Source organism: Hypanus sabinus, chromosome 21 (assembly GCF_030144855.1).
Source record: "Hypanus sabinus isolate sHypSab1 chromosome 21, sHypSab1.hap1, whole genome shotgun sequence".
In the NCBI taxonomy this organism is placed as follows: Eukaryota; Metazoa; Chordata; class Chondrichthyes; order Myliobatiformes; family Dasyatidae; genus Hypanus; species Hypanus sabinus.
The window spans coordinates 61,271,168-61,546,318 of record NC_082726.1 but is presented as its reverse complement, the minus strand read 5'-3'; the positions used below and the strand labels follow the sequence as shown (position 1 = coordinate 61,546,318).

Genomic DNA, 275,151 nt, shown 5'->3' with positions numbered 1-275,151 from the left:
TTGTTCCCTTCATCTATCATTCTACATTTTAAGTCATTTGTTTCCACATTAAAAGCAGTCCATCACAGGAAAAGTCCTCCCAACCATCATCAGGGATCCTCACCACCCAGGCCATGCTCTCATCGTGCTGCTGCCATCAGGTAGAAGGTACAAGAGCCACAGGACTTGCACCAGTAGGTTCAAGAACAGTTACTACTCCTTAACCATCAGGCTCTTGAATAAAAATGGATAACTACACTCACTTGCCCATCCCTTGAGATGTTCCCACAAACAATGATCTCACTTTTAAATACTTTTTATCTCATTAACTCATGTTCTCATTATTTATCGCCATTCATTTATATTTGCATTTGCAGTTTATTGTCATCTGCACTCTGGCTGATCTTTCATTGATCCTGTTACAGTTACTATTCTATAGATTTATTGAGTATGCCCACAAAGACGACAAATCTTCTTCGAAATTTACTTCGACTTTGAACTTAGGAGCAAATAAAAGTATATGTTGGACACCAGGACCATTATATAGATTTAACAACATTTATTTATATTATGTTGTTTGAAGAGATGAGGGAAGTGATTTTACTTTAGACACTGGACATGACAAACTGATCCCTAGTCTATTCCAAGTTACACAAGGGAGGAAGCTTTTGGTGATTACAATACCTCCTCCCTGTTTTAACATTACTTTGTTAAACAACATGCACAATCGTTCCTGTAAAACTTCAGAGTACTTGGTCCATAGCACCAGTTCTAAACACCAAGGCAGCATTAGGAACAATATTTGGTAATGGACCACAATAAATAATCTTAAACACACACACACGCACACACACACATACACACATACATACACACACAGACAATGATTTACATTCCAACTCATAAATAGATCATCAGAAAATATACAGTAATATAATTCCAAATACAACTTTCATCAATTTCCAACATGAAATACAGTAGGACATTTCTTGAATTCTCCATAAAATACTTATAATTATTTTTCATTATATTTTGCAAAATAAGTATCTTTCATTGAATAATTATAATACTTTTAATAGGAGCAGATATCTTGATCTCTGAACAAAAATAATTCCATCTGATTGCTATTTGGATATACTATGCACCATTGATGTTCTACAATAATTATTTATGGAACTACACACAACAAATGTCAGGGTACCATAAGGAAGTTCAGACTATCAGTGCTGTTTTTGGAGGTACACTACAATTACTTGTACAAGAATGCTTTGTGTAAAATTTAAACCAGGATGTCTGAAACACTTACGACAAAGGCTGCAGTTTCCGATAACATCACATATTTTAGCACACCAATTTTACAATTTAATAAATAGAGAGACCATTTTACAATCAGCATGATGGAGACTTACTGTTTGGGATATAAAGCCTTCAGAAATAATGTACTGTAAATACAATATCACAAAAACAGGTTCATCAGTAAACAAAATGCAACCTGTCTATGAATAGCATCCATAACACAGAGATCATGGATGAGATGGCACAATATCAACACCAACTATTGAGAAAATATATTTGGCAGACCAGTCTATCAAGGGCTGATGTGCAGAACTTATATTTCTATTTTTCCACATCAATAGCACAGCAGAGTAGACCGAAAGATATATTTGACTTCATTATAATGTCTTCTGATATCATGTGCAACTAGTAATGGGTTAATATGCCACCAGATTACTTACAAGCTTCAAATTGATACCAATTTAATTAATTCTATTCTTTGGCATAGAGAAATGATCGTGTGAACATTTCACAGTACAACCCCATTTGCAAGCTTTTACTGGTGCGATTTTCTTCCATTCTGAACAATATTCCCCAGAAAACTTTGCTTGGCACTGGTGTTACACTTAACACACAGGTCCTTCATCTCTTTAAAGCTTCTCTCCACGGATTTTGCAAACATGCTGGAAGAGGTTTCCTTGCAATTATTGAAGCTGGAGATGCAGAAGATAATATGATCAAAACGTGGATTGTAAGCAACACCATAACCATCTGGAACTACAGGCCCGTAAAATAGAAAGCCATCCATTGTAGTTGGTACCTGCAGAGAAATGAAAATTGAGGTTTTATAGAGTCATGGAAATAAGCAAAAATCAAAGTTGAAAGTAAATTTATTATCACAGTACATATACACTTTATTAGATATACCTTTATACTTGTTCATCAATGCAAATATCCAATCAGTCAATCATGCAGACATGGTCTAGAGGTTCAGCTGATGTTCAGACCAAGAGGTTCAGAATAGGGAAGAAATGTGATCCAAGTGATTTTGACTGTAAAATGATTGTTGGTGCCAGGCAGGGTGATTTGAGTATTTCAGAATTTGCTGATCTTCTGGGATTTTCACACACAATAATCTCCAGTTTACAGAGAATGGTGTGAAAAGAAATCTGATGAGCAGCAGTTCTAAAGGCAAAAATGCCTTGTTTTGCAAAAAATAATGAAAAGTAACTGGAAGTATTTTATGTAGAATTCAAGAAATATACTATTGTATTTCTTGTTAGAAACAGATGAGAGAGGTCAGAGGAGAAAGGCCATACTGATTCAAGGTGACAGGAAAGTGATTGATTTTTGATTATCTGGTCAGTGAGTCAATGGGAGCAATTCGAGAATGAGAACACAGGCAAAAGCATGTAGGAATCATGAAATGCTCCATTGTTTGTTCATCAACTCCTTTTACAGCTTCAATACCTGGACCCTTGGCTTTACCCCATCAGAGACACCCCACCCTAACAAGCTGTTTTTGACTCCATCCCAGTTCATAATGAAGGGTCTTCAACCTGTAATGTTGATCCTGTTTCTCTAGCCACAACTGCTTCCTGGCCTGCTGTGTATCATCAGCAGTTTCTGCTTGCAGAGCGCTACACCACAGGGCAGAACTTTAGATTTTGCAAATTAAATTAGTACTAATAATAAGGTACAGCAAAAGACTTTGTCCTGCATATAGTCTGGAAAATGACATGTTTTTCATTGTACCTCATTATATGTGAAAATAACAAACCATTTTCCAATTTGACTAAATACAGAAATACTCAACAAGTCAGGCCACATCTGTGACTAGAAATTGGGTGGTTAGATTTTCAATATAACATATAGAACATTAAAGTTACTGCACACTACAGGACCTTCAACCCATGATGTTGTGCTGACCTTTTAAACTACTCTAAAATCAATGTAACACTTCGCTCCCACATACTACTCCATTTTCTACCATCCATGTGTTTATCTAAGAGAATCTTAAACGTCCTTAATATACCTGCCTGCACTCTTCACATACTTACCATTCTGTGTAAAAAACAACTACCTCTGATATCCCTCTATAGTTTCCTCCAATCACCTTAAAATTATACCCTCTCATATTAACCATTTCTGTCCCATGAAAATGTTGATGGCTGTCCAGTAATCATCCTGTACATTTCTATCAGGTCTTCTCTCATCCTTCTTCATTTCAAAGGGAAAAGCCCTAGATTACTCAACCTTTTCTCAGAAGACATGCTCTCTATTCCAGGCAGCATCCTGGTAAATCTCCTCTGCACCCTCTCTAAAGCTTCCACATTCTTCCAATAATGAGCCAATCAGAACTGAATACTCTCAACATGTCCATTTTTTAAAAGTTAACCACATAGAGACTTCTAGTCTGAAAAGGTAGTCTGCACACTTTTACATTCTTTGTTTCTGATACATAATACCGTGAGCACCATGGTAGCCTAGTGATTAGCCTGATGCTATTACAGCTTGAGGCATTGTTGCTCACAGTTCAATCCCAGCATCCTCTGTAAGGAACCTCTGCATGCCCTCCCTGTGGAATGTGGGAGTTTTCTCTGCGTGCTCTGGTTTCCCTCCAACAGGGGAAAGACGTACCAGATAGGTTAGTTGGTCATTTGTAAATTGTCCCATGGCTAGGTCAGGGTTCTTGGTTCTTGGTCCTCAGTCCTCCAAAATATTCCACATGGAATTTAAACTGGAGGTGGTGGAGGGTGGACTTAAGAAGGAGATTTTTGAAGAAGAAGAGCAGTCTTAAATTTAGTTGGGTTTGATTGTGTGACTATGGTAGGATGAAGATTATTCCATGCTTTAATTGTGCAGGGGAAGAATGAATTGCTGTACACATCTGACTTGGTAGTTAATATTTCAAACTGAAATGAGTGCCCTTGTCTGCTCCTAATAGGTTTGGGTTTGGTGTAGGATTGGTAATCTATGTCAAGCTGACCATTTAACATTTTGTAAAAACAGGTCAGATGTCTATCTTGGAGAGATTTCCACTTTAATGAATTCAAAAGTTGGGTAACACTCGCTTCTCTCTCATAGGTATTTGTTGACCCTCAGTTAAATTGGGGTTGCTGAGGGTTGCTGTGTGGTGCAGGTCAAAGAGCTGGAAAAGCGAGTACTGCGCTGTATCGCAAAATAAAAATAAAAACAAAATACAGAAGAACTTTTGACAATAACATGTAAACACTGACCTGGCTGGTGGAGAGGATAAAATTGTTACTCGTCAGGTACGTTTTATCGGTGAATATTTTAGGTACATCCATTTGTAGTTCTTTTGCCATCTCCTGTAGTCCAAGTAAATGATTGTCAATTCCCATCCCTGTAATAGTCTGAAACGCAGACCAAAATAGGAAATCGATTATCTGATATGAATTTTTTCAGATCTAAAATCAAGTGTTGAGAAAATGGGTCCAAAATGCTCAACAATAACAGGGCACAATATTGGCTGCTGTGTAGAGTCCACCAGGTTAAGTAATTCAAATTGTGTTGTTCTTTATCCAGGGCAGACAAATTTAATGCCAAGTGCACAAGAATAGTGAAGAACAGAGACAATGGAAAACTTGGTTTCAGCACAGTAACAATCTTGTAGATATGGACAACACATAGAACATCAGTTATACATAAATTTATACAAGAGAGTGAAGAAATAAATGATGGTGTGGAGCATGGCATTATTATATGCTATGATGTGGGCGATTATAGTCAAGGCAAATTTTTCTACATAAATGGTTTACCATTGCCTCTGGACAGTGTCTTTACCAGATGGATGAACCCAGCCATTATCAATACTCTTCAGAGATTGTCTGCTTGGCATCAGTGGTCACATAACCAGGGCTTGTGATATGGACTGGCTGCTCATATGACCGTCCACCAGCTGCTTCCATGGCTTCATGTGACCCTGATTGGAGGCAGAGGAGGTGGAACGAAGCAGGTGCTACACCTTTCCCAAGGGTGACCTGCAGGCTAGCGGAGGGAAGGAGCTCCTTACTCCTCCTTTGGTAGACAATAGACAATAGACAATTGGTGCAGAAGTAGACCATTCGGCCCCTCGAGTCTGCACCACCATTCTGAGATCATGGCTGATCATTCACTATCAATACCCAGTCCCTGCCTTGTCCCCATATCCCTCGATTCCCCTATCCATCAGATATCTATCTAGCTCCTTCTTGAAAGCATCCAGAGAATTGGCCTCCACCGTCTTCCGAGGCAGTGCATTCCACACCTCCACAACTCTCTGGGAGAAGAAGCTCTTCCTCAACTCTGTTTTAAATAACTGACCTCTTATTCTCAATCCATGCCCTCTGGTACTGGACTCTCCCAACATCTGGAACATATTTCCTGCCTCAATCCTATCAAATCCTTTAATTATCTTAAACGTTTCAATCAATCCCCTCTCAATCTCCTCAATTCCAGCGTGTACAAGCCCAATCTCTCCAATCTCTCTGCGTAAGTCAGCCCTGCCATCCCAGGAATCAACCTAGTGAATCTACGTTGCACTTCCTCAATTGCCAGAATGTCCTTCCTTAAACCTGGAGACCAAAACTGTACACAATATTCCAGGTGTGGTCTCACCAGGGCCCTGTACAAATGCAAAAGGACATCCTTGCTCTTGTACTCAATTCCCCTTGTAACAAAGGCCAACATTCCATTTGCCCTCTTCACTGCCTGATGCACTTGCTCATTCACCTTCATTGACTGGTGAACTAGGACTCCTAGGTCTCTTTGCATTTCTCCCTTACCTAACTCTACACCGTTCAGACAATACTCTGCCCTCTTGTTCCTGCTTCCAAAGTGGATAACTTCACATTTATTCACATTGAATGACATCTGCCAAGTATCTGCCCACTCACCCAGCCTATCCAAGTCTCCCTGTATTCTCTTAACGTCCTCTTCGCATGTCACACTGCCACCCAGTTTAGTATCGTCAGCAAACTTGCTGATATAGTTTTCAATGCCCTCATCTAAATCGTTGACATAAATCGTAAAGAGCTGTGGTCCCAATACAGACCCTGTGGTACCCCACTAGTCACCTCCAGCCAGTCCGAGAAACACCCATTCACTGCTACCCTTTGCTTTCTATCTGCCAACCAGTTTTCTATCCATGTTGAAACCCTGCCCCCAATGCCATGAGCTCTGATTTTACTCACCAATCTCCTATATGGCACCTTATCGAATGCCTTCTGAAAATCTAGGTACACAACATCCACTGGCTTACCCTCGTCTAACATCCTTGTTACACCCTCAAAAAACTCCAACAGATTAGTCAAGCATGATTTGCCCTTGGTAAATCCATGCTGGCTCGGCCTAATCCTATTTCTGCCATCAAGATGTGCCACTATTTCGTCCTTAATAATGGACTCAAGCATCTTCCTCACGACTGACGTTAGGCTAACAGGGCGATAGTTCTCCATTTTCTCCTTCCCTCCCTTCTTGAAAAGTGGGATAACATTAGCCACTCTCCAATCTTCAGGAACTGATCCTGAATCTAAGGAACATTGGAAAATGATTACCAATGCATCCGCAATTTCCTGAGCCACCTCTTTTAGAACCCTCGGATGCAGACCATCTGGACCCGGGGATTTATTAGCCTTCAGTCCTACCAGTCTACTCATCACAGTTTCTTTCCTAATGTCAATCTGTCTCAATTCCTCTGATATCTTATGACCCTGGCCCATCCATACATCTGGGAGATTGCTTGTGTCCTCCCTGGTGAAGACAGATCTAAAGTACGCGTTAAATTCTGCTGTCATTTCCCTGTTTCCCATAACAATTTCTCCCAATTCATTCTTTAAGGGGCCAACATTGTTCTTAACTATCTTCTTTCTCTTCACATAGCTAAAAAAGCTTTTGCTATCCCCTTTTATATTCCTGGCTAGACTGAGCTCATACCTGATTTTTTCTCTCCGTATTGCTTTTTTAGTTAAGATCTGCTGTTCCTTAAAACTTACCCAATCATCTGTAGAGACATATCTCCACCCCACCGCCCTAAACAAGGCATTAGCTCAAAAATAAATGTACAATCAGAGACAAGTCCTTGGCTGTACAAGAGGTGATATGTACTGTTCTGTTGCTGACGGAGGATTAGGATATTTGTCAGGTTTGTGAAGGCAATCAGGCAGTCTAATAACTCCAGAGCTCCATAATTCAAGTGGTTAACTCAGCAATGTGAAATGTCTAGCATACAATAAAAATGAATTTTTTCTCTGTAAGTTTGGAGAAGGGAGAAAAATGAGCATATTCCAACTTCTGGAACCTATGAATGGGGAATGTGTAATCCCTTTGCATACGGACGTAATGGGCAACTTACACTTGTGGCCACTTTACTAGGTACAGGTGTGGAACCCGGTGTGGTCTTCTGCCACTGTGGCTCATCCACTTCAAAGTTCAACATGTTGTGCATTCAGAGATGCCCTCCTGCACACCACTGTTGTAGTAGTTGGTTATTTGAGTTACTGTCACCTTCCTGTCAGTTTGAACCTGTCTGACCTCTCTCATTGACAAGGTGAAATTGTTTTTTCACTTTTTCACACCAGTCTCTGTAAACTCTAGAGACTGTTGTGCATGAAAATCCCTGGAGATCATTCTGATGTTTGGCTGAACCACAACTAAGCCTCTTGAACATGTCTGCATGTTTTTATGTATTGAATTTATGCCATATAATTGGCTGATCAGATATTTGCATTAACAACATGTGTATACAGATGCATCTAATAGGGTGGCCATTGAGTGTGTGTTTCTATCTCATCGATAGCTGAACTTCTTCTTTCCCTATCATTATCCCACTATCTGCCTTATAACATCACCAAACTGTACACTGGAACATCATCTGGGATGTTTTCAAAACACAGGGCCAACACAAGCAGATTTGTAAGACAGTCAATACCATGCATCAATCTTACAATAAGAAATGAATCTGCAGAGTTTTTTGACAAGAAAATAAATCAAAGTACAGGATTCCTCATGCTATTAATCTTCAGATGGAATGAATAAACAATTCAAAACAACAATCAGTATTTGTACATTTGGAGTATTGTGTGCAGTTTTGGTCACCTAATTACAGGAAGGATATTAATAAGGTTGAAAGAGTGCAGAGAAGGTTTACAAGGGTATTGCCAGGACTTGAGAAACTGAGTTGCACAGAAATGTTGAATAGGTTATGACCTTATTCCCTGGAGCATAGAAGAATGAGTGGAGACTTGATAGAGGTGTATAAAATTATGATGGGTATAGATAGAGTGAATGCAAGCAGGCTTTTTATACTGAGGCAAGGGGAGAAAAGAACCAGAGGACATGGGTTAAGGGTGAAGGGGGAATAGTTTAAAGGGAACATGGGGGGGGGGGGCTTCTTCATACAGAGCATGGTGGGAGTGTGGAATGAGCTGCCAGATGAAGTGGTGAATGCGGGCTTACTTTAAACGTTTAAGAAAAACTTGGACAGGTACATGGATGAGAGGTGTATGGAGGGATATGGGCCAGGTGCAGGTCAGTGGGACTAGGCAGAAAAATGGTCCGGCACAGCCAAGAAGGGCCAAAAGGCCTGTTTCTGTGCTGTAATGTTCTATGGTTCTTTGTCCAGTATTTATTCCAGTATATATTTTCAGTACACTTTCAAGCTCTTCTTTCAAGTATTCATTCTTTTTCTCTCCCCTCAGATACTACCCAAGTCTTTCCATCATTTTCTGTTTTAAATTTATTTCAGATTTCCGGCATTCATAGTACTTGCTTTTTGTTTTTGGTCTGGTATTTATTTAAAACAAATATAGCTGCGGATGCTGGAACCTGCAACCAACACCAAGATGCTGGAAGAATGCACACAAAATGCTAGAGGACCTCAGCAGGTCAGGCAGCATCTACGGAGGAGAATAAGCAATCAGCATTTTGGGCCAAGACCCTTCATCAGGACTTCTTTATTCAGAACCAAGCAAGTTTAATGTCATATCCACAACAGGTACAATGAAAAACTTACTTTCAGCACCAACACAAGCACAGAGGTATAAACAACACACTGAATATTAATCATACGTAAATTATAAGTAAGTTATGGAACCTATGACAATTAAAGAGGTGGAACTACTGGCGCTTTTAAGAAATTTAAAAGTGGATAAATCTCCGGATCCTGATAGGATATTCCCCAGGACCTTGAGGGAAGTTTGTGTAGAGATAGCAGGAGCTCTGACGGAGATCTTTAAGATGTCATTAGAAACGGGGATTGTGCCAGAGGATTGGCGTATTGCTCATGTGGTTCCATTGTTTAAAAAGGGTTCTAGAAGTAAGCCTAGCAATTATAGACCTGTCAGTTTGACATCAGTGGTGGGTAAATTAATGGAAAGTATTCTTAGAGATATTATTAATAATTATCTGGATAGACAGGATCTGATTAGGAGTAGCCAGCATGGATTTGTGCGTGGAAGGTCATGTTTGACAAACCTTATTGAATTTTTTGAAGAAGTTATGAGGAATGTTGACGAGGGTAAGGCAGTGGATGTAGTCTATATGGACTTCAGCAAAGCCTTTGACAAAGTTCCACATGGAAGGTTAGTTAAGAAGGTTCAGTTGTTAGGTATTAATGCTGGAGTAATAAAATGGATTCAACAGTGGCTAGATGGGAGATGCCAGAGAGTAGTGGTGGATAATTGTTTATCGGGATGGAGGCCGGTGACTAGCGGGGTGCCTCAGGGATCTGTTTTGGGCCCAATGTTGTTTGTAATATACATAAATGATCTGGATGATGGGGTGGTAAATTGGATTAGTAAGTATGCCGATGATACTAAGGTAGGAGGTGTTGTGGATAATGAGGTGGGTTTTCAAAGCTTGCAGGGAGATTTATGCCGGTTAGAAGAATGGGCTGAATGTTGGCAGGCAGATGGAGTTTAATGCTGAGAAGTGTGAGGTTCTACATTTTGGCAGGAATAATCCATATAGAATATACAGGGTAAATGGTAGGGCATTGAGGAATGCAGAGGAACAGAGAGATCTAGGAATAACAGTGCATAGTTCCTTGAAGGTGGAGTCTCATGTAGATAGGGTGGTGAAGAAGGCTTTTGGAACGCTGGCCTTTATAAATCAGAGCATTGAGTACAGAAGTTGGGATGTAATGTTAAAATTGTACAAGGCATTGGTAAGGCCAAATTTAGAATATTGTGTGCAGTTCTGGTCACCGAATTATAGGAAAGATATCAATAAATTAGAGAGAGTGCAGAGACGATTTACTAGGATGTTACCTGGGTTTCACCACTTAAGTTACAGAGAAAGGTTGAACAAGTTAGGTCTCTATTCATTGGAGCGTGGAAGGTTGAGGGGGGATTTGATCGAGGTATTTAAAATTTTGAGAGGGATAGATAGAGTTGACGTGAATAGGCTGTTTCCATTGAGGGTAGGGGAGATTCAAACGAGAGGACATGATTTGAAAGTTAGGGGGCAGAAGTTTAAGGGAAACACGAGGGGGTATTTCTTTACTCAGAGAGTGATAGCTGTGTGGAATGAGCTTCCTGTAGAAGTAGTAGAGGCCAGTTCAGTTGTATCATTTAAGGTAAAATTGGATAGGTATATGGACAGGAAAGGAGTGGAGGGTTATGGGCTGAGTGCGGGTAGGTGGGACTGGGCGTGATTAAGAGTTCGGCACGGACTAGGAGGGCCAAGATGGCCTATTTCTGTGCTGTGATTGTTATATGGTTATACGGTTATACAAAGCAGTGAAGAAAAACAATAAATGCAGAGACAAGTGAACTCAGCCCGTGTAGTGGCATTTGTGGGAATGTTAATTGGTTTTCTTTCCATAGATGCTATTTGACTGGCTGAGTTCATCCAGTATTTCTGTTTTTTTTTTAAAAATTTGTTTTTTTAATTTATTCACTATTTAGCCAGATGGTGTTGAATATTGTAGTCTCATTTATGTAAAATTTTCCAGGTGCTTCACAAGAGACAGAAGCTAAAAGAGGCACATAGAGGACAGAAACACTGAAAGAGTGATCCACAGCTTTTCCACAGATGAGGGATGAAAAAAAAAGTTCAAGGTTCCAAGTAAATTTACTATCGAAGCATGTATATGTCACCATATACTACACTGTGATTCATTTTCAAGCCTTAAAAACAGGGAGTAGAAAGTTATAATTCAGATGATTTTAAAAATCTTAAATAATAAGGAAAAATAATCATAAACACAAGAGACTCTGGAGATGTTGGAAATCCTGATGAATGGTCTTTGTCTAAATTGACTCTCCATTGGTGCTGCCTGACCTGTTAAACCCCTCCAGCATGTTGTGTGTGTATAACTCAGGCAAATAATCATCTGTATTGTTTCTTAGAAGAGCTGTTTATGTTTTTAAGGGCAATTATGTTCTGCTTTTTTTATGTAGGGATGGAATTTGTTGCAACATTTTCTAGAAATGTTATACTTCACAAACAAGTTTAAACTGTTTGATAAAGTTGTCGCAATGATGATTTGACTAACAGTAGATGGGAGTACTCTGGAAAAGTTAAAAACATAGTAGTAGTTAAGCTCCTCCATTCCCTGTTCCTCTCACATCAAGTATAATGCATGTACTGAGACTTCATCAGAAACAAGAGAAAATCTGCAGATGCTGGAAATCCCAGCAACACACACAAAGTGGTGGAGGAACTCAGCAGGCCAGGCAGCATCTATTGCAAAAAAGTAAACAGTCAACATTTCAGGCTGAGGTCCTTCCACAGGGCTCATGAATGGTCCTGATGAAGATTCTTGGCCCAAAATGTCAACTATTTACTCTTTTCCATAGATGTTGCCTGGCCTGCTGAGTTCCTCCAGCATTTTGTGTGTGTCACTGAGTCTTCATATGGTGCCTTATGAAGGTACACTGTACAGAAATGACTTGGCTTTCAAGATTTTAGTGAAGGGATGTCCCTTGAGAACAGAGATGAAGAGGAATTTCTTTAGCCAGATGGTAGAGTACCTGTGGAAATCATTGTGAAGGATTGCTGTGGAGGCTAAGTCATTGGGTGTATTTAAATGGGAGGTTGACAGGTACTTCATTAGTAAGAGTATGAGCCATTTATCTGTTTTCTGTCTGTCTGCTTATTTTATGTTGTGTGATTTGTCATATGGGTTGGGGTGTGAGAGAAGCAAATGAGTATAGTTACATATTCGCACTTTGACTTTGTCTAGTTGAGAGGGAATGAGTGGGAGAGATATTTTTGTTGACTGCTTATTTTGCTTATTTTGTTAATTTGAATGCTAATTATTCTTATTTTGCTACATTGCTAATTTCAGTTTTGTTTGTTTTGTATCACTATAAAATCATTTGTCTTTACTAGTTTTATAATAAAGGATCAAATGTACTTTTTTAACTTTAAAAAAGGGAGTAGAAAGTTATAATTCAAGGTAATTTTAAAAATCTTAAATAATAAGGAAAAATAATCATAAACACAAGAGATTCTGGAGATGTTGGAAATCCTGATGAATGGTCTTTGTCTGAAATGACTCTCCATTGGTGCTGCCTGAACTGTTGAGTTCCTCCAGCATTTTAGGCAAATTATCATCTGTGTTGTTATTTTGGAAGCATGTCATATAGTGTCAACTCCCGTATTCTGTCTCTCAGTGGTTTTGGTTTGTTTTCAAGTAACTGCTAACAGGAAGGGTGTCAAGGGTTACAGGGAAAAGGCAGGGGAACGGGTTTGAGAAGGAAAATAAATCAGCTGTGATCGAATGGCAGAGCCAACTCGATGAGCTGAATGGTCTAATTCTGCTTCTATGTTTTACAGAATGAGAAGAGATATACCTGAACTCAGGAGATAGTAAGTAATGGTCAAAGATTATAAAGTCACAGAAATATACATTGTGTAAACAGGCCCTTCAGTCCATTACAAACAATAACCAACCATTTGCATAAGATCATAAGTGATGTCCCTCTATTCATCTACTGTGCCTTCTAGTTCTAGGCTCCCCCCATTATAGGAAGCATCCTCTCCACATCCACTCTATCTAGTTCTATATCATGTGAGTTCTATTTTAATCTCATTTTTAAAAATTCTTCCAACATTTGCAAGAGATTCTACCAGACACGTACACACCACCAGCAATTCACAGTGACCAATTAACCTATCAACCTGCTCGCCTTTGGGACCTGGGAGTGTAGCTGGAGACAAGATACCAATTATCACACCAGGTTTAGGGATGACACTGGCCGGAAAGAGATGTTGGAAATGACAGAACAGACGGCACAATGGAGGAAGGTCACAAGATAAATATTTGGTCTGTTTCAATGTGAGTAAGTCAGGTTATGCTGAGGTAGCCCTGTGAACCATGCCAATATAAATTATTCTGCTGTGAGCCATACAGAAAACAGATGTTTTGAGACTGTCATTCTGTGAACAAAACACATTTGATGAATTGTGAAGCACAGGCAACTGCTCACAATTAAGGAGCTCTCCGGCTGATAAGAAAATATATGCTCTTGCTTTCCCCATCAACATTGATAGGGTCCAGATCTACATTAAAGATGGAACTGAAGAAAGGAAATAGATGTGTCTTTGTTCAGTCCTTGAATAAATGACAGCTTGAATGATAGACTTCATAATTGTGAACTGGGATGAGAAAAAAGAAAAGCTGAATCAGATTCAGGTTTATTATCACTAACATATGGCTTGAAATTTGTTGTTTTGTGACAGGTACAGTGCAAGACATAAAAAAAATTACCGTAAGCTACAATAAAAATTAAATAAATAGTGTGGTAATGTTCATGAGTTTATGGACCATTCAGAAATCGGATGGTGGAGGGTAAGAAGCTGTTCCTAAAGCATTGAGTGTCCACAAACATTTTAGGACCAGTTTCATCCCCTCTGATACTCCTGTCCCTCCTCTCTGATGGTACTAATGAGAAGAAGGCATGTCTGGGATGGTGTGCCTTAATATTATATAAAAATATGATAAGTTACAATGAGAATTATATTTTAAAGTTTAAATATGTAGTGCTAAAGACAGCAAAGTAGCAGAGGAGTGTTCATGGTTCGTGGACTGATGATAAAGCTGACAGCAAGTCGGGGGAAGCTGTTTCTAAAACACTGAGTGTGGGTCTTCAGGCTCTTGTATCTCCTCTCTGGTGGTAGTAACAAGAAGCGGGCATGTACAGGATGGTGAAGTTCCCTAATGGTTAATGCCATCTTCTTGAAGATGTCCTCAATGGTGGGGCGGCTTGGGCCTCTCCACCATCCTTCAGAAAATTTCTGAAGAAAATTGGAAGTAAAATCAAATAAGAGAAGGGCTATCTGAGAAACTAACAGTGAACAAATAATTTCAAGATGAAGTCTTAGTTCAGGAATGAACAGTTCTGCTGGAATGAGTGTGGCCAGTTGTATCTCACACAGATGGTATTTAAGTTCAGGTGTGAGTCTTGTGATTTAATATAAAAAGTGGTAAGTTGGAACAGTAAAAGTTAGTGGTGTGCATGTATAAGAAAGTTGAATGGTAATAAAGGTTAAGTTGTACTAAACCTTGTTTTTGTTTGACATGTCTCTTGATACCCTTACTTACTGCCTGTTACACCACTGTCATTTAGTGCAGCAATTAAAATCTCCTGTCTCTATCTGTATAGAAGGTTTCTTCATTCTGTTTCTGTAACAACTGGTTTTTGATCAGTCAGCATTGTTAGCCCTGAGCTGAACCTCAGAACCTGGAAGATCAGTGGACTCTACCCTTTGACCTGTTTGGCATGGGTGACCCTGCCAAGAATCAAAGCACAAGGCCCTGGTTCCAGCCAACATGGCTCTCCAGATTCCACCAATCACGTTACATATTCACGGCAATTTACACTGAGGTATACAAGTCTCCAAACCCTATGACAAGGTTGTGATCCTCTGGGAGGGTCACTCGTAGGGTGAACAGGAGAAAACCGGACCACCTGGAGGAATGCCACATGGTCACGGGGAGAATATGAAAACTCCACCTAGATTGAACCTGGGTCTTTGATGCTGTGAGGCAGTGCCGGGACATGGTATGTTCAGTTTTGAGGCATGGTGAAGTTTAGGTCCGTGACGCTGTCTTTGTGGAGTTTACACGTACCCTGTAACCATGTGAATTTCTTCTAGCTGCTCTTCCCATATCCCCAAGACTTGTGGTTGGTAGATTAATTGGCCAGAGTAAATTGCCGTGAGTATGTAGTGTGATCAGTGGGATCTGCAGAGTAGCAGGTAATTGATGGAAATGTCGGGTTGATAAAATTGAATCAATATAAATGTGTGTTGAAAGGAGCATGTCAAAGTCATAGAAAATTACAGCACAGAAACAGGCCTTTTGGCCCATCTTGTCCATGCAGAACCATTTAAAGTGCCCAGTCCCATCGACCTGCACCTGAACTATAGCCTTCCATTGTCCTGCTGAATGATTATGACTGTATACTTTTGAACAAAAGGAGAATCAAGACTTAAGGGGCTCGTGTTCATGTGGAGCTGAGTACAAAGCTGAAATCCATCATGATCCCATTGATTGATGTTGCAAGGTTGAGGGATCAGAAGTGGAGAGAGTGAGCAATTTCAAATTCCTGGGTCTCAATATCTCTGAGAGGCTGACCAAGACCCAACATATTGATACAGCTACAAAGAAGGCAAGACAGCAGCTATATTTCATTAGGAGTTTGAGGAGATTTGGTGTCTCACCAAAAACACTCAAAAATTTCTATAGATGTTCCAAAGAGAATATTCTGACTGGCGGCATCACTGTCTAGTATGGGGGCAGGGATAGGCTACTGCACAGGATCAAAGTAAGCTACAGAATTGTACAATTAGTCAGTTCCATCACAAGCTCTAGTCTCTGTAGTATCAAGGAGCAGTGCCTCAGAGAGGCAGCATCCAACATTAAGGTTCTCCACCACTCAGGACATGTCCTTTTCTCATTCTTCTTCTTCTTCTTCTCTTGATTCGATGTTGACTGTGCTGAGAGTTTAGTCTCTGCAGGCACGTTCATGGGCCACAAGACCAGCATTGGATCGGCACTGTCTCCCACATCAGTTGCATTTGTGATTTGACTGGTCTAACACTGTGTGGTGAACTACATATACCTGTCTGGACACGCCCCCTGCTGACTGCTCCTGTGGCTCCTCCCACAGACCCCTGTATAAAGGCAATCAAGGTCTGAGCCCAGCCTCTCAGTCTCCAGGATGTAGTATGGTGGTCACTCACTGCTTGTTCCTTCTTCCAGTCAATAAAAGCCGATATCTCGCCTTACGTCTCAGAGTGAGTTATTGATGGTGCATCACACTGAATATCTGCATTCATGACCTGCTTCATATTTCTTCTGCCTTTTCTCCTTGATAGCTGGGATTGACTTCTTGACAATGCAGTGCCAACTTCTTCTGTCCAAAGCATCTTTCATGACGTTCATGTCAGTGTTCTTCATATGGAGCTTGAGCACATCTTTGTAGCGCAGCTTCTGACCACCATGCTTCCTCTTTCCTTCATGTAGCTCACCACAGAAAACAGCTTTGGATAAACGATCATCGCTCATTCTTGTGACATGACCAGTCCCACGCAGCTGAGAATCTGTGATGAGTGATTCTGCACTGACTGTCCCAGCACATTTGAGCACCTCCACACCTGGTACCCTCTCTTGCTGCTTGATGAGTAATATTTGGCGTAAATGCCTGAGTTGTGTCTTGGTCAATTTCTTGATGTGCTTCCGATACAATGTCATTGCTCCGTTGAATAAAGCAGAGATGGTAAAACAGCTGTGTTATACACTTAGACCTTTTCTCATTGCTACCATCAGGAAGGAGGCACAGAAGCCTGAACAGGTTCTTCATCTCTGTCATCTGATTTCTGAATGGACAGTGAACCCATGAACACTACTATTTTATTTCCTATTTTTTGCTCTATATATAATATATATCTATATATTTAGAGTAATTCACGGTTTTCTTTTTCCCTATTATCATTGTACATCTGTCACAAAGTTAACAAATGTCACGACATGTGCTGGTAATATTAAATCTGATTCTGTTTCTGAAAAGGAGGAACGTTTCCCTGGCCTTCATGTTAAGTTCAGTCCACCCTATACTTTTCTTTAATTTAGAGATACAGCACAGTAAGAGGCCCTTCTGGCACTGCCCAATTATACCCACGTGACTGATTAACCTACTAATCTATATGTCTTTGGAACCTTCCAGCAAACTGTTCAGATATCCCATGAGGATGCAAAGGGTCTGACAACTTCTTCCCCCCTCCAAATTAATTACAATAAAAAGACTCTGATTCAAACGCAGTTTCACTGGCTTTAATAACTGCTTCAGTTCAATTGCTGTTAATAGAACATGGGACATAGAAATCTACAGCACATTACAGGCCCTTCAGCCCACAATGTTGTGCTGACCATGTAACCTACTCTAGAAACTGCCTAGAATTTCCCTAGTGCACAGCCCTCTAGTTTTCTAAGCTCCATGTACCTATCTAAGAAGCTCTTAGAAGATCCTACTGTATCCGCTTCCACCAGCACTGCCGGCGGTGCATTCCATGCACCCACCACTCTGTGAAAAACTTACCCCTGACACCCCCTCGGTACCTATTTCCAAGCACCTTAAAACTACGCCCTCTCACGTTAGCCATTTCAGCTCCGGGAAAAAGCCTCTGACTATCCACACGATCAATGCCTCTCATCATCTTATACACCTCTATCAGGTCACCTTTCATCCTCCGTTGCTCCAAAGAGAAAAGGCCAAGTACACTCAACCTATTCTCATAAGGTACACCCTCAATCCAGGCAACATCCTTGTAAATCTCCTCTGCACTCTCTCTATAGTATCCACATCCTTCCTGTAGTGAGCTGACCAGAACTGAACCCAATACTCCAAGTGGGGTCTGACCAAGGTCTTAAATTATCTATATAATGTTACATTATTATTGAAAGTTGAATGGATCCAGACTTGGTGCTTGAGCACAGAGACAGTAAGGAAAGCAGTGCTGAGGGAAATGGGATGATTGATGAGGTACTGACAGCACTTGGATGAAAGTGGGAGTGAGAGCACCACATTAGTAATTAATACCATTACAGCATAAGACATAGAAGCAAAATTAGGCCATTCAGACCATCGAGTCTGCTCTGCCGTTCCGTCATGGCTGATTTATTAACAAGAGAGAATCTGCTGATGCTGGAAGTCCAAGCAACACATACAAAATGCTGGAGGAACTCAGCAGGCCAGGCAGCATCTATGGAAAAAATTATATTCAACGGTTTGGGCCGAGAGCCTTCACCAGGACCGATTTATTATGGCTGATTTATTATCCCTTTCCCTAGTCTTAGTCCACATCCTCACTTCCCCCACTATATGAAACATCCTCTCCATGTCCATTCTATCTAGGCCTTTCAATAATCGATAGGTTTCAATGAGATTCCCCTTGTTCTTCTAAACTCCAGTGAGTACAGGCCCAGAGCAATCACTAGCTCCTCATACATTAAGCCTGTTATTAGGAAGGCAAATGAAATGGATTGGAATACATACAATGGAGAAGCTGAGAGAATGAGGAGAACCTAGAACCAGCGATCATTCTCTCAGGGTAAGTGGTCTACTGGTTATTTATTTATTTTTTGAGATACAGCATGGAATAGGCCCTTCTGGCCTTTCCCTTTGAGTCATACTGCCCACAATTTAACCCTAGCCTAGTCATGGAACAATTTACAATGATCAATTAAAATGACATCTTTGAACTGTATGAGGAAACCAGTGCACCTGAAGGAAATCCACACGGGGAATGTACAAACTCCTTACAGACAGCGGCAGGAATTTAACTCAGGTTGCTGGTATTGCAAAGAGTTGTGCTAACCACTACACTACCAGACCAGTGCTTAAAGAAGAACGTAGAACATCACAGCGCAGTATAGGTCCTTTGACCCATGACGTGCCTATCTAAGAGTCTCTTATATGCCTCTATCACCATGAGTGGCAGTGTGTTGCACGCACCCATCACTTACTTTGTAGAAAAATAAATTATCCTCTTATACTTTCTTCCAATCACCTTAAAGTTATGCACCCTCATATTAGCCAAAATTGGGTGAAACTTCTTCCCTTAAAACAGGGGTTCACAATCTGAGTCCAAAGACCCCTTGCCTAATGGTATTGGTTCATGGCATAAAAAAGGTTGGGGACCCCTGCCTTAAAGTTATCGATATTGTTTATTGATGTCACAAGTACCAAGATCCAGTGCAAAAACTTGTCTTGCATTCAGTTCACACAGATCAAATCATATAACCATTACAGCACAGAAACAGCCCATCTTGGCCCTTCTAGTCCATGCTGAACACTTACTCTCACCTAGTCCCACTGACCTGCACTCAGCCCATAACCCTCCAATCCTTTCCCCTTTCCTGTCCATATACCTATCCAATTTTGCTTTAAATGACAATACCGAACCTGCCTTTACCACTTCTACTGGAATCATCGCACAGTTCACTGAGCTAGAATAAGGTAAAACTGTAACATTGCAGAATAAAGTGTAAAAGCTACTGAAAAAGTGCAGTGCAGGTACAAGATAAAGTGCAAGATCATAATGAGATAGATAGTGAGGTCAAGAGTTCACCTTATTGTGAATCATTGGAATTCTCTATATCAGACAGCTGTGGGGACTGAATCATTATAGATATCGAAGTCCAAAACTGACGGATTTCTGGTCCTCCAGACTAGTCAAAGGAAGCGTGAAAGAGTCAGAAGGCCATCATCAGATCAGCCACGATTTCACTGGAAGAGCAGTAGGCTCAAGGTGTCTCTGGCTATCTCTGCTCCTATTTCTTATGAATATGTAAAATCTAGGGCCCCTTTGTTGGTATCAGAAGATATTGGAAATCGGAAATAAAGTTAGGTAATATTGAAGCCATCTAATAGGTTCAATTAGGAAGTGAAAGGAGAAAGACTACGGACAAACGCCAGCAAAAGGTTGAAAGTTAAGTATTAAAGCTAATTCAAAGGCAACACGAGTGAATCTGCAGATGCTAGAAATAAATAAAAACACAAAATGCTGGCAGAACTCAGCAGGCCAGTTAGCATCAATGGGAGGAGGTAGTGACGACGTTTCGGGCCGAAACCCTTCATCAGGAGTGAAATAACATGGGATGGTTGAGGAGGCTGCATTTCTTTCAGTCATTTAGTACACTCCCCATACTGAGGGACACAACCATTGTGAGGAGAGTAAGCTTTCCAACTGAACTATTTCCATTGTGCTAATGTCCTTTGTTGGTGATGCAAGTGATGGAGAAATCTTTCCAAAGGGCCTTTTGTGATGATAGAACATTTAATTTGAAGAACATATGTAGCTCTTCCAACATTTCCTTCCTTTGGAATCAAGTCAAACTTATCATTCTGTTTTGTTTCCAGTGGATGACAACCTATAACCATGACTGTCAAAGATTTGAATTATTACTGGTAACTGGATCTCACATTTTCTGACCCTAAATTATACACGCCTTAAAACAGATTCATCATTGAATATAAAACTGCTGAGCCTTAATAAACTGAAACTTTGGCACAGCAGCGAGTCCTACTCTGGTGATATTATTTTAAAATATGTATTTCTTTTTCCTTGCTGTCAGATCATAAATAACATCATTGCTTTCCTGGTGTAGGATGATATGAAAATTCAAAACTGGAAGATAATTTATTGAACAGCTCATGAAAGTACTTTGCTCCACTTACTGCTTCAGTGTTAATGTGGCTAATTAATTAATTAGACCATTAAAGATTTAATCAATAAAACTTTTTAATTTGCTAATGCAGCATTTAAAATTGAAATTATTTCCACTTACTCGAACAGTATAATTGATCTGTGCATTGATTGCGGCCCAGAGAAGCTCCATCTTCCTTGAGTCCTGAATTGAAAGGAAGGTAAGTACCATACATCAGATAGTTTTACATAGAAGTGTACAAGGCAACACCTCATCTCCTACCCCCCATGCCACCTGCTTAGACATGCAATATTTCTCCCTTACGATAGCACGCAGTCTCACTCCTGCTTGTAGTTCATTAATTCACATTGTGTTGCTCATTCAGCTTTGCAGTGGTGTGTAAATATTAAGCTATTCTCTCAATGCTCACATTGTTCACATGCCTGTTATGTATTTAATATTTCAGTAATATTTGAGTAATAGTGTAAAAATATTGTTTGATTAAACACTCTGTCTGTGTTTACATGATTCATTATGAGTTATATTTAAGAGATACGTGAACAGCATACATTATCACACAAGCACGTCATCTGTGAGTGCCTCACTAAAGTCAAGAAACTAGGCAGACATGTTTTCCTGGGCTCCTATGTTCCTCTTTCAATTAATTTCTGGAGTTACAAAACATAATAGTGCCCAATTGAAACAAATACAGGAATTCATTTTTAAAACTAATTAAATCATTCGACATGGAGTAAGGCCAACGTTAGGAGTATCACACACAAAACACTGGAGGAACTCAACAGGCCAGGCAGCATCTATGGAGAGGAATAAGCAGTCAATGTTTTGGGCCAAGACCTTCATTGTGCATTTAATATTTCAATAATATATAAGTATTCTTGTTTGTTTAACTAATTAATTATGGGTTATATGTAAAAATACGTGAACTATACACATCATCACGCTACCACGTGATACGTGCACGCCTCACTGAATGCAAACCTGGACCGGACCTGTATTCCCAGACTCCTGTGTCTCATTGAATTAATTTAATGTTTTGAAGTTACAAAACATAACAACCTTTCATCAAGACATATCAAGATTTGGAGTATTGTATGCCGTTCTAGTTGCCTCGTTGTAGGAAAGATGTGCAGAGGGTGCAGAAGAGGTTCACCAGGATGCCACCTGGATTGGAGTACATTAGCTTTTACGAGGGGTGATTGATATGTTTCTGGCCTAAGGTAGAAGGAGTCAATTCTAGAAAACCTAGCGCACTTATTTTTCAACATAGTCCCCTCCTACATTTACACACTTAGTCCAGCAGTCGTGGAGCATACAGATCTTGGACCTCCAGAAAGTGTCCACAGCAGGGGTGATTGAAAGTTCGTGGCCTAAGGTAGAAGGAGATGAGTTATACAGCTCTCATTACATGCACATGCAGGGCAACTCTGAGTGATTATGCAGAAAGTTTGAAGTTAATAGCTCATCAGTTAATAATTCATCAAGGGTGATTGATAAGTTTGTGGCCTAAGGAAGAAGATGTTATTAACTTCAAATTTTCTCCATAATTGATCAAAGAGTTGACCTGCACGTGCATGTAATGAGAGCTGTGTAATTCATCTCCTTCTACCTTAGGCCACAAACTTATCAATCACCCATCTGTGGACGCTTTCTGGAGGTCCAAGATCTGTATGCTCCACGACAGCTGGACTAGGTGTGTAAATGTAGGAGGGGACTATGTTGAAAAATAAATGTGCTGGGGTTTCTAAAATTGACTCCTTCTACCTTAGGCCTCAAAGTTATCAATCACCCCTCGTAAGACAGGTTGGACTGTTTTCATGGGTTGGTGTGTATAAGTCATGAGAGACACAGAGTAGAGAAGAGACCTTTTCCTTGGGCAGCAATATCAAATACACAGGGCTTCGACTTAAGGGGACAAGCTAAACAAAGATGTGCAAAGTAAAAATTTTTTTACAGCAAATATCAGGTGCCTAGAACATGCTGTGAAGGGAGGTGGTAACTGCAGATACAATAGCAACATTCAGATAGGCACATGGAAGGTGGGGAATTCATTGCCACATACATCTATGGAGGGTAAATCACTGGGTGTATTTAAAGTGAAGGTTGATAGGTTCTTGATTAGTAAGCATTACTTGGAGAAGGCAGGAGAATGATTGTCTGAGAAGGATTTTAATACATCAGCCATGACGGAATGGCGGTGCAGACTCAGGGGGCTGAATGGCCTAATTCTGCTGCCATGTTTTATGGTGCAGAGTGAAATAAACCTTGCGTAGGCAGATGGGATAAGTTCAATTTGGCAACTTGATTGGTGAAGATATTGTGGGACAAGAACTCTATTCCTGTGCTGCTCTGTTCTATGTTCTAATTACTTACATCCCTAAATGTATTTTATTTAGAGATACAAGGCGAAACAAGCCTTTTTGGTTCTTCGAACCACATCACTCAGCAACCCCTTGATTTACCCCTAGCCTCGTCACAAGACAATTTACAGAGACCAATTAATTGTTGCTAACTGTCCCTAGCTTACTTTAATGAAGAGAATAGTTAAGAATCAATTAGTTCGGGTCTGGTTTCATACAAAAATGTGGAGGTTTTCCTTTCCTGAAGGTTGTTAAACAACAAGATGGATTCCTAGATATCTGGCTATTTCTTTTTACAAACTTGTCCATATTTAAGTTTCCCAGCCACTGCGCTGGGATTTGAGCTTGTGCCCTCAGACTATCAATCCATACCACTCCAGTAATGCAACCACTACATTTTACGGGCACCCCTGTGTATGGATTGACTCTTAACATGCCAGTGACTGGAAGAAGGATTAAATCAACGTACTTATAATATCAAATGCAAAGTAATTTGCATTTTAAAATATCAATGGATATGAAAGAAAAAATATCTAACAGAAGGAAATAGTGAAAAATCATGCAGTAAACAAAAACTTTTGAGCTCATCATTACAATGGGCGGCATTAGTATTTCATTGCTGACAACTGTGAGATGTTACACTTTGTTTTTGTGCTACATTGTCCTATGACTCTAAATGTGAGCCAAATGCATGCTTCCTAAATTTCCTCCCTTCTTAACAGAGGTACTTGAACTGCCAAAGCACAAATAGCAGTGAGTGAAAACAGGAAAAGAGACATGCACCAGTCTACACTGGAGGAACAGTGGTGGGGAGGGTCAGCAGCTGTAAATTCCTGGCCATTAACTTATTAGGTAACCCGTCCTACGTCCAGCATATAGATGGATCACAAGGAAGGCACACCAGCATCTTAAAAGTTTAATAAGGTTTAGTGTGTCATCAAACACCAACCGACTTATGCAGATATCCTATTGAAAGTAATCTGACTGGTTGGATCATGGTCTGCTATGGAAATTTGAATGCAAGAAGCTACCCACTATTGGTAGTATCTCAGAATCAGGTTTAATATCACTGCATATGTCATGAAATTTGTTGTTATGCAGCAGCAATATATAGCAATACATAATACAAACTGTAACTTGCAGTATATAAATATTTAAAATGTTAAGATAATTAAATGGTGGAAAAAATTGGTGAGGTAGTGTTCATGGGTTTAATGTCCACTCAGATATCAGATGGCTGAGGGGAAGAAGCTGTTTCTCAACTATGGAGTGTGTCTTCAGGCTCCTGACCTCCTCACTGATGCTAGCAATGAGAAAAGTAATAAAGTCCTTGGTGATGGGGGTCCTTAATGATGGACTCCAACTTTTAAGGCATTACTCCTCAAAGATGTCCTGGAGGCTGGTACCCTTGATGGAACTGTCTGAATTTACAACTTTTTGTAGCTTATTTCAATCTTGTGCCGTGCCCCCCCACCACCACCACCACCACACCAGCCAGTTAGAATGTTCTCTACAGTACATCTATAGACAGTTGCAAGTGTCTTTGGTGACATACCAAATCTCCACAAACTCCAAATGAAATAGAGCCACAGTTGTGCTTTCTTTGTAACTGCATTGATATGTTGAATCCAGGATAAATCCTTAGAGATGTTGGCACCCAGAAACTTGAAATTGCTCACCCTTTCCATGAGATGTTGCCTCAAGGAGACAATATCTATTATCAAAGGTCTCCACCATCCAGGCCATACCATTTTCTCACAGTTGCCATCAGACAGGAGGTACAGAAGCCCACAGCACCAGGTTCAAGAATTGCTACTTCCCTTCAACCATTCATTCTTGAACAAACCAGCACAACCCTAATCACTGCTGCAACACAACAACCACTTTGCACTACAATGGGCATTTTTGTTCTAATTGTCTTGCTCCTTGTATAATTTTGTAAAGCTTTTGTTTTATTCATGTCTTTCTTCTGAATGTTGTGTATCAGATGCTGTGTGTCTGTGATGGTACTGCAAGTAAGCTTTTCATTGAACCTGCACATATGACAACAAACTCGGCTTAGGCTTTGAGTGGAATTTAAGACACAGTAAGTCAGCACACATCTGTTCCCTCTGCTGCCAGAGCAGGGTTGTGGGTGAGGCAGCAAGTAGACAAAGAAAAGTTAAAATAAAGTAAAAATAATTTTATTTTTATCTAAGTACAGCTATGTCACCATATACTACCCTGCATTTCATTTTCTCTCGCGATAGACTGGCATTCTATCCGGGGCTGGGGGGGGGGGGGGGGGGTGCGGGGGAGTCTCGTACTCGCAGTCGCTTCACGCCACGGAAACTGGCATAAGCACCAGCCTGATGAGCCTATAAGGCTCGGGACAGACGTTAAGTTTTAACTAAAATTCATTTTCTTGAGGGCATTCACAGCAGATACAAAGAAATATGACAGAATCATTGAAAAACTACACACAAAGACAGATAAACAAAAAATGTGCAAAAGAGGACAAAATATGCAAGTACAAAAAAAAAGTGAGTGAAATTATCCACGCTGGTTCAGAAGCCCCATAATTGTAGGTAATAACTGTTCCTGAGCTTGGTGCTGTGGGAGCTAAGGATCCTGTACATCCTGTACCTCCTTTCCCAATAGCAGTGGTGAGAAGGAAGCATATAAAAAAATGTGACATACTATAAAATGAGAAAGTCTGAAAATGAGAGAAAAAGACCTACTGTGATTGACGCTCTTCCATCTATCATTGCTTTTGCAAACTCCAGCGCCTCTTTCGATGCTGATCGGATATTATCAACTCTTCCATCCTGGAAGCAACGCACAGAAGCACTTTCATATGTGTGGACTAGTCTTCCATGACATCTGAAATAGTAAATAGTGTTTTAGCAAAATATTTTCTTCTAATCAAAAAAAATGCCTATAATAAAGAAACCTAGCAAGCTTGAAACTGTTGTGACGAATAAGCAGTGTAATTTGAAAATCGTAATCTGCTTAGTTATTTTGATGGATAGATCATGTCATTCGGATGCCTAACTCCTGTCTCCCCAAACAGATCCTTTACTCCCAGTTGAAGGAGGGTCAGTGAGCCTCTGGAGGGCAAAGGAAACCCTTCAAACACAGCATCAAAATCAGCCTGAAGAAATTCACCATTGCATCTAAAAACTGGGAATATGTTGCACCATATAGACATACCTGAAGGAAATCTGTGCAAGAGTGAACTGCACTACATGGGAACGATATCCGCTGTGCTGCAGAGAACAAGTGGAAGCTGCGATAGGAGAGGCTGAACAACCAAAAGACCCAACCACCAGCTACATCCACCACATAATCTTGCCCACACTGCTCCAGAATATATGGACCCTGGATCGGCCTCTAGAGCCACCTGAGGACCAAGACACCTGAAGACAACCCCTTAGGAGAACATCAAACTGACAAAAGTGATTGCACTCTCTAAATGAGACTTTATCAAGTGCTTTCAGAGAACCTCGTGGAATTTCTTGAAAATGAGTTAATTAGATGGTGAATTGGGTTGGCATTGAAAAGCTGTAAGAGATGATAAATGAAATATATTATCTGTTGAGAGAGTAATAACCAATAAAGTTCTGGGCAGCATTTGTTAAAGGTCTGTTGTTTTTCATACTAACCAGAAATGACACTGAAGGAAGTGCTTGTAACATCATAGCATTTGCCAAGTTGTTTAGCTTAACGACTGCACTAGAAAGCATGAGAATCAGCTTAGTGTAAGACCGTAAGCTGTGCTGAAGAGTCTGAATGTTGATAAAAATAGGAAATGTTTTGACAAGTCTTTGGTGTGCTCTCAAAGCTTCCCATTTTTAAAGTGCGCTGAGAAAATTATGGAGTAGCCAGATTTGACTGCATTAAGGATTTTGCCAGGAACTGGTTGCTTCATTCATTTTTAATATGGAGCCTGGGTACTTCCAAAATTGGACACGTTAAAAAATCTGCAGGTCCTGGGGTCCACACTGAAGATGGAAAGCCGAAAGACGTTGAAGCCCTGGACCCATGAGTCTGGGAGTCCACTGGGGAAGTCAGAGGCCCATTGTGTGTGAATCCATGAGGTCACTGGAGGCTCGGAGGCTGTCCTGCGGTTGGAGGACTCTGTATGTGTGAGAGTGGATAGGTGGGTGAGTGGGAGGGAGGAAAGGGGCTTGCTGTGTTCTGTTTTGTTACATTCTCTTGGAGTTGTTGCTTATGTTGTTCTGCTGAATATTGTAGGCATGCTATGTCGGTGCCAGAATGTGCGTGGCAACAATCCTTAAGTTGTGTTGGTTGTTAACACAAACACATTTCACTCTATATTTTGATGTACATGTGATAAATGAATGAATCCAAATCTGAAAGCCAGTACGATCTGATTGGACAGTGTTTCACTGGAAGGTGTACGGATCCATGGGAGAGTGAAACAGCTATGAGGTTGAAGGAAATAATTCACAGACCTGCTCATTTGGTGAATCAGAGTTTGAACAAAACCACACATGTCCCATTTCCAATCTACTTGCATACTGATCATTCACTGAAGGTGTTCAGCCAAGGTAAAGGTGATGTGACAATGCTACTATGCTTATCAAAAATATCTGCTGATAAGCTAAAGCAATTTGTCCCTACAGTTTCACTTTGGTAGTAATTATCAGATCTGGGCACAGAATACCTATGTAAACACAAGAGGTTCTGCAGATGGTGGAAATCCAGAGTTAAACTTGACCCGAAATGTCAACAGTTTATTCCTCTTCTTGGATGCTGCCTGACCTGCTGAGTCCCTTCAGCATTTTGTGTGTGTTTTACACAATACCTATCTTGCTGGCTGTGAACACTAATTCTGTATCCTCAGCAGGAGCCAGTCTTGGTGAAAGATCACTGGCCTGCAGCCACGCCGGCTGTGAAACCTTTCATAGCATTGACAACCGGCAAAATCCCGGTGCTATAAAATCCTTGAAAGCATTGACAGTGGGCAAAGTCCTGCTCTGTAAAACCTCTGAAAGAATTGACAGCTGGCAAAGCCCCAACCCCATGAGAAGGCAAACCTTAGAGTAACTTAATAACTTCTAAACGTCTCTGTCCTTTGTCAGAGCCTTTAAAAATCCTGCAATTAAATGGCCAATTAACTTGAATGCTCAATGGACCCTGTTAGTTGATATATGAGCAGTGACTTAGTACTTCCATCTGAGACAAAAATAAGGAGATCAGGGAAGAAAAGAAAGAGTAAAAAATGATTTTTTTTTCAGTTTTGCTTGCTTATTTTATATAAGTGATAGGTAGGGTATTAAGATATTTTTAAATACCATATATAAGGAATCAAATTGTAGTGGTATGATATGAACCTGTGAGCTGCCCAAAAACTATTTGCAAAATTTAGTTTCTGTTTGCACATTGGCTTCTGTGTCAGTCTTTATTTATACATAATTTCTATAGTATTTCTTCTTCTTCTTCTAAATGCCTGCAAGGGAATGAATCTCAAGGTAATATGTGGTGATATATTTGTACTTTGATAACAAATTTACTTTTGGATTGATTGACAAAATTGGTTGGAAGAATTTTGCTGAGTCCTAAACCCATGGAATTTATGGAAAGAAATAAAAGTTTGGTGTTTTGGGCCAAGACCCTTCATCAGGGTGTTTTATCAGGATTGATTTTAGAGTTCCCTTACTTGTTTTTAAAGCTCTTAATGGTCTGTGACCAGAGTACATCACTGAATCATTTTCGTTTTATAATCCTGCTTGAACTCTCAGGTCTTCTTCTACTGGTCTCTAAACAATCTCCCTCAAAAGATAAATTGGCAGCTCAGCTTTCTTGAACAAGGCTCCTAAACTGTGGAATTCAGTACCTAAAACTATAACAGATGCTGACACAGTGACACTTTTAAATGCTAGCACAAAACCTATTTATTTAATCTTCCTTTTAACTAACATCTTCTTGTCTTTTATTTTTATGTGCACTTTTATTTGTTTTAATTTATTTTCATGTTTGCACTTTATCCCATTGTAAAGCACTTTAAACTAGATCATCCGTATGAAAAGTGCTCTACAAATAAGTTATCATCATTAGAACTTACTTTTTCTCAGCTTAAACTTGTAAAACCTGAGGTACGGGCATAGCCAAGCACACGCATTTCTCAATTGCTAGGAACTTTCGGACTATTCTAGTGGTGCTTAGCGTTAGGTTTTTCTGAAGATTTACAGAGATATTACTGTAAAGCTCTAATTGTTTAAGGCTATTATGTAGTCCCTTTGGGATGATACCATTTGTAGATACCTCTATTGGGACAGTGTGTACCTTGTTTATGTTCCAAAGTCTTTCAATTTCTTCTTTTAATTCAGTAAATTTCTGCTGTTTTTCACTTATTGATTTCTGTAAGTTATGTGTGCTTGGACTGACTGTATCTATTAAATAAGTTGGTCTTGCTTGTTTATCCTGTATTATTATATCCAGACAGTGATTGTGGATTGTCCTATCTGTAATTGATCAGTCATAATATAATTTGTGGTATTCTGACTCTAAAACTGGACCAGGCTTGTATTTATAGCAAAGTGTGATTTCTTTTATGAGTTTGTATTTTAAAGCAAGATTTAGATGAATGACATTTGTCATTTGATTGTGCCTGTGTAAGTAATCAGATTGTGTTAAACTGCTACAGGATCCTGTAATGTGTTGGATTGTTTCTGGTTTTTCTCAGCATTTTCTACATTCCTCATTTTGAATTTGTTGGTCTTTATTCTGTACTTTTGATGATTTTTAAATTTTAACCACCTGATCCTGTATTGCTACAAGGAACCCTTCTGTTTCTGGGAAGAGGTCTCCCACTCTGAAGCTTCCTTGTCAACATCTATTCTGCTCAGATCGTGGGGATGTCATCCATGGAGGGTCATGCTCTTCCATTGGTTAAGTTTTTCTTCAAAGTGATAATGTCTTCATTTTTCTGGGTTGTGCTCTCATTTAAGTTTAGTGGTGTGTACTTCTTATCAGAATTGCATAAGCTGGCGTGGAGTGCTGAATCCTCTTTTTGTTGATGAAATGTATCCTTAAAAGTTTTATTTGACTGTTGTGTAGATTTTTAATGTCTGTTATTCCTCTTCCCTCTTCTGTCCTAGGTAGTGTTAATCCGAGTGCATTCAAATCTACATATTTTTTTTTTGAAATTTGTCAGTTTAGTTCTTATTTTTCTCTGTTAATATTCGAGATCAGTTTCAGATCAAGATATGATGCTATTATTATTATTATTATTATTATTATTATTATTATTATTCTATAGATGCTGCCTGACCTGCTGAGTTCCTCCCCCTATTTATTGGTGTTGCTCTGGAATTCCAGCATCTTGTGTTCTTGGTATTTACGCTCTTCTGACATTCCTAAAGATAGTTCAATGCACCGTGGAGCCCAGTAAACCCATTTCCAACTCCAGAAACTTGCCTGTAAAAAGACAGCTGCAAACCAACTTGGATGAAGGCATCAGGGCTCATCTTCTGTTTCTTGATAAAATCTTTCCCAAGATCCCTCAATCGGTAGATGTTCAGGTCAGTGTTCTCTACCAACCTGAAAAAATGTAACGTTACCAGAATCAGAATCAGGGTTAATATCGCCGACATGTGTTGAGAAATTCATTAACTTTGCAGCGGCAGTACAATGCAATTCATAATAGAGAGAAAAAGAAAATCGTGAATTACAGTAAGTATATGTATCATATTAAATAGTTAAATTAAATAAGTTGTGCAAAAGAATAGAATATTAAAAAAGTAGTGAGGTAGTATTTGTGGGTTCAATGTCCAATCAGAAATCAGATGGCAGAGGGGAAGAAGCTGTCCCTGAATTATTGATTGTGTGCCTTCTATCTTCTGTAGCTACTTCATGATGGTAGCAATGAGAAGAGGGCATGTCCTGGGTGGTGCGGGTCCTTAATGATGGAGACTGCCCTTCTAAGGCATCACTTCTGGATACTACAGTGGGTAGTGCACATGATGGAGCTGACTGATTTTACAATCTCTGCAGCTTACTTCAATCCAATGTATGAATTGTCAATTCCGTGAGTTGTACAAGACTTTGGTGAGGCCACATTTGGAATACTGTGTTTTGTTTTGGTCACCCTGCTGTAGGAAAAATACCACAGAGCTGAAATGAGAGCTGAGGAGACTAACCAGAACATTGCTGGTACCTGAAAGACTGAGTTACAGAGAGAGGCTGGTGAATAGGGGAATGAGGGATGGTGTTATAGAAATGTATAAAATCCTGAGGGTCAATGGATACAGTCTTTTCCCCCGTGAGAAAATCGAGAACTAGAGGGTGGAGGCTTAGAGTTAGAGGGAAGAGACTTAGTAGGAACTTGAGAGGCAACCTTTACGTCCAGAGGGTGGTCAGTATATGGAATGTGCTGTCTGAGGAAGTGGTTGAGACAGAAACGTTAGCAATATTTAAAGGACACTCGGACAGGGACATGAATAGGAAAGGTTTAGCAAGATATGGGACAAACATGAGTAAATGGAAATGGCTTAAATGGGAATCATGGTTAGCGTGGACCAGCTGGGCTGAAGGGCTGCTTTCCATGCTGTATGGTTCTATGTCTCTATGATTAACTTGTATAAACATTTCAATTTAATGTCAAAGTTAATAATTGTAGGAATCATCTCCAGAATGGCAGCAAAGTGAACAAACCAACTTAAATTGCAGCAGTAATTATTCTTCTGACTCAGTTCTTGTTAAATATAATTTATAGTCTGCTGTTTACCTTTGAAGTCTCTCAGTTGCTGAGGTTAAGTATCTATGAATTTCGGGGCCACACTTCCATTTCAGTCTTCGAGGAGAAGGCAACTCACAGTGAGAGTCTACACGTACCAGCTTCCTTGAGGTCTCTTTACTGTAAAGGGGTTAGCACATAATTTCTAAAGTACTCAGAAGTAGTGATCTAAAACACAGTTCTGAATGAATGAAAAACTTGGAGACACAGTTTGAACCTTATGATAAAATTAGATTTATTTGTCAAATGTACATCAAGACATCAAAACATACAATGAGTTGTATCACTAAGATAGAAACAGTGGAATTTCAGTTCATTTAAGTAAAGAATTGTATTGAGGGGCTTGATGAGGTAGATACCAATCTGTTTTCTCTTTCCAGGGAGCCTAGAACTAAGAAGCATAGTTTCATAGTTTCAGGATAAAGATTTCCCAGCCTTGGATGGGCTTTTATATCTCAGACAATTTTGAACCTTTGGGGAGCTCTCTACTCCAGAGTACTGAGCAAGAAGGCTGCGAGTGATTGGCTGATTTTCGGAGCAAAGGCAGTTTTTACTACTCGGGGTAAAAGAGAGGCAAGACTGCGCAGGCGCGTGACATCAGCCAGTAGAGCACAAAAGGTTTAAAAAGAAGACCGCCATATCCAGCGGGTAGCGTTCGGAGTCGGCAGTGGAGTGAAAGGCAGCAGAGTGTTAGGGCTTTGGCTCAACGGGCTTAGGCAGTAACAGGACAAGGCAAGGTAGGTTTACTCGTGTTATTTGTGGAAAGGAGGAAGTATGTGTGTGAAGCCAGTTTTCTGTGCTCGGTGTCAGATGTGGGAGGTCCTGGAGTCTCCCAGCCTCCCGGATGGCCATATCTGCACCAGGTGTGTCAAGCTGCAGTTCCTAAGGGACTGAGTTAGGGAACTGGAGATGCAGCTCCATGACCTTCGCCTGGTCAGGGAGAGCGAGGAGGTGATAGAAGGGAGTTATAGGCAGGTGGTCACACCAGGGCCACGGGAGACAGACAAGTGGGTCACAGTCAGGAGGGGGAAAGGGAAGAGTCAGGTACTAGAGAGTACCCCTGTGGCTGTACCCCTTGACAATTGTACTACTGGGGGAAGCCCACCTGTGGAAAGCAACAGTGGCCACGCCTCTGGCACAGGGTCTGGCCCTGTGGTTCAGAAAGGTAGGGAAAGGAAGAGGAAGGCTGTAGTGATAGGGGACTCTTTAGATAGGGGGTCAGACAGGTGATTCTGTGGATGTAGGAAAGAAACTCAGATGGTAGTTTGCCTCCCAGGTGTTCGCACTGTTGATCAGAGATAGTGTCGGAGCTGCAGAAAAGGTGGACGCCATGGAGGGATTGTCTACGGAGTCTCTGTGGGTGGAGGTTAGGAACGGGAAGGGATCAATAACTTTACTGGGTGTTTTCATAGGCCGCCTAATAGTAACAGGGATATCAAGGAGCAGATAGTGAAACAGATCCTGGAAAGGTGTACTAATAACAGAGTTGTCATGATGGGAGATTTTAATTTCCCAAATATTGATTGGTATCTCCCTAGAGCAAGGGGTTTAGATGGGGTGGAGTTTGTTAGGTGTGTTCAGGAAGGTTTCTTGACACAATATGTAGATAAGCCTACAAGAGAAGAGGCTGTATTTGATTTGGTATTGGGAAATTAACCTGGTCAGATGTCAAATCTCTCAGTGGGAGAGCATTTTGGAGATAGTGATCATAATTCTATCTCCTTTACAATAACACTGGAGAGAGAAAGGAATAGATAAGTTAAAAAAGTTTAATTGGAGTAAGGGGAATTATGAGGCTATCAGGCAGGAAACTGGAAACTTAAATTGGAAACAGATGTTCTCAGGGAAAAGTACGGAAGAAATGTGGCAAATATTCCGGGGATATTTGTGTGGAGTTCTGCATAGGTACATTCCAATAAGACAGGGACAGGAACCCTGGTGTACAAAGGCTGTAATAAATCTAGTCAAGAAGAAAAGAAAAGCTTACAAAAGGTTCAGAAAGTTAGGTAATGTTAGAGATCTAGAATATTACAAGGCTAATAGGAAGGAGCTTAAGAAGGAAATTAGAACAGCCAGAAGGGGCCATGAGAAGGCCTTGGCGGGTAAGATTAACAAAAACCCTAAGGCATTCTACAAGTACGTGAAGAGCAAGAGGATAAGACGTGAAATAATAGAACCTATCAAGTGTGACAGCGGTAAAGTATGTATGGAACCTGAGGAAATAGCAGAGGTAATTAATTAATACTTTACTTCAGTATTCATTACAGAAAAGGATCTTAGTGATTGTCCTGATGACTTGTAGCAGACTGAAAAGCTTGAGCCTGTAGATATTAAGAAAGAGGATGTACTGGAGCTTTTGGAAAGCATCAAGTTGGATAAGTCGCCAGGACCGGATGAAATGTACCCCAGGCTACTGTGGGAGGCAAGGGAGGAGATTGCTGAGCCTCTGGCAATGATCTTTGCATCATCAATGGGGACAGGAGAGGTTGCAGAGGATTGGAAGTTTGCAAATGTTGTTCCTTTATTCAAGAAAGGGAGTAGAGATAGCCGAGGAAATTATAGACCAGTGACTCTTACCTCAGTGGTTGGGAAGTTGATGGAGAAGATTCTGAGAGGCAGGATTTATTTACATTTGGAGAGGTATAATATGATTAGTAGTAGTCAGCATGGCTTTGTCAAGGGCAGGTCGTGCCTTACGAGCCTGATTGAATTTTTTGAGGATGTGACTAAACACATTGATGAAGGCAAAGCAGTAGATGTAGTGTATGTGGATTTCAGCAAGGCATTTGATAAGGTACCCCATGCAAGGCTTATTGAGGAAATAAGGAGGCATGGGATCCAAGGGGACATTGCTTTGTGGATCCAGAACTGACGCTCACAGAAGGCAAAGAGTGGTTGCAGATGGGTCATATTCGGCATGGAGGTCGGTCACCAGTGGAGTGCCTCAGGGCCTCCTGTTCTGGGACCCTTACTCTTCATGATTTTTATACATGACCTGGATGAGGAAGTGGAGGGATGGGTTAGTAAGTTTGCTGATGACACAAAGGTTGGGGGTGTTGTGGATAGTGTGGAAGGCTGTCGAGTTTACAGCGGGACATTGATAGGATGCAAAACAGGGCTGAGAAGTGGCAGATGGAGTTCAATCCAGATAAGTGTGAAATGGTTCATTTTGGTGGGTCAAATATGATGGCAGAATATAGTATTAATGGTAAGACTCTTGGCAGTGTGGAGGATCAGAGAAATCTTAGGGTCCGAGTCCACAGGACGCTCAAAGCTGCTGCGCAGGTTGACTCTGTAGTTAAGAAGGCATACGGTGTATTGGCTTTCAATAATCGTGGAATTGAACTTAGGTGCCAAGAGGTAATGTTGCAGCTATATAGGGCCCTGGTCAGACCCCACTTGGAGTACTGTGCTCAGTTCTGGTCACATCACTTCAGGAAGGATGTGGAAGCTATAGAAAGGGTGTAGAGGAGACTTACAAGGATGTTGCCTGGATTGGGGAGCATGCCTTATGAGAATAGGTTGAGTGAACTCGGCCTTTTCTCTTTGGAGCGAAGAGGATGAGAGGTGACCTGATAGAGATGTATAAGATGATGAGAGGCATTGATGTGTGGATTGTCAGAGGCTTTTTCCCACGGCTGAAATGGTTGCCACAAGAGGACATAGGTTTAAGGTGCTGGGGAGTAGGTACAGATGGGATATCAGGGGTAAGTTTTTACTCAGAAAGTGGTGAGTGTGTGGAATGGGCTGCCGGCAATGGTGGTGGAGGTGGATACGACAGGGTCTTTTAAGAAACTTTTGGATAGGTACATGGAGCTTAGCAAAATTGAGTGCTATAGGTAAGCCTAGTAACTTCTAAGGTCAGGACATGTTCGGCACAACTTTGTGGGCCGAAGGGCCTGTATTGTGCTGTAGGTTTTTTTCTTTTTTCTTTTTCAATATTTTATTGATTTCTTACATGAAAGAATACAGAGTACAGTAGGATATATAATATATATCGATTACAATATATTGGAATCACAAATATAGTCTCATTACCCAATATCCATATAAATTAAATTTAAACGTAATACTGAAAAAAGATAATCGTATTATATAAAAAGATCTAAACTTACTACTTGAAAAAAACAGCTGTTTGGTTAAAAAAAAGAGAAAATATCCTTATCATATAGTAAAACAGATTATTAGCCCACATCTGTGCTTAATAGCAAATCAAAGTTTTTGAAAATAATTCAAAATGGTCCCCACAATATTAAAAAATCTTGTCAACGTTCAGAAATTGAACAGCAAATCTTCTCTAAATTTAAACATGACATAACATCATGTAACCAATGAGTATGAGTAGGCGGAGTGGCAACCTTCCACTTAAGCAACAATGCCCTCCTGGCTATCAGAGAAATAAGACAAAATGTGGAAATCGTGTGTCTCCAAAATAGTATCTTTTCCTCCACCAATACCAAATAAGGCAGTCAAAGGAATAGGTTTAAAATTTACTTTAAAAAGCACCAAAAAAGTTTGGAATACTTCCTTCCAATATTTTTCAAGACTCAGACAAGTCCAAAACATATGAATTAATGAAGCTTCTCCATTGTTACATCAATCACAATAGGGAGATATATCAGAATAAAAATGAGATAGCTTATCTTTAGTCATGTGGGCCCTATGAACCACTTTAAATTGTAGAAGGGAGTGACGGCACATAACAATGAGGTATTAACCAATTTAAAAATTTCTTTCCAAGTATCCTCAAAAATTGGGAACTGTAAATCTTGATCCCAGAGATTTTTAATTTTATCTAATGGAATATTTCTCATTCCCAACAACATACCATAAATAGTACATATAGATCCATTATGGAAGGGTTTCAAATTAAAAATTGTATCAAGTAAATTCTTATCTGGACTTTTGGGAAATGTATGTACTTGAGAATGCAAAAAGTCTCTGTGCTGTAAAATAAGAATAAATAATAATAAAAATTTGACTTACAAAAAAAAACAAAAGTCTCTAATTTGTAAATATCAAAAAAAGTGGGTTTTGGGTAGGCTATACTTAGCTGACAGTTGTTTAAATGAAGAGAGACTATCTCCAACAAACAAACAAATCCTGAAAACATTTAATACCCAATCTATTCCACCCTTTAAAAACTACATCAGTCATAGAAGGTTTAAAAAATGTTAGAAACATTGGGACGAAAGTGAAAAACTCAATAAACCAAAATATTTTCTAAACTGTACCGAAATCCTCAAAGTGAGTTTAATAACAAAATTATCAGTTAAATTACTGAAATATAAAGGAATTGAGGATTCGAGAAGAGAAATGATAGAAAATTTATAAACAGAATTAGCTTCTAAAGAAACCCAAACCAGACAGTCCTCTCGATTAAAGGTTTTCTATGTTTCTATGTTTACAGTACTTGCCAAATTATTCAATTCATGAATGAGTAAGAAAGGCAGAATTTAAGAGCACAAGGGGAAAAGGCAGGAAAGTGAACATGCCATGATACGATTTGTTGTGATCCTATTGAACAGCCTTTGGAAGAAGATTTGCTTCCTTGACCTCGAGTCTGGATGGATCAGGTCAAGTAAGACCTCCAAAAGCACAGTTGACTAGTAACTGTCCTCTAAGTTGGGCTAGCGAGGCACCAGATTTAGGGATAATCAAGAATGAAAGGAAAGAAAGGAAGATTAGCTCTGTGTGTCACATGTACATGGAAATGTGTCGTTTGCATCAAATCAAACCTGTAAGGATTGTCAAACAACACACACAAAATGCTGGTGGAACACAGCAGGCCAGGCAGCATCTATAGGGAGAAGCATTGTCTGTGTTGGGCAGCCTGCAAGTGTCACCACGCTTCTGGCACCAACACAGTATGCTCACAACTCACTAACTCTAACCCATATGTCTGTGGGAAGTGGGAGAAAACTGGGGCATCAGGAGGAAACATGGTTATAGGAGAGGATGTACTTCTGAATTCGATTGTTGTATAATGAGACTTAGTATGAATAGCAAGGAAACAACTACGTACATGTAGCAGAGGAGATGTTCAGCACATTGTATGACAGCGATTCCTTCTGCAGGAGAGTGCTCATAAACCATACCACACAATCCATCTTTTCCAACAATTAACTGCAGGAATAAAGGCAAATTTTGTAATTTTGTTAGTCTGGAATTTTTTTCCAAAGGTTAGATAGTCAAATGCTTATTGAAATGTCTTCTTACAAGGGTATTATGCAGCTTGTCCAGATAACACATTAAACAATAATTTGCTTTGGCTTTCATGGAAACCACTGCTTTTTTAATAATACTTTTTATAAGATTTGTACTTTTTAACAGACTCCTGCATTTTTCACACTTACTGGCAAAAAACGAGCTAACGAACAGTTCATCATCTTGCTCACTTTTCTTTGACTAAGTATTAGCATATTACCCACATGATGTAACGGTTTTAAATACGTAACCTATTAATGAATTCAATCCTATTTAAGGAATTTTCCTTACTGTATTATAACATTAATAGATTTTTCAGAGATGCCATCTTGGCCTCTTCTTTATTCCTTTGTCTTACACCCCTTAGCACCGTTTTTCAGCTCTTTATTTAGCTTGCTTTCTGTTTGTATGTTGTTTGTACTCTAAAATAAACTGGAATCTTGGCATTTAGACTGTTCATCATTCCTGACACCCGGATAAACTCTAAGGATCAGAAAATAAACAGAGATCTAACAGCATATAAGAAAACACGGAGGCAGCACCTTTCCCTCGTCTCTCCTTCCCCCACACCATTCTGTAATCCCATCTCTCTCAGGTCCCACCACCAGCTCTTGCTTCCTTGGAGACTCCATCTTCCTCTCACTCCACCATACTTGCAAATCCCAAACCTTCCTTCTCCTCAGACACAACGAACCCCTTCACACCTCTGATCCCTGCTCTCACCCATGCCAAGTCTTCCCCATCCTCTCCAACTTTTCCATCTCTGAGGCAGAACATTCTGGCCTCAGGAAAGGCCTCACCTTTGTCCCCCTGCAGCCACATCTCAGTGAGTTTTGCGCCCGCCATGACGCTGAGCTCTTCTTCCATCACCTCCATCTCCGAGCCTATTTCTGTGGCAAGGACTGTCCACCCCACACTGATGACCCTGTCTCCCATCTCCAAATCTCCTCCTTTCCTGGACACACCACCCTGGTCTTCTGCCTGCTCTGAACCTTTTCATTGCCAACTGCCGATGGGACATCAATATTCTTGAATTCAACACTCCTCTCTCCAATTCCAACCTCACTCCTTCTGAACATTCTGCTCTCCACTCCCTTCGTACTAATCCTAACCTTGCCATCAAACCCACAGATAAGCGGGGGTCCTTTAGTAGTCTGGCATACTGGTCTCTACCTTGCTAAGGTCCAATGACAACCTTCAGACACCTTCTCTTACTTACCCCTCGAACAGGACTCCACTAAGGAGCACTTGGCCATTGTCTCCCACACCATCACCTATCTTATTAACTCTGGAGATCTCCCATCCACTGCCACCAACCTCATAGTTCTCACACCCTGCACCTCCCGTTTCTACCTCCTAAGCAAGATCCACAAAACTGCTTGTCCAGGTAGATCCATTGTTTCAGCTTGATCCTGCCCCAATGAACTCATATCTGAATACCTTGACTCTGTTTTATTCCCCCCTTGTTCGGTCCCTCCCTACCTACATCCGTGACACTTCACAAGCTCTGGATCTTATCAATGATTACAAGTTCCCTGGCCCCCATCATCTAATTTTTACTATCAATGTCCAGTCCTCATTTACTGCCATCCCTCACCAGGAAGGCCTCAAAGCTCTCTGTTTCTTTCTGGACCCCAGACCCAACCAGTTCCCCTCCACCACCACTCTTCTGCTGTCTAGCTGAACTTGTCCTCACTCAAATTATTCTCAAAGGAGAATAATTTCTCCTTTGGCTCCTCCCACTTACTTCAAGCAAAAGTTGTACCCATGGGCATTCGCATGGGTCCCAGTTACGCCTGCCTGTTAGTCAGCTACATGGAAGAGTCTATGTTCCAAGCCTACACTGGTGACCATCCTGCACTTTTCCTATGCTACATCGATGACTTCATTGGTGCTGTTTCCTGCACCCTTGCTGAACTCATCTACCTCATCCACTTTGCCTCTAACTTCCATCTTGCTCTCAAATTTACCTGCTCCTCTTCCGACAACTCCCTCCCCTTTCTCGATCTTTCCGTCTCTATCTCTGGAGGCAGCTTATCTACTGATGTCTATTATAAACCCACAGACTCTCACAGCTACCTGGACCATACCTCCTCCTAACCTGTTACTTGTAAAATGCCTTCCCTTCTCTCAAATCCTCTGTCTCCACCATGATTGCTCTCAGGATGAGGCTTTGCATACCAGAATGAAGGAGGTGTCCTCCTTCTTCAAAGAAAAGGGCTTCCCTTCTTCCACCATCAATGCTGCCCTCAACCACATCTCTTCCGTTTCACGCAAATCTGCTCTCACCCCATCCTTCCGCTACCCTGCCAAGGATAGGGTTTCTCTTGTCCTCACCAGCCTCTGCGTTCTGCATGTAATTCTCAGCAACTTCTGCCATCTCCAACGGGATCCTGCCACAAAGCACATCTTTCCCCCCTCCCCACTTCCTGCTTTCTGCAGGGATCGCTCCTTACATGACTCCCTTGTCCATTTGCCCCTCCCCACTGATCTCCCTCCTGGCACTTCTCCTTATAAGGGGGACAAGTGGGACCTTCCCCTGCACTTCCTCCTTCACTACCATTCAGGGCCCCAAACAGACCTTTCAGGTGAAGTGACACTTCACCTGTGTGTGTGTTGGGGTCCTATACTGTGTCTGGTGCTCTTGGTGTGGCCTCCTGTATATTGGTGAGACCTGATGTAGATTGGGAGACCACTTCGCTGAGTACCTACACTCCATCCACCAGAAAAAGTAGGATCTTCCAGTGGCCACCCATTTTAATCCCACTTCGCATTCCCATTCTGATTCTGTCCATGGCCTCCTCCACTGTCGTGATGAAGCCACACTTAAGTTGGAGGAACAAAGCCTTACATTCTGTCTGGGCAGCCTCCAACCTGATGACATGAATATCAATTAATCTTGAACTTCCTGCATTGCACCCACCCCCACGCTTGCCTTCACCATTCCCCAATCCCACTTCCATCTCTCACCTTATCTCCTTGCCTGCCCATCACCTCCCTCTGGTGCTCCTCCCCTTTTTCTTTCTTCCATGGCCTGTCCTCTCCTACCAGCCCTGTACCTCTTTCGCCAATTAATTTCCCGGCTCTTTACATCACCACTCCCCCTCCCGGTTTCACCTATCACCTTGTGTTTCTCCTTCCCCTCTCCCCCAATCTTTTAATTCTACTCCTCTCATCTTTTTTTCTCCAGTCCTGCTGAAGGGTCTCCGTCTGAAATATAAACTGTACTCTTTCCCATAGATGCTGCCTGGTCTGCTGAGTTCCTCCAGCATTTTGTGTGTGTTAGCAGGGTGTATCTCATTGTTCTGTCATGTTGGAATGGTCAGTTCACGAGATGAAAGGAAACATGACAAAGCTTACACTGATGGCTGAACACTTTCTTAATCAATGATGAGATTAAGCAATATCAGGTCAGTTCTGAATTTAGTTAATATGTTAAGTTAGTTAATATGCTAAGGCCTACAAAGAATAGACATGGTGAAGATATTTCCTATATTGGTGAAGATATATTCCTAAGACCAGAGGGCACAGCTCCAGAATAGGATATCCCTTTAAAACAGAGGTGAGGAGGAATTTCTTCAACAAGAGGGTGGTGAATCTATGGAATTCCATGAAACACTCAGTGGTGGAGGACAAGGCATTGGATATAGTTAAAGCAAAGGTTGGTAAGTTCATGATTAGTAAGGGCATCAAAGATAACGGGAAGAAGGTAGGATAATTGGGGTTAAGGGGGAGAATAAATCAGCCATGATGGAATTGCAGGGCAGACTTGATGGGCTAAATTGCCTAATTCTGCTCTTGTGTCTTATGGTCTTATTGTCTAACAGAGTTCTTGTCATTAACAAATACAAATACTCCATCATTACTCAATATACACCAAATTTTGACTTGCATGTTAACCAGTCCTATAAGGCAGAAATATGCCAAACTGACTAAAAATTAGGAACTCACATTATGTCATAAGTTAACAGACAAATAATATGGCAGATGCTGGAATCTGAAGTGAAAATAGAAATTCTGGAAGAATTCAGCCAGTCAGTCAGCATCTGTGGAAAGAGAAACCAGTTTAGGTTCAAGAACTCTTTCCCAGTTCAGAGCAAGGGCCTTTGAACCAAAAAATTAACTGGTTTCTCTTTCCATAGATGCTGCTTGACTGGTTGAGTTCTTCCAGAATGTCGTGTATTTCTCATAAGGTGACAATCTGACCCTATTCATGTGACACTGCAGTAACTAGACTTCAACATACAGTCAAACTTTATTTCTGTAGCATGCTCTGGACTTCATGGTACCAGACTAGTAGGTTATTTTGTTAATGCTCAAATGCATTTCTAATCCACTTTTCAAAAAAAAAATATATGTTACTCAATAATACTTCGAAGAGCTTGGTAATTTTCAAAGGAAGTGGGGGACAACAGAATCAGGCAACGCGGAGGCGTTTTGGAACCCCTTTTGTTGAACATCTTCGCTCTGTCTGCCACAAAAGGCAGGAACTCCCAATGGCCACCCATTTCATTTTGACATCCTATTCCCATACCAACATGTCTGTCCATGGCCTCCTTTACTGCCTCGATGAGGCCCAACTCAACTTGGAGGAACAACAACTTATTCCAACTGGTAGCCTCCAACCTGAAGTCATAAATATAATTTCTCTAATTTCTAGTAGTCACTATCCCCACACAGCTTTTCTCTTCCTCTGCATATTTTTTCCATCACCCTCTCTGGTTATCCTCTCATCCCTTCTCTTCTCCTCCCTCCAATCTTATGACCTACCCATCACCTCCCTCTGGTTCTCCTGCTCCTTCTCTTTATTCCATAGTCCACAGTCTTTTCTCAAATTCCTTCTCTTCAGTCCTTTATCTCTTGCAGATTCTTACTTCATGTAGACATGATCAAGAGGTTCAGCTGTTGTTCAGACCAAACATCAGAATGTGACCAATATATGATCCAAGTGACTTTGACCATCGTTGGTGCCAGACAGGGTGGTTTGAGTATCTCAGGAATTACTACTCTCCTGGGATTTTTACACACAACAGTTTCTGGAGTTGCAGACAATGGTGTGAAAAGCAAATTAAAATGAGCAGTAGTTCTGTGAGCAAAAACACCTTGTTATTGAGAGAGGTCAGAGGAGAATGGCTAAACTGGTTCAAGGTGACAATAACTTAAGTCTTCACAAACATTACAGCTGTGGTGTGAGGAAGAGCATCTCTGGATGTATACATCGAACCTCGAAGTGGATGGGCTACAGAAGCAGAAGATTATGCCAGTTTCCATTTCTGTACCTAATAAAGTGGCAATTGAGTGTGTTTAAATATTACAGGAACATGATTTATATAGAGAAGCACTCTCTGAGTGAAGTTCAATACATAAGGTAACTTATTGTCACACATACTCTATAATGCCCATTACCTGCATAGTTTTGTCATACCACCGATTTGCACCGTTCTTGTGCCAGCCTTCGCCATGCATTATCTGCAGAGCCATACTGAGATCAGTCGGCTCAATGCCACTTGGTTCATCTAAACATAGTAGAAATATGCAATGCTCAATGGCATCCAGAGAGTCTCGGTTAGCTGAATCTGCAGGAGGAAGGGTAAAACAAATTAACCCAGGCAGCAGATTTCTAAATGTTCATTGAAATTAATAGGGGTATTAAATCAAGAACTTCCTGCCATTTCAATAGTTTGTTCCCTCCCAGGTAGTTAATCTGATCAACCATTCTAGTTAGCCCACCCCCTTCTATCTATTACCTCCATCACTGCATTGGACAGTAAACACTTAAAACCACTATAATAATGCTGTTTATGTTGTAAATACATGCCTGTGTTTATGTATGTTTTATTCACATCCGTACTTTAACTTCTAACTTTATTTTTTATATAATTCTTGACTTTTTAAAATTGTTGAATGTTGTTGTTTTTGTAGTATGTCATACCGACACACCACAGCAAATTCCTAATACATGTAAGTGTATATGGCAAATAAAGTTGATCCTTGATCCCTGGAATTAATGCTACATTTTACACAATGCACTGGGACATGTCCACAGATCTGCCAAATCATCAGTTGCGTATTCTGATTTCTGTCATACTGTGCATCAGATAAAAACTAGCAACTATAAATTATCAGGTGATATGCAGTTCAGATAATGGTAGAGAAATCTGACGAACCTTCTGAAATGTACAGGAAATGCAATCAATGGCCTGTACACCTGTTCATTAATGCAAATATTTAATCAGCCGGTCATGTGGCAGCAACTCAATGCATAAAAGCATGCACGGTTGTTGTTCAGACCAAACTTTTGAATGGGGAAGAAATATATCTACTGTAAGTGGCTTTGACCGTGTAATGATTGTTGGTGCCAGACGGGGTGGTTTGAGTATCTCACAAACTGCTGATCTCCTGGGATTTTTACGCACCACAGTCTCTAGAGTTTACAGAGAAACAAAATTTTTTAAAAAACATCCAGTGAGTGGAAGTTCTCTAGGTGAAAATGTTTTGTTAGTGAGAGAGGTCAGAAGAGAATGGCCAGACTGGTTCAAGTTGTCAGGAAGGTGACAGGAACTCAAATAACCACACATTGCAACAGTGATGTACAGAAAAATTTCTTTGAGTGCACAACACGTCGAACCTTGAATTGGATGGGCTACTCCGGGTTCCATTCCTGTACCTAATAAAGTGGACACTGTGTGTACATTCTATACAACCTCTATTGAAGGAAGACACTCATTGCAAATTTCTGCATAAAACCAGTTCATTTGACTGTAAGTGGTGGTGTTCCACCGCATTACAGATGTGGCTGATCCTCTCTCACTTTACAACAATTATAGTTTAGGTTAATGAGTAGAAGCCAAAGATTAAGAATTTTGACGAATATGTTTAATGCTGACAGTGTGCATTGTGATTCTGCTCCAGTTTCCGCAGACTGTTCTGTTCTGTTCTGTAGGAATTGGACCAAATGTGTGGAGCCACCTACCAGAGGAAGTGGTGAATGTAGCTTCAATTTCAACACTTAAGAGATGTTTGGGTAAGTACATGGATAGGAGGGGTATGGAGAGCTATGGTCCACCTGTAGGTCGATCGGAATATATAGAATATTAGTTCAGCACAGACCTGATGACTGAAGGGCCTTTTTCTGCGCTGCAGTGCTTTATGACTCTAAATTAATTTATTTTGCAATAATACAAAAGAACATATTCTAATGTCTATGACAAATGTGTTCTGCAAAGAAAAAGAGTTCATCGTATCTGCTTAGTGATCAAGGTCATAACCAAATGCTAAACCAGGAAGTGCTTCTTAAAATTACTCTAATAAAGACATTGATACACAAGATCTGTTACAGTATCAATATAATGCAGTAAGTCAGATGAATCAATTGGAGTGGCATGTAAAATTAGCTTGAATTTTATAATGAAAAAATACATTGTAAGGGAAAAAATGTAGTTCTGACCGACAAGAAATTGGAGGGGGAAGGGTGTAAATGATCATGGATGTAAAGTAACCCAGGTTAGAGATGAGAGAGGACAAGTCAGTGAGGATTGATTAGGGAGGGGGCATTTGTGGAATTTGACCAGGACATGCAACCCTCTCCCACCAGGCGTGGATGACGGGATTTCTCCGGGTGTATTTGGATTGTTTCTTCTGGAGTGTCAGAGGCCAAGGGAAGACCTGATGGAAGTTGTAAGATTTTGAGGGGTGTAGACAGTCAGAATCTTGAAAAAGCCTGAGAAGAGTTTATTAGTCAGAATCTTATTCCCAGGGTAGAGATGTCAAATACTAGTGGGCACAGTTTTAAAGTGGGGCGGGGGGAGGGGTTGTTTCAAGGGCATGTGAGGGGGGGGGGCAAGCTTTTCGCCCACATAGAGAGTGGTGAGAAAGCACTGCCAGTGCTGGTGGTGGAAGCATAACAGACATTTAGGAGGTCTTCAGGTAGGCATCTGGATATGTGGGAAATGGAAGGATATGAGTCATATGTTATCAGAAGCAGGCTCAATGGGCCAAATGGCCTACTTCTGCTCCTATATCTTATGGTCTTAAGAATTAGCTTGATTTACACTACTGGGCTTGTACACATAAAGAATATATAGCCCACTGGAATCCACTCTTAAAGGTAGCACATGCAAAATGCTCAAGGACCTCAACAGATCAGGAAGCATGTATGGAGGGGAATAAAGAATTGATAATTTGGGCCATGATGAAGGGTCTTGGCCAGAAATGTCAAATCTTTATTCCTTTCAATAGATGCTGCCTGACTTGCTGAGTTCCTCCATTTTTTGTGTGTGTTACTCTGAATTTCTGCCATCTGCAGAATCTGTATTGTCTTTTAAAGATAACTTCCATTGGCTGGAAATTACAATACTATAGCAATTCTCTGCTATTCATGGGCATGAGTTAGAGTAAGGATCGAAATGGCAACACAAAGAAAGATTTGGTTTATAATTTAGAGTCGTAATATACATCATGTTTTCTCAGAATGAGCAGGCTTGCAGTTATTGATCTGTTTCCAGGTTAGGAGGTGCCTAAAAATGTGGAAAATATACAATAGGTCATTTTGGAAGTCAATACCTCTGTAGACATATCCCTTCTCTATAGAAATGCATGGAGGCGAGAAATTTGTCAATAGAGGTGACCTGTTGAGTACAAATGACCTCCAAAGAGAATGGTTAACAACACCATTCCTCATTCTGAGCTCTGTCATGGGAAGAGGTTACCAAATAGGCACAGGAAAAGATTCAAAAAGATGCTGTCAGCACCTCCTTGAAGAAATCAGTATCCTCTCCAGGACCTCTGAAACATGACTATTGAAAGTGAAGAGGGGGCAGGCAGGTTGTTATTGATTCCGGAGCACACAGAAGCCCACAATGAACAGTAGCAGAAACAAACCCAGTTACCTCCAACTACCAGGCCCATCAGCATCATTTTGATTTGTTGGTGGAAAAACCCGCAGTTTCTGCATTAGCCTCATTAGCAACCTCAACATCTACATTTTAGAGTAGATAAAAATGATTCTTGATCATGAAGAACTGCCTAAGAAAAGATTAATTTGTGGACTAGATCAAAGGAATTTGTTAAGAGGTCATTTGGATATGAAGTGCTCCGGTGGTCCATGGATCACCAAAGGCCTAGGTATCTCTAAGGGTCTAGGAATCTCTGAGTGTCTAGGGGTCTCCAAGGTTTTAAGGATTTCAAACATACATGATTGCCATATTGGGAACGTAAAGTTAGAATTAGTTAATCATGTATTATCTTGCTTCAAATTGGTTAAGAGATGATAAATAACATTTGTACACTGTCACTTTGTTGAACCACATCTCCATAAAGCATATACAAATACATCAAGTCCTAAGTTAGACAATAGTGAAGTCAGAAGGGGACAAGTCAGGTGGCAGCTAATTTACAAAGCAGGGAGCAATATTTACTTTCACATTTTGTCTTACAGCCATACTATGCTTTGTACACTGAGGGAGCTTGTTTGGCTCACACCCATAAGATGGGGGTCTTTGTCTCCACCAGAAGAGAAATTAATTGAATTCACATCTGTTTGACCCAAGAATGGATTTGTGTATGTGGTTCTCTTGGTCCTTATCAGTAGAGCTACCTCTTAAAATTTACAATCTCCATGAGTACATTCAGTGGCCACTATTAGGTACAGGAGTGAAACTCAGTGTGGTTTTCTGCTGCTGTAACCCATTCACCTCAAGGTTTGACATGTTGTGCATTCAGAGATGCTCTTCCGCACACAACCGTTGTAATGTGTGGTTATTTGAGTTAACGTTGCCATTCTCCTCTGACTTCTCTCATTAACAAAGTGTTTTTGCCCATGGACCTGCTGCTCACTAGATATTCTTCTGATTTTTGTACTATTCTCTGTTATCTCTAGAGTGAAAATCCCAGGAGATCAGCAGTTTCTGAGGTACTGAAACCACTACATTTGACACTAACGATCACTTCATGATCAAATTCACTTCAATCACATTTCTTCACCATTCTGATGTTTAGTAAGAACAACACTGAACTTCTTGACTAGGCCTGTGTGCACTGGGTTGCTGCCACATGATTGGCCGATTAGAAATTTGCATTAATGATCAGGTGTACAGGTGTACTGTACCTAATAAAGTGGTCACTGACTGGATCAGTCCCTGTATAAGAGTGAATCTTTTGACTCACTCTAAGCCAAGGAAGCTATGACAATATTGGGAAAATTAACATGCATTCCTGAAGTAGAATAATCATAGTTGTGTAAATATTGGAGTGCTTTCTAGTATTAGTCTTCCAGATGTAAATAAGACATCAGATAAGAACTTGTAAATTAGAACTTGAGGTCATGGGTTAAGGGTGAAAGGTGAAGTGTTTAAGGGGAACAGGAGGGAAACCTCTTCCCTCAGAGGGCAGTGAGAGTGTGGAACAAGCTGCCAGTACAAGTGATGGCTGAGGTTTCATTGCAACAGTTAAGGGAAATTTGGGTATGTATATGGATGGGAAGGTATGGAGGGGTAGGATCCAAGTGTGGACAATGGGACTAGAGAGAATAATAGTTCAGCAGTGACTAGATGGACCAAAGGGCCTGTTTCTGTGATATGGTGTTCTATGACTCTAAATTAATTAATTTTGCAATAATTCAAGGGAATGCAATCTCATTTCTATGACAGGTATGTACTTATCTTCACTGTAAGGAGAATTAATTGAACATATCTACTTAGTAATGAAGGTCATAACCAAATGTTAGGAAGAGCTTCATAAAAATATGCTAATGAAGACATTGATATATGGTGTTATCTATGTTACAATATCAATATAATGTAATACATCGATTAATCTATTGCAGTGGTGTGTAAAATTAGCTTGAATTTTATAATGTTAAAATACATTGTAAGGAGAAAATGCTAAGTTCCTTCAGCATTTTGTGTGTGTTGCTCTGAATTTCCACCATCGGCAGATTCTCTAATGTCTCTTAAAACTAACTTCTGCTCATTTGGCAATTCTGTGCCATTCATGGGTATGAGTTAGAGTAAGGATACAAATGGCAACACAGAAAAAGATTTAGTTTATACATTCAGAGTCAGTTATATATATCATGTCTTCTCAGAGCAAGCAGGCTCACTGTTATTGGTCTGTTTCCAGGTTGAAAGGTTCATAAAAATGTTAAAACTATATTATAGGTCACTTTGGAAGTCAGTAACCATTGTAGGTGCAGCCCTAAGACAAGAACATCTACAGAAATGTATGGCAGTGATAAATATGTCAACCAATATGCTCATTAGAGGTGTCCTGTTGAGTCCAAATGAACTCCAAAGAGAATGGTTAATGATGCCACAGTCTTTATTCTGAGCTCTGTCATGGGAGATTACTAGATAGACATAGAAAAAGATTCAAATATGCGGTCAAAGCCTCTTTGAAGAAATCTATATTCTCTTGGGAACATCTGAACCAAGACTATTCATAGTAGAATAGGGACATTCAGGATGCTATTGAAAGCCTCAAGATCATGATTTGGGAGTACATAGAAGCCTAGAGTGAACAGTGAGCAAACCCCATCCCTTCTAACCACTTACCCATTAGTTACCTGTGGCAAAGTCTATGGTTCCCATATTAGCCACCTCAGAAACTACATACTAGAGCGGATACATATACATACAAGTTTACTACATAAACTACATACTACATACAAATCATCTTTGATCCTGAAGAACTGCTTAAGAAGAGATGAATTGGTGGACTAGGTCAAAGGAATTTGTTGTGAGGTCAGTGGATACGAAGTGTTCCAGGGATCTTGGGATTTCCAGGGGTCTAGTGGCTTCCAAGGGTCTAGAGATGATGGGTCGTGCATTCAGAGATTCTCTTCTGCACACCACTGTTATAATGAATGATTATTTAAGTTACTGTTGTCTCTGACCTCTCTCATTAGCAAGCCATTTTTACACACTCACTGGATGTTTTGGGGTTATTTTTTGCATCATTCTATGTAAACTCTAGAGCAAGGGTTCCAAACCTAGGGTCCGTGGACCCCTTGGTTAATGGTAAGGCCCCATAGCATAAAAAAAGTTGGGAACCCTGCTTTGGAGATCATTTTGTATGAAAATCCCAGGAGACCAGCAGTTTTTGAGACACTCAAGTCAACCCATCTGGTACTGATAATCATTCCATAGTCAAAGTCACTGAGGTCACACTTCTTCCCCATTCTGATGTTTATTCTGAACAAGAACTGAACCTCTTTATATGCCTGTATGCTTTTATGCATTGAATTACCACAATATGATTGGCTAATTAGATATTTGCATTAACAAGCAGTGTGTAGGTATACCTAATAAAGCAGTCACTGAATATATCTTTTATTGGGCAAGTAGTCATTTTATTGAGTTCTATACAAATTTTCCATTGTGTAAATTCTCAACAAAACAACCAAAGACAATTGGGTTTCGAAGGATGGTGCAAGTAGAATGAACTCAATAAATGTATTTCTGAGACCTCATTTGAATTATAGAAGAAGGCATCCTGGGAAACAAATGCAAAGTTAACCAAATGTTTTGCATTAATGAAAAACAGAAATATGTATTTGCCTAGCTGGTACGAGGAAATCTGCTGATGCTGGAAATTCAAGCAACGCACACAAAATGCTGGTGGAAAACAGCGGGCCAGGCAGCATCTATAGGGAGAAGTACAGTTGACATTTCAGGCTGAGACCCTTCGTCAGGACTAACAGAAAGAAGAGACAGTAAGAGATTTGAAAGTGGGGGGGGGGGGAGGAGATACGAAATGACAGGAGAAGACAGAAGGGCGAGGGATGAAGCTAAGAGCTGGAAAGTTGATTGGCAAAAGGGATACAGAACTGGAGAAGGGAGGGGATGATGGAGGCTTTAGTGAAATCAATGTTCATGCCATCAGGTTGGAAACATTAACTCAGGTTGGAGGAACAACACCTTGTATTCCGTCTGAGTAGCCTCCAGCCTGATGGCATGAACATTGATTTCTCTAACTTCCATCAATGCCCCTCCTCCCCTTCTTACCCCATCCCTTATTTATTTATTTGTTTATTATTCTTCCCTTCTTTTTCTCTTTTTTCTCACTCTGTCCCTCTCACAATCACTCCTTGCCTGCCCTCCATCTTCCTCTGGTGTTCCCCTCCCCCTTTCTTTCTCCTTAGGCCTCCTGTCTCATGACCCTCTCCCTTCTCCAGCTCTGTATCCCTTTTGCCAATCACCTTTCCAGCTCTTAGCTTCACCCCTCCCTCTCCTGTCTTCTATCATTTTGGATCTCCCCCTCCCCCTCCCACTTTCAAATCTCTTACTATCTCTTATTTCAGTTAGTCCCAATAAAGGTTCTCGGCCCAAAACATCGACTGTACTTCTTCCTATAAATGCTGCCTGGCCTGCTGTGTTCCACCAACATTTTGTGTGTGTTGCCTAGCTGGTGTTGTGTTGCAGAATGATTCTTCATGCATGCTTGTAACTAACCTCTCAAAATCACTTTCCTTGCCTCTGCCCATTTGGGCCTGTCATCTGATGTCAGCAGTCCAATGGGAGCTGCCCTTTCTTCCTCATTCTCTGCCATTTTCACGATCTTTCTCAACTGGGTGAACAAGTCGGTTTCATTCAAACGCCTGAAGTTTATGACAACCTCCAAAACAAAGAACTGGGGCAAAACAAAAAAAAAAATGGCAGTCAGGTTTAATGCAATTCTGTATGGAGTCAGTACAAAATCAAGTTCAAATTTATTGTCTTTCAACCATATACATATGAGGGGTGATTGACAAGTTCATGGCCTAAGATAGAAGGAGACAATTTTAGAAAACCTAGCACATTTATTTTTCAACATAGTCCCCTCCTACACTTACACACTTAGTCCAGCAGTTGTGGAGCATACAGATCTTGGACCTCCAGAAAATGTTCACAGCAGGGGTGATTGTTAAGTTCGTTGCCAAAAGTGGAAGGATATGAGTTATACAGCTTTCGTTATATGCACATGCAGTTCAGCTCTTTGAGTGATTATGCAGAAAGTTTGAAGTTAATAACTCATCTCCTTCTACCTTAGGTCACAAACTTATCAATCAGCCCTGATGAGTTATTAACTTACCTGGTTTCGACAAGCCACAATGACATGTTCCATTTCAAGCATTCCATTGCTTTTCTGGTCTACCAATGTGTCTTTCTGTTGGCCTGGGAGACGGTAAGATGAGAAAAGCCGGTAGTATTGTTCCATGCACAAAGCATGTCCTGCTAAATGACCACGGGCAAAATCAATGGGTAAGGCACGGCTGGAAAACAAGATGAGAAAATGAATGCTTAATAATCAAGGTACTCTTCAACTCATCTTCTTTTAAGTTATATTTTGTCTGATTTGGAAGTTGATATAGGCAGACCCTGTGTGATTCAGTAAAACATCAGAATCAGGTTTCATATCACCGTTACGTATCTGTGTGTTTGTATATTTAGTAGTTAAATTAAATAAGCAGTGCAAAAGAGAATTTAAAAAGTACTGAGGAATCTTTCATGGGTTCAATGTCCATTCGGAAATCGGATGGCAGAGGGGAAGAGCTATTCCTGAATCATTAAGTGTGTATCTTCCTTCCTGTACCTCCTCCCTAATGGTAGCACTGAGAACAGGCATGACCTGGGTGATGGGGGACCTTGATGCTGTCTCCGAAGATGTGCTGGATACTACAGAGGCTCCCATGATGGAACTGACTAAGTTTACAAATCACTACAACTTATTTCAATTCTGTGCAGTAGAACCGCCCCCCCCCCACCCTACCACCGTCATACCTGTATTTAAGCTTGTACAAACTCCATAAAAACTATACCTAACTCATTCCTTCAAGTACTGATGCAGGGTTTTGATCGGAAACATCAAAAATGTCTTTACTCCCACAGATGCTGGTTGACCTGCTGAGTTCCTCCAGCAGATTGTTGGTCCAGATTCCAGCATTTGCATTCTCCTGCATCTCTGCTATTACAATAAGTGTTTGTTTACAACTTTTTCTTAAAAAGTTAAAAAAAAAAACATTAACTAATGTTTGGGCATTAGGTCTAAACAACACTTGAGGTCTACAGAGCAGTCATCCTTCCTGCACTGTCAAGGTAGATAGACAGCATAGATATAGTAGATGAACAGCATCTTTCTCACAGGATTGAAACGATGGTATGCATTTAAGATGTGATGGACATGTAAGCCATGGGGTGGTGGTAGAGGTAGATACATTAGGGACTTTTAAAAGATGTTTCGATTGGGATATGAATGTGAGGAAAATGGAAGAATATGAACGTTGTGTAGGCAGATGAGATTAGTTCAGTTGGTCATTTGATTACTAATCTAAATGATACAGCACAACATTGTGGGCTGAAGGGCCTGTTCCTGTGCTGTACTGTTCTATATTCCATTATTGTATGGAGCTGAATCATGGACCACATACAGTAGGCACATGGAAGCCGTGGAACAATAACACCAACAATCCTTACAAAGGATTTGGAAGGCTAGCTGTAAGGACAGACACATACTGGAAGAGGCCAACATGAGCATCACCTCCATCATGATAAACCAAAACCAACTCTGATGGAGAGGTCATGTTGTCCAGTTCCAAACAGATCCTTTACTCCCTGTTGAAGGAAGGTCAGTGAGCCCCTAGAGGGCAAAGGAAAGGCTTCACAGATAACAGCAAAATCAACCTGAAGAAATTCAACATTACATCTAAAAACTGGCAAGGCATTGCACTCAGTAGATACACAGGGATGGACTCTGTTCAAGAGGGAGCTGTGCTACACGAGAACAACCTCTTGCTGTGCCACGGAGAACAAGTGGCTGCTGCAATAGGAGAACCAAAACAACCAAAAAACCCAATCACTAACCACAACCACCAATTACTCTTGCTGGCACTGCACCAGAACTGGTGGATCCCAGATTAGCCTCTACAGCCGCCTGAGGACTCGACAAAAGACAACTGTCCAGGAGAACATCCCACTCAACTCAAGCGATTGCACTACTAACCCTACTCACCAATGTCCTTATCAAATAATAATGAAAGACTAAACTTCTGATGTTTTGAAATTCAGAATCAACAAAAAATAAATTAAAACATTCACAACATTTAGAAACATTAACTCCTTTTAAATCTTGCAGTGTCATTGAATTAATACATTTTTTTCTCCACAGACACTGGGTTATTTCCTGCACTTTTGAATATAACTTCAATTACTCATCTTCCTCAATTTCAACTACATTATTTTAGTCCCTACTTTTCTTGCTAACCCTTGCACCTCTGTTGGCTTCAAGTCCTCAACTTCCAATGAGAAGAAACAAAATTCAGGGCATTCACTCTCATTTTAATGTTGTCTCTCTCCACCATCACCTCTCCCCACCACCCCCCATATCCCAGCTGTATACCCCTCCTGCAATGCCCAACATTTAACCATGATGTCTGACATCTAATATACTGGTTATTTTTGTTCATTTAGGAATTGACTGGCACTACACTAACAGCTTTGATTTTGATTTCCCAATAGAAGAAAGATAATAATGCCCCACACATTTCAGAAATTATTGTCAGATCAAAATTGGAAATTACTGAGTACCTGGAATGAGCTGCCAGACAAAGTGGGTGAGGCAGGTAAAATTGCAACTTATAAAAGGTAAGTAGATAGATACACACAACTCTGAACTGATTCCACAACCTATGGATTCACTTTCAAGGACTCTACAATTCATGCTTTCAGTATTATTTAAGTATTTATTATTATCATTATCATTATTATTATTTTATTTGCACAGTTTGTCTTCCTTTGCACATTGGTTACTTGTCAGTCTCTCTGTGTAATTTTTCATTGATCCTGCCCTGTTTCTTTGTTCTACTGTGAATGCCTTCAAGAAAATGAATCTCAGGGTAGCATATGGTGGCATATACACCTTTTGATAATACAGTTACATTGAACTTTGTACATTGATCACAGAAGGGAAGGGAGGAGCTTGGAGAGTCATGGGCCAAATGTGGGCAACTGGGATTAGCAAGGAGGATGCTATGGTTGGCATGGATGAGTTGGGCCGAAGGACCTGTTTCCATAGACTCTATAACTCTGGGAGTCTATATTGAGATAATACATTTTAGACAGTGAACATACTTCACAAAATAACCTTGGGTTTGTTAGTGAGACAATAACGCAAGAAAGATGGTAGTGTAGCAGTTGGCGCGACATTATTGCAACTCGAGGCTTTCAAGAGTTCGGAGTTCAATTCTGCCACCATCTATGAGGAGTCAATACATCCTCCCCATGGAATGTGTGGATCCTATCTCGGTTCCTTCCACAGTCCAAAGCATACTGGGTAGGTTAATTGGTCATTGTAAATTGTCCTGTGATTAGGTTAGGGTTAATCGGGGTTGTTGAATGCTGGAGTGGTCTGGTTCAAAGGGCAAGATTGGCCTACTCAGTGCCTTATCTCTAAATAAAAATAAATTAAATTACTTTAAAATATACTATTTCAAGTCTAGCTCACTGTTAATTACTTACGCATCCAACACAACTTTGTAATCCAGTATTCCACAAATGAGACGTGCAGCAAACCTGTGTAGGGAAATAAACTGTTAATACAGGCACCATTGGAATGCAAAAACTCCAAAAACAATGTGTATAATTATAACATAAGAACGTTCTCCCTGTGACCATGTGGGTTTCCTCCCACAGCCCAAAGACATACCAGTGGGTACGTTAATTGGTTATTGTAAAAATGTCCCATGATTAGGCTAGAATTTCATTGGGAGATTGCTGGGCAGCACAGCTGAAAGGGTCAGAAGGACCTACTTTACGCTGTGTCTCAATAAAAAAGTTAAAATATAACAAAAAATGGCAGCAATACTTTGCAGTTTCATCACTGAAAAATGCTTATGTTTGGTTTGTATAAGCTTATCCATTTAGACATAGCTCATCAAAGCATCCCAATGAAAAGATGGATTAAATGGGCCCTGGGCCCCTCTTGAGTAATGTTATGTAACAGTAACAAACACATTGCAGGCAACTACAGTACACTTGGCTCAATGCGCAAAGACTTTGAGGATAGACATTCAGAAGTAACTCTGCCCTCTAACAACAATATCCTTGGGAACAAGTGAGCGCAACAATGCAATAATAACAAGATCTACATGATCAGGGAGACGGTGCTTGAAATGATGGCAAGAATTCTGGCACCATCTGTAAGGACTTTGTATGTTCTGTCTATGAACTGCATGGGTTTTCTCCAAGTCCTCCAGTTTCTTCCCACAGACTAGTCAGTTGGTTAACTGGTCATTGTAACTTGTCCTGTGATTAGGCTAGCATGAAATAAGTGGGTTGCTAGCGGTGCAGCTCATTGGGGTGGAAGAGCCAGTTCTGCACTGTATCTCTAAATGAATGACTAAATACAGTACTGTGCAAAAGTCTTAGGCACACATATATATATATATATATAGGTAAGGTGCTTATGACTTTTGCACAATACTATATTTGAAAACGTCAAGCTGGAAGTAAGTTTGTATATCTGGCAGGAAATAAGGATATTGAGAATGGTGAGAGTGGGGTGCTGCAGGAGGGATGTGGAGCATTTGGCAGAGAAAGAGTGTCGGGGCAGGAGGGTGATGCAGGTGCAGACCCAGCCCTGACACACCAGGCAAGGTCATATGATTCCAAACAACCGGTTTATTGATCATTACTGAATGTCTCTCTGGTGCTTTCCACTCTCTCTCTTCTCCCTTCCCCTTTTCCCAACCATGATTTACCTCTCCCTGCCGCATTCCCAATCTCAGTCACCAATAGAGATCTATACCAGAATCAGGTTTATCTTCACTCACATGTCATGAAATTATTTGCGGTGGCAGTTCAGTGCAATAGATAAAATTACTACAGTACTGTGCAAATGTCTTTGACACCCTAGCTATATATATATGCCTAAGACTTTTGCACAATAATCACAGCATAATACTTCTGGGCTGTTTTTTTTAATTTTAGACTGATTTCCTAAAAGCAAAGTTATACTTAAAGCAAAGACATATTTTATTTATTTATGAGCTGCACTGCCTAGCTCAGGACAATTTACAATGACCAATTAACCTACTAACCGGTACATCTGGACTGTGGAAGGAAACTGGAAAACCCGGAGGAAACACACACAGTCACTGGAAGGATATAGAAACTTCTGGCAGACCACGGTGGAATTGAAATCCGAACTCTGATGCATTACGCCAACCGCTACACCACCATGTAATTGACATGCATTTTACGACAGAACATATTCTTGTTGTGCTGCATGAAGGTTTGTACCTGAGCTGATCAGCCTCATCCTGAAAGTTCTGACGAGGGAAGACCATTCCAGGGCTGGAGTTCACTGGAAGTGCAATTGGATTGCATAGATACATATTATCCAACCACCAATCATAAATCTTGGGAAGGGAAGAGAAGGAAAAGCAGCTTATTGTAACTACTAACAAACTTTCTACAGAATAATTTATTGTCTAACTTATTCAGTGGTTTCAATTTCAATCTTGTAGAAAATTGAATGTTTCATCAATATAGATCATGCAAAGGATTTAGCAAACACCACCAAAGGAAAATTAGTATCTACTTTATTCTATCATTAAGTTTGTACATTGAGATTCTGCAGACACCGGAAATCCAGAGTAACACACACAAAATGCTGAAGGAACTAATCAGGTCAGGCAGCATATATGGAGAGGAATAAAGAGTCATCATTTCAGTCCAAGACTCTTCATCTGGATTCCCCATCAAATCAAATCATGTTTAATTATCATTCAAATCATGTGTAGATACAGCTGAACAAGACAGCATTCCTGAGTCAGAAACAGGTTTAATATCACTGGCATATGTCAAGAAATTTGTTCTTTTGTGGCAGCAGTACATTGCAATATATAATAATAAAACTTTAAATTGCAATAAGAAATATGCATCAAAAAATAAATGAAATAAGTAGTGCAAAAAGGGGAAGAAAAATACTGTAGTAGTGTACAGGGGTTCAATGTCCATTCAGAAATTTGATGGTAGAGGGTAAAAAGCTGTCCTTGAGTGTGTGTCTTCAGGCTCCTGTACCACTCCTCATTGATGGTAGCAATGAGAAGGGGGGATGCCCTGGGTGATGGGGGTCCTTAATGATGAATTCTGCTTTTTTGTGTCCTCACTTTTTGAAAGTGTCCTGGATGCTGGGTAGGCTAGTGCCCATGATGAAGCTAACTGAGTTTACAACTTAATGCAGCTTTTTCTGATCCTGTGCATTGGCCCCTCCATACCGAACGGTGATTCAGCCAGTTAGAATGTTCCCCACAGTACATCTGTAGAGATTTGCGAGTGTCTTTGGTGACATAGTAAGTCTCCTCAAACTCCTAATGAAATACAGCCACTGTCGTACCTTGCTTGTAATCGCATTATGTGTTCGGCCCAGGATAAATCCTCGGAGATGCTGGCACACAGGAAATTGAAACTGCTCACTCTTTCTACTTCTGATCCCTCATGGAGGATCTTGGCCTGAAACATCAGCTCCTCAGTCCTCTCAATAAATGTTTCCTGACCTGCTGAGTTCATCCAGCAAGTTACATGTGTTAGTCAAAATTATATAAACCCTTCTTTGCCTCGCTGTAAAATTAGTCTCTTGATGCCTACTGATTGAAATAACTAACTGCCTTATTATAAATACCATGGCATGCATGGTCATTTTTTTCAGAAACAAATTTGTATTGAACAGGGAATGCAAGATGCACCCTTCCAGAATCCATTGAGATATAAGATACTAGATTCTCTTCCTGTAAATAGTGGTGGAAGATTAAAAAAGAAAGAAGTCATAGTAGAAACATAAGGAATGCAGCAAGAATAACACACCTAATGTCCTTGCTCCAATATGAGTAACATCATGATTGGTCTTTTACCACAGCACCACTTCCTTGCATTCACAACATATCCCTCGATTATCTTCATTTCCAAAAATCTATCATTCTACCTCTTGTATATATTCACATTCCAAGCTTCTGCAGTACTATTGGGTGGAGCATTACAAAGATTCATTGCTTGTTAACACATTTCTAAATTGGCAAGCCATATTTCAAGAGTCCAACATCCTGTTCCTGACACCAAGCCAAGGAACAATTCAAGAACGCGAGATTCTGCAGATGCTGGAAATCCAGGTTAACACTCAGAAACTGCTAAAGGAACTCTGCAGGTCAGGCAGCATCTGTGACGAGGAATAAACAGTCAATGTTTTGGGCTGAAATGCCAATTATTATATTCCCCTCCATAGATGATGCCTGACTTGCTGAGTTCATCTAGCATTTTGCAAGTGAAAAATCATCTGGTTCACTGTGATAATAACCTCCATAAGAATTTTGTATGTTTCAATGAGATCACCTCTCAGTCTTCTGAACACAAGACAGTATAGGCCAAGTCTACTTGATTTCCCCTCATGTCCATTTCCAACAATCAGCTGGAGAGACAAAACAAGATGGTTTAAATGAAGGAATGGAATGATGATGAAGGCATTGGTTAGCTTCTGGAGGACCAGTGCAGTGGATACAGGACCTTCCCCTTCACTGGGATTCACAGCAATTCAGAGACCTCAATATCAAGATATTGCAACCTATATATGAATGATTTGGATGAAAATGTATGAGACGATGAATATGTTTGCATATTTATAAAATTGAAGGAGTTTCAGAGAAGGAGGAAGTTTTTCAAAGGATTTAGCAGAATGTAGACCAGCTGGAAATATGGGCAGTAAATTAGCAAATGGAACTAGATCTGAACTAATGTGCGATGTTGCACTTTAGGAGGTCAAATCCAAGAGGAAAGCATATAGCAATGGCAGGTAAAGTATGTCAGGAACATTGATGTACAGAAGGATGGTAGGGTGAATTTCCACAGCTCCCTGAAAGTAACCACATGAATATCAGGGTGGTAAAGAAGATGCATTTTTCTCACTCCCTTGGACACTCCCTTAGATAGAACAATCTTGTGCACAGTTTTCCTAGTACAGTCCAAACTAGATCCCATGCAGGCACATTGCAAAAATTAATTTTCTTGGTAACATTTTCCTGCAGACTGTGGCTGGATGGCCTTCTGCGTAGTATAGCAAGACACCTTGAGTTCAATGCATGCTTTTAATTGCTAATGAAGTGTTGCCATTACCCAGTTAACTTTGTTTTCTTTTCGCTTCATCAAATGTTCCTGCAAAAGCTCTCCGACCCCACCGCGGGCCCCAAACCTTTCTACGATGGCTTTGGTGGTTCTGTATTGGTCCTCTGTCACCATGTGTTTCACACAGTCTAGGTAGGTGTCCAATGTGTCCTGAAGAGGAGGGAGGGGATATTTGGGCAACACCTACAAGATACAGAAAAGTGAAATTGATTTTAACAACCATCATTGATTACGAAGCAGTTGAACAGTCAAAAAAGAAAGATCAGTCTGTAGGGGTCTCATTGGCTGATAGATAATTCATTGCAAAACAGTGTATATACAGTCAGTAGCCACCTTATTAGGTAAAAGACTGGAACCCAGTGTGGTCTTCAGCTGCTGTAGCCCATCTGCTTCAAGACTCAATGTGTTGTGCATTCAGAGTTACTCAGCTGCACAATAATGTTGTAACGCATGGTTATTTGAGTTCCTGTTGCCTTCCTGTCAGCTTGAACTGGTCCGGCCATTCTCCTCTGACCTTTCTTCTTAACAAGGCGTTTTCGCCCGCAGAACTCCCACTTGCTGGATGCTTTTTATTTCTCACATAACTTCCTGTAAATTCTAGAGACTGTTGTGGTGAAACCCCAGGAGATCAACAGTTACTCAAACCAACAATTATTCCATTGGCAAAATCACTTAGATCATATTTCTTCCCCATTCTGATGTTTATTCTGAACAACTGAAACTCTTGACATGTCTTCACGTTGTTATGCATTGAGTTGTTGACACATAATTGGCTAATTAGTTATGTGCATTAATAAGCAGGTATGCTGGTTTTTGCAAACTTACATTGCAAACTGCATTTTGCATTTTGATAAATATTTCACCAGCATTTATAATTTGTGTGATTATGATAGAGCATTATCTGAGCATCATTTGAGACTATTTCGAGTTGGTGAAAGGTATTGTGTAGGTCTAAAAATCTGTTCCTATAGTTTTGAACAAAACCACGTTTTATTTGAACCTAAGCCCCATAAGTAAATGCCTAGATGATATTTTGCTTTATTCTAGCTCAGTATCATTTATTAGGATTACGGCAAAGCAAGCATACTGCTCTCTCCACATCAGTGACACTTTCTTAGCTATGGGAGAATTGTTAGTGAGCTAGTTAAACCGGCATAGTGCAAAATTGACTCACAATGTCCCAGTGGATAAATTAGTCACATTGTATAATTCTAAAAGGGAATGCGCACTCAGTATCACAGATCACACAAGTTTCACTTTCTATAGTGGAGTTATCGATACAATAGAGAAACACGCCATTGAGAATACCGCGTCTGTGCAAACCCGTGATCATAGGTCACAGGAGCAGGTTTAAGCTTTTCGGCGTAGCAAGTCTACACCACCATTCAACCATTAACCCTCTCAATCCTATTCTCCTGTCTTGGCCTTTTAACCCGTGACATCCTTACTAATCAAACATTACTTATTATTAAATAATCACCTTTACTTATCAACCTCCGCTTTAAATATACTGAATGACTTGGCCTCCACGGCTGTTTGCAATGAGTTCTACAGATTCACCACCCTTTGGCTAAAAATAATTTCTCCTGATTTTTTATCTAAGCTGACGTCCGTCTATCGGACCTGAGGCTGTGCCTTCTGGTCCTAGACTCCCCCACTGTAGGCAACGTCCTCTCCGCGTCCACTCTATCACATCCTCACTACTTTTTCTCATTCCTCTCAACTTCCGCAGATACTCCCCATTTACAGTGGCCAGTTGGCGGTATGGGAGGGAATTGGAACACTTCGAGGAAATCCACGTGGTCACAAGATGAACGTGAAAACTTCCGCGCATAGTGCCCCGCGGGAAGACGGAACTCGGTTCTCTGCCTGTCAGGCAGTGACTTTATCAGCTGCGCCACTGCAAGTAGCGTTTATTAAATTATCAGAGTATTGATGTGAAGTGTGTGTGTGTTGGGGGGTGGGGTCGGCGGGCAGTTCCTACAACAACCGTATACTACACAAAAACAATTAGATTACCGCAACGCACACAAAATGTTGGTGGAATGCCCCAGGCCAGGCAGCATCCATAGGAAGTACAGTCGACGTTTCGGGCCGAGACACTTCAGCAGGACTAAAGAAGGGTCCTGGCGGAGGGTCTCGGCCTGAAACGTCGACAGTGCTTCTTCCTGGAGATGCTGCCTGGCCTGGGGCATTCCCCCAGCATTTTGTGTGTGTTGCTTGAATTTCCAGCATCTGCAGATTTCCTCGTGTTTAGATTGCCGCATCTCATCGATCCTGTCCCATGTTGATAAAGCTAAACTAATACTTGGCAGGACGTGATCAGACACCATGTCCAGTTTAATTTATGCACGTCATTCGGGATGCATTTGATTATCAAGTTTCAGAGTTCCACTATAAAACTTCCGCACACGAAAGCAGAATAAGAATGCATGTCAGCATTCGAACAATCACTGTGTAAGAAAGTGAATAAAAGTCATACATAGCTGTTCCTGCGAGCTCTCGGTCGCACCGAACCCTGATTGGGTTTACGCGGGGCTATCATGGTTTGTGACGATCGCATGTAATCTGGACGAACGGCGGACACACAGGGCACAGGTGCACGAATAAACCCCCTGGATGAAAGAGATAATGTAAGTAGGTACGCTTTGCTCTGTATCAATAAATAAATGTTCCGCAGTTCTTTATTACCTTTCGCTTTATATTCTATAATATTTACCCAAAGTCCCATTATGATTTTTACACAGTTCTCCACTTATCTAAGAAATCATAGTTCAAAGTAAATTTATTATCAAAATACATTTTCTTGCAGACATCCACAGTAAAATAAATACAGAAGAATCGTAGGAAACCCTTAAGTAAAAGAGGTAGGGTCCCTGAAAATGCGTCTATGGGCTGTGTAAATATAATGTACTGTCTGTAATTAACCTAACCTTAACACTAAAATGAAAATGTCACTTTCCTCCCAGCCTCAAGCTCTTACCTGTAACTTGACATATACGAAAACAGAAAGCATTTTAAATACCAGTGGAGGGAAGTAAAGGGAACGGAGGAGAGATGTACTTGGGGAGATATACCGGAGAATTTGGATCAACTACCTAGTCCCCCTAATCGGAACACAGTTCAAGCGCTGGTTAATGGAACCTGTCCACTTATAACCCAAAATTCTTCAACTTACAAACGGACCAACCCAGTTCACGGGTACTGTTCGTTTCTGAAGTTTTAAATGAGAAGAGATAATAAATCGATAGTTACACTTACCGATCTTCAGGAATCTATACAGAACGAATGGAACTGCCGCTTTAGTAGAGACACCATTTCCAGTCCCATGTTGGAGACTGGAAACCGGAAACTGGCCGCTGGTCAACTCGCTCGGTGCGCCGGCACTGGCGGCTCACCACTTCTACCACTGCGTTGAGGATGGGAGCGACAGAACCGATGGCGAGCTCGATTATACTCTCCCTCGAAACGGCAACGCCCTCCCCTTTTCCCTATTCGTCCAACATCACACCCGACACTCAGACGTCGCACAGTATTCACTCACTTCGAGTAGAGAGGCCAGGAGAGTGGTTTCGGGTTGGGCGCTGAGGGATCGGGTGGGAGGTCGGTGTGCCGAGGTGAGGGTTGATAGGCCACTTTTGAATGGCAGACCTTCGCTCTTTGGAAGGTTATGCCTGCGACTTTCAGCAAGCTGCTGTGGACAGAACTTAACGTTGGTTGAAGTAGTTTTCTGATGAAAGACCAGCTGAGTTTCTCTGCTATCATATACTACCGGATAGCTCCAACATCCCCTGTGTCTAATATACTGCTTACGCGTGATAATTTAAACAAATTTGTCTGATTGGTCTATGGTCAAAATTAGTTCAAGTTAACCACACATCCCCGGGGTGTTGCCGAATGATTATTTACATTCTATAAAATTTTGCCTTCAATGAGCATTACCTAGCCGATTCAAGTTCCAATGAAAGGCTGTATCATTTTCATAAACTTAAGATATTCTGCAGATGTTTGAAATCCAGAGTAACTCTCAAATTGCTGGAGGAACTCAGCAGGTTGGGCAACATCTAATCCATGTAGAGGGATAAACAGTTAACATAGCGGACCGAAACCCTTCATCAGGACTGACGAAAGTGGACTGTTTATTCCTTTTCATAGCTGTTGCCTGGCCTGCTGAGTTCCTTCCGCATTTTGTATCATTTTCATCCCAGTGAAAGCTGCTTTTGGCTTAACAGTGACCAAATCCACTCGTACACGGAGGCGACTCAACACCCAATCGCTTAACTGTACCGAACTGAGCATTTTCCGATTAATTACAACTACTACGCAAAAATACTTGAAACGCTTTCATTTATTGCAATATTTTATATTAATTTTATTTATAACTACGTTTTCATTTTAACGCTGTCGATTAATTTTAAATACAATCTCGACATCCTATTTGTGGTGAATTCCGGATATGATTTGACTTTCGGACTTTTAACGAGTTGCCTTAGTACCATTTCGTAATAGTAGTGCCACGTAGTGCCACGTCGGATAGCCAGTCACTCGGTGCACGGTTACCGGACAGCGCCTATCCCGGTTTGAGTGGAATAGTTGCCCGTGTGACTGTAGGTTCTGGGTAAGAGCGGCTTGAGTCGGCGCTTGTAACCCGGCGCTTCAGCGATGTGTTGCATAGGAAAACTGAACCTTTTTATGTTTAACGTTTTAATAGTCACCAAGTGACGCTCTTCACAGACTGAAGTCGTAAACAGTCTCGCAGAAAAGAGTTATTTTTCCTTGTCCAATATAATTGTGCGGCGCGGAGGGAACGGCGAATAAAACTCCGAAGTGAATCGAAAATTGGGACGGGTTAAGAAAAAGTTTATTTTGTTCATTCATCAGTACGCTGTTTTTAACTATTCTGATTTTCACTCCATGAACCAAAATTGTTTCCCCAATGGGAACTGAGTCTTCCGATGTTTACTGAGCGCAGAGCGCCGTAAATCAGTTGACTGTTGGAGACAAACCCTGACTCTCTCAATTTAGTCTTTCAAATATTATTTTAAACTTCCCGTTGAAAGCCACCATCCACCGTCCTATTGGACAATGCATTCCAAAATCCCACTCCGCTGTCGCGTGAAGTACAATAAAAGCTCTGTTTCCCCGCCCTGCTTTTGTGGTTTTATTTTGCCCATTCTCCGCTGTTGTTTGCGGGGAGTTCGGGAGAATGGAATCGGAAGCGAGAACGGTTTTCAAATAGCGTTTTCCATTGTATTAGCGAGAAGCTAATAAGGGTTCTTACAAACTAACTCCAAGCAAAATATTCCAGGAACTAAACAAATAATGGTTTATACAAGATGAGCAAATCTGATATTAGAACCAGATTTGTTTTCTGGGGGGATGAAACCCCCCAAAAAAAGGGCAGGAAGTTGTGGAATTCGAAGGAAGGAATATAATTGTGTGTATCTGCTAAAATTAACATTGTGTGTGGAAGCAAAAATATTCCAGATGTTCTGGGATCTACCCGATATAAATGTTATACCCACATTATTTCCGAGTATGTACCTATTGATTTATCAGACGTTTTATTTGTCGATCAGATCTCAAAACTGTGTAGAGAGAGAGAGGGAAAGAATCCGACTCTGCGTCTCTAATCCGCTGTTTTGAACGTAAGGACTGGCGGAACCAATTTATTAAAACTCAGTCATCATCTCTTAATCCAGTTTTTAATCTGACACCAGGTATTTTATAGCAGCACATATAAGTTGAAGTAGCCCGTGACAGAGGTTCATTCGCAGAGAAAAATACAACGTAGTTACTTTTTTTTTCGATTGAGCTCAGAGGGGGCATTAAAAGGAGCAGACACTATGTACACTATCTATATTCCCATTAGATCCCTGAAAAAAATCAGATTTTTAGCTCTTTTAATACAGGTGTATTACCTAAAACTCACACAAATTCAATTCGAGGAAGTTTTGCACTTGACATTACTTAAATAAGCTCGTGTTAGATATGGATTATTAACTTTGAATTTTGATTGAGTACAAGTCGACACAATTCCGCCTTTGACAAAATCTCCATTCTGATTAAACCCATGGAATTAGCGTTTACATAAATTATACTTAAATATTGTACGCAAATATAACCTAAATTTAAAAAAATCCGGATTATATTAGACATCTAGTACATCACAGGGTTAAGTTGCATCACATTCAGTTATGTCCTGCGACGATTGAAGTGTGTGGAAATCAGTCTAACTATGGTCACTACTGAATGAATCATCTTCACGCGGAATTATTCACTGGAGTCCTCTTGGTCGGAGTTATCCAGGACCGAGGGCGTGGAGAGATTGCTTGCCGAGCTAACGTGAGTTTTCTTAGTCGCTTTGCGTTCTTCCATTATGATGGTGTCATACAAACCTTTTGGTCCCTCCTCCAAAAGGACATTTCTCTCGGACAGAGAGGGTTTCATTTGACACACGTTTCTGAGGAACAGCAGCGTAGGGGCGTAGAGGATATTGACCAACCCCATGCCAAGGCTGAGTTGCACAAACCCCAAAGTGTGAACGATCTGTCCGGCCACAATGGGGCCCAAGGCATAGGCAACGGAATAGGAGATATCAGCGATGGCATAGACGCTACCGTACACGGACACATAACGAATATCAACAAGGAAGGCAAGGGTGGGCAGGAGGGCAGTGTCCACCAGGGCAATCCCAAAGCAGAGGGCGCACAACGGGAAGATGAGTTCTTCAAAATTTCTGCAGGCTGGGATCGTGCACGAACTAGCACCTATAATAACCAGACCTAACGCTCCGTAGAACCATTGGTAATTGGGGTATTTAGCGGCTAACTTTACAGTGATGTACACGCCTAGGACGTGGGGGAAGAATGCCGGCAGCCACGTGAGTCCCATTTGCAATTCACCAGCGTTCATTGTCTTTTTCATCCACTTTGATATTGTCGGCTCTAAGAAAGCCAGGGGAATGTTACAGGTGGTGAGAGCCCCGGCCACAACAGCAATGTAGGGGTCGATCATCAGTTTATAGATGGGGGTGCCCTGCGGCATATTCTGACGTGTTCTACTAGAGAAGGGCCTAATGACCATTAGCAACAAAATACCGTCCAGCAGAGAGACAACAGAAAGCACTAAGAAGGGAACGCACTTGCCCGCGAACTTGTATAATATACCACCAAAGGGGGGCGCCACTAAGCTACCGAAGGAGATGAAAGCCAAGGCGATGCCCAGGGCTCGGCTCCTCTCCGACTCCTCGGGGTACTTGTCGGCGATCATGGCGATTCCCGAGGTGTCCGCGAAGGCGGACCCCAACCCCTGCATACTCCTGGCTATGAATAACATGGCATAGCTCTCGCCGAAGGCAAACGTGAGGGTGGATAAGAACATAATAGCGAGCCCGATCAGCAGCGGAATGTCATAGCCTACGCGGTCGGTGAAGGGACCTGTCAATGGGTTAGAGATCAGCTGGAGGATGGCTTTGGAGGCGAACAGCACTCCAATCTGGACGTCTTCGTTTGCGTTGGGGCTTCTCTCCGAGACAGCTTTCCGCGTCGAGTTGAACAAAGACCCATTGGTCCCATTGGTGGGTACTGTGACGTACACCACTTTGTAAGTTCTTAATGTTTCAATATAGTTTGGTACAATGGGTACAATCACCATATAGAGCATGTTGTCCAGTAGCATTGCTATACACACGATGATAAGCAGCAATTTGCGCTGCCGCAGCGGTTCATGCATAGCACCGCTTATCTGTTTGCTTCTCTCTCCAACCACCTCCGAAAATGTCACCACGGCTGACTTAATCAGTCCGATGGCCATATTTACAGCCATTCGTGACCACCGGCAACTTTCGCCCAATCCTCGCACCGCAGCCACTTACTGCGGCAGTCTCCTCTTACTCCTGGCTCTCGCGGACAGCCACTCTCACGATTAACTGGTCATCGAGCCTCGGCATCGTCCCGGCTTCACCGGCGCCTCGATTCTGGGTTCCACGGGCATAGTCTTCGGCCCGCCACCGAGCATCGAACTCCCGGCACCAAAGGAGACAGTAAATGGGTTTCACTCTTAAAAGACGCCGAAGTCTTCAATCTTGCTTTGCTTCGCACAGTCCACGAATGAAATGATTCTTGCGATTAGCCAATGATCACATTGCCAGATTGTGGGAGGGAGAGTCCCGGCTGCCCGGCGCTTTCCTCACCTGTACCATTCAGGACTCCTCCCTCTTCTAGACTTGGTGAAGCCCACTTACACCGATTCACAGACATGCTCCGCTCCTCGCTTTTTTTTCTCTCTGACGCTTCTGGCAAGACTTCGCTCGGCCCCACCGAGTTACATCTGAACACGCCCCTGTTGTTAATTCACCCACGTGACCGGACCCCTCCAATTGCAGACCCTCTCTCGTCTCGTCCCGGGATGCGGACAGTACGGTACTCGGCACTCGGCAAGTCTTCAGAACCGCTCCCTCTGCCCCCTCTTCTCCGTAGTTTGATGTTTATTGCAGAGACGGACTAAATTTGTTAGCCGCAGACTAGAATATGGGATAGAGCAGATTTATTTGCCGTTGGAATTAGGAAACATTTCTGCGAAGTGTTTAACTTCCCTCGAGTGTATACTTGCAAATTTATTATCACTATTACTGTTCGATATTACAGGGCGGGGAATATCCACTTTTTGGGGGGAAAAGCCGCTTGTACTGTTAACTGCATATTGTTTTGTCTACAACGGATTAGAAATTGCAGCATAGATCTTTCAGTACGGTTAGACTCAATCTAAGCAGTCTGCTTTCATATTTCGTGATTCTGCGGGAGACCAGCCGCATTGTCTGACTCTCCCGCAGTCTCGTTGAGATGGGCGACAATTCCTGCTGTATCCCAGTTCCCTGGGAATCAGTTGGACAGGTCGATTGCTTTGACCTGGATAGACTCCCGTTAGATCAGCGCTTACTACCTTCTCATACTGCTGCACCAGGATTCTCCCTTGCGCTTAAATACCGGGTCGAAATATTTCACACGGTCGCGATGGAGTCACGAACAACTGGATTGGAGGATTGTAATTATGGGAGAGGGTGGAGAGGCTGGGCTTGTTTCCCGTGAGCGAAGGATGCTGAGCACAAACCTGACTGACACCATAAGACAAAAGAGCAGAGCAGGGTAATTCGGTCCATTGAGGCTGCTCCGCCATTCCCTAATGGCTGATTAATAACCTCCCTCGCCCTCCATTCTTCTGCCTTCTCCACGTAACCTTTGACACCCTTACTAACCATAAATCGACCAACCTCCGCTTTAAATGCAATGACTTGGCCTCCACAGCTGTCCATGGCAATGAATTCCACAGATTCACCACGGTCTGGTTAAAGGAATTCCTCCTCGTCTCTGTTCTATGGGGACTCCTGTTCTGAGGTTGTTCCCAGAGGCTATAAAACGATAGTCATGGGTAAATAGTCACAATATTCTTATGACAGTGATATCAAAAACAAGAGGACATAGGTTTGAGGTGAAATGAATGCATTTTAAATGGGATTTGAGGTGTAAGGTTTTTTATATCATATACCGGGAGGGGTTGAGTTTGAAACGTGCTGCCGGAGGAGGTGGTGGAATTTGATACTATTTGGTGGTTTAAGAGGCATTCAGACATAAACTCGCAATACACAAGCTTCTGGAGGAACTAAAGTCGAGCAGCGTCTGTGGAGGGAAAGGAACTGTCGATATTTCAGGGTGGAAAATTACATTAGGACTATCACTCACCGCTCCCCACCTCCTACACACACAGATGCCGTTCAATCCAGCATCTAGATTCCAATATCTTGTGTCTCCGCTTATATAGATAAATCCTAACAGTTTACAGACCTAATGTGGGTAAATGGGATTAGTGTACATTGGTACGTGGATCGTCAGAGATATAGTGGGCCGAACGTCCCGTTTCTTTGCCGTACAACGCTGCAGATCTGGAATTGTGTGCTGCAGAGTTTATAGTTCTTATTCCCTTGTGCCCCAGAAGCAGGTCCTTCAGCCCACTGAGCCCATGCTTTCTCACTAATTCCATGCCCTTGTTACTTTTGCTTATGGGCTATTCTCCTCGCATTTCCATCAGTTACCTCTAGATTCTACCACACGCCTAATCACTAGGGACAATTCACAATGGCCGATTATCCTACCGATCTGTGGGAGGAAACGGGAGCACCCGGGGGACCGCTCAAAGTCCCTCAGAGAGATCGGGAATTCTATAGCGGTCTTGGGCGACGAGTAGGGATAGTTCTACTGGCTGCTCACGAACCTGCCTTGGATTCCTGTCCTAATTGTTTTTATCTTAATATTCTTATTCAGACTGTGTACCATGCTCTATGTTGGACAAAAACAAAGATATTGCAACGTTGGCCTTCAATTGCATGTATCGTCAGTCAGCTCGGTTATTAATACTCTGGAATAGGATTTGCTTGGAAAATTCAGGCGCTCGCTTCAAATATCGAGCCAGTGTTTTCAAATAATATGGGTTCCAGTTGAAGACTAACACCCAGCTGAACACATTCACAGAAAACCAGGAAAAGGGCAGCAACACTCAGTGGCCACTGAGAGCATGTTCATGGTGTTCTGCTGCTGAAGTCCATCAACTTCAAGGTTCGACCTGTGGTGCATTCAAAGGTGTTCTTCTGCACACTAGTGTCGTAAAGCGTGATCATCTGAGTTAGTGTCACCTTCCTGTCGCCGTGAACCAGTCTGGCCATTCTCCTCTGACCTCTCTCATTAACAAAGTGTTTTCGACCACTGTTTATTTTCTGTTTGTTTGTTTTGGGGTTTTTTTTGCCCCATTCTCTGTTAACTCTAGAGACTGTTGTCCCAGCAGATCAGTAGCTTCTGAGATACTCAAGCCACCCCGTCTGGCACTAACAATCATTCCACAGTCAAAGTCACTTAGATCACATTGCTTCCCCATTCTGATGATTGATCTGAACAGCAACTGTATCTCCAGACCATGTCTGCATGCTTTAATGCATTGAGTTGCTGCCACATGATTGGCTGATTAGATGTTTGCATTAACGAACATGTGGTCAGGTGTACCAAGTAAAGTGGCCACTCAGTGTATTATAACAGTTTTATCTGGACTGTGTACCCTGTTCAATGTTGGACAAGAACAAAGATCTGACCTTCAGTAGCATATATTTTCTATCAGCTCTAGCATTAAAACTCTGGAATTGTACATGCTTTGAAAAATCAGATGCTGGCTTCAAGTATGTAGCCTCTGTTTTCAGTCTGTGTGGGTTCCAATTGTTGAAGATCAGCGCTGAAGACATTTACAGAAGACTGGGAAAACCGAAACTGCCTTGACCTTCAAGCGGTTTGCATACTTTTGGCCAGTAGATTACATCGCATGATGTTGAGGTCGCCGGTTACATTTTGGTCCCGTGGGGAGAAGGCAGGCAGCTGTTAGAAACGGAATAAAAGAAGACTCCTGTGGACTCAAGTGATTGACATTCCATGAAGATAACATTGATCGGGGACAAGGCGTGTTACATCAGGCAAGGAACACTGAGTGAAAAACTGTCAAAGGATGCAGAAACCTACCACATCGACTTGATTCATTCTCATCTCCTAATATTTGCAGCCCACTGCATTGAATGCATTGATAATTGTCAACTTGGACATCTACAGATGGTTTAAATTACCTATTAACATTATTGTGTTAATATTATTTTACATGGTGCATGTGATGCATGTACTGTGTTTTGCACCATGGTCCCAGATGAACATTGTTTCAATTAGCTGTGTACATGTTGAATGACAATAAACTTGAACTTGAACCTGAACTAGTTGCACCATCTTTTTTATTAAGGGAAGTAACATTTGGATCTGTTAGGCTTGTAAGGAGACATTCCCAAGACCCCTGCAGAGTATCTTACTAAGGGAGCACTGCAGTTCTGTCTTTCCAGCATGAGATAGGATTTTCTATTCTGTCAGACCAAGACACAAGATTGCCTATCACCAGGTGAGTTCTTCCCAGTGCCTTGGTTAGAACATAGAACAGTACAGATCAGGAACAGGTCATTCAGTCCACAATGCTGTGCTGAACCAGCTAATAAGTAAATCAAAAACACCCAAACACTAATCCCTCCTACCTACACCAGGTTCACTATCTTCTCTATGTCTATGTGAGTGTTTGCCTCTACCACCATACCAGGAGCTACTCCTCACATTCCCTTTGAACCTACCCCCTCTCACCTTCAATGCATGCCCTCTGGTATTAGAGATTTCAGCCTTGGGAACTAGATACTCTCTGTCCACTCTATCTATGTCTCTCACGATTTTATAAACCTCTAGCATATCTCCCCTCAGTCTCCAGCACTCCAGAGAAAGCAGCCAAAGCTTATCCAGTCTCTCCTGATAGCACAAGCCCTCTAATCCAGGCAACACCTCTTCTACACCCACTCCAAAACCTCAGGAGCCCTCCTAAAATGGGGCAACTGGAACTGTTTGCAGTATTTAAGGTGGGCCTAACCAGATTTCAATAAAGTTGCAACATAACCTCCTGACTTTTGAACTCAGTGCTTTGACTAATAAGAGCAAGCATTCCATAAGCCTTCTTAACCACCCTATCACCCTGTGTAGCCACTTCCGAAGCTTTAATGGTTATATTCCAGCTAGCATTCCCACAACATATTGTTGAGTTATTAATTACCTGTTGTTTATGAGAACTTCTGTGTGAGAGATACCTTCAGGAATTTTAAACCTTACATCAATGGCTCCATTTAAAGCAGCACCATTGGTGACCATCAAGAAGAAATGGATTGAGAGTGTAGGTACTCATTTCATTTAAAAGTTAATCAATCTTACTACTGGTAGAATATTTGATCCAGGGTAGATATTTATATCTATTGATCACCCATCCAATTTATTTTAAGTATGAATCTCTACAATATTTTGCTTTAACTTGTACAGTGTGCATATGAATGCAGGTAAATTGTAGATGTACTGAAAGAGCAGTGGCCACATCCATACGTTGTGGAGAGCAATTTGTAGGCTGCAGAATAATAACATCAAAGTGACTTCTGAATGCCTGACTCAATACAAATGATGTTCTTCTAAGTTTCCTATCAATTTTAATCAACTGTATGGCCAGCTTACTTTTCAAAGTGAACGCTATTGACGTATTCAGCTTCCCTGAAGTAAAGTGACTGAAGCTTTTAAATTTCTCTGTGGCCAGCATATTATTCCTCCCACTCAGTAAGGTCAAGTACATGAGCATAATTAATATAAATGTTCTTCCCAGACATTACATTCATTCACTTCATTTGCAAAGTGGAAAATTTAAAGGACTTGGCATTGGGGAAAGCAAAGATGACTCATGATCATTGGTTGAAATGCATTTCTATTCTTCAAGCCATTGAAAAAAATGATTAAAATATGACTGAGATGCATTACATAATTACATTTTTATATCTATATGTCCTTCTGCAGTGAAAAAAAAAGCAGACCAAAGTATGGGGCACCACTTGGCAAAAGATTTGATTATGCTGTGGCATTTCATGCTTGTCATTGGATTGCAGCGTTTGAGTTTCAAAAGTCAACAACTATTACTTTTCTAATATATAATAAGTGAGCATGTACAATACAAAAGGATTGCAATGGAACTAAAACTGATATTAAACAAAAAATTAATGTCACTGTTAAAATGGATTTTTATTTGATATTTGGTCAATTAGTTCAAAGCCCCTTGAAAATTTGCCATAACCTCATTTAATATTATCATTGAATACATATTCCAGGCATTGCTTACTTTTTGATCAGCACTTTCATTAGACAACAGAAATGATCTTGAACTATTTACTCAAAGCAATATTAATATTTTTGTACTATTGGAATATTAATATAATCTTGTACTATATACCTAATGCAACTTTAACAGGGCAGCATGCTAGCCTAGCAGTTAGCATGCTTTATGGTGCTAACAACATGGATTCAATTTCCACCACTGTCTGTAAAGAGTTTGTACGTTCTCCTGATGACTGCATGGAGTTCCTCCACATTTCATAAAGGTGCAGGTTAGTAGCTTAATTGGTCACATGGGTGTAATTGGGTGGCATGGGCTTGTTGAGCCAGAAGGGTCTGTTATTGTGCTGTAACTCTAACCCATAAAACAAATACAATAATAACTGGGATAACTCCCATAACCTATGCAACATATAATCGAATATCAGTCGAGTGGGTTCTCCCTCAGTTGTAACTAACTGATCCTGTCGCATCGTATTTAATGGCCACTTTATTAGATACACCTTCACATTAATGTAATTATCTAATCAGCCAATCATGTGACAGCAGCTCACTGCAAAAAAGCATGCAGGCATGGTCAAGAAGTTCAGTTGTGTTCAGACTAAATATCAGAAAAGGGAAGACATGTGATCTGTGACTTTGACTGTGGAATGATTGCTGATGCCAGATGGGGTGATTACGATATCTTTGAAACTGCTGATCTCCTGGGATTTTCACGCACAACAGTCCCTAGAGTTTACAGAGAGTGGTGTGCAAAACAAAAGAAAAAACCATCCAGTGAGTGGCAGTTCTGTGGGCAAAAATGCCTTGTTAATGAGAGAGGTCAGAGAGTAGCCAGACTAGTTCATGCTGACAGGAAAGCAACAGCAACTCAAATAACCATGTGGTACAACAGTGGTGTGCTGAAGTGCATCTTTGAATGCGCAACACATCGAACCACGAAGTGGACGGGCTACAGCAGCAGAGGGTCACAAACAAACATTTAGTGGCCAATTTATTAGGTACCTCATATACCTAATAAAGTGGCCAGTGAATGTATATTTCCTAGAAAAGATGATGCAAGAGAATTAAGAGTAAAGATGTTTGACTGGATTAAATAGATAAAAAACATAAATCTAAAAGGTTACTAGAAGACAGGAGATGTACAAATACTGCAGCTCTGTTTAAAATCATCGAGAAAAATAAATGGCTGGGTGCACATCAGTCAGTCTAATTGTCACATCAGGAAAGGAAACTTTAAAGACAATAACATGGATAAAAATTAATTGGTATTTAAACATATTGTCTTATAACTAAAACCGAGCATTGATTTGTTAAAAGACAAATTGTATTTGACCAACTTGATTACATCATTTAAGGACTACTGGAAAGGGTTGTAAGGGTACTGTGAGTGATGTGCTCTTGCAGACTTAAAAAATAACCATTTAACACAGTACCACATAATGGACTTGTTCACAAAACTGAATTTTATGGGATTAAAAGGATAGTGGTATATGGACATAATCCTGACCAGGACAAAAAGCAGACAGTCGGGTCAATGGTTGTTTTCAGATTATAGAAAAGTATACATTTGTGAATGGATTTTAAAAAAAATCTGTGGGTATGGGAAATCCGGAAACTAAATTAGAAAATATTGGAGCTACACAGATATCATCTATGGAAAGAGAAGCAGGGTTAAAGATCTTGGCAAAGATCTTGAAAGGATTCACTGGTGTTAACCCTAATGTAAGTTTTTGGACCACTGGTTATTTGGAAATATGGTAATATCCTGAAGGATATCCCCAAGCTGTGAGAGCCCTGAACTCCCTGCCACCACCCAGGTCCCATCATCTATGAAGCTCCAGTAACATTATACTATTTACTTTTTGACTTTAGTCATAAATGCACCTTATTATTTGAGGTAATATTACCTGATGTGTTGTATGTGAGTTATACTGTATGTCCTATGTTATGAACCTTGGCCCGGAGGAACATAGTTTGATTTGGTAGTATAAAAGTATACAATTAAATTATAATAAACTTCAACTTGAGTTGATAATGACTATGGGTAAAGGACAATGTTTCAAAATAGGCAGATGAAATAAAAATCAACATTGTATTAAATTAGGGGCCACCAAACGGGGGTCCATGGACCCCTCAGTTAATGGTAAGGGTCTTAAGCATAGCAAAGGTTAGGGACCCCTGTATTAAACAATGTGGCAGATAATAATAGAAATTAAAAAACATGGGAAGAGACTATCATAATGTAACTTTTACCAAGAAGTGTAAAATTAGACATTTAAATGCCATGGAGTCCCGGGGTTTAAGAAAATAAGGTAAGATGAGGCAACACTTCACCTACGAATCTGCTGGGATTGTCTATTGTGTCTGACGGTCCCAGTACAGCCTCCTCTACATCTTTGAGGTGATTATGATATAAAAATGTATCTCCTTTATTAAAATGTTCAAAGTTATTAGGTTGTTGTCTTGCTCAATAAATGTGTCATTTCATGAAGTCATCTGTAACAAAATTGGATTTTATGCTTTAGTGCAGTATAGTGCTCTTTTAAACCCTTAACATAACATTTTACAGGTAATTTCAGTTCCAGCTAGCCATATACAGGCAGTAAAACTACTGTTCTTCAGCTGGTGTGTTATGCACTAAACAAACAGGTCTTCCCATTTCATAGTCTATCAGTACTCACAAGGATTATCCAAGTAAAGTGAGATATGCTATCACCTGTAAACCTAATCCTACATTTGTCAAAATGTTTGCCTTATAAAGCAAGCCTCATTTTGGTACTATATATATTATGAGAAGCGCAGTCTTCACCAATTAATATTTCTTGAAGTTTTTGGTATAGGTTTGGACACTTTAGTTCTTGAAGTTGCAGTTTTCTGTTACTCCAAGATCTAGTAGAATAAAAGGCAGAATGAAATTATATTCCTAGCTGTAACTGGTCACAGCATTAATATCACTGCATTCTTCTGTCATTGAGTTGTAAAGAGAAGTCATCTGTCCTCATCATTTGAAACACTGAACCATGAGCTGCTTGTAATTACTTAATCCACCACTGCTGCCTTTAAACAAGCATCTTACCAAACAATATGCATTGATCCATTATGCTTTCTGCCTGTGAACAAGATTATAAGGTATTTAGCTTGTGGCTGCTGACTGATTATACTTTAGATATGTTTCAATTAGTAGAATTGATACACTCTGTTCTCCGCAATGATCTTTATAAAACAGTGTTTCACATAAAATGCTATGTGGGCAGCATTAATCAATGCTAAAATAAAAATTAATGAATTGAAAGTGTAGTCATTACACTTTTATCTGCATTAGCAGTGAATCAGTCTTATGTTGTCTTCACCATGCCCAAGATTCTGTACAAAAGATTCTGCCCTTAACACAAGCAAACTACTGCTTATGAAACAGAAAGTGCATCGCAGTTCAGCCTGTGTGAACAAAGAAACGGAGTTAGTTTCATCAGAATTTCCAGTATTTTCACTTTATTTCTAAATTTCCAGGCTCTACAGAATGTTTCACTTTTCATGACATCTCTCTTGGCAATCACATGATTAAAACATTTTATTCAGGGATTTTAAAACTGTGGAAATTCAATTCATTACAAAGTAAACCAGCTATTGAAAGAATGTGCAATGCTGGGGTAGATACAATACAGCACTACATTGTGGATATAACGAGGGACAAGCCAGTTTACCTTGAGTGATAATGGCTTTCAACGGAGCAGAAGGATCGCTGGATCACATCTCCTTAAAGGCTGGGAGGAAACTAGACAAACTTTTAAGAGGCAAGCCTAATTTTTGATTTTGTAGGGAAAAAAAGCACAGAATGCAAAAACTCAGAAGCAATGCCAAAAATATACAGCTATTTGGTCAATTCAGTCTGGAGATTTTTTAAAAAATATTGTTGACATCTAAGTACTGAAAGCAATAAATCAGTGAAGAAATATTGTATAACCCCTTTGTATGTTACCAGGGATAAAGGGTAAGACAGAAAACTGACAAACGGGAGTTTTCATATTCCCTCAAGTCAACCCTTAGAGAGTTGAGATGAAATTTATGCTGTAAAATAACAACCTAGATTCTAACTTGCTGGTACCAGGATTTTAAAAAAAATGTTTTACAGTACTGTGCAAAAGTCTCAGGCACCCTAGATATTTTATATGGTTTCAGATGATATGACCTCTACAGGTCCTGATTTCAACATGATAGAGGTTGTCGGGAGATAGAAACAGGTGAGATAGCCAACGTCTCCAGAAGAAATGTGGCAAGTTCTCCAAAATGCTTGAAACAACCTACCAGCCTTACGGTGAGCCTAAGAGAAAGTTTTAAAAGCAAAGGATGGTCACACCAAATATTGATTTTAGTTTTTTTTTACTGTTGATTACTCTTTGGTATTTAGAAACTTTTCATCTCATTATTTTTGAAAGCATCTTCATTTTATAGATGTCCTCTGCTGACTTCATTTGTTGATATGGAGCCAAATATCATAAGCACCATATTCCACAAGCAGTCCACGGTCTTGTCCCGGATGATTCACATTTATCTCTTGTTCCTGAGTGACTAAGGGCTCCTATAAAAGTCTGTGAAAGCATGCCACAGATTCCATACCCTTCAAAAAGATTAATTAGGAAGTCTGGCCAAACCCAAGCAGTGTGACCTGTCCCATTTACCATCACAAAGACCATTCATTTCCATCCCCAGCACAATCTGCCTAAATCCCAGCTTGTCCAGTTGCATGGTCTCAACCTGAAACATTGACTATCCATACCTCTCTTGATTTGCTGAGTTCCGCTAGCAATTTGCTCTTTTTTGTGTGCTCATCCAACCTTCTCATGCCTGTACCAAGTCCAGCACATCTGACATTCCTGTTCTCACTGACCTGCATCAACTCTCATTTCATTAAAAAAAATCAACCTTCTCTTTATACTCATGATGCAAGGTCTTGACCTGAAAAGCCAGCAGTTACTTCTGCTCCCCCACAGATGCTGTTTGATCCACTAGGTTTCTACAGTTGTTCCAGATTCCAGCATCTGCAGTCTCTTCCATCTTCACAATCCTTCTTTGACCTGCCTGTCTCTCCAAACTCTTGCAGCATCCCACCTACCCATCCCTGAAACCTTGTCGCTGTATCTCTGGGCAGTGGAACATCTCATATCCTTGGTAAGAGTGGCTCCAGCCTACTTACTGTGCCTTCTGCACTCAGCCATCTTCTACCTGAAGCAAAACACAGGCTGTGGAGGACCTCAGCCAGTTAGGCAGCATCTATGGTGGGAAACAGACTCTCAACATTTGAGGTCCTTCAGTGTCGCTCCAAATTACAGTATCTGCACTGGCTTATGCCTTTCTGGAGTTCTCTTAAAGCTCACATCCTTGAACAAGATTTTGGTCAAGCCCCATCCTCTAATTTTCATTCTGAAGAGATTCAGAGTGCCTACCTTCACCAAAGCCCTATTTAAATGTAATATAAATTCAAGTACATTTTGTTGTAATAATCTAGAATTTTAGGGTTCGTTGCTGGTGTTTAAACACATGCTATAGGTTAACTAAAATACAGTACAAACATAAATTTCTTACCGTTTTGCAAAGAATTATAAAGATCGAAATCCCTAATACAAAAAAACCTCCCTGACAACAACTTTCCTCATTGGTGAATAGTACCCACAATACTCTTGCCAAGATTCTTCTAAAAAAAACTCTAAAACCAGCAATCCACTTTGCGAATCTTGATACCCCCAAAAATGAATGTTTCCTGCATAATGGTGAATCTGGGAATGCAGGAATGTTTGAATTATTGTTGCAGGATCAAGCTTGTCTTAACGGTGTTAAAAAAATACCCAGAACGATTGAAAAAGGTCGTGTTATACTGTACGGTATAACTCTGCATTAAACATATTAACACGTGTACATGTCCGAAGATAATGAATTCGCGCACACTTATTTTGCAATACTGCTTATATATTTCCCTTTGTAGCTTTGCCATTATTTTTGCCAGCTCTTCCAGAAATATTTCGTCTGCTTCACTATTTTGGTAACGAACAGCCTAACCGCATACATGCAGTAGAACGAGAGGTGAGAAGAACTTCGATCGAGATATTGCTCCTTGATCAGTAGGAAGTTAGACAGAATTGTTGAAACGGCATTGAGAAAAATATATTAATTTATTGAAGTGACAATTGCCAAATACGCTTGACCAATGGACGAAAAGAAAGAGGTTTCAAAAACTATGGGGTTATCACAATCTACATTGATAGCCATGGAAAAGCGTACTCTGCCTTTAACGCGATATTGAGAATCACAATAGCCGTTTGCTACATATCACATCAATACCGTGGCTACACTTTAAAGGTATTTATTGGTGTGAGTTACTAGTGTTTTAATTAAGATTCCACAGAATAATCCATAATCACAAAACCAGCAAATGTAAATATTTTAAGTACAAAATGAACTCTGCACGCACGCCGAGCCCCCTAATAGCTAACACATGCTTTCCCCTGCACTCACTGACTCTCGCACCGAGCTCATTAATTGGACCGCAGATCGCTAGTGAAGGTGCACGGTTTCTGTCACAAATCAATTCGTGTCCATTTAAGAAAGGCGATCTCAGCCGAATGAAATGCAGAGCAAAATTAAAATGATTAACCCGGATCGATCAGAGTGATGTAATTTGTCATTTAGTTTTTTTTCGCTGTATTACACCTATCGATCTTATCTCAGTTGGGCTCTTCGGAGAACAGAAACACGTTTCATTGTCATTCAGGTATCCTGTTGCTTTTCTCATTTCAATGTCGCCCCCTTGCTAAGCGCTTGACGTTATTTTGTTTGCGGAAGGCAATGCTCCGCAGACCCTTTAAATCGTCAACAGTTAACGAGATCTTAAAACGAAGCAACAGCAAATGTTTTGGGTTGATCCATTTAAAACCCCTCGGTTAGCGATGCTTAAAAAATGAGGGCCGGGCATTTGTACTTGCCTTTTCGTTGAAGAGGAACGCCATCTACTACTTCCCCCGCGAACAATAAACATATTTCAACAGAACAAAACATCAATGGGATGTATTTTCCATTAAGGTTTTGTTAGTTTCGCCTACTCTACTAACAATGAACATCATGTAAATCAGGAGCCAGCACGAATGCTTAAAAAGACAACTTAGAGTCGTCAAACACAAGAAATATGTAATATTTAAAGTTAGTTCAGTTTCAAAGCAAGATTATTTTAAACGTATACACTTAGAGGTCACTTTATTAGATACCACCGCTGAGTGCATGTTTGTCGCCTTCTGCTGCCGCGGCCCATTTATTTCAATGTTCAACGTGCTGAACGTTCAGAGATGTTCTATATATCATGGTTGCAGCGCGTGGTTATTCGAGTTGCGATCAGCTTCCTGCCAGCTTGAACCAGTCTGACCATTGTCCTCTGATTTCTCACCTCCCATTAACAAAGTGTTTTCGTCCAAAGAACAGCCGCTCATTGGATTTTTTTTGTTGTTTTTCGCACCATTTTCTAAACTCTAGAGACTGTTGTGAATGAAAATCCCAGGAGACCAGTAGTTTCTGAGCTACTCAAACCACCCCGTCTGGCACCAACCATCATCCCAATATTAAAGTCACTTAGATAATTTCTTCCCCATTCTGATGTTTGGTCTGAACAACTGACACTCTTGACCCTGTCTGCATGCTTTTAAGCATTGGTCTGCTGCCATCATATTGACTGATTGGATATTTGTATTAACGAGTAGGTGTACAGGTGTACCTAGCAAATTGGCCATTGAGTGTACATTTAACAGGTAAAATGTGAACTGAATAACTTCAGCAAGTAGCTTAGAATTTTATTCTATAAAGTCAAGGGGCTGACTGGGAAACGGTTACAGAGACTGGTCTTTGCTGGAATTCATGTATCCATCCACTTCCTCCGACCACAGTTATCTCATCCTGCTTACAGCTCGGCTTCTTCTGTTCTTTATCTGCTTACAGGGAGTCTCTTTAATGTATAATGCACGTTAAACGTATTATATTATATATGCAATATTATAAGTTGTATTTGGCAACTAGGTTCGCCGCGGGACGTGCTATACAAATGTTTTAACATTTTGCCTAGAAGTTGCGGACTGTAGTAACTGCCTTTGTTAATGCAAACAGGTTTCTTGATATTACATACAGATTTTTTGCTTGAAAGTCCTTTGATGAATTAAAACTGTTTCCTTATTTTTTCAATAATGATACAATTATGGGCTGCTTATCATTAGTTTCCAATGTGAACTTATTCCTCTGATCGAGGAAGAAAGGCGTTTGAAGCTTTTTTGGAACATTTTAATTTCCTGGGTCTCTTCAGCACCATGGAGAACGCTTGGTTCGTCAGCTGCTTGACAGCTCCACGATGCTTGGGCGCCACTATGCGTTGAACTGGGGTAATTGCAACCTTATTGACCGGCATCAATAAGCGCTCCCTCTACCGTTTTATATTTGCAATTGTTTTTGCTTTTGAAATACTAATTCAGGGGTCAGCAACCTTTACCACTGAAAGAGCCACTTGGAGCCGTTTCCCACAGAAAAGAAAACACTGGGAGCCGCAAAACCCGTTTGACATTTAAAATGAAATAACACTGCATACAACGTTTTGTTTTGCCTTTATGCTATGTATAAACAAACTATAATGTGTTGCATTTATGAAATTGATGAACTCCTGCAGAGAAAACGAAATTACATTTCTGCATGCAACAAAAACATTTTGAACTCCGAAAAAAAGACGTTGGGTTGAAGGTTACTTTTAAGTAAAATACTCAATATCTATTTGAGTCCTTCTTGTATTTATGAAAAACGCCAAACTTAAATTTGCCGCCAGCAGCAAACCAAAAATAACGTCAGCCAGCTGTCAACATGAAAAATAAAAGGACTATTTCACTGAACAATGAAAACATATGAATATACGTAAAATAATAGGCAATTAAAATATTTATCATACTTGGTCAGGTTGACTCACACCTGACAATGCAGTCGTATTCAGTAGGGATGGATCGATGCTTAGGGGAGTGACCGGGAAGGATAATGTGTTTTTTTCCTCTCTGAACTCACAGAAGCGTTTCCCAAACGATGTTTGCATTGCGATGATTGCAGAATGTAAATACTCCGAATTTATCATGTCGTGACCTTGTTTGAACTCTGTCAAATTGGGGAAGTGAGACAATGTGCCTTTCTGTAAATCTCTGGCAAGCAACGTCAGCTTGCGCTCGAATGCCAAAACATCCTCCAACATGTGCAGGGCTGTACGTCCTTACCCCGTTGAAGAGCTGTGTTCAGCGTGTTCAGGTGCGCTGTCATGTCTACCATGAAGTGTAGCTTTTCCAGCCACTCTGGCTGTTCCAGCTCAGGAAAGGTGAGCCCTTTGCTGCCCAGGAAAGTTTTCACTTCTTCCAGACACGCGACAAAGCGTTTCAGCACCTCCCCTCTGGACAGCCAGCGATAAAAACACATTGTAGCGGTGTGCTACAAGCAGTCAGTAAACTGCAGTCAAAGATAGCTTTATTCGAACTAAACAGCCTTGCTTTTAAGCCTCCCTCAACCCGCCCCCCCATGGGCGCGGATGCTGCAAAAGACACGTACTCACAAACCCCCGTAGGCTATCTCCCTTAGCCTGAACGCTGGCTAATTGTGAGCCGGTTCGGATGTGTCAGGAAATGGGTCGCCACAACGTCTTATTTAGATTGTACAAGATCACCATAATCTTCAAATTTAGATTTACATTTCAAAAACTAACAAACTAACATAAAATACATTTTAATTAAATACTGACCATGTAGCGGTGTGCTACACGCAGCGCTAAAATTACGACACGGAGTCGGTAACTGCAGTCGAAGGAAAAAACTTTATTCGAAATCTTCAGCCTCACTTTTAAGCCTCCCTCAACCTGCCCCCCCCATGGCGCAGAGGCTCCAAAGCTCTGTGCTCGCAAACCCCCGTAGGCTATCTAATTGTGAGTCGGTTCGGATGTGCCAGGAAAAGGGTCGCCACAACCAATTATTTCCCAAAGCAACAGGGAGCCGCAGCACAGACGTAAAAGAGCCACATGTGGCTCCGGAGCCGCGGGTTGCGACCCCCGTACTAGTTAATTTAAATACGAAACATTTCCTTTCAGAGTTGATTTTTTTCATTTTGTAAAGTTACACCATCAATCAATTTTAACTGCCCCGTTGTATTACAGCATTCAAAGAATTTAAGATATTTGATAATGAAAGAACGGCTTTTACACAAGATCGCAGAGTCCGAAAAGGATAACGAGTTTAAATTTAAAAGCGGAAGTTTAGAAAATCTACAGCTGGTGGTTACGTTGAGCCTGTGAACAGGATTGACCCGGACCGCAGCATTCAGAGGAAGAAGACTTTGTGCAGCAACTTCCCAAAAGTTTTGCTGATACAGGAGGAAACTCAAGATCCAGTTTATTGTCTGTCATATTGTCAGGGTCCGGTTCGAAGGCTCCGGACTCCGGATCCTGCAGTTGCCCCTCCCGTCACCCGTGAACCGTGAACCCCTCCTGGCTCAAGGAGGCACACCTGTGACTCATTGAGCTGCAGGTGTTTATAAGGGGCCTTGGTACTGGGACCAGGTGGATGGTCGTTTTCGTTCTGTTTCCCTGTCGGCTCTGAACGCTCCTCTGCATTCTGTTATCCTGCCCGGGCTCAGATCCACTCCTCATCATGCTTCTCTGCCCCATACTAGTACTACCAGGTTGGTCCTCTCCCCCACCTTTCTTCCCATGTGCTGGTCCCACTTCTCCGCTTGTTTGTTTTGTTCGCGCGGTCGTGCTGTCTGCCGGCCTTTCCCGAGTTTCCTGTTATCATGGCTGTTGTGTTGGTCACCCTAGGCCTATGTCCATTCCTACCCCTTGCCTCCGTCGGGCAGGCCCGGCCGGTCTGCTGCTGCCCGGCAGGGGTTCTGCCCCGTCCTCCTCTTCTGCCCGAACTCTGGGATTGTGCCCCGTACCTGCCTAGGGGTTCACGTCCTTCCCAGGCCTCCGGTGTTTCCACCTGGGAGGCAGCCCTACCCGGGATATATGCGGCCCGCCCAGGGAGGGCTCTCCGCCAGCTTATCTAGCCACCTAGACCTGTCTGCCTGCCTGCCAGAAGCCCGGGGGCCCGCTCTGCTCTGCCTGCCTGACACTCTATCTACCTGAACCCAGCTCTACCCTTAAATGCCATGGTATCCCCATCCTGTCCTCCCCCAGTACTGCAGTGTCTGGATCCTGCATTTGGGTCCATCCAGCCCCCCCCCCCCCAGCTCCGCTCCTGACACATACACAGGTACATGTATGTACAAGTGCAATTATAAATTTACTTTCAGCAGCATCGCAGACACATAGCACCATATCAATGGATGCATTTTAAGGAAATATATTTAATTCTCGGTGCAACAAATGAAGAATATGATAAACAAAAGATTCTGCAGATACTGGTAATCCTGAATAACACACACAAAATGCCTAAGGAATTCAGCAAGTCAGGCATCATCTATGGAAATGAATAAGGAGTTAATATTTCAGGCTGTTCAGCGGAAAGGATGTTGGGTTTTCCTTACTGTATATATTATGAATAAAGTATATCTTTGGAGTAAGCATGAGGAAATCTGCAGATGCTGGAAATTCAAACAACACACTCAAAATGCTGGTGGAACACAGCAGGTCAGGCAGCATCTATAGGGAGAAGCGCTGTCGACGTTTCAGGCCGAGACCCTTCGTCAGCTACGTTGCCGTGTCACTGAAACACGAGTGGCGGCACGCTGGCCTAGCTGTTAGCATTACGCACAACAGCATGAGCGATAGTGCCCGGGTTTCAAATCCCACTGTTGCCTGTAAGGAATTTGCACATTCGCCCTGTAACTGCATGGATTTCCTGCAAGTGTCCTGGTTTCCTCCCACATTTCAAAAATAAAAATTCACAAGGTTGAGGTTAGTAATTGTGGGCACGCTATGTTGGTGCAGAAGCATGGTGGCACTTGCAGGCTACCACCAGAACATCCTCGAACTGTGCTGGCTGTTGATGCAAACCAACACATTTCACTGCATGTTCGATGTATTTGTGAGAAGTAAAGCTAATCTTTAAAAGAAATGTATCACCAGAAAACACCACATCTTGAGCAACAATACCCTTGCACTGAGTATAAAATTGGTGCTGTATTGAAACTGCAGCCAAGTGAAACCATGCAGGTTTAAGACTCCAGCCAGGCACACAACCCTGAGATTTTTTCCATTGTTATATTGCAGTAAACTAACAAGAATAGAGGATTGAGCTTGTCAAGAAAACTGTGAGAATGTGGTTGGGGTATAAAGAGTGTGCCCTATGTATGCTTAGAGTCATAGAGCACTACAGCACAGAAACAGGACATTGGGCCCATCCAGTCCATGCTGAACTAATGCCATTGGGACTCCCTAGTCCCATTGCCCTACACCCGAACCGTAGCCCTCCATACCCGTCCCATTCATGTACCTATCCAAACTTCTCTTAAATGTTGTAACTAGTCCATGCTGAACTATTCCACATCCTCTCTGAATAAAACAAGTTTCCCCTCGTGTTCCCCTATCCCCCTTAACCCATGACCTCTAGTTGTAGTCTCACCCAGCCTCAGTGGAAAAAGCCTGCATGCATTTACCCTATCTATACCCATTGTTAAATATAAATGATTTTGAACAACTTTGACAGTAACAAGCCCACTTCTTCATCAGTTAAGTCATTTCCTATTTTGCTGCAGCAATAACCACAAGCTGTTCTAACAGTTGCTTTTATAGCACTTAAGGCAGGAAATGAACACATGCTTTACTAAGAAATGTTCTGCTGCAAATGAGTCAATCTTTTTCTTACATCAAGGTGCTAATTAACAATTTAAATAAAGCCCATATTTACTTGGGGAGACTTGAACAAAATGCTTTCGAGTCTTGAGGATCACAAAATTAGAATCAATCTATTCAACCTTACTGCACCTGAGCAGTTGTTCCTACAAAGACAAGAAAATTACCTCATCTCACCAAGTCCTAATGAACCACTTATAATCATACAAAACATAATTGTTATTAAACTTCAGATCTTTGGCTAGGAAATATTTGCAGATAAAAACTTGATTATCACTTTTTGAAACGAAGGGACAGTTTTACCCGCTTGCCACTTTTCCATCACTCTTGTCCAGTAGCCCTCCAATCGGCAAAGGACTGGGAGGGTGACATGGTGGCGTAGCGCTTAGCACAAGGCTTTACAGCACCTACGATCGTGGTTCAACTTCTGCCACTGTCTGCTGGGAGTTTGGAAGTCCTCCCCGTGACTGCATAGGTTTCCCCCAGGCTGGTGGAGTTGTAAATTGTGTGGATGGCTGTTGTAGATTATAATGGGACATTGACAGGATGCAAAAATGGGCTGACAAGAGGCAGATGGAAATCATCCCAAAAAAATGTGATTCACTTTGAAAGGCCAAATTTGAAGGCAGAATGCAGGGCTAATGGCAGCACTTTTAACAGTGTGGAGGAACAGAGGGATCATGGGGTCCTCGCCCTTAAATCCCTCAATGATGCCACTCAAGTTGATAGGGTTGTCAAGAAGGTGTATGGTACGTTGGCTTACATTAGTCAGGGCACTGAGTTCAAGAGCCGAGAGCTCTACGAAGCCCTGGTGAGTTCTGGTTGCCTCATTACAGGAAGGATGTGGAAAGAGGAGACTTACCAGGATGTTGCCAGGATTAGAGAGCATGTCTTATCAGGATAGGTTGAGTGAGCTAGGGCTTTTCTCTTTAGAGCAAAGGAGGATGAGATGTATAATATGACAAGAGCTCTAGGTCGAGTGGGTGGAAATGGCTAATACTAGAGGGCATCATTTTAAGATGATTGGAGGAAAGTACAGGGGCTGTCAGAGGCAAGATTTTTTTTAAACATAGAGAGTGGTGAGCACATGGAACACACTACTGAGGGAGGTTGCACAGGCAAATTCATTAGGGACATTTAGCAGATTCTTAGACTGGCACATGGATGACAAAAAAAAACGGAGGGCCATGTCGGAGGGAAGGGTTAAATTGATCTTGGAGTTGGTTAAAAGGGCCGAAGGGCCTGTACTGAGCTGGAATGTTCTATGTTCTCTGAAAGAGATGATTCATCTACCAGTGGATTCACGTAATGCAAATTTCATCAGAAGAACAAGATGGTTCCTCAATTTCTGATCATCTTTCTAAGGTTAAAAAAAAGCTCTCCAGTTTTAAAATATGGTGTCAGACTAAAGCTATTGGAAAGGCACCAATCTCAGTTTAGATGCATTAACCAACTCCAATAGATCTATTTCTCTTACTTCAGCTTGATTTGACCCCCGGCCTTCCGTGCGATGTGCATTAGCTCCTTTCCGTATTTCTCTTCTGCTATTGCCCTGTGCAAAGTAGACAACAAGTATTTCACACTCACACATCAAACAATAATATTGGCTTATTATAGTCACATGTACCAAGATACAGTGAAGACGGCAAGGCAGTCTGTGGACTCACTTTCAAGGATACAACACATATTCCCAATATTATTTATTTATTGTACTGTATTTGCACAATTTGCCTTTTACATATTAGTTGTTTATATGTAGTTTTTCATTGATTCTACTGAATTTCTTTCTTCTATTGTAAGAAAATGAATCTCAGGGTGGTATGTGGTGACATATCTGTACTCTGATAATAAATTTACTTTAGACTTTTGAACTTCAATACAGCCCAAATCAGTACACAGTGCTTTGAAAAAGAGTTTAATTTTGTAATAGTAGAGCAGCTTGCAACAAGTCGCCAGACTCTGACGCCTTCTTGCATTGAGCTTCTATTCTTCTAGTACTCAGTACTCATTGACAATCTGTTATTTGTTCAAGTTTTAATTGTCATTCTTCCATACAGTACACAAAACATTATTCCTCCGGGGTCAATGTGCATGGCACAATACATGTACAGTCACACACAGCACATGTGGTTACAATACCACATGCAGTCACACTTGTCCAAGTCCCTGAGCAGCATGGCCTGAAGATTGATGGTGCGTGGGATGTTGTTCTTTATGTTGCAGAGAAGGGGCAAAAAACCACACAGATCAATGTAGACAGTTCCAAACAGGGCATGTCAGTCAGTGACCAAGGATAGTGGATGAGTTAGTTCTGGATAGTCTTTAAATAAGTTTAAGTATGTGGACAGCCAGCGACAAGGGGGCAAACAGGACAGGAGGAGTCACACCTGGAGTGAGCTCTGACAGAGATGAGGCTGGGGGGAGGGTGAAGCTGGGAGGAGGATAGTGGGCAAAGTCAGCGGTACACAACAGGAGGAACCGAACCTGGTCACCAAAGTTCAGCCCGAAGTTAAACTGTCAGTGGCAAGTTGACCAGGAAAAGGGAATTTAGTCCATAGGTGAGGAACAGATCCCAATATTTAAGGGAGAAAACTACAACTCATTCAGATTGGGACAGACAAGGAGAATGGAGGAGTCATAAGATATGATGGAGTGAAGTTAGTATTTGGAGGAGGAACTAGCTGAGGAAATTTTGTTCTTCCCATCACACCCCTCCCATCACAGTACAGGGGAGCAGGGGGTGGGAGGTGTTGAATTTTTTTCCCTAAAGGCATGGGAGGGGGAAAACCACTATCATGTATTTGGGCAGCACCGTTGTCTGCAAGGAGTTTGTACGGTTTCCCTGTGATCACATACGTTTCCTCCAGGTGCTCCAGTTTCCTCCCAGACTCTAAAGAAGTTCATCAGTAGGTTAATTGGTCACATGGGTGTAATTAAGCAGCATGGGCTGGTTAGGTCTCAACAGTATTTTACCATGCTGTATCTCTCAATAAAGATGAAAGTAACGTAATTTTTTTTGTAATTTTTTTATTGCAGTTTTTATTGTAAAGACAGAGAACTGTGAAGCTCCAGAAAAGCCAGTCCATATGGAGAGTCTCAACTTGAAACACTGACGCTGCCTGACTCCCAGCTGCTGCTGCTTAAGGCTGTCACCCTCACCGGGGGGGAGGGGCAAAGGCCGCAAACAGCAGCTCGCCAGAGTGCTCTGTCCTGGGCACGTGTAGCCCATCTATACACCTTCAAGGCAAAGATCCTTCCTCTCCCAGGGATGGGGTCTCTGGAGCTTCTGCTGGTGTTCCTGAAGCTTTGCTCTCTTTGGACTGTGGGAGGAAATTGGAGCAGCTGGAGGAAACCCAAGCGGTCACAGGGAGAACGTACAAGCTCCTTACTGACAGTCGTGGGAATTGAACCCGCGTCCTTGGCACTGTAATGGCAGTACACTATTATTCTGCCGCCCTATGGGGAACTCAGTGGCAGCTTCCATTTGCTCAAAGCCGCAGTTATTTGGGGGTGGCTTTCGCGTGATTAAAGTATTTGCCTCAGTGGAAACTCAGTTGAATCTCACCTCAGTTTCAGAAGTTCCTCCATGTCCTTGCACATTCTTCGGCCTTCCCGTAACCGCTCCAGTATAACCTCATGCCCGACATAACTGGTAAACTCTGGGCACTGTGAAATAAATGTAAGGCAAAGGACTTACAACGTTTCCTCTCCAGGCGCCCTTCAGCATCATCCCAAATCTGTACTCACACAGTTTTGCAATCTAGACGCTCATCTGGCTGGTTTTTCAGCCCATTTCCCCCCATTTCAGTGGTCTCAGCTCTGCCTTTCCTCCCAGACTGGTCAAAGTTACTAAATCGGGACAGTGTGCAATACCAACTAGCACAGAAGTACCCAACTTCAAATTAAGTATTGCTACACAGATACAAAATTGAAGGCACAGTTTAAAATTAACCATTTGTTGGATCACAGGGCATAGCAGCTTGGTATGACAATAGCTCTGCCCATGACCTCAAGAAACTGCAGAGAGTTGTGGACACGGTTCAGCACATCATGGAAACCAGCCACCCCCCCTTGGAGTCTGCCTACACTTCCCGCTGCCTCCGGCATTATCAAAGGCCCTAACCACCCCAGACTCTTCCCTCTTCCATTAGGCAGGAGATACAAAACCCTGAAAGCACATCCCAGCAGGCTCAAGAGCATCTTCTGCCCTGCTGTTGACAGACTATTAAATGGTTCCCTAACATGATGAGGACTCTTGACCCCACAATCTAGCTGCTACACTTTGTTCTGTGTTCTGTTTTTGATTTACCTTAACGTGCATTCCTTAATGCACCGTCGTAATAAATTGATTTGTAAGATCAGTATGCAGGACAACTTTTCATCATATCTCAGTACATGGAACGTAGCACAAATATGCAACATTACAAGCTTTACATAGAATACTACGCAAAAGTCTTTGATATATACATATATCTAGGGTGCCTAAGATTGGGTATTATTCTATGGTATCCATTCTAGATTGGGTATTGAGCAATGAGGAAGGGTTAGTTAGCAATCTTGTCGTGCGAGGCCCCTTGGATAAGAGTGACCATAATATGGTGGAATTCTTCATTAAGATGGAGAGTGACATAGTTAATTCAGAAACAAAGGTTCTGAACTTAAAGAAGAGTAACTTTGAAGGTATGAGACGTGAATTAGCTAAGATAGACTGGCAAATGATACTTCAAGGGTTGACGGTGGATATGCAATGGCAAGCATTTAAAGATTGCATGGATGAACTACAACAATTGTTCATCCCAGTTTGGCAAAAGAATAAACCAGGGAAGGTAGTGCACCCGTGGCTGACAAGGGAAATTAGGGATAGTATCAAGTCCAAAGAAGAAACATATAAATTAGCAAAAAAAAGCTGCACACCTGAGGTCTGGGAGAAATTCAAAGTCCAGCAGAGGAGGACAAAAGGCTTAATTAGGAAAGGGAAAAAAGATTATGAGAGAAAGCTGGCAGGGAACATAAAAACTGACTGTAAAAGCTTTTATAGATATGTGAAAAGAAAAAATTGGTCAAGACAAATGTAGGTCCCTTACAGTCAGAAACAGGTGAATTGATCATAGGGAACAAAAACATGGCAGAGCAATTGAATAACTACTTTGGTTCTGTCTTCACTAAGGAGGACATAAATAATCTTCCGGAAATAGTTAAGGGACCGAGGGTCTAGTGCAGGGGTCAGCAACCTTTACCACTGAAAGAGCCACTTGGACCCGTTTCCCACAGAAAAGAAAACACTGGGAGCCGCAAAACCCGTTTGACATTTAAAATGAAATAACACTGCATACAACGTTTTGTTTTGCCTTTATGCTATGTATAAATAAACTATAATGTGTTGCATTTATGAAATTGATGAACTCCTGCAGAGAAAACGAAATTACATTTCTGCATGCAACAAAAACATTTTGAACTCCGAAAAAAAGACGTTGGGTTGAAGGTTACTTTTAAGTAAAATACTCAACGTCTATTTGAGTCCTTCTTGTATTTATGAAAAACGCCAAACTTAAATTTGCCGCCAGCAGCAAACCAAAAATAACGTCAGCCAGCTGTCAACCTGAAAAATAAAAGGACTATTTCACTGAACAATGAAAACATATGAATATACGTAAAATAATACGCAATTAAAATATTTATCATACTTCTTCAGGTTGACTCACACCTGACAATGCAGTCGTATTCAGTAGGGATGGATCGATGCTTAGGGGAGTGACCAGGAAGGATAATGTGTTTTTTTCCTCTCTGAACTCACAGAAGCGTTTCCCAAACGATGTTTGCATTGCGATGATTGCAGAATGTAAATACTCCGAATTTATCATGTCGTGACATTGTTTGAACTCTCTCAAATTGGGGAAGTGAGACAACGTGCCTTTCTGTAAATCTCTGGCAAGCAACGTCAACTTGCGCTCGAATGCAAAACATCCTCCAACATGTGCAGGGCTGTACGTCCTTACCCCGTTGAAGAGCTGTGTTCAGCGTGTTCAGGTGCGCTGTCATGTCTACCATGAAGTGTAGCTTTTCCAGCCACTCTGGCTGTTCCAGCTCAGGAAAGTTGAGCCCTTTGCTGCCCAGGAAAGTTTTCACTTCTTCCAGATGCGCGACAAAGCGTTTCAGCACCTCCCCTCTGGACAGCCAGCGATAAAAACACGTTGTAGCGGTTGCTACACGCAGTCAGTAAACTGCAGTCAAAGATAGCTTTATTCGAACTAAACAGCCTTGCTTTTAAGCCTCCCTCAACCCGCCCCCCATGGGCGCGGATGCTGCAAAAGACACGTACTCACAAACCCCCGTAGGCTATCTCCCTTAGCCTGAACGCTGGCTAATTGTGAGCCGGTTCGGATGTGTCAGGAAATGGGTCACCACAACGTCTTATTTAGATTGTACAAGATCACCATAATCTTCAAATTTAGATTTACATTTCAAAAACTAACAAACTAATATAAAATACATATTAATTAAATACTGACCATGTAGCGGTGTGCTACACGCAGCGCTAAAATTACGACACGGAGTCGGTAACTGCAGTCGAAGGAAAAAAACTTTATTCGAAATCTTCAGCCTCACTTTTAAGCCTCCCTCAACCTGCCCCCCCCCCCATGGCGCAGAGGCTCCAAAGCTCTGTGCTCGCAAACCCCCGTAGGCTATCTTATTGTGAGTCGGTTCGGATGTGCCAGGAAAAGGGTCGCCACAACCAATTATTTCCCAAAGCAACAGGGAGCCGCAGCACAGACGTAAAAGAGCCACATGTGGCTCCGGAGCCGCGGGTTGCCGACCCCCGGTCTAGTGAAATGGAGGAACTGAGGGAAATACATGTTATTAGGGAAGTGGTGTTAGGTAAATTGAAGGGATTAAAGGCAGATAAATCCCCAGGGCAGAACTCTAATGCCCCAAGCTGTGATAGTGTCATGCTAATCACTACAATACCTGGAAAATTAATATTTCTGGTGTCCTAAAATCTTGTGGATGTTGTAGATGGTGTGCCTTAAAATATTGACTCTGTTTTTCTCTTCACATTTGCTGACTGTTCTGTTGAACATTTACAGCGTTTTCTGGTCTCTGATGTTTTCTCTGCTTTATGATAATGTTATTTTAAGTACTTTATTTTGCTTTTAAAACAATCATTTCCTGCACTTCACTGAACAGTTTAGAATTTCTTTCTTGATCCTCCTCTCTAAGCTCTTGGTCCTTTTTGTCTGACTCCCCCAGAACATGCGCAGAAGCAAATTCTCCATTGACCGATACAGTGGGATTTTCCGGGTTAAGCCAAGCACATCTTTAGATTTTGAGAAGTCTCGGGCTCACTTTGTCACTGTTATCGCAAAGGTAAGCTGACGACCTTACAGCAACTGGGAGAAAGTAAAATTCTGAAGTCCACAAGGTAATGCAAATTTGATCTTACTTGTACACTTATACTTTTTATATTTTATTGAGATACAACGTGGAACAGGCCCTTCCAGTCCTTTCAGTCGCAACCCCCAATTTAACCCTAGCCTAATCACAGGACAATTTACCAATAGACTCACTTTCAAGGAACTCTTCACCTCAATTCTCAATATTTATTGCTTATTTACTTATTATCATTCTTTCTTTCTTTTTTATTTGCACAGTTTGGTGTCTTTTGCATATTGGTTTAATGCCCAAGTTGGTGTTGGCTTTCATTGGTTCCGTTATGATTATCACTCTGTAGATTTATTGAATATGCCCACGAGAAGATGTATCTCAGGGTGACAGGTCTGTACTTTGATAATAAATTCACTCTGAACCTTTGTATTACAGGATGGTGGAGGGATACACAAAGGAAAGCATCAGATCCGCTCATCAACTGCCACTGTAACAATTAATGTTGTGGATGTTCAGGACACCCCTCCTGTGTTTGCTGGTGTTCCCTATTATGGATACGTGTATGAAGACACAGAACCCGTAAGCCATTTGTTGTCCCAGTTACTCACAGCATGTAGATTGTCCATCTCTAACTCAGTTTGTGAAAGTGAGCCACTGTGGTTTTTCTGGTGAAGGTAATCCCAAAGTTGGGATGAAAAAGTATTTCCCATCTGACCTGGTGGTGGTGGCCCTATGCGCTTGCTGCCTTAGTCCTTCTTGATGGTCAAGACTGAAAGGTCCTTTTGGCGCAGACTGATGGAAGGACAAGAATGCACTCCGTAGATGGCTCTCACTGCAAATATATTGGTCTGTTACATGGGGGCGACCCAAGTACCCAAGTACAGGACACTGGCATGTCAACTCAGTTGGGGAGGCTGGCGTAGACCTGAATGTAGAGCAGGAAACCAGAGGGATCTTGACAGGGAGATGGGATTCACAGGGACTCTCCAGAAACTAGAGCAGAACTTAGAACTGCCGGTTTTAATCGGAACAGGGAATGAAGTATCACACGAGAATTGACCAACGAACTGGCAACCTGTGATAGAGTCACCATGGTATTTATTTCCCAGTCTCTGATGAAAGCCAGATGTTCGATAATTGGGTAACGAGCAGCAATTGACTGAAATTGGGGCATAATCAGGGAGAAAGAAGTGTTAAAGGGGAACGGCCAACAGGAACCATGGCATGGTCAGTGATAGGAGTGAATTTTCAGTGTGTTGGAGGGAACCAATCAAGTAGGTTGCTCTTTCCTAGATTAAGTTGAATTTCTCGTGTATTGTGGTAACTGCACTCATACAAGCACGTGGGAACCTTTCTATCACACTCCTGATTTTTGATGGTTGAAAAGCTTTACTAATATATTTAATTACTAATATAATAGTAATTAAGTTCTAAATAATATCACTGGCCATATTTTTTCCAACAGTTTTATCATGTTTCTCTTTTTTTCATTTAGTCTTTTTCTATCTTGCATTCTTGCCTACTCCTATTAGATCTCCACCTACATAACTTCTTGGTTGGTAGGGTACAGATATATCTCCACCAAAGGAGGTGTAAGGTGCCCCTTCCACCCACTAACCTACAGGTCACCCTTGGGCAAGATGTAGTATCAGCTTAGCCTTCCCCGCAAACCCATCCACCCCGATCAGGGTCACCCGAAGCCATGGGAGCAGGTGGTGGATGGTCGTATGAGCAGCTGGTGCATATCAATAAGTCCTAATTATGTCACCAGTAACATCAGGTAGAAATCTCTGAAGAACGTTGATAATGGATGGGATCACCCATCTTCTTGCCCAGAAGAAGGCAATGGCAAACCGTTTCTATAGAAACTTTTGCCAAGAACAATCATGGTCATGTAAAGACCGTGATTGCCCATTGTCATACGACATGGAACACAACAAATGAACGAACATAATCTCAGTACTTCAGATAATGTAAGTCTTCTGGTTGGCTGAAGAGAGATTTTACACTCTTTTTCTCAGCCAATTAAAGGAGAATTCTTATGATGAGGGTGTGTTTTTTTACTGATTGAAAACAGCATCATGACAACCCAAAACATATCGTACTGCTACAGGAAGTCCATGGAGACTAAATTATCTAGTAGCTTATACGCTCAGTAGCCATTAAATTAGGTACTTGCTGTACCTAAGAAGTGCCCATTGTGTATATGTTTGTAGTCTTCTGTTACTGTAGCCCATCCACTTCAAAGTTCATTATGCTATGCATTCAGAGATGCTCTTCTGCACACCACTGTTGTAACGCATAGCTATTTGAGTTACTGTCGCCTTCTTGACAGCTTGAATCAGTCTGACTGTTCTCCTCTGACCTTTCTCATTAACAAGGCATTTTTGCCCACAGAATTGCTGCTCACTGCATGTTTTTTGCATCGTTCTCTATAAACTGTAGAGCAGGGGGTTCCCAACCTGGGGTCACAGACATCTCAGTTAATGGTGGGGGTCCATGGCATAAAAAAGGTTAGGAATCCTTGGTCTAGAGACTGTTGTGAGTGAAAATCCCAGATCAGCAGTTTCTGAGATACTCAAACCACTCCATTTGGTGCCAACAATTATTCCACGGTCAAAGTCACTTAGATCACATTTCTCCCCCATTCTGATGTTTGGCCTGAACAACAACTAAATCTCTTGACCATGTCTGCACGCATATATGTATTGAGTTGTTGACACATGATTGGCTGATTAGATATTTGCAATAATACGCAAACAAGAGAAGATCTGCAGATGCTTGTGTGTGTTGCTTAGTTATTTGCATTTATGAGCAGGTGTACAGGGGTACCTAATAAAGTGCTCACTGAGTGTAAGTTTTTTTCTGGTGTTTTTGGTTACAGGTGTAACTAGAAACTGGAAGTATGTCAGCCCAGCCCATAACTGTTGTGGTCTTGTGTGTACACCTCTTTAACCCTCTTTCCAGAGGAAGAGGGCTGTGGTAAATCTTGAACTACACCACATAACTTCCTGAGATTGCCGCAAGTGCTACAGAGTGTCTCTGGGCAGAAGCAAGGTTGTAATGCTAAGGCTTTATAAGAGATTCGTCAGACAATGTCTGCAGTACTGTGGGAGTTTTTTTGATGCCAAGTCTAAGAAAGAATGTGTTGGCCTTGGAAGGTGTTAAGCGGAGGTTTATGAGAATGATCCTGGGAATGAAAGGGTTAACATATGGGAGCATTTGCTAGTTCTAGCCCTGTACTGGCTGGAGTTCAGAAGAATGAGGGGGTTCTCATTGAAACCTACCAAATATTGAAAGCCCTAGATTGAACGGGCTTGGAGAGGCTGTTTCCAATAATGTGAGAATCTAGGACCAGATGGCACAGCCTCAGGATAGAAGAACACCTCTTTAAAACAGAGCTGAAGAGGAATTTCTTTAACCAAATGGTGATGAAGCTGTGGAATTTGTTGCTGTAGATGCATGTGGAGGCTACGTCATTGGGTATATTTAAAGCAGAAGGTTTTGATTTGTGAGAGCACCAAAGGTCACAGGGAGAAGGCTGGAGAATGGAGATGAGAGGGGAAATAAACCAGCCATGATTGAATGGTGCCAGACACAATGGGCTGAATGGCCTAGTTCTGCTTCTAAATCTTATGGTCTTATATACAAAGTTTGTACATGAAAACAAATATCTCAAAGCTCCAAATAAAAGTATCATTTGATCAAATTTGATTTCTGCTGGAAACCAGTAATTCTAAAAGCCAAAGTAGTAATAGATCTAATATACTAATCAAAGATCTAATCTAATAAAAACAAAAGGGGTTAATGGTAACTTACTGGTGCATTAAGGTAGTTTAACAAACATCTGGTAAAAGCAAAATATATTCATTAGAAGTAAGGGTGCTGAGGAAGAGGATTTCTTGGAATGTATGCGGGATGGTTTTCTGAACCAACATGTCGAGGAGCCAACTAGAGAGCAAGCCATTCTAGATTGGGTATTGAGCAATGAGGAAGGGTTAGTTATCAATCTTGTCGTGTGAGGCCCCTTGGGTAAGAGTGACCGTAATATGGTGGAATTCTTCATTAAGATGGAGAGTGACATAGTTAATTCAGAAACAAAAGTTCTGAACTTAAAGAAGGGTAACTTTGAAGGTATGAAACGTGAATTAGCTAAGATAGACTGGCAAATGATACTTAAAGGGTTGACGGTGGATATGCAATGGCAAGCATTTAAAGATCGCATGAATGAACTACAACAATTGTTCATCCCAGTTTGGCAAAAGAATAAACCAGGGAAGGTAGTGCACCCGTGGCTGACAAGGGAAATTAGGGATAGTATCAAGTTCAAAGAAGAATCGTATAAATTAGCAAAAAAAAGCGGCACACCTGAGGACTGGGAGAAATTCAGAGACCAGCAGAGGAGGACAAAAGGCTTAATTAGGAAAGGGGAAAAAAGATTATGAGAGAAAACTGGCAGGGAACATAAAAACTGACTGTAAAAGCTTTTATAGATACATGAAAAGAAAAAGATTGGTCAAGACAAATGTAGGTTCCTTACAGTCAGAAACAGGTGAATTGATCATAGGGAACAAAGATATGGCAGACCAATTGAATAACTACTTTGGTTCTGTCTTCACTAAAGAGGACATAAATAATCTTCTGGAAATAGTAAGGGACCAAGGGTCTAGTGAGATGGAGGAACTGAGGGAAATACATGTTAGTAGGGAAGTGGTGTTAGGTAAATTGAAGGGATTAAAGGCAGATAAATCCCCACGGCCAGATGGTCTGCATCCCAGAGTGCTTAAGGAAGTAGCCCAAGAAATAGTGGATGCATTAGTGATAATTTTTCAAAACTCCTTAGATTCTGGATTAGTTCCTGAGGATTGGAGGGTGGCTAATGTAACCCCACTTTTCAAAAAAGGAGGGAGAGAAAAACTGGGGAATTATAGACCGGTGAGTCTGACATCGGTGGTGGGGAAAATGCTAGAGTCGGTTATCAAAGATGTGATAACAGCACATTTGGAAAGAGGTGAAATCATCGGACAAAGTCAGCATGGATTTGTGAAAGGAAAATCATGTCTGACGAATCTTATAGAATTTTTTGAAGATGTAACTAGTAGAGTGGATGGGGAGAGCCAGTGGATGTGGTATATTTAGATGTTCAAAAGGCTTTTGACAAGGTCCCACACAGGAGATTAGTGTGCAAACTTAAAGCACACGGTATTGGGGGTATGGTATTGATGTGGGTAGAGAATTGGATGGCAGACAGGAAGCAAAGAGTGGGAGTAAAGGGGACCTTTTCAGAATGGCAGGCAGTGACTAGTGGGGTACCACAAGGCTCAGTGCTGGGACCCCAGTTGTTTACAATATATATTAATGATTTAGAGGAGGGAATTAAATGCAGCATCTCCAAGTTTGCGGATGACACGAAGCTGGGCGGCGGTGTTAGCTGTGAGAAGGATGCTAAGGGGATTCAGGGTGACTTGGATAGGTTAGGTGAGTGGGCAAGTTCATGGCAGATGCAATTTAATGTGGATAAATGTGAGGTTATCCACTTTGGTTGCAAGAACAGGAAAACAGATTATTATCTGAAAGGTGGCCGATTAAGAAAAGGGGAGGTGCAACAAGACCTGGGTGTCATTGTACATCAGTCATTGAAGGTGGGCATGCAGGTACAGCAGGTGGTGAAAAAGGCAAATGGTATGTTGGCATTCACAGCAAAAGGATTTGAGTACAGGAGCAGGGAGGTTCTACTGCAGTTGTACAAGGCCTTGGTGAGACCGCACCTAGAGTATTGTGTGCAGTTTTGGTCCCCTAATCTGAGGAAAGATATTCTTGCCATAGAGGGAGTACAGAGAAGGTTCACCAGATTGATTCCTGGGATGGCAGGACTTTCATATGAAGAAAGACTGGATTGACTAGGATTATACTCACTGGAATTTAGAAGATTGAGGGGGGATCTTATTGAAACGTATAAAATTCTAAAGGGATTGGACAGGCTAGATGCAGGAAGATTGTTTCCGATGTTGAGGAAGTCCAGAATGAGGTGTCACAGTTTAAGGATAAAGAGGGTGCCTTTTAGGACTGAGATGAGGAAAAACTTCTTCACACAGAGAATGGTGAATCTGTGGAATTCTCTGCCACAGGAAACAGTTGAGGCCAGTTCATTGGCTATATTTAAGAGGAAGTTAGATATGGCCCTTGTGGCTAAAGGGATCAGGGGGTATGGAGAGAAAGCAGGTACAGGGTTCTGAGTTGGATGATCAGCCATGATCATACTGAATGACGGTGCAGGCTCGAAGGGCCGAATGGCTTTCTCCTGAACCTATTTTCTATGGTTCTATGTTTCTAATACTTTTGAAAAGTGCTGTATTTGTCAACCTGGAGCGCAGAGCTAATTAGTAAATTTGGCGGGAGCAAAGGATGTTGGGACATCCTTTGGGTGTGCGACAGGTGGCAGAGAAGGAGTCCCAGGGGCATGAGACACCAGACATGGGCATTTGATTCCAAACAATTGGTTAATTGGTCATTACAGAATGTCTCTCTGATGCTTCCCGCTCTCTCCCTTCCCCTTTTCCCAACCATGATTCCCCTTCTCCCTGCCCCCTCCCCACTCTCAGTCCACACTAGAGACTTGTATCAGAATCAGGCTTCTCATCACCCATACTTGTCATGATTTTTTTTTTGCTTTGCACCTAATTGTTTGCCAACACTGAACTTTTTCTGTAATGGTAGCACTCCAGTATGCATTCTGTTATTGCTATCCCTTGTACTACCTCAATGTGCTGATCTGATTAAATATTCTGTAAGGACATAAGGACAGCATATATAAAGAAAGTTTTTCACTGTACCTTAATACATGTGACCATATCAAACTAATATGCATTAAGATCCCCAAAGCTCAAATGCCTTCTATGCTCGCTTTAACCACCAGAACAGGGGGGGAACCATCACGCACCCCAATGTCTCCCGATGATCCTTTGGTCTCAGCATCTGAGGATGACTTGCAGGCTGCCTTCAAGAGAGTGAATCCAAGGAAAGCATTTAGTCTGGACGGAGTATCTGGCTGAGGACTGAAGACCTGTGCTGACCAACTGGCTGGTGTGTTCACGGATATCTTCAACCTCTCACTCCAGCAGTGTGGTACCCACCTGCTTCGAGCAGGCTTCAATCACGTCAGTGCCCAAGAAGAGAGTGATAACCTGCCTCATTGACTATCGCCCAGCGGCACTTACTTCCACAGTGATGAAGTGTATTGAGAGGCTGGTGTTGATGCATATTGGCTCCTGTCTGAGTGGCGATTTGGTTCCACTCCAATTTGCCAACCAAAGCCACACGTCCACAGCAAATGCCATCTCATTGGCTCTACACACAACCCTGGAACATCTGGACAGCAAAGGTGCATACATCAGGAAACTAAAACTAATCTGTAAACTCCAAGACCAGGGTCTCAATAACCTCTTGTGCAATTGAATCTTAGATTTCCTTACTTGCAGACACCAGTCAGTTCAAATTGGCAAAAAAATCTCTTCACAATCTCCATCAGCACAGGAGCACCACAGGAAGTGTGTTTAGCCTCCTGCTCTACTTGCTTTACACCCATGACTGTGTGGCCAAGTAAAGCTCCAACACCATATACAAGTTTGCTGATGACGCTACTGTTGTGGGCTGTATCAGAGAATGAAACAGCATATAGGAAGCTGAGTGGTGTGGTAACAACAACCTCTCACTCAATGTCAGCAAGACCAAGGAAATGATTGTAGACTTCAGGAGAGGGAAACCATAGGGCCATGAGCCAGACCTCACCAGAGGATCAGAAGTAGAGAGGATCAGTGACTTTAAATTCCAGGGTGTTGCTATCTCACAGGACTTGTCCTGGATCCATCACATAAAGATAATTGCAAATGTAATGCCTTGGTTAAGATTTCTACTGCTATGCTGCGAGGTATTTTTATTTTAGCTGTTTTCTGCAAAAGCAGTGTACCCTGTTAGTAAGAGTGTTTTGGTTTTGGCTAAAGATAAGGAGCCATGTTGTACAACTTCAGAATATTGTGTCAGCCAATCAAGATTGTATTGTGTTGTAACTCTCTGCTCTGTGGGATACTATGGAAGATTCAAGAGAGCTGGGCAGGATCAGCTTTCTGAAGGATAGTAGTCTGGTTTGGGGTCTTTTGGCGGAAGGTGCAGAGAGAAGAGCACCAGGGAAGGCCCTTAGAGGATCTCACCCAAAGGGGAGACCCTAATGCAAGGAGTGCTTTGTGACATGAAGGGTTCCAAGAAGGCAAGCTCTCCCGGTGGTTGGTGACGGGAATTCAGCACCGTGAGTAAAGCGATAGACCCAGCTACTGCGGAGACGAGTGTAGTTGATGTGCACATTTAGACCGGTTTAACTGTAACGGGCCCTTTTATCTTTCTTTCCTTTTCCTTTGCTGTTTAGTAAAGTGGAAAAATCGGTAAATATACTTCCTTTATAATTTTATGCTGGTGTACGAGCTATCATTTCTGGAGACCGATAATTATGTATGGGCAGAGCTTACACAGCATTCACCGCAATCAATTGGAACATCCCAACTTTCCTGACTGGTTGAACCCCAGATCACACCGAGCCTAGACGTGTATTGCTTATGAAAGGTGGCCTTCTCACCGCTGAGTCTCGTGGCTGTTAGCAGAGTCAGCTGATGAGCCAAGATTGCATATGAGCCCGGTGAGAGGGTTGCTTTTGCAGGGACTCGCCTGGGATTCGGGTGCTCTGTGAATGCTGTATAAGGATTGATTAAACGGTTTATTTGTTTGTTTAAGCCAGTGTTTGTGGAAAGTGAGGTACACTGTAATTAAGGTACTTTATTATGGATGCCGTGGGGATTAAGGTTTGCTGCAATTCAAAGATGATACCCACAGCAATGCTTGTGTTGTGAGCAGGGTGGATGTTTGAATTTCCAACAAACTGCTACTTAGAGTGCTGAATTCTGGAAAAGTATTGGGAAAAGTTACAATGATTGAACGATCTTTTGACAAATCAACAGGTAAGGAAGTCCTGTTAGTCCAGACTACCAGTGATGTGGCTGAAGTTATACTGTCTGATAAGATAGGGGCGCCTGGAGAGGTGGGGCCATGGGCAGTCCATATTTTTAGAGAAAGGGGGGAATGTCGCTGAGGTTGAAGAGTTTGAAGACAGGTTGTATGTAGCTGAGAGTGAAGATTTTAAAGATAAGTTGTTCTTGTTTCTGCAGAGTGAAAGAAAGGTCTGATGTGAAAGGTCTAATGAGCCCTTCAGCTGTTGATTTAAGTTTTGAGCTGGTCTCGGCTATGATTGAATACTGGGTGAACACATAGTTTTGGGGTACTGCAAGTCTGTGTCTTTGCTGTTGCTTTGCTGCACACTTGAGTGCTCGGTGGTGGGTGCCGATGCTTTTTTTTGCTGCTGGGGGAGGGGGGCATCATTGCTTGCTGCCACTATGTGGGGGGGGAAGCTGGGGGGGCTTTGGGGTTCTAACATTCAACTGTCATTCATTCTTTGGGAGCGCTCCTCTGCTTTCATGGATGGTTGCAAAGAGAAAGCATTTCAGGATGTATATTGTACACACTTCTCTGACATTAAATGTACCTTTGAAACATAGTCAACTATATCCGACACAGTCTCTCAGGATGGAGTGGCTAAGGATCTGTCCAAGATATGGGTGGTAACCACATGGCCAAAGCCCAAGAATATGAGAGCTGTATGCTCATTCCGTGGATTCTGTGTGGACTGGAGATTTGTGAAGGACTACTCCAGCGAAGGGCACCCCTTGAATCAACTTCGGTGTGGATACCCTCCCTTGGGGAAGAAAGGGAGGAAACAAAAGAAGGCAGCAAGGTTTATCTTAGCCTTTCGGAGCCTTTTGGGGAAAGATGGGATGCAAAGTGTGAAGAGGCATTTCAGCTGCTGAAAGAGTTGCTGACTAAAGCAGTTGTGCTGGCCTTTGCAAACCCCCAGTTGCCTTATGTACTGGATTCAGATAATAGCCATGAGGAATTAGATGGTGTTCTATATCAGGACCAAGGTAAAGGTACCTGTTGCTTTTGTAAGATGGAATCAGTCACCATCCAAACAAAACTACCCTGCAAACAAATTGGAGTTTTTGACATTGAAATGGGCTGGGGTGGATAAGTTCAGTGACTACATGCTGCCAAGTTCAAGGTGAGAATTGAAGACAATCCACTACCTTATAGCTGGACCTCAGCAAAGTTGGATGCCACAGGTCATCGCTCATTGGCGGCGCTGTGTGCTTTTGATTTCAGCCTTAAATATTGGCAAGTGAGCCGGATGCTGATGCGGCTGCATTGTCACGATGTTCACTTGAGGTGCCAGAACTGGACAGAGAGGGCATTCCTGCCACTGGTGCTAAAGCAATGTGCCAGTTTTCCACAGAGGGGAAATCAGAGCCAAGCTACGGCTTGATAGAGCTCTGAATCATTTAGGAGCTTCTAGCCGTGCCATTCCACAAGCCTATTGCAACTTGATCACTCTGGATATTAAACAGTTGCCCACCTTGAGCTCTGTGGAATTGGCAGCAGCTCAGAAAGAAGACCCTTCTGTAATCAAAGGGTAGATATCCCCAAGTTGAGAAGACAAAACACCCTACCATACCCATACCGATGAGGGAATGGGACAAACTGGAATTTTACACAGGGTCACATCTCCTCCAAACAGACCTCAGCATTCCCAGTTAGTTTTTCCTGAGAAGTACTGAGGATTCTACTAAAGTCACTTCATGATGATTTAGGTCATTTGGGGTTTGACAAGATCTACTGATTGGTCCGAGATCGGTTCTATTGGCCCCGAGTGAAGCCTGAGGTCGAAGAGTACTGTAAGTTGTGCATCAGATGTATTCGGGGAAGACGCCGCCTACAAGAGTTGCTCCATTATTTCATTTACAAAGTACGACACCACTTGATTGAGTGTTTATGGATTTCCTCTCCATGGAGCCCAATTCCAATAACATTGCAAATATCTTGGTCATCACAGATCACTACACCAGATATGCTCAAGCCTTCCCCACAAGGATCAGAAGCATCCACAGTTGCTAAAGTGTTATTCTGTTCATTATGGCCTCCTGAGAACGATACACAGTAATCAGGGAAGGAATTTTGAGAATCAGCTCATACGTGAATTACTGAGCATGCTTGGAGCTGAGAAGTCATATCATGCCATATCACCCTCAGGGTGATCCTCTGCCTGAAGGTTTAACTGGACATTGCTAGACATGCTTGGAACCTTGGATACCAATAAAAAGAACAAATCGAGCCAGCATATTGGGCATTTGGTACACTGCTACAACTGTACACAGAATGACCCTACTGGATACTCGCCAAACTATTTGATGTTCGGATGTGAAGCGAGATTACTTGTAGATCTGTTTTGGAAATGGCAGTGAAGACTTGCCACAGAAGATGTATCTCACGTAACATGAGGAAAAAACTGCAAAAAGCTTAAGAGCTAGCAGCAGCTTCTGCTACCAAGAAAAACTAAGGAAACAAGAGGAGATGTGATCAAAAGATTAGGTTCTCTCATCTGATGCCTGGGGACAGAGTGTTAATAAGAAATCTAGGACTACCAAGAAAGCATAAGTTGACTGACTGCTGGGTGTCTATGCCTTATGAAGCAGAGAGCCAGATGTCAAATTTGCCAGTTTTCTGGGTGGAGTCAGAGGATAGAAATGGTCCTGTCAAAACTCTCCATTGGAGTCACCTTTTCAAGTCAAGTCAAGTCAAGTGCCCTAGGGCAGGGAGTACATGTTGGCTTAGAGCCTGACACGGAACCTATACCTGGTAGAACTCTGCACAGAAGGAGGAGAGCAGAAAGGCAATAAGCTGACAACAGTTTGATTTCAGTGGAAAGACTCGAAGAGAAACCAACCCCTGAATATTGTACAGACTCAGAGGCTGAGGAAGTGGGGAAGGCGAAAAAGCGAAACAACCCCAGCTTCATGAGTCAAGGTAGCAGTACAATTCACATCAAGCCAGTTAAATCCACTTTGAATAATTTTAACATCAATAAACCTGTCTCAGTGCATAAAACTGAAGTCTCCACAAATAACAATGACCCTAGCAAGAATTGTCCATTGCATAACAAACCCCACCCCCTCAAAAAATGCAAAATGTTTAGGAAAAAACCCCTTGAAGAGAGAATGGCCCTTCTCAAGAAAAAAAATGTTTTAAATGCTGTTCCTCTACCTCTCATCTTACTAGAGAGTGTACAATCCCCGTGAAGTGCTCGGAATGTAATAACACTGATTACGATGGGGCCATGCATCCCGGCCCGTTACCGCAAACCAACAAAGCTCCTTCACCCTCATGACAGGACTGCAGGGAGGGAGAAGCTCACTCCAGGACAACAGTTGTCAGCTCGAGCTGTACAGAAGTTCGCGGTCAAGCTCAGTCAAGCCGTTCTTGTTCAAAGATCTGCCTCACTAAGGTGTACCCTAGGGGAGCCGAAGACAAGGCCATCAAAGCCTATGTAATTCTGGATGACCAGAGCAATCGCTCACTAGTCAGACCAGAGTTCTTTGACTTGTTCAACATTGAGAATAATTATTACCTTATTACCTTAGAACTTGCTCAGGCAGCGTGGAAACTTATGGAAGGAAGGCAGAAGGCTTCCAACTCGAGTCCCTGGATGATGAAGTTGTCACCTGTCTCCCTCCACTCTTGGAGTGCAATGAAATTTTGAATAACCACACCGAGATCCTGACGCCAAGCGCTGTGCGACACCAGCCGCATCTCCACCATATCGCCAAACACATCCCAGAACTGGATCCGAAAGCAGAAATACTCCTGCTACTAGAAAGAGACGTTCTCCAGGTGCACAAGGTCAGGCAGCAGGTCAATGGACCACACAACGCCCCCTTTGCCCAACACCTGGATCTGGGCTGGGTAGTGATAGGAGAGGTGTGCCTTGGCAATGTACACAAACCGACAGTAAACACACTCAAGACCAATGTGCTAGAGAGTGGCCGCCATTCGATTTTTCAACCCTGCACAAGTTTCATGTGTATCAAGGAAGCACGACAAGGCTTTAACAAATGTAAAGTAACCGACAAGATGCTGGGACAGTCAGTCTTCGCTCAAACTGAGCGTGATAATAAACTTGCTCCATCAGCACAAGACACCATCTTCTTAAAAATAATGGACACCAAGGTCTTCAGAGACGAAGCAAATAATTGGGTTGCCCCACCACCTTTAAGAGAACCATGCCAGCGCTTGCCAAACAACAAAGAGCAGGCAGTCAAGCAGTTCACGTCCTTGCTAAAAACCCTGAAAAGGAAACCTGAGATGCAGCAGCAATATGTAGCATTTATGGAGAAGATCTTCGCTAATGGACATGCTGAAGTAGTACCGCAACTGAGAGAAGGCGAGGAGTGCTGGTACCTCCCAATGTTTGGGGTTTACCACCCACAAAAGCCCAATCAGATCAGGGTGGTCTTCGACTCCAGTGTTCAGTGCGCTGGTATCTCCCTTAATGACGTGCTCCTCACAGGCCCCGACCTCAACAATACCCTTCTCGGGGTCCTGCTGCGCTTCTGGAAGGAGAAGGTCACAATCTTAGCGGACATCCAGCAGATGTTCCATTGCTTCTTAGTACAGGAGGACCATTGCAATTTCCTCCATTTCTTATGGTACAAGGACAATGACATCAACAAGGAAGTCATTGAGTACCGGATGAAAGTCCATATTTTCGGCAATAGTCCATCACCTGCCGTGGCCATCTATGGGCTGCGAAGAGCCATTAGAGAGGGCACACAGGAGCATGGCGATGACACCATTAAGTTTGTAGAAAGGCATTTCTATGTCGACGATGGCTTGATATCGCTACAGAAAGAAGACAAAGCAATCGATCTGCTCCGACATACACAAGCCTCACTCGCTGAGTCAAACCTCTGCTTGCATAAGTTCACATCAAACCGTCAGGCAGTAATGGAGGCCTTTCCACACGATGACTGTGCTCCGGCAATCAAAGACCTAGATCTAGATGGAGAAACCATACCCACACAAAGGAGTTTGGGCCTCCTTTGGGAGATTACAACTGACACATTCACGTTCTCTGTGCCAACCGTGATCAAGCTATTCACCCGCCGTGGAGTTCTCTCCAATGTCAACAATGTTTTCGATCCCTTGGGTCTACTGGCGCCGGTTACGATCCAGGGAAGAGCCCTTCTCAGGGAACTTGCCTCTGAGCTCTCCGACTGGGATACTCCCCTACCAGAAGACAAGCTAAGCAGATGGGAGGCTTGGAGAGATTCACCAAGATCTAAAACAGCTTCATATCCCACATAGGTACACTGCAACCTCACTCACCGAGGCTGCGCACAGAGAATTGTGCGTGTTTTCGGATGTGTCTACCAAGGCCATCGGTGCTGTGGCTTACTTGAAAGTAGTCGGAAAGGATGGTCAAGTTGAAGTAGGATTTGTAACTGGTAAGGCAAGCTAGCTCCTCAGTCCGAGCCAACAATTCCAAGGCTTGAACTGTGCGCAGCTGTCCTGGCTGTGGAAATGGCGGATCTTATCCAGGACGAGCTAGACCTAGAGCTGGACGATATCAAGTTCTACACAGATAGCAAAGTAGTGCTTGGATATATTTATAATGAATCAAAACACTTCTACGTGTACGTTCATAATAGAGTTCAATGTATCCGCCTGTCATCAAAGCCCGAACAATGGCATTATGTACGTACCGAGGATAATCCTGCAGACCATGCATCGAGATCCTTACCTGCATCCTGCCTGGCTCAGACATCCTGGTTCACCGGGCCCCCCTTTCTGTATCAGCCACCAACAGGAAAAACTCAAATGTATGAGACATTTGAGCTGATCGAACCCGAAAGAGACTCGGAAATTCGGCCGCAAATACAAACAGGAGTCACCTACCTCGAAGAATCAATACTTACTAACGAACGCTTTCAGTGGTTCTCCACTTTGAATTCTTTAGTGAGAGGACTTGCGTTCCTCATTCATATGGCCAGAATCACTGCCACATTCCCTAGTAGAGATGGACACGTCAGGAAGGTTGAGTTGAAAACTTCTGACCAAGGTGATGTGAAAACTTACCAAAGGCCAGTTGCAGAAGTCGTTCTACTTCTACCTAAGGACTGATTTAGAGACTGAAGTTTTGTATTCTGTTCATAGCGACTTTACGAAGGTCAGGCAGGGAGTATGTTGCTATAAGGCATTCACTTACTTTATTATATTTTCGCTTTAGTAATTCGTTTGTAATCGTTTTCTAGTTAAAGTTAAGGTTGTTGAAAGTAAATTCGTTGTCTGTGATATATCGCGGCATGCAATGACGTCACACCCGGTTTCGCCGCATCTTGTGGGAAAATACCAGTTTGGAGAAACGGGAAGGAGGGGGCTTGTGTGTGCAGGATCAGCACGAGAAAAGATTTCTTTCTACACACTAGGAACATCAGAGAAGCAACGCCGTAAGTTCATAAGATAATAGATATGTTGAAGTATTCTGTTAAAAGTAATGATGGTTGATTAAGTTTATGTTCTTTATTATTTATAGAGTTGTGGATAGTTTGTGTTGAAGTGTATTTAAAGCCAGTCGATGGCGTAGGTAGATTCTGATTATATGTTGCACTTTAATATAATATAGTTGTTGTAGTCTTACTTTTGCAAGTATTTATGATGTGAATGTGACGCCAAGAAGGAAACAAATACTGTATATATTTTGTATTGTTTTATCAACAGTTTTCACCATACGTTAATGTGGAAGAGTGAATAGTAAACAGTTAATCTTACTGGGATCGCGCCTCATTGACTGGTTTATACTTCGTGTTTAGTTCAGAGTTTTTACACCTGTGCAAGAGCACTACAGACACAAGAACAGAGACTTTATCAAGTTCTAGAGATTTCTGCAGGTCTTTTGCTGTTACCTTTCTGTCCCATTTCACCTCCTTCAGCATTGCAAGTTGTGTTCTTGGTGTGATCTTTGCAGGATGCCCACTCCTAGGGAGAGTAGCAACAGTACTGAGTCTCCTCCATTTGGAGACAATTTCTCTTACTGCCGACTGAGGAACACTCAGGTCTTTAGAAATGCTCTTGTAGCCTTTCCAGCTTCATGCATCTCTACAGTTCTTCTTCCAAGGTCCTCTGAAAGTTGTTTTGATTGAGGCATGGTGCACAGAAGCAGATCTTTCTTGAGAAGAGCAGACTCTGTCAGTAACCTGACTTCGTGTGTCATTTTTATATAGGACAGGGCACCGCTACAACCCATATATCAAATCTCATATCATTGATTGGAACACCTGACTCCAAGTATCTTTTGCAAAAGCCATTACCCCAACCAATACATGTAATATTAGATTTTTTTCAATAAATAAATGAACAAGTATAATGTTTTTTGTGTTATTCATATAGTTTTAGGACTTGCGCGAAGATCTAATCACATTTTAGGTCATATTTATGCAGAAATAGAAAAAAATTGGCAGGGCTCACAAACTTCCAAGCCCCTCAGTACACGTCACCACATAAAACCCTGAGATCCTTTCTCTGTGGGTATACTCAGCAAATCTAGAGAACAGTAACTGTAAACAATGGCCAAGAAACTGCAAATGCCGATAAATAGCAATAAATAACAAGCACGAGAAAACAAGATAAAAGAGTCCATAAATGAATGTAGTCTTCCCTTTTGTGTTCAAGAGCCTGATAGCAAAGGGGTAATAACTGTTCTTGAACCTGGTGGTGCAAGTTCTGAGGAAAACCAAGCACCCAGTTACACCATGCAACAGAACGCCTGAAACAATCTTCAGGTAAGTATCACAGACAGAATGAGAGCCTCTTCAATCTGTAGGTGGGCTCTCACTTAATAATTGCAGCCAAAAATAGCTCAATTTAAAAAAAATCACTCAGCATCTCTGACAGTCTTGACTACATGTTAGAGTATGCTGCTAGAAGATATGTTTTCTGTGTTTTGAGAACACAGATGTGTTCTGTGTTTTGGTGTCTCTGGAGGGGGACGGAATTGACACACAGTGTGCAGCATCTCTATACAGTTCTCTTCTTCCTTCCCCCTCCCCTTTCCTCGCACCACTCTCTCCTGGATTTACAGTTCTGCATCACAAGCAAAATCTCTTACACTTTGCCCAACGCTCATTCTCCACTTGAACACTCTGGAGGAGTTTACGACACAGTGCATCAGTCTGCCCTCCTCCAGAGGCACCACACAGAATAAAAACCTTCCAGCAGTACATACTAGCATGAAGTCAGGGATGGAGAGACAGGTCAAAAAACGGATAAAAGAAAGAGCAGCCAATTGAAAAGGCCTAGAGTGGTTGAGGTGACTGGTACTCAAATGGGTTGGACGGGGTGAACTTAACGTTAGGAGAAAAAAGAACTGTAACATCATAAATTGTTTATTTTCTCTGCAGATGCAGTCAATGTTCCCTCTAAGTTTTTCTTTACAGCTGTCTGGACCAACTATTGCTCTGAGCAGGAAATTTTCACATGGCCTGAAAACTTTGTGTCACTTTAAATATTAAGAAACTTCCAGCTGTGCAGCAACAAAGGCAACGTGCATGGGAGCATTTCGGTGGCTGTCTGGCCCACACCTGCACAGCTTAGAGGGAAGAGTTGATATACTGTAGTACAGTCTGTTGCCAAAAGGACTAACCAAAACAGTGAACTAGAACCCTGCAAAACCCCAATCCGACATAGACTAGAGCAATACGGGTCTTTCTTCTTTACTCAATTTCCACTTTTGTCAGTAGCTGCTAAAAAAGTGGAAACTGAGTGCAATAAGTAAAGAAGAAAGAACCATATTAATCCAGTTTATGTTGGATTGGAAAGACAGAGTACATGGCGTTCAACTGCGATGAAGGTACTCTCAAGATCGTAAGGAATGATACCATTAAGAAAGTCTTAGACTTCAAGAACCTCAGATCAAGAATGATGAGTTCGGAGAAGGACATAAAGATACGGAAGGCGCTGGTGTGGAGGGCTATGAACGACATGAAGGAAATCTGGAGGTCGAACCTGACCGGAGGGCTCAAAAAGAGAATCTTCATAGCAGTCATAGAGTCCATTCTCACACACGGATGCAAGACGTGGACACTCAACAAGACCATGCGAAAGTTGCTATACACAAATGCTCCGGATGGCTCTTGAGGTGAGTTGGCAACAGCACATGATGAACGTTGAGCTCCATGACGACCTACCGATTCTCACCACTAAAATCAAGGTGAGAAGACTGCAACTAGCGGGGCACTGTCAACACCACCCAGAGCTCCCTGCCAGCCTAGTCATCACATGGGAGCCCAAGCACGGGAGGACAAACCCTGGGTGCCCTCCCAAGACTATGGTCAACACGTTCCTCGAAGACAGTGGCATGGCTAATGTAGATGAACTGAACACACTGAAGAGGGAGAGGGAGGAGTGGAGAGTCCATCATCGTGCCCGATGATGGCCCCCAAGGCCTGAGTCGATGTAGTAGTACCTTCACAACCTATTTGTGTTTGTGGGTCTGCAGAATAAGATATTTGAACGTTAGAAATGAACAGCGCAAAATTATCCTAAGTTTTGAAAAGAAAACAGGTATGGGTTTGTGAGTGCTCCCTCCATTCCACTCCTGCCCATTGTTGGTTTCCCAAGTGAATATGAGGGAGAACACCCTTCATGTCAACTCTGCCATAGATGGTTACAAGCCCAGCTGTGAATAAAAGGAAGGTTGAGCATAGGGCTAGCAACACCATCCCATAAAAATCCAGAGCTACAGTAATGCCAGTAGAAGCTTCAAAGACCTCACCCATGGAAGAGGAAAGGTCTTTGAAGATAAGCTACACCTGGAGACAATTTGAAAAATTAGCCCAGGACAGAGGACTCTGGCGAGCTGCTGTAGGTAGCCTGTGCCCCAGCAGGGTGATGGGCTTAGGTAAACAGACTCTTCACAGCCAGCTACAGATCCAAAAATATTCCAACCATGACTAGTCCTGAACCTCATCATTCTGGTCCGTGCCATCTCCCACACAGGTAGCCCCAATGTGAGGCCCTGGCTACAATCTGCTGGATACATCGCGTTGTTCACATGTTCGACAGCATGCTCCTGAAACTGGCCTTGTATTCCGACCTCTATCATGGAGAGTGAGACTGTGTAAATGATTCAAGGATGCACATAAAGCCTCTGTGTAGTGGTGCACCGTACTGCTGTCTCCTGGGGATCTCTGGCCACAAACACTCATAGTTGGGTGAGAACATTCAAAATAGTACTGAGACCTTCCAGGTCATCCCACTTCCAGATATTACCATTGGGCAGGAAGTACAGAACCACATCACCAGGTTCAGGAACAGTTACACTACAACCAGACCCTGATATCTTCACTCACCTCTACTCTGAACTGATTCTACAGCCTAAAGGCTCACTCTCAAGGATTCTTTACAACTCATGTTCTCAGTATTTCCGTTTTTTGCGCATTTTGTTTTATTTTGCACACTGGTTGACTTTGTTTATGTACAGTTTTTCATAAACTATATTGTATTTATTTTCCTGTAAATGCTGCAAGAAAATGAATCTTATGTACTATGTAACAATAATAACATATTGTATTTGTACTTTGATAATAGATTTTTAAGAGAAGTTTCTAGAAAATACAGAATCAGCAATATACGATTATTAGAAAATTCACTGAACAATTGCATATATATAGATTAATATATAAAAATTATAACAAGCATCGGAACATTAAACTACAAGGAAAAGACTAGAAATTTAACAATTCTACACTCTAGTCCAAGAGCATCAAACAAGTTAATCTCTCACATGAGGTTCTGAGAGGGGCTTATGAGGATCAGTTTCTTTGGGCTGGAGAATCAGAAAGGGTCTTTGGTCTCTAATTAAGTGATTGGGCACTTAGGACTAGATAAAGAGAATTCGTTTTGCTCAGGGCAAATTGTGTACTCCAGGTTCATATCAATAATTTTTTTGGACACAATATGATCAAGGGAGAGGAGGAAAATTCAACTTGAAATTGAAGAAAGCACAATAAAAATACATAAGCAAACAAAATTCTAAAGGAACTCAACAAGTCAGGAAGCATCCAAGGAGTGAAGTGGGCAGTTGAGGTCTGAGTGAGGGGTCTTGACCTGAAATGTCGACTGTATATAACCCCCCCACCCTCTGTCTCTTCCAATTCCTCCACAGATGCTCTCTGACCCACTGAGTTATTCCAGCATCTCGCATGTTGCTCTGAATTCCAGCATCTGCAGTCTCTTGTGTCTTGAACAGAAAACATAATCTTCCTGAATAGCAAGCAGGCTAGAGGGATCATTAGGTCTGATCCCATCCCTATTTCATGCAAATATTTAACAGCTTTACGGGCTAGGCGGTGAAAATAAATATACCTACCTGCAGATTCAGCAATTCAGGAGGAACACACACAAAATGCTGGAGGAGGTCAGCAGGTCAGGCAGCATTTATGGAGGGGAATAAACAGTTGACGTCGTGGGTCAGCAGGTGTTGTGTGATGGTAGGGCTCAATTGCCATCACTGCCTGTAAGTAGTTGATCACAGAACAAAAGTGCAAGTGAATTATTCTGAGAAACACATGTACATGTGGGAAGTGCCTTGGTCATTGTGCTTACCCAATGAGCTTCCTGCAGCTCCCAGCAGTTAGCTGCACAGCTAAAACTGCAAGCAATAAGACCCCACTTCTTTCCTCAACTCACAAGGTGTGGGACACATTTCAATAAGACATCAATCAGAATCAGATTTAATATCACTTACATATTTCATGATTTTTTTGCGGCAGCAGTGCAATATAAAATACTATAAATTACAATAAGAACTATGTATAAAAATACATTAAACAAGTAGTGCTAAAAGAGAGCAAAAATACAGTAGTGACACACGAAGTCCTACTGCCATGATGAGGTCAAACTCAGGTTGGAGGAGCAACACCTCATATACAGTCTGGGTAGTCTCCAGCCCCTTGGTATGAACATCGAATTCTCCAACTTCCGGTAATTCCCTCCCTCTCCCTTCCCCAATCCTACTTTCACTCTGTTTCCTCTTCTAGCTGCCTATCACCTCTCATGATTCTGCCTTCTTCTACTACCCACAGTGCTTTCCCCTTAGATTCCTTCTTCACCTCTCCTGCCTATTCCCTCCCTGCTTCCCCTCCCCCACCCCTTGATCTTTCCTCTGATTGGTTTTCCACCCTCCCCCCACCTTCTTTATAGGGTCCCTGCCCCCTTCTTCTTCAGTCCTGACGAAGGGTCTCGGCCCAAAACGTTGACTGCTCATTTCAACAGATGCTGCCCGATCTGCTGAGTTCCTCCAGCGTGTTGTGTGTGTTGGTTTAACCACAGCATCTGCAGTGTACTTTGTGTTTAAAGTCCTGGAGGAACTCAGCAGGCCAGGCAGCAGCCATAGACAAGAGTAAAAACTGACCCTTCATCAGCAAAAATAGTGAGGTAGTGTTCATGGGTGTGTTCATTGTCCATTCACAAATATGATGGCAGAGGGGAAGATGCTGTTCCTCATACACTGAGTGTATGTCTTCAGGCTCCTGTACCTCCCCTCTGATGACAGTAATAAGAAGAGAGCACATCCTTGGTGATAGAGGTCCTTAACAATGGATGAATCCTTTTTGAGGCATCGCCTTTTGAAAATGTCCTTGATGCTGGGAAGGCTAGTGTTCATCACAAAACATTGGGGGAGCTCAGCAGGCCTGGCAGCATCTATGGAAAAGAATACAATTGACATTTTGGTAAGAGTTTTGTCCTGAAACAGCGACTGGACTCTTTTCCATAGATGCTGCCTGGCCTGCTGAGTTCCTCCAGCCTTTTGTGTGTGTTGCTCAGATTTCCAGCATCTGCAGACTTTCTCTCGTTTGAGGCTAGTGCCCATGATGGAGCTGGCTCCTGTATCCTGTACAGTGGCCTCTCCATGTCAGACGGTGATGTAACCAGTTAAAATGTTCTCTAGGGTTTGTCTATAGAAATTGCGAGAATATTTGGTGACAAACCAAATCACCTCCAACTCCTTGGTACAGGAGTACCTTCAGCTTCATCATTTGTCTGTTTGCTGAAGTGTGCTATCTGACCACAATGACATGAAATGCTCTGTGAGACCAGGAAGCAGATTCGTGAGAAACTTCAGCTACAGAAGTATCCTAGATGAATGGACAGATATAGTCGTCCACCTGTGGAGCACAATTTGGTCCAGCCAGTAGCAATGACTTGGAGATTCAGCAGAAGAAAAGCACTACCCTCCACGCAGAGCTTGCAACTGCCAGTTTTTTTGGCTGAGCTCAAGTGAAATGTCTGTGGTGAGCAAGAGTGAGTTTGTCAGCCTGTGAAAGTGGCCTCCAGTGAGCTCTGTGGCAGCTTGAAAAACTGAAGTTTCAGTGTGAGTGACCTTTTGTGTATGACCAGCTTGGATTTTGACAGAGGATTAGAGTCATTGAACACTACAGCACAGAAGAAGGCCTTTTGGTCTATCTAATCTATGCTGAGCTACTATTCTGCATAGTCCCATCGAACTGCACCCGGATCATAGCCCTCCATACCCCACCCATCCATGTACTTGTGATGGTCAAATTACAATGGTCTCAGCTCAGCAGCTTTAAAGTCAGAAAGTCGTCTGGGTTGCACGTAGATTCATCTGCTGCCTAGTCAAATGTGCTCTGCTGCAACCAGGAAACGGCTACTGCTTTCCACTCCAGATTGAGGCTCACTTTCAATCACGTAATTTTCAATGCCAATCAATTTCCACGCAAGCGGCACTAAACTGTGAAATAAGCTTTCAAAGTTTTGCAGTTCAAAGTAAACTTATGTTCAAAGTAAATTTATTATCAAAGTACATATTCATACTAGATACACAGAAATACAACACAATTAGGAAACATTATACACATACAAAGAAAGACAAGCAACCAATGTGCAAAAGCCAAACTGTGCAAATACAAAAAAAAATTGAGGACATGAGTCTGTAGGTGTGGAATCACGGACAATGCTCCCATCAAATTTGGAATTCCTATTCTTTCCAGTTGCCTGGCAATACCTGACACCGTTCTACATGTGCTGCAAGGACTCGGTAGAATAAATGGCATCCTCTCATCTCATCTCTTCACAAGCACTTTGTACATGATATACAATTTGATCCAAAAGATTGAAAAGTGAACCTGTGAAAGACGAGCTAAATCCTACAGCTATCAGGCTCCTGAACTGGTGTAGATAACTTCACTGACCACAATTCTGAACTGACTCCACAAACTACTGACATACTTTTAATTAATTCACCAACTCACAGGTCATGAGTATTACTTACTTTTTATTTGCACAATGTGTCTGTCAGTTTTTGTAAGACATAGGAACAGAATTAGGCCATTTGGCTCATTGACTCTGCTTTGCCATTTCATCACGAATGATTGATCCATTTTCCCTCTCAGCCCTAATCTGCTGCCTTCTCCTGTATCCCTTCATGCTCTGACCAATCAAAAATCTGTCAACCTCTGTTTTAAATATACTCAGTAACTTGACCTCCATGGCCACATTTGGCAATGAATTGCACAGATTCACCATTCTCTGACTAAAGAAGTTCAGTGAGTACAGGCTCAGAGCCATCAAATGCTCCTCATAAGACAAGCCTTTTAATCCCAGAATCATTTTTGTGAAACTCCTTTGAACCCTCTCCAATGTCAGCAGATCCTTTCTAAGATAAGGGGCCCAAAACTGCTCACAATACTCGAAGTGAAGCCTCACTAGTGTTCAACTCGCTGGAGTTGAGAAGAATGAAGAGATATCTCAGTGAAACTTATTGCATAATGAAAAGCCTAGACAGAGTGGATGTGAAGAGGAGGTTACCTATAGTGAGGGAGTTGCAACCAGAGGGCACTGCCTCTGAATAGAAGGTTGTCCTTTTAGAACAGAGATGAGGAGGAGTTTCTTTATCCGGAGGGTGGAGAATCTGTGGACTTTGTTGTCTCAGACAGCTGTGGAGCCAAGTCATTGGGTATATTTGAATTGGAGGTTGATAGGTTCTTAATTAGTAAGGGCACTGAAGGTTCTTGGAAGAAGCAGCAGAATGGAGTTGAGCAGGGTAATAAATAGGCCATGAGCTAATAGTGGAGCAGACTCAATGGGCCAAATGGCCCAAATCAGCTTCTGGTCACAGGGGATCAAATCTCTTTTGACAGTGCCATCTGATATTTTGTTGATGATCCAGAGCAACAAAAAATGTATGTACAGATGGATTTCAAACACACAGAACATAGAAAATCTACAGTACAATACAGGCCCTTCAGCCCACAATGCTGTACCAAACATGTACTTATTTTAGAAATTACCTAGGGTTACCCATAGCCCTCTATTTTTCAAAGCTCTATGTACCTATCCAGGAGTCTCTTAAAAGACCCTATCGTTTCTGCCTATACCACCATTGCCGGCAACCCATTCCACACACTCACCACTCTCTGCGTAAAATCTTACCCCTGACATTTCCTCTGTACCTGCTTCCAAGCACCTTAAAACTGTGCTCTCTCATGTTAGCCATTTCAGACCTGGGAAAAAGTCTCTGACTATCCACACGATCAATGCCTCTCATCATCTTAAACACCTCTATCAGGTCACCTCTCATCTTCTGTCGCTCCAAGGAGAGAAGGCCGAATTCACTCAACCTATTCTCATAAGGCATGCTCCCCGATCCAGACAACATCCTTGTAAATCTCCTCTGCACCCTTTCTATGACTTTCACATCCTTCCTGTACTGAGGTGACCAGAACTGAGCGCAGTACTCCAAGTGGGATCTGACCAGAGTCCTATAGAGCTGTGACATTACTTCTCGGCTCTTAAAATCAATCCCACGGTTGATGAAAGCCAATGCACCAAATGCCTTCTTAACCACAAGAGTCAACCTCCGCAGCAGCTTTGAGTGTCCTATGGACTCGGACCCCCTCAGTTCCTCCACACTGCCAAGAGTCTTACCATCAATACTATATTCTGCCATCATATTTGACCTACCAAAATGAACCACCTCACACTTATCAGGGTTGAACTCCATCTGCCACTTCTCAGCCTAGTTTTGCATCTTATCAATGTTCCACTGTAACCTCTGACAGCCCTCTACACTTTCCTCAACACCCCCAACCTTTGTCATCAGCAAATTTACTAACCCATCCCTCCACTTCCTCATCTAGGCCATTAATAAAAATCACAAAGAGTAGGGGTCCCAGACCAAATCCCTGAGGCACTCCACTGGTGACTGACCTCCATGCAGAATATGACCTGTCTACAACCTTTTTGCCTTTGTAGGCAAGCTAAGTCTGGATCCATAAAGCAAGGTTCCCTTGGATTCCATGCCTCCTTACTTTCTCAATAAACCTTGCATGGGATACCTTATCAAATGCTTTGTTGAAATCCATATACACTACATCTACTGCTCTACCTTCATCAATGTGTTTAGTCTCATCCTCAAAAAATTCAATCAGGTTCATAAGGCACGACCTGCCTTTGACAAAGCCATGCTGACTATTCCTAATCATATTCTGCCTCTCCAAATGTTCATAAATCCTGCCTCTCAGGATAGTCAGGATATTTTCCATCAACTTACCAACCACTGAAGTAAGATTCACTGATCTATAATTTCCTGGGCTATCTCTTCTCCCTTTCTTGAATAAGAGAACAACATCTGCAATCCTCCAATCCTTCAGAATGTCTCCCGTCCCCATCAATGATGCACAGATCATTGCCAGAGGCTCAGCAATCTCCTCCCTCACCTCCCACAGAAGCCTGAGGTACATCTTGTCCAGTCCCCGTGACTTATCCAACTTTATCCTTTCCAAAAGCTTCAGCACATCCTCTTTCTTAATGTCTATATGCTCAAGCTTTTCAGTCTACTGTAAGTCATCCCTATAATTGCCAAGGTCCTTTTCTGTAGTGAATACTGAAGCAAAATATTCATTAAGTACCTCTGCTATGTCCTCCGGTTCCATACACACTTTTCCACTGTCACACTTGATTGGTCCTATTCTCTAACGTCTTATCCTCTTGCTCTTCACATACTTGTAGAATGCCTTAGGGTTTTCCTTAATCTTACTCCCCAAGGCCTTCTCATGGCCCTTTCTGGCTCTCCTAATTTCATTCTTAAGCTCCTTCCTGTTAGCCTATAATATTCTAGATCCCTATCATTACCTAGTTTTCTGAACCTTTTTGTAACCTTTCGTCTCAACCAGATTTTCAACAGCCTTTGTACACCACGGTTCCTGTACCTACCATCCTTTCCCTGTCTCATTGGAACGTACCTATGCAAAACACCACGCAAATATCCCCTGAACATTTGCCACATTTCTGCCATACATTTCCCGAGAACATTTGTTCCCAATTTTTTGCTTCCAAGTTCTTGCCTGATAGCTTCATATTTCCCCTTACTCCAATTAAACACTTTCCTAACTTGTCTGTTCCTATCCCTCTCCAACGCTATGGTAAAGGAGATAGAATTCTGGTCACTATCTCCAAAATAGATAGTGTGACGACCAACTCAATGTTTTCTGATCACTTTTCTAAAGAACACCTGGACATCAAGATTTCTGAAGATGTATCCTAGACCCAACATATTGATGCGATCATGCAGAAGACAAGTCAGTGGCTGTATTTCGTTAGAGTCTGAGGAGATCTGGTATGTCACCAAAGACTCTAGCAAATATCTACTGATGTACAGTTCTGACTGGTGGCATCACTGTTTGGAATAGATACTTCAATGCACAGGATGAAAAAAGCTGCAGAGGGTTGAAGACTAAGCTAGTTCCATCATGGACATTAGCCACTTCAACAACTGGGACGTCTCCAAGGGGCAATGACTCATGTCAGTGGAAATACCCTCACTATTCAGGACATGCCTTTTTATCATTAGCATCAGGAAGGAGGTACAGGAGCCTGAAGACACACGCTTAATGTTTTGGAAAAAGCTTCTTCCCCTCTGCGATCACATTTCTGAATGAATCGATACACGCCTCACTATTTTGCTCTTCTTGCACTACTTATTTAATACATATTTCTTCTTGTAACCTTCATGTCTTGCCTATACTGCTGCCGCAAACACCAAGTTTCACTACATCAGTGATAATAAACCCGATTCTGTCTCATCCTTTGAGTTCAATAACTTCATGGCGTCACCACAGGAGCATGGATTTATTCGGAAAGGACAAGTTTGAAGTTGCAATGGGACACGGTGACACTTTCGACGTAACTTTTCTCTATTAATATCGTTACCAAGCATGATCCAACATCGCAGTATCAGTCGGTAAATACAACAATATCCCCCGAATCTGACTGGTTAAAGTCAGTCACATCTGAGCAGGGTGGGGCTCTTAAAATCTTTTGTCGATTCACAACTACTAATCCTCTTAAATTGCATGCGCCGCTTTAAGAAAGCCACGTTCAAGAGAATAAACTTTATTCGTAATAAAGAAAAGTATTTACAAGGATAATCCGTGCAACGCTTTCCACTCTGTGTACATAGTCAGACGCTTTCCGTACTGTTCCATTGCATTCCGACACATCAATAGCACCGCTGCCACTCATGTCTCGTCCCCTCCGTGGTATACTTGAGGGGTTTCCTCCCCCAACCCAGCCCCTCGCTCTCCAGTAGCAGCCGAACTCTACACTCTCTCCCGATGTTCAACTCAATGTTTTCTGATCACCATTCTTCCCTCTTCTCTCTCTCTGAGACAACCTACCGTCTGCCATCAATCAACCGGCTGACGTTGTATCAAGCAATTGCAATTCCGCCCTTCAGTCCGATTGCGATGCAGGAAAGCATATTACTCAGCGAATTACTGCGCCCACGACCCTCAGTTAACGTCCCCTAGTTGTTTCCAGTACTTCAGTCCAAGGGGTCCGTTTCAGTCTGACTTTGGTTACCAGTAAGGACAAATGTAATTGGTTGAAAGTCGCTATGAAGTGTGGAACTAAAAAATTGGTTGGATTTTTGGGAAACGGTAATTACTTCATTAAATGGGTCAAGTGTAGACTTATAATGGGACATAGAGTCGATAATGTGTAACCACTTGAAATTAGTTACCTTCCTGAACTAATTGGCTGCTCGTTCAAAAGCGAAAAAATGTCTACATTGGCAAACACGAGGCGATCTGCAGATGCTGGAAATTCAAACAACAACACACACAAAATGCTGGTGGAACACAGCAGGCCAGGCAGCATCTATAGGGAGAAGTGCTGTCGACGTTTCAGGCCGAGACCCTTCGTCAGGACTAACCGAAAGGAAAGATAGTATTAGCACTTCTCTGTGCTGTCCAGTTTCATCCATGTGACCAATTAACCTACCATCACATACATCTTTGGAATATGGGAGGAAACCAGATCACTCGGAGCAAACACATGCTGTCACGGGGAGAACATACAAGCTCCTTACAGACAGAGGTGGGAATTGAACCCTCCGTTACTGGTGCTGTAATAGCATTATGCTAACCACTACAGTACAGTGCCTTGTTGAGACATAGGTCTCATTCAAACTCGCCTTCAAGATTTTAAGGTTTGGTTTAAACTAATTTCTGTGTCATTGCAAAATGCCGTTGTCAGCTCAGAGCACCTAGTAGAAGCAAGCATCTTCTACCAGGTATGAGGTGTTTGAGGAGAATGACAGCATTTTAATTAAATTCTGGGTTTGTAGCCTAGATATTCCAAATCCCACCAAGGCAACTGGGCAATTTAATTAAGTAAATCTGGAAATAAAATGCCAGCAGCCAATATAAAATAATGAGTTGATATAAAAATGTGGTCTTATTTTCTTCTAAGTCCATCATTCTTACCTGGCCTGGTTTATGTAACTCCTGCAGAGCCTAGCTGTTTTGAATGGCTTAAAAGGCAGTTAATTCATGTGGGGGGAAAAAATCATCACCACTGATTATGGCCTGGATATTTTGCTTTGGCAAGAGAAGGTATCCCAGTTTCAGCTCTGGGCAGTGTGGCAGTGTTGCCTTTCTAGAGCTTGCATATCCCACCCTGTGACCATCGAGGTTTTCCCCAGCTGCTCTGATTTCCTCCCACATCTCAAAAAAACCTGGTTGTTTGTTGGGTAACCTGGCCACTATAACTGAACCCCTGGTATAATGCAGGTGGGAAAAATCACAAAAGTTAGTGGTTCAGAAACGGTTAACAGGGTAATCAACGGGGAAATCGGCTTGCTCTGAGAGCCTGCATAGACCCGATAACTCAAACAACTTCCTTCTATATTATGAGGCAATATAAACTCTGACTGCAACATACTCTTGACCTTATTTGACTACAAACTGTGTTTGCTTAACCTGGGTGTGAAGTTGCTTTAACGATTGATAAAATTGCTGATTTTGGTCTTCTGTTTTGAACCAGTTACAATCTAACTGCTTTCAAAGGCAATTAGAAAACATGTCTATTTATTTCAATTCCTTACTCTACTGTCAAAATGAATCCAAACTCAGGTTGGAAGAACAACACCTTATATACCAGCTGGGTAGTCTCCAACCTGATGGCATGAACATTGACTTCTCCAACTTCCATTAATGCCCCTCCTCCCCTTCTTACCCCATCCCTGACATATTTAGTTGTTTGCCTGTTCTCCATCTCCCTCTGGTGCTTCCCTGCCCCCCCCACTTTCTCCTGAGGCCTCCCGTCCCATGATCCTTTCCCTTCTCCAGCTCTGTATCACTTTCACCGATCACCTTTCCAGCTCTTAGCTTCATCCCACCCCCTCCGGTCTTCTCCTGTCATTTTACATTTCCCCCTCCCCCCACTACTTTCAAATCTCTTACAATCTTTCCTTTCAGTTAGTCCTGACGAATGGTCTCGGCCCGAAACATCGACAGTGCTTCTCCTTATAGATGCTAACTGGCCTGCTGTGTTCCACCAGCATTTTGTGTGTGTTCTTTGGAGTAAGTATAGTTTGTGAGTGCTGGGAAAGAATAGGAGTGTTACAAAATTTTTGTTTCAACAGAGTGACCTTGATTAAAGAAAGATGAATGTTATTTGGGTAAAAATAAGAATGGAAGGTTAAAAGTGAGAACAAATCAAGAGAATCTGTCTACAATTATGTTGGTGAGAAAGCAAAGCAAAACAGCAGCAGCTGCAGCACTGAAGAACCCTGGTGAAAATGAACAGTAGTAAAAAATAGCAGATGCTAGAAATCTGAAACAAAACACAAACAACAAATGCTGGGAAAACTCAGTGGGTCCAGCAACATCTGTGGAAACAGTGAACATTTCAGGTCTGCAAACCTTAGTTAGATGTAAAACAAGTTGGTGTTTCAAGATTTATGGAGTGGGAACAGAATTGTATCATTTTAGCAGCCAAACTTAACTGGCTTCCAGTAACCTAAAGGAAAAAAATAATAGATTTTCTGAATGTAACTTTCTTGTTATGCTGTGAAAATGTCCTTAGACCTGTAGCTCTGGATAGTTGCCATCTCAGAAGAGGTTAATCTTATGAATGACATCATTTATAGTACTTGGAAATTGGAATTACTATAATGGTAAAAAAAACTAATGCAATTTCTAATCTTTAATAATACAGAACCCTGTGTTAAATATAATAATATGCAGGGCCCTGATCTACTATTCTGACCTACATGGGTAAATGGCTCATGTGTAAATTGTAAGATAGTTTCCAATATATTTTAAACACCTTGTTTAATTTATAGTTTGTAACTCACTCTATGCTTCCAATTTTTATGTATAATTTATCATAAAATGTAATTTTCTGGGTTAAAGTACATAGTATTAGAAGCAGGAGATTAATAATACATTGCAATAACTGGCAAATGTGTAAAGTATCCCTGGTGTAGAAGTGATACAATGCCACATTTTTTAAAAAAGTGGATTGTTGTGGTCTGCAATGCACTGTTAGAAAAGGTGGAGAAACATCTTCAAAAGTAACTCACCAATCAGAATTGGATGTGTCCAGAGAGGGAGAAAGACGAACATCTTTGTGAAAGGATGGGAGTGGGATTAATTGAAAAGCCTTGTGTGAATCACCACATAATGGGCTGAGTGGCCTCTGTTGTACCATTCCATGATCCTAAGCCTCTGCACATTTTCCATCTGTTCTGATGAAGAGTCACAGGCTGAAACATTGATGGTTTCTCTTTCCTGTCATGAGAGAGTATTCTGATTCTGTTCTCCCCATGGTTGCATTCTAAGGAACAGCAGTTTATCCTGTGGGGGAGATTACTTTAAACTTTACTTTTATTGTCACCAAACAATTGGTACTAGAGTGTACGATCATCACAGCGATATTTGATTCTATGCTTCACGCTCCCTGAAGTACAAATCGAAGTAAATATAATAAAAATTTAAATTATAAATCATAATTAGAAAATAGAAAAGGGAAAGTAAGGTAGTGCAAGTCAGGTCCGGATATTTGGAAGGTACGGCCCAGATCCAGGTCAGGATCCGTTCAGTTGGAGAGAAACTGTTCCCAAATTTGACCGTACGAATCTTCAAGCTCCTGAACCTTCTCCTGGCGGTAAGAGGGACAAAAAGTGTGTTGGCTGGGTGGGTCGTGTCCTTGGTTATCCTGGCAGCACTACTTTGACAGAGTGTGGTGTAAAGTGAGTCCAAGGATGGAAGATTGGTTTGTGTGATGTGCTGGGCTGTGTTCACGATCTTCTGCAGCTTCTTCCAGTCTTGGACAGGACAACTTCCATACCAGTTTGTGATGCACCCTACAAGTATGCTTTCTACGATGCACCTATAAAAATTAGTGAGGGTTTTACAAAAGAGGCCAAATTCCTTCAGCTTTCTCAGGAAGTAAAAGCACTGGTGAGCCTTCTTGGCACTGGACTCTGCTTGGTTAGACCAAGTCAGGTCATTTGTGATATTGACCCCGAGGAACTTAAAGCTTTTGACCTGTTCCAGCTTCTTTCATCACTCAATGACAGTCTTATAGAATATGAAAGGATGGCTTTACTTTGACAACTCAGTGCAAGATTAATTCCAGGGTAATTTCCAGCAGAGGGATTTTAATCACTTTTATATTGAACAATTGGATAAAACACAATTCCAAAATTTTCAAAGCATAATCTTTTTTGGGTACATTAGTCATTAGTATGTCAAGGTGGCTGTAATTATTAAGTTTCTTTGGTGTGTGTGTGTGTGTGTGTGTGTGTGTGTGTGTGTGTGTGTGTGTGTGTGTGTGTGTGTGTGTGTGTGTGTGTGTGTGTGTGTGTGTGTGTGTGTGTGTGAGTGGGAGTTGTGTGTGTACATGTATGTATACACCCATGCTCAGGAGAGTTTAAACTGTCAGTATATGTGTGCAGGGTTGTTTAAATGTGGGTAGGTATTCTTAATTTTCTGGAGTGGTACTTGCAGGAACGAGAAAGAAGAGAAGAGTAGCTTTGTCTGATGTGCAATAAAACATTGAATCATACAGGAAAATGTGTTGCTTGCATCAAATCAAAGAGGTTTGTGCCCGTAAGCGTCGCCAAGCTTCTGGCGTCACAACTTACTGACTCTAACTTGTATGTCTTTGGAACTTGGACCACCTGAAATACATCCACGTGGTCACAGGGAGAATGTACTAACTTCTTAAGGCAGCAGCAGGAATCGAACCCCAACTTGTGATTGCTGGTGCTGTAATGCAATTGTGCTAACCACTACACTACTGTGTTGCTCCACTCTAGTAACACTGAGGTATATTATCTCATCCCAGTGAATATCTCAATCGCTGGCCCTCTGCTGAACTCTACTTGCGTCCAGTCATAATTTACTAAACATTGGACTGTCTCAACACCAGAAATAAGAGTCAGAGAGTCATAGATCTCAACAGCACAGAAACAGGCCTGTTGGCCCATCTATTCCATGCTGAACCATTAATCTGCCCAGTCTCACTGACCATAGCCCTTTATACTCCTTTCATCCATGTTCCTATCCAAATTTCTCTTAAATGTTGTAAATGACCCCACATCCATCAGTGGCACTGGCAACTCATTCCACACTTAATCCACCCTCTGAGTGAAGAAGTCCCCCACTCATGTTCCCCTTAAGCATTTCAACTTTCACCCTTAACCCATGACCTCTAATTCTGGTCTCCTTCAACTGCAGTGGAAAAGCCTGCTTGTTTTTATGTTATCTATATCCTTCAGTCTTCTATGCTCTAGAGATAAAGTCCAAAACTATTCAACCTTTCTATAACCCAAGTCCTCAAGTCCCAGCAACATCCTTGTAGGTTTTTTCTGCACTCTTTTAATCTTATTTACAGCTTTCCTACAGGTAGGTGATCAAAACTGGATGCAATACACCATATTAGGTCTCACCAACATTTTATACAGCTTCAACATAGCACCCCAACTCCTGTACTCAATATGTTGATTCATGAAGGACAATGTACCAAAAGCTTTCTTTATGATCCTGTGATGCCACTTTCAAAGAATTATGGATCTCTATTCTCAGATCCTTTGTGTTACTGTACTCTTCATTGCCCTACTACTCACTGTGTAAGACCTACCCTGGTTGGTCCTGAGGAGTCCATTTTTGAGTCCATTTTTTCAGCTGGTCCAGATCCCTCTGCAAGCTTTGATAGTCCTCCTTGCTGTCCACTACACCCCCAATTTTGGTGTTAGCTGCAAATTTGCTGATCCAGTTAACCACATTATCATCCAGACCACTGATAAAGACAATAAACAACAATGGACACAGCCACTGATCCCTGAGGCACACCACCAGTCACAGGCCTCTAAGTCAGAGAGCCAACCATCTGCTACCATTCTCTGGCTTCTCCCATGAAGCTGATGTCCAGTCCAATTTAACTCCTCGTCTTGAATGCCAAGAAACTGAACCTTCTTGATCAACCTCCTATGCAAGACCTTGTCAAAATCCTTGCTAAGGTCAATGTAGAGAACATCCACGGCCTTGCCTTCACCAACCTTCCTGGTAACTTCCTCAAAAAACTCTATAAGATTAATTGGACATTACCTACCTGGCACAAAGCCACTTTGACTATCCCTAATTAGTCCCTTTCTATGCAAATATATATATATTTATATTCAGTCCCTCAGAATATCTTCTAATAACTTTCCTACTAAGGTTCAACAGCTTATATTTTCCTGACATCCTTAAAGCCTTTCTTAAATAACAGAACAACATTAGCTCTCTTCCAATCCTACAGCACTTCTCATGTGGCTGAAGATGTTTTAAATACCTCTGCAGGTCCCTGGCAATTTCTGTACTCGCCTCCAACAGGATCTAAGGGAAAACCTTCTCAAGTCCTGCAGATCTATCGACCATAATTAGCCTCAAGATAGCAAACACCTCCTCCTCTGCAATCTGTGGAGTCCATGGCCTCGCTGCTGATTTGCCTCACTTCTACAGAATCTGTGTCCACCTCCTGCGTAAGTACAGATGCAAATAAAAATCCATTAAGATCTCCTCTATCTCTTTCTAATTCACGCATCAATTGCCACTCTGATCTCCAAGAGGGTCAGTTTTGTTGCTTGCTCTTAATACAATTTATCTCGAGAAGCACTTAGGATTCTTCTTCACATTGTCTGTTAGAGCAGCCTTATGTCTTCTTTTAGCCCTCATGATCTCCTTCTTAAGTGCACGCTTGCATTTCTTATACTCCTCAAGTACCTCATTTGTTCCTACCTACTTTACCCACTGTAACTCTTACTTTTTCTTAATCAGTGCCCAATATATCTCGAAAACCAGGGTTTCCTGAACTTGGTATCCTTGCTCTTTATTTTGGCAGGAACATACAAACTCTTTATTCTCAAAATTTCACTTTTGAAGGCCTCCCACTTACCAAGTATACCTTTGCTGGGAAACAACCTGTTCCAATCCTCATTTGCCGGATCATTTCTGATACCATCAAAATTAGCCTTTCGCAATTTAGAAGCTCAACTCAACGGCCTGACCTATCCTTGAAACTAATGGCATTATGATCTCTAGATGTAAAGTGTTCCCCTTCACAAACTTCTGTCACTTGCCCTGTCTCATTCCTTAATAGGAGATCTAGTATCACACTCTTAATAGTTGGGACATCTATGTACTGTCTAAGGAAATTTTCCCGAATACATTTGACAAAATCTTACCCATCCAGCCTTTTTACTGTATGGGAGTCCCAGTTAATATGTGGGAAATTAAAATTACCTACTATCATAACCTTATGTTTCCTGCAACAGTCTAGAATTTCTCTACAAAATTGCTCTTCTAAAACCCATGGATTGTTGAGTAGTCTACAATATTATCCTATTAATATGATCATACCTTTCTTATTCCTCAGTTCCACCTATAAAGTCTCACTAGACAGGCTCTCCAGGCTGTACTGACTGAGCATTGCCATGACATTTTCCCTGACTAGCAATGCCAAACCTCCTCCTTTAACTCCTCCTGCTCTATCATGCCTAAAACACTGGAACCCCAGTTCAATGAGTTGTTAGTCCTACTCCTCCTGCAACCAAGTCTCACTAGTGCTACAGTGTCATAATTCCTTGTGCAGATCCATGCTCTGAGCTCACCTACCTTTCCCTTGCATTGAAATATACATAGGTCAGAACCTTAGTCCCACCATGTTCAACCTTTAGATTTGGGACTTTCTATGCTGGCTTAACAACATCTTTCTCCACAACCACTCCACTATCTGTTCTGGAGTTCTGTTTCCCATCCCCGTGCAACTCTAGTTTAAACCCTACACAGATTACAGCACTAGCAACCCTTGCTACTAAGACATTAGTCCCACTCCAGTTCAGGTGCAAACCATTTCTTCTGTACAGGTCCCACATTCCCTGGAAGAGGGCCCAATGATCCAAAAACTTGAAGCCCTCCCTCCTGCATCATTTCCTTAGCCATGAGTTGAACTGGATGATCTTCCTTCTTCTGTCCTCACTGGCACATGGCACAGGTAGCAATCCTGAAATCATAACTTTGAAGGTCTTGTCCTTTAACTTAGCACCTAACTCCCTGAACTCAATTTGCGGGACCTTGGCACTATCACAACCTTCGATCGTTGGTAAAATATTCTGAGGGCTCTTGAGTTTTTTTGCTGCATTTTTTGCTGTATTCTCTGTGTTTTAATAATTATAAACATAATGTATTGTTGCACTTCAGGTTTGTTATGTGTTATTGTCAGTTTACATTTAAGTTGCAATTGTCATTGGATGCTTCCAATTAATTCTCCTTGAGACTTTGCAGGAGTCCAATTAAATATCCTGGACATTTGTCTCCTATCAGAATGGCTACTTGTAATATTGTCAAAAGTCTGGGGTTTTAATTAGCTGTGCAGGGATTCACTTGTGCCCTGGAGTGTATTTAAAGGGTCAGTGATCCTGACCCTTGCCTTGTGAAATGCTGGCTGAGTCACTCATTAGATAACACTGAGTTATCTAAGACCTTGTAGGTTCTACTGTTTTGTTTTGTCTCTTTTGTTATTAAAATTCCTAGTTTTGTTGAATCCTCTGAGTCTGAATGTGATTGTGTGCTCCGGTCTGCAGTGTGACAGTCACCCCTTCCACCCATGTCATTGGTATTGACATGGACCACAACTTCTGGGTGCTCAGCCTCCCATTAAGAATGGTGTGGACTTGATCTGAGATGTCACTGACCCTGGCACTCGAGAACCAACGTACCATCTGTGAATCTCATTCTCATCCAAGAATCTCCTTTCTGTTCCCCGAACCAATGAATCCCCTATCACTAAAGCTCATCTCTTATCTCCACTTCCCTCTGAGTCACAAAGCCAGAGACCTGGCCACCGTGGCTTTCCTCAGCTAGGTCATTCCCACCCACCATCCTGTTTTTGAGGGGAACAGTCACAGGGGTACTCTGCACTGGCTGCCTCTCCCCTTCCCTCTTCTTGACAGTCACCCAGTTACCTGTGTCTTGTAGCTTGGATGTAACTATCTCCCTGTATGTCCTGTTGATCAACCCCACAGCCTCCTGAATGATCTAGTGTTCATCCAGTTCCAGCTCCAACTCCTCAATACAGTCAGTTAGAAACTGCTGTTGGGTGCGTCTTTGCTGGTATAGTCATCAGGACACTGGAGGACTCCCTGCTTTCCCAAACCTTACAAATGGAGAATTCCACTATCCTACCTGGCACCCCCACTGCCTTAAATCTGCAATAAGAAAGGAAGAATAAATAACAAAAAAAATTCTAACTATGGTCTAAGCCTCTCCTTGCCAAAGCCTCAACTCCCCAATCTAATACTGGCCCACTCACACAATAGCCACTCTGCTTAAACCCAATTTTCTTTTTATTGCATCTTGCCAGGTGCCTAATTATGCACGATGCAATGTCTCCTTAGGAACTGTGGCATGCAGAATGGGCTAACTGCCCCCACTCACTTCTTTTAAACTCTCTCTCGCTAAAGCCAATCCATTGTCTCCTTTGGGACTGTGTTGTGCAAAATGTCTTCCACAGCGTCTGCAATCTGAGGCTGAGTTCAGGAGGTCAGAAGTCACAAAGCATCACTAAGGGCTGTGAAGGGTGGGGATGGAAAAGGACAGGGAAGGACATTATTTTGGGAGAAAAGGTGTGGAGCAGGCGTATGTGTTGGAATAGCAGGGAAAAGCCTCTGTTGAAGAGGAGAGAGGGAAGTTTAGAGGGAGAATAAGAAATTAGGGCCATGGCACATAAAAACATCTTTGATACAACAGGTTATAACAGGTTAGCCTCACTGATGTACAGGGGGACCTTGGGGTCAAAACCAACAACTCACTGAAAGTAGATAGATAAAGAAGACACGTGGCATACTTGCCTTCATTGTGTTGTGGCTTTGAGTGTGAGAGCAATGAAGCCATATGGCAGTTTCACAAAAATTTTGTTCAACCACACTTGGAGGATTGAGTGGAGTTCTGGTCACCTCATCACAGGAAGGATAGAAAGATATTGGAGAGGGTGCAAGCGAGATTTACCAGGGTGGTGCTCGGATTGGAGAATACGAGCTATAAAGGGAGATTAGACAAACTTGGCTTGTTTTCTCCGAAGCAGCTAAAGTTGAGGGGAGATCTGATCAAAGTTTATAAAATTATGAGTCACAGATAGTGCTTTATTGCTTTATTTGTCGCCAATTACTAGAGAGTACAATCATCACGGTGATATTTGATTCTGCGCTTCATGCTCCCTGGAGTACAAATCAATAGTAAATATAATAAAAATTTAAAATTATAAATCATAAATAGAAAATAGAAAAGGGAAAGTAAGGTAGTGCAAAAAAAAAACCAAGAGACAGGTCCTGATATTTGGAAGGTACGGCCCAGATCTGGGTCAGGATCTGTTCAGCAGTCTTATCACAGTTGGAAAGAAGCTGTTCCCAAATCTGGCCATACGAATCTTCAAGCTCCTGAACCTTCGCCTGGAGGGAAGAGGGACAAAAAGTGTGTTGGCTAGGTGGATCGTGTCTTTGATTATCCTGGCAGCACTGCTCCGACAGCGTGCGGTGTAAAGTGAGTCCAGGGATGGAAGATTGGTTTGTGTGATGTGCTGGGCTGTGTTCACGATCTTCTGAAGCTTCTTCCGGTTTTGGACCGGACAACTTCCATACCAGGTTGTGATGCATCCTTGAAGAATGCTTTCTACAGTGCATCTATAAAAATTAGTGAGGGTTTTACGAAAGAGGCCAAATTCCTTCAGCTTTCTCAGGAAGTTAAGGCACTGGTGGTCCTTCTTGGCAGTGGACTCTGCTTGGTTAGACCAAGTCAGGTCATTTGTGATATTGACCCCGAGGAACTTAAAGCTTTTGACCTCTTCCACCTGCGCACCACTGATGTAGGTGGGGTCATGCGGTCTGCTACTCCTTCTGAAGTCAACAACCAATTCCTTCATCTTGCTGACGTTGAGGGATAGGTTATTGTCTTCGCACCATGCCACCAAGTTCTTAATTTCCTCTCTGTACTTAAACTCATCATTACCTGAGATATGGCCGACAGTGCTGACAGTCAGAATCTTCTTTCCTACGTAGAAAAATGACAAATGCTGAAGAGTATGCATTTACAATAAGAGGGGTAAAGTTTAAATGATGTGTATGGGACACTTCTTTTACATAGAGGGTGGTGAGTGCCTAGAACACACAGGCAGAGTTGGTGGTAGAGGCGGATATGATGATGGCATCTAAGAGGCCATTAGATAGACACATAAGTATGAAGGGAATGGAGCAATTTGGATCATGTGCAGGCAGAAGTGATCTAATTTGATTCAGTATTGTGCTTGCCACAGATATTATTTGCTGAAGGGCCAGTTACTACCATCAGAAGGGAGATACAAGAGCCTAGAGAGACAGGCTTCTTCTCCACCATAAAATTTCTATATAGTCCATGAATCCATGAATGCTACCACACTGTTTTGGTCCCACTGTGCACTACATACTGTATTTACAATATTTAATTTACCTTTCTTATTGTAGCTTGTGTAATTTTTAAAGTATTACACTGTACTATTGCTGAACATCAACAAATTTCATGATAATATTATTTTCTTTTAGAACGAAGAAGAGGAGGAATCTGTTTAGGTGGGGGGGGGGTGAATGTGTGGAATTTCTTGCCACAATTGGCTGTGGAGGCCAGGTCATTGGGTATATTTAAGTCAGAGGTTGAAAGATTCTTGATTAGTCAGGGCATGAAGAGTTACAGGGAGAAAGCCGGAGATTGGGCTGAGAGGAAAATGGATCAGCCATGATGAAATGGTGGAGCAGACTCATTGGGGAAAATGGCCTAATTCTGCTCCTAGATCTTATGATCTTAATAAACCTGATTCTAGCTTCTGTATTCATTTAATAGCGGGGTGACAATCTGTCTCCTGAAGTTGCCTTTCATTTATAGAGTTCAACATTGACACAAGGCTTCCAAATATATTGGTATAGGTAAAAAGAGGAGTGAATTGGAATGGATGGCTTCTTGGAGGCAGAATACTTTTTACAAGACGTCTATTAAAATCCTCCTTCCATGAGCTGTGATTCCCACATTGACCATACTGAGCAAGTACGTGCTATAGCGGTGATTATTGTTGAAGGATATGAATTGAACTATGTAGTTCCTGATTGATGTGTAACTAGATTCTGCTGCCAGCTGCTAGAGCAGTGATCCTATTACAGTATTGTCTCTTAATTGGCACATCAGGGACTTTGTGAATATTGTGCTCAATGAATTATCTGAAAAAAAAAGATAATAAAGCATCTGTGAAAAAGGCAGTGATGGAAATTTCATGAATTTGAGTTAAGTTCAAGTCAAGAAGAAAAACAAAGAGAGTAGAGTTGAAGAAGAAATTATGGAAGAAAAGTAAAGAGAGTTTATTGTTTTAACAAATGAATAAGCTGACTAATGTATTTTGGAATTGCTGTATTAGCCCCTGAGAAGTGATTGAGTGAATAGTCAAGGAGGTATGCAAAATGTAAAACTATTCTTAATCAATAAAACTATACATTCATTCCCTATCCATGATTGAAGAAACTTAACTCTTACTTTAGATTTCCTTATATAGTTCCTCAAATTCTCATTCTTCAGTTCATGTAGGAACAGGGATGCAACTACATTGACTAACATCCATTCTTTCACAATTTTAATTTCCACAACACACCTTTTATTGTTTATTACAATTGGAATATGTTACATAGGACTTGAGTTTTCCAAGACAAACAGAATATCTGTCAGTGTAAAGAAATAGGGTGTTAATCATATAATCATTGTAGCTGATGGAACTACACAGTGAGTGGTTTGTTATACTGTACTTGTTTTATACAGATAGTTCTCCAGGTCCGGTGTTGTTCCTTTGCCCTGATATCCAAGGTTCATTCATTCGTTATCTGCCATGTCATATGACGTGAGTGATCATGATTGTTCTTGGCAAATTTTTCTACAGACAAGCTTTGCCATTGCCTTCTTCTGGACAGTGTCTTTACCAGACGGGTGACCCCAGCCATGATCAATACTCTTCAGAGATTGTCTCCCTGCCATCAATGGTTGCATAACCAAGATATACACCAGCTCCTCATATGACCATCCACCACCTGGTCCATTGGCTTCACGTGACCCTGATCGTGGGGGGATGGTTGTTGGGGGTGGTGGGAGTGGGCTAAGCAGGTACTACACCTTGCCCAAGGGTGCTCTACAGGGTAGTGGATGGAAGGGTTGCCTTACACCTCCTTTGGTAGAGATGTATCTCCACCCCACTACCCATATTCATGGTGCCAAGGCTGAAAGATTGCTGTGGGTTACCTCTACATTTGGTCATTAACTTTTCCCCATCACCTCTCCAAAATATGTTATCTTTAATCCTAAACCTTCAAAGGAAACAAATGCTTTTATAATTCTCTATCATAACTTCTAAATCATGTACATTGATAAATGAACACAGAACCCAAAAAGTATTCATAAATTGGTGAATTGATCATGGCATAACCTGCTTAGAAACAGTCAGTGTGGCTTTGTGCAGGCCAAATTTGATCAAGCTCTTTTTAGGAAGTGACAAAGGAGCTCGATAAGGGTAAGACCATGGAAATTATCTATATGGATCTCAGTTTGGTATTTTCCTTCATGGTACTGTGGCGACCCATTTCCTGGCACATCCGAACCGGCTCACAATTAGATAGCCTACGGGGGTTTGCGAGCACAGAGCTTTGGAGCCTCTGCGCCACGGAGGGCAGGTTGAGGGAGGCTTAAAAGTGAGGCTGAGAATTTCGAATAAAGTTTTTCCTTTGACTGCAGTTACCGACTCCGTGTCATAATTTTAGCGCTGCATGTAGCACACCGCTACAATTGGTGACCCCGACGGTCCAACCGATTTTTGGACCAGAAATGACCGACGCTGCCTCTATTTATGCGGTTTTGTTGAAACTGCCGGGTTTCTGGACACAGCGCCCGGACCTATGGTTCCAGCAAGCGGAAGCCCAATTCCACGTTCGCCAGATCACCTCAGAAGTCACCCGCTACTACTACGTGGTGAGCTCCCTCGACCAGGACACAGCGGCCCAGGTCGCAGTGTTCGTACAGTCGCCCCCGGCAGACGGCAAGTACACGGAATTCAAAGCCCTGCTCCTCAGGACTTTCGGACTCTCACGGTGCGAGCGGGCTGCCCGTTTACTGCACCTGAATGGCTTGGGTGACAGATCTCCTTCGGCTTTAATGAATGAGATGTTGTCTCTGGCCGACGGACACACAACCTGCCTCATGTTTGAGCAGGCATTCCTGGAGCAGCTGCCCGAGGACATATGCCTGCTGCTGTCCGACGCAGATTTCAGTGACCCCCGGAAGGTGGCAGCCCAGGTGGACTTGCTGTGGTACGCCAAAAAGGCGAGCAGGGCGTCCATCGCACAGATCTCCCAGCCACGCTCCCAGCAGCAAACCAGTCCAGGCCCGGCCGCAGAGCCCGCCAACCCCCGGCCCAATGAACTCTGGTGCTTCTACCACCAGCGGTGGGGCGCAGAAGCCCGCCGTTGTCGCCCGCCCTGCAAGTTCCCAGGAAACACCAGGGCCAGCCGCCGCTGATGGCTACGGCGGCTGGCCATCGGGATAGCCTCCTGTATGTGTGGGACAGAAGGTCAGGACGCTGGTTTTTGGTCGACACTGGTGCCGAGATCAGCGTTTTACCTCTGACGAGTTACGACACCCGCAGCAGGGCACCGGGGCCCCCCCTGAGGGCCGTGAATGGCAGCACAGTAAGGACCTATGGCACCTGTCAGGTGTAGCTACAGTTCGGCTCCAGCCAGTTCACGTGGGACTTCACACTGGCCGCCGTAGCACAACCGCTTCTGGGTGCGGATTTTTTGCGGGCTCACAGCCTACTGGTCGACCTGCCCAGGAAGAGACTGGTACACGCCGAGACCTTTCAGATGTTCTCCCTGGGTGCAGCCCAGTTGCCAGCCCCTCACCTCAGCTCCATCACGCTGTCCGACAACAACTTCACCAGGGTCCTGGCGGATTTCCCATCGGTTCTGGCACCGCAGTTCACAGCGGCCATGCCCAGACACGGAGTACAGCACCACATCCTGACCCAGGGACCACCCCTCCACGCCCGCGCTCGGCGGCTTCCCCCGGACAAGCTCCGACTGGCGAAGGAGGAGTTCCAGAGGATGGAGGAATTGGGGATCATCCGGCGGTCCGACAGCCCATGGGCCTCCCCCCCTACACATGGTGCCCAAAGCGACGGGGGGCTGGAGACCGTGCGGCGACTACCGCAGGCTGAACGAGGCTACCACACCGGACTGCTACCCTGTGCCGCACATTCAGGACTTTGCAGCAAACCTGCACGGCGCACGGGTCTTCTCCAAGGTAGACCTCGTCCGAGGGTACCATCAAATCCCGATGCATCCTAACGACGTCCCCAAAATGGCTCTCATCACCCCGTTTGGCCTTTTCGAGTTCCTCCGCATGCCGTTCATCCTGAAGAATGCCGCACAGACGTCCCAGCGGTTAATAGACGCGGTGGGACGGGACCTGGACTTCGCGTTCATCTATTTGGACGACATCCTCATAGCCAGCAGCAGTCGTCAGGAGCATCTGTCCCACCTCCATCAACTCTGCACCCGACTGAGTGAGTACGGTCTTACAATCAACCTTGCCAAATGCCAGTTCGGACTCGATACCATTGACTTCCTGGGCCACAGGATTACTAAAGACAGGGCAACCCCTCTGCCCGCTAAGGTAGATGCGGTCCGCCACTTTCCCCGACCCACCACGATCAAAGGCCTTCAGGAATTCATAGGTATGGTCAATTTCTACCGCCGCTTCCTCCCTTCAGCTGCCCGGATCATGCGCCCCCTGTTCGCCCTGATGTCGGGTCCGAGCAAGGACATTACCTGGGACAAGGAGTCCGCCGCCGCTTTCGTTCAAACGAAGGAAGCTTTGGCGAACGCCACAATGCTAGTACATCCCAGAATGGACGCCCCTACCGCCCTCACAGTGGACACATCTAACACGGCAGTCGGTGGGGTGCTGGAGCAACTCATCGCAGGTCGCTGGCAACCCCTGGCGTTTTTCAGCAAACACCTGCGGCCACCCGAGCTCAAGTACAGTGCTTTCGACCGGGAACTGTTGGCGCTCTACCTGGCAATCCGGCATTTCAGGTACTTCCTAGAAGGTCGGCCCTTCACCGCGTTCACGGACCACAAACCGCTTACCTTTGCGTTTACGAAAGCGTCCGACCCCTGGTCGTCCCGCCAGCAACGCCACCTGTCCTACATCTCTGAATACACGACGGATGTCCGGCACATCACGGGTAAGGACAATGTCGTGGCCGATGCGCTCTCTCGCCCTACCGTTCATGCCCTTTCCCAAGGGGTAGACTTTGAGGCACTGGCAGAGGCACAGCAGGCAGATGAGGAGATTCCGAGTTACAGAACCGCAGTCTCCGGTTTGCAGCTCCAGGACCTCCCCGTAGGCCCGGGTGAGAGGACCCTACTCTGTGACGTCGCCACCGGCCAGCCCCTCAAGTCGTCCTGACAGCCTGGCGGCGCCGTGTTTTCAACTCCATTCATAACTTGGCGTATCCCTCCATCCGGACGACTGTCCGGATGGTTTCCAGCAGGTTCGTTTGGCACAGACTCCGCAAACAGCTCAGTGAATGGGCCAAAACATGCATGCACTGCCAGACGGCCAAGGTGCAGCGGCACACCAAAGCCCCACCGCAGCAGTTCCATCCCGCCCACTGGCGTTTCGACCACATTCATGTGGATATCGTGGGCCCCCTGCCAGTGTCGCGCGGAGCACGGCACCTCCTGACTATCGTGGACCGGTTCACAAGATGGCCAGAGGCGGTCCCGCTCACCGACACCACCTCCGAATCTTGCGCCCGAGCCCTGATCACCACCTGGATAACTCGCTTTGGTGTACCGGCCCACATTACCTCCGACAGAGGCGCCCAGTTCACCTCCAGCCTGTGGTCAGCTATGGCCAGCCTTTTGGGGACTCAGCTGCACCACACAACTGCCTACCACCCACAGTCGAACGGGCTAGTGGAGCGTTTCCACCGTCACCTGAAGTCGGCCCTCATGGCCCGCCTGCGAGGAGCCAACTGGGTGGACGAGCTTCCCTGGGTCCTACTCGGCATCCGCACAGCACGCAAGGACGACCTGCATGCCTCGTCGGCCGAGTTGGTATACGGTGCGCCCCTGGTCGTCCCCGGGGAGTTCCTACCAGCCCCACGGGGGCAAGAGGAAGATCCCGCAGCAGTCCTGGGCAGACTATGCGAGAAGCTCGGTACCCTGGCCCCCATACCCACTTCTCAGCATGGGCGGAACCCGACCTGCAAAACTGTAAGTTTGTGTTTGTATGAAGGGGCGGGCATCGGCCACCGCTGCAGCGGCCATACGAGGGGCCATTTATGGTGCTCCGGAACAACGGGTCCACGTTCGTGCTGGACGTTGGGGGGAAAGAGGAGGTTTTCACGGTGGACCGACTCAAACCGGCCCATGTGGACCTGGCGCAACCGGCCGAGTTTCCGGCACCTCGGCGCAGAGGCCGACCTCCCAAGCAGGTTCCGGCCCAGACTGTGGACATTGGGGGGTGTATCGCCGGTTCAGGGGGGGGGGGGTTATGTGGCGACCCATTTCCTGGCACATCCGAACCGGCTCACAATTTGATAGCCTACGGGGGTTTGCGAGCACAGAGCTTTGGAGCCTCTGCACCACGGGGGGCAGGTTGAGGGAGGCTTAAAAGTGAGGCTGAGGATTTCGAATAAAGTTTTTCCTTCGACTGCAGTTACCGACTCCGTGTCGTAATTTTAGCGCTGCATGTAGCACACCGCTACAGTACGTTGATTGAGAAGATAAATGCACTTTGGATCCAGGGTGAATTGCAAGCTTGTATTCAGAACTGAGTTGCCCATAGAAAATATAGAGTCAGGGTGAAAGGCTGTTATTCTAGCTCCAGTTCCATGATCAGTGGTTTTTCTCTAGGATTGATGATGGTGTTTGTGAAATGCATCATTCATTTGGATGAAATGGTAGATGGGCAGATTATTAAGTTTGGAGATGACAACAAGTTTGGTAGAGTTGTGGATAAACAGTACAGCAAGAGATAGATCAGCTGACACGGGCAGAGAAGCGGTGGATTTGGACAAGTGTGATCCATTGCAGTTTGGAGGGCAAACAAAAGAAGGAAGTAAGTGATGCACCATCAATAACTCTCGGAGACGGGAGGTGAACGAAGGGCTTTTATTAGCAGCAAAACGGAGCACGGCATCTTGCAGACTGGGGGGGGGGGAGCATTGCCTCCAATCGCGTTTATACAGGGGCCTGTGGGAGGAGCCACAGGAGCAGTCAGCAGAGGGGCATGTCCAGACAGGTATACATAGTTTACCACAGTATGCAGTTAATGACAAACCCCTTGATTGCATTGAAGAGCAAAGGGATCTTCGGGTCCAGGTCCATGGTTTACTGAAAGCGGCTACAAAAGGTGGTAAAGAAGCATATGGCATGCTTGCCTTCATTAGTAGAGATACTGAGTGTAAGAATAAGGCAGTCACACTGCAGCTATATAAAAGTTTGGTCAAATCACACCTGGAGCACTGTGCGCAGTTTTGATCGCTTCTTTGTAGGAAGGATGTAGTGTCTATGGAGAAGGTAGAGAAGAGGGTTGCCAGGGTGCTGTTTGGATGAAAGGGTATGAGTTGTAAGGAGAGGTTGGACAAAGTTGAAATATTCTCTCTGGAGGTTGTGGGGAAATCTGACAGAGATGTTTAAATCTACGAGAGGCTATGGATAATGTAGACAGTCAGGATCTTTGTTCCAGTGTCAGAAAGTCAAACACCAGCGGGCAGATTTTTAAGGTTAGCAGGGGGGATGTTTAAAGGCAAGGTGAGGGATAAGCTTTTAACACGGAGAGTGCTAGGCGCCTGGAATGGACTACCGGGTTAATGGTGGAAGCAGACAGTTTGGTGAAGTTTAAGATGCTTTTAGACAGGCCCATGAATATGAAAAGAATGGAGAGATATGGATTACACACAGTAGGAGGACATTTAGTATAAGTGAGCAAGTTTGGCACATCATGCTCTCTTCTCACTGCTACCATCAGGAAGGAGGTACAGAAGCCTGAAGGCACATACTTAATGATTCAGGAACAGCTTCTTCCCATCTGCCATCCAATTTCTGAATGGACATTCAACCATGAACACTACCTCAATACCTTTATTATTTCTATATGTCTGCACTACATATTTAATTTAACTATTATATATAAATGCTTACTGTAATCAGTTTTTTCTTTCTATTTCTATGCATTGCATTGAACTGCTGCCGCAAAGTGAACAAATTTCACAATGTACGCTGGTGATATTAAACCTGATTCTGAATAACCTATCCAATGCTGTACTGTTCCACCTAAGAATTTTTTTTTCAGTTTAACATGTCAAAGTCAAATGACAAATATTTATAGCTGCATTTTGAATTGCTCTGGTGTTTACACAAGTATCTGAATAATCTTTTGTAAATTCCGTCAGGATGCCAGACCACTTATCAAGGGATTTTAGTGAGCTTATGAATATCTACAATTCATGCTAATGCTAAAACCTCTTCTGCTCAGATGCTCAACATGGAAACATTGAAATAAAACATTGAAGCCTGAAGGCACACACTCCGTGATTCTGGAACAGCTTCTTCCCCTCGGCCATTCAATTTCTGAATGGGCATTGAACACCACCTCACTACTTTTGTTATTTCTATTTTTGCGTTACTTATTTAATTTAATTATATATATACTTACTGTAATTCACTGTTGCTTTTTTATTATTATGTTCTTCATTGTACTGCTGCCACAAAGACAACAAATTTCACAACATACGCTGGTGATTCTGAAAGTACTCCTCCTCAAGAACTACTTGTTTGGTTTGTGTTGGATTACAAAAGTTAGTAGGCTGCAGTTAATTAACACCAGCAACACGAGGAAAACAATATTTCCTTTGCTGAATGTTGCTTCAGCCTTTCTGATGTGTTTATAACACTATGATATTTTAACACAGTTTCTAAATTAATCTTAAGACGTTTTGCCCTCTATTTGCATGGGTCATCAAACCCCATTTTCATCTTTGAGTACATGTAGTAATTCTTTATTAGTGTGATACTGTGTGGTGACATTTAATTGAGATGTGTTGTTGAAAGCCATAAGCAAAACTGGGTTGATGCTGTAAGTGAGAAGTACTGTAATATTGCATTTACTGCTCGTGGTGAGTGAGTGAGTGAGTGAGTGAATGAGTGCGACCTCCGTCAGTCTGGGTTGAGCATGGACGTTGCACCTAAGCTGTCTAGATGCATAAACCAGGGCAGTACAATATGGAGAACAAGCTGTTGCCCATGCAGCAAACTCCCTCTCTGAATCCAAAGGAACGGCAGAGACTGATACAGTTTGTCACCAGCGGAGAGGTGTGAGTTGCCAATCAGCATTGAACATGACATAGGACTACCACAAGCACTCCATCTCTAGATTTTTACCTCAGGGTTTACTCTTGTAGCCTTCCCCATAAGTGGGTATAGTCACAAGGCAGTGGAGGTTTGAGATCAGAGCTTGCCTTCTTCTAGATGAGCTGCCAGTGACAGCTGACCAGCCCCATCTGCCCGAAGCAACTGGTTTTAAAGTGCCAGTAACCTGGTTCTGAGTAAAAACACTTCCACCAGTTTTAGTAGCTGAGCATAAAGGGCAGGGTCCTGCCAAAGGGTCTTGGCTCAAATCGTTGACTGGACTCTTCTCCTAGATGCTGCCTGGCCTGCTGAGTTCCTCCAGCATTTTGTGTGTGTTGCTCAGATTTCCAGCATCTGCAGATTTTCTCTTGTTCACGAAGAGCAGGAGCTGGACTTGGTTGTCAGAAACTATTTAAGATACACACCTTTGGAAGCATTTAACAGGTAGTGGGAGCTTGTCCCCAACCCTCTCCAGCTATAACAACCATAAGTTCTGCTCTACAATGAGGAAAGCAATCATGGTTTAGGTAGTCATTTTATAGAATATAGAGACGTGAGAGACTAGGGGGTAACACATAAAGTGATGGAGTTCAGGCAGAAACAATGGAGGAAAATGGATATTTGATGTTTTAAGTCAAGATCCTTCATCTGGACTAAAAGAAAGAGGGGAGGTAGCTGACAGAAAATGTGGTGGAAAGGCGAGGAGGAAGTGTTGCTCCAAACCTCCCACCAGTTCCCTTCTTCACCTCCTTTAATTTTTTCATACACTGGCTTGCTCTCCAATCAGATTCCACCAATGTCACCTCCAACTTGCAGCTTCTGACATCATTAACATTTCATCCCTCCTCCCTTCTACCAACCACCCTCACCTGGATCCACCAATCATTTGCCACTTCTTGGACCTGAAGCAATGACTGTCCATTTCCCACCATAGATGCTGCCGGACCTTCTGAGTTCCACCAGCAAGTTGTGTGTTGTTTTACAGAATAAATCTCCTCAGTCTGAAGGATAACCATGAGCCTGTAAATTCTATTGCACTTCTGTTTTCCCTGTAAATTTCTTATATGCTAACAAAGATGTACTTAGTTTATAAGTTTAATTGAACCTTTGAACTTTGCTTCCAGACTTAATGAGGATTTCAGGCAAAGCGAAGAACTAATCAAGTAAATCCTCACAAAATCAGTGTGTAATTGCTGACGTGCCGTTTATTGCCAATGCTAAGGAATATCGTAGAGGTACAATGATAACATAACTTAAGACCATGAGAGATAGGAGAAAAATCAGGCAATTCAGCCCATCTAGTCAGCTCCATCATGGCTAGTTTATTTCCTCAACACCATTCTCCTGTCTTCCCCTCTGTAACCTTTGACACCATACTGATTGTGACCACCAGACCAGAAGACCACAAGAGCAGAATCAGGCCATTTGGTTCATTGAGTCTGCTAAATTATTTCATCATGGCTGATCCATTTTCCTCTCAACCCCATTTTCCTGCCTTCTCCCCATAACCTTTCACACCCTGACTAATCAAGAACCTATCAATCTCTTCTTTAAATGCACCCAGTGACCTGACCCTTACAGTCCCTGTGGAAACAAATTCCACAGATTCACCACCCTCTAGCTAAATAAATTCCTCCTCATCTCTGTTCTGAAGGGACAGCTTCCTACAATGAGGCTGAGTCCTCTGATCCTGGACTCCCCCATTATAGGAGACAACCTCTCCACATCCACTCTGGGCCTTTCAATATTTGGTAGGTTTCAGTGAGATCCCACATTATTCTAAACTCCTGTGAGTACAGGCCCAGAGCCATCAGACATTTCTCATACGTTAACTCTTGCATTCCCAGGATAATTCTCGTGAACCTCCTCTGGACTCTCTCCAATGCCGGTGCATTTCTTAGATAAAAAGCCCAAAACTGCTCACAATACTCCAAATACACTCTGATCAATGCCTTATATAACATGTATAATTTCACTCAATAAAGTTTGCAAAACACCCTCAATCCCAATCTGTTTATGGTTCTTTCGAACAGATGTTATCAGTGATGAAATGTGTAAGTAGAAAACCTGCATAAGCTTCCTCATAGTGCAGGAAACATCAATTTGATTATTTTTCAAGGTAATACATATTGGTTTCCTCAAGTGATGTTCACATTAATTTATAAATCTGATTTAAAGTATTATTTGGAGTATTGTGTGCAATTTTGATCACCTACTTACAGGAAGGATATTAATAAGGTTGAAAGAGTGCAGAGCAGGTTTACAAGGATGTTGCCGGGACTTGAGAAACTGAGTTACAGAGGAAGGTTGAATAGGTTAGGACTTTATTCCCTGGAGCGTAGGAGAATGAGGGGTGATTTGATAGAGATGTATAAAATTATGATGGGTATAGATAGAGTGAATGCAAGCAGGCGTTTTCCACTGAGGCCAGGGGAGAAAAAAAAACAGAGGTCATGGGTTAAGGGTGAAGGAGGAAAAGTTTAAAGGGAACATTAGTGTGGAGCTTCTTCACGCAGAGAGTGGTGGGAGTGTGGAATGAGCTGCCAGATGAAGTGGTGAATGCAGGCTCACTTTTGACATTTAAGAAAAACTTGGACAGGTACATGGATGAGAGGTGTATGGAGGGATATAGTCCTGGTGCAGGTCAGTGGGACTAGGCAGAAAAATGGTTCGGCACAGCCAAGAAGGGCCAAAAGGCCTGTTTCTGTGCTGTAATGTTCTATGGTTTCTATGTTACATTTATTTATATTGCAGCAAACTATTTCTTAATGTGACAATGTTGTCATACATTAGTGTTGCTTTATAGTCTCAGAGATTTGGACGAAAGGGGTATTACCCTCTGAAAATGTTTTACATTGTAGATTTTGTTCTCATGCCAGGGCTGATGCTTTGGTGGCTCAACTTTTTTATTTAGAAATACAACCCCGTAGCAGGGCCAGCGAGCTCGCGCCACCCAATTACACCCCCGTGACCAATTAACCTAGCCTCTGGAGTGAGGGAGGAAACCCACATGGTCACAGGCAGAACGTAAAGGCAGCAGTGCGATTGAACCCAGATCGCTCAAACTGTAATATTGTTACAATAACCACTAAGCTACTGTGCCACCATTTCAACCTTCAGTTCCTCAGGCCACACTGCTGAGAATTTCGAACATATTACAGAACAGGTCCTACAGCCCACACAAAGACTGTGCTAACCATGATGCCAATCTAACTAATTCCTTCTGCCTGTGTGAGATCTATGTCCTTTATTCCCTACCTACTCATGTCTAAATGCCACTTTAACATTGCTATTGTATCTGCTCCACCTCTTCCCAGCACAACATATTCCAGGCACTTACCAACCTCCATGTACGTAAAAAAAACACTTGTCTCCTTTCTTAGATCAAATATTTCTTCCTCAATTTGACAGATCTGTTGTGAAGACTGATTTCTAAATTGGGAGAAAATTGAGAGGAGGAGGACCCTTAACTCGGCAGTGGAGTTATCGGGGCACCGTCATGACGGTGTTTCCGTAGCAAGCTATTCCTCTTTATACAAGGCTGAGTTGCTGACTCACCTGACTTGGATCCAAACTCGGGAACCTTCGCTCCAGAGTCTGGTGCTGATTTTATTGCACCACCAAGTGGGACATTTATGAAGGAGATGGGGAGGAATTTCCTTCGCCAGAGAGAGGTACTCATTGCCATAGGCAGCTGTGGGGCTCAGGTCATTATTTAAGATGGAGGTTGATAGATTCTTGATTAGTCAGAGCATGAAGGGATACGAGGAGAAGGTAGGAGAAAGGGAAGAGAGGGAGATGGATCAGCCATGATGAAATGGCAGAGCAGACTCGATAGGCCAAAAGGCCAAATTCTGCTCCTGTGTCTTACAGTCCCAATGCTAAGGAATTATTTAAATTAGCCATGAAAATATAATGAAAACACCTGACTCTAAGAAAGGATTGAAATAACATCTGTGGCATGCTGGAATCCCTGCATTCTGTTTAATCTGAAACTGTACCGCTGTTTGCTACGCTGGACGTCAAAGTCAACCAATTAGTCTGACATAAAAGGTACAACTATTCAAACTAGAATTAATGGTTGTGTAACAATGACTTAGAATATTTGTAGTGTATTCTGACATACAAAAGATTATAATTTTAAAAATAGCATGGAAAAAAATTGAATCCCATTTCTTCACATAGAGAATTGAATCTATTTAGGGCACTGCAGACAAACTCCAGCAAAAACCACATACTATACACAGTATTTCTAATTGTGCACTGCTCCACCTGACATTAAAAAAACAGTAGATATTTAACCAAACAAATGAAACACAATATGCCAAAAGTCTTAAACGCAAAGAGAACAAAAATCATTTATTTGAAATACTTGTAATCCTTTAGGTTTAGAGAATGTTGGAGCCAAAAGGTACACATGCATATTCATGTTGTTTAGCATGAAGTGGATGGGCTACAGCAGCACAGACCACGAGTGTACACTCAGTGGCCACTTTATTAGGTACTGAAGGTACTAAGTGGCCCCTCAATAACGTGTCATTGATTCTGATACATTACAGAATAAAAATGCTGAGAAACTAATGTAATATGCAGGTTGGCTCGATCGTTTTGTTTTGCATTTTGTTCATTTCCTATTGATTATCTTGTAACTAGTTTTATTTACTTAGATTTACCATCTATTTCCATTGGTTCCATTTTCTGTCCTGTTAGGAAGGACCAGATTCCTCCTCGGTAACTCGGATTCCCCAATGCATACACAAGAGCATTGGCTATGGGGGAAGTCTTTGCAAGAATGGCAGGAAGCTGAAACACAGAAGTACATCAGGACATTGTTATATTTACATCAGACTTGCAAATTTATGAGATTCTTAAGGAAAATTAGATTAGCTTAATTTGTCACATGTACTTTGAAACATACAATGAATTACATTGTATGCACCAATGACCAATAGAGTACGAAGAAACGCTGGGACGTGCTTCCAGTCCCAACATGGCATCCTCACAACATACAAATCCTAATCCTACTTGTTTGGAATGTGGGAAGAAACTAGAGCAGCCAGAGGAAGTACGAGCTGTCACAGGAAGAAAGTACAAACCCTTTGCACACAGCAGCAGGAATGAATCCCTGATCTTCTGATTGCTGGCACTGCATGTGCTTCGTGACCATGTAGTCGTACCCAATTAACCCATGTACTGTATCGCAAAACTGCGACTGGACCAAACTAAATCTAGGAAATGGCAGATTCCTTTACAATTTTACTACTTTGTTTTGAAGACCAACGCATATTTCAGCTTTTGTAATATCTACAATATCTCAAAGGTAAGGTCCAAAGGATTTCCAAACTTTATCAGTTGGGGGTGGACTTTGTTAACAAGGCAGGGATTTATTGCCTATCCCTAATTGTCCTTGAGAGTTACTTCCTTGATTCACTGCAATATTTCAAGTAAATGTATCCTCATGGTGATTTTGGGAGGGTTATTCAAGAATTCAGTCCCAAACTCGGGTTTCCACTGTACACTCAGTGGCCGCTTTATTAGGTACACCTATACACCTGCTCATTAATGCAACTATTTGATCAACCAATTATGTGGCAGTAATTCAATGCATAAAAGCTTGCAGACATGTTGGGATTGTGGGACTGAGTTTAAGAGCCGAGAGATAATGTTGCAGCTATATAGGACCCTGGTCACACCCCACTTGGAGTACTGTGCTCAGTTCTGGTCACCTCACTAGAGGAAGGACGTGGAAACCATAGAAAGGATGCAGAGGAGTTTACAAGGACATTGCCTGGATTGGGGAGCATGCCTTATGAGAATAGGTTGAGTGAACTTGGCCTTTTCTCCTTGGAGTGACGGAAGATGAGAGGTGACCTGATAGAGATGTACAAGATAATGAGAACCATTGATAGTATGGATAGTCAGAGGCTTTTCCCCAGGGCTGAGAGGACATATTTTAAGGTGCTTGGAAGTAGGTACAGAGGAGATGTCAGGGGTAAGTTTTTTATGCAAGAGTGGTAAGTGCGTGGAATGGGCTGCTAGCGACGGTGGTGGAGGCAGAAACGATAGGGTCTTTTAGGAGACTCCTGGATGGCTACATGGAGCTTAGAAAAATAGAGGGCTATGGGTAAAACCTAATGGGTAAAGCCTAAAAGAAAGGAAAATGCAGCTGCTAGGTTCCTGTCTGCCTGCAGTCCTTGTTCTTCTTGATTTGTTCCTGGAACATACAATTAAATAAGTCTTGATAGTAACTACAATGTATTTTGTAGGTGGTACACACTGTAATGGTAAAAGATTGTGTGGAAGTTTTGTGTCAGGGACAGTCAGGCTACCAATTGTGCCATCCAGCTGGTCTACTTGTAAGTATTCCATTTGACATCCTTGGTAGATATTGGAAAAGGGAATTGTTTGTTGAATCTTTTGTGACAGGATACCCAGCTTCTGATAGCAGCAGAATTTCTGTGGATGGTTTGATTGTGGGACACGGGATGTTGTTGGTGGGATCTCAGTGATGGGACTGCCATCAAGGGTGGACAGTTGGACCGAGTCGGTGAATTGCTTGGCTCTTGAATGGGGGCAATTGTTAGTAGCAATTGATCATCTAGGTCTTTATGCAGACATTTCTGAGGTGGAATTGTTCAACCATCAGCAAAAAATACTGATTTCTGACACGAGTGAAGAAAGATCAATTGGAGAGGCTTGGCCTTGCTCATGGATCTGATGAACTCATGCTACTATGACCTGGACTGAGACAGCTAACCCACTTTACTGGAGTCATAGGGTCATAGAACACTACAGCACAGAAACAGGCCTGTCTTCCCATCCAGTCCATGTCAAACCATTAATCTACCCAGTCCCATTGACCTGCACCCGGATCATAGCCCATAACCTGTCCATTCATGTAGTTGTACAAAGCTCTCTTAAACGTTGAAATTGAACCCAGCTCCACATCAACAGCAGGCAGCTGATTCTACACACTCACCACCCTCTGACTGAAGAAGATCCCCCTCAAATTTCCCTTAAATATCCTACATTTTACCCTGAACCAATGACCTTCAGTTTGAGTCTTATGCACCCTCAGAGGGAAAAAGTCTGATTGAATTTTTTTGTATCTCTTTCCTGGACATTTGCCTTTTCAACACACCTATAAACAGACTTACCATTCTAATTTTAGGAGATAGGATGGTAACATCTTCAAAGACAGCGTATGTGCAAAGGAGGCTGTAAGGGCCCCAGCATATTAGAATGATTTTAAAAGGTAGTCCTGTATTGAACTGTTCAGAAACAAAATAATTGTTAGAATGGTTCAGCTCACTAAACAATTATATCACACAAAGCAAAGAGACAGATTTTTAATAGCCAGATGAAAAAATCTTTCTGGAAATTATGCATACTTCCTCTAGCTTCATTATTTATTTTACTCCACGTAATTCACAGCCAACTCATTATCATTGGTTAATCTGAGTACCTTTTTTCAGTATAAGACCATAAAATGTAGGAGTAGAATCTGGCCATTCTGCCCATTCTGCCCAGCTCTGCTATTTCATCATGGCTGACCCCTGATGCCATTCAACCACACACACCTGCCCTCTCACCATATCCCTTGATGCCCTGACCTCTCAGGAATCTATCAACTTTCACTTTAAATATACCCACGGACTGGGCCTCCAGCACATTCTTTGGCAGAGCATTCCACAGATTCACCAACTTTTTGGTTAAAAACAAAATTCCTACTTACTTCTGTTCAAAAAATTCACCCTCTAGATCTGGATCCCCAGAATCATCCTCGTGAACCTCTTCTGGACTCTCTCCAATGACAATATATCCTTTCTGAAACGGGGCCCAAAACTGTTGACAGTACTCTATAAGTATGGCCTGACTAGTGTCTTATAACGCCTCGGCATTATCTCCTTGTTTTTATATTATATTCCCCTTGAATCTTTGCCACCTTTCTCTCTGAGCTTTCCTGTCGTAATTTGACAGGATAGATTCCTTCCCAGACTTGAGGTCAATTAATTGAGATTCCCAAACTTCTTCTAAATATTCAGCTCTTATGTTGGCGATTTGGTATGAGATACCTGCATGTTACAAATTCAAAAAAGCTGGTGGAGCTGTTATTTCAGAAACAGAATACAAGTGCAGATACAATTATGTTGTCTTAGAGCAGGGCTTCCCAAACTTTTTTTTGCACCATGGATCAATACCATCAAGCAAGGGGTCTGTGGACCCCCGGTTGGGAACCTCTGTCTTAAAGTGTATGCCTCAATAAGAATTTTTACCCCCTTGAGATTTCAGACTGGGTCTGGCTTGACCTTTGCAAGTGGAGAGACCTGCAACTGAACTCAGTGTCACAGCATGATGCAGACTGATGGAAGCCAGGTTCACAACTCTACTTTTTTAATTTAGAGAAACAGTGTGGAACAAGCCCTTTGGGCCAATGAGCTGCACCTGTCCAACAGCCCACCTATTTAACCCTACAATAATCACAGGACAATCTAAAATGTCCAAATAGTCTCCTAACCAGTACGTCTTTGGAGTGTGGGAAGAAACTGGAGCACCCAGAGGAAACCCACACATTCACGGGAAGGACGTACAAATTTCTTACAGATGCTGTCAGAGTTCAACTCCAAACTCTGATGGCCTGAGCTGTAGATGTGTTGCGCATTTATACACAGTAACAATCGGCTCAGTAGCCCACAGGGTATCTATTTATTTATGTAGAGAATATTTGTCTAATTTGTTTCCTCCCACAGTCCGATGGCATACCGGTTGGTCGTTGTAAGTTGTCCCGTGATTAGGTTAGGATTAAACTGATGGATTGCTGGGTGTTATGGTTCAAAGGGCCCGAAGTGCCTATTCCATGCTGTATCTCAATAAAACTAAACATAAAATCTAATTAATTAATTCAAATCATCAATCAATGGTCATTTACACATATTAGATTGGGATAATATGTTGATGGTTTTAGGCATTTAAGATCACGAGGTTTTTCATTAATAATAATACGTTAGGCTTTTTTTAAGTATTCCTCTCTGGTGCAAGGAAGGATGTTGTGTCAATGTACAGCTGACCAAACATGGAACAATCATCAGACTAGAGATTTGATAGTTAAAGACGTTAAATTTACTTTAATAGAGTGAGAGTTTACTTGGAGTATGGTCTGAAATTTTGTTTTCAATTGAAAGTTAGTAAGTGTCCTTGCCTAAAAAGCTCTTAGAGGGAAAACCCTTCACTACTTTTAAAAGCTACTTGAATGAGCATTTGAAGAGCTGTAGCCTGTAGGTCTGTGGACGTGAGTCTCTATGTGAATGAACCAAGAAGAAACTAGGCTAATTATAAAATAAGGGCCTGCATATGCAAATTGTCATCTTTTGCTGATGACATTATTAGCCACTTCAAAGGATGAGACCTGAGGGAAATACATGGCCTAACTTTCAATTCTCAGAATCATGTGAAATGCCCTGATGGAGCAGCTGGGAAGAGGAATACGATAGTTTCTAAATCCTCAAGAATCCATGCTTCACCAATCAGAAGATCCCCAGGGCAGTGATGTTTTGAGACCTAATGTTTCTGACATTTGTGGATCTTAATGGAGTGTAAGTGCTTCACCTTGAGTCTTCTCTACAAAGCTTGACATTCTCCTCTCATTTGTATCTGGCATTATTAGAAACTCCAGCTACTTTATTTCTGGGTCATATTAAAACCAGATTATTTCCTTTTGACTTTCTGAGACCCTTTGGGCTTCTTTCTCTAGTTAAGAGGGTTTTCACTCTCAATGGCTCCACGTTTAAGTAAGTTTCACCTATTACATACAGCAAGGGTGATGGAATAGATGTGGATATAGCAAGTTTGAGAATAAGAATGTAGGACAGACCTGTCAGCTTCAGATCTCTTAATTATAATCTGAGATAAGAATGGTGAAAAGGTGCCAGATAGCTCAGGTTCTGCTCCTTTGTGGAGTCCTTCAGCCAGAGAGATCAGGAACAGGCAATCACCCTGTCACTCAGAAGGTGGCTGAGTAATGTCTGCAGTGCAGTTAGACATAGAAATAGGAAATAAAATGCATGTCTTATGAGGTTGGGTTGAGCCAGCCAGATCTTTTCTCTTTGGAACAAAGAATGAGAGGTTACTTGATAGAGATTTATAACATGATAAGATGCACAGACAGAGTGGACAGCCAGGGACATTTCCCCAGAGAAAAAATGGGTAATACAACATGGCATAAGTTTAAGGCAATTGGGGGATATCACAGGTAGTTTTTCAACACAGAGTGTGGTGGATACATGGAATACAATGCCAGGGTGGAGGGGAGCTGGTAGAGGCAGGTATATTAGGAACAACTAGGAGACTCATAGAAAGGCACATGGATGGAAAAAAAAGTGGAGGGCTGTGTGGGAGGGAAGTATTAGATTGATCTTGAAGTAGGTTAAAATGTTGGCACAACATTGTGAGACAAAGGGCCTGCACTGTGCTATTCTGTTCTATGTTAAAACTTGCCTTTCTCAATAGTACATCGTCATCACCTCTCTTAGCTCTTTTGAAGACACCCCTACATATTGTGTTGGCCATTACATAAAATGGTCAACACATATATGTCAACCATTTTATGCAGTCATGTTTTCAGCTATCTTTGAATTTAAAATAATTCTCCACTGTAAAATTCTCAGCTTCCAATTATTATTATAATTAATACTCTGTTAACTTTCTGGAAATATTTTACAACCTCCATAATTCATTGCATTAAGTGATGCACAACTTTAATGAGTTTTAGTGCAAACAGCTGGGAGACATACTTCATTGCCTGGTTCATCTTTAATGAAGGATGAGAGGGTTCTGTGTTCATTTCTTGGCTTATGGAGTTTGAGGTTCATAAAGGATAACCTCAAATTTAAATACAAGCTACTTAAATGTAGGTCAGTTTAGAGCTTTGCATTCTGAGATCTCATTATGGATGCTTAGATAGTGGCCAAGCAAGTTAAGTTTGATTCTTTGGCATTTATTTATTGAGATGTCAAACCCACTTTCTCTTACACTTCCTGTTGGTCTAATGTTCTTGATGTTCCAGAATTCATAGAAGTTCAAGAGATATTTCAACCAAAATTAATGTTGCTGCATTCTTTTTTGTACCCGGTGACCTAGGGTCTCGTTTATCTTATTTATACCAATCTCATAATTTAAAGGTCATGAATATACTGCCACAAATCTTTTAGTTCCTTTTATTTGATCAGCACCTAATCAGTTATGCAGCAGTTCATTTCCAAAATGCCCGACTTTACCCTTCTCCATAGTGAACAACATTTGTTCAGTCTGTGAACCCTTGTACATCCTCTTACAATTTTCTGTAGTCATTCTCATTTCTTAACTGCCCCTAATATATCTCCTTCAACCACCACCCCATGCACCCTCCACTCTATGTGTAAGCAATCTACCTCTGACATCCTTCCTATATTTTCCTCCAATTACATTAAAATTATGCTCCCTCATATTAGCCATATCCACCCTTGGAAAAGTCTCTGGGTATCCACTCAGTCAATGTCTCATATCACCTTGTACACCTCTATCATGTCATCTCTCATCCCACTTCATTCCAAAGAGAAAATACATTGCTCTCTCAGCCTACCCTCATAAGACATGTTGTCTAATCCAGGCAGCATCCTGGTAAATCTCTTCTGCACCCTCTCTAAAGCTTTCACATCCTTCCTATAATGAGGCAACCAGTACTGAGCACAAGGTCCTTTTTTCTTCACTTCCATTAGCCATTTTTCGTTGCTGCTCAGTTGTATATTCACTATGATGTTCCAGGCACTTGTTAGTTAAATTTAAAAGCCTGTCACAACTAACCTTGAAGGGATGCAAAAAAAAAGGCAAATCTCTGCAAAACAATTCTCTGTTTTCAAGAGTTTTATGAATTAACCACAAACGCAAACTATGTGCTATCCAGCGGCGGTGTTAGCTGTGAGGAGGATGCTAAGAGGATGCAGGGTGACTGGACAGGTTAGGTGAGTGGGCAAATTCATGGCAGATGCAATTTAATGTGGATAAATGTGAGGTTATCCACTTTGGTTGCAAGAACAGGAAAACAGATTATTATCTGAACAGTGGCCAATTAGGAAAAGGGGAGGTGCAACGAGACCTGGATGTCATTGTACACCAGTCATTGAAGGTGGGCATGCACGTACAGCAGGCAGTGAAAAAGGTAAATGATACGTTGGTATTCATAGCAAAAGGGTTTGAGTACAGGAGCAGGGAGGTTCTACTGTAGTTGTACAAGGCCATGGTGAGACTGCACCTAGAGGAAAAACTTCTTCACACAGACAGTGGTGAACCTGTGGAATTCTCTGCCACAGGAAACAGTTGAGGCCAGTTCATTGGCTATATTTAGGAGAAAGTTAGATATGGCCCTTGTGGCTAAAGGGATCAGGGGGTATGGAAAGAAAGCAGGTACAGGGTTCTGAGTTGGATGATCAGCCATGATCATACTGAATGGCGGTGCAGACTTGAAGGGCCGAATGGCCTACTCCTGCATCTGTTTTCTATGTTTCTATGTTTCTGGGCTCTGTAATAGTTTAAAACTGGTCCAGTTGTTTTGGAATTTGAACCCAGATTTGATGCAAATTAATAGGATGAAACCTTGCTCTCTTTTTCTTTTACATAAATGAGTGAAATGCTCAAACTACCTCTAGGTAAATGATCAGTAAGATGTAATACTGAGAAACAAAGGGATATTAATGTGAAAAGATGATTAATATTGTAATAAGCTACTGTATATAGAGAATGCTACTCATCATATGATAAAGCAGTTTCCAACCTTGGCATTGGAAAGATTAGATAAAGATTAGCTTTAATTGCCATGTGTACACTGAAACATCATGACATACAGTAAAACATGTTGCTTTTGCATCAATGACCTTTACAGTTCGAGGATGTGCTGGGGACAGCTACAAGTGTCGCCACACTTCTAGAACCAACATAGCATGCCCAGGACTTATCAGCCTTAACCTATACATCTTTAATGGTAGTGTAGTGGTTAGCACAGTACAGTACAGTACAGGTGACCTGGGTTCAATTCCTGCCACTCCCTGTTAAGGAGTTTGTATGTTCTCCCCATAACCGCGTGAGTTTCCTCCAGGTGCTCCAGCTTCCTCCCACTGTCCAAAGACGTTCAAGTTGGTAGGTTAATTTATCATTGTAAATTGTCCCGTGATTAGACTAGGAAAAAATTAGGGTGGCACAGCTCAAAGAGCAGGAAAGGCCTGTTCCACACTGTATCTCAGTAAGTGAAAATAAAAAAAAACAAAATGTGGTGACATCCAAAGAAAAGAAACATGGTCATGGGGAGAATGTACAAACTCTTTACAAACTGTGGTGGGAATTGAACCCTGATCTTACAGCCGGCACTATATGACACCAACTGCTAGACTACCATGTCAGGTGCTAAACATTGAATACTTTTCTTCCTCAGGGTTAACTGACTCCTCTTATTCACAAAGGAATCATTTAGAAATTGTTAGTAATTCACATTTTACTCACCGGAGGTTTAAAATATGAGTCAGAAATGTAATTTCCATCTTAAAAAAATGATGTGTTTCAAACCCAAAAGTTCATGATTATCCACTGAGATTACACAGAAGAAAACTATCATAAAATAAAAATGTGTACTATGATGGTGAAAAACTTGAAAGGTTATTGGTTATAATCTTACTAACATTATGTGTTGTTTGTTCTTTACCTTGGTTTGTCCAGTTTTCCTGAACTTATTCGCACAAGATTGGTAAGAAGTCAACAAGATGAAAAGTGGAAGGCCAAATTCAAAAAGTGCCAATGGAATGAAGAATGAGATAAAATTTCTGGAAAGAATAAAGGATGGAGTTATACATCAGTTTCTAAGATACTTAACAAAGTGTAATGAACTTCAGTATCCTGCACATTGTATCCTTCTGATACTGGTTTGATTTCACATAACTCAAGATCATTTTGTCAAGATATTCTCAATAATACCTTCCCATTTTTGGTTTTCCAAAGGAACAGGTACTTTATTCCAACAACAAAACTGGCTATGCTAAGGATGATTTATAAACAAAAGAGATTCTACAAATGCTGGAAATGCTGAACAATACAGAGAAAGTGCAAGACAGGCAAGCATCAAGTCAGGCAGCATCTATGGAGGGGAATAAACAGTCGACATTTCTGGCCAAAACCTTTCATCCAAATTTATGTAATTCTTTTGCAGGACATTTGGAAATGGATAACAAATACTGGCTTTGCCAGCCAGAACAGCTTCCAGGGAATGAACAGTGCTAAAGAAAGTCATGCACCAACCTGTCGCCTTTCGAGTAGTCCAAAGTGCAGCAGGTTCTCAATGGCTCGTAGTCATATTCACCCCAGCCCAGCAATGGCATAAGTGACCAGAATCCAGCGAAAGCCCAGTTAAACCATATAACAAATATGGTGTTGCTCCATTGTAATCTCGATCCTGAAGTATAAAGCATCAATGCTCCAGCTTGGTGAATAGAAATTTAAGTCCAACTGCTACATGCCAAATGGAATTTTAATATTATAAACTTACATCATAGCTTCCTTTTTCTTCTTGCTGCCTCAGTAAAACAGCCAGCATAATCAGAGACCCCGCCAGCCCTGGATATTCTCTCTCCGCCCCTCTCCATTCAGGCAGAAGATTTAAAAGCCTGAACGGACATACCATACCAAAAGGCTCAAGGACAGCTTCTGTACTACTGTTATCAGACTCTTGTACATTACCCTGGACTCTTGACATCACAGTCTATCTCCTTATGATGTTGCATTTTATTGTTTACCTACAATACACTGTCTCTGTAGCTGTTATTGTTTTACCTGGTTCTGTCTCTGTGTAACGATTTGATCAGTACGATCAGTATGCATGACGGGCTTTTCACCCAATCTGATTGTAATGTGAAGGGCTTGTTTATTTATTGATCAAAAGATGTTCCTGCCATGCCCATCATCGATTGTCCTGATCAAATGATGCAGCAGCTCTTTCTGATTGGTTGCCTTGTATGCCACGGCACCAGTATCCAGTCTCCTGCTTTCCATTATCTCCGGGCACTCAGCTGCACACTGTGTTCATTACCATTTGCTGAAAATCCACCGGGAAAGTATGCTGCAGATACAGGAGGGCCCATGCACACAGCTAAGTATATGTTTGTTGAATGTTTAGATTTCTAGTTGTGTAACTTGGAGAGACTTAATGAGGTACCTGCGGAGTTTGAAGTGTTACTGAAAGTTAAGTGTTGTATTGTAGTGTGTGTAACCTAGGGCTCCCTAAATGTTTGATTGAATGTTTCATTGTTTGTCTCTAAATAAATAGCTAATGTGCTTATTTGGAATCAGTGTCTTCTATCTCACTTAGCAAATCCGTGAACCTGCTTCCTTTTAACACTATTGCACATGACAATAATTTCAAACCAAACCAATGATTCAGGCCATGAGTCAGGCAGCATCATACTGTAATTCTGGGGCATCAGTATGAAGTGTTAAGACCTCAAGTGTTAATTAACTATATTAACTTATCAGCCAAATGCTGTCAAACATAAAAAGATATTAAGAAAGAGGATGTGCTAGAGCTTTTGGAAAGCATCAAGTTGGATAAGTTGCCGGGACCGGATGAAATGTACCCCAGACTACTGTGGGAGGCAAGGGAGGAGATTGCTGAGCCTCTGGCGATGATCCTTGCTGGGGAAGGGAGAGGTTCCAGAGGATTGGAGGGTTGCGGATGTTGTTTCCTTATTCAAGAAAGGGAATAGAGATAGCCCAGGAAACTATAGACCAGTGAGTCTTACTTCAATCGTTAGTAAGCTGATGGAAAAGATCCTGAGAGGCAGGATTTATGAACATTTGGAGAGGCATAATATTATTAGCTATAGTCAGCATGGCTTTGTCAAAGGCAGGTCTTGCCTTACGAGCCTGATTGAATTTTTTGAGGATGTGACTAAACACATTGACGCAGGAAGAGCAGTAGATGTAGTGTATATGGATTTCAACAAGGCATTTGATAAGGTACCCCATGCAAGGCTTACTGAGAAAGTAAGGAGGCATGGGATCCAAGGGGACATTGCTTTGTGGATCCAGAACTGGCTTGCCCACAGAAGGAAAAGAGTGGTTGTAGACGGGTCATATTCTGCATGGAGGCCAGTGACCAGTGGTGTGCCTCAGGGATCTGTTCTGAGACCCCTATTCTTTGTGATTTTTATAAATGACCTAAATGAGGAAGTGGAAGGATGGTGTTGTGGATAGTGTGGAGGGCTGTCAGAGGTTACAGCGAGACATTGATAAGATGCAAAACTGGGCTGAGAAGTGGCAGATGGAGTTCAACCCAGATAAGTGTGAAGTGAGAGGCAACATGAGTGAATCTGCAGATGCTGGAAATAAATAAAAACACAAAATGCTGGCAGAACTCAGCAGGCCAGACAGCATCTATGGGAGGAGGTAGTGATCCTGATGAAGGGTTTCGGCCCGAAACGCTGTCACTACCTCCTCCCATAGATGCTGTCTGGCCTGCTGAGTTTTGCCAGCATTTTGTGTTTTTAATAGTGTCTTTAAGTGGTTCATTTTGGTAGGTCAAATATGATAATGGAATATAGTATTAATGATAAGACTCTTGGCAGTGTGGAGGATCAGAGGGACCTTGGGATCTGAATCCATAGGACGCTCAAAGCAGCTGCACAGGTTGACTCTGTGGTTAAGAAGTCGTACGGTTTATTGGCCTTCATCAATCATGGAATTGAATTTAGGAGCTGAGAGGTAATGCTGCAGCTATATAGGACCCTGGTCAGACCCCACTTGGAGTACTGTGCTCAGTTCTGGTCGCCACACTACAGGAAGGATGTGGAAACCATAGAAAGGGTGCAGAGGATATTTATGAGTATGTTGCCTGGATTGGGGAGCATGCCTTATGAAAACAGGTTGAGTGAACTCGGCCTTTTCTCCTTGGAGGATGAGAGGTGACCTGATAGAGGTGTATAAGATGATGAGAGGCATTGATCGTGTGGATAGTCAGAGGCTTTTTCCCAGGGCTGCCACAAGAGGGCACAGGTTTAAGGTGCTTAGGAGTAGGTACAGAGGAGAGGTCAGGGATAAGTTTTTTATGCAGAGAGTGGTGAGGGCGTGGAATGGGCTTCCGGCAACAGTGGTGGAGGCAGATACGATAGGTACATGAAGCTTAGAAAAATAGAGGGCTATGGGTAACCCTAGTAATTTCTAAGGTAGAGACATGTCCGGCACAACTTTGTGGGCCAAAGGGCCTGTATTGTTCTGTAGGTTTTCTATGTTTCTGGAACTATCAATGCTGGAAATCCAAAATAAAAGCAAAAATGCTGGAAATTACACCACTCTTTGCAAAGAGTTATCATGTTAAGTTGGAGAGTCTTCATCAGAATTTGGACTAAGAAAAATAGGGATGACTATAGGATGTAGAGGACATGCAGAAAGCATGATGGAACAAAGGGAATATCAGCAATAGGGTGAGGACAAGTAAAAAAAATGTCTCTTTCTATGGAGAGGCTCCCGAGGAGGTTCACGAGAATTATCCCAGGTATGAGAAAGGGTTTATCAATGAGGACTGTTTGATGGCCCTGAGCCTTTCCTTGCTGGAGTTTGGAAGAATGAGAGGGATCTCACTGAAGTCTATCAAATCTTGAAGTATCTATTGAATTGGCCTAGATAGAGTGGGCACAAAGGAGATGCTTCCTCTAGTGGGGAAACAAGGACCAGAGGGCAGATCCTTAGAATACAAGGACACCCCTTTCTTTAGAACAGAGATGAGAAGACATTTCTTCAGCCAGAGGGTGGAACTCATTGTCACAGACAGCTGTGGAGGCCAAGTCATTGGGTATATTTAAAGCAAAGGTTGATAGGTTCTTAATTATTCAGGGTGTCAAAGTTTACAGGGAGAAGGCAGCAGACTGGGGTTGAGAGGGATAATAAATCAGCCATGATAGAATGGTAGCAGACTCAATGGACTGATTCTGCACCTGTGACTTATGGTCTTCGTCTGTACAATCACTCTTTAGCTGCCCTACTTGTGCTAACTCTATTCCCTCTGTTCTACCCATCCTTCTCGGCAATGTAAAAGCACCTTTTTTAAATTTCTTTCCCAGCTCTGAAGAACAACTTCTAACCCAATATGTTAACTCTATTTCTCTTTCCACAGACCTGTTGACTATTTCCAGCCCAAGTGTTTTTTCACCTTTGCTACATATTAGCCCTGGATGGGTAAGCTGGGGTCAGTTAAGGTGAATTTAAGCAAGATTCCCATTCTTAATAGTTCTCTCGCGAGGTCCTTTAAAATAGAACAAATGTGAATTGTTTCAAGGTTGGCCCTGTCATAGCTTGCTAATGCTTTGCTGCCACATTTCACATGGGAATAGAGGCCCCTTGACTGACTGCACTATTAAGAGTGAGCATCCCTGTGGCAGGAATGAAAAATGATGCTAATGTACAACAGAAATCAGCCTTAGCAATCAGCTGAGGAAAGGAATGGGATTATTTCTGCAAGCTTTACAGAACTGAAGAGCTTTCAGACTGTTGGGAATCACATACCTTATATAATTAAATCAATAAAGTGATGAAAACAAAGCTTCCATCTATGTGGCAAAAATAAATTCAGAGATTATTAGAACAAAGGCAAACTCTACAAAGTGTTATAGTCAGTCTTTCACTAATCTTTAATGTGCTCACAAAGAGTACATTCAAATGAGCCTGTCTGTGAAGTCCATTTTAAGGTCTCGCTGACCACAGCGTCAATAGAATCAATGGATTTAGACTTCTTTCAGCTTTTTGTTTTACAACGTATTCACATCTCTGATATTCAGATAAATAAAGTTGTTTTCCTTCCCTGAGATTTCAATAAGGCTCAGCACATTGTTACTCGAGTCATCATGTGCTTCACTCACCCCAACACTGAACTCATTCCACAAACAAGTGACTCACTTTCAAGGACTGTTTATCTCATGTTCTCGATATTTATTGCTCATTTATTTATTACAATTACTTTTTTTTTATTCACTTTTTGCATTTGCACATTTTGTTGCTTTTTGCACATTGGTTGTTTGTCCGTCATTGTTATGTGTGTTTTTGTTGATTCTATTGTGTTTCGCTTTACTTACTGTGAATGTCCACAAGAAAATGAATCTCAGGATTATATATGGTGACGTATTTACACTTTTATAATAAATATACTTAGAGCTTTGAACATAATATATAAAATTATAAGGGGTATAGGTAGGGTATAAGCAAGCAGGCTTTTTCCATTGAGGTTCTGTGAGATTCAACTAGTGTTCATAGGTTAAGGATGAAAGATGAAACATTTAAGGGAAACATGAAGGGAGACATCTTTACTTAAAGGGTGGTGAGAGTGTGGAAAAGCCAGTGGAAGTGGTGTATGTGGGTTCAATTTCAACATTTAAGAGAAGTGTAGCTATGTACTTGTAAGGGAGGAGTATGGAGGGCTATGGTCTGGGTGCAGGTCAATGGAACTAGGTAGATCAATGGTTTGGCACAGACTAGATGGGCCAAACAGCCTGTTTCTGTGCTGTCCTGCTCTATGATTCTGTGATGCAATCTGCAAACTTCTTCATCATGGTCCGTCTTGTTTTGACTGAAAATGGTCAGAATTACTTACTGCTGTAGCTTAGATGATATCTGTCCCAGGCAATGGCTGCACAGCCATTAATGCTGGCCAAGGCTGTTAGAAAACCTTGGAAGCCATGGGTCTGGCATCCCTCAGATCCATAAGGCCAGTACCTGTGAGAGAGGCAAGCAGGAAATGTGATGTGGTGGGAAAGTGGGATTGTTAAAGCCCATTTTTGGACAGTGCAGGTACACTTAAAGATCCAAAAAAGTACATTTTTATTCAAATTCACATTCAGAACCATTTTATTTTATCATGTGTACATGCTGTGGGATGTATCATTTGCATTAATAACCACCACTACATAAAGATGTACTGGGAACAGGCTCCAAGTGTTGCCGCTTCAAGATTCAAGATTCAAGTTCACCTTTCACATGTACATCAAAACAATGAAATGTGTTGGTTATGTTAACAATCAACGCATCCAAGGATGTGCTGGGGGCAGCCCTCAAGTGTTGCTACACATTCTGGTGCCAACATTGCATGCCCACCAGGCTCAGCACAACAACACACAACACAACAAACAACAAAACAACAACAGCAGAACAAGCAACCTTCCTCCCTCACACCCAGCCACCTGCCTAGCCACTCACACACACTGTCCTCCAAACCAAGGCCAGGTATTTCCAGCCTCCAGCGGACTTGCAGATTCACTAACATTGGGCTTCAACTTCCTAATTGGATTTGCTCTGGTCATCTGAATTTGAGTACATCCAATCGACTTTCAGTATGGACCCCAGGTCTTCCTGGTGACATATGATTTGTTAGTACAATATGGATAGAGGCTTCATGTTTACAGGTGTCATTCAGGACATATAGTTTGCAAGACTAATGAAATGCCACAGCCACCGTTCTCTCTTTCAAAGAGCATAAAAGTTATAAGTTAAAAGTTACAAAAGGAATAAATCCACTCAACATCAACATTAAATTATCTGGTCATCCAGCCAAAGAGGCAGGCAGTCAATAAGTTTCAAGGCTATGAAAAGGCAGATTGTGGGGTCAATGGATTTCAATAGCTACATTTAATGTCAGAGCAATGAATGCAGTTGTCCATCTTATTATGAGAACCAACTGTTCAATTGTGTTATAACAGAGGGATAAATTTTGTATTTGAGCCTGGTGGTCATGCTTCCAGGCTTTTCTATCTTCTGCCTGATGGAAAAGGGGAGAAAAAAATGTCTTGTGTGGATGGGGGGGTGGGGGGGGATCTTTGATTATTCTGGTTGTTTTACCAAAATGGTGAGGAGTGTAGAGTCCATGGTTTCTATGATGTGCTGAGCTGTGTCCGCAACTCCCTGAAGTTCTAATGGAGAAAATCCTCTGATTAATATGCAACCTATAGGATCTGATAAATTCCCTAACCTTACCTACATGTGAAAGATCATTGAACTCTTTGGGAACTAAATCATCATCTGTGGAGCTGAACTCTTCTCCATCTGTATAAGATGATAAGAAGAATAGATGGAGTGGACAGACTGGGCTGCACCTGTTTCTCGGGACATCAATGGCTAACATGTTAAGGAAATTTGAGGAAAGTATGGTGCAGATGTCAGAAGTAGATCTTTTACACAGAGTGGTAAGTGTGTGGCACGTACTGCCAGGTGTGATAGTAGAGGTAGCTAAGTTGAGGACATACAAGAGATTCTTAGATGGGCACACAGATGAAAGAGAAATGGAGAGCTAGTGTATGTGGGAAGGAAGGGTCATATTGATCTTGGAGTAGTGAACCACTAATAAACCCAGCAAGAAGTTCAATGGGAATTAATTTATGCAGAGCTTCATTAAAGTATAGAAAACAGCACCAAAGGAATAATTGCAGTCAATGGTCTAGAGCAGGGGTTCCCAGCCTGGGGTCCACAGACCCTTCGGTCATTGGTAGGGGTCCATGGCATAGAAAAGGCTGGGATCCCCTGGTCTAGAGACACATCAGGGTAAAATGGATAAGCAAAAGAGGAAGATGGAATACAAGGTTATGCTGGGAAGAAATAGTACAGGAGGATGTCAGTTGGGAACATAGTTAAAGTTCAAAGTTCAAAGTAAACGTATAATTAATGTACGTAAACTCAGCAACTGTATTTGATACACCTGCTTGTTAATGCAAATATCTAAGTATGTGGCAGCAACCCAAAGCATAATGGTATGCAGACATAGTCAAGAGGTTCAGACCAAACATCAGAATCGGAATGAAACGTGATCTAAGTGACTTTGACCATGGAATAATTGTTGGTGCCAGGTGGGGTGGTTTGAGTATTTCAGAAACTGCAGATCTACTGGGATTTTCATGAACAGCAGTCGCTGGAGCTTACAGAAAACGGAGCATGAAACCAAAGAAATATCCAGTGAGCGGCAGTTCTGTGGGCAAAGGTGCTTTGCTAATGAGGGAGGTCAGAGGAAAACGGCCAGACTGGCTCAATCTGGCAAGAAGACGACAGTAACTCAAATAACTACACATTATAATAGTGGTGTGCAGAAGAGCATCTCTAAATGCACATGTCAAATTTTGAAGTGGATAGGCTTCAACAGCCCGAAGACCGCAAACATACAGAAATACACTCAGTGGCAACTTTATTAGATACAGGAGGTACCTAATAAAATGGTCACTGAGTGTATATGCCACCATATATTATCTTGAGATCCCTTTGATAGCATAAACACTGGTGTGCATTACCTTGCCCAAGTGGCTTGCTTCTGTGCTACATATTCTCCATATTTATGTTCAATCCAAACTGTGTTTACCTCAAAAAGCTTGAAAATGCAGCGATTAATGCATTCACACAGATGCCTGAGTCAGATACAGCCAAACTGGCGACCAGGAGATTACTTGATGTCTGGATTTCCTTTATCTTATAAAAGGACAAAAGTGTTATGCCGTTCAGGACTAGTCCGATGAGTGCTGCAGAGCAGAGAAAAACACAATGTGAGTGTGGTTGAACTAATGCAATGTAAAGCATTCCTGTCACAGTGAGGTTTGGTTATAAAACTCCAATCAAAATACCTTATCTAGCTTTGATGAGAAACAGAAACTGCTTCAACCCATTGAAGGACAGATGCAACCAACTGAGATCTTGGGAAATGGGTATCAGAATACCGCAGTGTGCATGTCAAACCTACCCTCAGTAGCCTTTATTAGGTACACCTGTACCCCTGGCCACTAATGCACATTTCTAATCGGCCAAACATGTGGCAGCAACTCAACGCATTGAAGCATGCAGACATGGTCAAGAGGTTCATTTGTCGTTCAGACCAAACATCAGAATGGGGAAGCAATGTGATCTAAGTGACTTTCACTGTGGAATGATCGTTGGTGCCAGTTGGAAGTGGTGTGAATATGTCAAGAACTGCCGGTCTCCTCTGATTTTCATGCACAGCGGTCTCTAGAGTTCACAGAGAATAGTGTGAGAAATATAATATCAAGCGAGTGGCAGTTCTGGGGCCAAAAATGCCTTGTTAACAAAAGAGATCAGAGGAGAATGGCCAGACAGGTTCAAGCTGACAGGAAGGTGCAAGGAATTCAAATAACCACATGTTACAACAGTTTTAATAGGCACAAGAGGTAACTAATAAAATAGCCTCTGAGGTTATTTTAATATGGAAACAGAAGATTTTGAGTTGCTTTCAAACTAGTTCTTCCTCTTACACACACAGACACAACAGCAATCACGCTTTTATTTTATTTAGGTACTATTGAGGTACAGCACAAAACAGCCCCTTCCAGCCCTTCAATCTGCACCACCCAGCAATCTACCATTTTAACCCTAACCTAATCACAGGACAATTTGCAATGACTAATTAACCTACTAAACAGTAAGTCTTTGGACTGTGCGAGGAAGTCAGAATGCCCGGAGGAAGCCCACATGCACATGGGAAGGAACAGACGCACTTGCTTACAGAGGATGCTGGAATTGAACTCTGAACTCTGACACTCTGAATTTTAAATAGCGGTACACTTACTGCTGCAACCCTGCTGTTACACACTGGAATATTGAAAACGTTTGCAATACCTGAAAGCTATGAAAGGCAAATATTTAGCTTGCTGCATAACCAGTCCACAAATCCACCTAAAGTCAAGCAGAAATGTTATCTTGCTTATACTGAAATACGTCTGCACATATTGGTATCAGACATTGTGATTATGACGACATGAATATTCCATAAAACAGAAAAAGAAAGTGGAAAATAAATATGATAGATCTGACATAAGATTGATATTATTGATTGTATCATTAGTTATGATTATTTCATACAAATATGACTGCACCTAATCAAAGTACATTTATTTAACCTACTACTGGAAAATCAAATATAAAATCTTCTTGCTCTCTTGAACGCCCAGCTCTGGTTCCCTGCCTGCTCTGGATCGTTACATCTCTAGTTGCCAATGAGACATCAACCAGTTTGACTTCGCTCTTTTCTCTTCCTCGAACCTTAACCCCTTTGAACGTACAGTATTGCCCTCCACTCTCTCCACACCAATCTCAACCTTACTATCAAACCAGCAGACAAAAGGGGTGCTGATGTAGCGTGGTGGACTGACCCCTACCTTGCTGAGGCCAGCCAGCAACACTCAGACACCTCCTCTTACTTACCCCTTGAAAGGGACGCCACTCAGAAAATTATCTCTGACACCATTACTAACCTCATCAACTCTGGAGAACTCCCATCCACTGCCACCAAACTCATAGTTCCTTTATCCAGAAGTGCTCATTTCTACCTCCTGCCCAGGATCCAGGATCCACAGACCTGACTATCCAGTAGGCCCATTGCCTCTGCCTGCTCCTGCCCACTGAACTTGTGTCGGCATATCTGGACTCCATTCTATCTCCTTTGGTTCAGAGCCTTCCCACCTACACTCGCAACACTTCACATGCTTTTTATCTCCTCAACAACTTTCAATTCCCCGCCCCTGACTGCTTCATTTTCACCAAGGATGACCTGTCCCTATACACTTCTATCTCCCATTAAGAAGGCCTTAAAGCTCTCTGCTTCTTTATCAACAAAAGACCCAACCAGTTCCTGTTGGTCAGCCATTTTAATTCCTTTCTCCATTACTGTTCCAACATGACGGTCCTTAACCTCCTTTTTTGCCACAATGAAGCCACTCTCAGGATGGAGGAGTAACACCTGATATTCCTTCTAGGTAACCTCCAACCTGATGCCATGAATATTGGCTTCTCCTTCTGGTAACTTTTTTCCCTCCCCCTTCACCACTCTGGCCTCTTATCTCTTCTCCTCAACTGCCTATCACCTCTCTTTTGGTGGCTCTTCTTCATCCCTTTCTTGCAGGGTCCACTCTCCCTCTATATCAGATTCCTTCTTCTCCAGCTCATTACCTTTCCCACCCACCTGCCTTCACCCATCAACTTCTAGCTAGCCCTCCCCCCCTACCCCATCTTCTTATTCTGATGTCATCCTTCTTCCTTTCCAGTCCTGAAGAAGGGTCTTGGCCCGAAACGTCGACTGTTGATTCATTTCCATAGATCCTCCCTGACCAGCTGAGTTCCTCCATCATTTTGTGTGTGTTGCTCTGGCTTTTCATCATGTCTTGTGTTTAAAATTACCTTCCAGTAACAGAGCAGTTCCCAGTGCAAAGACTTCCAACTCAGTGAATCCCTCAGTCAATGGATGGGAAGTTACCATCTTTACACTCTGCAACACTGCTTATCAAGAAGAGAGAACTGCTTCTTAAATACAGTTTGCTGAGCTTGAAAATGTGCCAATGGTTTATGTAAACTCTGAGGGGGGGGGGTGGGGCAAGGGTACTTTATAATCCTGAGAAAAATGTCTCATGACTGCTTTGTACTTTAGGCTATTAAGTCATGTTTTTTCAAGTCTGAAATGTGTTTTTGTTACAACAAGGTCTTTGTGAAGAAGTGTAAATCAAATCCACTGTGGGAAGGGTTGGAGACTGCTTGAGTTCAGATGCTTCCCAACCACTTTTGTACAAATTCAATCTCCATGAGTAACCCTTGATGGCATGGTACAGTTATATGTCATATATGGTAACTACGTTACCTAGTTCTTAGCAGCCATCAAACACACTTAAGTAAATAATATACACAGGAGCATGTGCAGCAAGTTAAATCTCACTGCTTTTAAGGGTAAACCTTTGAAAGATGCATATTTAATGCATGCTTTCAAATACACATACCATTTGTCAGAAGTGCCTTGTGTACAGACACTCCTGTGCCTAGCATCGCTTTATACAGTCAGTCTATGTATATAAGCTAACTTCTTGTATTTATATTTATTGATTTTTAAAATTATTGTGTTTTAAGTGTGCTGCATCAGATCTAAGGTAGCAATTATTTTGCATTTGTGTGCTGGAAATGACATTAAATAATCTTGAGTCTTGTATACCTCACAGTTCTTGACAGACCAGTCAAAAACTGTGTGGTATACTGCCATGCGTACCGCTGAATTAATTGGTTTCATTCCTAAACTATCAGTGTTGGTGATTGGTGAAGAAACAACTTGTGAAAGAAGTGTTTGACTCCACTCCATGTTTGTTGTGCTTGGTACACCTTCAGTAACATTGGTGTTTTTCTCTATGCATTGTCTAAGCCCTGCTAACTTGCACATGCCATTTTGGACATGCATCTATTAATCATGTGCCCAATGCAGAATGGGCTGTAGGTCACATCTCTGTAATACTAACACAGCTTCTCTTCCTCTAGTCACACTGACTGATCTGACGAGCATTTCCTGCAATTCTGACCCATATTTGACACATTTCCATGTGCCTTTGCTTGTTTACTCTCTCTTCAACACTCTACTGTGGCATGATAGCACAGTGCTTTACAGTACGAGTGACCCAGGTTCAACACCCACTGCTGCCTGTATGGAGTTTATACATTCTCCTTGTGACCGTCTGGCTTTCCTCTGGTTTTCGCCCACAGTCCACAGATGTACCAATTGGTGGGTTAATTGGTCATTATAAGTTGTCCCACGATTAAACTATGATTAAATCGGAGCATTGCTGGGCAATGCAACTCGAAGGGCTGGAAGGGTCTATACCTCACTGTATCTCAATACATAAATAAATAATAACAAACTAGATACAATTTAAATGTAACTTGGTTTAGCTCTTTCCTAGTTCAGAAGAATGGTTTTCAGCTTGAAACCTTTAACCCCCTTTCTTTTTTCACAGATATTTCCTGACCAGCTGAGTGCTTCCTTTTTAAAATTAAATTAATTTTATTTAATTATTTTATTATAATTGTTATTAAAAATAATACAATTATTATATTATACAATTTCTTATGATCACAAGACCCTGTTGGATATTAATAATACAAAGCACGATACTGTAAGTCCGGTTCATTATCAAGACGTCAGCAGAGGAGCTCCATAGCCTTGGGTTAATGCAAGGACCAGGCCTCCCAGGCCCTCATACTGAAGAGTCACCTCTTACAGCCACCCATGGGAGGAGGTGACAAAAGCTGTGTGAGGGAGTGCTCTGAAACTGGTGTTAGATTAAAAAGCTAAGCCCCGCAGGCTGGATCTCCTGTCAATACTGCTCTACAATACATATATTTTTGTGTGACTGTGTGTTTACCACAATCATGTGTGTGCTATATTTGCCTTGTGCTGTGTTTGACTGTTGGTGCTGTGTTTTGCAACCTGGCCCCAGAGTAACACTTTCGTTTGGCTGTATTCATGTGAGATGAGGTACTACTGCTTGCTTGTTCTTACAGAAATGTGACAGCATCCCATGCACCATAAAGACCTGGCCCCCACAGCTGCCTGTGGCAAAGGATTCCACAGATTTACCACTCTCTAGGTAAAGAAATTCCTCCTTATCTCTGTTCTAAAAGGATGCTTCTCTATTCTGCAGCTGTGTCTTAGACTCTCCTACCATAGGAAACATCCTCTCTGTCAAGGCCTTTCACCATTCGATAGGTTTCAATGAGGTCACCCGTCATTCTTCTGAATTCCGGGGAATACAGGCCCAGAGCCATCAGACGCTCTTCATACTACAGGCTATTCAATCCTGGACTCATTTTCGTGAATCTCCTAATGTTAGCACGTCCTTTCTAATATAAGGCACCCAAACCTGCTCACAATACTCCAACTGAGGTCTCACCAATGCTTTATAAAGTCTCAACATTACATCCTTGCTTTTATATTCTAGTCCTCTTGAAATGAATGCTGACATTGCATTTCCCTTCTTCACCACAGACTCAATCTGCAAATTAACCTTCAGGGAATCCTGCACAAGGACCCACCAGCCCTTTTACACCTCAGTGTTTTTGTATTTTCTCTCAATTTAGAAAATAACCTTTTCATTCTTCTACCAAAGTGCATGACCATACACTTCCTTACACTTTATTTTACCTGCCATTTCTTTACCCATTCTCCTAATCTAAGTCCTCATGTTGCCTCTCTACTTCTTCAAAACTACCTTCCCCTGCACCTATCTTCATATCGTCTATAACCTTTGCAACAAAGCCAGCAATTCCACCATCCACCTTGACTGAACAGAGCAGCACTTTTAGTAACAGACTAAGACAACTGTGCTGCTTCAAAGAGTGCTATATGAGATTATTCTTACCCTCGGCCATTAGCCTCTATAAGGAATCAACCTATAGCGGGGAAGTGATGAACTGCCCCCCCACCCCTCCTGTTAGACTGTTTGTGTTAATTTATTTTTTATTCTTTCTACTTCTCTTCTAGTATTTATATCTGTGCACTTGTAATTCAACTGTGATACTTTAATTTCCTTTGGGATCAATAAAGTATCTATCTATCTATCTAATTATTGTACTAGTTCATTAATCAGTGATAATCTCTGCTTAAAATTACCATGACACCCAAGAGAATTTTTTGGCAGATTATTGCCAGTTTAGGTATATGCTGTCAAGCAGGTTCACCACTCCCGAATAGACACGTGTATGATGAGAGTTATTTAGTCTGGTTATCCACAGGAACAAAATCCAAGAAGAACCGTAACAAAACATTGGCCTTCATGGAGAGTGGAATGGAGAAAATTGGCAGCTAAATAATTGATTAAAACATGAAAAAAAATTCAATATTTTATTGGAATGAAGTGCAATTCTCATAAAATTAGAAAGATTTTGAGGTAGAAACCAAACGAATATTACGGTCAATGGGAATGTTCCTACAATCATACCATGTGTATGAGATAATCCATCTCCACAGTATATCTCAGTGAAATCAGGTTTCACTAGAATTAATAATGCTTTCTATAATTTTAAGAATAACAGATGACAAAGGATGCTTAATATGTGAACCATCATCTGGTTTGGATTTTCAGATATTCTTGAGCAATGAGCTAGATTAAGGAAATTGGAAGGAGATGCAGTTTGTGATTGGATTCTGTACTATATTTATAAGCCTCCTCGATTAAATGCAACATATCAATGATTGTTTGAAAATCTGGCCCATAATCACCTTAGGTAGAGAAGGAGAAGTCAGAATGTTATTGAGAACCTTAGCATGGTAACATAGTGCTTGGCACAACAGTTTACTGGGGTTCAATTCCTGCCGCTGCCTGTAAGGACTTTTTTATGTTCTCCACAGGGGTTTCCTCCTGCGCTCAATGGTCCCAAGATGTACCAGTTGGTAGATTAACTGGTCATTGTAAGTTGTCCTGTGATTAAATTGGAGGATTGCTGGGCTGTTGGCTCAAAGAGCTGGACGGGCCTATTCTGCGATACATCTCATAAATAAATAAATAAATAAATAAATAGACAGACAAACAAATAAATAAAATGAACAGTGGAAAGAGTGACCCATATTACGAACTACCCACTACACAGCTCTGCCAGGCACTTCCTGCCCACCTATTGAAAGGTCTGCATTTTACAACTTCCACAGCAGCTCGGAGTGACAGCCAGTCTTCCTCAATCATAGGTAATTACCTAAGAAGAAGGCATGTACAAAAGATACGGCCCTTTAAAACATATCTAATCAGTCTTTGTCTGCTTTCCCTATTTCCCATGGGCCATTCTCCTCTCCTATCAGATTCCTTCTTCTTCTTCCGTCCTTTACTTCTTCTACCAATCACCTCCCAGCTTCTCACTTCATTCCCTCCTCCCTCAGCCATTTACTTTTCCCCTCAGCTGACCTCACCTATCACCTGCCAGCTTGTACTCCTTCCCCTCTCCCACACCTTCTTATTCTTGCTTCTCTCCCCTCCCTTTCTAGTCCTGATGAAAGGTCTCAGCCCGAAATGTCGACTGTTTATTCCCCTCCCTTGATACTGCCTGACATATTGAGCTTCTCCAGAGTTTACAGAGAAAGGTGTGAAAAACAAAAAGACATCCAGTGAGCAACATCCTGTGGGCAAAAGTAACTTATTAACCAGAGAGGTCAGAGGAGAATCCCAGGAGCCCAGCAGTTTCTGAAATACTTAAGCTACCCTGTCTGGCACCCATAATCATTCCACAGTCAGTCACTGAGATCGCATTTCTCCCCCATTCTGATGATCCCTCTGAACCTCCTGACCATGTCTGCATGCTTTTATGCACTGAGTTGCTGCCAGCTGATTGGCTGATCAGGTATTTGTATTACTGAGTGTGGTGAACTACATATACCTGTCTGGACATGCCGCTCCCCCCACTGACTGCTCCTGTGGCTCCTCCCACAGACCCCGGTATAAAGGCGATTGGGGCCTGAGACCTGCCCTCAGTCTCCAGGATGTAGCATGGTGGTCAATTGCTGCTTGTTCTTTCTTCCAGTCAATAAAAGCCGATATCCCACCTCACGTCTCAGAGAGTTATTGATGGTGCATCACTGAGCAAGTGTACAGCCTTCCATACCCCTCACATCCATGCACCTATCCAAATATCTCTTAAATGTTGAAATTGAACCCACATCCACCACCTCCACAAGCAGCTTGCTCCACACTGTCCCCTCCCTCTTCGTGAAGAAGTTCTTCCTCATGTTCCCCTTACACATTTCACCTTTCACCCTTAATCCATGACCTCTACCCAGCCTCATTGTCCTGCTGTGCTTAGGCCACATGGCATTTGCACATTTGCAGGAAGCAATAAGCATCTAAGTGAAAATAACTAAAGAGCCCTCCTTAATCCCCTTCTATCCTTTTGATCTCGGGATTCACTGTGTGGCAAATGAGCACTGTGGGACTGTAAGCAGTGAAGGCAGGAGATGCTGGTGAAACGGAGTTCAGCCGGAGAGACCTCTGAATCACTGGTGCTGAGGGCAGCAAGGAAGATGTCGCTCAACGTCTGGTTGCTTTCTTGTTTGTGCTTTGGTCGTCTAGCTGTGGGAGTCTGTCTGTGTCCTTCCCAATGCATCTGTACCTTCCAGAGTGGCAAAGACCAGGCAAGGTATCCCAGCAGCTTATAACTGATCTTAGATAAGAATGGAGAGTATAAGTGAGTGATAGCTCATGCATTGTTTGGAAGCTAATCATCTATACTATTACATTAAATTATTAATACAAACGTAATCATTTGCAATTCAGTTCATTTTGATTGTGCTCTTTAAAATGGCTGTAACTGATGATCTGGAATAATGTCTGTGTAAATGTGCTCTGTAGTATGCTAAATTATAAACATACTTTTGAAAACATTTCGCAAGCTCCAAACAATGTTCCTCATAAGCTTAATTCAAACTTCAAATTTCTGAACTCTGTGCCGTATATTTGATAGTTTGTCTTTTATAATGCAGCATTCTATATAAAGTCAAATGGTAACAGTAACATTCAGTTTTGGAAAATGATAAGCAGGTTCTCTGTTGTTGGCAAATACGTATATTATTGCAATAATACAGGATCAAAAGTAACTTCTACTTGAGCTGTTAGTTTCATGCATTTGCTTTTAATGATCAGTGGAGATCTTACTCATTAGATATGAGGTGACTTATTCATTTATCAAGATTCGGTTGAGTTACTCCCTGATCTTGATAATTCATTTGCATTTTTGTCACCATACAAGGAGATATAATCAGTGCACGAATGATGTCTCCTCATGCAGCGATGAAACATTTGCAAGTGGATTGCCAAGATCAGAGAACAACTCAGCCCAACCATCAACCACCAGGGCTACACTTTTTACCGAGTTATTTTCATTCATTAAGATGCTCGACCATGTGTCGTATATAAACTTTTGAATACAGTTCACACAGGGATTCCATCTGCTCGCAACGGAACTCCAGATGATAAACTCTTCCCATTCCTCTTCCTGTTTGCTCCTCCGAACCCTGACCCTCACCAAAAGGAGGTCTACTCACTGACCTTCTTGAAGCTGGCTATCTCCTGCCCACCATGTCCCACTCAGTGTTGTGATGTTGATGTGGAAGTATCTGACGTGCCCAGCTATGATAACAGAACAACAGTTAGGTCTGTTGCTGCTGATCTTAACATTCCAGATCTTAAGTTTTAGTTTGTGAAGTGGAATTAGCCTGTGGTTTGGGCTCTAAGACTGTGGGGTAGCCCTTCTACTTCAGTTGCCACATGGGCTTCACGGAACAAGGTTTTGATCCAACAGCAAGAGAGACAAAGGTCAGCAAACAGTATACTGGAGGAATTCAACAAGCCAAATGGCATTCTAAGAAGAGGCTAATAGACTTCTTGACGTTACAGGAATCAAGGAATATGGGAATGGTGCTGGAAATTGGTGCTGAGCAAGATTAACCAAGAGTTTGAGGAAAGGTGTTACAAGCTCAAGGGGTTGGGTAGCATATCCCTGCTCCTCTTTGTGATGTACAAAGACATGATTAAGGATAATACGATTGACTTCTTCTCTGGCAGCAAATAATATCACTGAACGTTGTTGTTCATCATTTCAGTAGGGATTCAAAAAATGGTTATTTATTGATTGATTGGCATACAGCATGGAATAGGCCTTTCTGACCCTTTGAACCACACTGCCCAGTAACCACCAATTTAACCCTAGCCTAATCACGGGACAACTTACAATGACCAGTTATCCTACCAGATGGTACTTCTTTGGACTGTAGGAGGAAACCAGAGCACCCAGAGGAAACCCATGGGATCACACAGTACAAGCTCCTTACAGGCAGGCGTGGGGACTGAACCCGGGCCACTGGAACTGTGAGGTGTTGTGCTAATCACTATGCCCATGGTGTTCAAAATGATCAGCCCTTGTTTCATGGTACTCATCCATTATAACAGGGAAAAAATTGCCACTGCTGACTGTCTGGGTCTAAAATTTAATATGATTATCAAAGCTGAAAACAAGAGGATTAATATAGTCATATCTTATATTAGTATATATGATAATTATAGATCTCTCTTGCATGGAGCAGTTTTCAAAGCTGAAGGGTGAAAATTTGAATGGCATCCACAATGTTTTCAGTTATTTTAAATGCTTATCGAATTATTTTACAATCTATAGAGAACAGTTAAACAAGCAGCAGATTTTCTTTTTTTATTTACAGGACTGTACTGTGCAACAATCCAGAAATGACTTTGATTCCCAGTAACATGCCTGCTGACACGATAAAGCTGGTAATCGAGAAAACGTTCATCAAAGAAGTGTCCGCAGAAGCATTCTCTTCTGCCTCCAGTCTGGAGTGTCTGAGGGTCTCCTTCAATCCCATCAGCTACTTCAGTGCGGACAGCCTTCGTGGTCTGAGCAAACTGAGGGAACTGCGCCTGAACAGCAATGCAATTTCAAGCTTTCCGTGGGAAGCCCTCTCCCGCCTGCCGCACCTCTGGCTGCTTGATCTACACGGAAATTACCTCCCTTCACTGCCCCCCCAAGCTGCCACTTACTTCCAAAACATCACCTACCTGGATTTATCAAATAACAGGTTGACGACACTCTCACCCAGCGTGATCTCAACGTGGCTTATGGTTCCACAGGCAGCCAAAGTGATCTCATCCTCTGGCAATTCAAAACCGATCGTAGGTAGGCAGAAATAACACTGATTCTGTCTTACTCATGCTGTTTGGTAACCATATAACCATATAACAATTACAGCACGGAAACAGGCCATCTCGGCCCTCCTAGTCCGTGCCGAACTCTTAATCTCACCTAGTCCCACCTACCCGCACTCAGCCCATAACCCTCCACTCCTTTCCTGTCCATATAGCTATCCAATTTTACCTTAAATGGTAGAACCATCTATAAGCAAATCCATCAATGATTCAATATCCAGGTCGATTTCTAGCTGAATTATTGGCAAACGGGCTTTTTCCACTGAGGTTGAGTGAGACTAGAACAAGAGGTTGTAGGTCAAGGGTGAAAGGTAAAATATTTAAGGGGAACTTCTTCACTCAGAGGATGTGATTGTGGAACGAGCTGCCAGCAGAAGTGGTGGATGTGGGTTCAATTTCAGTATTTAGGATAACTTTGGATAGTTACACAGATGGGAAGGGTATGGAGAGCTATGGTCCTGGTGCAGGATGAAATGGGATTTGGCAGAATAATAGTTCAGCATGGACCAGATAGACTGACAGGCCTGTTTCTGTGCTGTAGTGCTCTCTAATTCTACAACTCTATGTTTCCAATAACAGTGACATAATGCTCTTCTTTCATACTTCTCACTTTTTGGGAAAACTCCTTTCTATATTTGCTATTTTGAATCATTTAGTTTGTTGGCATAAGGAAAAGGATGGTAAAGTAGGGGAACTTTAAGAGATATGAGCGGTCTTAAATTTAGGAAGATCTAAAGGAAGCATAAGTAACATTTAGAAAACTAAAGTCAGACTGGGCCTTTATGGAATTTAAAGGTAGAGTAAGTGGTGAAGCAGGTGATTAAGAAGGCCAACATGGGCCAGGCCAGCAGGCTCAAGGAAATTTGAGACTAACTAAGAAAAAGGTAGATCCAGTCAAGGATAAAGGAGACAATGTGTGTTTGGAGCCAGTGCAAGTGGCTGCAGTACTTCGTGCCATTATTTACTGAGGAGAAGGATTTGAAGACAAAGGGTACTGTACTGGGACAGTTTGAGATTAAGGAGGAGCTAGTTCTGGGTCTTTTAAAGAGCATTAAGATGGATAAATCCCCAGGGCCTGGTGTCATACCCCAGAATATTGAAAGAAGCAAGTGAGGAGGTGCTAAAGCTTTGACAAAGGCCTTTGTGTCTTCCATATCATGTGAGAAGGTCTCAGAGGACTGTGAAGTAGCAAATGATGTGCTTTGTTCAAGAGAGGTAGCAGGGATAATCCAGGTAATTACTGGTCTGTGAGCTTTATGTCAGTGGTGGGGAAGCTGTCAGAGAGAATACTGAGGAATAGCATTTATGCACAATTGGAAAGGCATGGCTTGCTTAGGGAGAGTCAGTGTGGATTTGTGAAGGGTAAGTCATGTCTTGTAAATGATAGAGTTTTTTTGAGGAGGTGACAAAGAAGCCTGATGAGGGTTAAGCAGTGAATATTATCTAATGGACTTTAGAAAGGCATGTGATTAGGTCCTTCATGGTAGGTTGATTCAGAAGATAAAGATGCACAGGATCCAGGCTGAATTGTAAGTATGGATTCAGAACTGACTTGTCCATAGACGTCAGAGAGCATGAGTGGAAGGATGTTAATCTGGCTGGAGGAGCAGGACCACTAGGATTATTATTGGGATCCCCGTTGTCTGTGTTTTATATCAATGATTTTGATGAAAGTGGAAGAATCTAAGACAGAGGTCACGGCCTTAGAACAGAGAGACATCCATTCAGAATGGAGGTGAGGAGGAATTTCTTTTGTCAGTGAGTGGTGAAGCTGTAGAATTCATTGCCACGGATAGCTGTGGAGTCCAGGTCATTGGGTATGTTTAAGGCAGAGGCTGATAGACTTTTGATTATTCAGGGCTTGAAGGGATACAGGGAGAAGCAGGAGATATTGGGGCTGGGAGGGAAATGGATCTGTCATGATATGATGGAGCAGACTTGTTGGCCCAAATTGCATAATTCTGCTCCTATATCTTATGGTATTATGGAAATTATTGATGGCTGGATCAGCACGTTTGAGGATGACACAAAGATTGGTGGAGTTATGGACACCGTAAAGGACTATCCAAAAATACAGTGGGGTATAGATCAATAATAGATGTAGACAGGGATGTGGCAAATGAGGTGTAATCTGGGCAAATGTGATGTTTTGCACTTTGGGAGGTCAAATGAAAGGAGAAAGTAGAGTGTCTACAGACAATGGTAGAGCTTGATATCCTTGGAGTCCAGATCCATTGTTCATTGAAAGCGGCTGCAAGTGGATAAGGTGGTAACAAAGGCATTTGGCATTCTTGCCTTCATTGATAGGGCTGTTGAATGTAAGAGTAAGGAAGTCATGCTGTAGCTATATAAAACTTCAGTCAGACCACACCTGCAGTAATGTGCTTACCTGTTGTAAGAAAGATGTGAAGACCGCGGAGAGGAAGCAGTAGAGGTTCATCAGAATGCTGCCTGGATTAAAGGGTAGAAGCTATAAGGAAAGTTGGGACGAACGCGGGTTGCTCTCCCAAGAGCACTGCAGACTAAAGGAGGACCTTTTAGAAGTTTCTAAATATATGAGCAGGATAGATAGGGTACATAGTCATAATTTTTTTCCCTGTGACAGAAATTTCAAGATCAATGGAAGTTTAAAAGGTGACAAGAGGGTGAGGAGTAGATTTTATTATGCAGAGTGGTAGGAGCCTGGAATAGGCTGCCAGGGGTTGCAGTGCAAGCAGGCAGTTTGGTGGAGACTTTTAGATAGTCACAAGGGAATAGAGGAATACGGATGATACATAGAAGGAGGGCTTTTAGTATAAATTGGCGTCAAGGTTGGCACAACATCATGGAACAAGTGGGCTGTATTTTTCTATATTCTATTATGTGCCTGTGGGACTTTGAAGTTAACGGCAAGTGTCTGCTCCAACTTGCCATTGGGAATTGGCCAATTACTTCAAGGAATGTTTACAAGATATCCACAGTTGTTGCTACACATAGTAACACAACAGGTACAGATATTCCTCAGTAAACCACATGCAGAATGCTGGAGGAACTTAACAAGTTAGGCAGCATCTTTGCAGAGGAATAAATAATCAACGTTTTGACCTGAGACCCTTCATCAGTACTAGAAAGGAAAGGGGAAGAAACCAGAATAAGAAGGTGGCAAGAAGCGAAGGCTTACAAGCTGGCAGGTGATAGGTGAGACTAGATGGGGAAGGTAGCTGGTTGAGGGTTGGGGGATGGAGGATGAAGCAAGAGGCTGGGATGTGATAGGGGGAAGAGGGTAGGAGCTAAGGAAGCAGGAATCTGATAGGATAAGACAGTAGACCGAAGAAAGAGAGGGAGCTGACGGGCAGGTGAGGAGAAAGGGTGATAGGTGAACCAGAATGCGAAAAGGAAAAGGGGAGAAGGGGGAGAGCAGAGAAATTACCAAAATTTAGAGAAATTGTAAGATCGGTAAGGTAGGTTTTTATGACAACCCAGTGTTCACCATTACTGAGACTAGCTTCTCAATTCAGCAAGGTATTTAGTTAACTGAATTTAAATTCTTCAGCTGCCTTGTTCCTGAATCATCAAACATCAGGGTTCAAACTCCAATACGTTAACCCCTGGCTTGCTTTGATTAAAAATGTCTCTCGCTTCTTACTTGTTACTGCCTTCACAATGATAACTATTAAAGAACTTTTCAACATTTTAATTATCGAACTCAAGTCAATCAGCTGTAATTTTGTCTTTGATGAAACCACTGACCTTCCCATCTTTGTACTTACCATCAGAGTTTCCTACCTGCCTCTCTGCTATTTATAATCTGAAATAAATTCATCTTAACTAAGAACACCCCAGAAGGACCACAGCCTTTTCGTGGTTTGGAGGCTTGCATTCCTCAATGGCCCAGAGAGCTAATCTGTCTGGAGTCAGGGCTTCATGGTTTGGCTCTTGCTTGGGTCACCCATGCCAAACAGGTCAAAGGGTAGAGGCCAGGCTAAGAGTGGTCCACCGGTCCTCTAGGTTCAGTGGTTCAGCTCAGGGATAACAACCCTGATTGGTAAAATCAAACTGTTATAGAAATAGCAATGAAGAATCCTTCTACATCTCTTTGTGAGAGTATTCCTGAGTCTCCACCCAGGAATTGCATGGCTGACAGTAGTGAAAACTGAGAGGAAGCTACTGGCATGAGGGAAGCCCTAAACAACGCTAGAAGATGGCTGAAAATAGACAGAGATAGAGGAGCTTCATTATTGCCCTAAATGCCAGCAGTCATAACAAGCATTAAGAAACTAAGAAGACACGAGTTGTCATCATTCTGTCCTAGTTTTGAAAGTTGTTGGTTCATCACTGGGTTATCCTGCCATCTAATGGCTGTTTATGGGAGAATATCTACAACATATTGAACTCAGTAAAATACCTCACTCTTGCCTTAACGCAAAGGATTTAACACGCTTTTTGTTTCAGCTGGATGAGATAAGACTGACAGGTGCTTCACCCCACGATTGCCTGATTCTGACCAGTTGCCAGTTTTACATTGAGACATTTGTAGCAGCAGAGGATCGCGTGCTGCAATTCTGTACAAAGAAGTACTGTAAACACCCACTATTAGACACAGATACTGCCAAATATGAAAAAGGTCTATTAAATACACTCTGTTCTCTGTCTTTTAATCCTCTATTCATGGTAATAACACCTTAATGTAACAATTTTAAGTGTTCTTAGAGCTCTTAGAGTTCTATCCATCATTGAACACATCTACAAACAGTGCTACTACAAGAGAGCAGCATCTATCATCAAGGACCCCCAAAGGCCATGCCCTCTCCTCACTACTACCATTGGACAGGAGGCAGGGAAACCTCAGGTCCCACACCACTAGATCCTAGGTTATCACGCTGCAACCATCCGACTCCTGAACTGGCATTGATAGCATCACTCACCACTATTCTGAACTGATACTACGACCGACAGACTCACTTTCAAGGACTCTTTTCAGCTCATGTTCTCAGATATCATATTTTTATTTAACAAGCCAGCTCTTGTTTATGTATGGTTTTACATAGATTCTTTATTTTTCATATAAATGCCTGCAAGATGAATCTCAGGGTAGTATATGGAAACATATATGTACTTTGAACTTTCTGCTTCCTGTGAAAATCTCCCTTGTTGGCACCATGGTGGAGTAGTGGTTGGCACGATGCTGTTACAGCTCAAGGCGTTCCAGAGTTCGGAGATCAATTCCAGCAGAACTCTGTAAGGAGTCGGTATGTCCTCTCTGGAATGCGTGGGAGGTCCCTTAGTACTCTGTTTCCTCCCACAGTCTAAAGGCTTACTGGACAGGTTAATCAGTCATTGTCAATTGTTCCATGATTAGGTTAGGGTTAGTCGGGTTTGTGTGGGGTTGCTGGGGTGACATGGCTCAAGGGGCTGGGTGGAAGGCCCTACTCTCTGCTATATTGCTAAATTAATTCATTAATACTTGTTGGCTTTATGTCAAATGCCATGGGCTACCTCCGGTAAGTTGATAATAAATAATATTGATAATAGGTAATCTATTATTTAGGCAGAATGGACAGCGGGTACTTTTTTCACAGGGGGGCAATGGCTGGATTAAAATATTTACTAGATAATTTATCATCAGCACCATGTCCATGTTCTGGAGGTAGCCTAAGCGGTTGATCCAGAGCCAACAATAGACAATAGCCAGTAGGAGCAGGAGTAGGCCATTCAGCCCTTCTAGCCAGCTCCGCCATTCACTGTGATCATGGCTGATCATACACAATCAGTACCCCGATCCTGCCCTCTCCCCAGATCCCTTGACCCCGCTATCCCGCTATCTAGAAGAGCTCGCTCTAACTCTCTCTTGAATGCATCCAGAGACTTGGCCTCCACTGCCTTCTGGGGCAGAGCATTCCACATATCCACCACTCTCTGGGTGAAAAAGTTTTTCCGCATCTCTGTTCTAAATGGCCCACCCCTTATTCTTAAACTGTGGCCTTTAGTTCTGGACTCACCCATCAGCGGGAACATGCTTCCTGCCTCCAGCGTGTCCAATCCCTTAATAATCTTATATGTTTCAATCAGATCTCCTCTCATCCTACTAAATTCCAGTGTATATAAGCCCAGTCGCTCCAATATGACAGTCCCGCCATTCCAGGAATTAACCTTGTGAACCTACGCTGCACTCCCTCAATAGCAAGAATGTCCTTCCTCAAATTTGGAGACCAAAACTGCACATAATACTCCAGGTGGGGTCTCACCAGGGCCCTGTACAGCTGCAGAAGGACCTCTTTACTCCTATACTCAATTCCTCTTGTTATAAAGGCCAGCATGCCATTAGCTTTCTTCACTGCCTGCTGTACCTGCATGCTTGCTTTCATTGACTGATGTACAAGAACACCTAGATCTCGTTGTACTTCCCCTTTTCCTAACTTGACTCCATTTAGATAGTAATCTGCCTTCCTGTTCTTGCCACCAAAGTGGATAACCTCACATTTATCCACAATAAACTGCATCTGCCATACATTTGCCCACTCACCCAACCTGTCCAAGTCACCCTGCATTCTCATAACATCCTCCTGACATTTCACACTGCCACCCAGTGTCTTGTATGCAGCAAAGAAAGAAGATTTACTCGTGAAGCAGAAAGAAGAAAAACTGTAGTAACATCTCCTAACAACATTGTGGGCCAAAGGACCTGTACTGTTCTATGTTCTATAAAATGCTAAGATTTACAGCTGATATTGCATAGCATGGCAATTTTAATTTAATGAATTATGCAAACCTATTCTCTTCAACAGGATTACATAACAACCCTTGGGAATGTGACTGCAGATTATCAGAACTAGTTAAATTTACTAAGATGCACAATCCAACAGCAGCATTGATGGATTCTCAATTAGAATGCTTCGGGCCGGATCAGCTCTCTGGCGCCCCCTTCAGCAACATAAAGCTCAATGAATGCCAAAGCCCAAGAGTACACACTGCAGAAGGTAAAGTGGTGGTAGTCACAGGGAGCACCATCTCACTTTGCTGTGCAACCACAGGAGTTCCTACCCCTACCGTTAGCTGGAACAGGCTGGATAGCAAACTACTGAATGGCACAGGTAGGTATCTGGTCATCGGAGACGATTAAGATCACTTTGCAGCTTGATAGTTCATATGCTAAAAGTTCACAAGGTTGAAAGCCAGTCAATTCAAGTCACATTTGTTGCCTGGTCCTAATACGAGGGGGCAAAAGATGATTGGAGGAAAGTTTAGGGAGAATGTCAGAGGTAACAGTTTTACATCAAGTGTTGCTATGCTTCCAGCACCAACATGACATGCCCACAGCTCGCTAACTCTAACGGTTTGTCTTTGGAATGTGGGAGGAAAATACAGCATCTGGAGGAAGCCCATTCAATCACGGGGAGAACATACAACGTACTTACAGTCAACGGTGGGAATCAAACCCAGGTCAAAATGTCAGGAGGGCTTCTCTATCTTGGTAGATAATAGTTGAGGAATAACTTCGACATTCCTGCTGTAAGTCAGAAACTCCCTCAGCATTGCCCTAATGTAAACACACTGATTTTGGGAAACACCCCAAAGCTTCTTTCCCGTAGGAAGTGTAATACCCTAACAGTCCCTGCAAAACACCTGTTAAAAGGACTTTCTTGTTCTCCTTGTTCTGTTGATAATTATTGAGTCTCTTCATGTTCACAGTTATTTAAGTCTGATTATTGATGTTTGCACAAGAGACTGTCCTGCTAATTGTTGATTGCACGTGGCTGTCTGCACTATTGGCTTGTAAAATGTTGGTTATTATTGTGTTGTCAGTTATGGTATTGTCCTGAGTTTTATGCTTGGCACCAAACCACAATCAATTTTGGAATGTTTCTTATACTGACAATAAAGTAATTCTGATTCTGAACAAGATGCTCAAGGAACTCAATGGCTCAGGTTGCATCTGTATAGAGAAATGGACAGTTGATGTGTTGGTCAGAGATGTGAAAAACCACAACCTGAAATATCCATTTCCATCTACACATACTTCCTGACCTGCTAAGTTCCTGCACCATCTTGCCCCAGATTCCAGCATCTGCAATCTCTGGTCATAATTTTAGCTGTGCTGGGTGTCAGTTGTGACACCGTGTTTGATCCCTTAAAGATTCCAGGTTAGATTCCTGTTTCAGAGACCTCAGCAGAGAATATAGTGCTGAGGGAGCTTCTGTCTTGCAGAGCAGATGCCAAACTAGACCTTATTGGATTTTGCAAGATGGAGAAGCCCTCATGACACTGAATGGGGTACAATTCCCTCCCCTGTCTGGTTAGGACATTGTAAATTCTCCCTGTGACTCAGTAGGTTTTCCCTGGGTGCTCCTGTTTCCACCCACCTTCTAATTATGTATGGTTAGGGCTCATGATTTATGGGTATACTACGCTGGTGCCAGAATCATGGTGGGTCTTGGTGAGCTGCCCCCAACACATCACAGAAACAATCACGCAAATGACCTATTTCACTGTACATTTTGATGTTTTGATGTACATATGACAAATAAAGATCATCTTTAATGTCATGGCCTGGTCAACTTGATCCCTCACTTATGATTACTATAACAGATATCTGAACATTGTTCATTTCTGCCAATCTGGATTGGCTGCTGCATTTCCCTTAAGAGTGATTTGCTTCTAAATTACTTTAGAACATTCTTACAAGGCCTGAACATTGCATTAGAAATATAAATCTCTATTTCTTTCATCCAACATGCTTTCAATATTATTCTGTCTAGAAACATGGCTTTACTTTCAAAACTATTCCCAGCTAATGTAAGAAGCAAATATTGTTTCCACTGTTATAAAAAAGTCATGAAGGTATCGGGGTGGAGATATGTCTCTACCAAAGGAGATGTAAGGTGATCCTTCCCTCTCCTAGCCTGCAGGTCACACCTGAGAAAGGTGCTTAATGCCCCCAATCAGGGTCACGTGAAGCCATGTGAGCAGGTAGTGGATAGTCATATGAGCAGTTGGTGCATATCACATGTCCTGGTTACGTGACCACTGATGCAAGGCAGACAAGCTCTGAAAACCACTGATAACGGCTGGGGTCACCCATTGTTAAAGATACTGCCTAGAAGAAGGCAATGGCAATCAACTTCTGTAGAAAATTTTGCCAAGAATAATCTTGGAAAGTTTGCCAAAAACAATCATGAGTGCTCACATCATATGACACAGTACATAAGAAACAAACAATAGCTCAAGGTATTCTTCCTTAATCTGGTTAAATATGATTAGGTATTGTAATTTAGAATGGGGACTTAGGTACAGGAGCTCCATGATTCAATTCAATCAATGCTCATCCATGTGCAAACTCCATTAGTTGTCCAGTGGAATTTATGTGTAGAATTTAATGAAACATGCCAAATATGGCAAACGTTTGAAACTTTTAACAAATTTTAAAAAAGGACAAACCAGATTTATTTGTCATTTTAGCCAGGTGTTCAACCTATCAATTCAGGATCTCTATTCAGATGCACTCAGTGGCAACTTTATTAGATACCTTCTGTACCTACCAAAGGGGCCACTGAGCGTATGTTCGTGGTCTTCTGCTGCTGAAGCCCATCTGCTTCAAGGTTCGATGTGTTGTGCATTCAGAGGTGCTCTCCTGCACACTGTTGTTGTAACACATGGTTATTTGAGTGACCTTTCTCATTAACAAGGCCCTTTCACCCAAAGAAAAGCTGCTCACTGGATATTCTTTTATTTCTTGCATGATTCTCTGTAAACCTTAGAGACTGCTTGGAACAAATATCCGAGGAGATCAGCACTTTCTGAAACACTCAAACCACCCTGTCTGGCACCAACAATCATTTCCACATTCAAAATCACTTAGATAAGACTTCTTCCGCATTCTGATGTTTGGTCTGAACAAAAACTGAACTTGTTGACCATGCCTTCATACTTCTATGGATTGAGTTGCTGCCACATGATTGGCTGATTAGATATTTGTATTAACAAACAAGTGTACAGGTGTACTTAATAAAGTGGGCACTAAGTTTTGTGTTATGAAATGTGTAAAATATGAAAAATATTTAAAATCTTCTGCATACAAACAAAATACAAACCATATTTATTTGTTATTTTAGCCAGTTGTTCATCCTGAGCTTTCAAGAATACCATTGAAATATTTCTTGTAGGAAAGTGGTTTCAACTGGTGAATATGTCAAAACAATTGTAACTACTTTTAAGATTTATCCAACAGTGATTACATACAAAACATCAGTGTAAAAAAGTGAACAATGGCCATATTCCATTGCTTCAACCTTAAATTAAAATGATATTTGTTCAAGTTCATACCATACATTGCAATCATTGTGTTTTGCAGTGATACTGGACAATACTGACAGGACACTAAAGCTGTCTACACTCAGCCTATCAGACGTATCCTATCAGGACTCTGGTGAATACTTGTGTCGAGCCAGTAATTTGATGGGAATATCTAATGCTACAATTTCCCTTCTTGTGGTTGAGTCAGAGGTGACAACGGAACTGGTCAAAAGCACATCAGGAAGATGTCTGAGGAAAATGAGAAATCAGAGAGCTGCCACACGCAGTAGGAAGCTGATGGCCAGGTACGTGAGTACCATCATCTCCACCGCATCACCAACAGAGATGCCGAGGAGCTCCCATACTATTGACAGGACAGACTACTTTGTCATGCGTCGTAACCAGATGAATCCAAATGAAAATGTCCCAGACATTGTTTCCCTGAAGACGAAACGTTCCAAAATCAGTGACTTTTTGCAAAATCAGAGAAGCATCAATGATTCCTGGAATATAACAATGAGTCCCCCTTCGACCCAACCTGAGGCAGACTGCTTAGTAAGATCTGTCAGAGTCATTGGGGGTACCCATCATAGTGTGTCCTTGGCTTGGAGGTCACCCAAGGCAACAAATATCACTCTTTTTAGTATTTTATACACTACTTTTGGTGAAAGGGACATGAGCAGGATAAACGTGAGTCCCGGGAAGACCAAGATCACCATTGATGGTTTGATGCCACAGACCAAGTACATCGTCTGCATTTGTGTCAAAGGAATCATACCCAAAAAGGAGCAATGTGTGATTTTCTCCACTGACGAGGTGGCTCATGCGAGTGGGACTCAGAAACTGATTAACGCCGTGGTGATCACTGTGGCCTGTGTAATTGTGGTCCCTCTCACCCTCATTGTCTGCTGTGGAGCCTTAAAGAGACGCTGCAGGAAGTTTCTGATTAAACCCCCGGAAGATGATTACCAAAACAACTCATTTGTTACACTTGAAAGTCTAGCAGTGGGACCCGGGACAAACATCACTGAAGAAGAAGATATGACTCATCACAATAAAGATGAGGTCAACAAACTACTGTCTCCAAGGTCCAGTTTGGATTCTGAGGAAGCTCTTAACAATGAAGCACACCAACATGAATATTTCTGTTGACTGGATCAGAACCAAGTGGAGTATTTGGACATCATCAAATTAGAAATGCCATTTGAAAAGACAAGGATCTCCCTGTTTCTCTTGTGGGAGCATATTTGACATGTTCTGTTCATAGTTTTCCAAACCAGTAATTGTTTTAGATTGTTTCAGGTATCTCAGGATCTATTCCTTGGAGCCCTGCAAAAAGCCAAATATTTTCAAAGAAATTTTATAATTGAGCAGAAAGTTGGTGTGTAATTAAATTTGGTGCATAAGCAGGAGTCAGAGTGATCACATGTTTCAGAATGGAACTTTGATAACAAATTTACTTTGAACTTTGAACTTGCTTCATGTAATCAAAAGGTCCTAATAAATGTTAGGTTATTTTTGGAAATTAGTGGATGGAACTTATGTATTCAGGCACATGAATATTTTCCTACAAGCACTTTTTGTTTTCTGTTGTGTAAGATATAGTATGGAAGCCATTTCTATTCATCTAGGGCACATATTATACATGTATTATATGCAGAATTATATTTGCAGACCTTTTTCTTCCCTACAGGCCGTCTATACTTCATTCAAATTTTATGTTCCTTAATTACCATGCAAGTAGTTGCATTCAAGATCTTTGGGCAGAATTAATGTCTACTTGGTTAAACCATTAATTAAAACATTTATCAACTGCAGTTTCAACTATAAATCATATTACATATTGATCAGTTAATGAGGAGTTGAATTAATGTTCAACCAGCATGTAGAATGCAGTCGGCTTAATAAAGTCAATGTAATTGAAGCGGTTTTTTCAATGTATGCCAACTTGGTTCAGATAGTAGAAATATATTAAATATAGCATTGTGACACAGCCACATCTCAAGTCTTTGTTGTGAATAAAAGAGTGGGAAAACATCACAGATTACAAGATGTTTGGATAAGCTGAAGGAAAAACATGAAGAGACTTTCATCAGTGCATGGTGAGTGAGAATGATACATCCCATTTACTGTTGTTGAGTCATCCATGGGGTTATTTGTTTTGTAATGATTATGAAGGGAAACTGATGTTTTTCACAGAGAGACCCTGGACCATAGCTGTTGAAGAAAGAATTAGCTTCTTATACCCCATGTGTTACCTTGTAAGTATAGTTCATCAAAAATTTTGTAAGATCAAAAGTCCTTAAGACATAGAAAAAGAATTAAGCCACTCGGCCCATTGGGTAAGCTCTATCATTCAATCATGGCTGATTTATTATTCCTCACAACTCCATTCTCCTGCCTTCTTTCCATAAACTTTGATGCCCTGACTACTCAACAGCCTATCATCCCCCACTTTAAATATACCCAATGACATGGCCTCCACAGCTGTCTGTGACAATGAATTCCACATTTTCACCACCCTCTAGCTAAAGAGATTCCTCTTCATCTCTGTACAAAATGGATGTCCTATTCTGAGGCTATGGCCTCTGGTCCTAGTCTCCTCCACTATGGGAAACATCCTCTCCACATCCACTTTCCAATATTCAGTAGGTTTCAATGAGATACCCCCCTCATTCTTCTAAACTGCAGTGAGTACAGGCCCAGGATGATCAAACACTTCTTATACATTAACCCTTTTATTCCCAGGATCATCCTCAAGGACCTCCTCTAGACCTTCTCCAATGCCAACACATCCTTTCTCAGATGAGACACCAAAAATTGCTCATAATACTGCAAGTGTGGTCATTCTAGAAATCTTCAGCAACTTTCCTAGCTTATGCTCAAGAAGACAAGTTGCACAGCATTTGGAATGGTTCTTTGTTTTTTGACTATAACCTATGTCATTTCCCTCATGAATGCGTGCTTTCTTATTATGTTTTATCCATGTGCATATTTCTTCAACGTTATACATCATTTCACTCATTTTTTCTGTGCAGTGCATCAAGTTGTACTGAGTTGTCATAAAAGCCCACCTGGTTTTACATCAACTTTTCTAACTTCTAGTAATTTCTTTCCCCTCCCTCCTTCTCTTTTTGTTTCCATTCCCCATTCTGGTTACTCTGTCACCATTCGCTTCTTCTCACCTACCCCATCACCTCCCTCTGGCTCCCCTATTAGATTCCTTCTTCTTCAGCCCTTTAACTTTTCCAGCTTCTCACTTCATCCCTCCTACCCTCCTCACTTAGTTTCACCTATCAACTGCCAGCTTGTACACCTTCCCCTCCTCCCCCCTTCCTAATCTGGCTTCTGGCCCCTTCCTTTCCAGTTGTGATGAAGAGTCTTGCTGGAAACATCAAACATTTGTTCCTCTCCATAAATGCAACCTGACTGGCTAAGCTCCTCCAGTGTTTTGTGGGTGTCAGTGTTAAGGAACAGCTTTTATTGCCTGTCACCAATTGTACTTGAACTAGGTCACTTGCAAGTTCATTGTTGAGACAGTTAAAAGACAAGTACTCTGCTGGACTGCTAGAATCATGTTTGGTCACATTTGTTTCTCCAAAGACTAGGACTGAGGTTTTACCAACTTAACGTTGTTTTCTGGTCACTCTATTTTCTTCTGAAAAGTAGTTAATTAATTTTAAATTCTCAACAATTGCAGTGTGATAGGAATTTATGTCACTGAATCTTTAACCCATGGCTTTGGATTACTGGCATGGCAACATAGAGCACTACATCACAGAAACAGGCCTTTGGCCCATCTAGTCCATGTTGAAGTAATATTCTGCATCACCCCATCAACCTGGCCTCAGAACAGAGCCGTCCATTCCCCTCCAATCCATGTATTCATCCAAACTTCCCTTTGATGTTGAAATCATATCAGTCAGCAGCTTGTTCCACACTTGCACCACCCTCAGAGTGAAGATGTTTCCTCTCATGTTCCCCTTAAATGTTTCACCTTTCACTCTTAACCTGTGACCTCTAGTTCTGGTCTCACTCATCCTCAGTGGAAGTAGCCTGCTTGCATGTACTCTAACTATACACCTATAAACCTTATCCCCTCATTCTCCGAAGCCCCAGACCTACACCTGTATTCCATGATCTTTGCTCCACAAACCCTTGATGTCAGCCTAAACACACCCCTCTAATTCCAAACCAGATCGCCATCATTCAAAAGGTTGACAGACGCTTCCCCAGTGAACTCCTCCCTCATTAAATCCCCGGGTTTCTGTCCTTGTCCTCTCCTTGACAACTCATCATTCCATCATCATCATTCCCCTGTATCTGATTCATGCAGCCAAATGGACCTTTTCAGATACACTCTTCAGTATTTAGTATGGCCCACTGTGTCCCAGCCGGCCCTTCTTTATTTGGTATTACTCAGTTGTATGATTGCAGGATGTGTCCAAGCAATGCTAAATCAAGTCAGACCTCTTGATGATTGCTTCCCTTTTATTTTCTTCTGATTATTTCAGAGCTGAAGAAATAAATTTTATGGTGGATCATCTTTTCAAGAAGACATTAATACATGATTTAAGCACTACACGTAGTCTAAACACACATATATTTTAATGTGTTGGATAAAAATCATACACCAAATTTGATATATATATACTATAGGCAACTTCGCCCTGCTAGATATCTTCCAACTCTATGTATTAAAGATCAATATGTAATTGGCATTAATTTTATATATATATCACACTAAATTTAGTTTCAGAATTGCTTCTTTTTCAGATTTAGATATTTTCAAATTAATTTAAACATATACTGGCATATTTCACAAGGATAGCTCTAATTTGATTTTGTGCTGACTTCTCTATGTACCATAGATAGGACTTTAGTATCTTCTTTGACCTACCTTACCTGCCTGTCTGTTCTATTGTTACGTCAATCGAGATTACTGTTAATGTGATTAAAGTTAATCTCAAATTCTTGATCCACACACTTACAGTTGGTGTGGTAACCAATGCTTTGCCTATGTTTAAATAAATATGGGCATGAAGTGGAATGTTGTCTGTCTTCTCCTCATTTGTTGTACTGAACAGACAATTGCATCCTGCGCAATAGCGTGTTCCTGCAGAAATGAGAGCTTTGGAAGGTGAGAGTGAGATCTGTTTATTTATACGTTATATTTCTGATACATACAGTACACTGTGAAATACATGTACACAAGGTATGAGCTCGATTAATGCAAACCATGTTTGAATTATATATAACGTTGATATTTACAATGCAGAATGTACTTGTAACTGCATTAAACATCTGTCACAAAGACTATGTCTTATTTTTTAGGAGTCTGATATGCGTGACTTCAGCTCTGGGAAGAATACCAAAGGATGTCCCATCCGATGTTAAGAAAATCAGGATAGAAAATTCTCACTTAGCTGAATTGCCCCAAGGAGCATTTTCCACAGCCCTTGATTTGGAATACCTGTGGCTGAATTTTAATGGCATTACGGTCATGCACACAAGATGTATGCAGGGTCTGAGCAAACTATCCGAGTTGCGTCTACAAGGGAATAAACTCCGTTCAGTACCATGGACAGCGTTCCAGGACAGTCCAGCTTTGAAAATCTTGGATTTGAAGCACAATAGACTTGATGCTCTTCCAGAATATGCACTGGGGTACCTTACCAACTTGACTTATTTGGATCTATCCTTCAATAGGCTAACAGTGGTTTCTGGAGATGTGTTCTTAAATTGGCCAGTCTATCTGAGGACACGGCAGCATGATGACCCAGGAGACAGTGTCTCCAATGTTGTCCTAGCTCTCCATGATAATCCATGGTTCTGTGATTGTCGTCTTGAAGGTCTCATAGACTTCTTCAAATCCATGAGCCCCCCTATTATTCTGATGAATTCTTACCTAACCTGTTCAGGACCAGATTCCAGGGTGGGGAGCTTTTTCTACTATGTGGAACTTAAGAGTTGTTCTAAAGCATTAGTCACCTCTGAAAACACAAACATTAGTGTTCCATATGGACAGAAAGTACATCTATCCTGTACAGCTAAAGGAAATCCTACTCCTATGGTGCGGTGGACAAATGGTGTGAAGATCATTCGGAAATTTAATGGTACGTTAAAGAGTTGCACAACATTGGAAGGAGACTTTTGGCCCATCATGTTCATCCTAACCCTTTCACCCATTGACTCTCATCCTATTTGCTCACATTAGGACTTTATCCTTTTTTCATGCCTATTTAAATATGTCTAAGTGCTACTTAAATGTCATAACTGTCTCTGATTTCATCACCACCACTGTTATTGTGTTTCAAATAATAAACCTTATCCCTAACTTTCACAAATCTATGCCCTCTTGTTTTGATTTCCCCTACAAAAAGAAAAAGATTTTGACCATTTACCTCATCTACCCCTCTCATTATTTTATGTACACCTTCATTTCAGGAAAAACAAGTCCAGCTTATCCAATTTCTTCCCATTATTAAAGCACTCCAATCTGGGCAACATCCTGGTGAATGTCCACTGCTGCACTCTCTCCATTGCAATCATGTTCTTCCTGTAGTGTGGCAATAGTATTCCACACAATACTTCAAGTGTGGTCTAACCTGTGTTATGTATTCTCAACATAATGCCCCAACTCTGTTATTGTATGCCCTGACCTATTAAGACAAACCTAACAACTGCTTCTTCACCTCCCATCTTGTGTTACCACTTACAACTTGGTCTCTCTGTTCATTAACATTCCCTACAATTTGCAGCATAGGTCCTATCCCAATTTGACTTTTCAAAATCACCTCTCACCTGCCTAGATTAAATTCTATCTGCCAATGCTCCCACAGATCAATATCCTACAGTTTCCTTTGACAGTCGTCTTCATTACCCACAACACAACTATCACAAATGTCATCCACAAATTTATTAATTGTTCCTCCTAGACTGGTATGGCACTTAAGTTATTATCCCTCTGAAAGTTCTACTTCTACTCCAAATGTGGTCTGGCCAATGCCTTATAAAGCCTGGCATCCTTGTTTTTATATTCTAATCCTCTTGAGACAAATGCTAACGTTGCCTTTTCCTTCCTTACTACTGACACTAGGTGGTGGGATAGGGATACGTCTCTACCAAAAGAGGTTTAATGCACTCCTTCACTCTGTTAGCCTTCAGATCACCCTTAGGCAAGGTGTAGCACTTGCTTAGCCCCCCTTCCCACCCCCGATCAGGGTTATGTGAAGCCATGGGAGAAAGTAGTGGATGGTCATATGAGCAGCAAGTGCATATCATGTCCTGGTTATGCAACCACTGATGCCAAGCACCACTCTGTAGAAAAATTGGCCAAGAACAATCATGATCATTGACTATGATTGCCCATGGCAGAGGACACTCTATATAATGGTGATGACTACTGACTCAACCTGAAAGTTAACCTTTAAGGAATTCTGCACAAGGACTCACAAGTCCCTTTGCACCTCTGATTTCTGGATTTGTTCCCTACATAGAAAATGATCTATACCTTTATTATTTTGGTCAAAACCAACCATCAAGACATTTTAGGGTTTCACCTGGAACATCAACTATTCCTTCTTCCCAGATGATGAACACAGGCTTTCTTTTAGACATTTGTGTAGCTGCGATGGGGCTATGTTTATTGTCTTATCTGTAGTTACTCATAAGTTTTAAAACAATAGATTTGTTTTAACATCAGTGAAAAGAGGGTAAGTAAATGCATTTTATAAATATATGAAAAGATTATAAATATCTTTTACAATGAAGTTGATTTGAACAATTATGTCCCAGTACAAATTTATAGTACAAATTTACAGTACAAATTAAGAAGTTACGAGGAATGTTGACGAGGGTAAGGCAGTGGATGTAGTCTATATGGACTTCAGCAAAGCCTTTGACAAAGTTCCACATGGAAGGTTGGTTAAGAAGGTTCAGTCGTTAGGTATTAATGCTGCAGTAATAAAATGGATTCAACAGTGGCTAGATGGGAGATGCCAGAGAGTAGTGGTGGATAATTGTTTATCGGGATGGAGGCCGGTGACTAGCGGGGTGCCTCAGGGATCTGTTTTGGGTCCAATGTTGTTTGTAATATACATAAATGATCTGGATGATGGGGTGGTAAATTGGATTAGTAAGTATGCCGATGATACTAAGGTAGGAGGTGCTGTGGATAAAGAGGTGGATTTTCAAAGCTTGCAGGGAGATTTATGCCGGTTAGAAGAATGGGCTGAACGTTGGTAGATGGAGTTTAATGCTGAGAAGTGTGAGGTTCTACATTTTGGCAGGAATAATCCAAATAGAACATACAGAGTAAATGGTAGGGCATTGAGGAATGCAGAGGAACAGAGAGATCTAGGAATAACTGTGCATAGTTCCCTGAAAGTGGAGTCTCAGGTAGATAGGGTGGTGAAGAGGGCTTTTGGAACACTGGCCTTTATAAATCAAAGCATTGAGTACAGAAGTTGGGATGTAATGCTAAAGTTGTACAAGGCATTGGTAAGGCCAAATTTGGAATATTGTGTGCAGTTCTGGTCACCGAATTATAGGAAAGAGATCAATAAATTAGAGAGAGTGCAGAGACGATTTACTAGGATGTTACCTGGGTTTCAGCAATAAAGTTACAGAGAAAGGTTGAACAAGTTAGGTCTCTATTCATTGGAGCGTAGAAGGTTGAGGGGGGATTTGATCGAGGTATTTAAAATTTTGAGAGGGATAGATAGAGTTGACGTGAACAGGCTGTTTCCATTGAGAGTAGGGGAGATTCAAACTAGAGGACATGATTTGAGAGTTAGGGGGCAGAAGTTTAAGGGAAACACGAGGGGGTATTTCTTTACTCAAAGAGTGATAGCTGTGTGGAATGAGCTTCCTGTAGAAGTAGTAGAGGCCAGTTCAGTTGTGTCATTTAAGGTAAAATTGGATAGGTATATGGACAGGAAAGGAGTGGAGGGTTATGGGCTGAGTGCGGGTAGGTGGGACTAGGTGAGATTAAGGGTTCGGCACCGACTAGGAGGGCCAAGATGGCCTGTTTCTGTGCTGTGATTGTTATATGGTTATATGGTTATATTTCAATTTTGTTTTTCTATGTGACATCCTTCTACCTTGAAGAGTGTTGAAATACAAACTACCTTGAGGTTGTCATGCCATCAGGTGGCAACCTTGCCATTTCTTTAGCATTCGTCTGTTTTTTAAGAGGCTAATTTCTAGCTTGATGTGGATGGAAAGCATGCAAGGTGCCGGACGATTTCGAACCCGACACTACTCCCCTCGAAGTGCATTCCACTACACCACCGGCCAGCAATCTTGAGATGCAGGGTTTTGAAATCCACTTGTGTGTTTGGTCCATGCCAAACTAAAGGTTGAAATTCTCCACTCTTACAATGAGTGCAATTTCTCCAGGGGACTGTCTCCTGCCCTGGACAGTGAAAACATGGGAGGGACAGGGTCCATTTTAAATTAGTGAAGAAATATTTCACTAATTACAACTGTCATGCAACATGACTTAATTCCGAAAAGATGTGTGTGATATACACCCTGAACTAAAATAGGCCCTGATTGGGAATTGAGGCCATAAGATCATAGATATAGAAGCAGGATTTAGAACACAAAAGATTCTGTAGACGCTGGAAATCCAGATTAACACATAAAATGCTGGAGGACCTCATAGATGGTGCCTGACCTCCTGAGGTCTCTCAGCATAGTGTGTGGGGCAGAACTTAGGCTATTTGGCCCATTGGATCTGCTCCATCATTCAATCATGGCTGATTAAAGGAAAGACTGCTGACTTCTCTTCTGGGGAAGCAATTATGTTGGAGTTTAATGAAATGGAGAGGGACTGGCCATATTGATCAATCTGATGATTGTGTGAGGTTCATTGCTTGCTACTACCAATTTTACCTTGATGCTTCAGGTAGGGATTCAAGCAAACTTTGCACAAAAACTAATGTGAATATTTTCCATTATCACACTATTACTTAACAAATTATTTGCATTAATTACAGCGACACTCACAAATATTGATGAAGAAACTGTGAAATCTGAGCTGGTCATTCCATCAGCCCAGGGCACAGACAAAGGAAATTACAGCTGCATTGCTACTAATTACCTCGGAAACTCATCTGTGCGGATCCTGGTGAAAGTTTTGACTGCAGTAACTTCTCCCACCCCCTCTATCTTGCCCCCATCACCTTCCTCCGAGGAGAATGTTTACATAGATCTCAGGATTGCAAAGCAGACCGTATATGGAATAACCGTTCAGTGGCACGCAGTAACACAGAAGCCTGCTGAGACTTCCTACACTCTACATTTTGGGAAGTTTGAAGATACTAAAAGGGAGAAGATTTACATAGGGCCAGGGGTGAATACTTACTCAGTGAATGATCTGTTTCCAGCAACCAAGTACAAGGTATGTGTGACATTAAGGAACCAATCCCTAAAGAGCGGTCAGTGCATTGTGTTTGTTACAGGCACTGATATCAGTGAAATGGAACAGCGGGAGAAGCTTATCCACATCATCATCGTTGTCTGTGCCATGGTTCTGGCAGTCCCAGCTGGAATGTACGCTTGCACCACTGACACTCGTTTCAGCTGCTTTGACAAATGCACCAACGCTTGCCGGCGGCAAAGACGCGGAGACCGGACGCTGAGGAAAGGGGCGCCAAACGTCACCTTCGACAGCTTGCAGACAGGGAGCGATGCTGAGCTTTGCAACAGAAACTCCAAGGAGGACAGAAAGAGACATAAGAAGTCAGATGATAAAGCACGCAAGACCAAAACGGATGTTAAGAACAGTGATGAATTGTATTAGAGAATCTTCAAAGTTCAAAGTAAATATATTATCAAAGTGCAAATGTATATGCCACCACATACTACCTTGTGGTTCACTTTGTTGACAGCGTTTACAGGCAAAAGTAAAGAAATACTATAGAATTTATGAAAAACTATACATCTGCAAAGACTGACGAGCAACCACTGTGCAAAAGAAGGGAATTTGTATAAATACAGGTCGACCTTTTATAATCCGGCATCATTGGGACCTGAGGAGTGCCAGATTAGTGGAAATGCCGAATTACAGAAGGATTGCATTAAGCAATAGCTAACCGCCTCATCATACCTTTAAAATATCATGTAAATCAGTACAAGTTAGATAATAATGAAACAGAAATATTAAATGAGTAGCAAGTGAATTTTTAATAAATATACTGTACAGGCCCAGATAAAATAAAAGGTAAAGGTAAATGTACAGAAATTAACTTATACAGAACAGTTGAGCACTTCCACTTCTAAAATGAGATGCTTAATATACCTTCAGGCAAAATCACATGTCTGCAAGTGTGGGGTTGTCAGGATCATCATCATCTTCGTCTTGAGAAATGAGTGAAGCATCAGGAACTGGTGCTGAAACTGGCACAAAGGTTTCTTCAAAAATTGTTGATGTTGGTGGCAGCACATCTGGGGGACCAGAACTCGGGGAAAGGAGGTCTTCTATGTGTCGCATTTCACGAGACCACCAGGCAGCCAGGGCTGGGCTCTTCCCTCTTCACTCGCAGTTACTGAGGGAATCCTCATTATTTTCTTTTCCTTCACTTAGTAATATGCTTAAATTCAGCGGGTCGCCACATCTGATCTGAGGTCGTAGACAGAAGAGAATGGAGCGCCAGCTGGGCATCACCAGAGGGTAGTGTGCGACTGCCAGCAGGTAGGCGAGAAGGTGAATAAATGCAGGAAAACAAGCAGGGATCACCTATCTGTGCTTACAAGAGCGAGCCAACACGTGAACAGATCTAGCACAACCAAAACAATGTGCAGCAAATTGGTATGGTGGCCCGGGAAATTTGAAATTACAGTTGTGCAGAAAATTTGAAATCAGTGCCGGATTATCGAAGGAACCGGATTATGGGTAGTCGGATTAGTGAAGGTCGACTGCAATTAAAAAGTAAATAAATAAAACTGAATAATACCAGAATACGATCATTAAGCAAAACTTATTAAATGTTTAGAGGATACTTTCTGTTTAGTGCTTAAAGACCAGTGAATATTTCACTGCTGCTAACAATATGGGGCGGTCAGTGGGGTCTGTGTTATTACCATTTACGGACACTCGTGGAGTATTAAACTTAAATCCCTTTGAATTTTCTGGAAATCACAGCTAGGAACTTAAAACGAGTATGTTCAGGTGAAGTGTGCGGTGACAAGAGTGTGCAGACATAACACAATCCCCACTTTAACAATTTGTATATTATTTTTGATGTACTTTTGTTCCAATAACCATAATAGAATCAATGGAAGATCTCACCAACAGGGTGGACAAGCAGTGTGCAGAAGACAACAAACTGCAAATACAAAACAAAAGGAGAAAAAAAACAAACAATTTGAATAGTAATAATAAATAAGTGAACAATAAATATCGAGAGCATGAGGTGAAAAGTCCTTGAAACGGGTCCAGAGGCTGTGGGATTAATTCAGTGCTGAGGCAAGTGAAGTTGAGTGAATTTATCCCCGCCAGTTCAGGAGCCTGCTGGTTGAGGGGAGATAACTGTTCCTGAACCTGGCGCTCTGTTGTGTGTATTGTAATGTGCCCACTTCCTTTCCAGTCCTAATGAAAGGTCTTGGCCTAAAATATCAACTGTTTATTCCCCTCCAGAGATGCTGCCTGACCTGCTGAGTTTCTCCAGCATTTTGTTGCTCCAGGTTTTCTACATCTACAGAATCTCTCATGTCTCTGTTTGTGATGTTGCCTGCTTATCTGAGCAGGTTAACTGTTAAGTGTGGACATAGACATTCAGGATGGAATGAATTTTGTCACCTACAGGTGTATTATTATCTTTGGGCCATAGATACATGGGTGAAGTTTTTCTTGCATCCAAGGTCTTGAACTATTAATACAGAAGTGTGTTCAGAGAGCTAGGCAATTTATATTAAGTTAATTAAGTAATCTGGAATTGAAAAAAGTCATGTCCACGTAACTCTATCAGATTGTCATTAAAACCCATCTGATTCACTAATGCCTTCCATCCTTATTAGGCTCCAGACTCATTAATGTGATTGATTCTGAAGGGTGGGAGAAACAGCTTAAAATAATTTGGGATAGACAATTAAAATGGACTGTCTAATGAAGCCTATTGTTTTGTGACAAAGAATTAACCCTTTCTCTGACACTGAATCTTGCTAATATTACTTTGGTGCCAATAATTGCTGCCTAAAGAAATTTTTATTCAAAATATGAATTTTACATTTCCTGTTCAATGAAAGTGCCAACAACAATTAGATGTAGCACATACAAAATCCTGAAGGAATTCAGCAAGTCAGGCAGCATCTATGAAAGGAAATAAATGGTCAACATTTTGGGCTGAGACCCTTTATCAGGAGACAATCAGTTGTAATGTAAAGTAATTAACAATTAATGGTTTGTGCTTGTAAACTAAAATTAATAGATGCAAATAAGTGAATTAAATTAAAACTAGCATATGAAAAAAGATGATCATAGTACTTTTTGAACAGAATTGTTTTATTTACAGAGTGATTGTATGATTTTTAATTTGATCAAACCAATCCTAGGAATTTAATCGATCTTGAGTATAAAAAGGAAAACCCCAACTACACTAAACATTGCAGCTCACAGAGGTTTGTGTCATATTAAGACCCAGCAGTTACCATAACCACGGACTAAAGCCCAGACCAAATGTCTGAAGCATGCTACATGGAACTTTAATCCAGCTATAGCCTAGATTTTAGCTGGATCAATGAGATGACACTTTGTAAGCAGCTTTTGTGTCCCTTGCTCTCAATATGCTCCTCTTACATAAAATTTTCATCTTCCATTTGATAGAAATTGATTTTTAGCTAGATGCACTTGTTCTGTATTTGTTGTTTTGAGATATGAGCATTAGTGACATGACTAGCATGTATACACCTTGAAAAAAGGTGCCGTTGGCCATCTTACTGAATAACTGCAGTCCTTCTGGTAAAGTTAGATCCACAATGAGGTTAGGCAGAGCGTTCCAGGATTTATCAAAGGATGTCAAAATATTTCCAGGTCAATGTTGTGCATAACTTTTAGGGGAAGCTGCTGGAGGATGGTCTGATGTGTTTGTTCCCCGTGTTCTTATGAGGGAAGATGTCACAGGCTTATAACCATAAAACAATTACAGCACAGAAGCAGGCCATCTCAGTTCTTGTAGTCTATGCCAAACGCTTACTCTCACCTAGTCCCACCTACCTGCACTCAGCCCATAACCCTCCATTCCTTTCCTGTCCATATACCTATCCAATTTTTTTTTTAATGGCAAAATGAAACCTGCTTCTACCACTTCTGCTGGAAGCTCATTCCACACAGCTATCACTCTCTGTGTAAAGAAGTTCCCCCTTGTGTTACCCCTAAACTTTTGCCCCTTAACTCTCAACTCATGTCCTCTTGTTTGAATCTTCCTCATTCTCAATGGAAAAAGCCTATCCACATCAACTCTATCTATCCCCCTCATAATTTTAAATACCTCTATCAAGTCCCCCCTCAACCTTCTACGCTCCAAAGAATAAAGACCTAACTTGTTCAACCTTTCTCTGTAACTTAGGTGCTGAAACCCAGGTAACATTCTAGTAAATCTCCTCTGTACTCTCTCTATTTTGTTGACATCTTTCCTATAATTCAGTGACCAAAACTGTATACAATATTCCAAATTTGGCCTCACCAATGCCTTGCACAATTTTAACATTACATCCCAACTCCTATACTCAATGCTCTGATTTATAAAGGCCAACATACCAAAAACTTTCTTCACCACTCTATCCACATGAGACTCCACCTTCAGGGAACTATGTACCATTATTCCTAGATCACTCTGTTCTACTGCATTCTTTGATGCCCTACCATTTACCATGTATGTCCTATTTTGATTAGTCCTACCAAAATGTAGCACCTCACACTTATCAGCATTAAACTCCATCTGCTATCTTTCAGCCCACTCTTCTAACTGGCCTAAATCTCTCTGCAAGCTTTGAAAACCTACTTCATTATCCACAATGCCACCTATCTTAGTATCATCTGCATACTTAATAATCCAATTTGCCACCCCAGGTTTGGTAGCATTTTGCTATCACATTAACTGAGATGGTAACTATACTGCATTTTGTAGGTGGTATATACTGCAACCATTGCACAAGAGGGGTGGGAGGATATGAATATCTTGGATGTGGATAGGTTACCAATCAAGTTGGCTGTTATGGCTTAGAGCTTCTTGAGAATCCTTGCATCTACAAATGAGCATATTCCATAACTCTCCTGACTTGCACATTGTGGGTGCTTCAGAATGACTTTTGGATGCCAGCTGTTGAGTCTGTTATTAAATTCTGACCTCCTAGAATATCTGTATAGCTGTCCTGATGAAGGATCTTGGCTCGAAATGTCAACTATTAATTTTCCTTCATAGATGCTGGCTGGCTTGCTGAGTTTTGCCAGCACTTTTTGTGTGTTGCTCAAGAATCAGAATCAGGTTTAATAGCACTGATATATTTCATGAAATTTGTTGCCTTGCAACAGAATTATAGTACAGTGTAATAAAATAATACTACATATATAAATTAATAAATTAAAATAAGATTTCCAGCATCTGCAGAATTTCTTGAGTTTATGACTTATATAGCTAGTCCAAGTGAATTTCTGGTCAATAGTGACTGTAGTGTAGGTGATTTGCTGATGGGAATGGATTTAATTTAAAGGATCGTAGTTGGATTCTGTCTTGTCGGAGATGGCCATTGCCTGGTCTTTTCAGAGTGCAAAAATTATTGCTGCATTTGATCCTCAGCCCATTGGTTGTCTAGTTCTTGCTGTGTGCAGGCAATATCTTTAATAAGCAGTTGTGAACAAAACAGCATATGCAATTTAGAAATAGGTTTTAAAAGTGCTGCAATGGATGGAGTTAATCTTTAGGATGTTAACTGGAAGTTAATCTGTTCTTGTTGGTCTTCTAAAAACAGTTCAGATTAATGGAATAAAAGCCTCTTTTTCTAGCTGGTCATAGTGGTCTGAAATGAACGTACTATAGCTGTCCCAACCTTATTCAAGTTACCATGAAACAATGGCATAAATCTGCTGGTATCCTGATATAACTTGGCCTTCGCTAAAAATAATGGATTATTGTTTTGTTGTAATTATGCTTATCAATCAATAGATGGTTCAACAGGATGTTTTAGGTAGATGTTTTTAATGGAGGATCAATTTCCTCCCATAATTATCATGTGAACTTCTATACTTCAAAATCAGAACAATGGATCCAAATTCAAGGGAGTCCTTATTCTGCATGTCTTAGTGAAAGGTGCTCATGTTGTTATTTAGAGTTATAGCATTCTCCTGTGCTCATACAGGACCTTTAGTACAACCAATTCACGCTGACCAAGGTGCCTTTCTGGGCTATTTCCATTTGCCTACATTTGGCCCCAGCTTCCTCTAAACTTTTTTTATCCATGAACCTGTCCAATGCTGTATTTAAGAGTGGGTGATTTGCTGACGGGAATGAATTTAATTTAAAAGGTAGTGGTTGGATTCTGTCTTGCTGGAGATAGCTATTGCCTGATCTTTTTGGGGTGCAAAAAACCTGTTAAATATTGCAATTGTACCCATCACTACCACCTCCCCTGACACTTACTCCCTCTGCGTTCAAAATCTTTCCCCTCCGGTCCCCTTTCAGTCTTTCCTCTCTCACCTTAAACCCATAGTTTATATAAAATCCTCGAAACCCTCTACTTTTGGCTCCTACACTCTGGGAAAAAAAGATTGTAACCATCCACCTTATCTAAGCCTATCATGATTTTATCAACATTTATAAGGTCACCCCTCAGCCTTCTTTACTCCAAGGAAAGTGTCCCAGTCTTTGAAATCTTATTATTCAAACAGTCCAGTCCAGTGACTTCCTTGTGAATCTTTTCTGCATCCTCTCTTGATCACATCCTCCTTGTTTTGTAAACAGAGCTGTAGAAAATATTGAAGGTCCGGTCTCCCCATCGCCTGAAGGAGTTGTAATATAACGGCCCAACTTTTGTACAATTCAGGGCCCCAAAACAGTGAGGCAACATTTCACCTGTGAATCTGCCAGGGTCGTCTACTGTGTCCGGTGCTCTCAATGAGGAGTCCTCTACATTGGTGAGACCTGTCGTAAATTGTGGGAGTGCTTCATCAAGCCCCTCCACTCCGTGCACCAAAGCAGAGCTTCCTGATGACCAAACATTTTAATTCTGATTTCCATTCTCATTCTGACATGTCGATGCATTGCCTCCTCTTATGCCAAGATGAGGCCGCCCTCAGGGTGAAGGAACAACACCTTTTGTTCCATCTGGGTAGCCTCCAACCTGAAGGCATGATTATCAATTTCTACTACCGGGAAAAAAAAAGTTCCTACCCTTCCCCTCGCCATCTATTCCCTTCTTCGGCTTTTTACCTCTTCTCACCTGCCTATTGCCTCCCCCTGGTGCCCTTTCACCTTTCTCCTATGTACACCTCTCCTATCAGATTCCTCCTACTCCAACCTTTTACCTTTCCCACACACCTGGCTTCAGCTATCACCTTCTAGCTATCATCCTTCCCCTCCCACCACCTTTATATTCTGGCATTTTCCCCCTTCTTTTTCAGTCCTGAAGAAGGTTCTTGGCCCATAACATTGACTGCTTATTCATTTCCGTGGATGCTGCCTGACCTGCTGGGTTCCTCCAGTATTTTGTGTGTGTTGCCTTGTACTCTTTATCCTATCTGATGAAGATAAGTGTGCCTTCTTCACCACCCAGTCTACCAGTGCTGCCATTTTCAGGAAACTATCCACTCGTACTCCCAGGCTTTTCTCTTCTTCAACATCCTGCCAATTACTATGTAATTCCCTCCCTAGTATAATTGCCCAAAATGCATCACTTTGCACTTGCCTGAATTAAAGTTCATCTGCATTGCTTTGTCCATTCACAGTAGATCCAGATCCTGTTTAACCTTAGATAACTCTTCTCTCTGTCCACTACATCACCGACATTGGTGTCACCTGCAAACTTACTAATCATGACACCAACTTCTTCATCCAAATCATTACATATGTATAATGATCAATAAGGGCCCAGAACTGATCTCTATGGCACACCACTGACCACAGGCCTCCAAGATAATAGACAATAGGTGCAGAAGTAGACCATTCGGCCCTTTGAGCCTGCACCGCCATTCTGAGATCATGGCTGATTATCTACTATCAATACCCGGTTCCTGCCTTGTCCCCATATCCCTTGATTCCCCTATCCATAAGATACCTATCTAGCTCCTTCTTGAAAGCATCCAGAGAATTGGCCTCCACTGCCTTCTGAGGCAGTGCATTCCACACCCCCACAATGGAGAACAACTTTTCACCAACTATGTCTGACTCCTTCCACCAAGCCAATTTTGTTTTAATTTGGCTAGCTCACCCCGCATCTCATGTGATTTCATGTTCTAGATCAGTCTTCCATGTGGGACTATATTAAAAACCTTACTAAAGGTCACTTAGGCAGTATCCACTGTCCTGTCCTCAGCAAACCTCCTGATCAGCTCTTCAAAAGACTCAATTAGATACAGGTAAATCCTGTCTCTTGGAATCCATTCCAAGAACTTACCTGCTCACCAACCTAGAGTTCCCTGGATTGTCCTTGCAGCCACTCTTAAATAAAGGTATATTGGCCATCCTCCAGTTATGCCAGTACTTCACCTGTGGGTAAGGAAGGGAACCAGAAGTCCTAGTGTAGAATTCCCAAAACGTTAACTTGCAGGTTGTGTCAGGAGTGAGGAAGGCAAATGCAATGTTTGCATTCATTTTGAGAGGACTGTAACATAAAAGCAAGGATGTGCTGCTGAGGCTTTATAAGGCACTGGTCAGACCATGCTTGGACTTTTGTAAGCACTTTTGGGCTCCTTATCTAAGAAAGGATGTGGTGACCTTTGAGAAAATCCAGAGGAGGTTCATTAGAATGATCCCAGGATTGAAAGAGTTAATGTTTGATGGCTCTGGCCCTCCCTGGAATATCAAAGAATGAGGGGAGATCGCATTGAAACCTATCAAATATTGAAAGGCCTAAATAAGGTGGAGATGGAAAGGATGTTTCCAATAGTGGGGAGGGCTAGGACCAGAGAGCACAGCCTCAGACATCCCTTTAGAGCACAAATAAGGAGAAATGTGTTTAGCCAGAGGGTGAAGAATCTGCAGAATTCATTGCCACAGAGGACTGTGGAGGCCATCATTGGGTATCCCCCAGTTTAATCTGAGCCTGATGACAGGACCATTTACAATGACCAATTAACCTACCAACTGGTATGACTTTGGACTGCGGAAGGAAACCAGAGCACCCGGAAGAAACCCATGTAGTCACGGGGAGAACGTACAAATTCCTTACAGGCAGTGCTGGGAATTGATCCCAGGTCACCTGTACTGTGATGCGTTGTGCTTACCACTACGCTACCATGGTGCTGAGCCATTCATCATCTTATACTGCAACTAAACTTGATAGTAACGTGCTCATCTAAATGGGTGTAGAATGCACGTCAAATGTTTTTGCAAGTAGGTCAGATATCCTTGTAGTTTTAACCATATAACAATTACAGCACAGAAACAGGCCGTCGTGGCCCTTCTAGTCCGTGCCGAACGCTTACTCTCACCTAGTCCCACTGACCTGCACTCAGCCCATAACCCTCTATTACTTTCCTGTCCATATACCTATCCAATTTTGCTTTAAAAGCTAATACCGAACCTGCCTCTACCATTTCTACTGGAAGCTCATTCCACACAGCTACCTCTCCCTGAGTAAAGAAATTCCCCCTCGTGTTACCCTTAAACTTTTGCCCCCTGTCTCAACTCATGTCCTCTTGTTTGAATCTCCCCTACTCTCAATGGAAAAAGCCTATCCACGTCAACTCTACCTATCTCCCTCATAATTTTAAATACCTCTATCAAGTCCCCCCTCAACCTTCTACACTCCAAAGAATAAAGACTTGACTTGTTCAACCTTTGTCTGTAATTTAGGTGCTGAAACCCAGATAACGTTCTAATAAATCTTCTCTGAAATCTCTTTATTTTGTTGACATCTTTCCTATAATTCAGTGACCAGAACTATACACAATACTCCAAATTCGGCCTTACCAATGCCTTGTACAATTTTAACATTACATCCCAACTCCTATACTCAATGTTCTGATTTATAAAGGCCAACATACCAAAAGCTTTCTTCACCACCCTATCCACATGAGATTCCACCTTCAGGGAACTATGCACCATTATTCCTAGATCACTCTGTTCTACTGCATTCTTTGATGCCCTACCATTTACCATGTATGAACTATTTTGATTAGTCCTACCAAAATGTAGCACCTCACACTTATCAGCATTAAACTCCATCTACCATCTTTCAGCCCACTCTTCTAACTGGCCTAAATCTCTCTGCAAACTTTGAAAACCTACTTCATTGTCCACAGCGCCACCTACTTTAGTATCATCTGCATACTTACTAATCCAATTTACCACCCCATCATCCAGATCATTAATGTATATGACAAACAACATTGGACCCAGTACAGATCCCTGAGGCACACTACTAGTCACCGGCCTCCAACCTGACAAACAGTTATCCACCACTACTCTCTGGCATCTCCCATCCAGCCACTGTTGAATCCATTTTACTACTTCAATATTAGTACCCAACAATTGAACCTTCCTAACTAACCTTCCATGTGGAACCTTGTCAAAGGCCTTACTGAAGTCCATATAGACAACATCCACTGCTCTACCTTGTCAACTTTCCTCGTAACCTCTTCAAAAAATTCAATAAGATTTGTCAAACATGACCTTCCACACACAAATCCATGTTGACTGTTCCTAATCAGACCCTGTCTATCTAGATAATTATATATACCATCTCTAAGAATACTTACCATTAATTTACCCACCACTGATGTCAAACTGACAGGCCTATAATTGCTAGGTTTACTCTTAGAACCCTTTTAAAACAATGGAACTACACGAGCAATACACCAATCCTCTGGCACCATCCCCGTTTCTAATGACGTTTGAAATATTTCTGCCAGAGCCCCTGCTATTTCTACACTAACCTCCCTTAAAGTCCTAGGGAATATCCTGTCAGGACCCGGAGATTTATCCACTTTTATATTCCTTAAAAGCTCCTCTTTAATTGTCATAGTTTCCATAACTTCCTTACTTGTTTCCCTTACCTTACACAATTCAATATCCTTCTCCTTAGTGAATACTGAAGAAAATAAATTATTCAAAATCTCCCCCATCTCTTTCGGCTCCACACATAGCTGTCCACTCTGATTCTCTAAGGGACCAATTTTATCCATCACTATCCTTTTGCTATTAATATAATTGTAGAAACCCTTCAGATTTATTTTCACCTTACTTGCCAAAGCAACCTCATATCTTCTTTTAGCTTTTCTAATTTCCTTCTTAAGATTCTTCTTACATTCTTTATATTCCTTGAGCACCTCGTTTACTCCATGCTGCCTATATTTATTGTAGATCTCTCTCTTTTTCCGAACCTAACGAATCCAATATCCCTTGAAAACCATGTCCCTCACAAACTTTTAACCTTTCCTTTCAACCTAACATGAACATAAAGATTCTGTACCCTCAAAATTTCACCTTTAAATGACCTCCATTTCTCTATTACATCTTTCCCATAAAACAAATTGTCCCAATCCACTCCTTCTAAATCCTTTCACATCACCTCAAAGTTAGCCTTTCTCCAATCAAAAATCTCAACCCTGGGTCCAGTCCTATCCTTCTCTATAATTATATTGAAACTAAAAGTTTTATATGGAAGCAGCCTCTGAAAATTACATGATCACCTACGTTAAAGTTGAAATTAACATTCCAACTGAAACAGATCCAGTATGAAGCACGAAGTGTGGTTGTACAGAAATTCATTAACTTTTATTTATCAAAGTAGCATATAATACAAAACAACATATTTGAAGACTGGGAAATGTAAGTTTGCCTTCAATGCTTCAGTTTAGTATTAGAAAATGTATACAACCTGAAATCCTTACTCTTCGCAGACATCCACAAAACAGAAAAAAAGACAGAGAAAAATTAGAACTCCAAAGCCTTTTAATGCCCTGAGCCCTTTACAAGAACTATACCAAACTTACAACTAAATATCCCAGTGCTATTCTGTGAACTGAAAGGATTTCATCTAGAGAGGCAACGGACATTCATTGAGTACTCTATGTCTCCCAGCAAAGCATCCTTGAAGTGCACTAGGTAGAAATGAAGTGTACACCCACCATCAAAAAGGATTTGCCAAACACTCATCCTATCCCTGGCCACAGAAGGCTGAATATCTATTGTTTCCCCACCTCCCTACAATGGTGGATACTAATGAAACAGTAACCTCTTCACTCATTTCCTTCTCTTCCCTTTCCACTCTACTTGTTCTGCTCCAGAATAAAGGAATGAAGATCATTTCCTGTATCCTCCCACCAACTTTTCTTTGGGCAGTGTTTCAGTAAAGCTTGGCAGGATCACTGAATATGTTTAACCCACAGCAAGCAGATTCAAATGAAAGTTTGGTTGAGAAGACAATGCTCTATTATCCATATTAAGCATGGGAATAAGGTGGGAGGGTGGGAGGGAGGAAAGGGGACTTTTTGATGTTGTTTTGTTCCATTTTGTTGTATTCTGTGTTGTTCTGTCAAGTACGTGCGTTGGTGGTTAAAGCAAATGGCACATTTCACTGTATGGTTCGATGCACTTGCGATAAATAAATCTGAATCTGAACATCTGTTTATACAAATTCTTTCTTCACTATTTTAATTATCACACTATTCTTTTCAAATGCCATAATTGAAGCAGAAGGAATTTTATATCAGCACATAAAACATTTCTGTCACTGTCTCAATGCAAAAAAAATGCGAACATTGTCCTACAGGTGATCATTCCTAGAGATCTGTTCTGACAAGTAACAAATTATAAAGAACCATGACATGAACAATATTCCATTTTCTCAGAATGAATATGTATATTGAAAAACATGCACATAAAAAACATTCATTGCACTGACAGTCATCAGATTAATCTTGCTTAATCAGACATATCATCTGGGTTTCCAATGTTACAATGGCAACACCTCAAAATTACTTCATCGCTGTTGAGCAGATTGAGACAACAGAAATTGATTTGAAAGAAACAAGTCATTCCACTTTTTTCTGAAACCCAGTTTGATACTGTGCATTTATATTCAGCAAAATGAAATCTAAAATAAAAAGCAACAAAATCAAAAGATCAGGATTGAAATGATCCAAATTTAGCATTGGATTTGTGGATGATTTCCAGAGACTGCTACTAATTTTGAAATACAGAGCAACACACACAAAATGCTGGAGGAACTCAGCAGGTCTGGCAGCATTTAGCAGAAAGAATACAATCAACATTTCAGGTCGAGACCCTTCTTCAGGACTGAGAAGGAAGGGGGTACAGGGCAGAATAAAGAGGTGGGGAGAGGGGAAGGAGGATAGCTAGAAAGTGATAGGTGAAGCCAAGTGGGTGGGAAAGGTCAAGAGCGAGAGAAGAAGGAATCTGATAGGAGGGGAGAGAGGACCATAGGAGAAAGGGAAGGGGAAGTAATAGTCAAGTGAGAAGAAGTAAAAAGTCTGAGTATGGAATTTGTTTACCGGAAAGAGGCACAAGAGGATGCCATGGATCAACATGTAGGAACAGGAATGGAAATCAAAATTAAAATATTTTACCACCAGGAATTCCTACTTGTGGCAGATGAAGCAGTGATGCTCAATGAAGCGGTCCCCCATTTTACGATAGGTCTCACCAATGTAGAGGAAGCCACATTGGGAGTACCACACAACAGATGACCCCAGCAGATTTGCAGGTGAGATGATGCCTCACCTGGAAGGACTGCTTGGGTCCCTGAAAGTAGGGGAGCGAGGAGGTGTATAGGCAGGGGTAACACTTAGGCTGTTTGCAGGAATAAGTGCCAGGAAGGATATTAGAGGGGAGGGATGAATGGATAAGGGAATTGCACAGTGAGTGATCCCTGTGGAAAGTGGAGAAAGGGGAAGGTTAAGAAATGATTAGTAGTAGGATCCATTTGGAAATGGCAGAGGTTGCAGGGAATAGCATGTTGAATGCAGAGGCTGATGGGGTGGTAGGTAAGGACAAGAAGGAGTCATCACTTTTAAGGCAGCGAGAAGATGGGGCATAATTTAATTGTTATGCTTCTGATTTAAAATTTAGAATCCAGTGACTAAAGTGTGAAAAATCGTGATTGCAGCATAATTAAGATTCCCTTTAATGAAAAAATGTGCAGCATTCAATCATTCTTTAGTGTGGTAATCCATTTTCCTTTCATAGATATAACTAAACGAGGATTATTTTAATTAAAACATAAATTACCAAAGGGGTGTTTCTTGCCTTTTACGATCCCTCCTTTGAGAAAACAATGAACTAAGCTCTTCTTTGAAATTATTGTCTGAATTCATGTGGAAGATTGGAAGTATCAGTGTTTGAGAGCTGAGAGGGAGAGATTGTATTTTATGTACACTAAAGATCCTGCAGATGCTGGAAATCCAGAGCAACGCACAAAAAATGCTGGAGGAGCTCGGCAGGTCAGGCAGCATCTATGGAGCAGAACAGTCAATGGTTGGGGCCAAGGTGATGAAGGGTCTTGGCCTTAAATCGTCTGCTGTTTATTCCTTTCCATTGATGCTGCCTAAGCTGCTGAGTTCCTCCAGCATTGTGTGTACTTTATACTTTATATATGTCACTGTGGTCCTATTGTATTGTGAGTAACACCTGTCCTCTTCTGAAACTGTTTTGCTTTCTGATCGCTCTGTATTCTCTGGTGGTCTTCTGACCCCACTTGTCAAATTTGTTACTCTATCTGCTTAATCTATAAACTGCATATGATGCACATTTCAACAACAAATTGCACAACATATGCCAGTGATAGCAAACCTGAATCTGATTCTAGTGTAATTGACACGTTTAAGTGAAAAATGAGTGCGTAATATTATGCATAAATTATTCTTAAGAAAAGCTGCAGTGAGTTAGAAACCAGGCAATTACACTGGACAACAAAGACTTTGCTTCCTGAATACTTTTGGGTGTATCTTGTGGATTTTGGGCTGCTGAACATGAAAAACACCGTGACGTTTTCCTGCAGTGCTCCTTTTTTCAATAATCGCCTATATTTGCTATTTCAATTCATAATTCCAGTCAGAACAACTGATGCCAAGATTAAGGAAAGCATTTTTTATTGGTCCGCAAATCAAACAGGCCATCAATGACAGGCAATTTTAAGTGGGACTGGAGAAAATCACATGGAAGGCATTCAAGGATGTTGTTGAAAATTTTCTTGGCAACTACAGAGCACCAAACCATGTGCAGCTGGTTGACAACATGCTTCAAGTGTACACAACCATTGAAGATTTATTTTCTGCATCCCCATTTAGACTTCTTCCCTTCAAAATGTGGCACTGTCAGTGACGAGCACAGTGAAAGGTTTCACCAGGACATTACGGTCACGGAGAAACAGTATCAGGGCAACTGGAATCCATCAATGCTGGCTGATTATTGCTAAATACTGAAGCAAGAAGCCTCAGACACTGAGTACAAATGAAAATCATCAAGAAAACTTTTTTAAACCTAGTTGAATGATTGCAAAGTGTCAGCACCGTTATGCAGTTAAATGCACTACATTCAATAAAAGTTCATTTCTTGTTTCTCCAAACCCCTATGTGATACGACTAGTCTGAAATTATACTTGAGTTCAGCTTCAAGCGGTCTATCATAAACAAAAAGAAAATTCTGAGGAAGCAACACTTTTGAAAAGATTTGTTGTCCAGAGTTATTAAACACAGTTCTTTGACAGAAATAGAAAGCATCAACAACAGAGCATTTCAATCATATCAATACTTATTGTAGCATCCAAACATTTTACAAGTACAGCTTAGAAGCATCTTCTTTCATTTTTCTCTCCAGGCGCTGTTTAAGCTCTGACACCAGAGCTCCATTGATGTTCATGGTGGTATTATTTGATTGCTGAGGGTTGTAGTTTGTTTTGGGACTGATGGATCCTGAGACAGTTGGTAGGTCCCATTTGGGTTTATTGAGTCTGGCCGAGTGAGTGGTCAGTGGAGGGGGAAGCAAGGGTGCACTTGGCAAAGCCAGTGGAAGTGCCGGGCGGTTATTGTTCGTACTTGTGTTTTGCAAGTGCTGGCTGGATGCACAAGTCATTAAATTAGCCCTTTTTTTCCTTGACCTCTTACCCTGGAACCACCTTGACCTGCGGCTCTGCAGTTTCCAGCCTGGCCGTCGCTTTATGATGCGTCTCACGGGACCCACTCTGTTGGACTTCTTGTTCCGCCAAAACATGACCGTGGAAATTATGACAGTCAGAACCACAAAAAAGCAAACAATTCCGGCTATTGCTCCTAGCGCTTTCATAGGATTATCTTTAGATTGCATTAAAAAGTCTGCCAAATGCCCCTTGCCAAAAGTCTGTAAAAGAGTACAAAAAAAACACGTGATTTAGTCCAAAGGACTAGGCTCCTCATTTCTAACACACATAAATAGTGCTCACAAGATAATTCTGGGCTCAATCTTTAAGTGTCCAGAAGTCAGATTTGTTCCTCATTTCCTGATAATAGGGAATCCCCTCCATCTATAACTGTGCAGCCAAATCTGACTGTTGAAGAGTAAAGCATGAGTCTTGATTTCAAAGGAAGCACGAGCCAGGTTTCCAGTTAAACATTTTAATTCCAATTCCCATTCCCATTCCAACATGTCGGTCCGCGGCCTCTTCTTGTGTCAAGCTGAAGCCACCTTCAGAGTGGAGCATCAAACTCTTATATTCCTTCTGGGTAGCCTCAAACTTGGTGGCATGAACATCGATTTCTCCTTTTGATAAAAAAATTCCCCTCCCCTCCCCTCCCCTCTTCTCCACTCTAGCCTTTTACCTCTTCTCACCTGACTATCACTGCCCCCTGTGTCCCCTCCTCCTTCCCTATCTCCTATGGCCCACTCTCCTCTCCTAACAGATTCTTACTTCTCCATCCCTTGACCTTTCCCACTCACCTGACTTCACTCATCACCTGTGCTAAACTATGTGTATACTTGTCTGGACATGCCCCTCTGCTGACTGCTCCTGTGGCTCCTCCCACAGACCCCTGTACAAAGGCAATTGGGGCACTGCTCCTCCCTCAGTCTCCAAGATGTTGTGGTCACTTTTGCTGCTAATAAAAGTCTATCATTCGCTTCCCGTCTCCAAGAGTTATTGATGGTGCATCACCACCTTCCAGCTATCTTCCTTCCCCTCTTCACCTTTATATTCTGTCATCTTCCCACTTCCTCCTCAGTCCTGAAGAAGGGTCTCGGCTAGAAACATTAACTGTTCATTCATTCCCATAGATGCTGCCTGAGCTGTTGAGTTTCTCCAGCATTTTGTGTGTGTTGCTTCAGTTAATATATTTATTATTGTGTAATCTTTTGAATTTTAAAAGCTACTTTTCTCTCTGATTTTTTCTTTTCTCTCTTTTGAACATTGGTTGGTTGTCAGTCTTTGTTATTTACATATATTTTTTAATTCAATTGTACTTCTTTATTTTCCTGAAAATGCCCACAAGAAAATGAACCTCACGGTAGTATACAGTGACATATATGTACTTTGATAATAAATTCAGTTAGAAATTTGACTTTTAAGTCACTTCTTTCATGGACCATTTTCCAACTGACATGCATCCGGGACTACTTGTGTGCCTACAGCAGAAGCAGCAAGCTATAAACAATAATGTCTCAGATGACTTTATCACTGCCTTGCTACATTCTTGTCTAAAATTTGGTAAAGAATTGAATAACTAATGGGAGGAACAGAATCCATGAGCATGCCAATCCTGGATGAGTATGCAACTGAGAGGTCGAAGCATCTGCAAACATCTCCAGCGAACAGCATCCAACTGATTCCTTCTTGGCTTCGTCCTGAGATCAGGAAAAACCAGCATCTTAGAAGGCAGGTCTCAGTTGAGTAGATGCTGCATGATCTCCAGAGATGCCTGAGGACAATGGAGACATCAAAATCTATGGATCTTGACTCCATCCCAGCTGTAGTGCTGATGACATGCTCCAGAGCAATTTGTGCTTCCATTCAGCCTGTTCCAGTGTATTTGCAACACTATGATATCCATTCACTTGCACCGATAGCTGGATGTAATGTTGAGGCTTTATAACACACTGGTGAGGCCTCACTTGGAGTATTGTCAGCAGTTTTGGGCCCCTTATCTTAGAAAAGATGTGCTGACACTGGAGAGGGTTCAGAGGAGGTTCACAAAAATTATTCTGGAATAGACAGGCTTGTCACATGAAGAATGTTTGATGCTTCTGGGCCTCCACTCACTGTAATTCAGAAGAAAGAGGTGTGACCTCATTGAAACCTATTGAATGTTGAAAGGCCTCGATAGAGTGGATGTGGAGAAGATGGCAGGGGAGTCTAAGACCAGAGGACCCAGGCTCAGAATAGAAAGGTGTTCGTTTAGAACAGGGATCAGGAGGGATTTCTATAGCCAGAGAATGCTGAATCTGTGGAATTCTCTGCCACAGGCAGCTATGGAGGCCAGGTCACTGGGTATATTTAAGGCAGAGATTGATAAATTCTTAATTAGTCAGGTCATGAAGGGATACGGGAGTGGGGGGGAGAAGGCGGGGGGGGGGAGGCAGGAGATTGGGGCTGAGAGGGAAAATGGATCAGCCATGATGAAATGGCAGAGCAGACTCGATGGGACAAATGGCCTAATTCTGCTCCTATATCTTACGGTCTTTTGGATTTCCTCCATGCCGCTTGGAAAGATCCCCTACAGGTTACCCAGCCTGTGATCATCCAGTTTCGGAATTCCACCCATTAAATATCAAAGTTTCTCACTGGCTCTTGTAAAAGGCCACTATTCTGAATGATCCCTCTGTCCATGAAGACAGTAGGCTCCACTTCCATTCTGTACTCTTTTACAGACCCCCACAGCATTAATTGTTGGAAGAGCAAAAGGAAATATTTTCTGCATCCCGTCCTTGGTATTGAGGTTAAGTGGAAGTTCTGCACTGTCACTGGCTGGGCACTTTTGTCTGTGCTGGCCTCTTGACAATTTTTCGGATCTTGCTGCTTGGGTGCACTTGAGACAATTTCGCAGTTTTCCAGAACATCAGAGCAGAGACGAGTACTGTTACAGAAATGATGAGACTGATCGTGCTCACGCAGATTCTAAATATTCTCCATGGATGGTTCCTTAGGCCCAAAATATAAGAGTTTAACCTGGATTTAATCTGCAAATGTTAAAACATTAGATTTCAGTGATGCTGATCTAAGTGCACGATCAAACTTGCTCTCTGAGATCAGTTTGTGCGATGGTATAACATCCAGTTATTAATCCTTTCATGATGTGGGCAGTCTGGTAGACTATTAGAATCATAAACCACGTTTAGTAATCAAGTTAGCAGCAACAGTTTGATAATTCAACTTGGTCCATTTTCTGTTTACAGTGAAAGACACAATAAAACACATATGCACATACAATTAAATGTTAATTTAAATATTTGAGGCATTTGACTTTTACCTCAATGAGCTTGAAGTGGGGCTTTCTGCCTTTATGCTTGTTAGATCAACTTTACATCTCCTCACACATCTTTCCTGTAAGTAGGTGACCAAAACTGCACACAATACTCCAAATTAGGCCTCAGCAATGTCTTATACAACTTCGACAGTTTGACTGTAAATAGATGAAAGCTGTCCTCAAAGACTGCAAGAACTTTCACCTTTGCACTTACCAATGGAGGATGTGGGATGTAAGTTAAGGGTGATGCTGGGGGTGTGGAGAGAGGTGATGAACCATTTGTAATCCCAGTGCATCTCGCTGCAGTTTTGGTGGGCAGTTTCTGTTTCTAAATCCAATCCATTACCACAGTTCATGAACAAGTAATAAATTCTTGGGTAAATGCATCTCCCTAACTAAATACCATGACTTGTATCAACACAGTATGGATCATCCCCTCCAAGAGGACCACAACCTTGTTGTGGTTTGGAATTCTGCGTGCCTCAATGGGCTCAAAGTCACAAGGATCCATATTTTCCAGCTTTAAAGTCAATAGAACTCCCTTGATCAAAAGTTACGAGAAGAAGGCAGGAGAATGAGGTTGAGAGGAATAAATCAGCCATGATCGAATAACAGACCAGACTCAATGGGCCAAATGGCCTAACTCTGCTCCCATATCTTATGGTCTGATGGTCTTATACTTGGAGACCACAAGAAATCCTATTATTGAAATCCACCATGTCACAGCATGTGCAGAGGTGTTAATTAGCAATCCTGGAAGCAATAGATCAATGTTACTGCTGTGTTCCCTGTGAGCATTTAAGTAATAGGATTCAGGCCATTCAGTAATTGGACTAGACTCCACTGGGGATACTAAGTGTAGAAAACTTACTGCCTGGGAAACAAATGATCCAACTAGCAAACTGAATTCATGTCACAACAAGAAACTCAGACATGTCATTGTTTTATGGAATCTTGGTTAACTCCTTCCGTGCCAGACACAGTGATTAGTAATAGACGGGTTCACAATTCATCGTCAAGATAGATCAGTCTAGTCTCTCAAAACCAGAGGTAGAGGTGGATGCATCATGATCAACTCCTCATGGTGTACGGCTACAATACTTATAGTAGCATCCAAACATTTTATAAGTACAACTTAGAAGCATCTTCTTTCATTTTTCTCTCCAGGCGCTGTTTAAGGTCACATAAGGTACCTGGTAAGGCTTAGAAAACCTGTGCTAACCAACTGGCGGGAGTATATAAAGACATTTTCAATCTCTCACTGCCACAGTCGGAAGTTCCCATCTGCTTCTAAAGTGCCCAAGAAGAGCAGTGTGAGCTGCCTCAACACCAATCATCCAGTAGCACTCACATCTGCAGTGATGAAGTGCTTTGAGAGGTTGGTCATGGCTAGGATCAGCTCCTGTCTCAGGAAGGACCTGGACCCACTGCAATTTGCCTGTCGCCACAAGAGGTCTACAGCAGACCTGATCTCAATCGCTCTCCACACAGCCTTGGATCACCTGGACAATGCAGATACCAACAGCAAGATACTCTTTTTTGATTATACCTTAGCTTTTAACACCATCATTCCTGATTGAAAAGCTACTGAACCTAGGCCTCTGTACCTCTTTCCGCAACCGATTCTCAGCTTCCTAACTGCAAGACCACAATCTGAGCAGACTGGAAATAACATCTCCACCTCGCTGACAATCAACAGTGGCACACCACAGGGGTGTGTGTTTATCCCACTGCTCTACTCTCTCTACACCCATGACTGTGTGGCTAGGTACAGCTCAAATGCCATCCATAAATTTGCTGATGATACAACCATTTTTGGTAGCGTTTCAGATGGTGACGAGAGGCCGTGCAGGAGCAAGATGTATCAGTTAGTTGAGTGGTGTCACAGCAACAACCGTGTGTTCAATGTCAGCAAGACCAAAAAGCTGGTTGTGAACTCCAGTGAGGGTAAGAGGAGGGAACACAAACCAATCTTCAGAGGGATCAGAAGTGGAGAGAGTGAGCAATTTCAAGTTCCTGGGTGTCAAGATCTCTGAGGACCTAACCTGGTCGTAACACACACATATATATATATATATCTAGTTGCAACATATAGTCACAACTATAAAGAAGGCAAGAGAGCAGGTATTACTTCACTAAGAGTTTGAAGAGATTTGTCTTGTCAATTAATACACTCAAAAATTTCTACACTGGTACGACAGAGAACATTCTGACTGGCTGCATCACCGTCTGGTATGGGGGGGGGGGGTGCTACTCCATAGGATTGAAATAAGCTGCAGAGAGTTGTAAAATTAGTCACCTCCATCATGGGTACCAGCTTCCGTAGTATCCAAGATATCTTCAAGGAGCAGTACCTTAGGAAGGTGGTGTCCATCATTAAGGATCTCCACCACCCAGGACAAGCCCTCTTCACACAGGTACCGTCGGGAAGGAGGTAGTGAAGCCTGAAGGCACACACTCAGTGACTGAAGAACAGCCTCTTCCCCTCTACTATCCAGTTCCTAAATGGACATTGAACCCACGAACACTACCTCGCTACTTTATTATCTCCGGTTTTTTTGCACTACTTATTTTAGCTTAACTATTTAATAGACTTTTATATACTTAATGTAACTCTTTTTCCTTTATATTTCTTTATCATGTATTCATTTTACTGCTGCTGTAAAGTTAACAAATCTCACAACAAATGCATGTGATATTAGACTGATTCTGATTCTGGCCCAAAGTAAGATTATGAAAATTATGAAATAATGAATAAAATTATAAGTAAGTAATGAAGTTTCTGGAAATGTTCTATTATTTTGATTACTGATCTCTGCTTTTCTGAACTGTTCCTGTGATGCAGGTTTGAAGCATTTTGTAAACACAGGAGATTCGTCAGATGCTAATAATGCAGAGCAACACACACAAAGTGCTGGAGGAATTCAGCAGATCAGGCAGCATCTATAGAAGGGAATAAACAGTCAAAGTCCCGGCCTGAAACGTCATTTGTTTATTCCTCTCCATAGATGCTGCCTGACCTGCTGAGTTCCTCCAGCATTTTGTTTGTGAAGCATTTTATTCTCGAAAGGTTCAACTTCAGGGAAAATTTCCAATGTGAGGGGATAGTATATTGTTAATACCAAGACTCTTGACAGTGTTGATACACAGAATGATCCATAGCTTCCTAAAAGCGGCTGTACACGTTGGTAGGATGGTAAAGGTGGTGTGTGGTATGCTTGCTTTTAGTAGCCAAGGCAATGAGTTCCAGGCCAGGAAGTTATGTTGCAACTTCGTAAAATCCTGGGGAAGCTAATTCTGGAGTTTTGCATTCACCCCATTATAGGAAGGGCATGTGGTATACCTGGATTAAAGGGCATGTGGTATAAGGAGGGACCATATTTTCTGGAGTGACATACATTAAATGAAGGCATGATTGAAGTTTATAAGTTTGAGAGGCATTGAGTAGAGTGATGATACATTTTTCCCAGGGTGGAAATGTCTAATATATTTAAGGAGAGAGGCGGAGTAAGTTAAACTTACTTTAATACATGCGAGGCAAGTATTATTTTTCCACAGAGAGTGTTGGGTGCCTGAAATTGCCAGAGGCAGGTATGTCAGAGGCAGGTATGTCAGAGGCAGGTATGTCAGAGGTAGGTATGTCAGAGGTAGGTATGTCAGAGGCATTTTAGAGGCTCTTATGTAGATACCTGAACGTGCAGAGAATGAAGGTATATGGACATTCTGAGGGCAAAAGGGATTGTTTAATTACTAGTTTAATTAGTTCAGCACATTGTGGGCTGAAGGGCTTGTTCCTGTACTCTTCTATGTAATGTACACTTACCTCCTCTGTAATATCAATTCTTACAACCGCTGTTGTGCTGAAGGAGGGAGAGCCTCTGTCTTTAGCTTGCACAATCAAGGACCACTGGCAGTCCTTGTTTTTGGTGATGTTGTGAATGACCTCCAGAGATCTGATGTAGGACTTCAACACTATCTCTCCCGTGGCCTGATCGATGTCGAAAACGTTGGCCGGGTCAGCTTGCATTATCGAGTAATCTACAACATTATTTGGTTCCTCCGCATCCTCATCTTTGGCCTGCGTTAAAAGTTTGGCACAGGAAACACAATTATTGTCTCGTTCCTTGCTGTGGTGCTCATTGACTCCAAATCCTGCGCATGGATGCCAGTTCCGGTTCAGATACCGATTCATTTATCACATGCTCATTGAAACATACAGTGAGATGCGTCGTTCACGTTAACGACCAACACATCCAAAGGACGTGCGGGGGGGCAGCCCGCAAGTGTCGCCACACATTCTGGTGCCAGCAGAGCATGCCCAGAACACAGCAAGCAACAATGCCACAAGCCCCGTTCCTCCTTCCCTCCCTCCCACTCACCTGGACAGTCCTCCACCTCCGGGCCAGGCGCACAGCCTAGGGGGATATGGTCAGAACCAGAAAATGGAGCAAAGGGAGACGATTAGATAAACCGTGGCTGAGGGGCTGAGGGGCTGAGGGGAGACTTAATTGAGCTATGTGTTATAGACCAATTGCAGGGTGGGGTGGCCTCGGATATGACATCTTCCTTACATACAATATTACAGCACACTACAGACCCTTCAGCCTGCTCTAAGTCAATCTAACCCTTCTGTCCTACATAGCCTCCATTTTGCTATTATCCACGTGGCAATCTAAATGCTCCTAATATAACTGTCTCCACTACCACCCTTGGCAGAACATTCCAAGCACACACCACTCTCGTGGTAAAAACACTTACCTCTGACATCCCCTCTATACTTTCCTCCAGTCACCCTAAAATTGAGCCAACTTGTATTAGCCATTTCCACCCTGGAAAAAAGAAGTCTCCAGCTGTGCACTTGATCTATGCCTCTTATCATCTATCAAGTCACTTCACATCCTCCTTCATTCCAAAGAGAAACGTCTTAGCTCATTCAACATGCCCTCTAGTCCAGGCAGAACTGTTATTTTCAATGACTTTAAGATGCCGGCATCAGTGTTGTTTGTCACACAATAGCATAAACGTTAACTTTTCCAACTTCAGGTAATCCTCACTCCCTCTGTTCTTTTCTCTCTCCTTTTTTGGTTCAGTCTACCATCTACCATCACTTTCATTTGGAGCATTATGTACTGTTTTGGTTCCCTGTTATAGGAGAGATGTCATCAAACTGGGAGGAATGCAAAGGCGATTTACAAGAATGTTTCCAGGACTTAAGAGAGTGAGCAATAGCTGGGCCAGGACTTCAGCTGGATGGCAGTATGGAGACACATCTCTGCCAAAGGAGGTGTAAGGTGCTCCTTACCTCTGCCAGCCTGCAGATCACCCCTGGGCAAGGTATGGCACCTGCTTAGCACCACCCCCCCCCACCAAATCAGATCACGTGAAGTCATGGGAGCAGCCGGTGGATGGTTATATGAGGAGCTGGCGCATATCATAAGTCCTGGTTATGCGGCCACTGACGCCGGGTGGACAATCTCTGAAGAGTATCGATAATGGCTGGGGTCACCCATCTTGTAAAGACACTGCCCAGAAGAAGGAAATGGCAAACAGTTTCTGCTGAAAAATTTGCCATGAACAATCATGGTCCTGGACAGAACATGATCACCCGCGTCATGCGACATGGCACATAACGAATGAACAAGGACCTGGAGCATAGGAGATTGAAGTTTGACATTGTAGACATGTATAAAACATGAGGGGGAAAGCACATGGAGAATTCACACAGACTTCGTCACAAAGAAAGGGAGTCAAAGATTAGAGGGCATGGTTTAACGTGGAAGGGGGAAGATTTATTCAGCACTTGAGGAGCAACTTCTTCAGAGGGAGGTATGAACAGAGGGAGCAGCCAGAGGAAGTAGTTGAGGCCAGTACAATATCAACACTTGGGACACTTGAACAGGTAGATAGATAGGAAAGGTTCAGGTATGGGTCAAATCTGGACAAGTGAGACTAGCCTAGATGGGGATCTTCACTGGCATGGACCAGTTATATCAAAGAGCCTGTTTCCACGGTGTATCGTTCTATGACTCTGCAACTCGATCTGCAACAGGTACTACTGTTAATCATCATGCCTTAACTTTAGAAGTGATTCCTGATGCTCCATTCTCTATGGAACTGCAGTCACAATATTGTCAAATTTCCACAAGGGTACAGAGGAGTCGGTATGAAATTCTGGTGCCAGCCCCTGTTCAAACTTTTTCCAATTCTGTTAAAGCCCTGAGTCATAACTCATCGTGAACCCTCTGCTCAGCAACATTGCATATTGGGGCATGGCAAAGATTCCTGGCCCGATATGGTATACGGGGTGCACAGTAGCATAGTAACGTTTTACAGTGCCAGCCGCCCGGGTTCAATTCCCACCGCAGGTCTGTAAGGAATTTGAAGGTTCTCCCAGAGGCAGTGTGGCTTTCCTCCAGGTGCTCCAGTTTCTGCCCACATTCCAAAGATGTACAGGTTAGAGTTAGTAAGTTGTGGGAATGCTGGTGTCAAAAGTGTGGCAAAACTCTGGCGACCAGCATAGTGTCGTATGGTATACCTTGTAGCGTGTTGGCTGTTGATGCAAACACCACATTACACTCTATGTTTTAATGTACATGTGACAAAATAAAGCTAATTTTCTAGCCAGTCTGAAATTTTCCTCCAGGAAAATGTAAGCATTACAGACCCCAATGTTATTTATCATTGTGCTCAATGAAGAGAACAAATAGAGTAAATTATTCAGCTCCACTCGCTTACCTCAACTTTTACAGGTGATCCAATAATCATAACCTTGTCCAAAATGTTCTCATTAAATTCTGGATAGTGGTCGTTTACGTCGAGAACCATCACAAAGACCTCCGCCAAGCTGTGTTTCCCTTCCACATCCTCTGCTTTGATGGGGAAGTTGTACTTCGATCGTTCTTCAGCATCCAGTACTGCCCAGGGCTGAGTGTAGATAACTCCCGTGCTTGGGTGAATCAGGAATCTGAAAAACAAGCACTCAGGAGAGTAAGTTTAAGTATTCAACCTCTCCACCTCTGGCACTCTGTGGCTGGACTGTGTGCCGTCTATAAAGGGCAGCACGGTAGTGTAGCTCTTAGCATAACAGTATTACAGCACCAACAACCAGAGTTTGATTCCTGCCCCAGTCTGTAAGGAGCTTGTACAATCTGAGGGTGCAGAGAACATTTACCAATATGTTGCCTGGTTTGGAGAACAAGTCATATGAAGCAAGGTTAGCAGAGTTGGGACTTTTCTCTTTGGAGCGTAGAAGAATGAGAGGGGACTTGACAGAGGTCTACAAGATTACGAGAGGCATAGATAAGGTGGATAGTCAGTACCTGTTTCCCGGGGCACCAATAGCAAACACCAGAGGGCATATGTACAAAATTAAGGGAGGGAAGTTTAGGGGAGACATCAGGGGTAAGTTTTTTACACAGAGGGCTGTGAGTGCCTGGAATGATTTGCCAGGGATGGTGGTGGAGGCTAAAATATTAGGGGTATTTAAGAGCCTCGTGGACAGGCACATGGATGAAAGAAAAATAGAGGATTATGGGGTAGTGTGGGTTTAGTACTTTATTTTAAGGATTATATAGGTTGGCACAACATGGAGGGCTGAAGGGCCTGTACTGTGCTGTAGTGTTCTATGGTTCTAATCTCACAGTGACCACGTGGGTTTCCTCCACATTCTCTGGCTTCCTCCCACATTACAAAGACGCACGGGTTAGTAGCTTAATCAGTCACAAGGGCCGCATGGGTCATTGGACCAGAAGGGCCTGTCACTATGTGGCAACGCTGAATAAAGCAATACGCTGCAGGGTTGCTCCAGCAATGCCTCCTGAATTTATGACCTCTTCCACCTTGAAGGTCAAGAGTGGAAGCTGAACAGGAACAACTTTTTTAAAGTTTATTTATTGCGATACAGCACAGGGTAGGCACTTCAGGCCTGTTGAGCAGTGCTGCCCAGCAACCCTGATTTAACCCTAGCCTAATCACGGGACAATTCACTATGATCACTTAACCTACAAACCATAACGTCTTTGGACTGTGGGAGGAAACTGGAGAGCCAGGAGGAAACTCATGCAGCCTCAGGGAGAATGTAAAACTCCTCTTAGACAACGGTGGGAAGTGAACCTGGGTCATTGGTACTGTAAAGCGTTGTGCTAACCACTATGCTACCGTGTCACCGACCTGTTACTAATCAATCATGAAAAAGTTGAAGATACTTCTATTCCACTTCCACTTCTGACCTTGTCGGTGGTAGAGGTCACAGACCTCTGTGACATGCAGATACCCCTCCAAATCAAACACTATCCTGATCATGTTGATTGAGCTTTAGTCAAAATCCTCTCTTGACCTAACGGTATTGTGGGAGTACTTTAGCCAGATTCAAGAAATTAGCTCATAAGTGCTGTAGCAAGAAAGTAACGTCCATTATCAAACATCCCACCATCCCGGTCATGCTCTCTTCACGCAGGTACCATCGGGCAGGAGGTACAGAAGCAAGAACAGTTACTTGCCTTCAGCGGTTTAGTTCTTGAACCATATGTTTAGTAACACTATGACTACTTTGTTTACAGTAAAACGGACTTGGCATTTTTTTCTTCTAATTCTGTTTTTCTTGTAAAAACTGTGCATAATTTATGTTTCTGTTGTGAATGCTGCTTATCTGATGCTCTGTGCCTGAGATGCTGCTGTAAGTGGGTTCTTCCTTACATCTGTGCACCCAAATATTTGTGCATTTGAAAATAACCTTAAATTTGAACTTGACTGTCTAAGGGATGGGCTTTTCTATTGAGTTCCACTTCCCAAGAGATGAATGAAAAATAAACAGACACTAGAGATGCAGATGTGGGAATCTGGAGCAACACACAAGATGCTGGAGGAACTCAGTGGGTCAGGCAGCACCTATGGGAGGAAATGGACAGTCAACACTTCAGGTTGAGATCATTCATATCAATAAAAAATAAGGTCCTTTCTGCAATTCCTGACAAGATGTACAGAGAACGCATCTATTCTGTAGATCTGATGCAAAGATGTTACACATTATACGTAGCAATGTGTAATAATTGTTATGAGTGATGAACAGACCTGATGGACAATGGGGTGAAGAGTTAACTATCCCCCCCCCCCACCTTGAGAACCACGAACTATTACTGTTGTTGTGTTGACCATGAGAAAGAGAGACGAAAAACAGGCAAGAACATCTGCGACAGATAAGAGAGAGGGGGAAATTGCTGATTAACTGTATTGCGACTCCTTTTTTGAATTATTTACTGTTTCGCTGCAAGGACAATAGTTTGCTCATAAACATTCCTCAGTGGACTGAAGGAGTGGCCTGATTTGATGGACATGGTCATTCAGGAGTGATGGATAGCTGAGACCCCGTTAGTAGGGATAAAAGACAGGTCTGGAGAGACACCCTCCAGACATGCCAGTGGACACCGATTGAGTGTTGGAACCCACAAGAAAGGTGGGGACTTCGAAGACCGAACCAGGAGGTTGGTCAGTAAGGCAATCAGTGTTAAAGCTGGGCCAGTGGGGACTTGTGTGTGTGTCCACTCATGCCAGAGTGACGAGTCCACCACAGAAGAACGGTCTGGCTGAAGACCAGAGGGGTCATAACTGAATGACCACTATAACAACAATATGACGGATTTAAGAAAGCAAAGGAAGGTTTGGCTGTTGTAGCTGTTATATCTCGCTCACCCTCTTTCTCTCTCTCTCTCTCTCTCTCTCTCTCTCTCTCTCTCTCTCTCTCTCTCTCCAACGATTACAACTCAACAACCATAACTACATCAGCACTCATGAACTGAAGTGAACTTTATATTCTATGACAATTTATTTACCCCTAGACATTGATAGAGCTTGTTTATTATTGCTTATTATTATTATTCCTATACTTTTAGGTTTATTACTGCTAACTGGTTTTATATGTATATTTGCATTATTGATATGGTTTTGCTTATTTTTATTAATAAACACCTTTAGTTTGGTACCACCAGACTCCAATGGATTCTTCTTTCTCTGCTGGTTAAACACCCAGTTACAGGGTACATAACATAATTAACAACTGAAATGCCATTTTGGTTTTGCAGATTTATGATTCATCAATTTAAAGTTATCACCAGCACACCAAAGAGAGAAATTACATCACATCATGAGAGCAGGGGAAATGGAAACAGGAGAAAATATAAAAGATTAGCTTTATTTGTCATATGTTTATCAAAACATCAAAACATACAGTGAATTGCATTGCTTTTGCATCAACGGCCCATGCAGTCTGAGGATGTGCTGAGGGCAGCCTGCAAGTGCTGTCATGATTCCAGCACCAGCCTGGCCAGCCCATAGCTGACTGACCCTTACTAATCTTTGGATTGTGGGAGGAAGCCAGAGCTCAATGAGCCACACTGCCCGGAAACCCACCTATTTAACCCTCGCCTATTTACAAAGACCAATTAACTCCTTACTGAGGGCACCGGAACTGAACGCCAGACTCCAAGCTATATTTGTGTCAATCTGACGACTACACCCTATCATTATTGTTTTGTTATTTAAGTCTGAACAGGAAAGGTTGATTTCATTGCAATCTTTCAGCTGTTGTCTGGTATGCAAAAAGAAGCTGCAGTATGGCAGACTGTCCACTGGGGGGAGGACTAATACAACAGGCCCAGATTTATCCTCTTTTAAATCTCGAAGTTCAAATTTATTATCAAAGTACATAATGTCACCATATGCAGCCCTGAGATTCATTTTCTGGTGCGAAAACGCAATAAATCCATAATAGAATCACACCACACCAACTCGGGCATTCAACCAATATGCAAGGTCAACAAACTTGTGCAAATAAAATCTGGTTTTAAGACAAACATTTATAAATGTTGTTAAAAGAAAATAATTTTTCCAGTACTGCTCTCACATTATGGCAATAAAGATTGCCAATAAAGTGTGCCAATATTGCTCTATTTTAATCAAAGTGTAGGAGATTGAGAGGCGATTTGACAGAGGTAGGCAAAATTATGACGGGTATAGATAACGTAAATGAAAGCAGATTTTTCTACTGAGGTTGGGCAAGTCTACAACGAGAAGTCATAGGTTAAGGGTGAAAGTTGAAATATTTAAGGAGGAACTTCTCACTCAGAGCGTGGTGAAAGAGTGGAACACGCTGCCAGCAGAGTGGTGGGATGTGGGTTCAATTTCATAACTTAGGAGAAATATGGATGGAAAGGCTGTGGAGGGCTATCGTTCAGGGGCAGATCGATGGGACTAGGCAGAATAACAGCTTGCCACTGACTAAATTGGCTGAAGGGCCTGTTCCTGTGTTATAGTACCGTAGGGCACTATCTCCACTCAAAGGGTGGTCCGAGTACGGAGCAAGCTGCCAGTGGAAGTGAAAAATGTGGGATCAATTGTAACAAGAGAAGTTTGGAAAGGTAAATATATGGGAGAGGTTTTGAAGGATTGATGGGATTAAGTAGACGATTAGGTCAGCATGTACTAAGTGGGTTGAAACAGAATTTGGAGAGTTTTGTAAAGCAGGTAGAACCTCAGGGGTGGGGGGCAGTTCTGGGTTCTGACCCAACTTCCTGCCCTTTTCCTCTCCTCTCACTCCAGAGGGTCCACTTAACCAAACCCAACTCACAAGAAATGTGTTCTCCGGATGTCTGACAAAGACTGTGTTACACAAAGGAAAAGCAAGGCTGAAAGTGCAGATGAATCTGCGTTGCTGATTTGCTGATGCAGTTGGCGCAGGAAGCTAACAGGTTAGAAGAGGGAATGACATCAAGGAAAAGAAAACGCCTCTATGTGAGAGGAAGGGGAGAAGCCACCTGTATTTTTTATTTGGAGATACGGTCCAATAACAGGACAATCCAGTCCAGTGTGCCTCACCACCCATGTGACAAATTCATCCACACCTTTGGAAGATGATAGGAAACCAGAGCACTGGTAGAAAATCCACACGATCACAGGGAGAACATACAAAATCCTTACGGACAGCAGCATAATTGAGCCCGTGTTGTTGGTGCTGTGGTAACGTTATTACTAACATAGCAGAAAGAAGGTACAGGTGCCTCAGGACTTGCACCACCAGGTTCAAGAGCAGATACTACCCCTCAACCATCGGGCTCTTGAGCAGAAGGGGATAGCTGCACACATTTACAGACTCTTTTATCTCGCTTTTTCCATGCTTGTTATGTATTGCTATTTATTTATATTTGCATTTGCACAGTTGGTTGTCCATTGAAGAGGATGCTGTCCAAGTTGCATGCCATCTTGGACAATGCCTCCCATCCACTCCATAATGTACTGGTTAGACACAGGAGTACGTTCAGCCAGAGACTCATTCCACCAAGATGCAACACTGAGCGTCATAGGAAGTCATTCCTACCTGTGGCCATCAAACTTTTACAACTCCTCCCTCGGAGTGTCAGACACGCTGAGCCAATAGGCTGGTCCTGGACTTATTTCCACTTGGCATAATTTACTTATTATTATTTAATTATTTATGGTTTTATATTGCTTTATTTCTACACTATTCTTGGTTGGTGCGACTGTAATGAAACCCAATTTCCCTCGGGATCAATAAAGTATGTCTGTCTGTTTACAGTTACTGTTCTATAGATTTGCTAAGTATGCCCACAGAAAACACAAATCTCAGGGTTGCATGTGGTGAAATGTATGTACTCTGACAATAAGTTTTACTTTGAACGTTGTTATTATTATGGTATTACAGTAAAGATACTAGCACAGAAAAAAGATTTGCTGACTGGCAGGAGGCAAAGAGTAGGAATAAAGGGGGCCTTTTCTGGTTGGTTGCCAGTGACTAGTGGTATTCCACAGGTCCCATGTTGGACCTCTTCTTTCAGTGACAAAATTTGTGGCCAAGTTTATGGATGAAACAAAGATGGATGGAGCCTCCAGAAGGACTTGGACAGATCAGAAGAATGAGCAAAGAAGAGGCAGGTGGAATACAGTGTAGGGAAGTGTACAGTCATACATTTCAGTAGAAGGAATACAGGCGTAGACAATTTTTTAAATGGGGAAAAAAGTCAGAAAGGGAAGTTGAAAGGGACTTGGGAGTCCTCATGCAGGACTCCCAAAAGATTCGCTTACAGGTGAGTCAGTGGTAAGGAAGGAAAATGCAATGTTACTGTTCATTTTGAGAGGACGGGAATATAAAAGCAAAGATGTATTGCTGTGGCTTTGTAAGTCATTGGTCAGACTGCACATGGAGTATTGTGAGCAGTTTTGGGCACCTAATCTAAGCAAGAATGTGTTGGCATTGGAGAGGGTCCAGAGGAGTTGCATAAGAATGATACCAGGAGTGAAAGGTTAACGTATGAGGGGTGTTTGATATCTCTGAGCCTGTACTCACCGGAGTTTAGAAGAATGAGGGGGAAGTCTCACTGAAACTTATCGAATATTGATAGGGTGGACGTGGAGAAGGTATTTCCTACAGTGGAGACTCTAAGCCCAGAAGGTACAGCCTCAGAATGGAAAGGCATCCCTTTAGAACAGAGATGAGGAGGAAGTTCTTTAGCTAGATGGCAGTGAGTTTGCAGAATTCATTACCATGCAGGTAGTGAGAATGATGCTATGGAACCCGCTCCATGATTCACATAGTTTGCCTTCAGGTATGAGGATTCCCTCAGTTACTCTGAGGAAGAATGTTACTTACAGGTCTGCTCCTGTTCCATGTATTGAGTACTTGACTTCTCCCCACATTTCTGAGTCAGGGTCATGTGCCTAAGAAGATAAACAACATTCAGAGCGATGATTAAAATAGAGCAATATTGGCACACTTTATTAGCAATCTTTATTGCCATAATGTGACAGCAGTATTGGAAAAATTATTTTCTTTTAACTACATTTATAAATGTTTGTCTTAAAACCAGATTTTATTTGCACAAGTTTGTTGTCCTTGCATGTTGGTTGAATGCCCAGGTTGGTGTGGTGTGATTCTATTATGGATTTATTACGTTTTCGCACCAGAAAATGAATCTCAGGGTTGCATATGGTGACATTATGTACTTTGATAATAAGTCCTCGGCTTTGCCTGTTGCTTGGCAGCCGGTGCTGGGGTCGAAGCACTCAGCAGGGATGGTGCTCGGTGTCGGAGGGCTGGCCGGAGGCTCGAAGTTTTCGGACGGACTCGGAGTTGGCTGTGGTCGGAGCTCCCAGAGTGCTGTATCAGCAAGCTGCGGCGCTGGAGGTTCATGGCAGGAAGAGTTTCTCCTCCTCCTACCGTCTGCGTGAGATGATGGGCTGTTGGGACTTTTGAGACTTTCTTTTAAACCGTGTCATGGACTGCTCTTTATCAGATTACGGTATTGCTTTGCACTGTTAAAACATTACATTAATCATCTGAATTGGAATCAGAATCGTATATATTTCTGGGTGGGATTGGTGAATGCTTGATAAGAGAGGAAGTGAATGGAGAGACAAGAATGTAGAACTGAGATTACAATCATATCAAATATCAACTCTAAACTGATCCTACAAGCTTCAGACTCACCTTTCAGAATTTCACAACTCATGCTCTCAGTATTATTCATTTACTTATTTCTGTATTTGCACAGTTTGTCTTCCTTTGCATTTTGGTTGTTTGTCAGTTTTTGTGTGTAGTTTTTCATTGATTATATTTTATTTCTTTGTCCTACTGTGAATGCTTGCAAGAAAGTTAATCCCAAGGTAATATATAGTGACAAATGTGTACTTTGATAATAAATTCACTTTGTATTTTTTTTCACTTTGAACTGTGGTCATATTAAGCAACAGAATAATATTGAGGAGCCAAGTGGCCTGTTTCTACACACAAATAATACTGCAGATGCTGGAAATCTTGAGCAAAATGCTCAGAGGAACTCAGCATCTATGGAGGGAAATAAACAGCCAACGTTTTGGGCCGAGACGTCCTGATGAAGGGACTTAGACTGAAGCATCAACTGTTTATACCCCTCGTTATCTAGCTTGCTGAGTTCCTCCAGCATTTTATGTGTACTGGTATGCTTTCTATGATGCTGGATTAAGAACATGGAGGTCATGGGTTTAAATTCCACCAGAAAATAATCTGGCAATTTGCAAGCTGTTGCCAGGCAATGAGCAAAGCTGCTTACCTGATACGTTGCTGGGTGTGACACTGTCAGGGATGGGAACTTGCCTTATCTACCTACTGCTCCTGTTGGACCACATAGTTGTCTTTGAATACCTTAGTACAGTGAGGAATTGGCAATGATTTCTGTTATGCCAGTAACATTGACAAACGAAGAACAATAGAGGAATGGCTGACAGGCAGGAGGCAGCGAGTGGGAGTAAAAGGCGCCTTTTCTGGCTGGCTGCCAGTGATTAGTGGCAGGGGTCGGGGGTCAGTATTGGGACTGCTGCTTTTCACAGCGCTTGTCAGTGATCTAGATAATGGAATTGATGGCTTTGTGGCAAAAAAGGTAGTGCTGAGGAAGCAAAGTGATTGCAGCAAGACTTAAAACAAATTGGAAGAATGGGCAAAAAAGTGACAGATGGAATATAGTGTTGAGAAATGGATGATAATGCATTTTGGTAAAGGGAACAATAGCACAGACTATTATCTAAATGGGGAGAAGGTTCACACATCAGAGGTGCAGAAGGACTTGGGAGTCCTCGTGCAAGACTCCCAGAAAGTTTGTTTATAGGCTGAGTCTGTGGTAAAGAAGGCAAGTGCAATGTTGGTATTTATTTCAAGGGGAATAGAATATAAAAACAAGGAGATAATAACGAGCCTTTTTAAGACACTAGTCGGGCTGTACAGAGAATTGTCAACAGTTTTAGGCCTCATATCTCGAAAAGGATGTGTTGTCATTAGAGAGGGTCCAGAGAAGGTTCACGAGGATGATTCTGGGAATGAAGGGGTTAACACATAAGGAGCGTTTGGCACCTTTGAGCCTGTATTCACTGGAATTTAGAAGTATGTGGTGGGGGGGCGGGGGTGGATCTCATTGAAATCTACCAAATGTTGAAAGGACTAGATAGGGTGGATGGAAAAAGGATGTTTCCTATGCTGGAGGTATCCAGAATTAGAAGGCACAGCCTCAAAATTAAGGGACAACCCTTTAGAACTGAGGTAAAGAGGAATTCTTTTAGTCAGAGAGTAGTAAATCTGCGGAATGCTCTGCCGCAGACTGTGGTGGAGGCCAAGTCCGTGGGTATATTTAAGGTGAAAGCTGATAATTTCATGATTGGTCAGGGCATCAAAGGATATGGTGAGAAGGCGGTGTATGGGGTTGAGTAGGATCCAGGATCAGCCATGATGGAATGGTGGAGCAGGCTCAATGGGCTGAATGGCCTAATTCTGCTCCTATGTCTTATGATCTTAACAACATAAAAAATAACCGGTGTCGAGTGGAATTGCTTTCTTAGCATTAGGCTCTCCTGCTATCCAGTGATTTAGGGATGTCTGTAACTCTTATTGCGTTCAGGGACTGAGGCTACACAGAGCCAATAACAATCTACTTTGGAGAGCAAGCTCCCAACATAATGGAACGCTCGAAGGCAATTAACCGTGTGGATTGACTCAGCAAGCATGGGCAGGACTGATGAGTGGAACTGAGAGGAAGTACAGTCACTCACAGCAGGGACATTTAGAGTTACAGAGTCACAGAGTAACTCAGCCCAGAAACAGGCCCTCTGGCCAATCAGAATCAGGTTTAATATCACCAACATAGGTCGTGAAATTCGTTAACTTTCTGGCAGTAATGCAATGCAATACATGATAACATAGAACAAGCAGTGAATTACAGTGAATACATATAATTTAGTTGAATTAAATAAGTGGTGAAAACACAGAAATTAAGAAAGTAGTGAGGTAGTGTTCCTGGGTTCAATGTCGATTCTGAAATCGGATGGCAGAGGGGAAGAAGCCGTTCCTGAATTGCTGACTCTGTGCCTTCAGGCTTCCATATCTCCTTCCTGACGATAGCTATGAGAAGAGGGCAGGTCCTGAGTGGATCCTTGATGGTTGGTGTCGGCTTTTTGAGGCACCATTCCTTGAAGATGTCTTGGAAACTATGGAAGCTGCTACCCAAGATGGAGCTGACTAATTTTACAACTCTCTGCAGCTTACTTCAATCCTGCGCAGTAGCCCCCACCCCATACTGATCTAAGTACCCACCTAAACTAGTCCCATGTGACTTCATCAGGCCCACATCCCTAAACATTTCCTACTCCTCAAAGTTCAAATTTCAAACTAAATTGATTCTCAAAGCAAGTATACAACACCATATACTACCTTGAGATTCATTTCCTTGGAGGCAGTTACAAAAGAAATAACAATCAAATTTATGGAAAGACTATACAAAACAGAGACAGACTATCAAGCAACCAATGTGCAAAAGTAGACAAACTTTGCAAAGGAGGAAATTAATGCATGAGTTGTATCATGAGTTGTAAACATGAGCTGTAGAGTCCTTAAAAGTGAGGCTGTAGATTGTGGGTTTAGAGTTGAGGTGAAAGCATAACTTAGATCAGGGGTTCCCAGCCTGGAGTCCACGGGCCCCTTGCTTAATGGTGTTGGTCCACGTCAGAAGAAAAGGTTGAGAGCCCCTGGCCTGGATGGTGGGGTCTTCGATGATGGATGCAGTTTTCTTGCAGTAGCCCTCCATGTAAATGTACTCAGTGATGGGGAGGGCATTGCCTGTGATGGACTGGGATGTATACTTTTTAATTCCAGGACACTGGTGTTACCATGCCAGGCCGCGATGCAACCAGTTAGGATACCCTCCACTGTGCATCTCTAGAAGTTTGTCAAAGTGTTTGGTGACGTGCCAAAACTATTCAAACTTCAAACAAATTCAGAGAGTCAGAGTCACAGAGAATTACAGCACAGTCCATGCCCAACCATATAAACTGCCTACTCCCATTAACTGCACCAGGACCATAGCTCTCCATACCCTTACCATTCAGGTACCTATCCAAACTTCTCTTAAAATTTGAAATCGAGCTTGCGTGCACCATTTGTGCTGGGAAGGATGTTGCCGGGACTTAAGGACTTGAGTTATAGGGGAAGGTTGAATAGGTTACAACTTTATTCTCTGGAGCACAAGAGAATGAGAGGAGACCTTATGGAGCTATACACAAATATGAGGGGTATTGATAGGATGAACACTCACAGGGTTTTCCCCTCAGGTTGAATGAGACTCAAACTAGAGGTCATAGGTTTAGGGTGAAAGGTGAAATAGTTATTGGAAACTGGGGGGAAGTCTTCACTCAGAGGGTGGTACGAGTGTGGATTGAGGGTGATCCAGCAGAAGTGGTAGCTTAATTATAACATCTAAAAGGAGTTTGTATAGGCACATGGATGGGATAAGTACATGGATGATGAGAGAGGGCTAAGGTCTAAGTGCAGGGTGGATGGGACAAAGCACAAGACCTGGCTAGTACAATTAGATGGGCTGACCTGTTTCTATGCTACAGTGCTCCATGATTCTACAACCTATGTGACAATAATAAACTAATTCTAATTCTAGCTCCAAGTAACTCACCACAGACTGGGAGCCAAACTTGGGGAAGGCTATTTTGTAAGGTCTAGCTGGCCTTTGCCAGCAGAGCAATCTGTCTATTTACAAGAAAGTTTTTAGAAATTATTACATAAACACACACTTACTGATACACAGATAACAGGAGAACCTCCAGGTGAGTTTTCTGGAATCCGAGCGACGTAGAATTGCGAAGTGAACTTGGGAGTATTGTCATTTGTATCAACTATATGAATGATGACGGTGGCTGTTGAACTAAGTTGTTCTGGAGTATCGGATTCAACAGCAAGGAGCTACGAAGGGAAAAAAAAGCATTTTCACTGAAACTGGACAACCAAAATGACAATCCATGGGATTATAGTCAGAGGGAGGCTGATTGGCCACAGTAGAGTCTTAGCATGACATACGGCACAGAAGCAGACCCTTAAACCAACTTAGTCTTTCCTCAACCCATATATTCTAAACATACACTGAGATGTTGCGTTGCAGTGACACATGACATTGCAGAGGCCGCGTTGGAAATATTTTGTTCAGATTTGGTTACCCCGCCATTAAGCTGCAAAAAGTCCAGCAGAGATTTAAAAGTTCAAAGTTCAAAATAAATTTATCAAAGTACATTTATGTACCATATATGATGCTGATTATAAAACAGAACACATCGATGCTGGAGCACGAATCAGGCCAGCTAGCAGTTTTATTCTTTGTGTGCGTCGAGGCTGCAATGTGCAGGAAGAGCAGAGGTTGCGAAGGGTTGTAGACTCAGCCAGCTCCATCACAGGCACAACCCTCCCCACCACCAAGGACATCTTCAAGAGGCGATGCCTCGAGAAGGCAACATCAGAATCAGAATCAGGTTTAATATCACTGGCGTCTGCCATGAAATTTGTTCTCTTTGCAGCATAATAATAGACAAAAAATGTGACTTGCGTAACCCAGGTTAATTAAACCCAAAGATGTAATGTTAGAAAGCGCCACCTGTGGAGGGATGAAAATGAGGTTTACCAAATTTTTTAAAAATGAGAACTTGGGAAAAAACGATAACTGTGCGAGAATGAGGTGTGGACAAGTGACAGAAATGCAGCAAACTATAGAAACTAACTAAAGATAAAAACTTTTAGAAGTGGAATTAGTAGTTAGTATCACTACCCAATTTACTGGAAATCCTCAGGGTAAAACCCCTGGAGTTGAGATGATATCGATATACAATTTGTTGAAGCTATGACTGTAAAGAACACCAACTTCGGCAGAGAAAGTGTCCAAGATCGCTACAGTGTAACTGGGAATTAGTTTTGTTAAATCATATCAAGGGATTTGGTCAGGCTTTTTTTTGCAAGTATTGTGATTCGACTTTCTATGGATGACCCACTATTTCATCCAACGAACCAGGAAGTATATCGATGATTTAGATTATGGATTAAAAGGTTTTGTGGCTAAGTTTGCGGATGACACCAAGATAGGTGGAGGAGCAAGAAGTGTTGAAGAAACGGAAAGGTTGCAGTGAGACTTGGTCAGTTTAGGAGAGTGGACAAAGAAATGGCAGATGAGATACAATGTTGAGAAATGTATGGTTGTACATTTTGGAAGAAGAAACAATCGGGCAGATTATTATTTAGATGGGGAGAAAATTCAAAAATCAGAAGTGCAAAAGGGACTTGGGGCATGCAGGATACCCTAAAGGTTAACCACCAGGTTGGATCGGCAGTAAGGAAAACGAGTGCTATGTTGGCATTCATTTCAAGAGGAGTAGTGTATAAGAGTAAGGAGGTGTTGATGAGGCTGTATGGGGCACTGGTGAGACCCCATTTGGAATACTGTGTGCAGTTTTGGGCCCCCTATCTTAGAAAGGATGTGCTGATGTTGGAGAGGGTTCAGAGAAGATTCACTAGGATGATTCCTGGAATGCAGGGACTAACATATGAGGAGCATTTGTTGGCTCTTGGATTGTATTCATTGGAGTATAGAAGAATGAGAGGGGATCTCATAGAAACATTTTGAATGTTGAAAAGGTTAGACAGAGTAGATGTGGAAAGGCTGTTTCCCTTGGTGGGTGAGTCCAGGACAAGAGGTCACAGTCTTAGAATTAAAGGGTACCCATTTAAAACAGAGATGAGGAGAAATTTTTTTAGCTAGATGGTCATGGATTTATGGAATTCGTTTTAAAATGTCCCCAAAGCTCTTTACAGCCAATGAAGTATTTTTTGTTGTGTCATTGCTTTTTTGCTAAATTGAATTTAGCAGCTGATTTATGCATAGAATCTTCAAAATTGAGCAGATAATCCCGTCCTGATTAAGGGGCTCGGCCCAACACGTCGGCTGTTTACTCCTCTTCATTGATGCTGACTGGCCTGCTGAATTTCTCCGGCAGCATTATTGTCTGTTAATTTATTTGTGGTAGTATTACCTTAAGTGTTGTGTGTGTGAGTTATATGCGCTGTGTGGTTCACCTTGGCCCAGAGGAACGTTGTTTTACTTGTTGGTATAATGGTTGGATGACAAAACATAACATTGAACTTGAACTGCTCAAGCAGGTTACGTGGGGACAGAGAGACAGAGCTAATGTTTCCCATTGGATGGATGGTTCCTGCACAGCTGCTGTGTGTACTACTGAGTACTTCCAGCATTTTCTGTTTCATTTCAGCATTCCAAAATCTGCAAGATTTACTTTTTTGGACACACTGATTTTCAGAATTGTAGAATCAGACAACACGATTCAGCACCAGTCCATACTGAATATCAGCCTCCCATTTTCTCTAATCACAGCCTGATGCATTTTATCTGTCCCATGTTCCTACCAACTCCCTTCAACTTCTACCACTTAGCCACACACTGGAAACAACTTACAGTGGCCTTTTAACCCTCTGGCCTGCACAGGAGGTTGGGAAACCAGAGTACTCAGAGAAAACCACTTGGTTACGGGGGAACGTGCAAACTCCACGTCGACAATGCAGACCTCAAGATATACATGAGACAGTGTCTCTGCCAGCTGTGTCAGTTTATAAACAAGGGGTGTGGAATTTATATCACACAGGTTTACTCTACCTGTGACGAATGCAGCTTTTTTTTTAAAGTTGACCCACATCTTGCCTAGTTGAATGACATGGAAGCATTTTTACAAAGGACATTCCTGGAGCACGGGATGTTGGGAAAGACTCAATGCCATAGCTCGAATGGTTGACACTCTCAAATGAGGCCAGGGGTGAGTACACTGTAGAATGTGACAGAGTAGGGTAGCAGTTAGCACAATCACTTTACAGTGTCAATGATCAGCGATCGGTCTTTGATTCCCATTGCTGTCGGTAAGATGTTTGTATAAACTCCATTTCCAGAAAAGTTGGGACATTTAGAATTTGATGGCTGCAACACACTCAAAAAAAGTTGGGACAGAGGCATGTTTACCATTGTGTTACATCACCTTTCCTTTTAATAACACTTTTTAATCATTTTGGAACTGAGGATACTAATTGTAGTAGATTTGCAATTGGAAATTTTGTCCATTCTTGCTTGATATAAGACTTCAGCTGCTCAACAGTCTGTGGTCTCCGTTGTCTGATTCTCCTCTACATGATGTGCCATACATATTCAATAAGAGATAGATCTGGACTGGCAGCAGGCCAGTCAAGCACACGCACTCTGTATCTGCAAAGCCATGCTGTTGTAGCCTGTGCAGAATGTGGTCTGGCATTGTCCTGCTGAAATAAGCATGGACGTCCCGGGAAGAGACGTCGCCTTGATGGCAACATATGTCTCTCTAAAATCCTAATATACGCCTCAGAGTCAATGGTACCTTCACATACATGCAACTCACCCATGCTGTGGGCACTGATGCACCCCCATACCATCTCAGATGCTGGCTTTTGCACCTTACACTGATAACAATCAGGATGGTCATTTTCATCTTTGGCACGGAGAACTCGACATCCGTTTTTTCCGAAAACTAGCTGAAATGTGGACTCATCTGACCACAGCACACGGTTCCACAGTCTTTCGGTCCATCTGAGATGAGCTCAGGCCCAGAGAATTCGCCGGCATTTCTGCATAGAGTTGATGTATGGCTTCCTCCTTGCGTAATACAGTTTCAAGTTACATTTCTGGATGTAGTGACGGACTGTGTTAAGTGACAATGGTTTTCTGAAGTACTCCCGAGCCCAGGTGGCTATAATTGTCACAGTAGCATGACGGTTTCTTAAGCAGTGCCGCCTGAAGGCTCGAAGATCATGCGCATTCAACAGTGGTTTCCGACCTTGTCCTTTACGCACTGAGATGTCTCTGAATTCTCTGAATCTTTTCACAATATTACGTACTGCAGATGTTGCAAGACCTAAATTCTCTGCAATCTAGCGTTGGGAAATGTGAACTGACTAACAATTCTCTCACGAATTTTGGCACAAAGGGGTGAGCCACGACCCATCCTTGCTTGCAAAGACTGAGCCTTTGATGGACGCTACTTTTATACCCAGTCATGATACCTCTCCTGCTACCAATTAGCCTGCTTAATGTGGAGTCTTCCAAACCGGTGTTACTTGAATATTCTGTGCACTTTTCAATCTTATTTTGACTCTGTCCCAACTTTTGTTGAGTGTGTTGCAGCCATCAAATTCTAAATTTGTGTATATTTACAAAATACAATTAAGTTGATCAGTAAAACTATTGAAAATCTTTTCTTTGTACTTTTGTCAGTTAAATAAAGGTTCACGTGAATTAACATATCACAGATTTTTGTTTTTATTGCATTTTGGAAAATATCCCAACTTTTCTGGAAATGGAGTTTGTACGTTCTTCCTGTGAATGCATGTCTTTCCTCTGGGTCTTCAGTTTTCCCCCACATTCAAAAGATGCACAGTTAGGGTCACTGAATTGTAGGCATGCAGTGTTGGTGCCGGAGATGCGGTGACAATTGTGGGCTGTCTCCATCATCGACTTCACTGTAATTTTTGATTTTTTGACGTATATGTAAAAATCTAAAGCTAATCTTTATCTTCTCTCAGCAGTGGTGCTTTCCTTCAAGGACCCATTGCTGGTGCAGGATCCCTAATATTGTGGAGGCAACATTTGTCCCAAATGTGACAGACTGCCTCAGTGTGACTCGATCAAAACCCTGTGGATCATATGCCCTTGGCAAATTTCTGACTTTCAACAGTTTTCAAATATTAAACTTGCCAACATGTTAATGAGATTTATTTTCTTGCAGGCACACTCAATAAATCCATTAAATAATAACCATAACAGAATCAATGAAGGGCTGCACCAACTTGGGTGTTCAACCAGTGTGCAGATACAAAACGAATGAACAAACAAAAAAAGCCCCCACAAATAAATAAATAAATATCAAGAACGTGAGATGAAGAATCCCTGAAAGTGAGTTAATAGGTCAAGGGAACATTTCAATAATGGGGCAAGTGAAGTGGAGTGGTTATCCCCTTTGGTTCAAGAGCCTGATGGGTAAGGGGTAGTAACTGTTCCTGAACCTGGTAGCATGGGTCCTTACACTCCTGTAGCTCCTTCATGATGACAGCGGTGAGAATAGAACTATAAGGAGGTTGTCAAGACTCAAAAGACTGAGTTATGGACACAGGTTGAGCAGAGTGGGATTGTTCTCATTGGAGAATGATGGATAATCTTATAGAGATGTATGAGGGTCATAGATATGGTCAAATATAGGGTCTTTTTCCTAGAACTAAATCAATAACTAAAGGGCATAAATTTAAATGTGGGAAGGGAAAAGATTTAATAGGAACCTGAGGAGTAATGTTTTCATCCGGAGCATGGTGTATATATAGAGTACTGAAAGACTTCTGCACAATACTGTATTTGTCAACATGGAACGGAGAGGGCACAGGATGTTGGGAATAGTGAATGTGGAGTGTATTGTGGGGGAGGTGGGGGACAGGTGGCAGAGAAGGGATGCCAGAGATAGGGGATGGCACAGGTGCAGATACACCCAGCCCAAAGACACCAGGCAAGGTTATATGATTCCAAACAATTGGTTTACTGCTCATTACAAAATGCCTCTCTGGTGTTTTTCATTGCCTCCCCTCTTCCTTCCCCTTTTCCCAACCCATGACTTCCCTCTCCCTGCCCCCTTCCCATTTTCAGTCCACAATAGGGAGCCATGTCAGAATCAGGTTTATCATCACTCACATATGTCATGAAATTTGTTTTTATTAGTAGCAGTATTACAATGCAAAACAAAAAATTACCACAGTATGGTGCAAAAGTCTTAGACGTCCCTAGCTACAGTATGCTGAAGACTCTTGCACAGTACTGTATACGTTTAGGAAAAGTTTAGAGGGAATTGAGCCAAGCACAGGCAGTTGAGACCGACTAAGTTAGACATCTTGGCTGGCATGGACTTGTTGGGCCCAAGGGCCTATTTCCATGGGGTAGAACTCTACAATAATCCCATTTTATTCTCTCTGCACCACACCTGTCTCCATCTATGCCCACTACTTTTATCTACCTCTGATAATGGGGAATAATTTCAGGGGAAACAGCCTCACCCTCTCTAGTCTCTCCTCATTATTCAATTGTTCCATTTCAATGTTTATATTCAATACATGGAGCTCACGTACCTCAAAAGTGAACATTTGGAATATCTCGTAGTCAATGGCAGTTGAGTTCTCCACTATTATGGTGACCTGGGCTTCACTGAGGATGGTCTGTGGAATAACTCGGAATACTCCCCCATCGCCAACCAACGTGAGGCTAAATTGTGCATTTGCCCCCTGAAGCACAAATAAAGATTTATTACATTTGTTTGTTCCCCGTTACTTGGTGTAAAGATCCCTGTTCTCAAGAAAATGTTTGACCAAGTCTTTTCTTCTGTTGCTTTTTGGAATGGAGTAAGGTCTTCGGGACCTCTACATGTGTTTCATCAGAAGTGATAGTACAAGTTACAGTAAACACTGACATGAAATTATATCATATGTTTGCAAGATCTGACAAATCATTCAGTAAAACAACTTGATTAAGGAATAGGAACAGGTGGAAGACACTGATTCTGCATCCCTGTCTGACTCCTATGTTCTTTAGTTGCCTCATATCCAAGAATCTCAAACTCCTTGGAGATGCTGGAATCTGGAGCCAGAAACAAGCTACTGGAGGAATCAATGGGTCAGGCAGCACTTGTAGAGGGATATAGGCAGTCAACATTTCAGGTCAAGACCGTTCTACTCTACTTCCAGTCCAGATGAAGTGCCTTAATTCAAACTATTGACCAGCCACTTCCTTGGAAATGGGTAAGCAATTGATAGTTTGGGAAAAATTACCAGAAGTTAGAGAAATCAATGTTCATGCCATATTGATTTCTCTAACTTCTAGTATTTTTTCTCACTCTCCCTTCCCTTTTCTTCTATTCCCCACTCTGTCTTCTCTCTGACCTCTTCTCTTCACCTACCTATCACCCCCCTGGTGCCCCTCCTCCTTCCTTTTCACCCATTATCTATTCTCCTCACCTATCAGATTCTTCTTCAGCCCTTTACTACCAATCACCTCCCAGCTTCTTACTTCATCTCCCTCCCCCACACATTTGGCTTTACCTATCACTTTTCTAGCTTGTACTCCTTTCCCTCCCCCACCCTCTTATTGTGCTTCTAACCCCCTTCCTTTCCAGACCTGATGAAGGGTCTTGGCCCGAAATGCTAACTGTTTATTTCTTTCCACAGATTCTGCCTGACCTGCTGAGTTCCTCCAGCATTTTGTGTGTGTTGCCCTGGATTTCCAGCATCTGCAGAATCTCATGTGTTCATGATTTGCTGCCCATTTCCCACCACTGATGCATATTCAATTGTAACAGGAGAAGTTTGTAGCAGTGCATGGATGAGAGGAGTATTGAGGACTATGGTCCTAGGTCAGGAAGATGGGACTAGGCAGAAAACCAGGTGCATTTCCTTTGAGAAGAATCTAGCAAGAACTATCATGGTCATGGAAAGACCATGATCATCCACGTCAAACAACACGGCACATGATGAATAAATGATTTGATCTGTATGTTCAGTATGTATGACAAGCTATTGACTCAGTCTCGGTAAATGCAACAGTAGTAAACCAACACCAACAGGGCCAACCTGATCAGAATCATTCACTGTGATTTTCAGACCACGCAGTATCTCTCCCGCAGGTGGATGTTCCTGCATCGTGATCTCAAATTGTGACTGGGGTCCATGTTCACCATAGAAGGTGGGCCGATGATTGTTGAGATCGACCACTTGGATTGTCACCATGGCTGTCATAAACACTGGTGTATCGACATCTGGGTCAACTTCTGAGGCCTTGTACAAAGAAAGGTTAGATTTTTAATGAGTTCCAGCTGTGTGAACACATTTTGATGTTGTGTAACAGTGTGTTAAGTACTGGTGATTGGACTGTGGAACAGACTGATAAATGAAATGAAGAGTGAACCTGTTGTTGCCTGACTGTCTCCGGTGCTCTGTCATGGAAGACACAAGTTAGAGAACCTCGTTTAGCAGTGACCTATCAGTGGAGGTGATAACATCAAACTACTGTACCTTGGGTTTTGCCAAGTCAAACCAACCTGGAACCTATTTTATGAATAGTGGGGCACTAGAAAGTGTAATGGAACAGAGGGATCAAACTGCTACTTCTCTCCCTGTGAGGAACAGTGCCAGCTCTGGATGAAGCCATGGGGTGTGTGGATTACACAGATGAGTGCTTGTCCTATTACTATGTAGGGCCAACCTGATTGGAATCATTCAGCGATTTTTCAGACCACACAGTATCTCTCCAGCAAGTGGAGGACCAACAAATGATCCTCTCTCTTTGGAAACAAGTCAGACACCTGGACTATTAAAGTGTGTCCTGCAAGAGGATCACAACCTTGTCATTGGGTTTGGAGGCTTGTGTGCCTCAATGACCTGAAGAGCCATGTTGGCTGGAGTCAGAGCCTCGTGCTTTGGCTCTTGGTAGGGTCACTCATATTGCGTGGATATTGGGTACAAGTTGATTAGGGAGTTAACATTGGCATGTGCTAAAGGTAATGTAGTCGTTATGGTCAACATGCAGGTGAACTGGGAGAATCAGGTAGGTGCTGGACCCCAGGATAGGGAGTTTGTGGAGTGTCTAAGGGATGTATTTTTGGAACAGCTTGTGCTTGAGCCAACCAGGAACGAGGCTATTTTGGACTTGGTGATGTGTAATGAACAGGAATTGATAAGTGATCTTGAAGTAAAGGAGCCATTAGGAAGTAGTGATCATAACATGATAAGTTTTTATCTACAATTTGAGAGGGATAAGGGCAGATCAGAGGTGTCAGTATTGCAATTAAATAAAGGAGACTACGGAGCCATGAGGGAAGAGCTGGCCAAAGTTAAATGGGCAGATGCCCTGGCAGGAAAGACAGTGGATCAGCAGTGGCAGATATTCTTGGGCATAATACAAAAGATGCAAAAGCAGTTCATTCCAATGAGAAGGAAGGATTCAAAGAGGGGGAAGGGCCACAGTGGTTGACAAAGGAAGTCAGAGATTGTATAGCATTAAAGAAAAAGAAGTATGACAGGGCTAAGATGAGTGGGAATACAGATGATTGGGAAAGTTTTAAGGAGCAGCAGATCTTAACTAAAAAAGCAATACGGAGAGAAAAAATCAGGTATGAGCTCAGTCTAGCCAGGAATATAAAAGGGGATAGCAAAAGCTTTTTTAGCTATGTGAAGAGAAAGAAGATAGTTAAGAACAATGTTGGCCCCTTGAAGAATGAATTGGGAGAAATTGTTATGGGAAACAGGGAAATGGCAACAGAATTTAATGCGTACTTTAGATCTGTCTTCACCAGGGAGGACACAAGCAATCTCCCAGATGTATGGATGGGCCAGGGTCATAAGATATCAGAGGAATTGAGACAGATTGACATTAGGAAAGAAACTGTGATGAGTAGACTGGTAGGACTGAAGGCTAATAAATCCCCGGGTCCAGATGGTCTGCATCCGAGGGTTCTAAAAGAGGTGGCTCAGGAAATTGAGGATACATTGGTAATCATTTTCCAATGTTCCTTAGATTCAGGATCAGTTCCTGAAGGTTGGAGAGTGGCTAATGTTATCCCACTTTTCAAGAAGGGAGGGAAGGAGAAAACGGAGAACTATCGCCTTGTTAGCCTAACGTCAGTCGTGGGGAAGATGCTTGAGTCCATTATTAAGGACGAAATAGTGGCAGATCTAGATGGCAGAAATAGGATTAGGCCGAGCCAGCATGGATTTACCAAGGGCAAATCATGCTTGACTAATCTGTTGGAGTTTTTTGAGGGTGTAACAAGGATGTTAGACGAGGGTAAGCCAGTGGATGTTGTATACCTAGATTTTCAGAAGGCATTCGATAAGGTGCCACATAGGAGATTGGTGAGTAAAATCAGAGCTCATGGCATTGGGGGCAGGGTTTCAACATGGATAGAAAACTGGTTGGCAGATAGAAAGCAAAGGGTAGCAGTGAATGGGTGTTTCTCGGACTGGCTGGAGGTGACTAGTGGGGTACCACAGGGCTCTGTATTGGGACCACAGCTCTTTACGATTTATGTCAATGATTTAGATGAGGGCATTGAAAACTATATCAGCAAGTTTGCTGACGATACTAAACTGGGTGGCAATGTGACATGCGAAGAGGACGTTAGGAGAATACAGGGAGACTTGGATAGGCTGGGTGAGTGGGCAGATACTTGGCAGATGTCATTCAATGTGAATAAATGTGAAGTTATCCACATTGGAAGCAGGAACAAGAGGGCAGAGTATTGTCTGAACGGTGTAGAGTTAGGTAAGGGAGAAATGCAAAGAGACCTAGGAGTCCTAGTTCACCAGTCAATGAAGGTGAATGAGCAAGTGTAACAGGCAGTGAAGAGGGCAAATGGAATGTTGGCCTTTATTACAAGGGGAATTGAATACAAGAGCAAGGATGTCCTTTTGCATTTGTACAGGGCCCTGGTGAGACCACACCTGGAGTATTGTGTACAGTTTTGGTCTCCAGGTTTAAGGAAGGACATTCTGGCAGTTGAGGAAGTGCAGCGTAGATTCACTAGGTTGATTCCTGGGATGGCAGGGCTGTCTTACGCAGAGAGATTGGAGAGATTGGGCTTGTACATGCTGGAATTGAGGAGATTGAGAGGGGATCTGATTGAAACGTTTAAGATAATTAAAGGATTTGATAGGATTGAGGCAGGAAATATGTTCCAGATGTTGGGAGAGTCCAGTACCAGAGGGCATGGATTGAGAATAAGAGGTCAGTTATTTAAAACAGAGTTGAGGAAGAGCTTCTTCTCCCAGAGAGTTGTGCAGGTGTGGAATGCACTACCTCAGAAGACGGTGGAGGCCAATTCTCTGGATGCTTTCAAGAAGGAGCTGGATAGATATCTGATGGATAGGGGAATCAAGGGATATGGGGACAAGGCAGGGACTGGGTATTGATAGTGAATGATCAGCCATGATCTCAGAATGGCGGTGCAGACTTGAGGGGCCGAATGGTCTACTTCTGCACCTATTGTCTATTGTCTCATGCCAAACAGGTCAAAGGGTAGAGGCCAGACTAAGAATGGTCTACCAGTACTCCAAGTTTGGGGGTTCAGTGCAGGGCTAACAACTCTGACTGGTCAAAAACAATTGTTAAGGAAATGGTAATAAAGAATCCTTCTATATCTGTATCTGACTGATGACCCTGAACCACAGCTGGGGCACAATAGAGAAGATGGCCAAGGACAGACAGAGAGAGAGACGAGCGTTCACTGCTGCCCTATATGGCAGAAGTTAATGAGCAGTAATAAAGTGTGTCAATTCTGCAACTAACTAAAGGTTCCATCGCCACAGCTGTGGGTCTGAACAATAAACTATTTTATACCATAAAAATGACAATATTGAACTGTCAATCTGTGGAGAGAGAAAGTTACTGACTTATTTTTTAATTATATTATCTCTTGCATAATTTATGTGTTTTTCTTGAGATTATTGTTTTTCCGATGCTATGTACTTGTGATATTGCTGAAAGGAAGTTTCCATTGCAACAGTGCATATACAGTACGTGTTTGAACATAAGGAAATTATGCCAGATTTCAACCAAATGTGACTTTGAGTATCCAGGGAGATTTAGAAATATTTCTGTAATATTACATTCAAATGGATGAACCAGTCAGTATCGGATCAAAACTATATTTTAAGTATAACATCAGCGCTAATTTTGACTCACCTGAATTAATAACTTGTAAACATCCTTCTGAAGTTGTTCTGTAGTTTTCAGAAGTGTAAAGACCCCATTTGTACTATTTATTTCAAAGGAACCATCATTTCCTGATAACAAACAGCAAGATAAAAATTAACTGTACCCAGACAGAGTGAAGGAGGATGAAAAGTGACTTGGTAGAGATGTATAAGATGATAAGAGGCATGGAGAGCCAGCATGTTTTTCCCAGGACAGAAATAGTTAATACAAGGGGGTTTAATTTTAAGGTGCTTGGAGGAGAGTACTGTATAGTGGAGAGGATGTCAGAAATAGATTTTCACAAATGGAATGCATTGCCAGGGCTAATGGTAAAGTAAGATACACTAGGGATACATAAGAGACTGTTAGGTAAGCACATGGATGAAATAAAAGTGGAGGGTTTTGTGGGAAGGAAGGGTCAGTTTGAGCTTGAAGTAGGTTAAAAGGCTGGTAAATACAGTACCATGGACCATGTACTGCTTTAAGTTCTATGTCCAAATCATTGTTAACTACAGTACTGAAATACAATTGTATTTTTTTTGCTTACCATGTGCAATTGAGTAATGGATTGGATTTGGGTTTCCACGGTCTCCATCGTAAGCCACCACACTAAATATTTCTGAACCCTGGAAGGAAAATTAAAATACAGTTTGTAAGCTATTTGAATGGCACGATGTTCCTTTACTTTTATGGTTAAAATGTGAGCTTTTTTTTACTGCATCCCACACAAGATGCTGGAGGAAGTCATCAAGTCAGGCATCATCGATGGAAATGAATAAACAGTTAATGTTTCAGGCCGAGATCCTTCAACAGTCCTGGAAAGCAAGGGGAATGATGTCACAATAAAGAGGTGGCAGGAGGGGAAGGAGGGCAAGCTAGAATGTGACAGGAGAAGCCAGGTGGGTGGGGGGGGGGGGATGAAAAAGCTGAGAGGTAATGTGGGAAAGGTAAAGGGCTGGAGAAGAAGGAATCAGATAGGAGAAGAGAGTGGATCCCAAGAAAAAGGAAAGGAGGAGGGGCACCAGGGGGAGGTGATAGGCGGGTGAGGACTAGAGGTAGGAAGCCAGAAGGGTAAGAGGGAAGGGGGAGGGGAAACATTACCAGAAGTAGGAGTAATCAATTTCATGTCATCAGGTGATGGCTACCTAGACAGAATATGAGATGTTACTCTTCCAACTTGAGACTGGCCTCATTGTGGCAGAAGAGAGGCCATGGACTGAATGGGAATGGGGAATGGTTGGCCGGGACCAGGAAAATGTGTGTTACTTACATAGAAACATAGAAACATAGAAAATAGGTGCAGGAGTAGGCCATTTGGCCCTTCGAGCCTGTACCGCCATTCAGTATGATTGTGTCTGATCATCCAACTCAGAACCCTGTACCTGTTTTCTCTCCATACCCCCTGATCCCTTTAGCCACAAGGGCCATATCTAACTTCCTCTTAAATATAGCCAATGAACTGGCCTCAACTGCTTCCTGTGGCAAAGAATTCCACAGATTCACCACTCTCTGTGTGAAGAAGTTTTTCCTCATCTCGGTCCTAAAAGGCTTCCCCTTTATCCTTAAACTGTGACACCTCATTCTAGACTTCCCCAACATTGGAAACAATCTTTCTGCATCTAGCCTGTCCATCCCTTTAGAATTTTATACGTTTCAATAAGATCCCCCCTCAATCTTCTAAATTCCAGTGAGTATAAGCCTAGTCGATCCAGTCTTTCTTCATATGAAAGTCCTGCCATCCCAGGAATCAATCTGGTGAACCTTCTTTGTACTCCCTCTATGGCAAGAATGTCTTTCCTCAGATTAGGGGACCAAAACTGCACACAATACTCTAGGTGTGGTCTCACCAAGGCCTTGTACAACTGCAATAGAACATCCCTGCTCCTGTACTCAAATCCTTTTGCTATGAATGCCAACATACCATTTGCCTTTTTCACCACTGGCTGTACCTGCATGCCCACCTTCAATGACTGGTGTACAATGACACCCAGGTCTCATTGCTTCTCCTCTTTTCCTAATTGGCCACCATTCAGATAATAATCTGTTTTCCTGTTCTTGCAACCAAAGTGGATAACCTCACATTTATCCACATTAAATTGCATCTGCCATGAATTTGCCCACTCACCTAACCTATCCAAGTCACCCTGCATCCTCTTAGCATCCTTCTCACAGCTAACACCGCCGCCCAGCTTTGTGTCATCCGCAAACTTGGAGATGCTGCATTTAATTCCCTCATCTAAATCATTAATATATATTGTAAACAACTGGGGTCCCAGCACTGAGCCTTGTGGTACCCCACTAGTCACTGCCTGCCATTCTGAAAAGGTCCCGTTTACTCCCACTCTTTGCTTCCTGTCTGCCAACCAATTCTCTATCCACATCAATACCATACCCCCAAAACCGTCTGCTTTAAGTTTGCACACTAATCTCCTGTGTGGGACCTTGTCAAAAGCCTTTTGAAAATCTAAATATACCACATCCACTGGCTCTCCCCTATCCACTCTACTAGTTACATCTTCAAAAAATTCTATAAGATTCGTCAGACATGATTTTCCTTTCACAAATCCATGCTGCCTTTGTCCGATGATTTCACCTCTTTCCAAATGTGCCGTTATCACATCTTTGATAACCGAATCTAGCATTTTCCCCACCACCGATGTCAGACTCACCGGTCTATAATTCCCTGGTTTTTCTCTCCTTCCTTTTTTAAAAAGTGGGGTTACATTAGCCACCTTCCAATGCTCAGGAACTAATCCAGAATCTAAGGAGTTTGAAAAATTATCACTAATGCATCTACTATTTCTTGGGCTACTTCCTTACACACTCTGGGATGCAGACCATCTGGCCCTGGGGATTTATCTGCCTTTAATCCCTTCAATTTCCCTACTAACATGTATTTTCCTCAGTTCCTCCATTTCACTAGACCCTCGGTTCCTTACTATTTCCGGAAGATTATATATGTCCTCCTTAGTGAAGACAGAACCAAAGTAGTTGTTCAATTGTCTGCCATGTCTTTGTTCTCTATGATCAATTCACCTGTTTCTGACTGTAAAGGACCTACATTTGTCTTGACCAATCTTTTTCTTTTCACATATCTATAAAAGCTTTTACGGTCAGTTTTTATGTTCCCTGCCAGATTTCTCTCATAATCTTTTTTCCCTTTCCTAATTAAGCCCTTTGTCGTCCTCTGCTGGTCTCTGAATTTCTCCCAGTCCTCAGGTGTACCGCTTTTTTTTGCTAATTTATATGTTTCTTCTTTGGACTTGATACTATCCCTAATTTCCCTTGTCAGCCGCAGGTGCACTACCTTCCCTGGTTTATTCTTTTGCCAGACTGGGATGAACAATTGTTGTAGTTCATCCATGCGATCTTTAAATGCTTGCCATTGCATATCCACCGTCAACTCTTGAAGTATCATTTGCCAGTCTATCTTAGCTAATTCACGTCTCATACCTTCAAAGTTAACCTTCTTTAAGTTCAGAACCTTTGTTTCTGAATTAACTATGTCACTCTCCATCTTAATGAAGAATTCCACCATATTATGGTCACTCTTACCCAAGGGGCCTCACATGACAAGATTGCTATCTAACCCTTCCTCATTGCTCAATACCCAATCTAGAATGGCCTGCTCTCTTGTTGGTTCCTTGACATGTTAGTTCAGAAAACCATCCCGCATACATTCCAAGAAATCCTCTTCCTCAGCACTCTTACTTCTAATTAATATATTTTGTTTTTACCAGATGTTTGTTAAACTACCTTAATGCACCAGTAAGTTACCATTAACCCCAATGTTTTTATTAGATTAGATCTTTGATTAGTATATTAGATCTATTACTACTCTGGCTTTTAGAATTACTGGTTTCCAACAGAAATCAAATTTGATCAAATGATACTTTTATTTGGAGCTTTGAGATATTTGTTTTCATGTACAAACTTTGTATATAAGACCATAAGATTTAGAAGCAGAACTAGGCCATTCAGCCCATTGTGTCTGCCACCATTCAATCATGGCTGGTTTATTTCCCCTCTCATCTCCATTCTCCAGCCTTCTCCCTGTGACCTTTGGTGCTCTCACAAATCAAAACCTTCTGCTTTAAATATACCCAATGATTTAGCCTCCACATGCATCTACAGCAACAAATTCCACAGCTTCATCACCATTTGGTTGAAGAAATTCCTCTTCAGCTCTGTTTTAAAGAGGTGTTCTTCTATCCTGAGGCTGTGCCCTCTGGTCCTAGATTCTCACATTATTGGAAACAGCCTCTCCAAGCCCGTTCAATCTAGGGCTTTCAATATTTAGTAGGTTTCAATGAGAACCCCCTCATTCTTCTGAACTCCAGCCAGTACAGGGCTAGAACTAGCAAATGCTCCCATATGTTAACCCTTTCATTCCCAGGATCATTCTCATAAACCTCCGCTTAACACCTTCCAAGGCCAACACATTCTTTCTTAGACGTGGCATCAAAAAAACTCCCACAGTACTGCAGACATTGTCTGACGAATCTCTTATAAAGCCTTAGCATTACAACCTTGCTTCTGCCCAGAGACACTCTGTAGCACTTGCGGCAATCTCAGGAAGTTATGTGGTGTAGTTCAAGATTTACCACAGCCCTCTTCCTCTGGAAAGAGGGTTAAAGAGGTGTACACACAAGACCACAACAGTTATGGGCTGGGCTGACATACTTCCAGTTTCTAGTTACACCTGTAACCAAAAACAACAGAAAAAAACTTACACTCAGTGAGCACTTTATTAGGTACCCCTGTACACCTGCTCATAAATGCAAATAACTAAGCAACACACACAAGCATCTGCAGATCTTCTCTTGTTTGCCTATTATTGCAAATATCTAATCAGCCAATCATGTGTCAACAACTCAATACATATAAGCGTGCAGACATGGTCAAGAGGTTTAGTTGTTGTTCAGGCCAAACATCAGAATGGGGGAGAAATGTGATCTAAGTGACTTTGACTGTGGAATAATTGTTGGCGCCAAGTGGAGTGGTTTGAGTATCTCAGAAACTGCTGATCTGGGATTTTCACTCACAACAGTCTCTAGACCAGGGATTCCTAACTTTTTTTATGCCATGGACCTCCACCATTAACTGAGGTGTCTGTGATCCCAAGTTGGGAATCCCCTGCTCTACAGTTTATAGAGAACGATGCAAAAAACATGCAGTGAGCAGCAATTCTGTGGGCAAAAATGCCTTGTTAATGAGAAAGGTCAGAGGAGAACAGTCAGACTGATTCAAGCTGTCAAGAAGGCGACAGTAACTCAAATAGCCATGCGTTACAAAAGTGGTGTGCAGAAGAGCATCTCTGAATGCATAGCATAATGAACTTTGAAGTGGATGGGCTACAGTAACAGAAGACTACAAACATATACACAATGGACACTTCTTAGGTACAGCAAGTACCTAATTTAATGGCTACTGAGTGTATAAGCTACTAGATAATTTAGTCTCCATGGACTTCCTGTAGCAGTACGATATGTTTTGGGTTATCATGATGCTGTTTTCAATCAGTAGAAAAACACACCCTCATCATAAGAATTCTCCTTTAATTGGCTGAGAAAAAAACTGTAAAATCTCTCTTCAGCCAACCAGAAGACTTACATTATCTGAAGTACTGAGATTATGTTCGTTCATTTGTTGTGTTCCATGTCGTATGACAATGGGCAATCACGGTCTTCACATGACCATGATTGTTCTTGGCAAAAGTTTCTATAGAAACGGTTTGCCATTGCCTTCTTCTGGGCAAGAAGATGGGTGATCCCATCCATTATCAACGTTCTTCAGAGATTTCTACCTGATGTTACTGGTGACATAATCAGGACTTATTGATAAGCACCAGCTGCTCATACGACCATCCACCACCTGCTCCCATGGCTTCAGGTGACCCTGATCAGGGTGGGGGGGTGCAGGAAGGGCTAAGCTGTTACTACACCTTGCCCGAGGGTGACTTGTAGGCTCTTGGGTGGAAGGGGCACCTTACACCTCCTTTGGTAGAGATAATATCTCTCCCCCACCACCCATGAAGTTATGCAGGTGGAGATCTAATAGGAGTAGGCAAGAATGCAAGATAGAAAAAGACTAAATGAAAAAAAGAGAAACATGATAAAACTGTTGGAAAAAATATGGCCAGTGATATTATTTAGAACTTAATTACTATTATATTAGTAATTAAATATATTAGTAGAGCTTTTCAACCATCAAAAATCAGGAGTGTGATTAAATGGTTCCCACATGCTTGTATGAGTGCAGTTACCACAATACATGAGAAATTCAACTTAATCTAGGAAAGAGCAACCTACTTGATTGGTTCCCTCCAACACACTGAAAATTCACTCCTATCGCTGACCATGCCATGGTTCCTGTTGGCCGTTCCCCTTTAACACTTCTTTCTCCCTGATTATGCCCCAGTTTCAGTCAATTGCTGCTCGTTACCCAATTATCGAACATCTGGCTTTCATCAGAGACTGGGAAATAAATACCATGGTGACTCTATCACAGGTTGCCAGTTCGTTGGTCAATTCTCGTGTGATACTTCATTCCCTGTTCCGATTAAAACCGGCAGTTCTAAGTTCCGCTCTAGTTTCTGGAGAGTCCCGTCTGCTTGTCAAGATCCCTCTGGTTTCCTGCTCTACATTCAGGTCTACGCCAGCCTCCCCAACTGAGTTGACATGCCAGTGTCCTGTACTTGGGTTCTTCTCCGTCGCCCCCGTGTAACAGACCAATATATTTGCAATGAGAGCCATCTACGGAGTGCATTCTTGTCCTTCGATCAGTCTGCACCAAAAGGACCTTTCAGTCTTGACCATCAAGAAGGACTAAGGCAGCAAGCGCATAGGGCCACCACCACCAGGTCAGATGGGAAATACTTTTTCATCCCAACTTTGGGATTACCTTCACCAGAAAAACCACAGTGGCTCACTTTCACAAACTGAGTTAGAGATGGACAATCTACACGCTGTGAGTAACTGGGACAACAAATGGCTTACGGGTTCTGTGTCTTCATACACGTATCCATAATAGGGAACACCAGTAAACACAGGAGGGGTGTCCTGAACATCCACAACATTAATTGTTACAGTGGCAGTTGATGAGCGGATCTGATGCTTTCCTTTGTGTATCCCTCCACCATCCTGTAATACAAAGGTTCAGAGTGAATTTATTATCAAAGTACAGACCTGTCACCCTGAGATACATCTTCTCGTGGGCATATTCAATAAATCTATAGAGTGATAATCCTAACGGAACCAATGAAAGCCAACACCAACTTGGGTATTAAACCAATATGCAAAAGACACCAAACTGTGCAAATAAAAAAGAAAGAAATAATGATAATAAGTAAATAAGCAATAAATATTGAGAATTGAGGTGAAGAGTTCCTTGAAAGTGAGTCTATTGGTTGTGATAACATTTTAGTGAGGGGCAATTGAAATTATCCCCTCAGATTCAAGACCCTGATTGTTGAGGGGTAATAATTATTCCTGAACCTGGTGGTGTGGGTCTTGAGGCTCCTTTACCTTCTTCCTGATGGCAGCAGTGAGAAGTGAGGATATCCTGGGTTGTGGGGCCCCGCCAAGGTAGAACAAAGAAATACAATAGAATCAATGAAAACCTACATGCAAACAAAGACTGACAACAACCAATGTGCAAAAGAAAACAAACTATGCAAATACCAAAATAAATAAATATTGAAAATAATAATCAGTAAATAAATAATATTGAGAACATGAGTTGTAGAGTGAGCCCGTAGGTTGTGGAACCAGGTCAGTGCTGTGATGAGTGAAGTTATCCACGCTGATTCGGGTTGAAGGATAATAACTAGGACAACACGGTAGCATAGTGGTTAGCACAATGCTTTACAGTACAGGTGACCCGGGTTCAATTCCCATCAATGCCTGTAAGGAGTTGGTACGTTATCCCCGTGACTGAATGGGTTTCCTCCTGCATACTGGTTGGTAGGATAATTAGCCATTGTAAATTGTCCTGTGATTAGGCTAGGGTTAAATTGGGCGGTGCGACTGAAAGGACTGGAAGGGCCTATTCCACTAAAATCTCAATAAAATATAAAAAAACTAAGTATAAGTGTACAAGTAAGATCAAATTTGCATTACCTTGTGGACTTCAGAATTTTACTTTCTCCCAGTTGCTGTAAGGTCGTCAGCTTACCTTTGCAATAACAGTGACAAAGTGAGCCCGAGACTTCTCAAAATCTAAAGATGTGCTTGGCTTAACCCGGAGAATCCCACTGTATCGGTCAATGGAGAATTTGCTTCTGCGCATGTTCTGGGGGAGTCAGACAAAAAGGACCAAGAGCTTAGAGAGGAGGATCAAGAAAGAAATTCTAAACTGTTCAGTGAAGTGCAGGAAATGATAGTTTTAAAAGCAAAATAAAGTACTTAAAATAATATTATCATAAAGCAGAGAAAACATCTGAGACCAGAAAACGCTGTAAATGTTCAATAGAACAGTCAGCAAATGTGAAGAGAAAAACAGAGTCAATATTTTAAGGCACACCATCTACTACATCCACAAGATTTTAGGGCACCAAAAATATTAATTTTCCAGGTATTGTAGTGATTAGCATGACACTATCACAGCTTGGGGCATTAGAGTTCAGAGTTCAATTCTGGCATCATCTGTAAGGAGTCTGTACATCCGCCCAATGGAATGTGAGGGTTTTCCCCATTGCTCTGGTTTCCTCCCACAGTCCAAAGGTGCACCGGGTAGGTTAATTGGTCATTGTAAATTGTCCTGTGATAAGGTTAGGGTTAAATCAGGTCTGTTGGGGTTTGTGAGGTGGTATATCTCGAAGGGCTGGAAGGGCCCACTCCATGCTGGTGTCTCTAAATAAATAAAATTTCTTTAACAAATGTTGCCCGATCTTCTGAAGAACTCCAGCATTTTATCGGTTTACTTCATATTTCCAGCCTCTGGTTTGGTTTTGCCTTCTGACTAGAGGCAACAGAAATCTTGATGATTTCAAAATGAGAGCAGTGTTTTTCTAAATGCTTCCCTGTTGAGATGAATCCCATTTGTTCACTTATGCATAAAGTATGACCTGGCACTGTTTTGAAGAACAGGAGAGCTCTCCCCATAGCCATTTACACAGATGTGCATGACAGGGCTTTTTACGCAGAGGGTGGTGGGTGTCTGGAATGCTTTGCCTGGAGTGCTAGTGTTGGCAAATACGAAAGAGGTGTTAAGAAGTCCTTAGGCATATGTATATGGTGGAACACGGAGGCAGAAGGGACCAATTTAATAAGGTTTTATACACAGGGGATGATAGGTTAGCATTAGACGTTCCAGACGAATGCACTGCCTGGAGTGCTAGTGTTGCCAAATATGATAGAGGTGTCAAAACTCCTAAGGCACATGGTTATAGCAGGATACAGACCTGTGTAGAAAGAAAGGACTGACTTAATAAGGTTTTAATTATAGGGTTAATTAGTTTGGCAGAAGTTTAAGTTCCTTTTTATGCGCTGTATTGTTCTGTATCCTTTCCTTGCCAAAACTTAATCAATATTTTCAAAAAAAGCAGATCCTTGTCCCGTTACCCTATGTGGGAGTTTCCTGTGTTCAAATTAGCTGCAGATTTCTTAGATTAAAAATGTGATGACACTTTCTCAGGGTTGTATGTGGTGACATATATGTACTCCAATAATAAAACTTACTTTGAACATTCAAAGTTCCCCATTGGTCTGAAATCACCACATAAACTCAGTGGCCGCTTTATTAGGGGCCTCCTATACCTAATAAAGTGGCCACTGAGTGTGTACTTGTGGAATTCTGCTGCTGTAGCCCGTCCGCTTCAAGGTTCGACCTGTTATGCATTCACAGATGCTCTTCTGCACACCACTGTTGTAACGCGTGGTTATTTGTATTACTGTCCCCCTTCCTGTCAGCTTAAAGCAGTCTGGCCATTTTCCTCTGACCTCTCTCATTAATAAGGCATTTTCACCCACAGAACTGCCACTCATTGGACTTTTTTTTGGTGTTTTGCACCGTTCTCGGTAAACTCTAGAGACAGCTGTGTGTTAAATCTCAGGTTCTGAGATACTCAAACCAGTCCTTCTGTAGATGGTGCTTTTTTTTAAAATTGCTTATTGTGTTTTTTTATGCTGCATCAAAGCCAAAGTACAAAGATTTTGTTCTCCTTTGCACTTGTGTACTGTAGAATGGCAAGAAGCAATCTTGAATCAAACTGAGGACCTTTCGCCATAAGGCCAACGTGATACATGCTTCACTTTGTGACATGTTCTTCTGTAAAGGATGGGTCTCCCATATTACACCAACAGCTTGGTAAAATCGCTCGCAGCACCAGGTCTCCGAATTTCATTCAAACATCTGAACAATGAACCGGAGTGGAAACCCAAACCACCCAGCTCTTCCTCAAGTTCCAAGATCACCTAAGAATGAATCGTTCTTCGAAATCCTTTCAGACCATTTGTCAGAAAGACTGACCTGCAGAAAGTAGGTGACACTGCCCCCAGATCCATTGTCCCTGTCCACTGCATATACTTTGAAGATACTGGCACCTGGCGGCGTGTTCTGTCCAATCCAAAACAAAATATTGATGGTTAAAAGGTTTTGCTGTAAATACCTTGCTCCTACTGACTAAAGGAACTCAAATTTTGAAAAGCAACTTGCCTCAGGGACATTAACAATATAAGGTATCTTCATGAACTCTGGGCTTTCGTCGTTAGCGTCTGTTATAAGTATTCGAACCTTTTCCACAACCTGTAAGCACGAAAAGCTTCGTAGTGAAGAGTAAAGTGCAGAAGTATATGAAATGCTGAATAAAAAATATCACAAATTCTGCGCAATGCATTCACTAAAATAAACGAGCAGTGATGGTTTTTAAGAAAATTTGATCAGAAGCTCTCCAGCAATCCAAAGATGAAATGATTTTCTGAATTTACTCAAACTGCCATGATTTATGAATTAACACTATGCACTAGAACGAAGGCCACCTTGAGGATGTTGCTTTTGTGATGGCGATTCTGGCTGGTTATTGTTAAATGAATGAAAAGAAGTGGAGTCATACTGAGCAGGTGGTTAGGACATCTACCATGAATAGCAGAGAGTACTGAGAAAACAGTGGGACCTTGGTGTGCAAGTTCAAAGACTCTTGAACGTGACAATGCAGTAGGTGACATGATTAAGAAGGCAGATTGGATAATGGCCTCCATGAGTCACAGGGAGGTTATGCTCCAAATTCATGGAACATTGATCAGATCTCAGCTGGGTCACCACACTGTAGGAAGGATGGGATAGCGCTGGAGAGGATGCAGAGGAAATTCATCAAGATGGAGTATCTTAGTTCTGAGGAGAGATTGGAGAGGCTGTTTCAGTTTTCCATTGAGAGGAGATTAAGAGGGAGATATTTTAAATTCCAAAGGGTATAATATAGGGAGACTCCAGGAAACCTTTCCCCTTATCAAAGGTGAGGAATGGCAGCATAGTGGCTAGCTAATGCTTTACAGTGCCAATGACTGGGGTTCAAATCCTGCCGCTGTCTGTAGGGCGCTTGTTTATTCTCTCCATGCCCATGTGGCTTCCTCCGAGTTTTCCCATCTCCTCTCACATTCCAAAGATGTATGAGTTAGTAATGGTAAATATTAATAAAGATTAGTATGCTGTGATCATGCTGTGTAGGTAACAGAAACATGGCAAATCCTTGGGACTCGGTTAGCCGGTAATGCAAATGAAGCATTTTACTGTGTGCTTCCAGGTATATGTGACAAATAAAGCTTATCTTCTTAATCTTCTTTAAAGGTGAATAAGCTGAAAGGCCACGGATTAGGGTGAAGGGTAAGAGATCTAGAGGGGATCTGAGTGGGCCCACTGAAGTGCATGGCTGAAGCAGACAATATATGCAAAGTGTCTTGTTCAGCACTTGGATCACAGAAGACGAGAGGCCAAGCATTGAAATGTGGCATTAATGTGGATGGGTAACCTCTGGCCAGCACATATGTGGTTGGCTGAATGAATCTGTGATTATTGGGCATGACAATTTACAATTGTAAAACACTCTTCTTAGCTGAAAACCCTCCATTGTTTCGCTTTGAGCTATAAAGTTTGCTTCGTATTGCTCTAAACTAATCCATTTGCCTGACACTTGGTTATCTCCCTTTTGTACAGATGTTATAAGATTTTATATATATAAGTGACATAAATCTTACTTCATTCACACCATCAGAAATACTGATCAGGGCCTCAATTTCATCTTCCTTCTGAAAAAAAAAGAAACACAGTTAAATATCACGGGACAAAACAAACTGGCTGACATCCAATATATGAATTTCACCATTAGGAGCAAGAGTAGGCCACATTGCTCTTTAAGCCTATTCCACTGCTTGGTAAAATCTTAACAAATCTAATTATAGACACAAGAGATGGAAGATGCTGGACACAAGAGTTCTAGGAACTTATGACAATTAAGCAAAGCTACTTCACCTCATCCAAGTCTTAATTAGGAGACACTTAGATTCTTCCATAGATATTTCCTCTCTTCTAGATCCCTCTGGATTTTACATGCTTCAGTCACATCCCCTCTCTCTGTTCTGAACTCCAGCTGTGGGTGGTTGATCAAGATCCATGACTTTGACCCAGAACATTCCTGCTAGAGATGCTGCTCAACCTGTTGAGATCTTCCAACAGATAGTTTGTTAATCTAATTGTCTCCTCAACACCAAAGGCTCATCCACACTAAACAAACGTTTGCTCTATTGCTTATCAAATGTATATGAGGCCAAAAGACCATAAGTATATAAGATATGGGAGCAGAATTAGGCCATTTGGCCCATCGAGTCTGTTCCACCATTTCATCATGGCTGATCCAGTTCTCCTCTCAGCCACAATCTCCTGCCTTCATGCCATTATCTCTTCATGCCCTGGCCAATCAAGAATCTATCAACTTCTGGTTTAAATATACATAAAGACTTGGCCTCCACAGCTGCCTGTGGCAAAGAATTCAACAGATTCACCACTCTCTGGCTAAAGAAATTCCTCCTCATCTCTGTTCTAAAAGGATGCCCCTCTATTCTGAGGCTGTGTCCTCTGGTCTTAGATTCTCCCACCATAGGAAACATCTTCTCCACATCCATTCTATCAAGGCCTTTCACCATTCGATAGGTTTCAATTGGGTTACCCCTCATTCTTCTGAATTCTGGGTACAGGCCCAGTGCCATCAAATGCTCTTCATATGACAAGCCATTGGATCCTGGAATCTTTTTTGTCAACCTCCTTGAAACCTCTCCAGTTTCAGCACATCCTTTCTAAGGGGCCCAAACCTGCTCACAATACTTCAAGTGAGGCCTCACTAGCGCTTTATAAAATTTCAACGTCACATTGTTGCTTTCATGTTCCAGTCCTCTTGAAGTGAATGCCAAAATCACATTTGCCTTCTGTGGTAAACTATGTGTATACCTGTCTGGACACCCCTCTGCTGACTGCTCCTGTGGCTCCTCCCACAGACCCCTGGATAAAGGTGATTGGAGGCACTGCTCCTCCCTCAGTCTCCAGGATGTCGTGGTCACGTTTGCAGCTAATAAAAGCCTATCTTTTGCCTCCCGTCTCCGAGAGTTATTGATGGTGCATCACCTTCCTCACCACAGACTCAACCTGCAAATTAACCTTTAGGGAATCCTGCACAAGGGCTCCCAAGGAGGCTGCTCAGAAGGAATATAAGATGTTGCTATTCCAACCAGAGTATAGCCTAATCACAGCAGCAGAAGAGGCCGTGGAATGACATGTCAGAGAACATGAGTTGTCGAGTCCTTGGAAGTGAGTCCAGAGTCTGTGTTGAGCTGAGTGAAGTTACCTTGCTGATTAAAAAATTTATGGCACCTAAGCAAAACTACTTCACTTTATCCGAATATTTAATTTGGATCCCTATTTTTTTAAGCACAGATACTTAGATTCTCCCATATGGAGGCGGGACAATCTAAGTGTCTCCCCCCCTCTAGATGCTCCTTATCAAACTGCTTCTTGCTTCAATTAAATCCCCTCACACTGTTCTGAATTCCACTGGATAAATGTATTAGGAACTTGCTGTAGGATCAGGATTGGCTATGCCACAGAAGAAAGCAACATTCAGCAATTTAAAAAAATATTAAGTTAAAACTTAAAGTATAGAAGTGAAATAAAATCTGTATAAATAAATAAATACCCACTTGTATTTTCAATATAAACAGTTTTATAAAAACGGTTTAAAGTATTTACAGTGCAGTGCAGCGAAGGGATAAATGGATAGAGGGGGTGGGGGAGTAACTAGAACGGTTGATCAGGTGAATTGCCCGGGGGTGGGGGGGGGACATTTTTAAGATGGTGTGATTTTTAAGATTGGTCTTCATAACAAGGGGAGTTGAGTATAGGAGCAAAGAGGTCCTTCTGCAATTGTACAGGGCCCTGGTGAGACCACACCTAGAGTATTGTGTTCAGTTTTGGTCTCCAAGTCTAAGGAGGACATTCTTGCTATTGAGGGAGTGCAGCGTAGGTTCACGAGGTTGATTCCTGGGATGGTGGGACTGTCATATGTTGAAAGATTGGAGCGACTGGGCTTGTATACACTGGAATTTAGAAGGATGAGAGGGGACCTGATTGAAACATATAAGATTATTAAGGGATATTATTAGTGATTGGACACACTGGAGGCAGAAAACATGTTCCCAACGTTGGGGGAGTCCAGAACCAGAGGCCACAGTTTAAGAATAAGGGGTAGGCCATTTAGAACGAAGTTCAGGAAAAACTTTTTCACCCAGAGAGCTGTGGATCTATAGAATGCTCTGCCTCAGAAGGCAGTGGAGGCCAATTCTCTGGATGCTTTCAAGAAAGAGTTAGATAGAGTTCTTAAAGATAGCAGAGTCAAGGGACATGGGGAGAAGGCAGGAACAGGGTACTGATTGTGGATGATCAGCCGTGATCACAGTGAATGGTGGTGCTGGCTCAAAGGGCTGAATGGCCTACTCCTGCACCTATTGTCTATTGTGTGAAGTTTTTGTTTTAATTGCTCTGTAGCGCTTTCTAGAAGGGAGTTTTTGGAAAAGGCGGTTTGCATTATGGGTAGTATCTGCAATGATTTTATTTCCTGCCTGCTTCTTTGACTCCTACAATGATGGTAGACCACAGCCAATGACGTTTTTATCTGACCTGACAGTTCACTGTAGTCTCTGCACATTGTGAGAGGATGCTGCATCAAACCAGGCAATAATGGCTCGTATGAGAATGATGGCAGTGTAGAATTATACCAGTGTATTCTGAGGAAGATGGATTCTGGGGTCTATCAGGCCCCAGAGACTTGTTTGCCGACAGTACCTAATGGTTAAGAATGTTATGAGTTCCTCTCTCTCATATTTATCTATGATGGCTCTGTTCAATCATATAATAATGTTCTAAATAGATAGATGTCGCCTTTAAAGAAGATTCCAACATTTTCCCGACAAGATGCTGGTTTATTGCTTTTTCTAAGTCTCCTTTTTAAAGCAGCACAGTCACTTATTACACTCACTTCCACAGGTCTATTCCAAGTTCAGTCAAAGTACTGCATAGCCTTGGCATTCGGGATCAATTCAAAATGAAATTTAAATATCAAACTATTTCTTTAAGTATTAAATATTAAAAAATAAATACTTATCTGTAAAAGACTTCAAGCTTTAAAGATATTGCAGTAAGGGTGAATATGTTTTCAGAGAATTAATTTATTCCATTCTTATCTTTCTTTCTTGTGGGGAAAAATCTCCATTGAAATGGAAGGGCATTAGTATTCTCTGTCAGATCCAGCATTAGCAGGACCTGAGTGCAGTTTCCCATGCAATTTCTGGGGTACCTCAGTAATGGTATGGGCTCCCCCGTGGAGTCCGTAGGAATCAGCCCATAACTGTGGGGCCTTTGGAATTCAGCATCTTGCTGCCCATTGTGCCACTGGCATTTAAAGCAGCAATGAAGGTCCTCCATTTCTGTCTTTCCGGGACCACTCAGATATAGAAGGATTCTTCATTGCTGTTTCTGTAACAATTTTGTTTTACCAGTCAGATTTGTTAGCCCTGAGCTGAACCACCAAACCTGGAGGACTGGTGGACCACTCTTAATCTCGCCTCTACCCTTTGACCTATTTGGCATGGGTGACCCTACCAAGATCCATAGCATAAAGCCCTGACTCCAGCCAACGTAGCTCCCTGGGTCACTGAGGCAAGCTCCCTCCAAACCACACCAAGACTGAGTTCAACATCAACACGTACAAACAAGCTGAAGGAACTCAGCAGGTCGGGCAGCATCCGTGGAAATGAGCAGTCAACATTTTGGGCCAAGACGCTTCGTCCCGAAATGTTGACAGCTCATTTCCACGGATGCTGCCCAACCTGCTGAGTTCCTCCAGCTTGTTTGTATGTGTTGATTTGACCACAGCATCTGCAGCGTTCTTTGTGTTTGAGTTCAACATGCTTGCAATTAACTCCTGAACATCCTGGTGTATATAATTGCTTTCAAAGTTCTAAGTAAATTTGTTATCAAAGTACGTATATGTCACCATATACTACACTGAGATTAATTTTCTTGTGGGCATTCGCAGTAGAATAGAGAAAAGTAATAAAATCAATAAAATTAAAGACTGACAAGCTACCAAAAGGCAAAAGAAGACAAACTGTGCAAGTACAAAAAAAATTAATGATAATAATCAATCAATAAATACATAATAATGAAAGGATGTGTTGTAGAGTCCTTGAAACTGAGTCCACAGGTTGTGGAATCAATTCAGAGTTAAGATGAGTAGAGTTATCCTCGCTGGTTCGGGAGCCTGTCAGCTGAATTAAAATAACTGACCCTAAACATGGTATGTGGGACTTAAGGCTCCTGTACCCTTGAAGACAGAAGACAGAAGGGTACAAGACTTCAAGTGAGAAGACAGAATGGCCTGGATGGTGGGGGTGCTTGATATTGGATGCTGCCATTTTGTGTCAGCGCTCCTTGTAGATGTGTTCAATGGCTTATCCTGGTGACGGACTGGTCTGTTTTCATCACAGCATCACAGCACCAGTTGAGTATCACAGGCTTGCTAACATTTACCATAAAGACTTACCCCTTTTGAACAGAGACAAGGAGGGATTTCTTTATCCAGAGGTTGGTGAATCTGTGGAAATCAATGCCACAGACTGTGGTGGAGGCAAACTCTTAGGGTATATTTAAAGTGGAAGTTGATGGGTTCTTGATTGTTAAGAGCATCAAAAGCTTTGGGGAGAAGACAGGAGAATGGGGTTGAGAGGGTTAATAAGTCAGACATGATGGAATGATGAGCTGAAAGGCCTAATTCTGCTCCTGTGGTCTCTGGCTACATTGTACAACATTTATAACCTTAAAGAATGGTGCCAAATGGGATTCTAGCTATTCAGGCATTGAACTTAAAAGCAAAGAGCTGATTTTGAAATTACCTGTATCTATCGCTGGTTAGATCGCAATTATATCTCTGCACTCAACTACAGGAAGAATGGTCTGGCTGTAGAAAGGCCCTGAAGGTGATTCTCTCCAATGCAAGCTACAAGGGCAGCAGATAGTTAAGAACCAACTGGCCAAAAGTACAATAGAAACTGCCAAACAAATTATCTTTTGAGGGGACAATTAATTATTGTGTTCATTGGTGTAAAATTAATAAGATAGAAGTAAACTCTGAATGATAACAAGATAAACATGATGGAATCAGGAATTTTTATTTTCAGTTCTTGTGAGAGATGTTTTGCTATCCATAAATATTAAAGCTGAGAATAAGTATTACATTCACGAAGGCAGTAAGTATTTAGTGGGAGATGGGACCACTAAATTGCTTCCAGGACCTCGTATCAGGTTCACAAGTGCAAAATGTAAAATATCTTTGGTCTTTATTGCATGAAAGTGCCAAGTTTGGGTTCTGACTGTGTACAACTGGTCGTCATGAATTATGGGTCATTTACCCATTGGGGATTCCATAATCATTGAACGCTGGGATCAGTGGTGGGACAAAACTGTTCTCGTGTTATATATCTAAGTTCACAGATGATACAAATTAGGCAGCAGAATGGGCAGAGAGAAGATTGGAAAATGGCTTCAGGACGGCAGAGAACATGCAAATACATGGCAAATTCAACATGCTGAGGCAATGTGTAAAGTCGGCTCTCTTGCTATAGAAAATAGAAAAGCAGAGCATTTTGAAAAGGTGGGAGATTGAAGATCATTGGTACAAAGAGAGCCATGGGCACATATAAATGTTAACACGCAAGTACAGTACAGGATGGCAAATTGTACATTAGCCTTACAGCAAGGCAATTTGAATACAACGTACAAACTCCTTACAGGCAGCGACATTCCACTAACCACTATGCTACCATGTCATTCCATTATAGTGGATTAGAGTGGAAAATCCAAATGAAAACCCAGCAGTAAAAATATGAGGGGCCGAATGGTATCCTGTGTTCAGTGTTTTGATACATTTCCAGCAGTGAAATGAAACAGGAATTAGTCTTACCTCTCTGTCCAGCTCTTCCACCAATGTGACACTTCCACTTTCTGGATCCACTGCAAAATAGTTTTTTGATCCTGGATCAAATGTCATGCCATATGTAACAGCATTTCCCTCCATATCTGTGCCATTTAAAGTGTATAGGTGGGACCCTAGAAAAGGATTCAAAATCCAGAGTTTCTATCATCAAGAAGACACCACAGGGAACTATATGTACATCGGTGCTTGAATTATTCTTCTCCAGTGAATTGAGTCCTATCTGTCTGATTCTCTCTCCACAATATTAAATCTGGGGAGGACTAACACAATAAATGCCTCACTATTTTGTACACTTTTGCACTATCTTTTTATTTCCTTATTGTAATTCATAGCCATTTTTATATATTGCACTGTACTGCTGCCACTCAACAGATTTCACAACACATGGGGTTCGAGTCGCACAGTTTTCTGGAAGGAGTTTGCACGATCCCCCCGTAATCGGGTGAGTTTCCCCTGGGTGCTCTGGTTTCCTCCCGCAATCCAAGGCCAGACAGATTGGGGTTAGTAAATTGTGGGCACGCTATGTTGGCACCAGAAGCATGGCGACCCTTGTGGGCTGCCCCAGCACATCCTCAGCAGCGACATGCTAGCGTAGCAGTTAGTGTAACATCGCCAGTGAATTCCCACTGTTAAAAAAGAAGGGCGGTGTTTCTGTATTGTAGTGTTATCTCATTTGCCGCACACAGGAGAAGGTCCCTGGTTTAAAAACAGGTGGAACATTCCAGAATCTTTATTGGTGGGAGAGTGGAACATGCCGCCATGGTAGTTGTAGAGGCAGATACATTAGGGGCATTTAAGAAACTCTTATATGAGCACATGGATGATAAAAAAAAATGGAGGGTTATCTAGGAGGACAGGGTTAGATCGATCTTAGAGTAGATTAAAAATCCAGCACCTAAGTTATAGGGAAAGGCTGAACAAGTTAGGTCTTTATTCTTTGGAGTGTAGAAGGTTGAGGGGGGACTTGATAGAGGTATTTAAAATAATGAGGGGGATAGATCGAGTTGACGTGGATAGGCTTTTTCCATTGAGAGTAGGGGAGATTCAAACAAGTGGACATAATTTAAGAGTTAGGGTGCAAAAGTTTAAAGGTAACACGGGGGGAATTTCTTTACTCAGAGAGTGGTAGCTGTGTGGAATGAGCTTCCAGTAGAAGTGGTAGAGGCAGGTTCGGTATTGTCATTTAAAGTAAAATTGGATAGGTATATGGACAGGAAAGGAATGGAGGGTTATGGGCTGAGTGCGGGCCAGTGGGACTAGATGAGTGTAATTGTCGGCACGGACTAGAAGGACCGAGATGGCCTGTTTCCGTGCTGTAATTGTTATATGGTTATAACATCGTGGGCCGAATGGCCTTGTATTGTACTGCAATGTTTTACATTCTATACGTAAACCTGATTCTGATTCTGACTGGGCTCTGGAGACTTGTAAACAGAGAGGAGCGGTCTCCAGGCACAAGATCATAGTACTCTGAGGGTGTTGACACAGATAGGGAGGGTGGTGAAGAAGGCCCATGGCACCCTGTCCTTCATCAGAGAGGTATTGAGTACAAGCATTGGGACATTACGTTACAGCTGGACAAGATGGTGGTGATATAGCAACTGGAATATTGCGTGCTGCTCTGGTCGCCGTGCTATTGGGAGGATGTGATGAAACTAAAAAGGGCGCAGAAAGTTTCACAAGGGTGTTGCCAGGACTCATCCAAGAGGGCCACTACTTTGTCATAGGGTTTGGAGGCTTGCATCCCTCAATGACCCGGAGAGATATATTGGCTGGAGTCAGGGCTTTATTCTTTGACTCTTAGTAGGGTCACCCATGCCAGGCAGGTCCAAGGGTAAAGGCCAGACTAAGAGTGGTCCACCAGTCCTCCAGGTTCAGGGTTCAGCTCTGGGCTAACAACGCTGACTACTCAAACAAAATTGTTACGAGATCAGTGATGGAGAATCCTTCCACATCTGAGTGTGACAGTATTCTTGAGTCTCCACCTGGAACTTGCATGTCTGACAGTAGTGAAAACCAAGAGGAAGCTACTGACATGATGAAGGAAGTCCTGAACACCACCAGAGATGGAGGACCTTCATTACTGCCCTAAATGCCAGTGGTGTAGTTGGCAGTAAGTAAGTTGCCAAGATTGGAGGGCCAGAGTTACCAAGAGAAACTGGAAAGGCTGGGTCAAAGGAAACTGAGATGTCATTAGAGATCTATAAAGCCATGAAATGCATAGATATGGTGGATGATCAGTTCTTACCCATGGTTTAAGAGTCTAGATCTTGAAGGCATAGGTTTGATTTCAAAGGGGAAAGTTTTAAAGGACCTGAGGGGCAAGAATTTCAACACAGAGGGCAACAGGAACATGGAACAAGCTGCCAGAGAAAGTTATAGAGGCAGGGACAATTATAACATTTGAAAGATATTTGCACAAGTTCATGAATGGGAAAGGTTTAGAAAGACATTGCACAAATGCAGCCAGATGGGACTAGCTTAGAAATTTGCCTTGGTCGGTATGGATGAGTTGGGCCAAATGGCCTGTTTCTGTGGTGTATAACTCAGTGACTCTAAGAAGGCAAGTCCTCTTCCTGGGAATTGATCTACACTGTATTGAATTCAAAGCAACAATTTTCTTCTCTACATAGAACAAAAATCATAGAACAGTACAGTGCAGGAGCAGTCTCTTTGGCTCATAGTGTTGCTACAAACTATTAAACAGTAATTAAATGCCTAACTAATCTCTCCTTCATACACAATGTCCATATGCTTCCATTATCTGCACATCCATGTGCCCACCTTAGAACCCCTTAAACACTTCTATTGTTTTATCCTCCACTACCAACTTGGCAGCACATTCCTTCTGTTAAAAAACATGCCCCGCAAATCTCCTCACCCTCACCTCAAATGTATGCCCTCTGTTATTAGACAATGATGCCAGCTATTGACTCTAACTACATCTCTCATAATATTAAAAACTTCAATCAGGTCTCCCCTTAGCTCCACCTCTCCAGAGAAAACAGCCCTAGCTTAACCAATCTCCATTTCTATAAACCCACTGATTCTCACAGCTGCCTGGACAATACCTCTTCCCACCCTGTTACTTGTAAAAATGTCATCCTCTTCTCTCAATTCCTCCGTCTCTGCCACATCTGCTCTCAGAATTAGTCTTTTGATTTCAGAACTCAGGAGATGTACTCATTCTTCAAAGAAAGGGGCTTCCCTTCCTTCACCATTAACCCATTTCTCACAAATCCATCTTTACCCCATTGTCCCACCACTCCACCAGGAATAGGGTTCTTTTTGTCCTTGCCTACCACCCCAACAGCCTCTGCGTCCAGCACATAATTCTCTGTAACTTCTGCCATCTCCAACGTAATTCCAGCACCAAGCACACCTTCCAGCCCCAGCCTGCCCACCCTCTTTTCTGCTTTCCATGGGGATCTGCGACTCCCTTGTCCATTTGTCCCTCCCCACTGACCTCGCTCCTTGCAGAACAAATGCTACACCTGCCCCCTCCACCACCACCCTCACTACCATTCAGGGCCCCAAACATCCTTTAAAGTGAGGTGACACTTCACCTATGAGCCTGTTGGGGTTACCAACTGTATCCGGTGTTCCCAATGTGGCCTCACATATATCGGTGAGACCCGATGTAGATTGGAAGTCCACTTCACCGAGCATTTAAGCTCCATTTGCCAGAAAAAGTGGGATCTCCCAGTGGCCACCCATTTTAATTCCACTTCCCATTCCCATTCCAACATGTCAGTTCATGCTTCCTCTACTGCCGTGATGAGGCCGCACTCAGGTTGAAGGAGAAACACATATTCCATCCGGGTAGCCTCCAACTTGATGGCAGGAACATCAATTTCTCGAATTTCCAGTAATAGCCCTCACCTCACCATTTCCCATTCCCACTTTATCTCCTTACCTGCCATCACCTCTCACTGGTGCTCCTCACCCTTTCCTTTCCTCCATGGTCTTCTGTCTTCCGCTATCCGATTCTCCCTTCTCCAGCCCCTTATCTCTTTCACCAATTGACTTTGCAGCTCTTTACTTCACCCCTCCCTCTCTCCCGGTTTCACCAATCACCTACTACCTAGTACTTCTTCCTCCCTCCCCCCACCTTGTTATTTAGAATTCTCATCTTTATTTCCCAGTCCTGATGAAGGGTCTTGTCCCAAAACATTGACTATTTACTCCTTTCCATAGATGCTGCCTGGCCTGCTGACTTCCTGCAGATTTTCTCCTGTTTCTAGTTCATCCAACTTATGGCTAACCTACTGGTTGTGGGGTGGAGATAGTCTCTACAAAAAAGGTGTAAACCACTCTTTCCCTCCACAAGCCTGCAGGTCACCCTTGGGCAAGATGTAGCATCTGGTTTAGCAACACCCCCTCCCCATATCAGGGTCACATGAAGCCATTGGAGCAGCCGGTGCATATCACGTCCTGGTTATGTGACCACTGACGCCAGGCAGACAATCCCTGAAGAGTACTGACAATGGCTGGACCCGCCTTGTAAAGACACTGTCCAGAAGAAGGCAATGGTAAACTAGTTCTGTGAAAAGAAATTACTGAGAATAATCATGGTCAAGACCACGATCACTCACGTCATATGATATGGCACATAATGATGGTGATGATTATGGTTAATCTATGGTCACAGAAGTCCAAATCTCTGTATAATCTCAGCAAGTGTGCAGGACTCTAGTATACTGGAGTGTTTGCTGTCAGCAGAAGAGATTACAGTATGGGACAGCAATGTTAGTGTCTCAATCCCATTTTCCCACAACTGATCTTCAAACCTGGGAGAGTTATGGATCAGGCACATTGACATCTGTGCAAAATTCCAACTCGCTCTCCTGTCAAGAGTGATCAAGCTTCACAAAGTTTACCACTGAGCCCATAGAAGTATTTATTACACCTACCTATCGGTGTGTCTTCAGGAATGCTCAACATTGCCATGTTCCCATTGGTGCTGTTTGGTGCATTGTCATAGAAATAGGGAGCATAATCTGATTGAACTGGGAGAAATTCAACATCATGTTAACCAAGATGCAAGTTCCAGGGATGCTACAAACAACTTCATATGATTATCTCAATTCCCCACAAAAGTTTATTTTAAATTACTTAAAATTTAAATTTTTATCACTTTACTACTGATCTCCATTCAAGATTCAAGAATGTTTTATGTCATTTCCAATACACAAGTGTAAAGGAGAATGAATAATTGTTACTCTGAATCCAATGCAGCATATAAGATTCACATTAAGATAAAAACACAATAAATACAAATACATAAGATAACTTATATACATAGATTGATTATACATGCATAAAGTTTTGCAAGGTACAGGAGCATCTGTACAAATGGCGACTGGCAGTAAATGATAAAGTAGTGATGGGGGCGGGGAGTTAATAAGAGATGCTGTTCATCAGCCTCACTGCTTGGGGAAAGTACTGTTTTGGAGTCTGGTGGTCCTGGTTTAGATGCTACCTTTTCGGAGTGGGACGAACAGTCCGTGAGCAGAGTGGGTGGGGTCCTTTGTGATATTGCTGGTCTTTTTTGGCACCATTCTGTACATACAGTATTTTATTGGTGGCTGGTAGGTTGATGCCAGTGTTGCATTCTATTACTTCTGATAATTGGGGTGTTGTTTCACAGTATGTCCGTATATTGAAAAACTAGTTAGCTAAATCAGTGTAATAATAATTTTAAAATGTTACAGGTTTCCGGTATGATAGAGACGTACAGCAATGATGAATGCAAACATTAGAAGGAGAAAGGAAATGCATGCATTCACCCCATGATAGGATCACAAAATGTCTTCCAAGACAGCACAGAACCTGTTTCCAAAACCATACTCGAAGCTAAAAAGTCACAAGAAATACGCTAATTGATATAATTATTAGTTAATATCATTATATTATGCAAGTAGTTTGGAGGACGTACTCCATGATATAGTTAATAATTACACAGAGGATTACAGTGGATTACACTACCTTGATCGTTCTGATTGAGGCCTCATTTTTACAATATTGAGAGACGACACACTTACCCAGAGAGATGCACGTCACAGTGAAGAAAATGCAATTGTAGTAAATCTCCGCATGCTTCATTATAACACAGCAATGGGGCTGATTTTATTGAAAGTAATATTGATGTTATTCCAGAGAAAGCATTCTGGTGACCCTTGCACAGAAGCTGGCTTTGGACAGATGCAATGCCAGGGACTAAGATTTTAATCGGATGATTTATTGTTCTGAGGAGAGTGGAAGCTGCTTTCTTGGGTAAATCCACCACACAACTGACACAGACTTAAATCGTCCATTTACTTGATTAGGGATGTTTTTCCCTTTTCAAAATAAACCCTAATAAACGCTTTGGCTCATTGCAGTAACATCCCAACACTACAAGCCTGCAGAGTCCAAAGTATTGCCGGATTTTCCCATCGGCAAGCTTTGTAAAGTTATCAACAGGGAGGAGGAATTTCTTCAGCCATAAGGTAGCAATCAGTGGAATCTGTTGCCATAGAAGGCTGTGGGTGTATTTAAGACAGAGATTGATAGGTTCCTGATGAGTAAGCGAGTTAAGGATTATGGGGAGAAGGCTGGAGAATGGGTTTGATAAAATATTCAGTCACGATTAAACGCTGGTGCAGATTCAATGGGCTGAATGTCCTAATTGGTTCCTAATTCTTATGATCTTACAATGAGTATACAAATTAGGTAGCATTGCACAGTGGCCCAGTTAATGATCTGGATTCTATCTTGACAGTCAGTGATAATGGGTACTTAATGTTTGGCATTAACTGGATGGGCCAAAGGGCGAGATACTATTCCATATGACTCTATGCACTGATTAGAATCAGAACCAATCAAATTTAATCACTGACATAGGTCACGGAATTTGGTGTTTTGTGGCAGCAGTATACTGCTGACATAAAATTTACTATAAGCTACAAAATAGATAAATAGTGCAGAAGACGAATAATGAGGTAGTGTTCATGGGCTCATAGACTGTTCACAAATCTGATGGCAGAGAGGAAAAAGCTGTTCTTAAGTTACTGTGTATGGGTCTTCAGGCCTGTATACCTTCTCCCCCGATGGTAGTGCCAAGATGAGTGCAGCTCTGGAATGGAAATGGTCTTTAATGATGGATACTGACCTCTTGAGATTCCAGCTCTCGAAGATGTCCTCGATGGCAAGGAGGGTTGTGCCTGTGATGGAAGTGACTGAGTCTTCAACCTTCTACAGCTAGTCTCTCTCTCCTCCCATACCTTTTTATTCTGGCATCCTTCCTCTCAGTCCTGAAGAAGGATCTCAGCCCGAAACGTTGACTGTCTACAGTATTTATTTCCACAGATGCTGCCTGACCTGCTGAGTTCCTCCAGCATTTTGTGTGTGCTGCCATCTACAGCCTCTTCTGATCCTATGCATTCCAGCCAGTGATACAACCAATCAGAATGCTTTCCACTACACATCAATGGAGATTTTCCAGAGTCTTTGGTGACATAACAAATCTCCTCAAACTCCTCATAACACAGAGCTGTTGGCGTGCCTTCTTCATGATTGCATCTAAGTATTAGATGCAGGATAGCTCCTCTGAGACATTGTGTGTGTTCCTCTGAGATGCTGCTGGGCACATCCATGCCCACCATCAAGGATGTCTTCAAGGGGTGGTGCCTCTCGGAGGCGACATCCAACATTAAGGATCCTCGCCGGGACATGCCCTCTTCTCATTGTTGCCATTGGGAATTTCCATCTATAAATATTACTACAATTAATAATATTTAAATATAATAGTATTTGAAAATATGAAATACTATAATCATTTATTGCTATTAAGGCCCACACTCAACATTATAGGAACAGCTGCACTATTTCCCCTCTATCATTGTATTCCTGAACGGCCATGAGCCCATGAACACCACCTCATAATCCTTCTTCTCCACTAATTATTTATTTTTGTCATGCGCTGCCCAGCTACCACAGAAACACCAAATTTCATGGCAAAATGCTGGTGATAATAGCTGATTCTGAATCTGAGCAGGCTCAGTACAGCGTCCATGATGTGCAATGTACCATGCAAACTCTGCGAGCATCAGTACAATATTTTGCTGGGGAAAGTGTCACCATGGCAGTGATTCAGTTGACATTGGTGCAACATCTCAGAGGCTCTGTCCTAGGCCCAACATATCGATGCAACTACAAAGAAGGTATGGCAGTGGCTATGTTTCATTAGCAGTTTGAGGAGATTTGGTAAGTCACCAAAGACACTTGCGAGTTTCTACAGATGCAAGCCAGCTGGTATGGGGAAGGGGGAGGGGGTCACAGTTACCACATAGGATCAAAAGAAGCTGCAGAAAGTTATGAACTCAGCTACAGCATGGGCAAGAGCTTATATTATATATTTAAGGAGCAATGCAAGGCAGCATATATTAATGACTGCCATCATCCAGGACATGCCCTCTTTTCATTCAGGGAGGAGGTACAGAAGCTTGACGGCACACGCTCAACTATTCAGGAACAGCTTCTTCCTTTCTGCCATCTGATTTCTGAATGGACATTGAACCCGTGAACACTACCTCACTATTGTTTTATTTCTATTTAATTTAACTGTTTTTTATATATATACTTACCATAATTCATGTTTTTATTATCATTTGTACTGCTATCACAAAAATAACAAATTTCACAACATATGCTGGTGATGTTAAACCTGATTCTGGTTCTGATAAATTTTAGTGGAACTGTTTAAAGGGACAGTGCAATAGTTTTTAGGATGGCCATTGAGACTGTGCAATAAGAGGAAATGGGTTTAATAAGACAACAGAATAAATTAAATGAGCTGTTACAGAGCCTCTCACACAATATGCTGGAGGAACTCAGCAAGTCAGGCAACACATCTATGGAAATGAATAAACAGTCAAGATTTCCAGCCAAGACCCTTCTTCAGGACCTGCCCAAATTTTTGAAGGGTAGGGTTATGTAATAATTTGTCTGGTGGGGGATGTTTATTGTGACATTGTAATATTGTGAATGTACCATTGGGTGGCAGTGTCACATAGCAGTTAACCTAACACTATCCCTGCGCTGGTGTCCCGGGTTCAATTTCGCCACTGTCTGTAAAGAGTTTGTGATCGCGTGGGTTCCCTCCAGGTGCTCCAGTTTCCTCCCACATTCCAAAAATGTATCAGTAAGGGTTAGTAAATTCACAGGAAGCATGGCAGGCTGCCCCAGCACACCCTCAGACCGTGTTGGTCGTTGACACAAACAATGCATTTCACTACATGCTTCAGTGTTTCCACGTGCAAGTGACAAAGAAAGTTTATCTTCTTAATCTCTCGGTTAGGTGGAATCTGATGTAAAATCACAAGCCTCTGTCCCACCCTTGACACTTAAGACACACCTTAATGTACAAGAATCTGGGCGTAGCAGTTATCTTAATGCTATTTCAGTGCTGGCGACTGGGGTTCAATACCCACCACTGTCTGTAAGGAGCTGGTTCATACTTCTTGGTTTCCTCCCACATTCCAAAGACGTACGTGATAGTAGTTTAATTGGTCGCGTGGGTGGGACTGAGCAGCGCGGGGCCACTGGGCCAGAAGAGCCTGTAACTGTGTTACTGTATGTCTAGTCTATATATAAAAAGAATAAAATCTCTGGAGTCAGATTCAACTTCAGATGTTTCTTTATTCTCTCCATCCTTGGACAACATTCCCACTCCACTTTAACCTCAGAATAAAGGAGAAGTATTTACTGAAGCCATTTGCTTTCATGTTAACTCAAGATGCCGATCAGACTAATCTGCTCATCAGTTAATTCCAGGAGCTGCTCATATCTGATAAAACTCT

The 275,151-nt window shown here is 42.0% G+C and overlaps 6 protein-coding genes across 7 annotated transcripts; 2 read left to right on the top strand and 4 right to left on the bottom strand.

Annotated features, from left to right (window-relative positions):
• Window positions 1-1,803: 1,803 nt before the first annotated feature.
• Window positions 1,804-62,932, bottom strand: chata (choline O-acetyltransferase a). Its single transcript, XM_059946967.1, has 14 exons — window positions 62,870-62,932; window positions 60,379-60,570; window positions 57,514-57,632; window positions 55,732-55,785; window positions 52,310-52,490; window positions 51,691-51,868; window positions 43,649-43,818; window positions 38,061-38,161; window positions 32,027-32,155; window positions 30,718-30,840; window positions 26,013-26,154; window positions 21,056-21,118; window positions 4,494-4,631; window positions 1,804-2,074 (listed from the first exon to the last, which is right to left on the bottom strand). The coding sequence occupies exons 1-14, from the start codon at window positions 62,930-62,932 to the stop codon at window positions 1,811-1,813; spliced, it is 1,917 nt and encodes a 638-aa protein (XP_059802950.1). The 3' UTR covers window positions 1,804-1,810.
• Window positions 62,933-66,580: 3,648 nt separating this feature from the next.
• Window positions 66,581-69,602, bottom strand: slc18a3a (solute carrier family 18 member 3a). 2 transcript variants are annotated; one of them, XM_059946965.1, is made up of 2 exons: window positions 69,584-69,602; window positions 66,581-68,198 (listed from the first exon to the last, which is right to left on the bottom strand). In XM_059946965.1, the coding sequence occupies exons 1-2, from the start codon at window positions 69,600-69,602 to the stop codon at window positions 66,661-66,663; spliced, it is 1,557 nt and encodes a 518-aa protein (XP_059802948.1). In that variant the 3' UTR covers window positions 66,581-66,660. The 2 variants fall into 2 exon arrangements, with proteins under 2 accessions (XP_059802948.1, XP_059802949.1); XM_059946966.1 differs by lacking the exon at window positions 69,584-69,602 and having other exon boundaries at window positions 66,581-68,220.
• A 77,468-nt stretch (window positions 69,603-147,070) lies between these two features.
• Window positions 147,071-167,980, bottom strand: rgra (retinal G protein coupled receptor a). The gene is made up of 7 exons (XM_059946964.1): window positions 167,897-167,980; window positions 165,075-165,231; window positions 162,330-162,451; window positions 156,995-157,148; window positions 156,405-156,522; window positions 149,836-149,949; window positions 147,071-147,481 (listed from the first exon to the last, which is right to left on the bottom strand). Exons 1-7 carry the CDS (start codon window positions 167,973-167,975, stop codon window positions 147,338-147,340), a joined length of 888 nt encoding a protein of 295 aa, XP_059802947.1. The 5' UTR covers window positions 167,976-167,980; the 3' UTR covers window positions 147,071-147,337.
• Window positions 167,981-174,777: 6,797 nt separating this feature from the next.
• Window positions 174,778-187,647, top strand: lrit1a (leucine-rich repeat, immunoglobulin-like and transmembrane domains 1a). Its single transcript, XM_059946110.1, has 4 exons — window positions 174,778-174,836; window positions 175,725-176,197; window positions 182,991-183,296; window positions 186,554-187,647. The coding sequence occupies exons 1-4, from the start codon at window positions 174,778-174,780 to the stop codon at window positions 187,645-187,647; spliced, it is 1,932 nt and encodes a 643-aa protein (XP_059802093.1).
• Window positions 187,648-191,534: 3,887 nt separating this feature from the next.
• On the top strand, window positions 191,535-197,305 carry lrit2 (leucine-rich repeat, immunoglobulin-like and transmembrane domains 2). The gene is made up of 3 exons (XM_059946109.1): window positions 191,535-191,635; window positions 191,830-192,611; window positions 196,500-197,305. Exons 1-3 carry the CDS (start codon window positions 191,535-191,537, stop codon window positions 197,303-197,305), a joined length of 1,689 nt encoding a protein of 562 aa, XP_059802092.1.
• Window positions 197,306-208,427: 11,122 nt separating this feature from the next.
• Window positions 208,428-274,816, bottom strand: cdhr1a (cadherin-related family member 1a). Its single transcript, XM_059946694.1, has 17 exons — window positions 274,783-274,816; window positions 270,223-270,318; window positions 265,277-265,422; window positions 258,969-259,019; window positions 257,434-257,523; window positions 257,248-257,334; window positions 254,953-255,069; window positions 253,776-253,919; window positions 247,325-247,403; window positions 246,766-246,866; window positions 242,658-242,861; window positions 241,164-241,316; window positions 234,723-234,887; window positions 229,767-229,834; window positions 222,845-223,073; window positions 219,933-220,187; window positions 208,428-213,014 (listed from the first exon to the last, which is right to left on the bottom strand). Exons 1-17 carry the CDS (start codon window positions 274,805-274,807, stop codon window positions 212,451-212,453), a joined length of 2,574 nt encoding a protein of 857 aa, XP_059802677.1. The 5' UTR covers window positions 274,808-274,816; the 3' UTR covers window positions 208,428-212,450.
• Window positions 274,817-275,151: the final 335 nt, after the last annotated feature.

Bases quoted from the DNA above. Each gene is read 5' to 3' on its own strand.
- chata (XM_059946967.1), bottom strand. From the start codon at position 62,932: ATGATAGCCCCGCGTAAACCCAATCAGGGTTCGGTGCGACCGAGAGCT. The intron at 57,633-60,378 runs GTAATGGCAACA...TCCCTTCCCAAG, and splicing joins AAGAAAACAAAGTTAACTGG to ATTTATGATTGGTGGTTGGA. The intron at 4,632-21,055 runs GTAAGTGGAAAT...TCTGCGTTTCAG, and splicing joins AGATCAATTATACTGTTCGA to ACTATTACAGGGATGGGAAT.
- rgra (XM_059946964.1), bottom strand. From the start codon at position 167,975: ATGGTAACTTCCCATCCATTGACTGAGGGATTCACTGAGTTGGAAGTC. The intron at 157,149-162,329 runs GTAAGTAATTCT...TTTATACTTCAG, and splicing joins ATATCATCTAAGCTACAGCA to GATCGAGATTACAATGGAGC. The intron at 156,523-156,994 runs GTTGGTGCATGA...TATTCTTTCCAG, and splicing joins GACTACTCGAAAGGCGACAG to AAATTTTATCTCATTCTTCA.
- lrit1a (XM_059946110.1), top strand. From the start codon at position 174,778: ATGGGCTTCACGGAACAAGGTTTTGATCCAACAGCAAGAGAGACAAAG. The intron at 174,837-175,724 runs GTATACTGGAGG...TTTTATTTACAG, and splicing joins GAGACAAAGGTCAGCAAACA to GACTGTACTGTGCAACAATC. The intron at 176,198-182,990 runs GTAGGCAGAAAT...TCTCTTCAACAG, and splicing joins CAATTCAAAACCGATCGTAG to GATTACATAACAACCCTTGG.
- lrit2 (XM_059946109.1), top strand. From the start codon at position 191,535: ATGAAGTGGAATGTTGTCTGTCTTCTCCTCATTTGTTGTACTGAACAG. The intron at 191,636-191,829 runs GTGAGAGTGAGA...CTTATTTTTTAG, and splicing joins AGAAATGAGAGCTTTGGAAG to GAGTCTGATATGCGTGACTT. The intron at 192,612-196,499 runs GTACGTTAAAGA...CATTAATTACAG, and splicing joins GATCATTCGGAAATTTAATG to CGACACTCACAAATATTGAT.
- cdhr1a (XM_059946694.1), bottom strand. From the start codon at position 274,807: ATGAACCAGCTCCTTACAGACAGTG. The intron at 257,335-257,433 runs GCAAGTTGCTTT...TGGATTGGACAG, and splicing joins ATATTGTTAATGTCCCTGAG to AACACGCCGCCAGGTGCCAG. The intron at 242,862-246,765 runs GTGAGTCAAAAT...TCTTTGTACAAG, and splicing joins TTTACAAGTTATTAATTCAG to GCCTCAGAAGTTGACCCAGA.